General features: G+C 37.8%; 16 protein-coding genes and 4 non-coding genes across 26 annotated transcripts; 12 read left to right on the top strand and 8 right to left on the bottom strand.

Moving 5' to 3' along the window:
* The first annotated feature begins 10505 nt into the window (after positions 1-10505).
* Positions 10506-17315, top strand: colgalt2a (collagen beta(1-O)galactosyltransferase 2a). Its single transcript, XM_043219676.1, has 12 exons — positions 10506-10735; positions 11815-11928; positions 12075-12192; positions 12601-12735; positions 12987-13191; positions 13293-13412; positions 14251-14324; positions 14418-14524; positions 14647-14779; positions 15762-15889; positions 16007-16213; positions 16923-17315. Exons 1-12 carry the CDS (start codon positions 10506-10508, stop codon positions 17164-17166), a joined length of 1815 nt encoding a protein of 604 aa, XP_043075611.1. The 3' UTR covers positions 17167-17315.
* A 173-nt stretch (positions 17316-17488) lies between these two features.
* zgc:153115 (uncharacterized protein LOC768186 homolog) lies at positions 17489-25366 on the bottom strand. 2 transcript variants are annotated; one of them, XM_043219688.1, is made up of 3 exons: positions 25267-25366; positions 24553-25189; positions 17489-20829 (listed from the first exon to the last, which is right to left on the bottom strand). In XM_043219688.1, the coding sequence occupies exons 2-3, from the start codon at positions 25055-25057 to the stop codon at positions 20546-20548; spliced, it is 789 nt and encodes a 262-aa protein (XP_043075623.1). In that variant the 5' UTR covers positions 25058-25189; positions 25267-25366; the 3' UTR covers positions 17489-20545. The 2 variants fall into 2 exon arrangements, with proteins under 2 accessions (XP_043075623.1, XP_043075631.1); XM_043219696.1 differs by having other exon boundaries at positions 25288-25318.
* A 2701-nt stretch (positions 25367-28067) lies between these two features.
* Positions 28068-66815, top strand: LOC122360826. The gene is made up of 63 exons (XM_043261685.1): positions 28068-28166; positions 28267-28317; positions 28539-28687; positions 28886-28956; positions 29194-29359; positions 30143-30280; positions 30363-30540; positions 32115-32239; positions 32315-32418; positions 33175-33340; positions 33445-33630; positions 33840-33992; positions 34070-34214; positions 34718-34876; positions 34976-35094; positions 35193-35372; positions 35449-35604; positions 36199-36383; positions 36470-36652; positions 37255-37346; positions 37440-37609; positions 37696-37849; positions 37996-38075; positions 38189-38369; positions 39213-39368; positions 39453-39583; positions 39761-39919; positions 40042-40225; positions 41324-41535; positions 41653-41841; positions 41958-42100; positions 42233-42392; positions 43163-43246; positions 43398-43535; positions 43791-43907; positions 44017-44234; positions 44335-44513; positions 44701-44913; positions 44996-45147; positions 46296-46373; positions 46495-46574; positions 46690-46771; positions 46868-47005; positions 48161-48320; positions 48424-48527; positions 48617-48760; positions 48884-48997; positions 49942-50070; positions 50171-50329; positions 51287-51448; positions 51595-51757; positions 52317-52498; positions 52577-52669; positions 55246-55450; positions 55787-55974; positions 56344-56441; positions 59909-60093; positions 60376-60578; positions 60686-60848; positions 61428-61537; positions 62635-62754; positions 63043-63184; positions 65585-66815. Exons 1-63 carry the CDS (start codon positions 28097-28099, stop codon positions 65587-65589), a joined length of 9003 nt encoding a protein of 3000 aa, XP_043117620.1. The 5' UTR covers positions 28068-28096; the 3' UTR covers positions 65590-66815.
* Positions 66816-70213: 3398 nt separating this feature from the next.
* On the bottom strand, positions 70214-74003 carry asip2b (agouti signaling protein, nonagouti homolog (mouse) 2b). Its single transcript, XM_043253906.1, has 3 exons — positions 73593-74003; positions 72069-72145; positions 70214-71860 (listed from the first exon to the last, which is right to left on the bottom strand). The coding sequence occupies exons 1-3, from the start codon at positions 73738-73740 to the stop codon at positions 71675-71677; spliced, it is 411 nt and encodes a 136-aa protein (XP_043109841.1). The 5' UTR covers positions 73741-74003; the 3' UTR covers positions 70214-71674.
* A 21160-nt stretch (positions 74004-95163) lies between these two features.
* On the bottom strand, positions 95164-102125 carry LOC122360630 (sorting nexin-16-like). 3 transcript variants are annotated; one of them, XM_043261421.1, is made up of 10 exons: positions 101439-101873; positions 101177-101359; positions 99813-100964; positions 99487-99660; positions 98653-98739; positions 98406-98551; positions 97718-97787; positions 97425-97561; positions 96292-96396; positions 95164-96127 (listed from the first exon to the last, which is right to left on the bottom strand). In XM_043261421.1, exons 3-10 carry the CDS (start codon positions 99834-99836, stop codon positions 96031-96033), a joined length of 840 nt encoding a protein of 279 aa, XP_043117356.1. In that variant the 5' UTR covers positions 99837-100964; positions 101177-101359; positions 101439-101873; the 3' UTR covers positions 95164-96030. The 3 variants fall into 3 exon arrangements, with proteins under 3 accessions (XP_043117356.1, XP_043117373.1, XP_043117364.1); XM_043261438.1 differs by having other exon boundaries at positions 96292-96384; positions 99813-101359; positions 101439-102125; XM_043261429.1 differs by lacking the exons at positions 101177-101359; positions 101439-101873 and adding an exon at positions 102029-102125.
* A 174-nt stretch (positions 102126-102299) lies between these two features.
* ripk2 (receptor-interacting serine-threonine kinase 2) lies at positions 102300-115187 on the top strand. The gene is made up of 11 exons (XM_043261410.1): positions 102300-102905; positions 104180-104333; positions 104493-104648; positions 106517-106674; positions 107440-107489; positions 108492-108653; positions 110282-110367; positions 110527-110619; positions 110767-110863; positions 111214-111438; positions 111821-115187. The coding sequence occupies exons 1-11, from the start codon at positions 102715-102717 to the stop codon at positions 112201-112203; spliced, it is 1755 nt and encodes a 584-aa protein (XP_043117345.1). The 5' UTR covers positions 102300-102714; the 3' UTR covers positions 112204-115187.
* Positions 115188-117767: 2580 nt separating this feature from the next.
* On the top strand, positions 117768-127718 carry LOC122323714 (Y+L amino acid transporter 2). The gene is given in 10 exon segments (XM_043217775.1): positions 117768-117890; positions 117893-118307; positions 121918-122043; positions 122270-122414; positions 122924-123047; positions 123157-123260; positions 123422-123518; positions 125078-125227; positions 125315-125498; positions 126594-127718. Coding segments are annotated over 10 exon segments (1563 nt in total). The 3' UTR covers positions 126689-127718.
* A 2091-nt stretch (positions 127719-129809) lies between these two features.
* wu:fc46h12 (uncharacterized protein LOC568958 homolog) lies at positions 129810-134194 on the top strand. Its single transcript, XM_043254448.1, has 5 exons — positions 129810-130107; positions 132122-132230; positions 132883-132999; positions 133807-133885; positions 133968-134194. Exons 1-5 carry the CDS (start codon positions 130010-130012, stop codon positions 134057-134059), a joined length of 495 nt encoding a protein of 164 aa, XP_043110383.1. The 5' UTR covers positions 129810-130009; the 3' UTR covers positions 134060-134194.
* A 147-nt stretch (positions 134195-134341) lies between these two features.
* Positions 134342-145539, bottom strand: ccdc39 (coiled-coil domain containing 39). The gene is made up of 23 exons (XM_043254436.1): positions 145374-145539; positions 145159-145278; positions 144928-145074; positions 144369-144527; positions 144039-144131; positions 143816-143944; positions 143479-143670; positions 143113-143216; positions 142778-142910; positions 142048-142242; positions 141763-141927; positions 141274-141411; positions 140790-140998; positions 139568-139691; positions 139155-139314; positions 138526-138632; positions 138084-138224; positions 137674-137853; positions 136914-137005; positions 135953-136736; positions 135646-135723; positions 135227-135318; positions 134342-134795 (listed from the first exon to the last, which is right to left on the bottom strand). Exons 1-20 carry the CDS (start codon positions 145461-145463, stop codon positions 136571-136573), a joined length of 2844 nt encoding a protein of 947 aa, XP_043110371.1. The 5' UTR covers positions 145464-145539; the 3' UTR covers positions 134342-134795; positions 135227-135318; positions 135646-135723; positions 135953-136570.
* Positions 145540-146884: 1345 nt separating this feature from the next.
* On the bottom strand, positions 146885-152351 carry dcun1d1 (DCN1, defective in cullin neddylation 1, domain containing 1 (S. cerevisiae)). Of its 2 annotated transcripts, none has more exons than XM_043255821.1 (7): positions 152254-152351; positions 151437-151650; positions 151134-151302; positions 150888-151018; positions 150709-150791; positions 150058-150154; positions 146885-147695 (listed from the first exon to the last, which is right to left on the bottom strand). In XM_043255821.1, the coding sequence occupies exons 1-7, from the start codon at positions 152329-152331 to the stop codon at positions 147619-147621; spliced, it is 849 nt and encodes a 282-aa protein (XP_043111756.1). In that variant the 5' UTR covers positions 152332-152351; the 3' UTR covers positions 146885-147618. The 2 variants fall into 2 exon arrangements, with proteins under 2 accessions (XP_043111756.1, XP_043111762.1); XM_043255827.1 differs by lacking the exon at positions 152254-152351 and adding an exon at positions 151742-152229.
* A 1847-nt stretch (positions 152352-154198) lies between these two features.
* eif4a2 (eukaryotic translation initiation factor 4A) lies at positions 154199-160486 on the top strand. The gene is made up of 11 exons (XM_043255789.1): positions 154199-154345; positions 155134-155191; positions 156772-156904; positions 157070-157209; positions 157670-157838; positions 158041-158150; positions 158608-158751; positions 159041-159178; positions 159433-159522; positions 159597-159676; positions 159773-160486. Exons 1-11 carry the CDS (start codon positions 154317-154319, stop codon positions 159915-159917), a joined length of 1236 nt encoding a protein of 411 aa, XP_043111724.1. The 5' UTR covers positions 154199-154316; the 3' UTR covers positions 159918-160486.
* LOC122328981 lies at positions 157897-157966 on the top strand. The gene has a single exon (XR_006247870.1). It is a non-coding gene; the product is annotated as a small nucleolar RNA SNORD2 (small nucleolar RNA).
* Positions 158188-158366, top strand: LOC122328955. The gene has a single exon (XR_006247864.1). It is a non-coding gene; the product is annotated as a small nucleolar RNA SNORA81 (small nucleolar RNA).
* LOC122328960 lies at positions 158788-158973 on the top strand. The gene has a single exon (XR_006247866.1). It is a non-coding gene; the product is annotated as a small nucleolar RNA SNORA81 (small nucleolar RNA).
* LOC122328985 lies at positions 159279-159355 on the top strand. The gene has a single exon (XR_006247871.1). It is a non-coding gene; the product is annotated as a small nucleolar RNA SNORD2 (small nucleolar RNA).
* A 1106-nt stretch (positions 160487-161592) lies between the features above and the next one.
* On the bottom strand, positions 161593-168005 carry b3gnt5b (UDP-GlcNAc:betaGal beta-1,3-N-acetylglucosaminyltransferase 5b). Of its 3 annotated transcripts, none has more exons than XM_043255802.1 (3): positions 167769-168005; positions 163214-164474; positions 161593-161702 (listed from the first exon to the last, which is right to left on the bottom strand). In XM_043255802.1, exons 2-3 carry the CDS (start codon positions 164288-164290, stop codon positions 161619-161621), a joined length of 1161 nt encoding a protein of 386 aa, XP_043111737.1. In that variant the 5' UTR covers positions 164291-164474; positions 167769-168005; the 3' UTR covers positions 161593-161618. The 3 variants fall into 3 exon arrangements, with proteins under 3 accessions (XP_043111737.1, XP_043111748.1, XP_043111745.1); XM_043255813.1 differs by having other exon boundaries at positions 163171-164474; positions 167769-168003; XM_043255810.1 differs by lacking the exon at positions 161593-161702 and having other exon boundaries at positions 161736-164474; positions 167769-168003.
* Positions 168006-171146: 3141 nt separating this feature from the next.
* tbl1xr1b (tbl1x receptor 1b) lies at positions 171147-186823 on the bottom strand. Its single transcript, XM_043255777.1, has 16 exons — positions 186573-186823; positions 184699-184763; positions 182695-182795; positions 181006-181151; positions 180684-180894; positions 178664-178796; positions 177663-177804; positions 177460-177523; positions 177283-177380; positions 177147-177207; positions 176277-176398; positions 175534-175608; positions 175298-175425; positions 175011-175176; positions 173227-173328; positions 171147-171786 (listed from the first exon to the last, which is right to left on the bottom strand). The coding sequence occupies exons 3-16, from the start codon at positions 182750-182752 to the stop codon at positions 171760-171762; spliced, it is 1533 nt and encodes a 510-aa protein (XP_043111712.1). The 5' UTR covers positions 182753-182795; positions 184699-184763; positions 186573-186823; the 3' UTR covers positions 171147-171759.
* An 8472-nt stretch (positions 186824-195295) lies between these two features.
* kcnmb2 (potassium large conductance calcium-activated channel, subfamily M, beta member 2) lies at positions 195296-197921 on the top strand. Its single transcript, XM_043255836.1, has 4 exons — positions 195296-195342; positions 195447-195617; positions 196445-196640; positions 197637-197921. Exons 1-4 carry the CDS (start codon positions 195296-195298, stop codon positions 197919-197921), a joined length of 699 nt encoding a protein of 232 aa, XP_043111771.1.
* A 128-nt stretch (positions 197922-198049) lies between these two features.
* Positions 198050-202320, bottom strand: kcnmb3 (potassium calcium-activated channel subfamily M regulatory beta subunit 3). Its single transcript, XM_043221538.1, has 4 exons — positions 202258-202320; positions 200455-200667; positions 199897-200065; positions 198050-199106 (listed from the first exon to the last, which is right to left on the bottom strand). The coding sequence occupies exons 1-4, from the start codon at positions 202281-202283 to the stop codon at positions 198732-198734; spliced, it is 783 nt and encodes a 260-aa protein (XP_043077473.1). The 5' UTR covers positions 202284-202320; the 3' UTR covers positions 198050-198731.
* A 2744-nt stretch (positions 202321-205064) lies between these two features.
* On the top strand, positions 205065-211633 carry mfsd8l2 (major facilitator superfamily domain containing 8-like 2). Its single transcript, XM_043220642.1, has 11 exons — positions 205065-205369; positions 205597-205782; positions 205886-205948; positions 207085-207204; positions 207286-207365; positions 207751-208048; positions 208321-208394; positions 209400-209613; positions 210481-210603; positions 210805-210935; positions 211360-211633. The coding sequence occupies exons 1-11, from the start codon at positions 205294-205296 to the stop codon at positions 211438-211440; spliced, it is 1446 nt and encodes a 481-aa protein (XP_043076577.1). The 5' UTR covers positions 205065-205293; the 3' UTR covers positions 211441-211633.
* Positions 211634-231184: the final 19551 nt, after the last annotated feature.

The raw sequence follows: 231184 nt of genomic DNA, 5'->3' as shown, positions 1-231184 counted from the left end.
GAAATGCTGCAGTTGACATCAAAGGAATTAAAGTACGCATTTATTTTCCATTTTTGTCTAATCCGTCTGATTTCTGTGGGGATTAACGGACCAATCATGAATATTGAGTGAGCGCTCATAGGTTAGAAATGGAATCTACCACCAGTGGAAGCGCAGTGATAGGTGCTGATGACAGCTGAACGAAGAGGAGCATCATGGGAGTAATTCCTCATATCAACGGGTAGCATTTGTTGTTGGTTTCGGCCATTGAAGTATTACTGGGCAAGGAGAGGGAGGAATGATTCTGCATGTTGGGTCAGTGCAATTTATTCAGCTGAACCTGTGAAATGTGACTCGAATGGACCATCAGTGAAAGTAAGGTAAGATATTATACAGTATACATCATATCATTTATTATGTTAATATTATGTTACAATAATGTAATGACATTGATATTGACATCTGTGTGTTTGTGTCCATCACAGCTTATATGAAAACAAATATTTATTTTAAACGATATTTAGATCATATTTACTTGCATCCTTCTCTATTCAATCGGTGTCATGGTTTACCTAAGCCTATGCAGAAATTACGCAATATTTCATGCCTTACAGCTTAATTTTGAGTATAAATACAAAGTGTAGATCTGTTTATGTAAAACCCAGAAACCCATGTCAGTAAATTTCAGTAAAATCAGTTTTCTATTAGGGTCTGATGAGTCTCTGATGGTCAATTCACTATATATGCATCCACTGTGATATATTTTTCATAATTTTCATCAGTGTAACCTTGTTCATTTTGCATCTCTTGTGGATAATGTAACACTATGAAAGTTTCGGTAATCGGTAATATTGGTATTATGCAAACTCTCGCGTAAGAGGGATTCAAGAATATTTAATCTCCGCAAAACCTTCATCTTGTTTAAATTTGTGTATGCTATTTTTTTTTGTTTAAAGTGTGCAAAATGGATGAGGAGACAGAGGATCTCTCTGAGACACAACCACTAAGAAGTCTGTCAGAACAAAGTGCTGAGATACTAGATGATTCTCAAAGTGGACCATCCGCCGATATATTAAAATCCAAAGCATCTCTCCCCTCCTGCTCCCCTGCCCCTGGTTCAGCTGTTTCTGCCCTGCAATCTAAAGTCAAAGCGGTGTCCCAGAGAAAGTTAAAGGGGACGGAGAGAGATGATCAATTACCTGAGGGTTCTGCAGAAGAATCAGTGAAGAAAAGCCAAGATGACGAATCTGTGTCGGCTTGTCAAACAGAATATGCCAAGCAGCGCAACAAGCCAAACCCCGGTGATAAAGAAGAGCTGGAACCCAACACAGGAATGCAGGGAGAAAAAGAAACTTGCAACAAAATTCAAAGTGCGCCAGAAATGTCCCGCGGGCTTTGTGAAGGGTCTAGCCTGGAGAACATTGCAGTGGGTGTAGCTGGTGAGCCTCAAGGAGACATCGCAGTGAAGTCAACAACATCTTCTCCCAGGCACTGGGCTCCTCCCAAGGGCTTTTGGCGAGTGGCACGACCAGAGACATTAATACTTAATTCAGAGAGTTCATCCACACTGGCAGCTCCAAAGGATGTGATACCCACAGCTGAGGAGGGTCCAAAACGGAAGCCAAAACTAAAGACTGTGGGTGCTGTTGTTCACAAAGAGCTGCAAAGGTCTGACAGCTTGGAAAGTGCTTTTCATAGATGTCTCCAGAAGGAGATTGCAACAGCAGACCCAGTTGGTGGGCTGTGGAAGGCAGATAGTTGGGAGACTGTGTGCCCAATGGGTGGAGCTTTGTCAATTGAAGAGAAAGTCGAGATTAACAAGACATACCTGAACAAATATCAAACAGATGCTGTTGAGATTAATACTTCCATGCATCCAGAGGCACAGCATCAGCCACCAAAGGAGCCACACAGAGGTAAGGCCTTACATTAAAGAAATAGTTCACCCAAGAATAAATATTCTTACCTCATGACTTTGCGCTTACATGAAACACAAAAGAAGAAAGTCTCTCAGATTGTTTTATTTGTCTCTAAAGTTAAAATGAACGGGATCCAATCTTGTTTGAATCCAAGCGTTCTTCAAAATATCTCTTTGTGTTCCTTTAATTACCTTGTGCAGTTTTTCACTGTATTTATGATTTAACCAGCATTAATCACCCATGGGTCACTGAGCCAAAACTCACAGCAGGGAGGTTGGTATGATCTCTCAGAACAGATGTGGCTGCCTGTCACCATAATTACAGATGAGGGGGAAGGGGGGAGAAAGTGGAGCAGTGTTTTAATACCGCACGACGTAGGGAGGGATGGGCTGAAATCTGCCAGCTTGGTTTTCTGGAGTGTTGTGTAACAGCAGGAGTACAGGATATTAGTTCAGTGGGTTTGTATATTCCTCCACTTGCACGTAGCATCCTGTTGAATGGAATTATCAGATGCTGAGACAGTTTTTGTAGCAGATGGCCAAAATTATATAAATGTTTTTTCACATTATTAATGCGTATTCAAATGATAACACATTGGTTCAACCAAATGGGTTCATTATTCTACAACAGTATGTGTTTTTGTACAGATTTACCTCCCTACAAAGTAGGTGAATGGGACTCAGCAATCATCACAAAGGACCCTGTGTTTAACTATAGGTAAGACACATTGTCCTCAATCAAGCACATCATTGAATACGGTTGTTCATTTGCACTCAGCTGTGGTAGACCGCTGTCAGAATACAAATCCATGTGAAAGACACACATCTCTTCATTTAAAGATTAGGGCTTGCACATAACATGCCCATGAAAGAGATTACATAAGACAGATTTAAGCTTCTGACATTCTGTATGTTTATTTCTGATTTGTGGAAAGTATGGTGCAAGTTTGTCATATTGACAGTCTATTGTAAGCCTTTTGTATGACTGTTGAGACATGAAAACATTTGAGAAAATCATTCATAGCATTTTTAATAATCATTACATTTACTCAGGAGAGTGTAAAATGTTTTTTGTATTTTGGACAGACCATTGATCTCTACTGCTGAAGTAACTCTTAGTCCACGTCATGAACAAGCAAAGCGTCTGTTGGAAAGAGCTCGATTCAAAGCACGTTCTCAAAACCCAAAGAGTGAAACCCCCACCAGCCTTGGTCAAAGAGAGAGCCTGTAAGTCAACTCAATACTTTCAACTGCCTTCTTGTTATTGTCTCACATCACGTTTGTCTTATGAAAAAGTCATCTACTGTACACTCTTTTTACTGTGAACAAACCAAAGCAATCCCTAAAGTCATGACCCATATCCTAAGAAATATTTATTTAAGAAATTCATTCAGAGTTGTGTTCCCGTGTTATATAATCACATGTACTGCATTTAACACATCCGTATTTGGTAAGCATTATTATTAATCCTGTCACAAGCTGACGATCAAATAAATCAAAAGCCTTCATTCATATTAATCTATTTAACTTTATACAAATAATGCATTTGCCGTTTGTTCCCGTTCAGGTTTGAATGATAATTATGCAACATTATGTGATGCAATAAAGATAATCAAATGATACAGATAGTGATTGCTGATCTCCAGGTGTTCTGTAAAAGCTCTCGCATCTGCTTTATAGGGAGGTTTTACCAATCAGTGTGTCATCTACACTGCACAGTGCTGTTCTTGTCACGGCTCAAGAGGAGGTTACTTCACCTCTTCAGTCACCTGACATCCGGGGCAGGAACCATGAACGTGGGGTGCGCTCACGTCGGTATGGCCAATCACCCACACGAGTACGGTTCGAGGACGAGTCAGAAAAGGAGGCTGAGCGAAGATACCTTGAACGGGTGCGTGAACGAGGGCCAGTGGTGGCTGAGAAATCCCACTCCACCCAACAAATAAAAGCAGATCCGGTGTACAACATCTCAGAGGAAAGCAGAGGGACGGCAATAAACTGGGTAAACGTTGGTATCCCTGTTGCTATATTAACCAAGGAGGGAGAGTGTCTGGCTGCCATGGTGTCAAAGGAGGATATACTCAGGACATGTGAAGCCTGTGGAAGCATCTTAGGACCGGCACAGAACAAAGATTGCCATTCCCAGCCGACACACAGTATAGTAGATTCCCAGGACAAGGCTGCCCCCAGATGGGTCAACCCTGGCCAGTCATGCCGCCGAACCATCCACCCGACCTTCATGGAGAGTATAACTTTCACTGGAGGTGTCAGCCTGGCAGAAAGTGTAGGGCGGGGAGGTGTAGGAGGTGCAGGTGAGAACACATCGGCTTTTGGGAAACTTCGAAGAAGGAGCAGGAAAGGAGAAAGCAGAGTTGAAAGCACTAATGGTCCATATGCTCGAAGTCAGGATCTATGGGCTCAGAGAAGGAACTCCAAAACCAGGTCAAGCCTGGAGGATAAAACTACTCGCTCTAAATTGAAGATGCCTGAACAAGGTACTACTGAAATATCTACCAACCTTGAGAATAAGGATCTCTCTACCAATGTCAGGGACTCCCCTCCCCATCACCCCATCAAATCGGCTCTGAAATCAAGTTCCAAGAGTCGCCCTACAGGGCAACGGGTAGTAAAGCTAATGCCCTCAGTTCAGTACCGCCTAATTCACCTTGACCACAAGCTAGATGGTAGCTCTCACCTCGAAAACATACTGCCTGAAGAGCACCTCAGTGTCACTCTTAGTGCCTCCCCTCAGGTTCATCCAGTCACCTCAGGACTGACTTCTTTCAACAGACCATCCTCTCTCAGGTATTCCTCATCTATGCTCACCACAGACCTCCAGGCTCTAACAATATGGGACTCCACAGGTGACCTAGTCACAGGTAAGTTGAATGATAAATGTGGCATCCCTCTAGCTGACTCAAAATAACTTGGTCAGGTTGTCACATCTAACAACAGTTTTTTCTTATGATGTTCTGCTCTCGATGATCTAATGGTGCTTTTTCACTGTTTGATACGACTCGACTTGGCATGGCTCAGTTTGTGTTTCCACTTTAGAGTAGATGGGATTTACACATCACCCCATCAAGCTCTTCAGTCAGTGTGCTCAGTCAGTGATCAGCAGGGTTTACAAGTTACATTTTGGTAATGGTATGGCTAACTTGGAAACTCAGTCAAGGTGGTACTGAAAAAGGTACCAAGTACCAGGTACTGTACCCAGTTGAAAACCCCCTGGAAAGTGAGCCATACAAAACTGTACAGTGCCGTACCACGCAGTGGAAAAGCACCTTAAGGGAGACACTGCATCTACATTAACAATAGCTTTAAACAACCTGATTCAGAACTTGTTTACTGATTGCTACTCCAACATTTTTGCTCATTCCTTTGTTGTGCATTAGGTCATTTGGCAGGTGAGGGTGTCTGCAGAGATCCTAGAGGCACTTGCCCAGCACCTGTTCCCTCAGATTGCCGCCCAGCTTTGAGAGCTATGGGTGCATCCAAAGCAGAAGACCTGAGGGCAGAACTTCTGAGAGCAGAGCACCGAAAGGCTGAAATACATTGGGATGACAGTTTAGCCGTGTCTAGGTAAGCTATATCTTAAAACAGGGGTTCTCAATTCTGACCCTTGAGCTCTAACCTTGAACAAATTCACCTGCTTTTAACTTTGCATCAATTCTGAAGATCTTTGTTAGGTGTTTGATTAGGGTTGAGGCCAGAGTTGAGAACACCAGGCTTAAAGGGGCCATAAATGTGTCTGAAATGTGTGTTGGCAATGTGTGTACACAACCACCCTAAAATAATAACGGTCCAGCCAGTGTTTTTTTCTTGTCATATGATTTTCCCTTTTTCAAACTGAGCCAATCTCAGATGTCTGTCAATGTGACATCACACAGACTCAGAACCTTGCACTATTGCTTGACTGACATTAGCGTTTCAGCTCAGACTGGACTGGTGTCTTATCTCAGACACGACCAGAATGAGCTGTCATTAGTCTGCAATTGTTTCACTGGAGTAGATGTAGACAAGATGTCTCCTAAGCCAGTGGTTCCCAACCACATTCTTGGAGGCCCCCCAACACTGCACATTTTGTCACACACACCGGCTACTAATGAGCTGATGATCTGAATCAGGTGTGTTTGATGGGGGGGGTTCCATTACCAGAGTTAGGAAGCAGTGCCCTAATCGATTGAAGCTTCCTAATATTGGATGTATTAATAAATATAGCTATCTTTTCCCCTCCAGAAGCAGTGAATGTAAGGTTTATAAATATATCTCAAAGCGACACTATAACTATTGTTAAATCAAGTACTAAGTCAACAGAAAATTAAAAGGTGTGATTTTCTAGGTCGATATAGCTAGAATCTATTCATTCTAGTGTAAAAATCAAGGAACTTTGCTGCTGTACCATGGCTGCAGCAGGTATTCAAAACAATAAAATTCAACTGTTTAAGTCCAGGGAGGTTGTAAAGTTAGCCTATTTTCAAAAATAGTGGAATGTTCCTTTAAAATTTCCCGATAAATAGATGGGTTAAAAATAACTATACTGGTAATCCAGTATATGACACGACCACATCTGCAATGCAATCATACTAAATTGCTTCCATTATAATCAATGGAGTATCTGCTGTCTACACTACAAGGGTGCGACTGCAGTTATGTTGATTATTATGTCGCATCTGTAGTCACATCACTCCCCAAGGTAAAACACCAATAGTAGTAGTGTCGCTTTGAGATATATTTGTGCAAAGCCAACGACCCAAACTGGCATTTTTGTTTAGTTTGTCCAACTGAAACCAAATGTCTCAATAAATCGCAATAAAACTGTGGTATGATTTGTGTGAAAGTGAAAACAACTCAAACACAGGTCTGCACTTGTTCAGGAAATAAATTAACCTGCTCGTGTGATTTAGCCAATTACAATCCAGTTTGAAAGAGATTCACCAGCAGTTAGGTAGATTCTATAAATAAAGCCACTAACCTAGAACCTGGTTAGCCTAAAATAACCAACTGTATAACCCAATAACTCAGTAAAGAGGCTGAACTTGGTGTTTGTGTTAAACACACACACACACACACACACACACACACACACACACACACACACAAACATTTGTAGAATTTAAGTATTTGTTTTTAAGCTTCCATTATGGACTCCTTCTTTCTCTCATGTGTAGGAGAGCCGGTGAGCGAGAAGGGCGTCCTAAGCTATCCCTCCGTCGCTTTTTCTCAGCCATGGGTCTGAACAGTATGGGTAAGCTGGTGAAGGGAAGCCGGTCCAACAGCATGGAGCATCTGTGTTCCCCCACTGCCCGCTACAGTTCTGCCTCCCCAAGTCCTACACACAGAGGCCTAGTCCCTCTGAAGAGGACCCCCTCTCTCCAGTCACTCCACACAGTGAGTTCTCTTCTTTACAGAATTAAATAGTCCAGCAACAGTAGCACTGCATCTCTGGCTTTGTTCATGCAGTTCATCCTCTGACCACAATGCGTCTGTTTAAAGAGGCATAATTGACATTAGATGCATGTTTACTTGCTGTGAAAATGAGGTTATAGAAAATAAAATACTAAAGGCTAATTCACACTGGCAGACACTAACGAAAAGTAACAAAGACGTTACTGGGTCATACTTTACCTTACTGTATCACAATACATGTGCATTTTGGTTGGTTTTACAATATGTGAACTCACAGTGTACTTACCAAAGAAAGTAATGGTACATGAGTTAAGGTTAGGTTTAGGGGTTCAAGATCAGTACCTAGTTATTACCTAGTTAAAATAATAGCTGGAAGCCTATAGTATGTAAATGTGTAACAGGACCGTAAAATAGTCTACCTGCTTTTTATTGCCATTACTTTCATGACAATTGCCCATTCATTGTTATTCTGAAAAAAATTGTATTTTAAAGCTGTGATGTTGCTCTCTGCTTTCAGGAGTCTCCTTTGGCTCAGTTACGTAAAGCATCTTCTGTCCAGAGTCTACAGTCCCCAAAGAGGAAGTTTGAACGTTCCACTATTCTGGGAGAGTTACCGCTTCCACTGAGTTTGGCACCAAGGTCTGTGACACCATTTGTGATAAGTCTCTATACATTTTTAGCAATAAAGAAATGTTTTGCCTTGGCTATGTGATCTCTGTTGTAAAACCATATTGAATAGGTTGGTTTTCTGATCGAGCTGTTGATATCTGTTGTGTTTCAGGGAGCTTCAGAAGGAAGAACACATAGCGGAGTCACTAGAGGATTCTCGAGGAGCCGGTCTGGTGCAGGCCTTTCCTGATGGGACTTTATTGATAGAACTTACCAGACCTGCCAACAATAGACCCTTCGGCTTCGTCATCTCCAGGGGCAAAGGAAGACCTGACTCAGGTTAGACTTCTAAGTCCTCTGCATCTGCCTTCATGGCACGAAAGAAACACTGAGATGTTTTTAATAATTTCTAGGTGATTTAAATCGGCTTTGCTGGTTTCATAGGTATATATGTGGAGCGGGTCGGAGACAGTGCTACGGAGAAAATCTACACTGGACTCCTGGGTGTTGGAGACGAGATTCTAGAAGTCAATGGGGAAATAGTAGCTGGGCTGACCCTGGATCAGGTTACACGACTCATGACCCGTGATAGCAAAGCCACAATCCGGATTCTGCCGCATGCTTGGGTCAAGCACTGAGGCAAATTATGGGCAAAATATTTACGACGGAAAGTTTACAAAGCACTTTTAGACAGTACTGTTCTCCAGTCCCGGGTTAGAAAATCTAGAATGGCTTGAGCAATGCATTGTTTACAGAGAAATAAGAAATAAAACACCTTAAACTTGTGGGTTTTTAAAACACCCGCCACTGGTCTTTTTTTATAATTGTGATGATTCATGTCGTAGATGGATGGATGAGTGGATGGGTGGATAGAAACCAGTTTGTAATCACGTTAATACAAACAAAATGCACAATATTTACTTGCATTAAATTACATTCACTGTAAAAGCCTAATGTCAGTCTAGCATCGATGTGATATAACAATGACGTGCGGAAACCTAAATAATGGAAGCAATATATAATAATAAGCAACTGCCAGAATTTGTAGATTCTAGCTTTCAACAAATTATCTCAACATTTGTGCTTGTAATATTTTGTTAAATGCATAACACAAAAGAAGATATTTGGAAGAATGCTGATTACCAAACAGCATTATAATTCATTAATTGAACACACACATATAGACAGATGAAAGAATGTTTCACAACATTTTCAGTTTTGGCTGAACTATCCCTTTAAAAAGCTACACTGTAAAAAATTAAATTAGACCTCCCAATTCAAAATTTTGTATTGCATCTAAGATTTCCATTGGCCCACTGAATTTCTGCAATTGTTGGGACAGCTTTTGCCACAATTAAAAAAACAATTAATTCAATTGGGCCAAAGGAAAAATTTAGCTGGGAGGTCTAAAATTGTTTACAGTGTATTTCCAATAACTAGTTATGCTAAGTCCATAGACACTTATCTTTACAGTAATGGCAATCAGGTTTATTCGTCACACTGGAAGGTCAAGCTTTACGTTTTGGAATAAAGAATCTGACTCAGTGTAATCTGTTTACTGCTCATTTTAGGGAATGTAGTATGTCATATAAGTATTACACAGATAAAGAAAATCTGAATGTGGATTGTGTACGCATGTCGATATTAAGAATAATATATTAGTCTGATATTCGAGCAAAAGCATAATTTTGTGTCTTACATCACTTCCTCCATCTGCTGGTCAGTCTTTATAAATGCAGCTTTATGAATACACATTGTGCAATGATATTCTTTTGGGGTATATAGATATATTTATAGATATATCCTATTTGAGAACCTACTCTTTATTGAGAATGTTTTTATTTTATTATTATTATTATTATTATTAATAATATTTTTTCCCCTACATTTAGAGTATCAAACTATATTAGATGTTACACTATATAAAAAATGAAAATATAATATATGAAGAGTTTATTTGAAAAAACAGATTTTTCAGAAATCATGTTTTTTTTTTATTATGTTTGCATATTTTTTATTGCGCTTTATTGTTTTAGTTAGCTAATCATTTTTATAATGTTAGCTGTTTGTTTATTTATTTTGTTATTTTTAATTAATCGAAATAACCCGAGATCGAGATTGATTGGAATGCACAATGAAAAAACGTGATTTTTGAAAATGTACAAAAATAAAAATGTTTTAGCTCTTCGTATATAAAAGAACAAATGTAAAAAGTACTATAAAAAAACTCTCTCTCTATATAAACTTTATTTTATTTTAATCACTAATATGTTAATTCCAAACCTGATTTATGAAAGACTGAGTTTTTGCCTCATAAGAACAAAAGCTGATTGAATGAATGGATGTTTTAGTTTGTTTGGTTTTAAATCAATCTGTACAATGATTTTAGGCTGCAATAAATGTTTTATTTTAGCTGTGTGCCTTTATTTAGTGATTGATTCGCTTACATGAAATTATCCTTCTGTCCTTTCACTTAAATGAGTGAACTTTACATTGCATGTAATGTAGGCTAAGCAAACTCAAACCTCCCCGGTGAGTGAGTCTTCACCTCACCTCTCAGCCGTACGCTATAGTGCGGCATTCAGACACTATGACGGACCCGAGAGCATCAGGAAAGCTTCTGTTCGGACTCTTACTGTTAGAGACATGGATTGGCTTTATCCATACACTCATTGACCTGGAGCCTGTTCTGCACGAGACATCTCTGCTCAAGCCCAAAGTGGTCATTGCGGTTTTGGCCCGTAACAGCGAACACAGCCTTCCTTATTTTCTGGGATGCATTGAGAGACTGGATTATCCCAAGGACCGCATCTCTATCTGGTAACCCATTTTGGAGGAATATGTACTTTCGAATGTTCATCCGAAAATTATTTCCCGTTAAAAATAGTTTGCTTTTTAATAGGAAGCTATATCAGCTGACGGTAGGAACAGACATATCATGCTAATATTTATTGAAGACGTGCTTTAATATTAGTCCAGAGTTTGATATTGCTTGAAATTTTAATGTGAATGCATTTTTATATATTTGAAAGTGCACAATTACTGGTTTACGGTTTACTGGTTATGTGCTTTTGCTGAAAAGTATAAGTACCCAGTCTAAGATGTACATGTGTCAGTGGTTTTATATTTGACCGCACATTGAAGTGAGCTCTGGGCTTTGAATGACATCTTAGCCTGAAATATCCGGGAAAGCTTGAAAAGTAAATATGACAGTGAAGTGAAAGAATGCGTGAATGGGTAAAAGGAGAAATGGAGGAGAAAGTGCAGGGGGTTGCCACTTCACTAAATTGCAAATTGCAAATGCATTTTGCTAAAATGCATTTTTATATGTAATTATTTTTCGACAAATTAAATAAATAACGGTTTGCATTTATTTTCTATTAATTATTTTATTTATTTATTTATTGTATACAAATTAAATAAAAATATAAATTAGTAATTTAATAATTGATAGGGGACTTATTTATTTAATCACTTGCCATCTTTATTTCAAACTATTTAGTAATGAAACAAAATGTTTGCAAGCTGCTTAAAGTCTTATATGAACAGAAATTTTCTACACTCCCATTAAAAATTGATAGAAGTCTCTATTTTCTATTTTAATATATTTTAAAATGTGATTTATTTCTGTAACGAAAAAAGCTGAATCTTCACTGTTTAACTTTTTTCGGTATTCTTTAATCAGTAGAAAGCCCGAAAGATCTGTATTTATTTTATTTTTATCTTTTACAATTTAAATAATTACGCTGCCAATTATTATCAATTTTAATGCATCTTTTTGAATAAAGTATTATTGTATTAAACACTGACCCTAAACTTTTGTATGTGGAATAAATATTTTGCATTGCGAGATGTTCACGGTCCGAGTCTGATCCTAACATGTCCTTTTCATTTGCGAGGGCCGCTGCCGACCACAATATTGATAACACCACTGCAGTGCTGCACGAATGGCTGTCTGGAGCAGAGCGTTCGTATCATTCAGTACATCTGCAGACCGAGGAGAAGGAGGACAGGTCGCATGACATATACGTTACACTTCATCTTCATAACCGAACTCACTTATCTTCTCAGTCACTGTAGTGCAGAATTGACATATATTCACCAAAAGGGACATAATTTGCGTCTGTGTAAAGCGTTCTTGTTCTATATGTTTGTGTAGTGGTTACGTGGGTGAACTGGGTCCCAAGCACTGGCCGGAGACTCGGTTCAGTCACGTGATGAAACTGAGGCAGGCTGCGCTCACGTCGGCCCGGGCTCGGTGGGCAGACTACATCCTGGTGAGGACATCTCCACCTCAGCTTCCTGATCTATCATATCTGATGACAATATGAATATCAATGTCTGAAATGACACTAATTATATAAAAGACATACTTAAATTAAATAATATGATACAGTAGGCTTGATATAATAATTCAGTATTCATATATATCAAATACATTTTATTCTAGTAGGCACAGATTTTGGTGGTGGTTACACAATACTCTTATTAAAATCTGTTAAAGGGATCATGCAGTAGCTCTACTTATTTAAATATGATATGTAAATACATATGGAAAGGCAGCCAGTTGTAACAAGCAGTTTGAAAGAAATTGAAAATGCATTCTGCTGTATGAGCCGTAAAAACCCGATCTTGTTGTTTTGATATTTCTTTATATACGATTGTTTAAACTATTTGTCCTCTAGTTCGCAGACAGCGATAACCTGCTGACAAACACACAAGTGCTGAATCAACTGATTGCCGAGAATCGGACGCTGGTTGCTCCGATGCTAGAGTCAAGGACACTTTATTCAAACTTTTGGTGTGGAATGACCTCACAGGTACGGGTCACTTCTCGCTAAAATGATATTCTTATGCATACGACTGAAGGAGACCGGTGTGTTGAAGGCCGAGGTCCGTCGTGTGCCCACCAGTATGACGATTTTAAACAATGCTTGACAAATACAGTGCACAATTTAAAAAAGCTTTGGGGAAAGAGTACCATTATTGGAGTTTGTTTGTCGTTTCTCCTTTTGTCTGCCTTTTATTATTTTTCATGTTCCAAATCTTAAAAATCGCTTCTTTTCTGCAGGGGTATTACAAGCGAACGCCGCATTATGTTCCCATTCGTAACTGGAAGCGTACTGGTTGCCACCCGGTTCCCATGATTCACTCCACAATGCTGATAGACCTCCGACGCAGCGCTAGTGCAGCCCTAGCCTTTCACCCCGTGCACCATTACTATCTTTGGGCCTTGGATGATATTATGGCTTTTGCGTTTTCTGCAAGACAAGCCGGTAACAATTACATCTTACATCATCTCTGATTTATCTAAGAAGCCTGTTTAAGAGGATCCTATGGGTTAATATGACATGTTTCGTATTTCAACTCTTTACAGGTGTGCAGATGTTCATATGTAACCGAGAGCATTATGGGTACCTGCCGGTGCCACTGAATACAGAGCAGACTCTGGAGGAAGAAGTGGAGAGCTTCAGCCACACTGTCACAGAAGCACTTAGTGTGTATCACCAAATCTGCGTAATGTTTTAGTTGAGGGACTTTCTGGCGTTGTGTAGTAAACGTGTGTTGAGGTGACTTTAAATGCAGTATTAGTATCTGTAAATGAATAAACTGTGAAACAGAGGTGTGGGACATCTATTCACCACTTTACGTTCAACCCCCTTCCGTATAGTTTTCGCAGGAAAGAGAGAATTTTCACTCCTTCGTGACATCTCTCACACGTTCTCTCTGTTCTTTCTGAGCCGAACATCAGATTAGCTTGACGTTGTTTTGAAATCTGCACGTTAAAAGAGCTCAAAACGTCACCCCCGTACCAAATGTTCATTTATTTATTTAACTATACGTAATGAACAAATGTTGGGCTTTTCCCACTGTGCGTAGCACCTACAGCTCTGCATGTTCTTCTCAGCACGCAAAAAGCAAGCTCTTTTTCTCACAAAAGGTAGTTTCAGCCTGATCCTAAAAGGTTGTATTACGTTTAGCATGAGTTGTTTAATGGTGCTATCACAATTTATTACATTCCCTCTAAGAGGCTGTCATTGGCCGATAAAAACACTGATAAAAACAGCAATTAAAAAACCCACAAAACATTTTGTGATCAGACCTCATTTGACATTCAAATGGGAAGCTGGTACAAAAATAACTGACCAACCATGTGGGAAAAATGGGCTTTCAATTAAAATTCTTCCATAAACTATATTATTCATCATTTCTAACATCGACTGTCATTAAATCAATACTTAACACCAATCATTCATTCTTTTATGACCTTGTTTCTACTAGAAAATGTTTCCTTGTGCTTCAAAGAAAAATAATCTGAAGCTGGTCTTTTTCAGTTGACTTCAAATTGGAAACCTCACATTTTCTGCACATATCTTCCAAACCTAAAGACACCATGGCATTCAATCAGGTAAAGATATTCTGACAACTAAATGTAGACTTTTGCAAAAAGTTGCATCTTCAGTCTGTGTCAATGCGCTATTCTTATCTTCCCATTTTTAAGGTCTATTTGATTAATCTAAAGCGCCGGGAAGATCGTAGAGATCGTATGCTGCGCTCATTGGAGGTGCTGGGCATAGACGTCACCATCACCGAAGCGGTGGATGGCAAGTATGATATTATAACCCAGTTACACGGTTTAACAAGTCCAACATATTGTTCATCTCTCAAAGTACATTTCTCTGTTACACCACAAATAAACATGACTCCTTCCTGTTGCTGCTCTCTCCTAGAGCCCTGAATTCAACTCAGCTAAGAGCTTTAGGAATTGAGATGCTCCCTGGTTATAAAGATCCTTACTCTGATCGTGTGCTAACTAAGGGTGAAATAGGTTGCTTCCTTAGTCATTACAACGTCTGGAAAAAGGTACAGTGTTCTACAATCAACGCTTGATGGTATTAAATGCAAACTGTATTCGTAAAGGAACACTCCACTTTTTTGGAAAATAGAGTTAAACCTGGAGTTAAGAAGTTGAGTTTTACCATTTTGGGATCCGTTCAGTGGATAACAAGGTCTGGCGGTAGCACTTTTAGATGTAGCTTAGCATAGATCATTGAAAACCATTAGCATTTGATGTTTTTCCTACTTAAAACTTTACTCTTCTGTACTTACATTGTGTAGCAGGCGCAATAATTTTTCACAGTGCCTGAAAATATATATATATATATATATATATATATATATATATATATATATATATATATATATATAGTCCAGAGGATTTTTAGATGCTGTGTGATATCATTGTGTCTGCTGCACCCATGGTACGACAGTAAAGTATAGCTAAAGTATAGCTCCTGTCCATATCGGCCTAGAAAATTGCAACTTTTAATTTTCCATCAGTCTTAGCACACAAGGTAAATACAGAAGAGTCAAGTTTGGAAATAGCAAAAATATTAAAACTCTTTGGTCATTTTTGAGCGAGATGCTAAAGGTCTAATCAGATTCAATGATCTGTGCTAAGCTACAGCTAAAAGTACTATAACCAGACCCGAAGGTCAGCTAAATGGATTCGAAAACAGTAAAACTCAACTGTTTAACTCTAGGGGACTTGTAAAATGAGCCTGTTTTCTAAAATAGCGGAGCATTCCTTTAAAAAAGGTCCTCTATTGTAACTTTCCATTGCACAAAAGGTTCTTTAGATTATTAAAATGGCCTTCACACTAGAAAAAAAAAATCTTTTAAAAACGTTTAAGAAACGATATTTGGGAACCAAAAATGTTTTTTCTACACTGTATGATTGCTGCAAATCCTCCTTTTGGAACCTTATTTTAAGTAGTATAATAAGAATTTCAATGACGTGAACACAAGTCATTTTTTTCTTTGCTTTTTTTTGTGCCGCCCTGAGGTGGTGGAGCTCCAGCAACAGCAGGTGCTTGTACTGGAGGATGATGTCAGGTTTGAGCCTAGCTTCAAGAGCCGCCTCAACACTATCATGGAGGACGTGAAACAATCAGGCCTCCACTGGGACTTAATGTGAGTTTGGGTTATGATCACTTTATTATGGTCATCTTTAAAGTTCTCTCTCCTGTTTTTGAGTTTTTGGTCTTCGCATGTGTGCCTAATCTCTTTTCTGTCTATTCTCTCTTTAAGTTACGTGGGGCGTAAACGATTGCAAATTAAGCATCCAGAGAACTGGGTGGAGGGAGTGAAGAACCTGGTGATCCCAGATTACTCTTATTGGACACTCGGCTATGTCCTTTCACTGCGGGGGGCAAAGACGCTTCTGGAGGCCCAGCCGCTCAGCAAGATGCTGCCTGTGGATGAGTTTCTGCCAGTTATGTTTAACAAGCACCCCGAGTAAGTTTTGGCAGATGTTAGCATTTTTTAAAGGGGCAAAATCAAAGAGAAAAAAATCAGTTATGAATTAGTCACAGTTGCAAACTCACAAGACGCTTGCTCATTTTTGAAACACACATTTTTTTATGTATTCCGAGAGATTTCCATTCATGCATACCAACAAAACTTTAATGCTTCAAAGGGTTCAAAAGGAGATTGCAAAAATTCATCTGTAGAATATGTTTAAGTTTCATTCAAAAAGAGTTACTATCACATTTGTTCACATACAAACATTGATCAATGAACACACACCAAATCACATCAAATATTATATTGATTTACTGTATTCGATGTACTTTATGTGCCCTTCAAGCCTGCCTTTATTTGATCAAAAACACAGTAAGAACAGTAATAATGTGAAATATTTTTACAATTTAAAATTTAATTTCAGAAATTTTTTATGTATATACTTAGTGTACATATGTACGCTCATCAATGTTTACGAAGACCAAATTAAATTTCTTCATCACATAAAGCGATCCCGTCTTATCAGATAGCTTGGATCAAACACTTCATACATAATCATTGACATATTTTATCAAATCTACGAAGAAAATAGTAATGTTTTTTTTTTTGGAAAAAAGGAATTGTGGTCAAAGCAATAGTTAATAGTGAGAAACGAAAGTGTTACCGGAATTTTAGTTGAACTAATTCAAGTATTCTTTCATAGGGAGGATTACATGTCCCATTTTAAACAGAGGAACTTGAAGGCTTTCTCTGTGCAACCCCTGCTGCTCTTTCCCACGCACTACACTGGGGAAGCAGGGTATTTCAGCGACACCGAGACCTCCACCATCTGGGACAATGAGACCGTGGCCACTGACTGGGACCGCCATCACATCCGTGGAGACCGCAGTCGTGGCGATAAGAGCCCAACACCCACCTCTGAGAGCAGCCTGAAAGACGAACTCTGATTAAGCTCTTACAGAATTAATAAAGAACATGTCAGATGACAGCACAAGGGAAAAGACGTGGATGTGGAGTCAAATACATATTTCTGGATGTAGTGAACGAAAGTGATACAGCTAAGCATCTGCACCAATTATTAGTTATCTTTTTTTGTTTTTTTAATTGGTTTTCCCAATGTTAAACTAAAAGCATGAGCTGACAATTTTCCAAAAAAAAAAAATTAAGGATTCTGAATTTAAAAAAATTAATAACCTTTTTGTGTCCAGTATGCACTATTCCAATCGCATAGCATTCTCAAATAAAAGTAATAAACACCAAAACACAAAATAATTCTTAATCCATTTATTTATTTTAAAAAGCACTGGAAGGTTTTTTTTTTGTTTGTTTTCGTTGGAGGCAAACAATGAATCAAATTATTAGTCAAGTCTCATACCATAAAATAAGTACTGAAAAAAAAAATATTTTAAAGCACACCAAAACAAAAGCATGTAATAAATAAAAATAAAAATCGCAGAATAATGCAAAACGAAGCAAATGAAAAGAACGCTTAACATTAGGTCCCGCTCATGAAGGACAGAGGTTTTCAGCATTACGTTTTATCACCTGAGGAGATACATGGAAGCTTTTGTATTGACAAAACCCATCGGTTGACTGATATGAGACATGGCTGTAGACAGAGACCTCGGGAGATCTCTTTAGACATCCTTTAGTGTGATCGCTACAGATAATCCGCCAAATCAGTGCATAATCATTTTAGTGTGTCAAAAGTGATGGACAAGATCTAGATTGTACGCCAAGCAACAAAGCAGTTCTCAAAATAAAAAGTAATCACTCTACATATTCTCAATCTAGCATCATGATTAAAAGCAGCCGCGCTCACACACAAACACACGCATCTTAGTTCACTCGAGTTTGACCCGCAGAGATCGCAGCAAATGATGCAGCATTTTTCCCGAAGGGACTATAGAATATGCCTTTTCTCTGCTATACGATTGCTAAGTTATCCTAAACTACCTAGAAAGCTATGTTTTGCATACTATAAAGACATCTACAGTACGTAAACCAATACAAAACAAGAAACGAGACGTTCCAGTACATCAAACCAAATACAAAAGATAATAACTGAAATTGAAGACCACAAAACTCACGAACAAAAACTAAACAAAACAAGACTTGATCCAGTGGTTTGTGATGGCTGTCCAGAATACTATCTGCAAATGCGTTGAGTTCAATGGGAGGGATGTCGAATGCAAAGTTGAATCCGGACCGCTAAAAGAGGGCATTGTGAGAAAGAAAAAAAAAAAAAAAAAAAAAAATCAAGACGTGATCACAAAGGTCTCAGTCTGTGGAGAATCACGCATAAAGCCCACCGCGGCCTAACACAGTGTACCATTGATGCCGTCACTGGTCAACAGATCCACAGACGACCCGCTACAGAAAGACAACTAGTTAAAAAAATACCCGGCCAGACACACAAGAATTGTGAGGAACACGTCATATAATTAGCTATAGTCTTATATACTATTCAGGTTTGGTTTGTTATTGTGGTTGAGAACTTATAAGTTGTCGTCACGCTTCAGGTTACTGCCAGCAGTTACTTAAAGCGCTCCGAATATTGCATGATGAGAAAATGGTGCGACGGACCATTAAAAACGACTGTAGTTATGAGACCGGACGAACCGCGAGCAGAACTTTTGTATCCGTTACACTCCAAATGTAAAGCAAAAGACAAACGAAAGTGAAAAGTTCACAAAAATCAAGTCCATTTTCCTCATACTGGTTTAAGCACTCAGACGAAGGTGCACGTTTAGACGAATGTATCGATTTGTGACGAGGTCTCTATCCCCTTCCACAGTGTTCGCTTAGTAGAGCACTATGCAGTAGCATCTATACAGTGAAACCCATCACACTAGCAGACGACTAGCATCGTTGACAATACCAGTAAGAAAAAAAGTGCAATATTGCATGTGTATTTCTTTAGTCGAGAAGAACGACGCCTGACGGCATACCTGTAGAAAATATCCGACAGTAAACAATGGTGCAAAACAAGTCAAAAGATTTTAAGGCTTTCTGAGTTTCCTGATGTGTTTTTTTTTTTTTTTGTTCTCTGAGATAGTTTGTAAGAGGTCCGCAGGCGGGACAGTTTTGGAGAGAGATCGTTTTCCGGGCTCTCCCGCGTGAATACACACACACACACACACTCGCACACAAACGAGACGCGCAAACATACGCACACAAGCAGCGCTATTCTATTTAAGCGTGTAGGCTACTGTCACCCCTAATATAAGGTGTATTACTTTCTAGTAGTTCATATAATAACATCTTTACCATTGAAGCTGCAAGCATAGATATTTATCTACACGTATCCACATTTCTATTAAACACATTGCTACATGTACCAACATGTCGACATTGCATGGACAAACAAAAGAGTTCCCCCAAGTGGAAAATAATAATAATAATAATAATAATAATGCATGGTCTAATAACGTTAATTAATTATATATATATATAAAAAAACAAAATGTTATTTCAGTTGCCATGCCGATACTACCAATAGAAAACAAAAGTAAATTAAGATGACAATAACTTATTACAATTTCAGTAGGGAAAGCTATGTGGAAATGCGGCATTACAGGCAGTGTTTCTACCCAAAAGAAACGCACTGGCCATTTCGGTTCAATCGCTGTTTGGTTTCAAAGGGAGTCAAGAATCAAATTCGTGAATAACACACAAATACTTAAAGATAATCTGCAAATGAATCTGGTTATTGCGTCAAACAGCATGTGTGGACAAGCAAAAACCAGAGAGGGTTAGCCATTCTGGCTATACAAATAAAGACATGACAAAGAAGGTTTGTGGGGGGTTTTTTTTTCGTGACGATGGAACTACTGTAAAAAGGCTAAGAACAAGTAAACTTTCCCTTAAACTGTGACGCATCGTGTAGGAGTTTCTAAAACATGGCTGACAAGTGATACGCCGAGATGACGGATGGAAAATTATTGTGCTACTGCTGGTGGCCATTTTGTCTGCATGCACCCGAAAAAAGTGTTTTACCGTCTTTCAGACGAATCCGTTCCACCCAAAGCTAGCAATTTAACAGCGATGTTGAGTTCGGCGTCACTTGTCAGTCATGCGATCGTTTAATCGCGCGACTCAGGAATGTGCTTAAGCGTTTGTGTCTCCTTCGCCCGTTTTGGTCGTCACTGTTTTGGGGCGAAGGGGTTTGGAGGAAGACGTGGTGAAGTTCTTCATTTTTGGCCTGTGGAAGTGAGGAACTGAGCTTAAAAGGATCCCAGCATGCACGGCGATCGAGTCAAGCTGCGGCGTCTGACGGAGACGGTGGTCACAGTGCAGAAGGCAGGGGTCCCGGCGAAGGGGCGTCTACACGGCAGTGCTGGCGTACTCTGAGGAGGAGGTGGAGGCGGTGGTGGACTGGGTCGAGGCGGATCCCTGAGCCGAACCTTTGCGGTTGATCATGGAAGGGTGGAAGTTGGGGTGCCGGCGGGCGTGCTTGATGAGGTGGTCGCTGCGCATGAAGCGCTTGTCGCAGAGTGGGCACAGGAAGCGCTTCTCGCCGGTGTGGGTACGCAGGTGTCGGGCCAACTCGTCGGAACGAGCGAACTTCTTTTCGCAGTCGGGCCAGGCGCACGGAAAGGGCCTCTCACCTAGACAAAAAAACACTTATTAGTGGTGATGGGAGGAACTAACATTTTGAAGCTTTGAAACAACGGAACTAATTGTTTCGCGAAATGATTCGCCGTTTTCGAATCGCTCAAAGCACCACATCAAAATAAAATTTTTTTGTAAGCCTCACTGTTTTTACTGACGCTGAGGTTTACCCTTAAAATAAAAGCTATACTACTGTTTGCATCAAAATAAAAGCTTAAACGTGCTGTATGAAATCGGCTATTGGTTTAAATGCAGTTTAAAGTGTTAGTGTAATTTCCCTACTGTTGTGTAGAGCAAAAATAATATAACTACGGAATATTCCTTTTTCACTTATTTTACAGCGCAACTTTTACAATATGGCTATTACTGTCTTTGCTGTTATGATTATTATTATTATTATTAATAAATTAAAATGTATTTGACTTCCTAAAACACCAGTGTGAAAGTAATTTATACATTATAATCACACATGAAGTGGTTTTCTTAGTTAAGAACATGAGCTGGAGCTCTCAATTTTGTAAAACTCTCAAAGTGCATTAGACACAAATTAACTTTAAAATATATAAAACGTTCATTTCTTAAATTTCACATTTGTCTTTTTTTTTAATCACAATGTCATATCATAGACTTCATATCACCATATCGTGAGATTTTGATAATGACCCCTACATATGTAACAAATAACTAACGTACATAAAAAGAACTTAAATAGTTTCAGTGATCTGCCTCTAGTGGTGATACATTGTCATTTTTATACATTTCAAAATAGTTAACAAGTAACAAATAACTTTTGGTTCGAAAAAATTTATCTGCAAAGTATACAAAATATTTGAAGCATTTCGAAAGCACCATAACTATTCATAAGACAATACTAACGCTCTATGAAATACACTAAATAGTCAACATTGGCTTGGCACCTGGACTTTTACCATAATTCATAAACTGGATGGTTTAGTACATAATGTATAGTGTAGGTGCACAGCGTATAGTACGTCATTAGGGACACAGCTTGTGTGTACTAAGTCGAATTACAAAGTTTTCATTGCTTTTGTGCATTAGATATCTTTTGAAGCTCATTTTAGATATCTTTTACTCATTTTACCCAGGTACCTGGGTGTTCACATCACGCAGGACCTGTCTTGGTCCTGTCATCAACCCTGGTGAAGAAGGCCCGTTTTCTGAGAAGGGACTTCAGACTCTTCTCAGGTGCTCAGGAACTTTTACACCTGCACCATCGAGAGTGTCCTGGAAACATCACCTCCTGGTTTGGAAACAGCACCGCATGCAGGACAGGCGCGCCCTTCAGAAGGTGGTGCGGTCAGCTGAGCGCACCATCCGCACTGAGCTCCCTGTGCTGCAGCACATCTACAACAAGCGGTGCTGTACCAGGGCCAGGAAGATCGTGGAAGACCTCAGCCATCCCAACAATGGACTCTTTTCTCTGCTGCGTAGGAAAGCGCTTTCCCTGAAGGCAAACATAGAGAGAATGAGGAGGAGCTTCTTCCCGCAGGCCATTCTCTGAACCAGAGAACACCCAGCACCTAAATACCGGAATTCCCATGTTTAACTGAGATACTCACCATTACATTTGGACAATTGCACTCTGGACATTGCACAGCCACTTTACACTTACACTTTATATCTTATACTTTATCTTATACTTTATATTTATATTCTATTTTATTTTATTTTTTTATATTCTACTTTGCACACTTCTTTTTATATATATTTCTTAAATTTTATATTTATATATACATTTAAATTTGTTTCTATTTTGATGCTGGACGGTTTGTAAAGAACATTTCACTGCATGTCGTACCATGTATGTATGTGTATGTGACAAATAAAATTTGAATTTGAATTTGAATTTGAAATGTGGCCTCTATAGCGAACTTCATACCCATAAACAACCGTGTAAAAACAACATATGGGCCTAATTAATGCTGGTGCCTCAACTCGCCTTTATATTATTCAAACTTTTTTTTTTAGTGCCAAAGGGATGTGCATCGACTGGTGGGTAAATTTCAATTTAAAAAAAACATGGCGGGACATCTGTTTTGTTGTACAGTACAGCAACTCCTTTTCATTGAATTATTTCTAAGAGCGCTTTATTTTGAAAGTGAGTAAGTGAGAGACCACCTGCAACTTTGTCCAGACTGGGGAATCGTAACGTTTAATAATTTTTATTATGCAGTGTTTTAAGCAAATGTACATTTTATGAAATTTAATTAAGAAAAGGTATCGATTTCTGCTTGTATGTGCTATTAAGAAAAATTGGTATCCACAGGTCAAACAAAAAAGTATCATAATTTGGCCTTGAAACCTTTGTTTACATAAAACATAAATTGTACTTCCATGAGACATATCTCATATTAACAGGAGTTGTGGCTTGTAGTACTGTGGGTACCTTCTCTTTATATGGGAATGTCACTTAAGATGGCAGATAACCCTGGGAAGTGCACTTTGCAGGGTGCACCTCTAGTGTTTCATTAGCGTACTAGCCTTTAATATGCAAAATGTACTCGACACCAACTGGCGTTTAGCAGTTTAGTTGCCACCGTACTCCAGTTTCATTAGTACACCGTACTAAATATATCTTAGGTTTTGTTAGCGTACTTACAGTAACTTAGTGTACTAGTTTTACCTGCCTTATACGTTTCTGCAGTCGTGTCGGTTAAAAGCCATCACTTTTCTCCACATTAGACGAACAAAACCGATCGCTAACAGTTAATAACTCACGAAGAGAGGGCAGGTGTGCGGTTTAAATGGCTCTTTTAGCTTTAGTCAAATAACAGAAAGTGCCTTTAAACAGAAACCTGCGCGCGCACGAGCGTCCCGTGCTCGAGCTCCGTTCATATGCAAATACGAGGCTCGTCACTACACTACTATACTCGGTCCTCCCTCACGCGCTCCTTCCTTTGTTCATAAACTTTCTTTGTTAGGAGGCCACAGTTGGGAGTTTTCCACTCTTTTGTTGAACTAACGAGTAGTGATTTACATCATTATCCACAAGTTCGCTTTTAATATCTCTATCCGGAGCCGTTGGTGAGAGTTGACAGAAGCCCCTGACAACAGTCAACAAACAAACTGCGGATAATTAAAAGTTTCTCTAACCGAGAACTGTAATTAAAACACGGCATATGGTAATAATGTGCTTATCCAACAGTGACATGTAAAACCAATACAAGCAACATGAGCAGTTAATTAAACTATAATTTCATACTGTCCGTATTTATACAGAGAGAGAGCACTAACACGCATAAATGTGACCCTGGACCACAAAACCAGTCTTTTTGGCTAAATTGAGACTCTCAGTTTTATTTATACATTTCATTGATGTATGGTTTGTCGGGACAGGACAATATTTGGCCCAGCTATTTGAAAATCTGCATTCTAAACGTGCAAGAAAATAAAATCGCCTTTAAAGTTGTCCGAATGAAGTTCTTAGCCATGCATATTACCAAGCAAAACGTAAGTTTTGATGTATTTACGGCGGTCAATGTACGAAATATCTTCACGGAACATCATCTCTACGGAATATCCTAACGATTTTTTGGCATAAAAGAAAAATCGATCGTTTTGACCCACACGATGTATCGTTGGCTATTGCTACAAATACACCCGTGCGACTTATGATTGGTTTTCGTGCTCCAGGGTCACAAACAAATGATATCCGCAGCATTAGCGACCGTACCCTCCTCCCATGTGCTCCAGCTCACCTGTGTGGGTCCTGATGTGCGCTTTCAGGTGGGATGATTTGCCGTACACCCTGTCACACCCGTCGAAGGTACAGGGGTGACGCTTAGTGGGGGAGCGGGGTGCACCCCCTCCTCCCCAAATTTGCTGAGGGGTGTTGTTGTACTGTCCCGGGACAGGGGTGGCAGAGGGGGTCATGGTCGGCGTTGGGGTGGTGGAGTCAGACAACGTGGTGTAGCCGCTCTCTCCGCACGACGAGTTGCTGCTTTCGGAGTAGGCCGACATGGGACGAAACTTGCCGTGCAGGTCGGTGAGGATCTCCGCCACCGTCATCATGTTGGCCCCCTCTAAACGGAGCGTCTCCCGCACCTCTCTGTCCTCGCTCGACCCGTCTGGCTCGCCGGCAGGAAGGCCCTGAGGAGGGGCCTGAGCCGCACCAGACACCGGGGTGGGTCGATGGAGGACGGGACCGCTGGATATCGACACCAGACACTCGGCGGCCAGATAATCCGAATAGGCGAACGACATTTTATCGCGACTGCGTTTAACGACAAAGCAAAAGTTACGACGGAGAGCCTCGTTTCCTGAGTGCGTTCGGTTCTTCGCCAAAGACTTTCAACTCGTTGTTTTTTCTCATCAGCGGCGGCCTCTGCTATCTATCTATAGTAAATACAAACAAAACAAATGAAATAAACGATTAAAAAAAACCCAAAAAGAAGTAAAAAATAATACGCTACCGGCGTGTCTGCGTTTCTAACCCCAACGTGGTGTCCTACATTGCCCCTCGTTTCATTGTGTCTGCTGCTAGAACCGGCAAAGCCCACGCCACGCCCCCGGTAGCGAGTTAGCAATCCTACTACGAAGAAGGCCTGGTTCATGAATATTAATGACGCAACGCGTCGTTCCCCCTCTAGTCTCCACGGATTGGCCGAAAGGCATACGTGAGTAAAGTAGGCGTTGCTCAGCAAGCGAATAAACAAATCACGACGAGCTCATGAATATTAAATGTGATGAGTGACAGGACGCTTCAAGAAGGTTACCTAGCAACTAGAGCGTGACTATCCGGATATCCACAAGCTAACGTTTGCCGTAGTAGGGTTCGTAATAATTTCGCCAGCATGCAAAGAGAAACACGCACCAAGTGACGTGGTGAACTGACGCGAGATACGGGCGTGGACGAGAGAGAGAGAGAGAGAGAGAGAGAGAGAGAGAGAGAGAGAGAGAGAGAGAGACCGTTTAATAGTAACTAGATGACTAAATGTGGAAAAAAAAAATCTAATCAGAGTACAGTGTGCTTCGCATAATGTCTTTTGTGAATTGAAAGATGTGACTGGCATAATAATATAATATATTTATGTCAGTTGGCGACGCCGTTGTATAAATGAATTGGCGACGTCCTCTTTAGTTAGGCTACATGTTCATAAGAAGCTAATCTACAACAAAAAAACAGTTTATTTGGTGAACCTAGTAGTGCTTAGTTCATGAAATATAATTTTGTTATGTTTCTTGTTATTTCTTTCTTTTCTTTTCACTGTACATCAAAGATGGGACTTATTTAGACCAAAAATATAATCTCTTATTTATGAAATCCTGAATTTTCTGCAGTTTCCAAACAACATCCACTTACTTTATAGTCAGGCAATAGATTATTCTATGTTGGGAAGGTTACTTTGGAAATATAATAGGTTACTGATTGCAAGTTATCTTATTTAAAACTAGTAGTGTAACTATTTTAACTGCTTTATTAAAATAACTCAACCAATTACAATTCATTACTTTTGGATTACTTTGGCAGTGTTAACCTTACAGCAGTGCTTTCCGGACTTTCGAAATCTATTAGCTCTTAAATTAACATTATAATCATTTAATTTTAAAGCCCAGCCACCACTTTTGCACCTCGTTTTTTGGTATCACTCCGAAATTAAATACAGATTTCAATTCATAACAAGACACAGTTTAAAATGCCAATATGATATATATCTTTTCTAAATCAAATCTTTGCATAGCTATATGAAAGAAAACACTGACATTTAATAATGGCTTGCAGGCAATATAAAAATAAATAAAGCATATGCATGAGACCAAATATAAAATAAACATGTGTCCTCTTTTATGTTTTTAGCACTGTCAATGCAATTTAGGAAAGCAGTTATTCAGATAACCCCCTTTGTAATCATTAACATTTTAATACGTAACTGTAATTTAATTTAAAACATAGCAAGATCACACAATATACAGTCACTGAAGATAAAGTAGGGCAACCTAAAAGCTTCAACAGATGCTGTGAATCATGCATGATGGCCTCCTCCCTTTTTTGTCCAGCATATTACTTAAAGGTGCAGTGGAAAACATGGGTATTGCTGTGGAGATAATGGAATAGTGTATTAGTAGGTCAGTTATTATAAAGGCTAGTTACTTCATGTAGTGTGCTGTGTGTGTTATGTATGGTGCATAAGATACAATAAGACATCATGAATACCTCAAACGCAAACACACACACACACACACACACACAAACGTACATACATTTAGGGTTTACAATATTCGAAACGGTTACAAAACAAAATATTTTTTTGCTGCAGCTTGATGCTGAAGTTATTTTGTCCTAAGAAGTTCTACAGAACAAAAAAGATACTAATTAAGAAAATGACTTTTCTTCCTGACCTCCTTAACTGACTCTTATCTGCCAAGCAAGCCCAGCAGATGGTGCCACTAAAATATACTGACTGACTGAAATACTGACTATCATACTCAGGCATACAACTTTGTAAATCTCGACATATGAAATATTAGTCAGAAAAATCTATAAAAAGTTAATATTCAATATTTAGATGAACATTTATAATATATAACAACAAATAATAATAATAATAATAAAACAAAAATGATTAAATTTGAATAGCTTGTAATCTAAATAAATTAAATCTTTATAACAGTAATATATATATATATATATATATATATATATATATATATATATATATATATATATATATATATATATAATTTTATTTGCATAGAACATATATGGAACATATAACGTGAAAATGTAATGTAATGCAGTGCATTAGTGTTAAATCAATGTGAATACAGTGTTTCACTTGAAATTATACTAACAATATAAAAGTTATTCATAAAATTAAAGATGTCAAAGCAAAAATACACATTTATCATATGCCTGAAGTAGGACGTTTTTTTTTTTTTTTTTTTTTTTAATAAAGGCCTTTTACTTGCTAAAAAAGTATAAACTCACAATGGAAAGTTTTTGGAAGGTTTAAAAGTACAAACGTATTGCAATTAATGTAATAAAAGAAATAACATTAACAAAGCCCATGAGCGTGTTATGAGAAGGCAGAGGAACAGTTCAAGATGTCCATCGGTATGCTGTGAGATTTTGTTAGCTGGATGGTCCCCTGGTGGGCATCTGTCCTCTGATTGGTGTCTGAGTGTCCAGTGGGTTTTTACAAAGGCTTGACTCAACATCTATCCATTCACTTATGTGCTTATGTTTTCCTAGTAATGGTCTCTCCTACACGGTGCAGGGCATTGCTTTGAATCCAGTCACTTATGGCTATGTCTCCGGTCCACCTAGCGCTTCAAGATCTCAGTTTGATTATATTGCTCATCTTTTTCAGTGGTAAGCGTTCTCTTCTTTGATATCCTCATTTATTAAAAAATATAGAATTCTAAATATTTTTTTTCCGAAAATGACGGTTATTGATGTTTTTTTTTCAAAGCTGACTGTCACAAACTGCACCGAGATCAACTTTGCAGGTCTACTTGCCCCGGTAAGAGTGCATGTGTGTCACGTTTATGTTAATAAATATGTTTTTGCTATTTTTACATATATATTTATATAGATGTTCCACACAAACGTTTATCCAACTAACTATGCAAGTGTCTATGCAAGCATAAAAAAAAACATAAAAAGGCCCTAAATGGATATTTTGTCCAATTTAGCTCTCTTTTGAGTCAAGATGTAAAAAACGTATCTGATTTATCTTCACAGATGTGCAGAAAGGGCAGAGGCACACATATAGATACAGTACAACCATAGCAAGTGCCTGGAAAGGTCCTACATCAGGAGGCGGCCAGTTAGCTTTAGACTGTGTTGTTGACATTGATGTCCGACCAGGATGTCCAGAAATTATATTAAAGGTATGTTCAGTCATTCTAAATACGTGAGAATGTTATCATCCATATTGATACAGCTTTTCTTGCTCTGCAATGCAACACATTTACGATTTATTACGATTTATTTCATTTCAGATAATAGCTAGTATGCCTATACCTATAGGTTTTGTTTCATGTTTGCGATCATGTTTCAGGAATTCCATATTTGTTTTTTTTATGTAGCTAAGGAACATTCAAATAAAGCACAGCTCATCAAAAAGAGACAATTTGGTGCTACGCTTGAAGAACATAAGGTGATTTCAATTCCTTTTGTTGTCCTATACTCATACTTATATAACAAGACCTTTTCCGTCTTTGCATTCAGTTATTATAAATAAATTGCGCAGTCATGTCATTTGATCTGGTTGAGGCTGTCAGAATGTCAGAACATCTGAACACAATACTTCATTTGATGACTGTGCTCACAGGCTATTGCTGCTGTAGAGAGTTGTTAAGAGGTTGAAGGTCCATCTGGTGTTTTGATTTCTCAGAGAGTCATTGGAGAAGAACCCCCTGCGGTTCTGGCTCGAGGGGGGAAAGGTCACGAAGCTCTGCTCACAGGAGGCTGAGCAGGTGTGGACCCTCAACATCAAGAGGTCCATTCTGAGCATGTTTCAGACCTCTCGCTCCGGACGAGCCAGAGAGACAGTGAGAGAGGTGAGAGGAACTGCATGCATGTTGGTACATAATGTGATAATGTGATAATGTAGAGTAAACTTTTAATAAAAATGCAACACCATTCACGTTTAATTCAGGAAGGGGACATTAAATTGATTAAAAGTGACAGCACAAGACATTTATCATTTCTATTTCAAACATTTGATTTCACCAAATAATTATTTCAATAAGCGTATTAGAATACTTGTTGATTTTTATGACACTGAAGACTTTCAGTAAAATTGTAGTAAATCGTTGGAATAAATTAACATTTTAAACGTATTAAAATAGTTCATATTAAAACAATAATACTTGCGATATTACAATGAAATAATTAAGCCTTGGTAAGCATAAGATATATATTTTTAAAAAACATAAAACATCTTGCTTGTGGACATTATTGTAATTTTAAACAAAAGCAAATAACCAAAACATTTTTCTTAACTAAAATGTATCAAAATCACAATGTGTGTGTTTTTTGTAGAGTTGTTTCTAGCTTAGAATTAAAAATTTTAGAAATCGTAATTGTAAGATAAAATCTAAAATACGAAATATAGATGTCATAAATTGCATACATTCTGAGATGTCCATCCAGCTGTGAGATACTAAGTGTAATTATAAGTTACAGTTGCAAGATAGGAAGTTGCATTTGTGAAATATAAAATTACTATAAAGTTGCAATTGTAAGATATGATTTTAGAAGTGTATAAGAAATATGTGTGCATTTGTGACAAATCATTTGCAGAGTTTATGTATTCGGTGTGAAATATGATTTCTTTGCAGACTGATGTATATGGGACATGTGTGAGTTCTTATGAACAGAGAGCACCGTCGGTGGTCAAGAGCCGAAACCTCCAGCAGTGCTTCGGTGACAGAGTCCGTCAGTTTTGGAGGCGCTCTGTCCCTCTGAAGGAAGGCATGGTGAGCCCCACTTTTTCTAACGTTCACAAAACTGACCCTCTGTGAACTGCTTTCAGTTTGAGCTGCTCTTTATTTTGATTAGACAGTGAGCGCCGGTCTTGCGTGCATCCAGCTCTATGATGGAACAGTGCTGAAGAAGGTCAACTGTACAGAAACGGTGTCACTGGTTCCCCTGCCAGACCTGTTAGAAGCAACAGAAACTAAAACCGTTTCAAGCCTAACTCTCCTCAGAACCCTTGAAGTGATTCCAGTGGATCTGGGTAAGACTAAGATGGCTTGTGCGATCATATTAACTATTTAATATATGTATATGTTTATAAGCAAAAAAGTACTGTTGGCTACATTTTGATGTAGAGATTTAAGCTACATGTGGGTTGATGATGGCAACATATAATTGGTGAATGAACAACTTTAGCCAACTCTATTAATTAGTCACTTCTTGTGAACATGTCAGACTGGTTCTAAAAGATTTGATTTTGTTTGGTTTGCTTAACAATTATGATGATTAAGTTGATATGCAATGTTACTCTATAGTTATTTGGAGGCTGCATACAGACCCATGAGCCTATGCCAAATCTTTTTTTTTTTTGTTTTTGTTTGGCTTTAGATGTGTTGTTTTCTAAAAAATAATGGCCACTATATATTTGAAGTGTTTAATGCATTCACTTTTTGTGCAAGAATTCAAAATGTTATGCTTTGGTCAGTTTCAATGAAGGCAGTCTCTCTTTTCGTTTAGTTAGATTATATAACTCTACTCTTTTAACTTACCAGGTTACCAGAATTAAATGATAAAACTATCATATGAAAAGTGTGATAGCATGATAGTCACACCTATTAGTTGCTTATTACTAGAATATTAGCCATTTATTAGTGCTAATAAAGCACATATTAATACCTTATTCTAAATGACCTTACTCTACATCCCTAATGCCGCCCAATACCTAAACTTAACAACTACTTTAATAATTAACTATTAATAAGCAGCAAATTAAGAATTTATTGAGGGTAAAGTTGTAGTTAATAGTTAACAAGTGTTATTCTGTAGTGTGAAAGAGGTCATATGATGCTATTTGTTGTAATGCAGTGTGTTTATGTGGTTTAAGTTTAAAAAAACACGCATTATTTCCCACAAACTGTACTTTCTCCCCTAAGCCCCGCATTCTGAAACAGGTTGATTTTTACAAAGCTCATCGTTCTAAAAAAGCGAGCTGTGCTCTGATTGGCCAGCTATCCAGTGGTTGTGATTGGCCGAATGCCTCAATATCGCAAACACATTACAAACGAGGCATCTGTTGCATTCAGTGGAGACGTAATTACTGATTAACGTGACGTAGTACTGTTTTTGCGCCTCATAAACATAACACCATGTCTGCACTCGTGATTACCTCGACAAGCACAATCATTCACCGCTTGTGTTTGAATAAGTAGCAATTTATTTGAATAAGTAAATGTAACTTACTTAAAGGATAGAATTGCCCCATTGCCTCTGAGCACAGCCAGCGTAGGCTGCACTAACAAACAAAGTAGTTTTATTTCACAACGACACACAGCTCGACCAGCACTACAGCTAGAATAATAGCTCCACCTTCTTTCTTTGGGTAAACATTTTGGATGGTGTTATGAAAACACTCCCCCATTTTGTGATATCACAAAGTGGGGGGCGTGTTTAAACAAGCCATTTTAGGGCGTTGTGTACAGATCATACATTTTATAAAGAATATTGGTTTTGAAACTTTACAGATCTTCTTTTTGCTCCAAGGGCACTCCAAAGAGAAAGGAAAATTTTATCATGTTTTTTTTCATACGTAATGCGTAACGACCTCTGTTATTACAGGGCAGAACACCGGTTACTTGACCAGTATTGTGTTTGAGGCTGAAGGCAGACACGGTGGACCATCGGTTCAGGAGGTCTCCAACACAGTGAGGAGACTGTGTGCTCATCTCGCAGATCAACAGCAGGTCAGGCTTACTGCATTAAAGCTTTTCTTTCATTCAAGATCGTCGGTTTCTCTCACTTTTGTTCCTCACCCTTAGCAATCAGAGCTTCTCCTGAATTTGGTTCTTCAGTTGAGAACCTTGTCATCCCATCAGTTGAGAGACCTGTGGCAGGAAGCATCCTTCAAATGTCGAGACGACTGGTCGGTCTTTTAACAATTAATATGTACATTCAAAATAACATAATGCAGACATTCTTTTTTGTTGATGATATATACTTCATATACTTCAAAGAATACTGTAATAAAATCATGGCACATGCTCCAAAAATAGTAACAATAATATTGACCTGATCAGGTACAAAGATTTTTTTTTATAAAAAAGAATAAATTCAACAGAAATTCAGATGGCCTACATTTTAGTGAAACAACTGTCTTTTGTAAATGCAAATATAATTTAGATTTTTTTTCTTTTTAATATTAAAGGAGTAACAATTGTATTAGATTTTGTGTTCACTTGCAGCAATTTTGAAATCACCTGAAAAACGTTGCATTTTTTGTGAAGGAAATAATACGAGGAGGGAAGAAAACACATATTTGCCTTGAGGGAAGGGAAATGTTTAGTAAGGGAAAGCAAAGTTTCTTGCGGAGTGCTTTTATGAGAGAACTCAAAAACTCAAAAAAATTAATTTTTTAAAGAATGCAGTGGTTTTGCAAGAGAATTCAAAATGGAAAAAAAAGAATACTATACTCACACAAAAGAACTTTTACTTAAAAGTTTTATTTCAATAAAAGCAATTATTTTGCAAGAGAATTCAAAGTTTTTTTTTAATACTTTTGTGAGAGAATTCAAAAGCAATGAAATGTATATTCCCATTATACAGAAATTACAGTGATTGTTTTAAATGTATGTTATATATTTCTTTTCTGATGGTAACGTCGACTCTGGTGTTATGGCAGGCAGCCTCTAGTAGATGCACTGTCAGCCTGTGGAACTGAGGATTGCATCCTTGTCACTACAAACCTGATAATCAACAAAGAAGTTGACCAGGAACATGTTCTACCTCTCCTCAGTACTATCAGTTTTGCTTCACATCCTACCTCATCCATGATTAGCCACCTCAGTGTATGTTTTTGAGCTGTTCGGTTAATTCATTAAATGAATTGTAATACAAATGTAAAAGTATTTGAAACAGAATGCTGGTTATCTGCCGGTCTTATCTCCTCCAGGTTTTGCTGCAGATACCTCTTATCCGTCCAAAAGCTCTGTTGGTTGTGTCTTCACTGGTCCATGGCCTTTGTCAACGGGAACAGGGTCCATGTAATGATATTTCTGAAGTCCAGCAGTTCGTCCTTGTACTGAAGCAAAGTCTTGATGCAGGATGTGAAGTGGATGATCGTTTGCAGATCACAGAGGTACAGTCAGTGCTGAGAAGATTGCATATTGTAGTCACAAAGTTTTGGTTGTGATTGTGATGGTAAAGTTATGTTGAGACACTTACAATGGAAGTGAATGGGTTTCATTTTTACTCTAGACTTTGTGGTAATCAAAAGCATTCCACAAATGCATGGATTTCGTACTGAACCCAGAACACTGCTTTAAAGTGTTCTGTACCTCTGTGCAGCTGCTGCATGTGTTGAAAGCAGCGGAGAATGCTGGAGCGGCTGCATCAGATCTCATCCCCACTCTGAGCCGCTGTGTGCACAATCAGTCTGTGCCGCTGGAGCTTCGGCTGGCGGCTGTACGAGCATTCAGGAGAATCCCGTGCCATCATGACGTCAGTATCACCAAACAATACATTATATATTTAACGTTATGTATATGTATATTTAACGTTCTTTCTCATATTATCAGAGGACAGCTCTTGCTCAGGCATTTCAAAGCCTGCAGGAGAATGTGGAGCTCAGAATCGCGGCATATCAGCAGCTCATGACTTGTCCAAACCAGGAGGTTTTCACAATTGTGAAGACAACGCTGAGCAATGAGAAATCTAGTCAAGGTATTGAGTTATCGAATAGCCTTTATTATTACTAACTCAAATGTACTACGTTATTTCAACACCAATAAAGTTAAAATATTAATAAGAGCATTATGGTATTCTGTTTGGTGTGCATAGAATAAATCACACAATCACTCAAAAAAGTTTAGTACCAAGTCTTTAAAATTATGTTAATGGAATTGAAAAAAAATTCCTTAAAATATGGCCTTAAAAACTTCATATAAATTTAAAGAAACATTTTGTCTACCCAAAAAGTTAAAAAGTGCTTTTAAAAAGATCTTCATTCAATTTAAATAAAAACATAAACATTCGGTTATTAACAATAAATTAGCATTAAAATGATATCTAAATCAGTAGTAAGTTACAAATGGGGCACAAATGACACCATTTCTTGAGAACAAATCCAATATGTTCTAAATGGAAGCAGCTTTCGTTTTTCTAGCACTCTACAGCAAAAATAAAACGAGATACATTTTGTTACATTCTCTTTGATATCTGCTCAGTTGGGTCATTTGTTTGGAGTCACCTTTTCAATATCCAAAAGACGGAAGATCCTTTGAAAAAAGACCTGATGGAGTCACTGCCGGATGATATCTTAAGTAAAGACTTTGAAGCTGAAACATGGAAATACTCCTCACATATGGACTATACAATAGACACGGGTACTAGGCTACACATAATTTAACATTTCCATCTGTTTGTAATACTTTTTACACTGATTTTCTCCCTTTTGTAACTTCTGTGTTTTATATCTGCTCCAGGAGTGGCTGCTGCTAACATCGAGGGAGCTGTAGTTTTCTCCCCTGAATCTTTTCTTCCGCGTTATGTTATGGCAAATCTGACAGTTCACATCCTAGGCAGAGCATTCAATCTTCTGGAGGTGAAAATCAGATCTGTTTGTATTTTCCACAAAACGTAAAAATCAAAATTTCTCCCGTTTACTGTACTGTTCCTGGTCTAATTTACTTATTTTTTTAGATAAGCCTAAGAATGGAGAACCTTGAGCTTGTTCTGAAGAAAATCTTTGAGGAGCATCCTCTAGCTCCTGCTGATCACTCCGACTCTATGAGGCAGGGACAGAACGGTCGAAACAGGGACGAGAAACAAGGAGGCAGCGATGGCTGTCGGTCCGCAGGTTTCAGTTCCATCAAGACTAAGGTGAGAGTCTTGCAGATTATAATATTGTGTCTGTTATTTGGCTCCACATCAGGCATGACCAATATTTCTGTTTAAGCTCACAGAGCAGAGGAAAAGAGACAGTAGCCTCCGATGTTTTATGAACGTGAAGATGTTTGGCAATGACCTCGCCTTCATGACCTGTGATGACCTTCATGCGTATCAAAGAAAGCTGTCACTTAATACAGCTGGTGTTGTTGTCAAGTTGTTAAAGGTAAGCAATTCTTTCTTAAGGCGTTACTTAAAGTATTGTCAAGGTCAAATTTTCACTCTTAATTAACCATCAGCTACAACTTGCCACATTAAACTCATAATTTGCTGCTTATTAATAGTTAGTGAGGATAGCTGTTAAGTTTAGGCATGGGCTAGGGTTAAAGGATCTTAATAATTGTAATAAGGCATTAGTATGTGCTTTACAAAATGCTAATAAACAGCCAATATGTTAGTAACGTAAAGTTAGCAGTGAGAAATGGTCGTTAAAATTGTTTTTTCAGTATTATAGCTAAAAATATGAATAAACAATGTGAATAAATCACTTACTAACCTATCACTGATTTTATAAATACAACAAGTGATTACCCAAATACAACAAGTTTAAACAAGTGCTTTTATATAGCGATAAGCTTTGCATTTCTTCTTTTAAACCAATGATGCTTGATGTTGGATTTTTCCAAGAGATAACATGGTGTAATGTGGTGAAAAACTAATTGTAACCTTATCATATCAGCCAAAATGTAAATATGTCTGTAGGATATTTTCCACTTTTAAGTTGTATTACTATAAGTTTTAATATCTTTCCTTTTCTCAGGGTCAGGAGATTAAAATCAGTCAAAGGCCAATTGTTCTGGCAGAGGAACTGGTTTTACCTTCTCTCTCTGGATTACCCATGAGGCTAAGCATCAACATGTCCACTCTGTTCTCTCTCAGACTTAAAGGCATCGCTAACTACAAGAATTGGTCGCATTTCTCACTGGCTGGCTATGTCAAACCAAAGTATGTTTGATGACGTTTTGAAAAGATGTGTTCTGTCAGGTTGAAGTCATGATGGCAAGTCATCCCCTGTTTGTGCTTTGACACAGTGCACTGGTTGCCCTCTCTGTGAGAGCTGGAGTGGATGGAGCGTTTGGTCGTGTGGGGTTAGAGTGGGTCTCTCAACTCAAAACCTTCACCAGTTTGGATGGAGCTATATATCTACACCATGGACAGAGCCTGAAGGTGGTTCTCAATACTCCAGAAGATGTCATGGATGTATTGACCTTCAAGTATGAACATTAATTTACATATTGTTTCAAACTATATAAATTAAATTTCATATGTTATTTTAGATGAATAAAGGTACAAATGTCCTGGTACCATAATAAAACAAAAAAAAATCCAAAACTGCTTCTGTTTCTGAATATTTGATAAACATCTGTCATGTGGTATGACTACAGTTCTGAGCAAGTCAGAAACAAGACATTAAATCAGTTATATCAATTATATAACTGTCATCTAGTGCAACTCCCTGAAAAGTCAAATGTACTTTATGAATTTAATTACTAATAAATTGTAATTATTTTATGATTAGTATGTGTACATTTACATGTATTTAATTTGTAATGACTATATGTTTTTACTTATGTGGTGGTTGCACCACAGAACATTACATTATAAATACATTTTAAATAAATAACATTTTGGAAGGACTTTTTTGTACTATAAGAAACCAAAAGAGTACATTTATATTCTTTAGAAATATAACTTGTGTTTTAAACTGTATATTCTGAAGAAAATGTAATTATTTTCTTTAGCATAGACACTTTTATTTATGACTGACCCATAAACAGTTGCTTTATTTTGACCCTTGATCATCTACACAAAACAGCTCCAGAATGTTTCGTGTGAGCGGGGACAGTAAGGAGGAGCTCATAGCTACAAGAAATCTCAAGGAGAAGAGCACCTGCACTCCTAAAACATGTGAGTGAATGACATAAAATATATATTTCTTTGCTGTTTTTGTGGGAAGAATGGAAACGTTTGGTGTTGACTTATTTGTATGGTTATTTGCAGGGTCTAAGATGGTTGGATGGCAGTTATGTTCTGATTTCACCTATCCTTTGACACCGATGGGAAAAAGTTTTCCAGCTTTGGGCCCAGTTCTTTTTAGTTTCAGATTGCAAAAACTGGACAAAGGTCTCAATCAGTACCTCTTGGAGGCAGCCTATACTTTTGTACCCCAGGTAGGGAAGATTTCTGACGACATTCGAGTTAAGGTCAGAATAACTTTCTCATTAAATTGCTCTTTCTGTGCTTGGGTCTTCAACAGAGGATTTCCTGGATGCCGCTGGAAGCCACTCTGCTCCTCTTTCTTGGCACACCTCAATCCACGATCCCCAGAGACGTGTCCCTGGATTTCAATCTCAGTCCAAAAAGGCTGATTCTGAAAATAACACATCCTCTAAAAACCGTTCTCGTTCAAGGTTTCAAAACTACTTAAAAATGGATTTCTTATGGATATTTTGAAGCTGAATTCAATTCATGATACAATTGTACCGATGTAGCATTTACTTTATGACATGATTTTGGTGAATGTTTAGGATATTTTCCCACCTTTTGTTTATCACAGCGCAGATCGAAGAATTAAACAACCAACATTCAGGCAGAATCGAACTACTGATAGATAACATCCACCATTATTTTATCAAGGTAAGTGAGAAAACATTTGCTTTGTGATAAAATTTATGAAAAAGTCTCAAGAAGAGCTATTGTGCAAAGTAGATCTTGTTTTATTCATCAAATCATTCACCGTTTTGCCCAAGGGACTACTGGAGACAGTGAATCTTCCATCAGAGACGAGAGCACACTTTCATCTCGATGCCAAAGTAGTAGCAGATGGGCATCCATTCTCCCTCTCAGTCAACACCACTCATGCTCGCAGCAGGAGGTTCATAATACAGGCTTTGCTTAAAAATGTCTTCAATAAGGATGCATCACTTTCAGGCAAGATTTAGCTAATACTTTTTAACCATAAGTATTTTTTTCCCATTCACTTCCACATTTTCATTCATTAGAGATTTCAAAAGATTTGTCAGTGTAAAATGGCTTGCTCTGAGATGATTCGCATCATTACAAACTAAGATACTCTTCCTATAAGCATTGTAAAAGATTTTTTCAATCTTTTACAGCGTAAAATGACACATTTATCAATATAAAAATTTTTTTTTACACGGCTCACCTAACTATCAGTTTGGCACAGCAGATATTTTTACATCTAAATGCATTAAAAACTACCAAAACACTTAATATAGTACGTTTCTAAAATCAAATCATTTGCAGTTTGTCGCCCAGTTTGTCACAGAGCTAAAAAACAAGTAGCAGGTTTCAAGAAACGTGTCATAACAATAGTAAAAAACTGGAATTGATTACATAGCCCAGCATCTTAAAAAATCTATTTAATAATGTTTGGATTATTGCATAATAATAAAAACTTTCCATCACATATGTGTTGCTTTCAGAAAATAAGAATGAAAATTTGTAAAATTTGTATATGTATTAGCTTCAATGTATTAAATATGTTTATGGATAGAGGGACTGACAGATTGACTGATATATATATATATATATATATATATATATATATATATATATATATAAAAAGACAGATAGATAGATCTATTTTAAAATATTTAATATGTCTTTGTACTCAATTTCTTTATGGACAAAATGAATGTTTTATTATTGTATAGTTGTTACTTCTTGGAATATAATTGGAACAGTTGGAACATAATTTATTGTGATGTGATTATTTGTGGCCAGCTTTTTATGTTCTGCTTCATTTCACAGTGCAGTTGGAGAGAAGCTTGGAAGATGGCCAGAGACGTTATTCTATTGATGCCGGCTTTCTCTTGCCAAATGCTGTCAGCATCAGAGCTCTTGGGTTACTGAGGCAAAGAGACCCAGAGTGGAGCTCCGCTGTGAGGGTCAGGTATGGTGTACAAGGTAAGTGATTTCTACAAATAACATGACACTTTAAGACTGCTACGCAACAGACTTGTTATCCACTTACTGTATTTATTTTTTCAGAGGATTCACTGAACATTCAGGAGTGTCACATGACCCAGAACCTCCACAGCGAGTCTGACCCGGTCCAGACGTACCGTATAACAGCAGTGCATGAACTACACTGTTCCCATTTCAGCAAAATAAACCACAAGGTCAAATTGAATGTCTCACAAATACAAAAGTGCTATTTTGTTTCACGGGTTTAAAAAGCTTCCTGCAATTGATTCTAGTACTGATTCCAACTTGGTTTTTGCATTGCAATGCACATAATACGGTTGATGAAAACAGATATGGCGACCTTCTGACTAGAGGATTGTTTCCACCAACAGATTCACCTTAAACATGAACGGAGCCCAGTCAACGTGCAGTCATCACTTGATGTAAGCTTCGGAAAGCAGTGGAACCAGAGCAGCAACAAACACAGGATCCTCTTCAGTCAGTCGCTCAGAAACCAGTCTGGACCCGGCCTCACTAGTTATGCTGTGGAGGTTCAGCTTTACTAAAACATTCAGATTAAATCTAGACTATGTGCATCAAATGTGTTCTCCTGTATTGTCAGATGTTCTTGATTATGATTACGTATCATAATAATGTATACTGGCTTTTCCAGCTCAGCCTGCGACTTCTAGACAGAGGATTGAGTTACAGAACTCAGCTTCTGCACTCTTATTTCAAGAAGCAAAAATCTGAGAGCAGCACTCACCTGAAAATCAACTACAACAATCAAATGCCTCTGGTAGCTGGCGTCCATTGGAAGGACGTGTCAACAAAGACCTCCCTTCAAAAATGGGAAGGTGAGTATATATTCCCTTATATTTTTCCACAGAAATAAACTCTCATTTGTGAAGTTGTAGATTTCATAAAAAGATATGACATATTGGTACCATGTTTATTATTTTTGAATATTAGAGATTTTTTTCAGTTGTCATATTGGTCAATTGGTAGGATTTTGTGCATATTTGCTTTTTTTAAGGCAAAGTTCACCAAGTTATTCAAGTAAATCTAAATACTTGTAAATTTCCATATACCAAATTTCCAAAATATCCATATTTCTTATTGTACATTGTAATATTGCAATGCTTAAATTCACTCGAAGCATTTTTTATTGAATATAGCTTTTACCCCTGGTTTTAGAGACAAGGCTTAAGCCTAATCCTGGTATAAAATGTAAGTCTGGCCTGTTTTCTAAACAACCTGCACTAATTGATCTTACAATTTATCAGTGCCTTTGTTTTGCCTCATGATGGGCGCCAGCAATGTATTTTCTAATGCATGTTTATAAAAAATGGCTTAATTGTTAATTGACCTATGGCCTAATCCTGATTTAGGCTAAGCCCTGTTTATTAAACTGGACCCCAGTGTTTTAGTTTGGCTTTATTTAGAGCAGAGATTATAAACCAGGGGGCCAGGGGCCCACTAGGCAGCCTCAGCACACTTCCAAGGGGGTGCAGGATGACTTAAAAGTATTTTAATTTAATACATTATCTTTCATCTTTATTACATTGCACAAAATCAAGATCACAATTTACATAATATTTTCCCCTCTCAATACTGCAGAGGGGAACACTGAAGAACATGCAAACGTGTAATGATTTTTTGAAAATATAAAATCATGTCTGTTGATAACATATTGTTTGTCATAATTACCATGTAATTATGTTTTAACCTGTATGAGTTGAGGTTTGATTTAGACAAAACAGTAAAGAATTTTATGTCTGCCATTTATCAGTTATTAGTTATAATTTAACAATAATGATTGGCTTATCATTTTCTTGAATTTGATAGCAGTGCATCCCCATAGATTTTCTTGGAAAGGGCACATTTTGAAAGAATCATGTTTATATTACTATTCTAGTTCATGTAAAACTGTACTTCATTCATTATTTTCACAGGTTCATTCAACATGGATACCCCCTGGCTCTATATATACGTAGTTCAAAAACTAACTCAGCCCCAGCGTGGCATCACGCAGTTCAGCTCTGAGGTCACCACGCGGAAACTGGTGAACATCCGGAGTGTTACGCTTGAGGGTTTTTTCAAGGATAGAGGCAAAGAACGACAAGGCCAGCTACATCTTTTTACACCAACTGCCAGTTATTTTAAGGTGTGCGTACCTCCTATCACCTCTCACTTCAACTTTTTAAGTATTTCTTCTGTTTAGCTGTAGATTTGAGAAACTTTGCATAAATACATGATCTTAAGTGCAATGGTGTCATTGAAGGTTGGTGGATGGAACATGTTGGGCAAGCGTGGAGTTAAAGCTTCATACTCCATCAGCTCAGCCTGGACACCAGCATTACATGGGCAAATCTACATAATCAACGGCAAGCAAGTAAAGACCCTGGAAATAAGTGCAGGCTATGGCAAGCAGGACCTCAATATCTCCGCTGTTCTCAGTACTCTGGATAAGGTACTAGAAAATGCATTATCCGCTCTTGCATTTCCTAAATGTGCACTGGTCCAAATCTTTACATGTTTGCATGAACGTTAATCAGTTTTGGACATTGTTTTTTTCTTTTGGAGCAGAAGCTAAAGAAGAGGCTTTTGATGATGACAATGATCTTGTCGGATCTCAAAAACCCTTATGCAGAGCTACAGATGGAGGGTGCCATAGAGGAGATACGGAAGGAAAGGAAGTTTTATCAGAAAAGATGGAAGCTAAACTTCAGGTGTGTCTGGAAAATGAAAATGACTGTGTATAGTAATGATAATGGTGACATCAATATGAAAACAATTTATCCACAGCGCTGTATTACTCAGTATCCAGAAGTGTGTTTAGCTATGTTTGCTTCTTCCAACAGACAACCATTCAAGTTTCTCCCTCAGAGTCTCATCCTACAGGAGACATTTACAAGCGATCTACATCAGAAAGTGTATATTTTGGAGTCAAAGCTTCTTGTCCATGGAAACAAAAAAGCCATTCACGTCCTTACTCTGGGTTTTCAGCCACAGCAACCATATGTGAGTCTAACATCAACACACTGTGTAGTAATTGTGTTTATATGCTGTACTGTAGAGTCACCAAAGTCGTGGCTGCGCTTTATTTTACAGTATTTGTAAGTACATGTACATGTACTTAAAATTTACCTACAGTGCACTTGCCTAGGAAATTACTAAAATAACTACATCGTGTAGGGTTAGGTTTAGGGGTAGGTTCAGGGGTATTACCTATTTATTTTAATAACTTTACTATAATAAATACATAGTATGGAACAGGACTGTAAAATAAAGTCAAAAGATCCATTGTAAGCTTTCATTAATTGAACTTTAATGTAAGTTATAAGGCCATACACACAATGATTAAATGCTACTTTAGAAACAACATAACCAGTTGCTTTGGTCTGTTATTACTTATGTGATTAATCAATGACTCAACCAATACTTTACAATCACTTTGCTTTTCTAAACAGTTTGAATTAATTAGCTGAGTGAATGATTCAATAACTCATTCATAAAGATGGTCACTTGTTTAATTCCTGAATGATTCAGTGTTGTTTAAAAAAAGGTTGAGTAAATGATTCGGGGAATGACTCAAAAAGACAGTGGAACACAAACATGAAAATGAGCAAAATTAGCTTCTAGACTACATTCTATGGGGGGTTGTGTGTTGCCTAAACATGCTACTGATCCAGACACTTGTTTCATTTCAGAATAAATCAGTATTTTTGAACAAATCGGCTGAATGCATGATTAAATGAACCATCATAAAAATATATTGCGGTTTATTTTAGGTGTGCTCTTCAATAGTCCAATCTTTCAGCACTGAGAGAATTCCACAAGACTCAAAGATCTGCGTTACTGTCCAAAACCACCAGGTAAACTAGCAGAAATATTTTACGTATCTCATAGCAATGCCACGTGATTTAACTATTATGAGTGTCATTTTAAATCTTATAATGATTTTAAAGTGGGTCCACATTTTTGTCTTTGTTATCGTCAATGTTCTATCTTCATCTCTTTGTGAAGACTGCTCGTGAAATTCAGGGCAGATTATGGACTGGAAAAGATGAAATACTTGCAGCCTTAGGTCAAGTACAACTTCATGACCTAACTACATCTCAGCAAGGTGTTACAATAAAAGCCAACCTGTCCCAGCTGTTTGAGGTAAACAATAATGTAACAACAATGACTTTATTTTTTAAGTTATCTTTTGCAAGTTGAATGTACTCTGTTCTAGATTACCTGTGTAAAGTTTGCCTTGCCAATATACAGTACACTGCTGTGTACACTGAACATTATTGGATCTTCAGAAAAATGATCCTTCGTGAACATTAACACAACAATAAAATGCATCTTTCATGTATCTTTTGTTATTGAAATCTTCACAGCAAGTGGAATTAAATTGCGAATCTTTTTCAGCCGGATTTCCCTACCTCTGTCAGCCTTGATTTAGAGGTGCTCGGGAATCACAGGAAGAACAGCGAGTTTGAATATTATTCTGAAGGGAAAGTAACCATTGACGACAAGAATTACCATGTAAACACCTTCAAAAGTGGCATCTTGCAAGCAATTATTTGCATATTTTTAGTTCAGTTTTGTTAATGATGGTATCAGCTGATTTTTCTTATTTTTCGTGACATTCCAGGCTAATGCAGCAGTAAAAGTATCTCCTCTTGGAAACATTGGAAGTTCTATCAGCCTGAAAGCAAATGAAAAAAATGCAACACTTCGCTTTAATCTAGACAACGAGGTGGCAAAAGGCATCAGTGCTATGTTTGTCCATGCTGGCTTTCATCAGACCTTATTCCCAGGAGTCACTTCTGATGGTCATATTCATTTAGCTGCTAATTTGTCTTCAGAAAGGTAAACTGATATCAACAGTTATGTCTTATTGTGAAATGACATGTCCACTAATAATTTCTTAGCTTCTATTACCAATATTATCTTATTTTCCCCTCTCTAGTCTTTTCTTACAGTGTACAGTGAAAAAAAAAGAGGAGACATTTAGTGCTCACTTGAGTGGAACTCTTCCTCAGCTATCTCTTTCAGCAGATATTTTCAACTCAATACAAGATCTCACTGCTTTACCTAATTCAGCTAGTCTGGTTGGAGTACTAAACCAGTCAAAGGGTCAAACTGAAGGTAAATCCAAGATCAATGTTCTAATGCATTTACTTTTCAGTTAAATTTTAGAAAGTTTAGCGTCTTTCAGAGAGGTCGACTTATGATTAATTGAAACCAAACCAAAAATAATTGAATTATTACAAATACAATATCTGATTGAATGTGTTGATATGTATATGTTACGTGTTGTGGGTTTGTGTTGCAGGAGAGCTGACTTTAGTAGTGGATGATGCTGTATATGGACTGGAAGTGACTCGTCGGCATGAGAGGAACTCCGGAGAAGATCTTAGTGCTTTGCTATGTCTAGTTGCTATGGAAGAGTCACTGTGTGTAAACATCAGCAGTAATGTAACACATTGCGGGTGCAGAAGTCTTCACGCCCAACTGTCTCACTCTGTCCCTTGGCTTCGTTCTGCAGGTACGTTCTGCCCCATAAGCAGACTCTTGCTATTGCTTTGTAGTGGAGTGCAGTATGTTTCTGTCTCTGTCTGTCGGAGCAGGACTTCCGTTGAACAGCAGCGCAGGTGTGAATGTGAACTGGAATAAGAACGGTGTCTGTGCCCAACTGGAACTTCACGCAGGAGCCAGCGGACTGACAGCCACGCTGGAGCAGAGTTCCCCCCACACCACACAAACCACAGGACGCTCTCAGGTTAGAGAATCAGTCATTCAGTAACTGACAATTGCTGAAAGGCTCGCATAGCTCTCAGATCTCGATGACACCAGCTGACACAAAAAGAACAAATGAAGTATTTGTGTAGTTTCTTCTCCTCCTTTTTCCTTGTCTATGTTATTGAATTGGCTGAACTTCCGGGCTGTATGCAAACAAAGAAGTTGCTGTGTATCAATGAATTCACCAGATATAAATGACGAAAGACAAGATTTTCAGCGAATAATGAGTAATGATTCATATGAACTACTTTTTTATGGTTTTTATGGTAATGTTTGGTCCTTTTGGAAACGTCACAGTAATAGTCTTTCATTCGGCTTAACTTCATTCATTCTCACTAATGGTGCCTTACCATTAATGTAATAATTTATTAAACATCAAATTTACTCACCCTCATTCTTCTGTGGAACATGAAAGAAGCTATTTTGAAGAATGCTGAAGAAAACTAACATTTTGAGGCCAGATTTACCGAACAAGGCAAATTAGCGTTAAGAGAGCAATTCCATAAAAGCGCATATGGGAGGGAAGATTCTGCGGGTGATCTTTCTACACAATGTTTATTAAGCAAGTAGTTATGGTGACCATTGAGTTCCACCGCATTGGTTTTTTTTTTTACATTTTAAGTTTCACAGAAAAAAGAAAGTAATGAAAGTTTGGAACAACACAAGGGTGAGTAAATCATGAAAGAATATACATTTTTATGTTATCTATTCCATTAATATTTCTTACACTGCTTAAAATGTTTTTATTAAAATATTTTACATTATAAAAATTTTAGGAAAGGGGATCATCATAGCCAACATTTTCATAGCTCTTGAACTAAAAGATTTTGTTGTGGAATAAATGAATGCGCTGGTCTTGAAACCACCAAATAGGTTGAACATGGATGTGTGTTTGTTTTGAAAACACCTGTAATGCCTACCTTAATCATACTTAAACACAGAGTAATAATTATTTGTTGGAGAATAAGCAAGCATCAGTTTAGTATGCATTAGTATCCATATGGATGCCCCAGAAACCCCTTCTAGACTCTGGGTCATTTCCCATGTTGATGAAGGGAAATGCCTCTGATTCCACACTCCTCTCCTACGAGCAAAGCAAACTGAAGGCACGGAGGCTTGTTTTTACAGGTGAACTGCACAGAGGGGATCAACTCGGGACGCCTGCTGGGCGTCTGCTCTGGGCAAGACCAGGAAGACTCGCTGAAGGTACGTGGGTGAGAACATCCAAGAGCGTTTCCTTCTTTTGAAGAATGCATCATTGTGAACATTGGATTGTGTTTGTATCATATGGTGAGGGACGTCTGAACCCATCCTGATTTTTGTGTAGGTTGGAATCAGAGCCGGTTTTTATAACTCCCAGAGTTCAGCTTTCTCATTTGATCTTCAAGGTCACCACAATGCCTCCAGGTAGAATAAACTTGTTGGAGATATCACTAAATGACAGAAGTTCATGTTTTTTTTATACTGTAGTGTATAAAAGTGTATATAGTGACTATCGAACCAATTTTGATGTCTTTTGTAGCATTGGACTATTGGCAAACATTTCCCACAACGTATCTGCTTTACATCCATTCTTGCCGTTTGAGTTTCACTCAAAATCACAGGTATTATTTAATGTTTAATGTTATCATATGACTGCACCGCGATGGCTTGTATGTTACATAAAACAAATTAGCAGCTAAATATATGTTCCATTACAGCTGAGCCGTGCACAGTCTTCAGTTAGAGGTACTGCAGAACTTCTGGTTGGCGCGACTGGCTTGGCTTTCGAAGCAGAGATCTCCAGTACGAACTCTGGCTTTAAACAAGTGCTCGTGTTCAATCACTCAATACCTCAGGTAGTGAAATTATTTGATAGTTTTAATATTATCTGTTCTTTTATATGAAGGTACGGTCACCTTTACCAGTGGTCAGTGAACAGTCACAGTCAAAAATTTCAAAAAGATTTCCCCAAACGGATTTCACATCGGATTCAAGTTGTTTTCACTACACCATAGACAATGAACTATTGGCTTTTTTTGCCCATTAAAATATAGCCGAAATGGAACTAATTTGCAGTTCTGGGTAGTAGTAGCTAATAATTTGGATTCCATAATCAGATTCCAAAAATGAAATATTTATAATTAAATTTGATTACATTTTCGTAATCAGATTGCAGTTACTTTTACATGATTATAGTTTACAAATTACAAACACATTCAAATGCACATATTTGCATTATCTTTTATTTGCATTAAAAAAATCATTTTGTCAGCTGTGTCTCTTTCACTTAATATATATTTACATAAAATACATAATATCATGGTTCTCTGATGTTATTTAATGGTCATGTGACACACAAGTAAACAAATAAAATATTTAATATTTTTTTAGTAAGTCTGTATGTTAATCTTTAATATAAAAAAAATAGTTTCATTCATTTTTGACCTGTTTTAGCTTTTAAAAAATAAAAAATAACCCCCTGCAGTATCTTCACGAATCCCAGTTTGGGAAACCTTGGCATAATGCAACGTTTACTGCAATTCATGTTGTTAATAACAATGAATACAGTATATTATCTTTTTTTTTTTTGAGTTATTGAATTAAAAGCAATCAGAAATTAGTCTGATTATATTACCTAAAATAATGTAATGGTTTGCTTTACCAACTAAAATTTTTGTCATGTAATTTGGACTCAGTAATGGGAATATAATTTATAAGTGATCTACCCTGCACTGCTAATTTGATAGTAACTTATGTGTGCGCTCACATTTACCATTGCACTGTGAAATTTTTGCTAGTGAAATGAAGTCATCTTAATAGGAATCTGTGCAATATTGAATTTAATGTGAGGTGAGAAACGTACTGCTTGAGTAAGTGCATTACACTGCTGATAATGGACAATATGACTTATTTGCCCAAGTTTCACTAATGGGAATATACCGTAACAACGCATGAGTGTGAAACTTTTTGTTGTGTTACATTTAAAAAAATTATTATTTTTGTACCGCTAGCTGCACGTATTGCCCAAAAATCTGACAGTGAGGACGCGCTACGGTGGAAAGAGAGGGTCACACACTCTCACGCACCGAGCACAGTGGGAGACTCAAGATTTGACACAAACCGACTCCTCAGATGATGTTACACACTTACAGAGTTATCCAGAACTGACAGGTGGATATGACGTACTGCTATTGGCGAAGGAAGTTCACACATGCCATCTGTTTAATGGTCTTGATCGCTGTATTCTAAAATGCTGCCATGTCTCCTATTACAGGAAAGGTTCAGGGCTGGGGTCTGGATCTTAGGGTAGAGAATGACACTCAAAGAAAACTAGGCGATCTAAGTCTCGACTGGATACTGTTTGGACGCCATGATCAGGTGAAGCCAGGCAGATCTTTTAGGAGTTTCCGTTTCGGTCATTTGATACGACATCTACCAGATACAAGTCACTCGTGTGTTGTGTTCAGGTCGGAGTTCAAGGCTCTTGGACTTTGATGAGCAGACAAACGGATTCATTAGAACAGAAACAGCCCTTTGTTTCAACATTGACTCACTTTCACATACATGCCCTGTCCCATGGGCCCGACCGCAGACAAAAACGCAACAAGCAGGTGCACAGCTGCCTTTCCCAAACACTCTCTATAATCACCACACTTTCAAGGCCTCCCCAGCTCTTCTTTATTCAAGTATTTCCTCTCCATACGAATATAAACACGAATGTTGTGTTTCTATAGACCCATCTTTCACGGGAGCAAGGAAAGCCTGTAAATGTTTCTGTAACAGTGAGCGAGCACTGGCACGATGACTACAGCAGAGGGCAGGCCTGCATCTTTCTCTCACCAGGACAGGTACCCGGCAGCACTTACCTTTCAGTTTACAAACTGTTATTACCTGTGAAGTCAGGAGAATGACACGGCACTCTGGAGTACTTGACTGGTAAATAATAACTCTTAGCGATCAAATATTTTTGTATGCGGCCATTAAACTATCATTTCACGACTGTGTTAGTCACTTTTCAATCTCTCCATTCTGACGGATATCTGTTTCACAAACAGTATCATAAAAAGGTTTGGGGTCGGTGCAATATTTTTATATTTTTTAAAGCTCAAGTCCGGGTTACGCTTTATTTTGATAGTCCTCGTTAGACATTCTGTTAACTATAAGTAACTTAGTTACTAATTCTCATTAATTACATGTCTACTAACTCTCAGAGTACTGAGAGACTGTGGTTTAGTGTTAGTTGAAATACACTTGCAAAGTTTCTCATAGTCAGTATGTTGTATATTTAGGACCTATAAAAATGAAGTGTTAGAATATTAACATGTTGAAAAGTTACTTACTGTTAGTAGAATATGTAAAGTGGAATATCGAAATTAAGTGTTACCCAAGGTATTATATGATCAAAAATATAGTAAAACCATTAACATTTTGAAATACTATACTATAATATTTTTATTCAATACATTTTTTTATTTGAGTATAAAGCTGATATTTCAGCATTATTATTGCAGTCTTTAGTGCCACGTGATCCTTCAGAAATCATTGTGATTATTTTATTAATTGAAAATCATAAGACCATTTATTTTAAATGAAATCATTTGTAACTGTAATAAATGTCTTTGAAGTCCCTTGTGGTCAATTCAAATCCTCGCTAAAATCTTTTTTTATTATTTTAATATTAGTGAACCCAAACTCGATAGTTTAATTTTTAAACGTGAGCTACATTGAATTTTTGTGCATGTGTATTTCTTCTCCGAATGTAGCTGGTGATGTTTGTATTGCATTGCATCAGATACAGTCGTTGCTCCCCCTAGTGAAGATGGAAGGATGTGTTGCCGTGGCTCAGGAAGGGAAGACCTACTCCCAAAACACAGAGCTCAAATGGAAGGACAAGAGGATTACTCAAAGCATGAAATACCAGGTGTGGATTACTTAAGAAATTTAAAACATGTTTGTTGTACTGCCTTTATTTAGGATTTTGGCATCTGTGATGATCTTTCTTTTTGTTGTCTGTCGTTTAGGGAGGAGTAAAAGGAATGCACACCCTCCTTGTGGAGCTGGGTGCCCAAAACATTTCTCCGTCTCCCTGCCCGTCTCACTCTCTCCTGACCCAGATACACACCAACCTGAGGGACCATCTTGAACACCATATTCAGATCGGCCTCTGTCCTCCACAGCCTGTGAGATCACACACTCGCTGTCATTAAATCACATTAAAATGCGCATATAACAAATTAACGCTCACACATATCAACCGCAGAAGGATAGATCACCCAAATGTAAAAAAAGCGGTGTTCTTTTACTCTGCGTTCTCACGTCGGTACAAAATGTTTTAAATGATTTACAGTGACAGGAATGTCTTTAAATAATACATTTTTTCCCTGGTTGAAAAAAAGGTGTGCTTATTTGTACCGAATATGCACTTCGAATGTATTACAAATCTTTAAAATTCGTTTGTTTTTTTAAAAAACTGCAGATAATATTAACAACATTAACAAAATAAAATACCACATATAAGTGTAATTAAAGATTGCAATGTCAAGTAGTAATGTCAAGTTAAATTTTATTTGAGCACATTTTAAATCATTATGTTTTAATTATTAAGTAATAATTAAGTATTTATGATATTACAAATAAAGATGTACTTAAATCTTACTTAAGTGGGTCACGCTTAACGCTAATTTCAACTAATTGCATTTTATATGCAAATTATTTTAATATATTTAATTAGTTTAATATATTTAATTGTCAATATCATGCAATTATGTGCCCGAAATGTTGCATAATGCGGTAAGAATTTAAAGACCAATTCCTACTAGATCTCTCAATCCAACCTGTGCCTTAACCTAACAACTATTAATAACTAATTGCATCAGTTTATGGGGGGGGGACTTTCAATTAATAGTAAATATGTGTAACGGTATGCACTCAAGTACATATAGGTCTTTTTCTATTCAATTATGCTATTTACTTAATAAATGTACTATGTCAAAAGCGTGCAGGGGTTATTTTTGGTGGACTTTCTTTAAGACCTAAAGAAATGTAAAAATGTGCGGCCAGTAACTGAGTAACCAAAGACAAGAATTTGGGTATTTTTCACTTCAGTGGTAACATGAATAAATTTTTTTCCCTCAAAGGCCTTAATTTGGTCTGGATCTCACAGAGTGAACTCAGGCAAGGAGCTGTTGTACACTCACACCCGTGTGTCCGTGTCCGGACACCCTCAGCACAACACCTTCACGCTGTCGCTCAGAAACATCAGCAGCAGTCAGCGCTCCAACTACTCACTGATCGCAGAGGTGCCTAAATCAACCAAATCATTACATAAAAGAGCGTAACTTTTGATGGGAGGTTGTTATTATTTCTAGAGGGTAGAAAATATCGTTTCGTAAAGCCGATGGAATTTCTTCGTCGTGATAGAAAAACTAATGTGTGTGGTTCACAGTGGCAGGTAGGGAACTGGAGTGTGGAATTGGCCTGCAGTTCCCTTTCTTCTGGCAGGAATGTGGCAGTCCAGGTTCATGCAAAACTAGACCGCAGTGAGATGCTATGGCTGCAGGGGGCGCTGGGAAAACGCTGCCTTCGAGCCGCTGCGGGATACGACACAGGTGACGATGGCTAGGATCGTGCATTTTATGCTCACAAGTCTAGGGCATTGAAATGATCGACATGATTACACGTGTATTGTGCACGACACGCATGTTATCATCTCTATCAACTGTATTGTTTGATAGTTTATGCATTTTAATCAAGGAAAAAGCCTTTTAGTATAATTGTAAACACAGGTGTTATCCTTAATAAAGTAAATTTAAGCATAACGTTTATATTGTTAGTAAGAAAAAACACTTACTGGTTTGAAGCAACTTAGGTTTCCTTGACTGTCTAGAAATTTGTAAACACATAAATCATGTTAAAATGTGAGTATCAAATATCAAAACGAATTTTTTCATCTCTAAATCACCATTATGTTTTTCCCCTTGTTGGTGAGTGCCAAATTTTCACTATATCCTCTTATATGAGCCACAAAAGCCTGACATACGAAGTGTGAAACATTTTAGACTTATCATTCTAAATTGTCAGACTTTACAGGGTTAATAACTGCAACAAATGGCTATTTATCATAAATTTGTATAAATAACATTCGTTTTCCTTTTTACTTGCCATCAGAAACGTCTGATGATATCAGAGCGGCGTTATGTCTGGAGGGACATCACTGGTTTACTCTGGAGGCTCAGCGAGGAGGTCGGGGCACTGAAAATGAGACCCTTACCCATATTTCTGTAGGAGCAGCCAATCAGAGTCTGCTATTTCGAGCTAAGGGATGCAGGGAATGCCTGTGGGCAGCGGAGGTGAGGACAGCAAGGAATTATTAAGGTTTTCATTATATAAATCTGCCAGATAGCTTGTAAAACATCGTTTCTTCACAGGCACGCCTCCAGCAGCTGGGGTCTCGGATAAGGAGTAAACTATTGGACAGAGTTCAGAGACTACAGCATCTACTTTTAACATTCAGAAGACAGGTTTGTTTTATCTCACAGGCTGACCTACATATTTAGACTATGTTAAAGGGCTAGGTCAGCAGGGGAAAAGAATCACTTACCTTCATGTGGTATAAACAAGTATGCTTTTCTTTATTCTGTGGACCAAAGTATAGCATGGTTTTTACAATAATATCAAGAGGTAGAACTGTTTTCAACTTTTATAATAATACAAAATGTTTCTTGAGCAACAAATCAGTATATTTAGTGCTCTGGTAACATATTTGGTAACACTGAAGGAAATTAAAGGAATAAATTACATTTTACAATATATTAAAAACAGACAACCATCATTTTGAATTGTAATATTTTACAATATTAACTTTTTGCTGTATTTTTTATCAAAAAAAATGCAGCCTTGCTGAGAATAAAAGATGTATTTCAGAAACTTTAGGAAATCTTACTAATCCCAAACTTTTAAAAGGTAGTGTATATTTAATTAATCTCTAAACCAAGGTGTATCCTGGGTTGCTTTTAAAAAAGGACTAAAGGTGTTTACACATATGCCATACTATTAGGTTCAACTCATCTAAACAACAATATAAAATAAAGTAGTTACTACTACTATCGCTTCTGTTACTAACATAAACTCTCTGATATAAACTCATGCTTACTCTGAATACTGAAGCTGGATTTGTTCACGTTCATGTAGCTGCATGGTGAAATGCCACAGCCACCAAAAGAGGAAAGCCAGCTGCTGTATAAGTTGGCTCTGAGCTCCATTTTCTCAAAGCCTTATGCCCTGCCCTGAGCATCCATACTGAAGGCTCCAACAAGCATGAGCTAATATGAGGCACAAGCCACTATGCTGTGGACTACATACAAAAACATTCTCCACTTGGAGAGAAGATACATTCAGTAAACAAAATGCATGCCTTGCTCCTCTAAGACACTGAAAGCACACTGAGGCATAACCCAGGGTTACGGCATCTACTATTCATCAAGATAGCCTTTGCTTTGTAACTCGCAACGACCTCTCAGCTGCCCTGAATGCCGAAATGGGCAATCAAGGTGAAGGCATAAAAGTGTGCACTGGGCCAATCATTGTAATTGGGCAGTGCAAATTTTCTTCTGAAGTCAAGAGATCCACCTCTGGGCGTCCTAGAGACAAACCATCTTGGGACGTAGCCCTTTATCCTCCAAAAACTGAGTTGGAGGCATCTGTCGTGACCACATTCCTTTTAGAGGTTTGTCCCTATAGGATTCATGACTGAAACAGACGAGAGTTTTTCCAAGGGGCTACAGTTTTGATGAAGCAGTGGCTTACTCTGAGGTATAAACTTTGCAGTCGCCAAGCATGGGATGGTACATTGGCTTCAAGGCAATATTACAGGGGCCTTATATGGAACAGGCCCCGAGGAATCGCAGACAAAGCTCTGACATGAGGCCCGAGCATCCTCTGGAAAACTCCTCTGGAAGGGGATGTGAAGCCTTACGTTTGTATGATGCCGCTAGCTATTGAATTGACCTATCGGTAAGCCCCTTCCTTCGCATGCAGATGAGCCAATGGCAGTCAAGTCTCGGAATTTGGACATCTGTAGGTTTCAGTGCCATAGAGAAACATTGGAAAACCTGAAGCTTGCGTAATTTTTGCTTCAAAAAAAGAAAACATCCTAACATGACAATGGCACAAAACAAAGCATGATTGGTTGTTTTACCTGTCGGTCATATGGCCTCTTGAGCAAGTCTTGGGCATTCATAGTGGCCAAGGTTCTCAGACCTTCTGCCATCAGTCTGAAGGTCTGGTTAGACGGATTAGATGCGGATAACTGAGCTGGTGTGAGATCACACAAGCCCGATTGCTAAGTCCTACTGTCCTGCTGTTTCTTTCTTAAAGTTACCCTGTAAGCATTCAATGCAAAAGAAAGAGACCGTCCAAAAAGAACAAAGTATACTGTCTCCAAATATATAACTAAAAAAAGGAAGCTATATCAAGTAACATGTTCATTTATTTGATTGTTAATGATAATTGATTTTTTTCATTATTTGCGCTGATGTTATCTGTAGGGGTATAACGATTCACATATTGTGTATCGTACATTTCACGTGCATTTTCCAAATCAAAGTGGCCATCCTTATCCCCTTGTTAGTGGGGACTTGAGTGAGCAGAGCATGTGCATGTCAAAGCCAGCGATGAAATTTCCTCACTATATTCAGCTGAGATGTTCCCATGACAACGCAGCATGATGTGCATCAGCAGATGTCGCTGTTTTAATGTCTTTTTATTGTTTTTAGCATAACTTTTGCAAATAAGCATTCGCTTTATATTTTAAAATGCTTTTTTAAATATGCTAATATATTAAAACTAATATGTCTAAAATATAAAATGTAGTTTTTTTTTTATGCCGTCCGTTGTCACTGGAACATCGCAGCTAAAGAAAGCGAGGAAATTACATTTGCTCCTATTGCCAAGAGCATTAGCCAAGACTAAATAATGACATGGACATGCTCTGCTCACTCCAAAGTGCCCACTAAAAAAGGGATGATTTGGAAAATGACCATGAGCAGTACAATGCACGATACACAAATCGTTACACCCCTAGCTATCTGTCTTCTAGGCGGGGGACAGTATGTTCCTGTTGGAGCTGAGTGAGGGGCCGCTGGCTCTGACCCAGAGAGCCGAGACTCTGCTGCTGCAGAGAGCAGGAGCTCTGTGGAAAGCGTGGACCACTGGCCCACTCCGACATGTGCTCACACACAGCCTACCGCACACGCTCCATGTACTGCATCTCGTATCTCAACAGGTCCAACAAGAACTCAGGAGTGAGTTTGCTCCATCAAGTTTTGATTCATTCATTCGGGTTCCCACTGATTTTATTTACAATCACATGCACACGAATGTTTCCTTTGAGCTACACTGGATGAATGACAGGAAAGACATACCTATATTTTCTAAAACCCAGAGCACGCTTAAGTAATTTTCTCTGGTCACGTTATCAGTAATTGATCTTGACAGCATTCTAGTGGCATCACTGCGCAAGCATCTGTAAACCAGTCGCAATCTTATGCACCAGCACAACTGTGGTTTCGTGTCAGCACCTTCACTTGGAAACGCCTGTCAGTGTGCATTAGCGTTATTGTAGTTTTAATTTCTTCCAGAACCCCTGGCCACTCTAGCTGGAGCATACCACGATGTGACAGGGGTGCGTTTGGATACCGCGTGGCAGCAAGGAGTGCAGCTGTGGACCAGAAAGCTTACGGAGCTTTTGCCTGCAATACTTCACGATCCTCACCTGAGGGCGCCGTCACTGACCGCATTGCATGTTGCCATCTTCGCAATGGACATGGCAAGAAAGCCTTAATGCATGTTGTTTACATGACACCATTTTCAAATAAAAAACTGAAAACATTTTATGCATTCATTTATGGGCCTGAAAACACACTTATGCAAACATGCCATGTCTTTAAAATTTTTTTTATTATTTCTGTATAAACTACATAGTAGCATCCTGTGCAATATGTGTTTAGTCTATAGCCTTTCACAAGTCTCTTTACAAAGAGACATCACCAACTGCTTGTCTGGCATGTATTTTTAAGAGTGTTTATTGCATGTGAAGTTATTCGGCATTTGTAAATGCATCTTTTCTGTACATCATAGTTGTGTAAACTCTTAATAAGAGGGTTTAAAGATTAATGTGAGTATGTATGTTCTTTAGGTGAGCCAGCAGACCTTTCAGTGGATGGAGGCCAGATCAGCTGCCATGCTAGTGGGTATCAGAAGGCAGATTGCACTAATGTACAAGTTCTCCAAAAGGTATGTAGTAAATCTGCCAGAAACAAGGCCCATTACTGTTTGTTGTGTCCGAACACCACAGGGGTTACTCACTGAACTTGGCTGGTTTGCTTCACCCTCTGCTGGAGTCTGCCAACCCCTTTGCTCTGTATAAATTTAGTCTCTGAAAGTCCCGTTAAAAACAAAAATTTTGGCAGGCTCAACATTCTGGATAATATAAATACCTTTATTATACGTTAAAGAGTTTAAGACTCATTTTGGTGCATGTCCCTTTAAATGCTCACCCTGACAAAAGATTTGTTTGAACATAAATGCATCGATCAAGGAGTGCATTCCCTTCAAAAACAAATATAATACACTGGTGGATATTTTTCATTAGTGGATGTATCCACACATTTAAGTGAATTTTGCATCCGATGGCCGCTTTAACTAATTCTCATTAAAGTGTTAGCAGAGTATTAGTAAAATGTTAGGTAGAATATGTTCATGTGAACGTCCTAAAGTTATTTATAGTGAGAATGAATGTCTGTTGGGGAACCGACAGATTAAAGCTAATGCATCAGCAGCACCCCATGCATGCGTGGTATTCCTGTGAATGTGGATTGAAGGCTGACACTGAAAAGAAGAAATTGTTCAATAAAGTCATTGTTTTAGTTTTCTTTGCCCACAAAAAGTATTCTTGTAGCTTCATGAATTTAAGGATGAACCACTTCTGAAGAACAAACATGAATGAAGGTTTTACAGGTTTGGAACAACATAAGGGTTCGAAATTAATGTCAGGATTTTAGGCTTTGTGTGAACTATCCGTTTATGTAGTTTGGCATCATTTTTCATTGTTAATTGTTTGGGAGAAAAACAAAACCTGCTTATTGTAAAATGTCTGACTAATAACACAGGCAAAACAGGAGCAAAGAAAACCGAGAGGTTTTTAAAACAATATGTTGTGTAAGTCCTCAAACGCTTACGATATTTATGAATTAATGTCATGATATTTATTTTACAATATTTGTAACTTGAACAAAGTATACCAGTCTATAAGAAATACACCATCTACTGATCATAACGATCACTGCACTCTAAAATAACCGAATTTTGAATTATACATTTGTTAGAGACCACCTGGATGTTGCAAGCACTACTGGAGCAATGTTCTGTGGGCAAGTGTGACAAAGTTTATCTGTTTACTAAATATACACAGTGGGATATTTTGTTAAAAACAAAGCATACCAACACTAAAACCTCATCCCCAACTGTGAAGCATATGTCTGGAGAGGGATGTGGAGCTGATCTGATGCCTCCGGGTCTGGACTGCTACAGTCATTGAGGGACCAATGAATTTTAAGTTGTACAGCAGATTGTCAGGACGTGATCTAAAACTCATGGGGTATGACCACAATCCAAAACACAGAAGTAAATCAACAACAGAATTCTCAAATTGCGTAAATTAGAATGGCCAAATGGCCAAAGTTCTGAGCTCAATTTGATTTAAATGCTGCGGTGTGATCTGGAACAGAACGTTCAAGAAGCATCTCAACAACACACATCGGCCGAAACAACTGGGCCGCACAACACCCCTTTCACCACATAAGATGAAAGATTCTGTCATCATTTACACTGATTAGACTGATGTTGTTCCAAACCTGTATGGTTTTCTTTCTTCTGTAGAGCAATATTTTTGGAGAAATGTCTTAATTTAATTGAATTAAATAATTATTTATAGTATGTAAGTCAATGGTAATCATAAACCATTTTATCATAAACCGTAAATCCATTTTACACATACTAAATATACATTTGGTGCTTTTTTTTAAAACTGTACGGTTAGAAGTATTTGTACTTTTGTGTTTAGTTTTATTATAGATAATGATGCTCACAGCTGTTTAACTCTAACAAACTTTTAAGTTTGCTGGCACACTTATAAAGCATATTTCCAGTCAAGCGAGACTTCCACATTCTGGAATAAGGTGGATATGAGCAATATGACGTTAGCATAACAACATAGACAATAGACAACATAAATGTTTAAATTGAGAGATTTTTCACTTTTTGAGCTCATTTCAAATGTGATGCCTGTGACAGGTCTCAAAAAAATTGGCACAGGGACAACAAGGGATGAAAAAGCAATTTTGAAAAGATTCAGCTGGAAGAACATCTAGCAACTAATTCAGTTAACAGACATCAGATCTGTAACATGATTAACTATAAAAAGGGATGCCTTAGAAAGGCAGAGTCTCTTAGAGGTAAAGATGGGCAGGGGCTCTCCAATTTGTTAAAAATGCTTTTAAAACAAAGTTTCTCAGTGTCAAATTGCAAAGGCTTTGCACATCTCATCATCTACAGTGCATACCATCATCAGAAGATTCAGAGAAACTGGAGAAACCTGTGAGTAAGAGACAAGGACGAACACCTCTGTTTGGCCTTCAGATGACACAGCATCACTCATTGGCGCAATTCTGTTACTGAAATGAGTAAATGGGTCCAGTAATACCACAGACAGAAACCACTGTCTGTAAACATAATCTACCATGCCATCTGCAGATGCCAACTAAAGATCTGTCAAGCAAAAAGGAAGCTGTATGCGAACATGGTCCAGAAGCACTCATTTCAAAGTGGAAAAGTGTTCTATGATCAGATGAGTCCAAATTGACAATCTTGTTGGAAATCACGACACCGTGTCCTCCTGGCTAAAGAGGAAGGAGCCCTTCCAGCATGTTGTCAGAGTTCAGTTCAAAAGCCCGCCGACTCTGATGGTATGGGGGGTGCATAAGTCCATACGGTATGGATGAAGAGTGTGTTAAGTCCAGAGGAGATTGAAAAATTCTTGCCCTCTTACCCTTTCCTGTCTCATCCATCTGTGCGCTGGATTGCCACGGCTCTGCCACCCTGCCATCGCCGTCATGGTTGCAGGATCCCTCGACTACACAATGGCTCGTAGCTCCCTCCTCTCCACTGTGGTCCATCAGTCCACCAGCTCCGCCGGGCTCTCTCATCCGTCTGGCTCCGGATTGGTCTGTTGTCGACCATCCACCACCTCATCCCTCCATCCCTCTGCTCCTCCTTCCATCCAGCTCCACCTCAGTCCTCTGTTGCTCTGGCTCCACTGCAGCCTTTCAGATCCCTATCTCTGCATCGGTCACCTGCGCTATCTCCATTGTGAGAGTGATGTCACACCCCATGTCACACATGACTGTTTTGTGTTTGTTTGCTTTCCCCATGTGACCTATTTTCTTTATAAGTTCCTTCCTGTTCAGTGTTTTTCGTCCAGTCTACTATGTCGAAGTATACATATGGTTGCTACCCTTCTGTCTGGAATTGCCTTATTGTGGATTACTAAGGCAATTGTTATCTGTCATCTTTGTGCACTTCTTCCCACATCACACTGTGACAATATATGTGTGTGTTTGTACATGTTTTGTGTATTTTTTGATTTGAACTGACATTAGAAGAAATAATTGGAAACTTTTTTCCACAACTGCCTGTTACTCTAGTGAGGGTGAGGTGATCTTTAGGGTGCCACTTCCTGTGGATCCCTGGCTGAAGGTGAAGGAGGCAGGTGTGACTGAAGTTCTCCTGGAGGAGTTTGTCCTGAAGCCTCTTCTGGCCTTGAACTCTTTGAGCCCTACTGCAGAATTCTACCGGCTGAAGAGGAAGATAATGGACAGTCCTGTTAACTGTGAGTTATTAATTGTTTCAGAGTCTGCCTGTCTCATGGGCCTAAGACATGTTTTTTAAATTTTTCAAATTTCAGACCACTAACTGAGTTAATGAACACCTTCAGATGCATTCTCTTCACTATTCACTCTTCACATTCTATTTATCAATTATAAAAGCCAGTGGAAACCAATGTTGTAAAAGCAGTCTCTGGTTAGCAGAAGAAAGAAAGTCATAGAGGTTTGAAACCTGTGTAAATGATAACAGATTTTAGTTTTTTTTGTGATTTTTTTCCTCTGTCCAGATCAGGCATTTCTAGTGGCAGATGTCTATTTGGTGTCGTTCGATGGACATTTGTTCAAACTCCCAGCTACCTGCGACTTCGTCCTAGCAACTGATGTCTTCCAGCACACCTTTAGCATTGCTTTGAAGTCTGACAGGTTCAAGCGCCGCTCACTTGTGGTGCAAATGCAAAGCACAAAGATCGCAATTCACACAAATGGAGAGGTACATTTTATTTTGTTATTATGATGGCAAAAATTGTTTTCTTAGCTGATTTAGAAACTTTATATGATACAATTGAAATAGAGTAATACAAAATGTGTCGATTTTAGGTGGAGGTCAATTGCCATATTGCACATATACCATACACCAACCGTGAAGTGGCTATAAGAAAGGATGTGAACTTAATTGAGGTGTTCAATCACAAAGGACTTTGGGTATCTTGTGACCCTCATCTAGAAGTTTGCAGTGTGATCCTAGATGGATGGCTTCATGGTGAGCTTTGTTTATTATATTATTTATTTTCAGGATTAAAATTTTGCCTACCATGAGTTCTATATAGTAAATAAAAATAACACACACGTTGTGTTTCCATGTTTTTTAATGGACTTACCATATATGCAATGATTTTTCTATTGTACAAACTGTATTTTCTATCCCCTTACGTATGGGATATAAACACACACATTTTTAGTATGTGTACAGTATGTCAGGTTTTTCATGTTTATGAAAATCTTGCAACTATTTGATTACAATTTAAATAAAAGTTTAAATGCGTAGTCTTTTTGCTTCGAATAAATTTTTTTTGCTATTATGATCTTTGAGCTGGCTGGTTTGGTTCCAGGCCTAGAACTAGGACTTCCTAAAGTGGTTATGTAAAAAAAAAAAGTGAAAAATTCTTTTAAACCAAGGCCTTTTGATCTATTGTAATTGCTAATATGCCTCAACGTGTTGAATTAACAGATTTAACGGCACTTAAATCCACCGCTGCCTACAAAAAGTTCAGCTCTCTGTGGTGAATCATTCTAATATGTGTCATGGTTTAACGCGTTATTTTAATGAACTGTTTTTCAGGTGTGTCCGCTGGTCTTTTAGGAACCAATGATAATGAGGCAGCTAATGAGCTTCTTCTGCCAGATGGCTCCCACACACACAGTGTGCTTCAGTTCACTCACAGCTGGCAGGTAGTGATAGGAATCTGTGAGAAATGTACACCTGTTCAGCATATGATATCAAACCACACCACTGTTTCTAATGTTTTGCTTCATATTTCTATACCCTGTGCATGCTTTTTTTCTTGTCGTAATATATCATCAAACATAAGGTACAGTTTAAAGACTATAGTTAGAGCTATAGTGAGGTCATTCCAACAGCCCCAGTGAAACATCACTTAATATTTTACTTAGATTATCAATAAACCCGTCCAAGATCAAATTAAATCTCCTTTTCCCATTTTTAAAAGATTTATCTTATAGACATTAGATATCCAACATTTTGAGAAACATACAGAAATATTTTTAAAATACATTTTATATGTGCATTCAATTTCTTTCTGAATGTTAAACGTCTGCTAGCACGTTGTTCTTTCCCATCTAGTAAAGGGCTTCATTAGCTTAAACGTCCACCCTGTTGCACATTGCATTGGAAAAATGGCATGCAACAGGGTGGACAAATTTCCTAGAGCATATATGAAACATTTAAAAAAAAAAAAAAATGTTTTTAATAATTTAGCCCAGTTAATGAAAGGCTTTTGAGTGCCTTGGGGTATTTAATCTTCTCAGTTTGATATTTACCTCTAAATACCCGAATAGCATCATTGATTACGTGAAGAAACCAGCGCAGCATTATTCACCCCTGTTATTTTTCAAAAATGACTAGTTATACTAGCCTGAGGTTACCCGGTGTGTTTTTTCTGATATACATGATAGATTTCTCCTGCTTATAATACCAAAATAATTTTTACAGTTTCTTTTGCAAAAACCTGTTCAGTCCAAAATCCACCAAACTGTAAAAATGATCCAGTTAACCCTTGTCACCGGTACCTGATTTAAAAAAAAAAATTGTAATCTAACATTTATTGCATTGAACAAAATGTGAAACTTGAACGTTCACACTGCTCTTATGTATAGTGACCGGTGACAAGCTTAAAAATGGCAAAAACACCAGTGTCAAGGTGAATAAACATTTGTGTTTCGTGGAAGGAAGAATGTCGTGCGGGTGACTAAATAAAGACTGTGGGCTGTGTGGATCTAATATACTATTTTTACGCTCTTTACTGTAGGTGGACTCAGATTGTGTCAGCGGGAAACCCGAAATCTGTCAGAATGGCACCGCTGACTCCCTGTTGTGCACATTTCTGTTCTCCTCCACAAATTCTCCTTTGAGCCCCTGTTTCAGAGTGGTAACTACTGTACTCCGTTTCCTCTCACAACCGTGACATGTGCTAACTATTACAAGCCAGTGTATATAAAGATCCCTTTGATTAGATTGATCAAAAGACATCCACTCCTTGGGGGAAGTGAGGAAATGAAAAAGAGAATGAAAGAATGCAATAGTAAACAACACAATGAGCTTCAGATGAAGAATTCTCTCTCTTACACTGTTTTTGTTTTTATAACGCGTTTATGAGCATTCGTTTTTTGTTTTTTTTTTTTGTTTGAAGGATGAAAGCAATTTTTGTCTTTCTTAGGTGGATCCTGTGCAGTTCATAATGAAGTGTGAAGGACTTGGCCGTGTATGCGTTTCCAAACCATCCGTTTGCGCATTGACCTCGGCCTATATCCATCTATGCCATAGAAACTATGTTCCACTCGAGCTGCCAGTGCAATGTGGTCAGTATTCCTGTCTAAATCTATAAGCGTAGCTGAAACAGATAACCGCTAGAGCTGCACGGTTTGGTAAAAAGAATAAAGAATTAAAAAATTGCAATTAGTCTGACAAATATTGTGGTTTTGGATTTGATACCGCAACATGGCAAGCATTTAACATCACTTATTGCTTTTGCCTGGATATGTAGAACAGAATGTTAAAAAACACAGTAAAATCACAAAGAAATAGCAAGTATAACTTTTTTGTAGCATTCATATTCATTCTCACTTGCACGTGCTGCAGAAGTAGTAGAAATGTACATCATGTATGGTTCTAAATGGCTCAACAGTATAAATTATAAAATTTCAACAAAGTGCCCTTCAAGCTATATTTCGCGTACATGTATGAAATTTGGTATTTACATGTAACACACCAATACCTACAAAAAAGTCCTCTAGTACAAAGTCTGAAACCCAACAGAAAGTATGTTATTTTAGATTTTCTCTGCAAAATTGTGCCATTTTCATGCACTGTATTTAAAGCTGCAGTCTGTAATTTTTGCCTCTTTGTCACCGTACTCTGCGTAAATATGAGCATAGGCATCGAAATCAGGATTTGCATAGTATAGTGTAAATTTTAATTTCTGTACAGTCTAATCTCAAATTGTAACACCATTCAAATTTCATATTAAGTCATTCTTTTAACCCCAAAAAAACTAATTATGCTCCCTTCGAACTGGTTGTCTTTAAAATACAAATCTTGTGTAATCCCAGTCTATCCGTAATCAGAAGCACATTTAAAACTGGGAGATTTAATTTAATTCATAATCCTTTCTGGATTAATGTTTTTTGACATCTAATTATTCCAGCAACAATGCGCCACCTGCAGATAGTGATATACAGACATTTTTACAGTAATAATGCTGTGCCATGCTCAAATTTCCTGTGTAAACCTACCCATACCTCTCAAATTAGAAAACATTATTATGAGATAACCGTTGGGAATCAGGCTTAAAGTAAGGCACTGTCTGGTTATGTACTTGCTCGAATATTGATTTGGGGTCATTTTTAATCAAAAAAAACATCACAGACTGCCGCTTTAAACAAACCCCTCTTAGAGATTTAAACAGATCAATCTAAAGCCCAAGAAAGCCCAAAAATTAAAATGTGATGTTTATTTGTTTACCTCCAGGGTGTCTCAAGACGTAGGTGACTTTGTTTCTTTAGTAGAACACAAAGATCTTTTTAATCGAAGTGTTGCAGTCTCTCAGTCATATAATGCAAGTCATTGGTACACAATTTTTGAGAGTAAAAAAAAACATTCACAGACAAATCCAAAATAATTAAAGATATTAAGATTGAAGGAAGTGTACAACAAAATGTCAAAAAAATGTCATATTTTTCTTATATTTACCACTTTTAATGCATATTGCTTACCATTTGCTGTTTTCTTAAAACCACCGGCAGCTTTAATTATTAGTATTAATAAGGACCCAGTGTATATCAAGGGCCATATTTACTAAACAGGGCAAATTAAAGATAGAGTGCAATTCCTTAAAAGGAATTCCCTTTCCGATGGGAGGGAAAAATTCTTGAAAATGAAAGAATCTGCCGGATCTATGGAAGGGTTCCATTTTCAAATGGAATTGTAAACTGTTTTTCAATATGTGGATGCATAAATTGTGACATAATCCAAATGCAGTTGCAAATCTTGCATTACCATTTGCGTTTTCGCTTTACATTTCAAATGAAAAAGCAAAGTCCATTTGCAACCCCATTTTCCATATATTACAAGCCATGAGACATATTTAAATAGCAATAATAACTGGCACATTTGTGTTTTCTTTTTCTCTGCGTAGTGCATGTAACCTACCAAAACTTAATCAAAGCGAGGGGGCGGGACAATACTAGGGGGCGTGTTTGGCAGTTTACATGCACAGCACAGAGAAAGTGTTTTTTGGGGACATTAATTAATGGCACAAATACAGGTAACAAGGAGGAGGAGCTAATCAGTTACTAGGGAAACTATCAGGGGGCAAAGGAACAAGGGAACACAGAAACAATAGGGAACAAAAACCCTTCAAAATAAGAGTCCTCAAACCTCTAATGGAGTTCATGGGCACGCACACAATTTTAATACTCTTCTCCCACGTCTTAAAGGGAAACCCCATAAAACTGTGTCCATGACTTTTCAGCGCTAATTCTTCACTGTGCATCTTTAGAAAATCCTGACAATACTATATTAACACCAAACACGTTTTTTGCTGATCCAAATATCCAAATCTAAAGCAGTTCTAAAGCAGTCGTCCTTGTCAATCTGCATTATCTAGAGTTTCGTGACAGAACTTTGTATGCGATAGCAAAGTGAAATGATTTTTATGAAATGTATTTGCAACCTTCATCATGTTTTTGCTTTAATTTCAGTGTAAGAGTGGGGTCTGGTTTACTGCAGTGATGCTGTGACTCCAGTGAAGACATGAGACGTCAGCTGACCTGTTCGAAAATTAACATGTACAGAATCATTCCTGTTATTATCTTTATTACTAATACAATTATTATTATTATTCTTATCTCATATGATTAATAGACTAACAAGGTTTTTGTTTTTTTTAACCTTTTTTTGTAATATGCAGCATTTTGTGTAACCAAGAACATAGAATCTTTTATTAAATGGAAACAAATAAGTCTTACAAAATCAAAATGTATTTGTAAAGTTAGAAATCGGTACATAAGTATAATTTTTACATTTTTACTAGTTTCTTTTAGTCTTTTCTAACATATTATAAATCGATATCTGTAAGAACTACAGTAATAACCAGTGTTGGGAAGCTTCTTTTGGAAACGTAATAAGTTACCGAGTTTGAGATATAATAAGTAGTGTAACTAATTACATTTTTAAATACATTTTTAATTGTTAATCAATTTTCTAACTTGTAAACCAGGCAGAGTTAACCTTACAGTACTTTCAAAATCTTTCATGACTTGAATTAAGATTATAATGTTTTAATTTTAAAGGAGACGTTGGATGGGAAATTTGCACCTCAGCAGTCTGTGGACCACAAGCGCTCCACAATGATTTAAGCTTTGTTTTTATTGCTCACAACTGCTGATGTACTTTACAGTATTGGCCTATTTTCGCCCTCAGCCTCACAAAGTTCATAATTTCTCTGCGAACAGCTGTAGCAACAATTTCTTGTAAACAGTGTTCATCAGAAAAATACAAAAAAAAATTATTCCAGAATGCTTTATGATTGAGGCAAAGTTCAAGGCAGGTTTTGTTAAATAGTTAAAACTCAAGGATAGATCAGTGCCTATTGTTTGTGATCTAGCCGCACCTCCGAAAGTGGTGAGCAGAGCTAATTAGCATTTAAAGAGACATGCACAGAAATTAGCCGCTGTGTTCTTTTTACGTGGCCTGTGAGGAATTTTACGAAAGCCTAAAAATCATACCAACTTGTAGAAAACGGGCATCCAATATTCCTTTTGGAACACAGCCACCACAAAATTAGACTTACTTTGCGATCCGTCTGAGATTAAATACATATTTAAAGTCATAACAAGAAATATTTTAATATCTATGAGCTATATAGGCATCTAACAGTTCTGTGAAACAAAAGAAACAGTTAATTGTAAATATTCATGAACCCATATAGGAAATAAGAGTTATACATATATATATATATATATATATATATATATATATATATATATATATATATATATATATATATATATATATATATATATATTAGAGCAATCACTGCAATTTATTAAAGAAATAAGTTAAATCTGTATGAGGGAGAAATGGGACCCCCTTTGTTATTTTTAACATTTTCAAAAGTAACTAATTTAATTACACATCTTTTTTCTCGCTATCTGATTACAATTACTTTTATTTTGTAATTAAATTATGTAATTTAGTTAAATTGAGTTAATCCCCAACACTGGTAATAACAAGCAGCTCAAAGCACAAAGTATACATATGTAGTTCATTATTATTATTAAATACATTTTGTCTTGTACTTTGACCTTTGAAGTCCTTTTTGCCACATCAGCAGTTAAATAAAGATGAAACATTTTGGACACTACACAACTTCGGTGTAGGATGCAAACTTTTAATAATGAATATCCTCCTGTGTGAGCCTAAATGTGCATTAACTCTCCACGTTGTGCTTGATTCCCTGCCAATAACAGCGTCATAAATCATTCTGTATTAAAGCGACGGCATCCAAACACATAAGTAAGTTATATCTGCATACAGACAGCATGTGGGAGACGTTTGGCTTGTGTTCTCCCTTTACTTCTTAAGCGGGTGCGACAGGTTTTCCACACATGAAGGATTGCAGAAACGTTCCTTTTACTCTTGAGTGATGATTTTGTGAAAATCGTGTAAGATCAGAGCCTCGTCAGATCACTGTAAAAACTCAAATGCGCATTTTTGAAGAAGAACAACATCACAGATATTTACGGCCCTCGAGACGACAGATCTGTGGACGAGTTCTGTCATGTCGCGGATAACTCATGTCAAAGTTCACTCTTAAATATTGCACCATGGGATGGCCGGTTGTAAATATTCAAAATGAAAGTGCACTTCTTCAACAAGAGTTCATAAAAAGTTTATACGGCAAAGTGAATAAGCTTTTAGGGTACCTTCCTCCCGTTCTTCATTGATGTCACATTAGGCCTCTCTACAAGTCCTAAAAAAGCAAAATTGAAAAAAAAAAAAAAACATTACTCTTTAAAAAATGATTTTGTGGTGAAGTAAATACTGCATAAAAACAAATATTTAAGTAAGTAAATTTAAGTACATTTTTTATTCATAATTATGTACTCAATTTAAACTTGAACTTACAAGTGTATTTTATTCTGATTATTTTAGTAAATATCAAAGTTATGATCCTGTTTTCCCATCACGCTCTGAATCATGTTATCTTAAAAGAATATGTGTGCATATGTGTGTGTGTGTGTGTGTGTGTGTGTAAAAACGTGCAAAAAAAAGTTAAACTTATTTTTTCAGTGCAAAAAATTCGTGTTATATATATTCTTTTTTTTTTTTTTTTTACAGTGATAAGCATTACTTAAGTAAAACAGTCAATAAAATCTACTGGAAATTCCCAAGTAAACTTAACTTAAGGATTTCTATTTAATGCTATTAATAATTATGTTCAATTATACGTTACAGTGTTTTTGTAAATCAACCATGTGTTTTCTGAGTGAAAATTGCTTTCTTCAAGTATACTCCAAATGCTTATCAGTGTAGTTTAAGGACTAATTCTCGCTATTAACCAGTTGTTTCTTGCTGCATATTGATTTATTAATACTTTTAAAGCACATATTAATTCCGCATGTCTATATTTTAGATTTGCTATTATACTAACCCCAAACCTACCCTAACAGGCTACTCTGAGAGCTAGTAGACATACAGTTGCAAAAAATTACTTGATACAGCAACAAAATGTATCCAAACTGCGTCCTTTTTGCACATTACACGTACTTGCTATTATAATAATAAATAATTCATAATTACAGCCCCAAGCCAAATCCTCATCCTTACCCTAACCATAAAGTAAGCACATGTAGCTAATTAACATTACTCAGCACTTAAATGTATACTTAAAATACAAACCTCAAAATGATACTGAAACGCAATCGGTTTGTTCATAATCTTTTGCTCAAGCTATACTTGAGAAATAGTTAAAAGCTTATTTCGCCTCTAAAAACGAATACCTAAACAAGTTTGTGTTACTTAACACGTAACACATTTAACTATAAGGCGTTTAAAAACAAAGCAAGCGCCGATGACCAAAGTGCTGAACAAAACATAAAATGAAAGCGCAGGGTAAACCACACATTCATGAAACTTACAGCATGTTGAAAGTCAAAGGGGGGCGGGAAGGGATGATCTAAAAGCAGTTAAAGACTGGGCCGATCTGATATAAATCCCTAGGGCCAGCAATAGGCTCTATCCCCTCTATGTTTTAACCGCGATCTTGGGACAGAGAGGAGTCTCTGTTCACCAGACCTCAGAATTCGTGTGGGATACATTGCTTAAAGTATCAGTATACTTAAAATACAAAAACAACATACACACGTTATACAAGTTTCCTTTTGAGAAGCTTTGTCGCGCTCAAAAATGACCCTTTAATAAACTAAAACTGACCAATTTCGTCCCAATTAGTAGTAAACTTGACTGAATAAAACAAGCTTGAAGCACACGTCTTTTTCTGTGAGTTCTTTCTGTTCCCGCAACAACAACAAAAATGCTCGTGTCCTTTAACATCTGTATTTAACTGACTTTAGTTATGTACTTTACAACAGCTATATCTGATATTGCAGAATTCCGTTCATTTGTTTCTCATCTCCAATGATACAACACACAGACTCTTACATAATGTAGAAGTTCATGTTCACACCAGGATGCATTCCCTCATCTCCGAACACACCACAGCTTGTAATGAATCATCTCTGCTTAAATAGTATGCGAGGGAGATGTGCTTTATAGTCCTGGCACCGAACCAAATTGCAGATAGTTCTTAGAGATTGAAGGAATATTTCAGCCAGAAATGAAAATGAGCTCTCGGTTTTCTCAGGCCATCCAAGATGCGAGTTTGTTTCCTCATCGGAACAGAATTGCATTTACTGAATGGGTGCCGTCAGTAGGAGAATCCGAACATTAGTAACGCGACATCACGATAGTATTTTATTAACTTTAAACCGTCGCTTCTGGCAAAAATATAACCCATAATAATGCTTCTTCCAGTGCAAAACGTCTCTTCTGGAGAAAGCAATGTTATGGATAAAGAACTTAAATTTTATCTGGAAGCAGACATTTAAAGTTTAGGTAAAGGTTTATTTATGGATGCATTTATTTCAAATACATGGCATGTTGATAGCTTACAATGTTTGTGGAGTATCGTGTGTTTTTGGACACCCATTGAAACTATGCCTTGCTAAATTTCTCCAGATCTGAAACATAGTCATCTACATAATATGGGTCATATTTGGGCAAACCGTTTCTTTCAATAAGCATTACAGAAAGTAACATTCCCATGATGCAGATCTAAACATTTTTATTACAAAGAAGCACATTGAACATGTTTTTCTTTTCTTTTTTTCCCCCAATAATATTCAGTCAATATGACCTGACAGTGGATAGAAATATATTGCGTAACGATGACAACTTTTCTCAAAGAAGCTTTTCATCCACAATAGCGTCTACATGACGTCCACGTATGCTTTTCTCGTGTGTGTAGAAACCAGTGGAATCATCACAGTAGAAATGAGCGTCTTAAAACGTATTATTCAAAGATCACAGTATGAAGACGACATTAGATTCACATTTTGACTTATTTAAAGCTTTTTCAGGCACTGTTACGCTGATTCTGTACGAGTTAAGCGGTATATGCCCCTTGCTTACCAAGGGTTGGAAAATATTGAGAATAATAACAAAAATGTAACTCTAATAAGATCTCCGGTGGGCGGATGAGTGGTAATAGTGTCAAACGTGTGCGAATAACTCGAGTCGTACGGATGTTAAGCATTCAATGCATGGTTAAATGTCACGATCCGTGGTGCGCTATATAGCGGTATGAGAGCGTGAAGGAGCACAGGTATAAATCATGATGGTGCGCAGCTGCATGTGCGTCTTACGTAACGGTGCTTCTCATATGGATCTGTTCTGAACAAATATTTGATAACGCGAGAGACAAAAATAAAGCCGGTAACACTTTACAATAAGGTCCAATTAGTTACAGTTGAACTAATAACGAGCAGTTTGTTGCAGCATTTATTAATCATGTAATGTTTCATTAACGTTAAATGATTCTGATTAGTGAGCATTAACCGAGACGAATAAATATTATTTGCACTGTAAGCTCGTGCTAACAAAATGAAACCTTATTGTAAAGAATACCCAAAATGCTTTCCGTTTGTTTTATTAAAAACTCCATTGTTTATTACCACAAATACGAATCTCCGCTTGTCCCGGAGAGCAAATGGAGACGAGTGTTTATATGTGTGTTTATATGATTTTAGTCACTCGCTAACCTCTACGGCCCTTTCCAGTTTCGCAACTCGTAAATTCGTGAAGCTTAAAATGACTATAAAAATGACTTAAACAGCTTCACAGCTCTTATAACAAAGCTTTTAACAGAAAGAGATATGCAGGAGCTTTTATAAAATCGCAAGCTTCAAAGCTTTTAAATCTTCCAAAAATTGGCTTTTAAAGAAAAACCTCTAAAGATCATTCGCGGTAATTGACATCGCGCCGGTTGTACGGAATATTCCTTGAACATCTAAGGAGACCCTAGCAGTATCTTGGCACAGCCTTGGTAGGAGCGAGTCAGTTTAGTCATCACCGCTTTGTATGGTGAATTGTTGAAATATTGGGACAAGACACCATCAAACAAGAATTCTAAACGAACCACTAAGCAACTTTTTTGTATGCTTAACAACATTTGATGTCCGATGTGCGCAGCTAAAGTGAAAGCAGCTGAGAAGCGCCGTCTGGGGTGGTTAGGTCTTCTTGGGGCAGAGGTGTCCGAGTCTCCAGCAGTGACAGATGGTGTTGAAGAGCCTGCAGTGGCAGGAAGCACATGGGTCACAGCAGGGAGTGAGCGGGGAGCAGCTCTCCATCAGACCGGCACAGCGCCGCGCTGGAGTCTGGGCTGGAGATACCGCCTCAGGCCTGGGCTTAGGTCTCTGGAGGACACATATTTTCATGAGAAGCGAATAAACAGAGCAAAGAACAACTAATACAGTTCTATTTTCTCAGGGTTTTTAATGTAAAAAGGATTAACTCGATTTCCGAGAAGGAATATTATATTCTCGCTCTTGAAAAAAGACATGTGTGCATTCGTCCGCTTGAACGGCGTTCGTTTAAGGAGACGGTGTGATGTGCGAAACGTACCACCACATGATGTCTCTGCTGAGACAGATAGCGAGTCCTGGCAAAGAGTCTCTTCGGCTTCTCCTGATTCCACGCTCCTGTTGGGACGCACAGATGCTCTGAATTAGGACCGTGTTAGAACTCATTCATGCATTTGGGCTATTTTTCGGGGAGAGCGCGCATTTCAGCTTTCCACACTTTTGAGCGTAAGAAACCCGGGTGGCACTTGAAAGAGACAGCGGTAGATTTCCCCGTCAGCCTGTTCACATGAGACGCCTGACGGGAAATAATGAGCCTTTCACTGGAGCTGCTGAGCGCCGGCTAGTGAATGGTGAGACTGTGCGTGGAAAAATGCTCAAAAATCGGTTTTCTTCTAAGCCTCATTAGTGACGTTGAGAGTAGGAGCGAATCCCCGGAGAATAAAATAAGGCTTTGTGTTTTGGGAAGCGTGTTTATACTGGCCTGGTTGCAGCGTGTGTGAAAAGCAACACGTCGTCAGGTGGCATAGTGAGTGATATAACGGCATGTGATCGGTAGTAAATGAGAAAATGTCACCGGAAGGCATGATAAAACGTCTTAATACGTCTGTGAATTCAGGCCAAACAGGTGTTTTATCAAGGGGAACACACACACACACACACACACACAAAGATTTAAACACTACAAATCACAGTAGCCTACCAAAAATGCAATATAAAGGTTTCAAAATAAATTGCATAAAAGGTAAGCAGATCTGGATCAAAATAATATATAATATAATTTTAGGCTAAATTAATCAATATATTACCGATCAATATTATATTAACTATCATACTAAATGAATATTCAAGCTGCTGGTTAAATTATTATAGTTCTATCAATTTAAAAAAACACGTAGTTATTTGATAAATAATATAAAATGGATACATGGTTTATTATATAACAGTAATTATCATTATAATACACTGAATATTCAATTATATTAACTGATGGTTAACTTAATATGTGAATTTGAAATACAATGACTTTTTTTATAATATAACAATATGTGCATACAGACAACTTTATGCATTACACAGTATACAGCACATATATTTAAGATATAATTGCTTTTTTATAATATTATGTAATAATAATAATTGTAACATTAACTGTAATTTTAGCAAACTGCCGTTATATAATTTAATATAAAATTATTTTTAGGCTTGATAATATAGTAATTTAGGCTTAAATTACTATATTTTAATTAACTGAATATACCTATTATATTATAAATTACTATGATAATGTAATGTAATTATAATTTGATGTGCTATCATTGTATATTCTAATAATGTACGTTATACGCAGTCACTATATATTGTTCGTTTTAGGCTATTTGTTATATATATATATATATATATATATATATATATATATATATATATATATATATATATATATATATATATATATATATAATACGCATACAAATATTTACATTTTGTTATAAACTCTAACTATCGTTCTATTAAATTCCTCTTAACTGATTAAACGTTCTATTTCGACTCAAGTATAACGTGTTACCTGCTGTTGTGGCAGAGCCGTGGTGCGCCACGTCGTTTTCGTGCTTTTTGCGCGCATCTATCCTGTTCGCCTCGCACGTGATGGACTGAACAACTGTGAAGAACAAGCAGACGAACAGCACAAATCCTTTCACCAGCGCCGCCGTCATTTTGCGATCGAGCGGAGAGTTTAGGCGTGTCGGGTTCGCGTCGGACTGTCCTCCCAGAGATCACTCAACAAGTGAGGTCCGCGCTGAAGCCCATTCTCCGCGTTTATAAAGCCCGAACTCACCCACGCCCACTCCGAGACGGCGCTCCTCATTCAACGCTCGGCCAAAGTCCATCACTGCGCCACGAACGCGGTGTGTTGCCAATCGACGGCGCGATCCCCTGCGGTGCATTAAAACACGAATACGCAAGAAAGGTGATAAATTGTTTTTTGGGGGCTCCACATCACACGGGGATCGCTTTAAAGCGCTACATAGCGCGTGTATCTTTAAAAAGATGTTGCACGGCACCTTAACCGCCCCCAAAAACACAGGTTCTTTATAGGTGATATACAGCACTTAACTACCCGAGCTCATGTATGTGCGTATAAATAGCACGCCAAATAAAAACGAAAACTATAGATACGCAAAAATGACTTTTTTTCGTGTTTATGCTACGCGATGAGATTAGGGTTGTGGGGTAGATGCCTATCATATGCACATTTTTGCATATCAATACCATTTACGTTTTTATTCTACATACTATTGATTCGCATTTTCACGAGGCTGGGCTGCACCTAACGAGTATTTACGAGCCAAAGAAGCACCTAGCAACGCTACACAGCACCTCAACCACCACCAAGAACCGCCGAAGAACCTAATTTTTTTGGGTGCTTGTGTACAGAAAAGAGTATTTAAGCTTGCACTGATAATCTGCACCTCCCGTAACCACGAAGAAGCCACCGAGTGCGAGTCACGAAGTTTATCATAAGATGTTTTGACGTTAAAGTTGTTCGCTCTCCAGCTCCATCGGTCTCAGCGGAGACCGTTCTGTGAAGTTTTAAAAGTCGTTTTACAGATGCTCGATTGGAGCAGTCTCTGGGTATTAGGGGGCCAGCACGCTAAACATCTGAAATCCTAAAATCGTTGTGTGTTGGGGTCACTGTCCCGAATGCTCCAAGAGCTCGTACGGATCGCAGCATGTTGTCCTCCAGCATTTCTCTGCAGCTTTTTTCCCCTCTTCATGAGCTTTCCAGTCCCAGCTGTCGAAGCGTCCTCAAAGCTTGTTGCACCAATATTACGAAGCGCCTCAACAGGTGGATTCACAATTTCCACACTTTTATTTATAACCCTCTAAATTCATTCATAAAAGTGTCTTATTGTATTTGAATCTCATCCTGGCTCAGAATGTTTTATTAGATCATAGTCAGATTGACAAAGAGACCTATGAGAAGACGAGTAGTTACATAAAGAGTAGTTGAGGATGGATAAATATTCTTAACATTTATGCATTTTCTTAACATTAACATTGCTACGTTGTTCTTTCATACCAGCTCATGTGTGCCTGTGGCTACTGTATATACGGTTTTGGTTGTATATACAGCTGGATCGCATTGTTTAGTCAGTACCAGTTCCAGCTGAACTCAGACAATCCCATTTATAACTTAAAAGTATATAACAGCACCTGATAAATCAAATTTAATGCTTAATAAATCTTTGTTCCCTCACTTTTAATACAACATGTTTAGAATTATGGACACCGACAGTGAGTTATATAAAAGTAATATGCTTTACAGGTTTGCTGGGTTCAACTAAAAACTTTTATAAATAATTTTCACTGACACACGTTGTTTCTGAGAAATGTTTATTTTTGCAAGTGATAGGAACTATTCGTTTTGACCCAATTTGCAGCATCACAATAATTCAGTTCAGTCCATCGATTATCGGATAATGAATTAAAAAGATGCATGGTGGTAATAAATTCATCATTAAGGCATTAACTTCAAACTGTTGCTTTTGGCTAAGTCCCCCCATTCATAAAATAGCTTTCACATCTTATTCAGGAGAGAAGTATGCACCATTTGTTGGTGGATTTTGATATGAGAGGACAATACGAGACGGACCTTTCAAATGTAATCATATTTTTTATGCATTTTTAACTGTGAGTATTATGAATAGTACAATCCGAATGTATTGCAACATTTCTGTTCTGACCAGGAAACAAACTCACCTATATATTGGATGGCCTGAAGGTGAGTACATTTTTCATTTTTCTAACGTTTTTATTTAAAAGAGATACTCCACCTTGGTAACATTAAAGGGTTACTGTACCCCAAAATGCATAATCATGGGTGGGACGGGACTTTCAGCATTTTGAAAATGTAAAACAATGAAGCGTTATTATGAAGAAGAAATATTGAACGTTTTTCTAGGTATTTCTAGGCCTCTAATCAAATTAAATGTGGAGCCTTCTCAGTGCCGGATAACATGATCATCAGGTTTTGCACAAACTTGTGGAATTCACGTCAGCTCAGATGAAATGTTAAAAATGTTAAAGCAATGGGTGAATGATGCCACGCGATGCATTTCCCCAGTCAAATTAACACACGTTCTGGTTGTAATTTATTTAATTTCCCTGCTCCATCCATCAGTCCTGTATCAACATTTACTCTACCGCGTCTAGATACTCATCTCATCCCAGAGGTTTCAGGAGTCCCTTGTGCGATACAGTCTTGAGTAACCGCTGATATCTTGCAGTTTTCATGCCTGATAAAATGCAAGTGAATGCAAAGTGCCTGCCCGGACTCTGTTTCAGTAAACCACCAGTGTCGCGCATGACTGCCAAACTGTCAATCAACCGTCTTCGTTCCATAGGTCACATATTTTACCAGAGCTGTGCAGTTGTTATTGTATTTCCTATTTAGAAAAGGAATTTGGTTTTTGAAGTAATACTCGTCTGCCCCTGTTCCTCAGCGTTCAAGACTATACTTTCAAATGCACATGTGCTGACAAGCCTCTAATGGCTCCCTTATGTTACAGAAATGCGTTTGGTGCAAGAGCTTTAACTTAAAAACATCTCTTATTTCGCAGATGTACTATGCGCAAGTGTTAATGATGCCGTACATCAGTGTTTTATTTTACCAGTTTTAGTCTGGTTATTACCAGACTAATAAAAAAGTCTTAACATTTTTGCAAACTTTGAAAACATGCTTTTATGTCTTAGTCAAGTAGTAGCATATCAACGTCTGACAGGAGTGAAAACAAAGCTGTACAGTGCATTCAGTGGATTACAGATTGTTAAGCTAACAAAACTTTTCCCTCACAGTCTCAGTTTCTAACCTGATTAGGATTTATACATTCAGTTCGCCCCAGCTTCCAGCTGAAACTTTGATTTCTTTCACATAAATTGTGGGCAGAGTGTCAATTATTAAAGACTCATTTTTGCACAGTTTAAAACACTTTTAGCATAGTGTGCGATTTAAGTTAAGCTAATAAGTTTTCGTGTTTAAATCACAAAATCCGCTCCATCTACAGCTTTGGGAAAAATTAAGAGACTGCTTGAGCATCTCTACATTAACGGCAGACTTTCCAGTGTCTGTTGAGACACAGGTGATCATCTAAACCAAATCTTATCTAAAAAAGAGAAGTATGTGGTCATCGTTATTCTCTTGCAAAAGGACCAGCTGCATGAAAAAAACTGGAATCAAATAATAACTATTGACCGTAGCAAGAGTTGGATGGAAAGCTGTTGAGTGAGGAAAAGAAGGGTTCAAATCTGGTTTTACTGGCAGACTCATTTCCACAAACTGGTTTGTTTTGCTCGGCTCATCAACATCATCAATCAATGATATTGGTACACGTTTCTTTTCTATCATGTTGTATCAACGAAACATTCAGATGAAGTCATTTTCGTCAACATTGAAATTAAAAGCTTTTTGTGTGATTGTATATTGCTGAATATTGCCTTTCATTCACTTAATGGTGTTACTGACCAAGTCTACACCTTGGATAAGACTTCCAAACGTTTCTCACCTATAGCACGCAATACAGAAACAGATATGCTCTACATGTCTAGAGCATAAAGAAAGAATAAACCACCTTAAAAAACCTGAGACACAATTGATATCTCTTGACCGAAAAGTTTTAATGAAATGCTATTTAATAACAGTGGTAATAATCAACATTTGGTGCCTGAAGCAGGGCTGAAATCATGCAAAGCGAGAAAAAAAATTCTTCATCAACAAGAAGCAAAGAAAAGCCAGGGTGAGGTTTGCCGTGAGGATCAAACTTTTTCTGGTGAGTTTAATTTCCAGCTTTGCTCAACACCTAATGGTCATCTAGTGGTTAGATGGAAACCTGGAGAGGCCTACAAACTGCAGTGTTTTGCATCCACTGTGAAATTTGGTGGAGGAATGGTGGTGATCTACGGGTGCTTCAGCAAGCCTTGAATCATGAAGCATGTACAAGGTTGTCCAGGAAGAAAACTTGACTTGCTTCCTTCTGCTCTGACAATGTTCTCCAAGTCTGACGACCGATCCTTCCAGCCACACAGCCAGGACAATCAAAGTGTGGACCACCAGATTAAGACACATGTCATAACCAGCCCAATCTTGACCTGAACCACATTAAATACCTCTGGAATGAGATCACGAGGAAGATGAATGGTCGCCACGTAACAAAGCTAAGCTGCTTGACATTTTGAGCCAGGAGTGGCAAAATGTCAACGCATTAGTGTTGTGTTGTTTAAGAAAATAATATGAATGTGCATTATTTGAAGACTTTACTTAGAAAAAGTCAGAAAACCGATTGCCTTAAAATTCCCAAGAAAAAGAAGAGTATTGATGTTTAGTTGGCATAACTTAACACAATTTGTAAAGTCAATTTGTTAATCAAATATTTTAATAATATTTTATAATGCCAGTGAAAGGGGTTGAGATTTTGAAGCCCTAAAAAATGCATCCATCTATAATAAAAAATTGCTCCACACAGCTCCAGGGGTATATAAAGGCAACTTAAACATTATATGTCGTACCCCTGAACTCAGTTGTGTTTTATTCAGTTTCTGTCATCTGCCTTAGTTCCTGTTTGCCCATATTCGGTTTTGTTCCTGTTCTCATTAGTCTACCTGTCTGTCCCTGGTTATCTGCTCTACTTCAGTTCTAGCCTGGTATTGAATGTTGTACCTGTGTTAACCCTGTTTTTCTGTCTTTGCCTTATTTGAAATTGTTACGATATCTCACAGATAATCATAAAAACAATTATAATACATTTTAATAATTACACATTTGTAATATTCACGAAGATACTGAAGATTTTAACTTTCATACAACTAGAATTGAAACATTAAGTCCAAGACAGCTGTCGTAATCTACACAAGGAAACATTTCTTTTTTCACAGAATTAATGTTAAGCGTTTGAGGAACGCAGTTTGCATCGCAAGGTTTTCGGCAGAAAAGCGATGCCATATGTCCTTTATAACAATTCCAAACATGCCCAAACATACGTGAAGGTAATCGATTCTTGAGCGCTCTCAGTTCACGTGAAATCTCCATGGACATCGCATGAGGCACATTATGAACAATCGATAAAGTCAATAAAGTCAAACATTGACATCATAACCATTCATACGACAGCCTTAATTTCATAACTATGACAGACAACCACCATAGAGAATATATTAATCTTACAAGCCAGCTCATATAAATTAGAAATCATGCAGATCAGAATCTAATAAACAAATGGAATTAGGGCTGCTTTGGATGGACATCAATAGAAAATAACACAAGCCCTATTGTAATTTCTAGGCTGGAGATGGCCAAGTGCATCTTGTTTCAATAAAGAACAAAAACTACGTGGGCTTCCAAGTCCATCTTAACCAAACTCATTTAAGGCTCTACAGAGGAAATGCTGTTGGAGAAAATGATCCTTAGGATCATAGTTTGTTTTATAAAGATTTCATGACTAATTATAGTTGAGCCCAGCCAGCCCCCCTTTCATTTTACTCCACATAGGTCTCGTTCGAAAAAGAAATATAAAATAATAACAGTAACAGTAATTACAACAACCTGGAAAAACTATTTTTACAGCATCTCGACAAAAAAAGAATTTCCTCGTGAATTTGTGTCATATTTTTCCAGCAAAATGTCCTTAAAACAAGATTTGTTTGAAACTGCTGTCAGGTGCTGATAATTAGATCTACAGCATGTGTGCGGTTTTGATGTTTCTTTTATTTAATATTCGGAAAAATTGTGTAAATTGACCAGCATGTATATCTGTAACGATACAGAGGCGGAAGCCGAGTAGATTCCATATGCGGAGTTTTAATGGAGACAGCATACAAATCCAAACGTAATCCAAACTCAACGTCAAATAATCAGGCAAAGGTTCAAACACAATAATCAGTCCAATCCAGTCGTCAAGGCAAGGGGTAATCCAAAAAGCGATAGTCAGGAAAAAACAGGCAATAGGTCAAAAACACGATAGAAACAGACAGATAAAGAAACGCTTGGTATGCAGTGATGAGCTGGCAATATTTGTTGTTTGGGCCTGGTTAAAATGGCATAAAGGGAAGTGGGCGTGGAGAAAGCAGAGGAAGAGCTGACAGTCAGAACTCTGGGGAAGGCTCCTCTGCTGGTGTGGCGTTACAGCACCCCCTCTGGAGCACCTCCTGGTGCTCTCACGTGGTCGTCCCGTGGTCGTGGTGCAGGACGGTCAGGTCTGGCTCTATGAAATTCCTCGATTAAGGAGGGGTCCAGAATGTCGAAGCAGGTATCCATGATCTCTCCTCAGGTCCGTAGCCCTCCCAGTCCACCAAATATTGGAGCTGACCCCCTCGTCTTCTGGAGTCCAGGAGCACATTGACAATGTCGCCGGTGATCCATCTACATCCAGCGGTGGTGGTGGTTCCTCCGGCTCAGCATTGGGGTCAGCATCCGAGTGGACAGGTTTGAGGAGCGACACGTGAAAGGAAGGAGAGATCTGGTAGTTGGCAGGGAGCTCTAACTGGTATGTGACCTCATTGATTTGTCGAATGATCTTGAAAGGACCAACATACCTTGGGCTGAGCTTCCTGCTCGGCAGATGTAACTTGAGGTCCCTCGTGGAGAGCCAGACCCTTTGTCCTGGTAGATAGGGAGGATGTGGGCGACGTCGTCGATTTGCTTGCAACTCTTGAGTGCCAATTGCACGTTGCAGGCGGACATGAGCATTGTCCCACACCCTCTCACTGCGCTGAATCCAGTCATTAACGGCGGGTACAGAAGATGGTTCTCCGGACCACGGGAACAAGGGGGGTTGGTAGCCAAGCACACACTGAAACGGGGTTAGTCCTGTGGATGAGTGAGTCAATGAATTTTGAGCATATTCAGTCCAGGGAAGGAATTCTGTCCAACGGTGTTGCTCTCGACTGCAGTATGTTCTCAGATATCTCCCAATCTCTTGATTTAGTCTCTCTACCTGCCCGTTAGACTGTGGGTGAAAACCAGATGTTAAACTGACATTTATGTCCAGTAATTTACAAAAGGCTCTCCAAACCTGAGACGTGAATTGGGTTCCTCGGTCTGAGACGATGTCCTCGGGTATTCCATAGTTTCTAAACACATGATGAAACATGGCTTGGGCTGTTTCCATGGCTGTGGGTAGACCCTTGAGTGGAACTAGACGGCATGCTTTGGAGAATCGGTCAATAATCACCAGGATGGTGGTGAATCCATCAGATGGTGGGAGGTTGGTAACAAAATCTACGGACAGGTGAGACCATGGTCTTTGTGGAATGGGAGAGGTTTCAGTAGGCCAGCTGGAAGGTCTCTGGGGTCTTGGCTTGAGCACACACTGGACAAGCTTTTACATAATTTGTGATGTCTCGCGTCATAAAGGGCCACCAGAATGAGTTCTGTGTTAGCTTGATGGATCGAGATATTCCTGGATGGCCTGAGCTCAAAGATGTGTGAACCCACTGCATCACTCTCCTTCTTAGTGTTTGTGGAACATATTGTTTGTTGGGAGGACAATTAGTTGGCGACGGTTCGTGTTGGGTAGCTTGTTGGATTTCATCCATTATATCCCAGTTGATGGGTGCGATGATTATGGCTGGGTTCAGGATGGGTTCTGAGGTATGTGTCTGATGAGGGGATCATGTCTCCGTGACAATGCGTCTGCTTTGCTGTTCTTGCTTCCTGGACGGTAAGTGACAGTGAACTGAAATCTTGAAAAGAAAAGTGACCATCGTGCTTGACGTGGGTTGAGTCTCTTAGCAGCTTTGACATATTCAAGGTTTTTATGGTCAGTGATTACTTGAAAGGGATGTAGTGCCCCTTCTAGCCAATGCCTCCACTCTTCAATGGCTGCTTTCATAGAGAAGTTCCTTATTGCCGACATCGTAGTTTCTTTCTGCTGTGAAAGCTTTCTAGAAAAGAAAGCACAGGGATACAATTTTGCAGGTTGACCATGGCGCTGTGAGAGCACGCACCAATGCCACAATCAGAGCGTCCACTTCCAGGATGAATGGAAGGTCGGGATTTGGATGTCTCAGGATTGGGGCTGTAGTAAAAGTGGTTTTCAGGTTATTGAAGGCGGTGTCTGCTTGTTCGGTCCAATGTAACCTTGAGGGTTTACCTTTGAGTAGGGAGGTCAGAGGGGCGGCTATCAAACTGTAATTTCTGATGAACCGGCGGTAGAAATTAGCAAATCCTAGGAACCGTTGTAGTTCTTTGACTGTGGAGGGCCTGGGCCATTCAGTGACAGCAGTGATTTTTGCATTGTCCATTTCACGCCGTGATGACTTATATTGTATCCTAGAAAGGATGTCTGGAATACATGAAACTCACATTTCTCTGCCTTGATGTACAAGTTATGTTCTAGAAGACGGGAAGGACAATCCTCACATGATCCACATGTTCATCCTCAGATCTGGAGTAGATCAGAATATCATCAATGTAAGCGATTACAAACTTGTGAAGAATATCCCTGAAGATCTCGTTGATGAAGGACTGAAATACTGCTGGAGCGTTGGCAAGTCCATACGGCATCACCTGGTACTCATAGTGCCCCTGAGTGGTGAGAAATGCAGTTTTCCATTCATCTCCTTCCTTGATTCTGATGAGGTTGTAGGCACTTCTGAGATCGAGTTTGGTGTAAATCTTGGCTTCATGAGTTGTTCCAATGCAGCTGGGACCAGTGGTAATGGATAACGGAATTTAACAGTGACATGGTTGAGACCTCGGTAGTCGATACATGGTCGTAATCCTCCATCTTTTTCTCAACAAAAAAAACCCAGCTGCAGCGGGAGAAGTGGATGGACGAATAAATCCAGAGTTCAAGGCCTCGTTGATATACTCTTCCATAGCTTGGGACTCCTGACGAGACAGGGAATAAATCTTACTTTTGGGTGGCATAGCGTTGGGCAGGAGATCAATGGCACAATCCCAGGGCCGATGTGGTGGCAATTGGTGGCCTTAGTTTTACTAAAAACTTCCCGCAGGTCATTATAGCATTGTGGAATCGTGGGAGTCTGTGAGCTGAGGGGACTTTCCACACTAGTAGCGAGACATGGCAATGATGGGCAGTTGTGAAGACAGTGATTTCGGCAGAACTGAGACCAGTGTGTGAGTTCCCCATTGAACCAAGAAAAACTTGGGTCATGGTGGAAAGCCATGGGTATCCGAGGATGATTTCATACTTGGGTGAGTCAATTACATACAGAGAAATGAGTTCTTGATGAAACAATCCAGTTTGTAGACGGATGGGCGATGTCTGTCTGGTGATACCCCCTTTTATGGGTTTATTTTCCACAGTGGTAATTCCAATGGCTGGCAAACATGGTATGGTGGAGATATGGTGTTGATGAATGAGATCCTGGTTAATGAGATTAAGTGCTGCTCCAGAGTCAATTAGTGCTGTTAGCAGAATAGGACCATTGTCAGTAGTTATCTGGACTGGTACAGTAACAGCCTTGAATATTTGTAAGGAGAAACCATTACAACTCACCCGGGTTGAATCAGCTGCCTTCTTCCGGGCCTTGTGTGGACACTGGTGATTGCGATGGCCTTGTTCTCCACAGTAGAAACAGAGATTCAGTTCTCGGCGCGATTTCTCTCAGTCTCAGATAGGCTGGTAGCTCCAATTTGCATAGGTTCAGAGCCAGACTGTTCAGGTGTGCGGCTGGACACAGGTGCAAAATGGGGTAATGAAAGGCGTGTGGTTCTCCGTCTTGGTGCACTCCGTTGCAAGTTATCCAACTTAATGGCGGTATTGACATACTCCGTGAAAGACAAATCCTCTCCTCTGCAGGCCATCTCAGTTTGCAATTCCGGATTGAGACTTTGTTTAAAAACGGCTTTGAGTGAGACATCATTCCACCCACTTTGTGCTGCTAAGGTCACGAAACTCAATGGCATAGTCTGCTGCTGTGCGATTTCCCTGAGTTAAATGCAGAATCGGCGTTGATACATCCTGGCCCCTGCAGGATATTCAAACACTTCACGAATTTGGTTCATAAAATATTCAGCAGAAGTACGCAGATTCACGTCTGTCTCCCCAAACGGCGCAGCCCAATCAATTGCTCTGCCGGACAATAGTGACATGATCAGTGAACACTTATCTGCTTCGAATGATTAGTCATACTTTCCAGGTAGGTGCGAGTTTGGCGAATAAACCCTTTGCATTGCTCAGCAGAACCATCAAATTTTTCTGGCAGTGCCAGTCTTACCGTAGAAAGTTGCGTGGGTGGAAGCGAACGGATATAATGAAGCAGATGAGTGTTTGCTGCTTGCACTTGAGCCAGCTGTTCCTGATAATTCTTCATAAGTTCACTCTGGTAAGTGAACGCGGCCTGTAGTTGTGAAACCTCCGCTGGATTCGTGAAGGCGAAGTATTCTGTAACGATACAGAGGTGGAAGCCGGAGTAGATTCCATATGCGGAGTTTTAATGGAGACAGCATACAAATCAAACGTAATCCAAACTCAACGTCAAATAATCAGGCAAAGGTTCAAACACAATAATCAGTCCAATCCGATGCGTCAAGGCAAGGGGTAATCCAAAAAGCGATAGTCAGGAAAAAACAGGCAATAGGTCAAAAACACGATAGAAACAGACAGATAAAGCGCTTGGTATGTAGTGATGAGCTGGCAATACTTACCAGGGCTGTTGTTTGGGCCTGGTTAAAATGGCCGCCAAAAGGGAAGTGGGCGTGGAGAAAGCAGAGGAAGAGCTGACAGTCAGAACTCTGGGGAAGGCTCCCTCTGCTGGTGTGGCGTTACAATATCATTTCTTGCAGAATCCCAAAGTTCGGTCATTCATTGGTTTCATATAGTTTTTTCCCCCTAGCTGCTCCATACTGATTTAAAATATTCCACTGGACCAACAACACCAACATGTTTTTCTATTGGATCAACAACCCATTTTTAATAGTGCCTTTTATGAAACTATGGTTATTATTGTTATTTCTTTGTCTATGTCTGTAGTCAGTCTGATTCGCTCCTGCAACCTGGTCGACTAAACTGTCCTCCATATCTTGGGTTCAGATAAACTGGGAAGGAGCCTTTCTGGGAACCGAAGCCATGCTTGCTGAGATATTGAGGTCTACAACTCCTTCCCTGCCCTGCATACTGCTCTCTCATTGGCTGCAGATCATCGCTGATGTATGTTTCAGTCAGAACTCATTTGACACAACGTGATTTTGAATCGACGACAGGTCCAGATATTTAGCATGCCAAATATTTCACAGGCGTCTGCAATTTTCTCCGATTTGATCTCTGATAATTCATACTTGCATGATTGTCACTCTTGCGAATAAACCCGATTTGCCTCTGATTTCAGTCATTTGTCAGCGATTTCGCAAAAACCCGTTGGCGAGTGAAAACCAAATTGCTAAAATCACGGGGACTTGGCATCAGGTAGCTGTTTAAACACTAGCAACTTTTCTTTATGGCCTTTTCAGTTCTTGAACCTTGTCAAGGGTGTGATAAGCAGGAGAGCACACAACGAGTATAAATGAAAATAAAGAGTTTTAATCTACTCAGATGACGAAATAAACAATATAACTACAGGCAGGCAGATAGGACAATAATCACACGCAAATAAAGACGAGCTCAGACCAACAGAACTGAAATCACAGGACTTAAATACACCGGGTAAAACACTAAATTAACTACACACAGCTGAAGACAATAAGGACAATTAACTAAAGTGGGTCAAACGGAACACATGGCACACGACAAAAACAATAAACAAAGTCCAGAGAACGTGACAAACCTAAATTTATAATTATAATTATGAAGCATGTAAAAAATAATACTTATAAATTTAGATCCACACAAGTCATTTTCTTTCTTTTCCCTAGTCAGGGAGTAATAGTATAACGGTATAATTCAATTTCAAGGCAACTAGAAAAAATTTTATGTTCCCGAAAAATGTATTTAGAGACATAACTTACATTTCGTAATTCCTCAAATGATGTGTTTATAAGCAGGTCAGATATCAGATATGTATCTGATTAAAAAAGCACTTAGAAAGCGATTCAGAATGGATATGAGAAAATCAACAGCCTTAGTATAATGAGGAGAATGAAGTCATTAGAATGCAGGGGCCTCGTTTATAAAGCGTGCATACAAACAGATATGATCTTAGAGTTTGCGTATGCCTAAATCCACACCAGCACTCATATTTATAAAAGCTGTCTTTGTACGTGTAGATTTCAGTTTCGGTACAGTCTAATCTAATTGCCATGCCATTTGAATTACATATAAAGACGTTCTTTTAACCCAAAAAGCTAATTATTCTTCTTTAGAACTGGTTATCTTTAAAATGCACATTTAATCAGATGCACATTTAAAACTAGAATTTAATCTAAGTTCAGTCGCATAAACAAGTAACCCTTTCTGGATTACAATAAATTGAAATATTCCAGCTGCTGTGAGAAATTTTTATCCCCCTCCCAAAATAAAAATTAAAAACAATGGACTGCAGCTTTAATAAGGTAATAAAATAAAAAATAAAAACAACGGACTGCAGCTTTAATAAGGTCATAAATGAGAAGTCAGGCGAATGGTTTTTGCCTGGCAAAACCACAGTAATAGGTTCAATAGGCAAACGGGCAAAAGGATAATCCAAAGGCAGGCAAGATGGTCAAAAACTTAACTAGGACCTTTTCTTTAATTTTAAGAGCAAACGCCCATAATTCTTAGAATTTTGTTACTAGGAGCAATTCTTAGCACACAAGCTATGGCCCTGGTCTGTGTCTGAAATTGCCCGTTTCATTCACCAGCATTTTTATTTCCTTATTTAACAACAACACAAACTATTTTGAAATATGGTAATAAACGTATTTCAAGATACGCCTTGTGTCTTATATTATAATTACTGGCTCGTCAATGCAAAGTGAACGTTTATTAGTTTTAGAGATATTTATCCTAATTGAAATAGTCAGCTGTGGTGCAACATCTTATAGCTGCTCATTAATTTGTGTTTTTGTAGCTCGAGGCCAGGAACAATTGATTCACTGACATTCATCAAGCAGGCCTTTCAAATGATCCTGAAATCCTGAAGAAGTTCTTTTTCACCGCATACGCATCCTAATAAAACACGTTCTCCTCCCTTAGGCATCGGCAGATATTAAATCATTACACAATCGTACTACAGCAAGAAGTGTTACATTGCATGCCTGGTCACACTATCAGCATACGCAAACACACACTTGGTGACAGCTAGCGATTAAGGTTAAACAGACGACCGGAGCCGATGGTCTTGTTTTGTTTTGTTTTGTAATTAATAGAGCTCCACACTGAGACTGTAAAGCATCGCCTAGAATGTGTTTTACATTTGGCATGAGATGATATTCGAGTGAATTCATGGGAACATATTTCTTCTTCACACTTGAGCTTATGCCTCCAATTAAAGCAGACTCGCGACGTTTTTCAGGCGGATTTGTTTGGACGTTGTCTCCAAACATTCAATCTGACTTGACAGGTGTGTAATGTGGATGAAGACATCATCCAATTCTTCATGCTGCTCGATCCACCATTTATTTTGGTTCAGTCCAGCTAGATTCATACCGATGGCTTAAGTCATGTATGGACGGACTACAGTAGGTGTCTTCCTTATGATTAAGGAGCTCTGGAAAGTAATTGCCTTGGGGTTAGAATGTAGATTTGCTATTTTTCTTGATCATATTGAACCTCAGGAAAGAGCTAATAGACCAGAACAGGTTGGACTGAAAATGTTTGTGGCTAGTTTTTGGCTTTAGAGGTGCATTTTTACACATTGTTATTGTTCTCCTTATTTCGTTACTAAGCAACTGGCCTATTCACGTTGACAGGTGCTTAGGCCTAACGCTAAATAACACACAAACTAGATGGTCATAAGTGCAATGAAAGCTGAAGAATGAAAACAGAAGACCTAGAAATATATACATATATGAAAGAATATATATTGATATGGACATGCAATATTTCTTCCTTGTCTGAATGCATGTGTTTGTTCATTATACATTTGGTGTTGCATTAGCGCAATATAATATGAAACAGACCTGCCACAAAAGCAATTGCCTTTATGGCACTGAATTACTTTGTTTATTTGTAGAGCTGAAATGTGTCATTTATTCAATGTTGAAACACTTTCCACAGAAAGGACTAACAGTAATCCAGTAATCCAATAGCCCTGAATCACAAAGTGGGAAAATTTCATTAGTATTTCTTATAGTTTTTTTTGGTTAAGTCTTCTAATTTCAGTAAATTCCTTAATATTTTTTCCTTTTTATTTAGCTCCTTTTATTTTTTTTGTTTATTTCATTCTATATTTTATGCTGTGAGATGTTTCGTGTTTTACATGAATAAGCAGACCATAAATGCATGTGGTCGTAAATTGCATGTGACATTGTATCAAAGTAAAATGCAAGACACCGAGCCGATCAAACACATCAAAGACACTGACACTAATCATCTCTGAAAAATAATTAGAAACATAATTCGTAGTATCGATTCATGAGATGATTCATGATCAGCACTGAGTGGATTCAGTGTTTGCAAAGAGCATTAAGAGTACAAGAAGACTACTTGCAGATGTTTTCTTGTGTACGCTCTTGATAATCTCTCAAAGTGCCGTCTGCCAATTTGTGAAGAGCCGTTCAAGGAAGCCTCAGAAAGGGGTGTGTATAGTTCAAGGACTGCGTTATCACTCTGCGTTAAAAAAATTGATGGAAATAGTGGAAAAAATGTATATTAATCTGCTAAAAAATTGTATTTGCTTGACTTGTTTTGCTGTTTCCCTGCATGGTTTCCTGAAATCGTCGGTATATAATGATATCGATGATAGCTGAGCGTGATTTCACCAAGTACAAGATGTTACATTCTTGTTGACCCTGGAACATTCCCATCAACCAATGAGATCATTTTTCAGAAAACATCTCTTTTAGGCTCGTGAACGGGGTTAGGTGCTTCTTCACCCCTGTTAATCAGCTATCATTTCCAGCTGATTTTAGGAATAAATCTTGGGTAGTGTTAGGTGTAAGAGCAGGGATTGTGATAAGTTCGTATTTTTGGACAGTAATGTTGATCCAGGATCAACGAAAAATGTTGATCCAGGATTTTGTCTTACTTGGCAAAATCACTGCGACCATCAAGGATAATGTGCTGAAGTAATTGCAGTTATGACAAACAATGCAATTCATTATACACCAGGGCTTTTGACTTGACATGTGAAAAGAAAAAAAAGAGATGTTACATAACCGGTTTTGGTGAATTACCAGACCGAATACTCTACGGCTCTGAATGATTTGCCCAAAGTCAGAGATTTCAATCAGAACTAAAAAATCTCTTATGTTCTTCCAGCACATGATTTGAGCTTTCTTGTTTGTTTATTCATTGATGTCACTGTTTTTATTATCATTGTTGTTATTATTATCTATGGAATCCTATGGGAGTTTAAACTCCTGAGAATCTCCTGAGCTGTAAAAAAGTAATCACCTAGCAGACTCCAGTGCTGTGGTTCTTCTTTACTGTGTGGAAACCTATTTCTTTATAGTCTTCATTACAGTTATCCTTTGTGCGAATAGGCCATAGGACTGCAAAGCAAGAGATGAGCCGTATCTTGTATTTAAGCACCACTTTGCATTAGTGATTCTCATCCACACCTGTCCAGATGCATGAAGGCTCTATGAAAGGATGCATGAAACTGCAGGAGTCTTCAATGTGCAGTAGGTACAGGCACATAGTTCAGGGAGCGTGAGAGAGGGTACACTGTGTTCCTTTTACATTGTATGAGGGTGGGATTTCTTTTTAAATTAGAGAGACACTGAAGAACACTATTAAAAATAAAATATTCTTCAAAGCGATGATGTAGAAGAACCGTTTAGTTCCACAACGAACCATTTAGTCAAAGGTTCTTTAAAGAACCATCTCCTCCTTACCTTTTATAATCTGAAGAACTTTGTAAAACAATTTTTAAAACAAAAAAAGGTTTCATTTACAGAAGACAAAAAGGTGCTGTGTTCTTCTTGAGTCCAGCTGTTCACTGGAAAGGTTACCCTAAGTGCACTATCTCTTCCCAAATAGCAAGCATTTATTTCTTTATTTACTACTTCTTACTTATTTTAAGTACTTTTTGGAGACTGCCTCCTACCAGGGCTAAATGTATAGCATATGGTTTCAACATACATGTCTAGAATATCACAGTATGGTGTGTGTGTGTGTGTGTGTGTGTGTTATACATTTTTCCCATGGAACACTCGGTCAGCCCATGCAGCGAAAAATCATTTTTTTTTGTCTTTTGTCAGTTTTTGTCTTTTCTCCTATAGCTTTGAGTCCTGAACATATGCAAACTATTACCACATTTGCTTGATGCTAATCAATGGCTTGTTCTGTGCCATTTCTCTGTGTTTAATTCTTCAAAAGCGCCATCCCCAATTATGGTTTAACACGCCGTGAAGAGATAAGAACTAAGGGTTTTTCTGTGACGCACAGATTTCTTGCAGATTTGTAGTATATTATCGTATTACATCACAGTGTCTCGAACACATGCACCATTCACGAGCAAATGATATGGTTTTTTATTATACTGAGATGAACTGTGGATAAACTAGAAAAGCAAGACATCTTTGACTTTACTGCCAAATAGAACAGCGAGTTCGATTTAGTACTGTTTTGTACTGATTCATTTGCCTTCGTTTGTTCCGTGACTAACCGAGATCGAAGGATCCTGTGAGCATGATTACTTCTGAAAGCTGCCCTCTTAATTTTAAAGCAGCATCGACGGGAAAACTTAAACAAGCCCAGGTTCTGGCTGTTGCTAATTTTGGAGACATACTACAGAGGTGACCCCACCTCTGAGATAGAAATCGCCACAGAATCGCCTTCGCTCAAGACTTGGCCCATGAGTACTTATTTAGCACTGTTATGTTTGTCAGGTCCCCGACTTTCTGTGGAAACATCATAAACGAAACATCATGTGGCCGTTGTGTCGTATTCCACTACTGCTGAAGATGTGATCGATGGAGAGCAAGGAGAGTGTAAAGTAAGGGAGTCTAATAGTGTCCAGGAGATAAAATCCGCTTTATCCTCGGGGATGAGCGCAATTGCTGACTGGCCCATATTCACATGTATGACTTTAGCAGGCTCAGATATTTGTCATCCGCTGATTGCATATGACAGCGTGTTTGTTTTCCACTCAGTTACAGTGGCCAGAAATCACTAAACCCTTCAAGATGTGTTAACGTTAAATGACTGAACTGAAACAAAGGCATTTGGAGCAAATCATCCTTCCCTTCGGAAGACTCTGCGATGGAAGACGTGATCGTTTTTTTGCGGAGTTTACTTTATCCTCGAACATTTTCAGAGACAGAAACGTCGACTATTGTGCTTAATGCACCATTTTAAGTAAATTCTTACTTTTGTAAAGAAATTTCAATGATGTTTAAATCATGCAGGGCTCATTACAAATGGCTAATCATTTACCACGCATACGTTCACACACATTTAACGTCTATTTGATACTGTTCAGTGCTGTGACACAATCGGTATTGTTAAAAGCGCTATATAAAATAAAAGTGATTGATTGACACATCAGTGAAGCAACCTCGCTGACCTTTTACAGAGATGATATCATGTTTTAGATCATTTACTTTGTTTGCAATTTAAATTCATAAACTTTATAGACTTTTTTATGCCTACTCCTTGTGCTGCCAAAACAGCACTGATGCTTTAAAGTATGGACTCTACAAGACCTGTGTCCTGTGGTTTCTGGCACCAGGACATGAGCGTCAGATACTTGCAACAAGTCCTCAAATTTGAAAGGCGGGGCCTCCTTGGATGGGATTTGTTGGTCCAGCAGCATCCTAGAGATCCTCAGCTGGATTGACATCTGAATTTGGAGGCCAAGGCAACTCCTTGAACTCTTGTTGTGTTCCTCAAATCTTAAAAAAAAACCTTTTCATGCTGAAAGAGCTTCACAAAGTGAAGTGGTGAAAGAGGTGAGCGATGATCTTCGGGTAGGTGGTGTGAGTCAAACTGAAACCCCCGTCAATGCCAGAAGGTTTTCCAGCAAGCGTGAAATAGCTGTCTAAAAATCATACCTCTGTGGCAGCAGCCAGTAAACAGCAGTGTGTCTGGTCTTTCTGTGGTCTGTGTTAGCCAATAAAAAAATTTGCACCACTGTCAGTCAGTCCCTGGAGTTTCGTTTTGGATACATTGTTGGGCAAAGGCAGCGCTTGGCAGACCTGTGTGAAAACTGTTGCTTTGTCCAAAATCAATCTTGTTTATTGCATTAATTTATTGCATTTACATGTAGCCTTTTTGCCCAATGAGTTTCTTTATAGACTGATAACAGCTAGAGAAGATGAAAAAAAGGATTAAAATAAATAGAAACCAGGCACCGAAATGCAAGATTTGCATTTGCCATTTTGTAGAATTTTGGAGTGAAATGTTTGTGTTTTGTTTGAATGCAGTGTGTGGGTTTCTCTTTTTAACATTTCTAGGTCGGTAGATGCACAGAGCACCAGCACTTAAACATAGAAAAAGTCTGATTTTCAACTAAACGAAATTTGGGACACAGGTTTCAATAAAGCACGACACAGTTTGACACATGACACAGGTTTCTGTTTTTAAAAAATGTCCAAACTCTGGTGATCCACAAATTTAATTTCCTTCTAGTGGTCTTTGTCTTTAAATAATAAAACAATTCGTTGTTAGGTACAATGTGTTTATTTTGTTCATGTTGAATTGCAAAATACTTTTGCTGATGAGGTGGGAATACACCCAGGTTTGGTTGTATATTTAGGTTTAAGGGATGTCAACACTGTATTTATAGATGTAATTACAGAAATTAATTACGAATGTAATTAAACAATGTAATTTTCAAATATAAAGTGGAATTTTAAAACGTGCACACACAATAAGTGCATTGTATCAGATGATTAATTTAAATGTAAGTACGTATTAATTAATTATCTGTAGTTAATTTTTATTTTATGATAATGAGCGCAAAAATTAACCATATCAACCATATTAATATCTGAGAAAGCTGCAGCTCTCTGACACATGGTGTAATATGCTCACTCACTCGTATGTATGTACTTATTTTGTGATGTTAATTGTGTGATATAAAAAAAGATAACAGAAATAAAGGTACAAAAGGGCGGTACCTTTTTAAAACTTTTTAAACTTTTATAGCTGTTAGGTTAAAATATATACACTTTAAGTACTAATATATACCCTAAAATGGACCCTTTAGGTACAAACATGTCCTTTTTGAAAAGATACCACCCCAGTGATAGCTTTTGTACCTTTTTTTTCTGTAAAAGAGTACTATGCAAACTTATGGGACATAATACTTCATCAGTCTTTAATATAACACTCTGCGTAAGTCACATGCATGCTGCCAATTTTTGAATGGCCCTTTCAATCATCCTGTCAGAGTTAATAGCCTCCATATTTATAGAGAGAGAAATGAAGAAACACATTCAATCTGCCACTAGCAGGACTTTCATTTATAGACCTGTAATGTGTTTAATGATGCATTTAAAAATGAATGATCAAAAGTACTTCTATATAAGTTCATAATGTTGTTGCAGATGAAATAGTGTGTAACAAGGATAACGTTAAATAGTTTTGGGGTTTTCTCAGCAGGTTAAATATTGATTATTAATCATGTAATCATGTAACCTTATTTACCTGCACTGTCATAAAGTCAATGGATTTTGGGTGAAATGTCTGATGTAAGGTCTGAGTTTAACTCAAGCTAAAGGTATTTTCATTTTTTATTCTACTACATAAATTACCAACCTGGTCTCATAAACATATGCATCTCTGTGCACTTTTTGTGCAACACTGTTTCTTCGTGCCTTGCTGCACGTTTCGCCGCAGTTTGAAGAGAAATGTCCACTGAGTGGCGATAAAACACAGGTTCAATATACACTATATTGCCAAAAGTATTCACTCACCAATCCAAATAATCGGAATCAGGTGTTCCAATCACTTCCATGGGATTATGGTGTGGGGTTGTTTTTCAGGAGCTGGGCTTGGCCCCTTAGGAACTTTGAATGCTTCAGCATACCAAGACATTTTGGACAATTCCATGCTCCCAACTTTGTGGGAACAGTTTGGAGCTGGCCCCTTCCTCTTCCAACATGACTGCGCACCAGTGCACAAAGCAAGGTCCATAAAGACTTGGATGACAGAGTCTGGTGTGGATGAACTTGACTGGCCTGCAGAGTCCTGACCTCAGCCTGATAGAACACCTTTGGGATGAATTAGAGCGGAGATTGAGAGCCAGGCCTTCTCATCCAACATCAACGTGCGACCTCACGAATGTGCTTCTAAAAGAATGGTCAAAAACTCCCATAAACACACTCCTAAACCTTTTGGACAGCCTTCCCTGAAGAGTTGAAGCTGTTATAGCTGCAAAGGGTGGACGTTTTATTATATTGCTTCAGGTACGTAATGCAGTGGTTCAGAATTCAAATATCCGTGCACTGTTGCTAAAAGTTAATACTCTATCGTGTTGGAAATATGCCCTACACTAAATCCAACCCTAAACCTACCCGATAGCATTGACAAATGCAAAACTGATATTAAAAGGCATTTGTTGATGCAAGCATGCCATTTCAACTTTCTTTTACACAGATTTGAACTGTTTTTTTTTTTTTTTTTATAGTTAGACAGGATTCAAACCGGAGCTCCTCGACTCTCAAGTACATCTCTTTTCAATTCTCCCAGCATATTAATATTGCTTTGAAGTCATAACATGATATTCTAAAAATAATTGTGCGAAAATTATGCTTTATTAATTGAAAGTCTGTAATTTTGCGTGAAAAGGAATAAAAACTGTCTCTAGTGTTCATTTCTTTTAGAAATTGCAGTGTACTTATTGGTATGTATTTCGTACCTCGCTAAAAACTGCACCAAGGTACCTTTATAGCAAAATACATCAGTAACATCATGATACATTTTTTTTTAATAAAACGGTCACAAGTGACAACATGGGACTGCAGAACGTGCCTATATGTTTAGATTTTTACTTTTTTTTTAAGTTGTGTTAATTTGTGGAGATTGACATGAAGAAAAAAAAAACTTTTTCACAGATTTTATAGCCTGAAATAATCCAAAAGCCAGTGAGAAATCCTATTGGGTTCCAAGGGTAATGCTAAACAAAAATATATCGTCACTGCAGAATCTATTTCATATTGAGATTTAGATGCTGCATGATACCAACCATGCAGCATCTAAACTCAGAGCTTACATCAGACATTTCACCAAAAATTGACTTTATTGACTTTATGACAGTTCTACAGTCTTCTTAACTGACCAGCTTCACCAGAAAGGTCCTGCCGGTCAACACTGACATGTTGTGTAGACAGATTCCAGCTGCGCAGAACCAGCTGCACTACATTAAACACGTGACAGAAAATATCTCTACCACATATGATACATGCATGAATAAAACATCCAGATAAGTACTACATAGAAGTATTTTTTTATTCTTTTTCCAAGAAGTTTGGTTTCTTTTTCCAAGAAGCTTTACGGTTCCTGGCTTGATGACCCATTTGTGATCATGTCCGGGGATGAATCAGAAGAATCCAAGCGTAGCAATTTATTCCGCAACCCAAATCTCAAAGCCGATTCCCAAATGTGAGTAATCCAAAACAGAAGTCAAAAATCTGGGTAATGAACAGACAATTGTGTACAAAACTGTACAAAGCGATGTTTCTTTTTGGCTGCTATAGTCCAAAGTGTGGGTTTTGACGCGGCTGTCCTATAAACTCCCTACAAAACAAACCTTATAGAATCACGCATTTACTCACCAACGTCATTAAAACGTTTTTCTTTTCAGTTACCTCATTAAAAAGCGTTTGTGCTCCGAGAATCATTATCTGGCATCAATCGGATTTGAAATATCCAGATTAAACAAAAAAAAAGCTTTTCTGTTCTTATTACTAAGAACAAACAGAAGATTTGAAGAAAGCGCTCTCGTATATCCTTTCTGTTAATTTATTTGATTGGGTTCTTGGAAGCGTGCTTTTCTGGACTGTCGGTTGCTGATCCGCACCAGCATGCTCCATGACTCCTTATGAACCCCAGTTCAGGACTGAAAAGAATACGAGCAAATATAATAAGACATAATGCTCCCAAGACACGTCTTGACTCTCAGGAAAATTATGGAATGTTTATAGAAATAATAACACAGTAGAATTAATTCCAAAGTGAGCAAATGGAAAAAGAATCAATTATATGGTAGACAAATATGACTACCTTTTATTTGGTCTCCTGTGGGCGTCTCGCTCCGCTTTATATTCCTGTGCTGTTAAAGCTTCTTGGGGCTCTCTGTCCAGTTCCTCTTGGGTTCTGTAAATACCACTACATGGAGTTAAACGGGGAAAAGTTAAACATATGTGGTATGTTAGCCCCGTGGTACAGTCTTGATCAACTTCATGGAGCGTTTATGACATGAGGGTGGAATTCAACTTAACCCTACTGCATCATATTTGATACGGCTTAATATCACACGATCAAACCTTCTCTGAAAATCCGCTTTACACAATCTTCTTCATGCCTTCTATCACCTACATGCTTAAAAAGATGCTGGCCTTGAAGCAAAATATATGTTTTGAAATATTTACCTTTTCTTATTGCAAAATAATTACAAAAAATATACACTATTTTTAGATTGCTTTAAATTATTATTATTAATCAAGCTTTTAATTCTTCCTTTCTGTCTCTGCCTTGTTACTTTTGCTTTTCTTAAAGAAAAAATATCTGAAAATATCAAGAACTGATGATTTACATTACAAGCTATCATCTATTTCATGTTCATTTCTGGCCATATAAATACAGTATCAGCATCTGCACCAAATTGCATGCTTTTGCTCAGTTTAGGACTGAATAATTCAATTAATAGAACAATGAAATAATAAGATGAGAGTTCTATATTCTCCAATATCATAATCTATGAGCTATAGTGATGTATCTCATAGGATAACAAAAAAAAAACACACACACATATGAAATTTTTTCTAAAGGTTCAATAAGCTGCTTCTTAAAAAAATCTTTTTAAATGTTCCATTTTCTGACTACTATTTTATATGTCAGGTTACGGGGTTTAAATCAATTTTTTGCTCAATGTTGCATTTAAAATCTGCAAATCTATTACAAACATAAACTAATCACATTAGAAATTCGAATGGCCGTGACACTTCAGTACCGCTAAAAGCAATTAGTGTTGTTTTTAGAGGCTGCTTTATGTGCAGCACTTAATCCAATTAGACTTCATTTCCTTGAGCACCAGAATCATTTTGGAGTCATTAATTTCATCCAGAAAACCAGAAATCCACCTGCTTGTCCCTGTTTCCTAAGCAACCCGCAAATAGGTCACGTTGCTACATTACTTCTTTGTTCTCTCAGGCTGGCTAATTTGGAGCTCTTTGTGCAGCAAGGCATTTCTCAGGGACTCAGTCTCTCTCCCAACGTCCATTAAGTCTCTTCGAAGGCAACAGTTGGTTGCTCCCAGTGTCTCGCAGTAGGCCTTCAGTAGGAACAGCAGGAGAAATGGATTAGTCCATTGTGTTTTTAGTTTTTCATGATTTATTTGTGTTTGTGGTCAGGGATGTGACTGTAAGCTGGCGTGTCCAGATAACTGGATGCATTATTTTTGGCTGAATGCAAAAGAGTTAAAGCTTACCCATCTTTCTCTAATATCGTCAGAAGCAGAGGGTGGGTCTTCCAGACGCAGGAATTCTCGGACCGCCTCACTTCGGCAGATAGAAAGCAATATTACTATGCTTTTCTCAAATGCTCCATTAAATTTTTGACATCGTGATAGAAAAAACTTGATTTTTAACAACATTGCTATCACGTATTATGTCAATCAACCCTGTAACTGCAGCAAAATGATCAAACAAATGCATTTTTAAGCTAATATGAAAAAGGTTCTTTAACCACCAACCAACATTTTGATACTAATCTAACCAGCCTTACTGACCGACATCTTTTTTTGCAAGCTAAATCTGCAAAACTCATATAAGATATAGGCCTGCCTGGCTGGCTAGATAAATAACTAAATGAATACACACATAAATCTGTCTGGATCTAAATCAGCAAAAAAATTTGAAGAAAGTTAGTTTCGAATATGTTTATCGCATCCAAATAAAAAAAAAAGTTATATTTATAATTATCTATATGTATGTACTGGGTATATTTATTATGCATATATAAATACATACACATCCATCCATTTTATGTACATGAATATGTGTGTATTTATATACAGTACACACACATATATATGACTTATTTTGGATGTGATGAATTGTGATTAAATGTTTGGTTTGGAACGACGTGAGGGTGGGTGACTTGCTAAAGAATACTACCTTTTTCGCACATCTTTATGGGCAACCAGGTTTTGTAGAAAGTTTTGTAGGCCCAGCTGTCTCTCGTCTAGAAATTCAGCGCTGAAGTTGTTGAACCAACGTTTGGGCGGTAGGACAAAGTCAAACGAAGGAAACACCTCCTTGAGCTGAAAACACAGATAAAGAGTCACCCACATCTAAAAGAAGGAAACTGTGAGCATGTCTCCATTACTGCGCTGTCAGCTGACGTGAGTCACCTGTGCCTGACCTTGTCGTGTAGCTGAGAGAAGTCTGTGTATCGTCTAAAAATGTGCCAGCTCTCTTCTGGTGCACGCTTCACTAAGATCTTGTAGACCTGAGAAGCGCAGAAGGAGAATATTATGTCCTCCTCATCACTAAAGACTGCCTTCGAAGCACGTCTCCGTGTGTTCCTTAAAGACACCGTTCACCTAAAAAGGAAATGTTTTTCCGAACTCACAAGACTTTTTTTTTTCATCTTTTTCATCTTCAAAACAATAAAACTGACATTCGTCAATTCAAAATGTTCATAAAAATGATGTGATCATTTTAAATGTTGAACAGATTTAATTTTGTTTTTTTATTCACATAGCTAATGTCTAATGCACACTGATTCATATGGATCATATTTACAATGTTTATTTTATGGAGTTTCAATGGACTTTCAACAGAGAGGCAGAAATCTCTCAGGTTTCATAAACATCTTAATTCACGTTCCAAAAATTTTAACAGCGTGAGTTATTTTCTGGGTGAACGAGATAAAAAGCGTTTTATTTAGGTTTGCTTTGAATCAAAGGCACAAAATGAATCTTCTATAAAACTTCTACAATGCTTTTGTTCCATTTTAAAGCTTACAGTTTCCCCGCTTCCCCCTTCTTCGGGCTAAATGTATAAAACGAACGCATTATTTATCATTTCTGCCTTTGTGTTCCACATGGTGGAAACACAAATGCAAAAATGCGGATTTGGAACAACACGACGGAAAGAAAAATTCCAATTTTCCCCAACAGACAACGTATATAAACATATGAGCAAAGCATGCAAACAGCAGAGTGCAAAGAACTAGAAATAAGCAAATCCTTACAGTAAACTTTGTCTTTTCCTCTATGACCTTATATCCAAGCAACGTGACCTTGAGTGTCCTTTCTTCACCGCTGCCTCTGCAGAATCCGTTGCTGTAATACTCCATCACATCCCCTCTCCTCACAACATCTGGACTGTGGTTCTGGTAAAACATGTCGTATCCTCTGCAGTGGATCTGGGGGAAAAGACAAGACTCATGAACCCAATGTTAGCAGAAGTTGACTGAATGTCATCTTCTGCATTCCTCGCTATTAAGAGAAGTGAATCAGGTCACAAATGAGACACGACCAAACCACACCTTCTTCTTCGTTTTTGGTGTATACTCACATTTAAAGTAATCACTTGGTGCATGTTTACATTTGCACTAATATTTAAAACGACATCTGTAATTAATATCCGTGCGTAGTAGGATATTGTTGATCTACAAGGATATCTAAAACAAGCGTTGCATAACCGTGATTGTCGGTCTGAGAAAAACAGTGACAAAGCCTCCCCACATTCTGTGATGCACTAACTTTAAGTAATAAAGAATTAAAACTGGTCCATTCTTCCTCCCTGCTGTGTAAAGACTGGTTTCACAACACCATAAAGTTCCCTAATGACTGCCTTTGTTTTTGCGTTTTGTTGAAGGAAAGCGGAAAAGTTAGGTGTGGAAAAATAATTAACACATGGCCGCTGGGAACCATCAGTGAGGACGAAATCTCGATGCGATGCAGTTTCGCGGGTAGCCACTAGAGGCCATCAGGACTTATGGCGGGTGTTACACTCACAAGACATGACAATTATTTTAAAAAATGCATTTCAGTCAGTCTAAATAAATGAGAAAACTCCATTGTGTTGCTTAATGTATTCTGCAGCTCATCAATGATTTTTCATGATGTTACGTTAGCCATTAAAAATCAGCATTTAACTGCAAAATATCAGTAGAACTTTATCTCAGTTTTATCTAGAATGCATTACATACACGTTTTTGCTAAATGTACTGCAGATGTAATGTAGTGTTGGTTGTGTGTGTGTGTGTGTGTGTGTGTGTGTGTGTGTGTGTACCTGGTATTTATTACGTTAGTATTCTTTGTCGAGGATGGGAATACTACTAAATTTTGACATTATTTGGACATTTTTGGTCCCCGAGCTCATAGAGATTATACAGGATGAAGTTTTATGACCTAAACATGCAGAAAGTTAGGTAGGTTTAAGTGTGCAGTGATATAAAATATATAAAATACCATCATGCCTATGGAATGTCCAGTTAAAACATGGATTTCATTCTCCAGTTTCTTAGTTTAATCAAAGTTTAATGATAAATATGAAGCATAAAATACAGCGTCTCAGGAGAACCCCAGCATGTACAACACTCGGTAGATCTCTCAAAACAGAACTTCCCCATATGTTTGTCCAGAAGTGAAGTACGTTCAGCTCCGTTTAATGCCGTGAATGCCAACCGGAGGGGTCAAATATTTCCATTGTGTTCCGTTAAACCTGTAAAAATATGACAAAAAATTACAATAACTTTTTTTAATGTAGTGTAGATGATTGGGGTTTTGTTGCGCTGCCTGAAAGTCTGTTTACATTCCAATAGCAATCAATAGGTTCTAAATTTGTATGCATTTATATCATCTATGCCAGGCGTAGGATCATAAAATCCATTCAATCATATTCTTCAGTCAGAGGGCTATGATAGACCATCCTACCTGCCTAACTGCAGTGTTTCCAAGTAGCACAGTGGCATTGTATCAGTGCTGAATGAATGACTAAATGACTCGATCATGAAGACCGTCACTTGTCTCCATCTACTGGCGAAACAGAGTCACTAAATAATGACCCTGTACACACCAAAGACTGTAGAATACTTAACGAGACTTTGGCACGAACATCTGGAAAGCAGTGACATGATGTTTTATAGGTGGGTGTTTCAAATCTCAACTTTACATTAAAAAATACCAAATGACTTACTCCTATGCACCACATTTCTGGTAATACACTTGGTTGTTGTTGCACTATCTTCCCCATTAACACACTGAGCAATAATGCAACACTTTCTCTCCCACTGTGCCAAGAGCAAAACACTTCAGGTTACCAGGGCAACCAGCTCCATCCTCTTCCTGACAGCTTCTTGTTATCATGACTGAAACCTGAAGCACAGGCAGTGATGAACCTGAGGAGACAATTTATTTCTATTGCGTGTGAGCATACGTTTCTTTCAAGTTTCTCTATTTTTTATAACAGGCTGGATGCGGTGCCGTTTTATTGGGAGGAAAAAATCTCTCGGGAATTCCCTTTGTTACATCATAATGGATTAACCCAGGCAGCCTCCATGGGTCAAAAACATGCATATACACGTCGGTCCTACGTCTTTGACCATTTAAAAAAAAAAAAAAAAAAAAAAATATTAAAATTCCACAGCAAGCGCCGAGATAATATTTTCAGCGATTTGAAAAGTTGCGCATTGTGTGTAAAAGTTAAAATACGCTTAATAGCAACAAAATAATAATAGTAATAAAAAGCTGTTCGCGTTTCAGAATGTTTAGGTCTGCTGAACGTACCCCCCAAAAAATCATCAAATCCCTTCCACACCCGGAAGCTGAAGTCAGTGTCGTGTGATCGCCGTTGTTTTTTCCTCTAAGTTACCTGTATTCCGAGAAATCCCGGCCCCTGCGACGGGATTGGCTGTGTAGGTCTACAAAATGTCTGTGATTGGCTAGTTGAGATGTCATTCTTCTATCCGCATGTCAAGGGCGGGACTAGACGGGTGGTTACACACACACAAAAAAACGTAACGTTGCGTTTAGTCCGACCCACTCATTCACACACCTGCGAGATATTCACCGAGCGCTCACCCACCGCCGCCACCTCCGCGCTTCCCAATCGCTACGTCTCAAAGTGTTTTGACTGTATTAGATTTTGGCGCTGAATTGCAGTTTGCTTTTATGGCTTGATATAAAACGCGTTGTTCTGATTGGGGGCGTGTCTCCAAGCGCGATCCGTAGGACACATTTCTTTTCCATCTGTTATCCGGGGACACTTTTAACAAGGATATTCGGACTACATGAATCGGTCAAAGAGACGCACCTGTCTCTGGGTAATGTAGTACGTAGATTAAACGGCGTTCGCAACATGTAGATACGTGCGCGATATTTTCTCTCTCTGTGAGGGTTTATAGCAGCGCTCTTTCAGTTCCCTTTTCTACTGAAGCTGTACGGGCCCGTCTCATCTCACGATATCCTCAAACATGGAGCACACCGGCTGCGTCAACATCTGCAGTCTCACCAGCACCTTACCGGTGATCCCGTATCGGAAACTAACGGACCTGCACTACATCAGCAAGGGAGGCTTCGGGACCGTGTTCAGGGCGCAGCACAGCGACTGGCGCACCACCGTGGCGATCAAGTGCTTAAAACTGGATTCACCGGTTGGTGAGAGGTGGGTTCAGGCAGCGCACTTACGATCTCTACCTCGCTTCCTTATTAGCTCAAATGCGCTGTTCGTATAATGTTAACTGCTGGGCTGTTTGCGCGCCGCGTTACGGTCCGGTGCGAGCGTAAATGCGCGCCGTTGCACGGTTTTAGGAAAGGATACTGCGAATAAGGTCACTGATCTGAACTATTATGCAGCACTTACGTACATGCATCAAGTATGCGGTCAGACAGCATGCTTTAAAGGCACTGCAGTTGGTGAACTGTGCGTTCGAGACGTTTGCATGTATTTTTAGTTCTGTGAAAGTGGGGATATCATGGACCACGAGCTGACTGACTTTTCAGATCACGAAAAACCATGAAATGTTATTTCAGACCTGGAAAAGATATTGATGGAAGCGCTGTTCTGACAAGTTTAAGCATTAAAGTCATGAAAATATTCAATTGATGCACCCTTACATTTTTTTTTTTTATTTTAAAAGTTTTATGTATTTTGTTATGAGGAACCCTAAAGGAGAAATTCAAGATAAAGTACTGTTCATTGTTTTAGAGATGCGCAATATCTGTTTCATGACATCTGTTTATGTTTTTATAGATTGCTTTATCAGAATCTTGCTATATTAGATAATTGTGAGGCATATGAGCATCTATGTTGTCACCTTTGCTCAGTGATCGTTTGTCATTATTACTCATTAGACTTCTTCATCTTCGAAATAAAGAAGATTAAGAAATCGCAAACGTTATTCTAAACCAATCAGACGCAAGTTTTGGGAGACTTTCAGTGGAGAGACGGAAATCTCTCTCTGGTTTCTTTGAGACTTTGTGTTTCGAAAGATGAACAAAATCATTGAACTATAGCTTTAAAACAGTAATGTTTCACTAAAATCATCAAATGTAATATTAAGTAAATTACATATATCATTTTAGACTGTATGCAACAGTTTACTGTGTTGAATTCTTGCAATATTGTGAAGAAAATATAATTTATAATCAATATGAAAACTAATTATTGTCCTATAAGTATTAAGCAGAATTTTAATATTTAATATAATGTTAGTATACTCTTTCCGTATTACAATGAATGGCATGTATAAAGAAAAGTGATGCACCGTGTAAGTGTCTTCATTTATGAACTCTTCCAAGACGCTAGGTTTTCATTGAAAAAAGTCCATGGAAGAATGAACTGGTCAAAATCTGTGCAGTTAGAAACCTGCACTGTATCTCATGCTGTTGTCTGAGAGAAACCCCCTGTCCTTGTCCAATTATTCATCTTTTTCGCAGGGAAAGGAATTGCTTATTGAAGGAAGCTGAGGTGCTTCACAAAGCTCGATTTAACCACATCATCCAGATCTTTGGGGTGTGTAATGAGCCTGAGTTTTTCTGCATTGTGACCGAGTACATGACCAACGGATCACTGGATGAGCTCCTGCATGAGGTATGAATTCCTTTTACATGGCACATCTGACATACTTCCTGTTTAGGTTGGTAGTGTTAGTGTAATAAATCAGTTTGGGTTTGAGTAATATACAGATTCACTTTCTGCTTTGTGGCATACAGTTACTTGAATGTTCACTTCTGTATTTTTGCATTACAGAAAGATATGTACCCATTGGTGGCCTGGCCATTGAGGCTGCGCGTTCTTTATGAGATCGCTTTGGGAGTAAACTTCCTCCACAACATGACTCCACCCCTTCTACACCACGATCTTAAAACTCAGAACATCCTGATGGATGGGGAGTACCATGTTAAGGTTTGCCATAAGATGTCTCCTTTCGCCGTTTTATTACACTTTCACATATGCGCTTGGTTGCATTTGAAGATATTTTTTTTTTTTTGGAACTTGCAAATGAAAGAAGTGATTGAGGTATCTTTTGGAAATAGGCTTATTCTCCAACTCCCCTAGAGTTAATAGGTTGATTTTTACCGATTTGGAAGCCGATCTCCGTGTCTGGCGATAGCACTTTTAGCATAGCTTAGCACAGATCATTGAATCCAATTAGACCAGTAGCATCGCGTTCAAAAAAGAGTTTCAATATTTTTCCTATTTAAAATGTGACTCTTCTGTAGTTATGTCGCATACTAAAAATGGTGGAAAATAAAAATTTGAGATTTTCTCGGCCAGTGAATAGGAGCTATACTTCCATTCCATGACGAATGTTTCTTTAATGTTATCGATGTCTTTTGAGTCTGCTCTTCTAATTTATCCATTCTTTCCAGAAAGTTTGAATGTCTTGCTTCTATAAAAGGCCTTTCTTGTTAACCTTTAAACTTTATAAGTGAACACTCATACTTTTGAAATCAGCTCTGCCTTAACATGTGATAATATCATTTTTATGGATTTGAAAAATACCATAATTATTCACTATTTCTTCTCTGAGAAGTCTGTAAACCTTTATACTAATTTAAAGGGATAGTTAGTTCTGCCATAATTTACTCACTAATGTAAATTCAAACCTGTAGGAATTAATTCTGTGAAGCACGAAAGGAGATATTTTCAATAATGTACTGGTCACTCTTTTACTTGCAATTACAACGGACCCTGGAGCCCTAAAGGTTAAAAAATGACACCATAAAAGTATCATGGAAGTGCTCCACTTGATTTGTGTGCTGTTCTTCAATTTTTATTTAAAGCCATAGAAACAAACAAGCTGCCCTTTTTAACTTTGAATCTTGGCAGACATTATTAAAAAAACATATTGCTATTAAAATTCAATCAATCACTTTTATTTATAAAGCACTTTTAACAATACAGATTGTATCAAAGCTCTGAACAGTTTCAAATAGAATACAATGACAGGGATGTTATAAAGACGAGATCGAACAATTTGTTATTAAATGTAGAGATATCAAATCAACGATAATTGCTAGAAATGAAGTGCCCAAACTAAGCAAGCCAGAGGCGACAGTGGCAAGGAACCGAAACCCCATCCATACAGAATAGAGAAAAAAAAAAGTTGGGGCCAGTTCTCCTCTGGCCGGACGCCCCAGCACTTCATTTTAAAGCAGAGATGTCGGATTGTGCAGTGTGTGTGTTTGTGTGTGTTTGTGTGTCCTTTAACGGATTTGAATAATAGAAGTGTGTTAGTGTGTTATGTGTAGGCTAGATTACAATGATGTCTTTTTAATCTAGATTTAAACTGACAGAGTGTGTCTGCCTCCAGAAGAGTGTTAGGGAGATTGTTCCAGAGTTTAGGTGCTAGATAGGAAAAGGATCTGCCGACCGCAGTCGATTTTGACATTCTAGGTATTATCAAACAGCCAGAGTTTTGAGAACATAGCGGACGTGCAGGACTATAATGTGATAAGAGATCACTCAAGTATTGAGGAGCTAAACCATTCAGGGCTTTATAAGTACTTAATAAGATTTTGACATCTATCCAATGTTTGATAGGGAGCCCACAGCTCACCTATCAATCAGCATGTCAATATTTATCAGCATAGATTTTGATAAGCATGTAATATATTTGGTGATTTTATTAACTGATTTTTTTTTTTTTATAAACTCCATGCCAGTAATAGGTATGCTAATAAGGTTCCTAAACTAAAGCATTACCATATATACTTGACATGGGATTTTCTGATCTAATGTGCATCCTGTATGTCTTTGTTTGTTAATAGATAGCTGATTTTGGCTTATCTAAATGGCGCCAGCTCTCGATCACTAAAGGGTCTGGCTCTAAACCTGCCGAAATGGGAGGCACAGTCATCTACATGCCACCCGAAGAGTACGAACCGTCCAAGAACCGCAGAGCTGATGTCAAATACGACATGTACAGGTCAGTTTCTGTAGATTTTATAAAGCTTCCAGTTTTGACCCGCTGGGTGAACCTCTGAGTCTTTTACGGTCTTTTAAAGTACTGCTCTCTCTCTCGGTTCCTGTATTTTTTTTGAAGGGGCATTCCTTTAAGACGTTTAGATATCTTTGTTTCACCATGGCCTGAATCTAATGGTGACTCAGCAAAATTCCTGTCGGACATGAAGAGGGACATGTTTCCCCTTAACTTATTTAAAGAGGGAATTTAAAAGTGGTTTTCAAGCCTGGAAATGTCATGAAATGTTTTTTTTTTCTTATTTGTAAAATATTTTATCATCTAAAAATCTATAAAACCCTTACCCAAGTAAATGGGGAAAAAAGTCATGGAAATTCATTGATTAACAGATGTGCATTCATTGGGAGGGAGGAATATTTATAAAAAGTATTTATAATACTTTATCAGTTTTTCAGAACAAAGATGGAGGCTGGGAACCAACAAACTAAATCAATTTGTGGGTTTATTCATAGCTCACCAAAACTACCCATGAAAGAGGCCTTTATTTTGTTCTTCACTGCTCTGGTCAAAAAAAGGAAGTGATTTAGAAACTAAATGTCAGCCTGCCAGCATATCTGAGGTTTTGTGATCTTAGTCAGAGGGCATGTTGAAATCATCGCTCAGATAGGACTGTGCGCGTTTTATCTCCAAAGGGGGATTGCCAGCAGTGAAACCATTCTCTCATCTCTTCTGTGCTTCCTTCCTTTTTTTTTTTTTTTTTTTTTTTTTTAGTTACGCCATCATCATGTGGGAAGTACTTTCGAGACGGATACCATATGAAGGTAGGGTCCATTGGGTGACAGTCACATAGATTCAGGGTTTAAATTGGTGCTGGGCTGTCAAGGGCTGAATCCCAGCACTCCAGGGCTCGATATTAAAGGAATGGCGCACTCAAAAATTTAAATTGTCATCATTTACTCATCCTCGAGCGGTTCCAAACCTGAACGAATTACGCTTTGGCGAAGGCTTCAGCCCAGAACTACAAACATGAATAAAATGTTACAAAAACTACAAACATGGCGGACATGCTCGACCGGTGGTTAAGTAGAGAGAGAGACAGAAAGGTTCAGGTTACTAATAATCAATTTAACCTAGTTAAAAACATATATATATATGATGAGATATATATGATTTTATTTCAGCGAGTTTCCCGTGGCTAAGGGGTTGCACTTTAGTTTGGGGGCCAGTTCTCACCGTTAACTATTAACATACATTCTGCCACAATAAACTCTTAATTTGCTGCTTTTTAATAATTAGTAAGGTACTAAATTTAGGTAAAACAATGGATCTGGAATATGCTCATGCTTCACAATTACTAATAAACAGCCAATGTGCTGATAAGCAGCTAATTAATATTGAGAAATGGTTCTTGAAACTAAAGTGTTACTGGCGAAGTTTTTAAAATGTATTAAAAATTTTTTCAATTTTAAAAGTTTTTAAAATTTATTTCATATCGTTTTAGTAATACTAAAATTACTAAAACGATATGAAAAAGTGTTGTTGTTTTTTTTTAAAGTGATATAATTAGCAATTTTTAAAGAAACGCTAGAAAATTGCTAAAACTAAAAAATGAAAACTAAAATATAAGCTCAGCAACCTGCTGTGCAGCCCTACTCAACACTAAACACATTTTGCTGCGTCATGTTTTTGATACAAAACAAAAAAAAGATGACACCGATTTCCTCTCACGGACACTTCCTCCTCCATATTATAAATTGCTGCTTTTTTTCTAGGCAACGTTTCTCAATTCTCTGACCCTGTCGTCTTGTTCTCTCTGTGAGCAGAGGCCACCAATCCCATGCAGATCATGTTCAGCGTTCTCCGCGGATCTCGACCCGACACGGGCCTGGACAGCCTGCCAGTGGACATCCCCAGCCGAGAGACCCTCATTAACCTCATGACCTGCGGCTGGACCACCAACCCAGATGAACGGCCCTCCTTTCTCAGTCAGTGTCAGCCCGTGCCCCACCTTTTGACCTTTCCCCTGCTTTTTTGCAATCTCTGAACTTGTTTGCTTCATGCTGTCGCAATCCATTATGGTGACCTGTTCTTGTGGCTTAATAATTTTAAATGTCTAACCACAATTCAGTCATTGGTCTTTACTGGCAATTTTGTCATCTCATGATAAAATTTGGTGTTACAGACGATTAGAAATGTTGAGTCATTACAAGCAAAGTCCTCATTCCCCAGAGCAGGGAAATAAGGAAATGACCTTGAATGGACAGTGGGGGTCATCTTCATCCAGAGTAGTCTATTGAATAGATAAGGTTTAATAAATCAGTTAATAAAACAAACAGTGTTAAAGCCTAATATCTAGATTTAAGCATTGATGATTTTTTTTTAAATCATGCCCATTAACAATAGACAATTTTATTTCCTAATAAGCAGCAGGCTGTGTTGAGTAAGATCTTTAAGCAGCGTGTGTTCAGTTTTTTTTAAGTGCCTCTATTATGGATTTTTTAGAAAATTATATCTTTCATGCAGTGTTTAACGCAGCTCTAAGTGAATGAAAACGTCCTGCAAAGTGTTAAATCTGAAAGTGCACCGTGTGCAGTTCTTGTCTCTCAAAAGGTCAAGTAAAATATGAATCGTTTAAACGAGTCGTTTTTAAAACGAATTCAAGTCGTTTCGTGTTGAAACATTAGCATATTTCCCATCCAGACCTGAGAGAACTTTGATTTTTGCATTGGTCTGAATGAAAATGCTAGTTCGGTATTTGCCATTAAATGCTTTTGGAGCTCACAAACACTGCTTTAAATGAAATCAACCAATGATTCGGATCACGCAAAGGAAGGGTTTGGAAGAATGAAAGGTATAAGGTAAAAATAAAAATATTATCAATAAATAAGTGTTTTTTGCCCGCATATTAACTTGTTGTTGGAGACTCCCAAATATGAACCTTTCGTGACTTATAATAGGGGCACTTTAATATGAGAGTAGTCCCTAGGACCCTCGACAAAAACCCAATAGAATTTGGCTTTGGGATTATTGTGGAAAATAAACTGTGGGATACACATAAGTATATGATTCTAACACATCAAGTTCATGATGATAATCTTTACAAATGATGAAGCTTGCCAGGCTTGTGACAATTTGTTTACCTGAAAATTAGAAAAATTTGCAAGTGATTAGAAACACAAAGTATAGTAGATGTGTTTACCCAGTCAGTGTGATGATATGTAATGTCCCAGAAAACCTCTATACTTTCGTTTAGCTACTTGTTAGCTACCAGTTTCTTTCAAGTAAATACTTGAAAATACTAACTCGTTTCCGGGTTTTGTCCTGAAAAAATGCATCATCCCTGCATCACTGGATTGGTGTGTAAGATATAACAGGGTTTCCCTAACTGAGATTCAGAGCCATTGAATAGCTAATGTTACATAAAAAGTAAAACATACCAAAGAGGTCAAATATAAAATTAAATGATTCATCATAGATATAAACGGTGTTCTTCCACAAGACGCATGCATTTCTGTTTATTAACTGGTAGATCGCCAAACGTTATGGACCGCAGCTTTCATTAATATGTAACAGTTTGTAGTTAATAGCTGCTTTGTCTGTCATGTTTGAGCAGATTGTCTTATTGAACTGGAGCCCATGATGAGAAGATTTGATGAAATTGATTTCTTAGAAGCAGTGTTGGAAGTCAAACGAAGTAAGGTGAGTCTTTAAGGGTTAGACTTAGTTTGCATGGAGATGTTATATGTGAAGAACTTTAATTTTAAATGCGTATTCCTTCTACAATTGTATCCATAGTGGATACAGATCGATTGAATTTATTAGATTTTTTTTATATTTGCCATCCATTTCTTCTCTCAGTATATGAGGACATCAAGCTGCTGCTCATCGACTCAAACAAACGAAAAAAGAATCGAGGAAAAAATCGTGAAGGAGCAAAATGTCCCTTGGACAGTAAGTCACCTATCTATCTATCTATCTATATATATATATATATATATATATATATATATGTCTTGTGTTTTCCTGAGTTTTTGATGATTTATTTACTCTGAGATCGTCTGGTGAGTGTCGTAATGTTTTTTTCATGTTACATGACAGGACAACAGTTCTACATCTGGATCAGGATCTGGATCATCTTTCCAGGAAGCAGAAATATCTAATCCGGGATTCCTTACCATATCAAATCCCTCTCAAGGCAAGGGCTCATTTCTTCTAAAAGTGATGAATCACCTAAAATTAATCTAGCATTGCACATCCTCATATTTATATATTGCCGACTGATGTTTTCCTGAATGTACTATAAAGGTCAGAATAAAACCGTCTTTTCTTCACCATTCGTCATTCCCTTAAACACCACAATGCAGCAACAAACTCCAGTTTTATAACAAACTAGGTCATTGTTAAAGTTAGTTTAGATTGACAGTAAGGGTTGAGCTCAATGTGTAAAGCCTTAATGAGTAAACAAGACAAAACAGTGTTGGGGTAGAGTCATCACATCCATTCATCTTATTTCCATCTGACTTGTTATTGGTGCTTCCTCATCAGGTGTGTCAGGTGCTCAGGCTGGTCCGCAGGCATCATTAATATCCCTTCCGCTCGATCCTCCAAAGCCTCTTGTGGACCACTGCTCTCGGAACAACCTCAGTCCCGAATACCAGACGGCGCAGGCCATATCCGACCTCAATATACCCTGCAAACCGCATGCTCCTCAGAGCGAAAGCGACCTGGCTCTTGCCATACAACCCCTCACGCTGCAGACACACCCACAAGGTAACCACATCTGTTACCAAACATCTAAGATGAGTTGCTATCAGCTTTTCTCATGTATAAACAATGGGAATTTTAAAGTAGTAGGTCGTTTTAGGATGACAGAGAAGTTTTTAATACTTGGAGTCAGGGAAGAAACCCTTTTTCTCATCTCAGTCCATTCCTGTAAGACATTAATTCATCTTCGGAGCATAAATATAAACGATATTTAAAATACGAGCTTTCTGACCCTCCATAGACAGCAAGGATTTTACTACGATCAGTGCACAGAAACATAGTAAGGACATCTGTAAAATAGTCCATGTGCCATCAATAAATTATATAATTCAGCCAAGCTGGAATGGGGTTAAGTACAACTAAACAAAACTCTTGACTGTCCTTGCAGATTTTGTCATGGCATCAGAAACTCAAGGTGCGGCGGCTCGCTGGATTGCTGCCCGAAGGGAGGAAATCGTGCGGCAGATGACTGAGGCGTGTCTCAATCAGAGTTTAGACGCTCTGTTGTCTCGTGAGCTGCTGATGTGCGAGGACTATGAACTGGTCATGAACCAGCCCACGCGTACCGCCAAAGTAAGGAAGCTTCTGGACACTTGCGAGCGGCACAACGAAGACTTCTGCCGCGTGGTGGTGAAGAAGCTCCAGGGCAACAGACAGATGGGCCTGTATCCCTACCCCGACCTCAGCACCACCAGCCCTCCGCCGCCACCTTACACCGCCCCCAGCGCTCCCTTCCTTTCCAACTCCTTCAACAACACACAAAACTTCTGACCAGCTCCCAATCACTGCTCTTGAACTGAACCTCAGCGAGTACGTCTTGCAGTTAAGAATGGTTCCTATTCACACGCTCTTATATTTGTTTGTGCTGCCTGGCCGATACTTTGTGTGCCTGGACAAGTGCTTTTTCCCCCTTGGTTAAGGTGTTGGTGCCTATGACACACTTTTTACGGTATCGACTGGGGCCGACTGTGATGAAATAATCACTTGGCTTGACGTAATGCATAAATCCTTGATGAAAGGGACGCAAATTTAAGCATTGCGGTGGTTTGACTTTGTCACGTTTAAACCTTTATTCCAGCCATCAAAAGAATCTGTTTGCTGCTACTCGGAATAGCAGTGAAGCACCTAAGCAATCAATCCTGCACTTTTTTTCATGCCAGCAAACTTAGTAAAATAGAAGACTTGACGTAACCTTATGATAAAAAAAACACACCCACCTGTAATGCCAAGTAACGTCCATATTACTGCACAGTTACATGTCTGGACTTGACGAAAATTCACATGAATCAGTGGTTTCGTTCTTCCTCGTTTTAGTTTAGTGGCACTCAGAGCGAGGGCTGCTGGTTGTTATGCTTTGTGTTGAATGTTGTGTCAGGGTTGGTGGACAGATGCAGACCTTAGTCGGGGTAGAAGCAGTTAAGGCTTTGATGATTTGAAAGTTACATTGCATTCAGTGGGTTTAGTCAACAAATACATCTTGAGAATTAGACAGGATGTTGAACATCACTTTCTGTATCACTGTGTATCATGGCTTTTTTTATTTGCATTACTTTAAATAAGAAGTTCAAAATAAAAGTCCATTGGTGGTTTGGCCATGCAGGGATTGTCTGTCAGCATCTCCCTCATGCCTTTCCAAACCTGTATTACTCTCTTTTGGAGAACATTTTTATCGGTGGGATTCAGTGTTTGCACTTTCGTTGTACAAATTGTCTTAGGAAGAAAGAAACCTATTATTAAGACTTAAGAGTGATTAAACGATGACTTGCAGTTTCACTTAAAAATGAAAATGATTTCGGTTTTCGTCCTTTAAACTACGCCGAGTGCCAAAAGAAAAACTATTTTTTTCATTGAACTAATCGGATGTCATTCTTTTCTTGCTGACTACTGTAGCATCCTGTTCATAAGCAATATCCGACAACACATACGATGAAGCCAAATCAATACAGGCTAAATAGGGCAGCACACTGGAGTCTGTAATGATAGAGTTCACACAAACTGGCTGGGGCCAATTTTACTTACGAGGCTTTCCTTCTCTCTTGTTTTTGTTGTTATTTAATCAGAATTGCCAAATTTTCAGTTTTACAGTTGTGAATGTATATCTCGCTGTTGTAACGTCATAACACGCGTTTGCGAGTTAATAAGTCAGAAGATAAGTGTGAGAGATAAACACGCAATTCTGAGAGCAGTCTTTTTTTCCTTTTTTTTTCTCAAAATTACGATTTTGAGTTTGTCTCAAAATCCTGAGGTAAAAAGGTGTTCACACTCGAGCTTAGATAAGCGTCTTGGATAAGTTCTTAAGTATTGTGCCATCTACAGCATGTAGCCTAGTTTGCACCGGTTATCATTGACTCCAGATGTAGCAGCAGACAGAGGACCGTTTACAATACTTTTAATACCTAAAATAGCGTGAAGCAACCGTGTTGACTATACTGATGTTTACATCACATTTGGGTAGACTTCAAGAAATGCTACTGGCGAGACGCTTTTATCAAGAAACAAATAGCATCGAGTTTATACAACCGTCTCGGTTTAGACCAGCAGTTTTTGCCATGTTGTTCGAAGTTTTGATTTCCAATGTTAATTATGCTTCCTATGTTTTACGTTATTTAGAAACTAAACCAAAGGGAATGCCTAGAGCTAGCACTGTAAATATCATCTCGAACTGATCTTTAAGCAGAACGCAAACTGAAATTCATGACGCTGAATTAAATTTGTGCCGATGCTTTGATCTCTTTTGCTTGCCCGACGAGCCAGTCACGTGCTTGATTATATGAAGCGTTCGATAAGTGTTTTGTTTTCTCTTATTTGGTGTTTTCAGGCGTTGAACTCCTGGGTTTTGCATGCGTCTGCGCTGTAGACTTCCCGTCTGTGCAAGCAGACATTGTTTTAGAGGCCTTATCGTTACAGAGGTGATGTATTTTCCGTAGACCGATTACGTTAGTACTCTGGAATGCACTGAAATTGGTTGTTTTGTGTTTCCTTTTCTAAATCGGTCATGCTGTAGTTTTGGACTTTATTTCGGTGCGCGTCGGAAACCAGTATTGCTGTTGGTGTTTGATGTTACTGACTTGTTTTTAACGCAAGAAGCAGATTTGCAGTTAATATTTTCTTTATTTGAGCAGAAAGGAACAGCCTTTTTATGAAAGTTTTGGGGTTTTTTTTATGTTGACTGTCTAAGGTTTGGGACCATTTACTATATAAAGAAGAGTATTTGTGGTCTGTTATTGTTTTGTATTTATTTATAGAGTTTCTTGGTAATAATTTACATGCATTTTAAGTGGTTTGTAATGTTTTTGTTTGGTTTTTTTGATATATAATTTTGCTTTTAAGTGCGGTGCCAATCCAGTGATGCTATGAGGCTAAATGCATCTATTGATTATTCAGAGGCTTAATATATTTTAGCACTCATCTCAGCAATATATCAGACTAATACTGAACTGCCTAATGGGCTTGTTGGGTCTGGATGCAGAAAATGTTGCATTTTTGTTCATATCAAATTTAAAATCACTCATTTTGTTGTAAATTATTAGTACTGCTATCAATGTTAGATTTTTTTTTTTATTATTATTATTATTTTTTTAAAGCTCTTAGACTTAAGATCTTAAATGGCTTGTCCTCTAATATAAATGATAATAATGTATAGCATATGTAGCAGTGTACAAGTAGCATACATCTGTGCTCTGGTACTATGTGAGGAATTTCCACAAAAATGATCAATTTTGAAGTGTTAATTAAAATGTGTAGAATTTCCTGAATGTGTGGGGTTTCTTGTTTTTGTGTTACCTGAAAGTACATTCTGAACTCTTCTATTCCAGAACTGTTTACACAGTATCTGATACTAATCTGGATTAAGCATAATTTCTCTCAACAATAGGGGGCTTTTGAAATCTCTTATTACCTAAAAAAGCCATTTTTTCACTGATATGCATTAGAATTATTGATCTCTGTGATATCTGGGGCCATATTCCCAAACAAATTAGGAGGGGGAAAACATGCTTAAAATGTACTGCATACGAAATTTTACTGTGGTAATTTTAGAATTTTTGGATTTTGTTTTTGAAACTATATCCTAAACACAGAAGTATGAGATCATTTTGTATTAAAGAATATTTTATGCTCACTACAGCTATACAACTTATTCAATTATAAATACAGTAAAACATGTTTTAAAACATTACTGAATATATTTGAATATAGGCTGTTTTTAATCGAATATACATCGAATTCTTATTTTAAATGTAATTTTATTTCTGTGATGCAAATCTGAATTTAACATCATTACATCATCAGTGTCACATGATCATTTTGTCATTTTAAATGTTTAAACAAAAAAACTTGTGAAAAAGGTATTTTTCAAAGGTTAAAGTATTTATTTTATCAAAAGAAAAGCATTAGTAACTCTCCTGTAAATGTGTTACATTAAAAATGTAAGATTTTTTTCATTGCAGATAACCGTATTAATTTCTTTCTTACAAAATAAATATTCATGTATTTATTTTTCAATCCTCCTCGTCCGTTTCCAGGGCAACGCTGATGGTTGATCAGGACGCTTGTCACTATATATATATATATATATATATATATATATATATATATATATATATATATATATATATATATATATATATATATATATATATATATATATATATATATTTTTTTTTTTTTGTTAGTTTTTTATTAAAAAGATGTTAATACAGTCTCTCTTGGAAATGGGAAAAAGTGCAAAAATTGGTGCATAGTTACTTTTCATGTCATAAATTGAACAGAGATAAAAATAAAAACATTGTGGCACTGTGCAAAAGTTTGGGCACCCTAAGAGTTCCAGAGTCTCGGATTCTTTTTTTACAAGGTTTTAGACCTTAATCGATTCATTAGATCTGATGCATGGCAACAGCCGTCATTAGTAAATGCCAATTTCAGAGCTTTACAAATACCATGACTCTGAAAGTAGTGAAACTTGAAGGTAAGAGGTACGTATACATACCCATGGCAGTAAAAGTCGTGTCTGATTTCACCTCTTAACTTCGACTTTCACTATTCCCCTTGTAAACAGGTTTCAAGCAAAAACTCTTTTAAGAACTTCCACTGATTAAACAAAAGACGTTTGTGAATACAGGCCGTGGTGGATAAATGTCTACCATTATGAGAGCTTTCATGAATTTCATCATCTGCCAGTCAAAAGAAATTACCCTTGAGGGGTTTGATCATTCAATAAGTGCCTTGGTAAGCTGCACAAGTTGAGGTGTCGTTTATGTGTGCTGAACAAACTCTGCAGGACGAGTTGCACGAGTTTAATACCTGAGGTGAGAGGGTTCGCAGCAGTAGTACTGATTGTCTTAGCAAACACCATAATAATGGGCAAACATCCCGTCTTTAAACTGAATACTAGAGCTGGAACAGATCGGATAACAAAGGCATGCTTTAGTTCAAGAGGGTTTTGCTGAGCTACTTTTGCTATCAATAGGAGAGGACAGGCATTCTCTCTCTCTCTCTCTCTCTCTCGCTCTCTCTCAGTACAGACCTCTTAAAATAGACAGGGCAACTCAAGAAACCATTTTGCCTCCAGTGGAAAAACACATCAGGGTCTGCGGTCTGGGATTGCGACAGCACTCATCCTGTCGACCCATTAAACCCTGACGGTCTAGCTTTCTTCATTCTGACCAGGATCACCATCACTCTGGAAACTTGCACAACTCATCTCTACTCTAGTCATCTCCACAATTTTCTTTTTTTTTTTCTCCACAGCATTCCTTCTGAATTGATTAAAGGTAAAGTACAGTTGGTTTTTGGCATGACATTTAAATATTTTAAATAAGACCCCAAACTAGTGGCCCTACAGTGGCCAGGGGTTAGTGAGGGCATTACCGGTTGGTCAACAGTTAGAAACAAGCAGTTTCTGTTATTAGTACCATTATTTATTCAAAACTTCAAGCTGTGTTTGACTGAACTGTTTCCCAAACTCATTAGTAAAAGTGTTTAAGGCAACATTAAATTTGGGGGTATTGTTGACAAGTATTTTATTAATATTAGTTTATTTTATTTATCGGTTAATTCATTTTGCTAATATAATTTAATGGTAATACTTTAGTCTACTCTACTACTATTATTAAATGTTAAAATGAACAAAGTTGCTATAGAAATACTTTTAGAGAAATGGAATCTTATCAAAAATTGTCCCCAATATTTTTGTATATTATATATGCTAATGACAAATTTGTTACGCTCTAAAAAATGGTAGACCGATCTGTTTGGTTGTTCTGAAAGCGGTTTCTACAGTTTTATCTGTGATTACAGCTGTAATAGTCTAATTGTTGACGTCTCGTTCTTTCAGCATGAAAAAACTGATGTCTTTAAGCCAAAAGCTCTGTCCGGGATCACGGGCAGACCTAGACCTGGACCTGAAGAAGCCGGCTGGAGCCTGCGATGTTCCAGACCGGCTGGAGCCTGCGATGTTCCAGAAAAGATGATCATGAGGAGGGAGATTTCTCTCACTAACGGCATCTGCTTAATTGTGGGCAACATGATTGGCTCAGGTATTTTTGTGTCGCCCAAGGGTGTGTTGATGTACAGTGCCTCCTACGGCCTTTCGCTGGTCATCTGGGCTCTCGGGGGGATGTTTTCCGTTTTCGGCGCACTGTGTTACGCAGAACTTGGAACCACTATCGCAAAGTCTGGTGCTAGTTACGTGTACATCCTGGAGGCCTTCGGGGGTTTCCTTGCTTTCATTCGCCTGTGGACGTCCATCCTGCTGGTCGAGCCGGCCAGCCAAGCGGTCATCTCGCTGACGTTTGCCAACTACCTGGTGGAAGCGCTCTACCCGACCTGTCAGCCTCCGTACGATGCTGTGAGACTGATAGCAGCGGCTTGTCTCTGTGAGTCCTCGGTGTGAGAGAGATTGTAAAGCCTTTCTCTTCAAGTGATTCCAAACAGCAATACTGTCTCATTAATCTTTCATCGGCCACCTCTGAAACGACTTTCTTTTTTCGGTTGTCAGTGTGTTGTGTGAGATCCTATCCCCCTTCCAAGGCAACTTTTTATGTGTCCAATTCGGTACCTGATAAGAAAAAGACAAAAATGTATGTTTTCCTGATTAAAGGGGTCATATCATGCTATTTCAAAAGTACTGTAGATTATTGTAGCTCCTCTACGCCCCACATCTCTTTGCGTCGTTTTCTACAAAGACCCTCCTTCTGGTGAGCACGGTCGGCTCTAATAGGCCAGCTGCATTGTGATTGGCTAAACACCACAAGCATGTTGCGGAAACGTAAAGCGACGTTCCATAATTGCGAGTTCAGCTTTGAAAATAAATGTAAGGCCAAATAAAGCGCTTTTGCTTTGGCACAGAAAGCCACGTTGTCTCCTGACACGGCTGCATTAACTGAATCAACGGCGCCTTTCTTTGTCTACAAATTTGACCAAAAGCGACTTACATTGCATTCAAGTTACAACTTTTATCAGCTTTCCTTGGGAATTGAGCCCATGATCTTGGCTTTGCAAGCCCCTACTAAATGAGGTGCAGGAAAGCATCTTGACCAAAGAAATGTTTAAATGAGGCATTTTAGGGGGGTGCCGACGACACTTAACTTTTACAAAGAATCTCTTTGAGTCTTTGCAACTTTAGTCTTTGCAGCTCTAGGGATTTTAACTATGCACTTTACAGCTTGTAACGCTCTAAAGAGAAAGGAAAACTTAAAATGGCATTCTATGACCCCTTTAGGAAAAATACTTTATGAAGTTTGTGTATTTTTTCTTGATCATGAAAAATTCATTTGTCAGTTTAATTGGATATAATACCAAAGCATTTAACTTTGTGTTTTCAATAAGCTTAGCTAATCAGCTTATCAGAGCATTTACTCTTACTAAGTTTTTAAGTGAAGGGATTCTTTGACCAAAAATCATAATTTTTGTCATCATTTACTCACTCTTATACAATTTCTTCCTTTATTCTGTCAAATGCACAAGAAGACATTTTGAGAAATGTTTACAATATTGCTAGGGTCCGATATTGTTTGGTTACAAGCGTTCTTTAAAATCTCTTCTTTTGTGTTTTACAGGAGACAAATTTCCTTTCAGGAACAAACAAAAGTGTATCCTATTCAGGTTCAGAGTAAATGAAAATGATGACAGCTATATTTACTGTAGGTGAACTAAGATTTAGTTAAAATAATTAATCAGAAAGTGTTATGTTTTTGTTCAGGCATTGAGGAACGGGGATTGGATCATAAACAAAAAGCACCTGAAATATATAATATATAATCAGTAAAAACATTTAGAATTATTTATTAGTAATTGCATTACATTATAAATGCAGGTGTTATTTATTATATTTATTATATTATTGTGTGTGTGTGTGTGTGTGTGTGTGTGTGTGTGTGTGTGTGTGTGTGTGTGTGTGTGTGTGTGTGTGTGTGTGTGTGTGTGTGTGTGTGTGCGAGAGAAATATTTTTCCACTTCTGCTGTCTTGTGTTGTCACAAAACCTTTTTCTAACTTCACAAAATTTCACATATAGACGCATACAGTATATCCCTTTGTCTAAAATACTGTTCACAACCACTGTACTTCCCTAATGCAATGTGAAAAAAAAACGAAATTCGAGTGCGAAGTGAGTGCGTATACTGACCTGTAGCGGTCTTTCAGCTGAAAAGGGAAGTTGTTTCAGTAGAGAGCCGAGCTATTACACATATTAACATTTATTTTCGTAATGGGCCCTTCATTACTCAAAAATGTTTTTCGAGTGTAGCATGCACAGATATTACTCTTGCTGTAGCGTAGAACTATTCACTTCCTTACAGCTTCTCGCTCCACAAGAAATCACCACATGACCCCTGACGAAATGCGCTTTCCATTTCACGTCGCAGTTACGTGCTTGATTAAGCGAGCGATATAAGCATGATATAAAGCATGCATAACCGAGTGCATATTTCAGCAGATTCTAGTTCAGGCAGTTTCTATTATCTTAAAGGAATAGTTCACCCAGAAATGAAAATTGCAGCATGTTTTACTCACCCCGAAGCCATTCTAGGTGTATTAGGTATGTTATATTATAAATATTTTTGTTGCAAAAACCCATCGATCTGCTTCAGAGGACATGAGATAGCCCCCTGAAATCATATAAGTTCATTTTAATAGTACTTCAAAATAATGGTCACTATCCACCAGCATTACCAAGCTTGGAAGAACCTAGGATTGCTTCGGGGCTACTCATGCATTATTATATTTACAAGGTACTGCAAGTTACTCCTAAGAATATTATGGTATCATTATAACCGGACCAAAAAGAAATGAACTTTTTTTTGTCTGTGACCCGAGTGTGTACAGTACATTCATTTGTAATGGTTTTTGTTTACAAATCTAGGGCTATATACATTTCTTTTTGGTTCATGTATTCTAAAGCAAACAAAGTTTGAGGGAAGTGAAAGCAAAACAACTTTTCTCAGATTTTCGCCTGTTTTTGCCTGCTCTGGCATGAGACAGAGGAGGTGTTTTTGTTTCTCTTTCCTTCTCAGCAGCTGTTGCCTTCACACAGTTTCCAGTCAGAGCTAAATGTGTTCTCAGAAGGCAGGGACATGATCCACCAGCGCATGAGGACAGATTGTAACAACACGTAGTATTCGCATGCTAACTGCAATGGGACCTGGCACTTTCCAAGAACAGGGGACAAAAAAAAAACTCAATTGTTTGCCTCTTATTGGCGAATATAAATGCTTATTGCTTGACCTTCAGAAAATATTGATTCTCAACCTCACATAAAACAACCCTGATTTATTTTACATAATATTATATCTGGCAATTTTTGCTGAACTGTTAACAAAATAGCTTTATTTATTAGTACATTTATTTAATTTGTACTAAAAACTTTTCTGCCAAGAAATGACCTTTTATTTAATAATTTTACTTTTTTTTTTCTTTTACCTTGAATCAATGTAATTAAAATCAGTCCGATTTTTACGGCCATTGTTTGTAGTTACATTAGTTAACATGAACTAAGAATGAACTATACTTCTATGTAATTTATTAATATTAGTCAATGTTAATTTCAAATGTGTTTGTTAACATTAGTTAATGCACTGTGAACTACCATTAACACTGGTTAATGTATTAACTAACATAAAAATTGTTTGTTTATGTTAGTTAATGCATTAACCAGTGTTAACAAACGACACCATATCGTAAAGTGTTACCGTATTTTGATTCGTTACGAATGACTTACTTTCATGTAATGCTAATTTTATGTTGTATAATAGCTTATATAACATACTGAATATTTCTCATTTAAAACAATTTAGACGCTATATAGAGTACTTTATTCATGGAAAGTGCCTGCTGTGGTTTCTGAGAAAATAAGAGCAAAACAAAAAACCAACCTCTTATGCAATACCTTGTGAGTCATCTTTTGACTGAAACATTAATATTAAAAGGTCAGATTTTCGCATAGCTGATTTCATAATGCATTTACTGTGCTACTCCTTCTCTTTCCTCAGGTGTTCTGATCTTCATAAACTGTGCTTATGTGAAGTGGGGCACTTTGGTTCAAGATATTTTCACATACACCAAGATCATGTCTCTGCTCCTCGTCATCACAGTGGGCATCGCTAAGATAATTAACGGTAAAAATAGTTTCTTTAGGATACTGGTGGGGTAGATTTGTTACAGTAAGAGGAGTTGAGATCATATGAACAAGCAAGGAGCTCTTAATCATTTTCAGGTTGTGCCTACACTTTTGTTTGAAAAGTTTGAAAAGATCTAATTATCTAGAGCTCTCTGGGTGTTTTCCGTGCTGCTCAGTTTTATAATTGTCTCCATGTTTCTCACACTTCCTTGTGTGCACCGCAGGAGAAACAAAGAACTTCAATAGTCCATTCGAGGGTTCCTCCACAGAGGCGGGCAGCATTGCCCTGGCTCTTTATTCAGCTCTGTTCTCTTACTCCGGCTGGGACACGCTCAACTTTGTTACTGAGGAGATCAAGAACCCTGAGAGGTGTCAGCATATCAATTTTTCCCCATTTAACTGGATACTGTCACTTTAAAAATTTTTTCTCATTCAGTAACTGTGCGTCCAAAAATCACATACTCCTGTTAAATTAAGGCAAAAACAAAAGAGTGCATGTGTGTACCTGTACGTTTTCTTCATAACTAAATACACAAGTTGTACAAAATTGAAAACCGTATCAATTCCAAATGGATCTGCAATTTGAATGAATTAGTTGAGCGAATGATTAAATGGCCCATATGTAAAGTCAGTATATATACACGTATATATGTCAGACTATGTTTTTTCGCAGCCAAAGGTTCTTTATTTGTAATAGACCATTTTTGCATTTGCTACCACCACAAGTACATTTCAGAACTGGCATGTTTCTCTTTCCACATTTACATTTGCAGTTATTCATTTTATTATAAATGTTATCCAGAGTTACACGAATTGATTGCAGCATCGTGCTTTCTTATTCACCCTAAGCATTCAATCTTTTCTTTGATTGGTCGTAGAAACCTTCCCATCGCTATAGCCGTCTCCATGCCAGTAGTGACGATCGTCTACCTACTGACCAACGTGGCATACTACGCCGTCCTGGACATGCCTTCTTTCATGGATAGTGATGCGGTGGCTGTAGTAAGGAACTTTCTGATCACAAAATTTCTAATCTTTAGTCTTTAATGCGTTTATTGTGTAAATGAAGCCATCATTTGATTAAAATGTCAGTTTGTGTCCCCATCTGTAGACATTTGGAAATCAGGTGCTGGGCCCCATTAGCTGGATCGTCCCAATCTCTGTGGCCATGTCTTGCTACGGAGGACTCAATGCCTCCATCATTTCCGCCTCCAGGTAAACCTTTCTGGTTTCAGATAAAACAACAAGGAAGTGTTGATACATGTATAGTAATATATATATATATATATATATATATATATATATATATATATATATATATATATATATATATATATATATATATATATATATATGTATGTTTTTTTTCATGTTAGGTTATTTTTTGTGGGGGCGAGAGAAGGCCACCTTCCGAACTGTTTAGGTCTGATCCACGCTGAGCGTTACACTCCTGTTCCTGCACTCCTCTTCAACGTAAGTCTCCGTACTATTTCTGCAATTATCGGCACGTACAATATTTGGAGCAGGTTATACGTCATATATACAATATAATCAGCAAGAAATGGTGTTCACATCTCATTTCGTATTTGTAATATGATGTGTTTCTGCGGGGGAGAGGTACGGCAGGTCACTATTTTGTTATTATAGATAAAAAAAAAATTATAATTTATTTTGACATGTTGCTTTCAAGCCTTTTTATTGCTTTGAAAATTAAACAATCTATATTTCTAATAACACTTTTTTTGATGGTCCCTCTTGAACGTTCTGCTGACGATAAGTACTGGTTAGTTCAACTAAAAATGAAAATGAATTATTATATGTCAATTATTCACCCTCATGTCGTTCCAAACCCGTTCCAAAGACCATTTGTTCATCTTCAGAACACAAATAATGAAATCTGAGATCTGTCTGTCTGTCTCCATAGACAGCAACTGAAATGTTAGTACATTCATTGGTGAAACAGTCTCTGTGACATCAGTTTTGCAATTTTTTGCACAAAAATAACATAATTTCTCCCCTAAGTTACGTCTTCCTCCATTTTAGAGTGTCACAACTCATATGCATACTTTCCCCCATGAATAAACAACGTCTATTATGTTCATGTGCATGCCCTCAAGACGTAAACAGCACTGATTACATCAAACACATTCTTAAGTAGTCTCCAAAATGGCAGAAGACGTAACTCGAGGGAAAAGAATGGTTGAGTAAAGTTATGCAATTTTTGTTTTATTTGCACCAAAAAAGCATTCTTGTAGAATTGCAAAACTAAAGTCAAGCCACTGATGTCACATGGACGGTTTACCAAGGTATTTACTAACATTTCAGTTGTGTCGCTGTCTATGGAGGGTCAGACAAGCTCTCTGATTTCTTCAACAATATCTTAATTTGTGTTCCGAAGATAAAAGAAGGACTAATAGGTTTGGAACGACATGAGGGTGAGTGATTAATGACAGAGTTTTCATATTAGGGTGAACTAACACTAATAGTAGATGTCTACTTATCTAACCCTAACCCCCTAACCTACCAGTCTACTTAAACATAGTGAGAGTTAGTAGACATTTAGTCTTCGTCTCAGACACCATGCCCATGGACTGTTGGTTAAACTATCTTGATGCATATGGGACACTTATCTGGAAACACTTCAGGACTTTCGCAGCTGTTGTCGGATTGGTTAAACTATTTGTGATTTCTGGGAGACATGTGTGCCATGTTTTTTAAAGCTCAACCTGGAAACAATAATGATGCCATGACACCAAACTACCTCGTGAAAGATGAAAGCCAACATAACCCTAAGCAAAATCTGTGTTTGAAGTGTTAGATTATCCAGATATAGCAGATTCCTATCGGAATGAAAGGATTTCTTCCACAAACCTTCACAGAGCAAACGTAAATGTGACTTTACATTTATACTGACTGGCACCTAGTGGTGTGGATGAGGCATTGCTCAAAAAAATAATTTGTAATGAGCATGCACCTTAAGAATGGGCATTCATGAGGGCATTAACGAGCACTGGATTTGTGGGTGTTTGCAGGGTGTGATGGGTCTCATCTTCCTGTGTGTGGAGGACGTGTTTCAACTCATAAACTACTTCAGCTTCAGTTACTGGCTGTATGTGGGTCTGTCAGTGGCCGGACTCATTTACCTGCGAATCACTCAGCCTGACAGACACAGGCCGGTCAAGGTAACCGGATCCGTGCAGCGGTCCAGCATTCGCACCTGATTATTTACAATGCGTGTTTATTGACTTTCCTGTCTTTTTCTCCAATAGCTCACATTGTTGTTTCCCTTCATCTACTGCCTGTGCAGTGTGTTCCTCGTGATCGTTCCTCTGTACAGCGACACCGTTAACTCTCTCATAGGAATTTTCATCTCACTGTCTGGAGTGCCAGTTTATTACCTGTGTGTCTACCTGCCCAAAGAGAAACGACCAAAATGGTTTGGTAAACTGAATGGTGAGGATAATCAGATTTTGCTTTCACTGATATGAAAGGCTAACCAAAAAAAAAAAATTCCTATAAATGCATTTAAATGCATAACCATCACCCACATTGACGCATCTGAAAAATTGACTTTAAAGTGCACCAATTATGCCATTTTTAAGGCTCCTAATATTGTTTTAAGAGTCTCCTTTAATAAGTTTACATGCGTGCAAAGTGAAAAAATGCTTTTGTTTTCTTAAAATATGCATTTAATACCTCATTTCCAGCTATTTTCATTCAAAGCAATTCTAAGATTGCTCTCTAAGGTCCTTTCCGTGAGCCTACTCTGCTCTGATTGGTCAGCTGGCCACTCTGTAGTGATAGGCCCGTTGCTGTAGTTCTATGCTATTTTGAATACTCTATGGAAATCAATCAATCATTTCAATCATTTTTATTTATATAGCGCTTTTAACAACACAGGTTGCATCAAAGCACTGGAAATATAAGCATCTTTTTTTTTTATCATACTTATATAATAAATACTAACATGTCAGGTAATTTAAATGATTTTAATTGAACTGAATTTTAACTGGAATGAAGAAGCAGTGAGAGAAAAACGTCGGCTCTGTCGACAATAAACTATTTTCCTTTTTGTTCATATAGTCATGCGGTGAAAGCTTTATTAACCGTAGCAGCCGCTGCTCCACCACAACAAACATGTGACTATTATTCACGCAAGTTCACAGTTCTGCTTCGTTTACTTTATGTGAACCTATTAACCTAGCGGGTGGATGGGCCTCGAATTCAGACTCGGAAATCTTTTATGAGATAGTACTAAGTAATAGAACCAGATGCAATCACAAAATGTTCTAGTCTGGATGAAGGAAGGCAGTGTGACAGACATATCATGTTTACAGCAGCTCTAGTAATACTTACTTTATCCTCAAACGCACTACCTGCCGATACACTGCTCATTATTAATATCTTCTCGATTAAATATAATAAAGTGAATACTTAATATAAGAAATATTTTTCAGGGGTATGCTGCAAGGTACTTTTTTTTTTCTTCAGTGTATCTCATCGCTCTTGTTTTCTCCAACCTGTTTCTCTCTCTTTCCTCCATGCCAGATTCTGTCACCAAATACACTCAGATCATGTGCTGCTGCTGCTTAACTGACTTGGATGAGGACCCAGAGAAGTTGGCAGAACCGAAGACCCAATAACTCTTTCAAGAGGACGTGCCTGGAGCATGGATTCCATCCCTGAGAAAAAAAAAAGACACTGTTTGTCAAAAACACATACCTCATGGATTTATAAACTTCTAGTACATGCAATTGCGAAGATATCCAAGATATCCAAAATAGCTCAGTCTAACTGAAAAGCTAGGTACTGTGTGCTGTTTATCATACTGGTGTGTTTCATCCCTTTTCGCCATGTTTTTATTTCATTTATTCTGTCAAGGGCTGAATGACGGTTTCCTTGTTGATCATCGACATGAAGAGGATTCTGCTTAAAGATACTAATACTAGATAACACGTTGAACTCATGTTTAGTGTTATGCTTGGAAAGAAAAACAGGTCCAAGAAGCTGAATGCACAGAGATTTTGGGACTATGGTAAAGACTCATGGGACGTTCTTTTTTTGTACTGCTTGTCAGATGCAGTAAAAACTGAAGAATTTTCAATACTGAAAATTGAAAAGCAACTGCGTCATTTTGATATTAGTGCACTTTCTTTGTGTATGATAACTACACTTAGTGTATTTGATGTCCTTTGTTCATTTGGCGAAAGAAAATAGGAAGTATGACTTAGGCATCACTGAATATGTCTGGAGTTCTTAGAAAGTTATGAGCTTTGATTTGCTTTTCTGCCTTTACAGATGTTATTTGAACACATTAAATATATTAATAGATAACGCTGGGTCGATCTGGAATACGTTGAGGTTGATGGGTCATGACTTGGGGAATTTTCCAGATGGCTGAAGCTAAAAATAGAGAAAACTATGGGCGTCTGGGAGCTCCAGTGTCAGATGTCCTGGTGTTGATTGTGAGAGATGCGTTTAGCCTGTGACGCACAACACGAGACAATCCAACAAGAATCACTGCATCTCATTTCCATCCGTCTCACACCTCTGTCAATGTATGTCCAACTTTTATGTATTTACTTGCTCTTCTTGTTTTGTTGTTTTTGTGGTTGTTGGTTTTTGGTTTCATACAAGGAATGAAATAAAATGAAATAATAGGATGTGTCATAACAGAGCTGAACTTCTGACTTTACTGTGTGTCATGGAAAAGAAGTAAAGCGTAGCTTCGTGCAGTCCTGTGACTCAGTGTCATGTCAACATATTTACATCATTTTATAAAAATCAAATCCTCACCTCAAGATCATTTCAAACGGTCCTAAACAGACTTTTTAAGCAAACGTGGTCAAGCAATACCAGTGAATGCAGATTCTGAAACAATAAATCATTTATGGTGTACATCAATAACACTATTACTAACAGTGTTTATTTTTCAAGAGTAGTATAGATAGAGTAGATGAACATAAATAAATGATTTTAATGCATTCTTAATGTCAGGTAGACTGTCTGCCCTTTTGAGAAACCTGCTACTTTTATATGGTGCTGATAATTCCTGAAGAAAATGATCTATCAGCGTTCAGATTCTTCTCAAAGGCAGTTTCTGAAAGGTTCGTCTGGATTGTTACGGCTCTGTTAGCCTCTGCTGGTAGAAACCGTAACTACACATAGGTCACGAAAGCGTATGTTAGATAAGCTTTGTAGGAATTATTCAATATTCACAGTGTTGACCCTTGTTCTTCATAACCTCTGCAGTTCACTCTGGCATGCTTGATATTAGCTTTTTGCTTAAACATTGTCGGCTTCTGCTTCTCCACTTATCCACAGATCCTGGGAGTTGCTCCATCATGCTGGAAAATGCACAGATCTTCACCAAACTGCTGCAATAATGGCCGCACCCGTTTCTTTTGAGGTGACCATTGCTAAAAAGAACGCAATGTTTGGAAGCCCTTCTTCCCTTTTTTTATAGCAACCAGTCTCTTTTAAATGGGTTTGGATATGCATTTTTTTTTCTGGGCTTACAATAAAAGGATTGTGATCATAGGATAATAGATGGAAGCTTCTAATCGAGGCATCTAATAATTAGACTAATCTGTGATCTCATCATTAACGTCCCAAGAGAAAAAAAGTGTACTTTCAAAATACTCTATTTTTTGCAAACTGATTTTGTAGTTAGTACTAAAAATGATTCTTTAGTAAACTTAAGATCATCTAAGTGCACGATGTACACTCCATTTAGGTTAGTTAGCAATTGTTGTACATTTGAACCATCTTTCATACTCAAGTGTACTACAAGTGATGAGTAAATACGTTTTCAAATACAGAGATAGTATGTTAATAGTATATTTATGGTGTCCACAAAAAGAGCAGTTGAGTTACCTACACTTAGATGACCTTAGGATTATCTTAAGAAGTGCTAAAGAATCATTTTTAGTATATTAGGTACAAAATTAGTGTTCAAAAATAGAGCACTTTTCAAATTTCACTCTTTTTTTTTTTACTCTTTTTTTCTGTTTTTAATAAAATTTTTAGTTAAAATTACATAGTAATTTTATAATCTACTCCTGTAGATGTCCGTAGTAGTCTACACTTTACTGTATGTGCAAACTGTAATAATCTTCAAATGTTTGGGCTCTGTAAGATTTCAAAAAAATTTTGTTGCATGTCTTTTATGGTCATGTTTGTCTCACCAAAATACAGCAATATTGTGAAATATTACTACAAAAAACATTAAAAATGATTAAAAAATATTTTGTAATTATTTAATAAAATTTCAAATAACGGTTTTCTTCAAATATATTGTATTCCGCAACTCATTACTCCAATATTCCAATAAAAAACCATTTATTATATATGTTAGTCTAACCAATGTAATTCTTGTGGAATAAAAGCATTCATTTCTTACTGACCCCAAATATATGAACAGTATGTACATCGCTCATATTATGTTTACGAATTTAATAGATGTTTGTCCAGTTGTTGCTGTCTACACCAAACATGTGGAACTTTTTTAAAATGACTAGTCATTTATATATAAGCGTAGTCACTACAGGCCTTTCTATACAGTTTATAGTTCTATTTATAAGTACAAAAGGGCCGTTTGTGACTGTGTTTGTGTGCGCAGCATAAATAAATAGCATAATCTTTAGAAGTTATACATATTAGCCTACTTCATGGCCTTTATACGTTCAAAAAGAAAATAAATCTAAAAGACCAGCATATCAGCTGACATACAGTGAATGAATGCATTTAATGCAGGCGTCTCTAAGAACAGAAGGACACACATTTAGCGCTCAGACACGAGTCCTTTGCTAATCAATGCTGCGGCTCCTCGTCCCATCGGACCCCGCATGACAGCACCGATGACCCGAGTTTAGACACGCACACACAGCACAGCTCGGCATAAAACTCGAGCACATCTCTCAGGACTCAGGACAGGACTCACAGAGCGCCGAAGGACCTTCACCATGCAAACGAGAATCTTGCTGCTGACTCTGACCCTGACGCTGGGGATGAACATGATGGCAACAGGACAACCGCTTCACGCTGAGTGCAGAGTCATCTGGTAAGATGCTGTTTCTGTGTGCATACACACTGTAAAAAACCAAAAAAATCTGTAAAATGTACGGTTATAAACCAGCGGCTGTTGCCAGGATTCGACTGTAAATACGGTAACAACGTTTTAGGTTTTACATTAAATTTACAGTAAAATGCTGTAGTTTCATTAACTGATATAATGTCAATATACCAACCTATTAAAGTACTGAAATGTGTTTAGTACTTTTGAAATACACTGCAGGTGCTTATGGGAAAGTCACATGACGAACCAAAGCCCATCACAAGCAGTTTTTAAATATGTACATATACAGAAGGTGCTCAGTATCGTTCACACAAACACTAATCACCATCACGGTGAGACTCTTTAAACTCAAATATGCAATAAACATTCATTTAACGACATTACATGTAACATACAACTCCAATAAACGCAACTAAGCAATAACATAGTTATTTAAAAGAAAAAACTACATTTGAAATGTCAGTTTTACGATTTTCCGTGGAAATTTTACAGGAATTTACCGTTAACCATTTTTTACTGTAGCATTTTCACATTTTTTTTATTAAAATCACAGTAATTGACATTGTACTGTCAGTGAGACTGCATTCATATTATAGTGTTATAAAATGTTGGTGGGTCATTTCCTAAAATGTAACTCTATTAGATGGGCGCATAATGTTGTCATCATTATACACTTAATTAATGCAACATCAGTATATCTTAAAATAAATATTTCAACCTAAACATTTTGCATGTGTCATCATTTACCTGCCCTCAAGTTTTTACACACTTGTGTGAGTTTCTTTCATATGTTAAGAGCAAAAGAAGAAGGTTGATAACCAAGCAGGTGACGGTAGCCAGCGACTAACAAAAACCTTGACTTTAGAATAATATCACAACCAAATAGCTGTCATTAGCTATTGTATTTTATTGGAAGTAAATTATTTAAACTCAAACAGAAGCTATATAAGCTATATAGAAATATAAAAAAATCACGAAACAAAAATTACTAAATGATTAACATAAATAATTATTTTTCTAAAAACTAAAAATAGAAAAATAGAAAATATTTTATTAAATATAATAGTATAATATATAAATAATATTAATAAATAATATATATAAATGATAGTTTCCATGTTATATCTTCTGTCAAAACATACTTTTTGAATTCTGTTTTAAGTGTTTAATAAACGCATTCTTATTTCTTTAGGTTCTTATGTAACTCAAATTTTTATGGCCATTAATAATTGTAAATAATTTGTAATAAATTGTAATATATTTGTCACTCTCTCATGTCACATGTTAGTAACCCTAATAATTTTTTTAAATTAGCGCAGAAGAAAGCGCAAAGGCTGTTTTTATATTAAAGAGTAAATGAAAGGCTGATACAATACTGTTGTAATTGTTCTGTATTTTAAGTGATTTAAAGTGTTTCATAATCTGAGTAGTCTATGTTTTTATGTTGGAAAACCACAAAAAGTATTTTAGGGGAAAAAAACAACCTGGTCGAAAAAAAAAACTTCACACTTCAAAATTAATGAATGTTATGTATCAAAAAATATCCAATTAAATTGCACTGATTATAAAAAAAGTGGCACAAGTGTCTAAAATATGTACATATGTGCATACGAACGGTAGGCTGTTGTTTAAAATGAAGTCAAGCAAAAGTAATGTTAGCTGTGATGCTAAAATGCTAAACTTTGACAGTGCTGATGGTATTTGGGATTTAAAACGAAGCATTTCAATGCATGCTACGAACCAAGACAAATCACAAACTTGTGACTAGCGCCACAAGGCTTTGATCTTTATCTCTATCATCCGCCGTGCGAGATATTCACAGCGACTGACCCTCCACGTAACAATGATTTGACATGCATGATGCAAGCCTGAAGATCCCAGTTCTCTGAATTCCTTCCCTTTAGTCACGCCCCACATCTACAATCAAACGTACAAATCCGCGCCGCCTCTAGTTTTCAGAACATGCCACCGCACTGAAACGTCTCTTATTGTTTGTCAGGCTCTTTGGCATCCCATGCCAGGACGTTTATGTGCGTTTGGTGGACCAGATCAAGGCCTGGAAAGGCATGTCTGGCTGTATAACTGTTGGACAGAGATGCCTGTACGAGGTAAGATCACCTATTCTACTGTTTGCTATAAAGTATGGCTCGTGCTTTAAAATAAATAGCTGACCCAATAATAACTGTAAATTTACTGAAAATATACTCATCTTCAGCCCATCTGGGATGTAAATGAGTTAGCTTTCTCCATCAGGACAGATTTGGAGAAATATAGCATTGCATCACATGATCGATCCTCTGCAGTGAATGGGTGCCGTCAGAACGACAGTCATTAAAACATTACAATAAAACAAAAGTGACCCGCATGACTCTAATCCATCACGTAACATCTTCCGAAGTCAAAAGACGTTCATCAATATGACCTTTTTAACTTCCAGGTAAAACCCTAGCCATTCATCCATAATAAAAAGGCATCTCGTCCAGCTCATGCACAAATATAGAGTTCTTAAAAATATATATCAGGGGATTTTGATGTGAGAGGAACACAGGGGATAAATCTTTACACAGAAAGATTATTTCAGCCCGATGCAATGGTTTATGGTTTAAGTTAAGTGTGTATTTACTGTAAGTGATTAATGACAAGGTTTTCGTGGTGTGGAGTAACCCTTTAACGTAATAATCCAGTAAAGTTTTTTCATGCACAAGGAATGTCCAAAATAAAGAAATATCCAAAAATCTAGTAAACTGATGTCTTTTTCAGCTGGTGTCTGCTACACCTACCCACATCGCAGCAAAACACACCAGCAGGCAGTGGACCAGCAAGGAGGATCTCAACTTTCACCTGGTGTCAGCCGAGGAATCTGTTTGTAGAGTGATGGTAAAATGCTCTGCTGCCGATATTTCCTTTCATAATATCAAAAACACATGAGGGATATGCAAGATGAGGCAGTCATTACTTATGTTGCCTCCTACAAAGAAAAAAAATATTAGACCTTTATTTCAGTGTTTCTGTTTTCACTTTATTTTTTTTTTTTCAAAATGAGTGAAAAACAGAAGGCCAGACATGTATGGCTATTTTCTCATCACAGGTCTGGACAAAATAGAACAAAGCATTTGTTAAATATGTATTGCCAGACTACTGACTGTACTACGGATCGGTTTTGGTACATTTTGACCCATATATACAGTTTTTTGGGGGAAAAAAACATTATTTTCTACATGAAAAAATATGTGATTTATTCCTGTGATGTCAAAGCTGAATTCTGAGCAGCCGTTACTCTTGTTACTTTTAAGTGTGCTTTAGAAATTATTCTAATATCCATATTGCTAAAACACATCTCTTACATTTTCTATTCAGAACTCACACTCTATTCACTTACTGTTTTTTTATATATATATATATATATATATATATATATATATATATATATATATATATATATATATAATGAAGCTAGCTTCTCTAATCCTATTTGTTTTCGTTTGTTGACTTCTGGTTTGCTTTCGTTGTCCTCGTTTGTAAGTCACTTTGGATATAAAGCGTCTGCTAAATAACTAAACGCATCCTCAAGAAGCTTTTCTTATTATATCAAGTTTCGAACCAGACACTCTCTCTCTCTATTTTGAGCGGCTGACTATTCCTTCTCAATGACTTTTATACTCTGTTGTTGTGCCACTGCCACAGGGATTTTCTATCTCTAAAGCATGGGCCAGGGTGGAAGACAACGGCATCACGTACTGCACTCTCTACAACCTCATCGAGGGTGAGACCTTTCACTCAGTGCTGTATTCTGTGATGAAACGCAGCCTTTTCTTTTTCCGTCACTCACACTTGCGCGTTCGCAGGCAGCGGGCTGGTGGAAGCCGCGGGTTATAAGCAGTACACGAACGAGTGGATTTGTCTGGACTACTCGACGGCCAACTGCACCATCTACTGATGAGATCTGCCGGTCTTCGATGTGATTTTCAGCAGTCATACACAGTTATATAGTTTGATAGCGTTATTGTTTGAATCCCAAGTGAATAACAACAACCGTGCTGAACTGCACCATTATTAAAGCATTGTGCTCGTTTCAATTGTTTCCACCTCAACTTTGTAATTTTATATATGGTGTAATATGACTGTAATACATAGATTTTCTTCAGAAAATGTAGTGTCATTGATAGTATCTGAGACATTCATTGTCTGTTATGAACAAAAGAGTCTGAGGAGCACTATATTGACAAGACTTTTGCCTGATTGAGGACACATAACTGTCTTTATTGGAGAAAAAACACATGTTTCTTATATATTTGTAAACATTTATGTTTTCTGATTGGGTATAGTCCAATTGTTACACATGGAATAGGCTATATAAATAAAACTAAAGCAAAGTTATCATGGCAAAAAAGACTTAATAGTATTTAATTAACAGCAATTAAGCTTAAAGTTGTGCCTTGACACTGCTGCTGATTCAGAGTACTTTATGAACAAAGAAAATAAATCGTATGTATGCGCTCTGTTTAAACTACACAAAGAAGTATAACATAGTCGTGACGGTTTAGCTGACCTTACTAAAATATGAATACTAGATTACAATATTAATATTCCTAAAAAGAGCTGGAGCCTTTCTGGATTCTTCTCACAGTAATAGACGTTGTTGCTTTGTGTTGAGAAGGAATGAAATTTTCAATCTGAAATGACAAAAAATTGAAATGTAATTTTATATTTACATATTTATATAGCACTGATATATATATGTATATATATATGAAATAAAGTTATACAAATACCAAATACCTCTTTATTAAATTATGCATTTTATGTATCATGGTAAGCCACATTTAACATTGTTTTGTGAACTTAAAGTTAAAGTTAAAATCAGGTCATTTCGATAGGAATCTGCTTGATCAGGAATTTCACAATAAATGAAATATTTTCTTCTTCCCATTTTACATTAAGTTTGTCACAAGACTGGCAGAAAGCTGCTTGGTTTCAACTTCTGTGCAAGTGATGCATACATTGCTACAATAGTGACAGTAGACAATCTTTTTGTTTCTGAAACGTGACAGTGTACATTTTTCACACGTAATAGGATTAGAAATGTGGAAAACAAAATGTATACCTGGCGTACAAGCCGCTCCATCTCAGGTGAGTTCATAGACAGATCAACCAGAGATTTGACATTTATTCTCAAGCCAGTAATAACTGAAGAGCCTATGAGAAAAGAATGTGTCATAATAAAACCAAAACTAATCTGATAATAACCTCCACACCCAAAAAAAAAAAAAAAAAAAAAAAAAAAAAAAAATATATATATATATATATATATATATATATATATATATATATATATATATATATATATGTCGTTTTTTTGCATTTCTTAAACAGAATTGTATTCAAAATAGTTATTTTTGGTTGAATTTTTTTAAACTAAAATCATTCTAGCATATTCATGTCTGACTAAATAGCAGTAGGCTGACTAATAATATTTTGTGGTTTTATACCCACTATATTAAACAAGAAAATATGATATTGTACCGAGCTGCTGTGTCGATGGTGAAGAAGTCATTGTCCAGATGTCTGGAGTTGATGTTGTTTCTGATATTGTGGGAGCAACTGTAAATAACAACAATCAAACAAAAACCAGGTTTGGAAGTAGATATGCAAATGATATAAAGTCAATATTTCAACATTTTGTCATTTAATTATTTGTATCATACAACAGACTTAGAATGACTTTAGCATAGCAATAACACCGCTAAATGTTCAGCCTCAGCCTGAATAATGATTTAAGATTAACTGTTCAGTATTTTTGCCAGAAGTATGAGTTTGATCAGTCACTCACCGGTAGAGGTCGATTGTCCAAAAGAAAAAAACAGAAATCCAACAAACAGGACGCAAGCTTTCTCCATGTTGGTTATCCTTTAGGAGGAACGTATCTGAATAAACATCGAGTGGCTCTTCAGGTTTCTAGGCTGTCTGAGGGCGTTGATTGAACCGTCTCATGGGTTTTCATGAATAATGAGGCTGAACACACCCAAGAACTGACGGCACAAACACAATGGGCAGCAGACGGAAGTTATTCAGATTTTTTTTTCCCTTCACCTGATACCTCTGATTGATCACGGGCCAAAGCACACATGAATGTAGGGTTTTATTGTTTCTTTCTTGTTGCTGCATGTAACACAATCAAAGTTAAAAAGTAGTAGTAAAATAAAACAAGCCCTGTGTCTGTACTTCCAACCGCAAGAGTTTTCACGAAAAATGTCTAACATGAAAAAAGTCTAAAAGTCATACTTCTCCTAGAAACGAATTCCTAGGAAAATGAAAACATAAAAGCTGTTTTAAAGAAACACTGAATTGAATGACTGAATTGCGTTACAGCTGGAATATCAACGAAGGTGGTACTGGTATAATTAGACTTAATAACTTCACAGTTCTTCATAGAAACCGCCGTCTGGTTCTAAGGGCTTTTGCACTTGCTGCTCCTGCTGCTGCTGCCAGAGCTGGGCGGCCGAGACCCTTGAGGAGACGTGACAGAGAGACCCAAACCCAGATCCAGCGTCTTCACCGCAGGGGACGTGACAGACTGGTTTCTGGGACTGCTGCTGGTTGAAGGGTTTGAGGCTCTGATGCGTACGCAAGACAACACATAACACATTCATCAGGACTATCCGCATGTCTTGCCTATTTGTCTGATTTAATCTGTCATATTTGAAAGGACAATTATGCTGTAATCGGAGCAGATGCATATGCGGGCTATAAATCATAATAGACTGTGGATAAAAGCATGATTATGTGAATACCGATGGAGTGAAGCAGAACTGCGGGCTGAGTTGGTCTTTGAGCTCAGACGGCTGGATGGAGTGGAAGCGGGAGAGGGAAGGGACAGACCAGCCTTAAAAGAGGAAAATAACCACATTAGCCATTAGAGTTAATTAGTAAGCTCATTTCTATGGATGAAGCTAGTAATTACTAAAGCAGTCCCACAGGAATTCCCCAAAGCTGCACCACTGTAAAAATGTTAAACTGTTTGCATTAGTTTGCCTTACCAAGAGGGCGTTCATTTAATCTTAAGTAAAATTGTAGTATTATAAAATTTTAATACGATAATAAAAAAAATGTGAATATATTTTCAAATTTAATTTATTCTTGTGACGGTAAAACTGTATTTTCGGCATCCTTACTCCAGTCTTCAATGTCACATGATCTTTCCAAAATCACTCTTATATGCTGTTATATGAAACATTTTTAATATTATCAATATTGAAAACAGGTGTGATAATTAATATTTTGCAGAGACAAAAAATATTATTAATATTTTTATATATATTTTAAATTGGATTTACTTGAAACAGACATCTTCTGAATATTTTCCTGTTCTTTTTGATCAGTTTTAAATCATTTGAAAACTGCAGTTTACTTAGCATTGCCTGAACGTTCTACCTCTGTAACACTTTGACAAGGCAGCACTTACATTTTCTGATTACTAATTGCATTTTGCTTTTATATCACCACGTTGCTTATAAATGATGAAGGGTAATGCGCTGCTGTGTCATGCTTTACCTGCATAAAACGTATCTGCAGCGCAGATGATAGGTCTGGGTTCTCCTCCATGGTTTCCAGGAGCATCTTATTTACGCTTTTATTTAATTCTCTGAGTTCTCGTAGCTCTATGTCACGTTCCTCAAAGGTCTTCTCACCGGTGTTTTTAGCGGAACGGATTTCCCTGGTATACTTGGCACACTGTGAGATAAGAATCGATACCAATATTGGTATAATCAGTCATTGCTGTCCATGCTCTGTGTGTACATATAAAAATTATAGGAGAGAGAGCCATATCTGTATTGTCACACTTTTTTGTAAGTAGGCATGCTGTCACAATGGAACCTTTGTTTACTTCTTTTGAAAACAATATCTGATGTTAAATCTAAAAATACAAAGCACGAAAGTCGGACATGCGGGGGCGGTCGGACCTGTTTGATGGCTCTGTTGAGTTTCTCCTCCTGAGAGAGAATGTCTTTGTTGAGAGAGAGCACATGGGCTTGAGACCTCTCAACGCTCTCATTCTGAACTGCTTCCTCATGAAGAAGACCCTCCAACGTGTGGGACATGCTCTGAAAAATGTGGAAAAAACTTAACGTACAAATCAAAATGAATTGGTTTCGATTCGTATCCAACTACGTCCAAGTGTTATTTGTTATTACTGAACCTGACCAAGATAATTAACTTTTACATTTTCGCTTTTCACAGGGCAGGTTTGAAGAAACCTGTTTGACCTGTCGTGAGAGATGTTTGCAAACATTGTTTTTAAATCTTATGTCACCCAGTAACATAAATATAAAAGTGAAAGAACACACTTTGCATTACGGTTTGTGGAATGTCGGGTGGAATGTTTACGTCGGTAGAAATATTTACTTCAATGTCCTCCTGCAGTTCTCGGATTTGTCGTTTCTTGTATTTGTATTTCTCCTCAGCTGCTCGCCTCTGCTCCTCCAGCTTCAGTTTCTCCTGATGCGCAGGGCCTACACGATGAGTTCACAATATTCACAGTCAAATTCTATGTGATCGTCTACATTGCAAAATTCAGTTATTGTTGGATAAAAACCTGCACATATCTATACTGCAATCAAGTGACATTTGCTTAGAGGTATGGCTTAAGCTACATATATTTGGAAACTAAACAGACACTAAACTGAACATGACTGTGAAACTAAAAAGAACATAATCTGTGTGTGACACATGTAAATTAATGCTAGTGTTGCGCAAGCGTAGCTACATCTGTTTCCTCATACTACACAGATAGGTTTGCCAGACCACTTTAACATTAGAATCACACAAGAAAGTGGTGATACAGAATGTTGAAGAAGATGACAGTGAGTTATGGTGTTTGAGAGTACTTAATACAAACAGAGAAGGCAGAAAAATCACGTGTTATTTAACCAATAAAAAGTTTTACATGTTGCACATCCTTTTTTATTGAGAAAGCGTCTCTTTTTAACACTTTTTTGTATATATATGACATTATATCAAGTGAATGTACGTACTGGACTCTGTGACTTTGGTCAGAGCTTTACGATAGGTTGTATTGCAGTTGTTGACGACCTGCAGAGTGTTCTCCAACGCGTGGATCTCTTTCTCAGTCTTGCGGATCTTGGCGTCCAAATCATCCCCTTGCCGCTGGAGTTCTTCTTTCTCTTGAGCTGCCTTCAGGAAAAATCAATTTGACATTTTAATTTACTTTAAAATGTAACTTTTCCATTCACAGTGTCACATGATCTTTCAGAAATAGTGATTTACACTTCACTTGCAATCACATTTTAATGATTACAGATCTAAACCTTTATTATATACGAATCGGACGCCTAAAGCAATATTAATTTATTTACTCTCATTCTACCTTGAGCATGATGTAGCTCCTTTCATCTAATTAGCAGAACAAAATAAAGAAGTACTATACCCTTATAATGAAGTAGGCCTGGGATTTCTCCTCTTCTCCCTCTGGTGCAGCCAAAGAAACAGTCAGGATCTCGTACCTCTTCCTCATTTTGTCAATTTTGAACAGTCTCTCGTTCACAGCAGCACTGAGGGCAATATAATAAAATATATGACATGTAATCAGCCATTAATATAGGTTTGAAAAAGAAAAAAATATATATTTATTTCTCATTTATTTGCAATTTTTTTTCATTTAAACTCAATTGTTTTTCATATTTTTTTACATCAAGGTGTATGCCATTTGTGCCTAGTTATTATCTCACTTGTTTTGTTAATAAATGTTAGCCTATTTTATAATAAGCATGAGCTTCAAATTATTTTAAAGTCTTGTTTAATAGCATTTTATATATATATATATATATATATATATATATATATATATATATATATATATATATATATATATATATATATATTAATAATTATAATTATGTAGAGGTGCTATATATATATATATATATATATATATATATATATATATATATATATATATATATATATGTAGCACCTACAAATTACAATTCATATATAATAATTATGTTGATATTATGATTTTTTTAGCTCATTTAACCAATTGCAAACCACATTAATCTTAATACTATTATTGTCACTTATAAATAATAATTTTATTATTCATAAGTGATATGTAATTGTCCATGAAGGCAAAAATAATTTTTTCAGGTGTACATAATATCAGATAAAATGAGTTAAAAAATAGGTTCAATTGCCCACACTGTAAAAGAAATTAGCCATTATTTTATTTAATACCTAAAAAAATTATGCACACCTGAATTTAAATTGTTTTGCTTTCATGGACAATTTTATATCACTTATGACTGATTAATGATTATGATTAAATATAAATTGCTTAATAATACATAATAAAATTACATAATACTATTAAGTAGTTATTAAACTTGATGGGCTGTGGAATTGGTAACGTGTCCTTGGAAAATAATATGATCAGAATATCGGTGGGTCTAATAATTATGCACGCACTATACACAATTACAATACGAACAGTTAAAAATTCAATAAAATAAATTCAGTCATAAATCACGGTATACACTTATTTAAATTGACCTGTATATTGCTTTTAGCATGTATCTATATTTTAAGTCCACACTAGACATTTAAATCAAAACTACTGTGGCTGTTGTGCTCCTTAGTCAGTAGTTTTTTACCTGAGCCCTTGTCTCTCTTGTTCAGTGAGCTTGATCTGTTTAGTAAGCATCTCTCTGTGTACACGGATCTCCTCCTCTCTCTCTTTCATGGCCGTCTGAAGCTGCAGACGTCTCTTCTCCAGGCTCAGCACTCCATCTGCTCGGTCGTACAACAGATCTCTCAGACGCTGCACCTCCATCTTCAGGAGACCTCTCTCCACCATGCTGTCCTGAAGAAAGGAGACAAACATACGTGTGAAACTTACGTGTTTTGTTGATATCTCCTATTTTTCACTACTGTCATTTTTAAAATGCTTTTGCTAATTTAAGTTATCTGCAATACAGTAAAAATATATTTTACATTTTATTAGTTATTCTGATAGCAAGTGCTGATGGTAAGGAAGATCAATTCCATTATAAAATGTACAAATGACTTAAAAAGACAAGAGGGTTGACTTGTGCTGAAGAATTTTGTGATTCTTTCAGGTCCAATCAAGCTATTCACCTGTTTTTTGAGCCTGAGTTTCTTCTGATCTTTCTCAGAGTTGTCAATGAAGAGTTCCAGCTCATGGATCTTGGAGGTCAGTTCTCTTTTTTCTGTTCCGACCTTCTCTGTGTCTTTTCTAACGCAGCGGATATCATCCTGAGAATATGTAATACACACACCAAAACAGGTCATGTTTCACAATCAAAAAAAAAAAAGAAGAAAAATTATGTATACACTACTGTTCAAAAGTTTTAGATTTTTAATGCTTTTTAAAAAATCTCGGTAACGTGTGATGTTTCAGAAATCTGAAACATTCTATTATTTGCTGCTCAAACATGAATCATTATTATTATTTTCAATGTTAAAATAGTTTTAGGATTCTTAGAAGAACTGAATGTTCACAAGAATTTATCTGAAATACAAAGTTTTTGTAACGTTAGTCACCTGAAACTCTAGAATGGTAGAGTGTGTGTATATTCACTTATATAGCGCAGTGCACTGTCGCACCTGGAGTTTCTTCAGCTGTGTTGTGAGGGTGGTGGCTGTTCTCTTCTTCTCCTCTAGAGCTTCTTCCAGATCAGAGGCCTTCTTCTCCAGAGCTTCCTTCTCTTCTGTGTTCACCTTCCCCTGCAAGTGTGAAGTCTTCCTCTCCAGCATCTGGATCTGAAAGTCCTAGACCAAACAAAAGAACAGCACTCATCTGTCATCTGTCAACTTCAACAAAGCAACCATGCAGTATGTGTTAGGGGGGCTGATAATAACTATTTGTTGACAAAAACATGGTTCTCTTGCCTGGTTGGAGATGATCATCTGCTGTTTGAGCAGGTTCTGGTCCAGTTTGCTGAGTCTGCTATCTAGGTTGGAGATAGCGACTCGGGTGGCACAGATCTCAGCCGTGATGTTCTTCTCCTTATCACGCATTCCCTGCAACTCCTGACTCTTTCTGAACATGAGCTCTCTTTGCCGGAGGAGCTGAGCATCTATCTCCTACACAAGCAAACAGTAACAAACAACTTTGACCAAAAGTACAATAACTGCAAATATGAAGATGCTGCCTTCTCATACAGCCTAAATGTTTGCTAAATCATATTGATCAGTCCAGGATTATGCATTGATGTACAATACAATATGAACTGAAACTGAACTGTTACAACTTTAACAATTCGCTAAAGAATGTGAATGATTTTATTTAATGACAAAAAAAATGGTTCATGGGTTATGGGCTGGAATGGAACTACTAACTGTAAATAAATAAAAACTAAAATAAATTCAATATAACACTAGTTAAATGACAAAATAGAAAACAAAAACAAAAAAACTACAATTAAAATGAAAGCTGAAAATGTAAAAATATAACCAAATAAATAATAATAATATACTGTATAATTCTTAGAGAGAGAAAGAGAGAAAGCAGCTTCCTTTTATTTATGAGCCATATGGCTATTCAATGCAAAACAAAATGATGCCCAGATTAGCAGTGAATTGCTGAAGAGTTGAAAGAAGTCAAAGGAGTGAAACTCACTTTGATGTTCTGTTCCTGTTCTTTACGCAGTTGCTCCATCTGTTCTGCTTGTTCTTCACCATCCAGCACTGCCTCCATCACCAACCGCAGCTTCTCTTTCAGAGCAGAGTTATGCAGCTTTGCCTCTTCAACTCTGCAAAAAACTGCATATATTACTACAAAGAATCTACGTCGTTTATATAATGTCAGACCTGAGTTGAGGCACCACACTCAGTGTGTTTTGTTGCTGCAGAACTTGTTTTGTTCAGCTTTGTTCTATTCTCCTAATTTACTTGTAAGAAAGAAAGTTGAAGTTGAAGATTGCCGGACTGCAAACTATAAGGAGAAAGCATTACTTTGCTATTTTGTCCTGGATGTCCTTTTTCATGCTGGTTAACTGAGATCTGGTGGTCTCCACATCTGTGGCTGTTCGGTCTAAAGTTCCCTTCAGAACTTCCACCTGAGATCAAAACGCCACATTCAGTTAGTTTAACACTTTTTGAATAGCATACCGATGTATTAATATGTACTATAAAATATAGATGTACTATAACATGGTATACTAATAGTACCATTTGATAAAACCATGGTACCATGGTACTAACAAAAAATAGAAATATTGTCCTGGTACCAAAACAGCCTTGACAACATGATGGTACCCAGCCCTCTTCACGTGAGGACAGCAGAGCGTGGAAACGAGCTGTGGAGTTGGGAAGACCAACCTCATCCTGCAGACGTCTTTGGTTCCTCTCCTCTTCCTGAAGCTGCTGCCTGAGTCGAAGCGCCTGACGTTCAGCCGTGCTTATATTCCTCTCCAGCTCCTTATTGTTCTCTATCTCACGCTCCATGAAGTCCTTCCTCTCCTTGAGCACATCATTCTTCTCTCTAATCACTTCATTCACCTCTGCCTGCAACTAGACGTTCAAGTGATTGACAAAAAAACATTTTCTGAATTAAACTGTGGATATAACTGTAGACTGAAATTTGTAAGTTTAACATTAAAAAATGCACTGGATTAAATGGCGTCTTTGTATTTAAATAGTGCCATCTTCAGGTTACCATGGCACACTGCTGTATCTCCTGGTCTCTTTTTCTCATTTGTTCAATGGTGTTCTCCCACTGGCTGATCATCTCTTGTCTCTCAATGTGAGCCTGACGAAAGCTCTCGGCTGTCTTGTCAAGAGCGATCTGCATCCCAAAATACAAGAGCATATGTTAGTCTATAAGAATGATGGCGTGATCAACAATAAAAATGTCCTTTCACGAAAAAAACATCTATCACCTGTGCTGTAACACTCTCAGTCACTTCGCTGTCCAAGGTTTTTCTCTTCTGGTTGGCTTCAAGAGTCAGTTTCTCAATGTTCAGCGTCAGCTCCTGTTTCGAAAGGCAGACATCGGACCAGTTGCATAAACATAGCTATTATGTTAAGACTGTGTCTTAAGAACTAGTCTGACTAGCAGTTAACCCGAAAGGTAATTACTTTAATGATTCAAATTGGACCAATCTACAGTTTTGTAATTGACTTCCGAAAACTTCTGACCAGTCTTTAAAAAAATCTAAGCAGATGACTAAAGTTGACAGCTGATCCTGCCTCTGTTACCAGGAACTCACTCGAATCTTGCTTTCGTCCTGCTTGGCGTACTTGATGATGGCCATGGTGTCTTCATCCTTGTGAGCTGACTCCTGCAGCCAGGCCTCCAGGGTCTGCTGATCCCAGTTCAGCCGATTCTTCAGTTCGTCAAGTTTCTGGGTGGCTTTAAAGACGCTGTTCTGTGAAGACGATTGACAGAATTACACTAGATTTGTAATTGCTATGTAAAAACACACAATGCCAGAAAGAGTAGAAAAGCAATGCTATCGCATTCAACTATGCCATCACTCAAAATAAATGTTTTATTAATGCAGTTCAAAACTGTAACATTTTAACATGATCATTCCGATATGCTTATTTGCCGCTCATGACACGTTCGTTAATAATATCAGCGTTGAAAACAGTTGTGCTGTCAAACAGTGGTGTAGTTAAACAATGTTTTAAAAAAACTAATTAATGATTGATCGTTAAGAAAAGAAAATCTGACCACAGATTTAACTGTAGTGTGTATAAAAGTCTGTGCATACATATGTAGTTTGTGTAGACACCAGTGATGGTGGTGTATGTGCTAGCTTCAACCTCTTGTGCGTTCTTCTTCTCATTCAGCGTTTTCAGTTGATTCTCCAGCTGACTGATCTCCTGCTTCAAGCGGCCTGTCTCTCTCTCCGCCAGGGCTCTGAAATGCACCTCTGATTCGGTCTCCTTCTCTCTGGCTTTGCACAATGCCTGAACACACGCGAACACCGCGTCTTAAAAACAGAAAAAGAACCGGAAGCACCAAATTCCTCCACAGTAATCTCACAACGTTACCTGAGTGTGAGAAACCTCTTGTCTTAGATTTTTGAGGTGTTCGGTTAGAGCGCTTATGACATCCTTGTTTTTATTTATTTTGTTTTCGAGATTTAATTGCTCTTTTTGCTTCTTCTGAAGCTGTGGAGGGAAGACAAAAAATGATTGAGATTTACAAACACCCCTCTTAAACATCGTAATGTAGTCATTTAATAACAGATAAACTTCTCACTCACCTCCTCCTCTAACGCTTTATTTTCTCTGTCAGCTACAGGGATGGCAAACCCCGCGTCCCATCCAACCTCTGCTAACAGGGAGTTAGACATTTTGCTGTTTCAGAGACGTTTATGGATAAAACATAAAAGGTTCCGCGATGTTATGCCGACCAGTCATTTAGGAACGCCTGAGTTTACCGTTGTGTTTTTAAGACTCGTTTCCTAGCAACGACGCTAACTATCAATATGCCGTATTCGAGCGATAGGTGACGCCAAACGCTCCTTTATCATATTACGAATTTTTTTTTTTTTAGAGAAAACGTCTTTATAATGATTATAATGAATTATAATTAAAGCATGTTTGAAAAGTTTAAATTATCATTAACTTGTGAGTTTTGCATTTGTTTTATTTTATCATCAAATTTATTTTGGAAAGATTTAGTGATCTTATTCATATTTAAGTAATTTTAATTTATTCAAGTACAATTAAAACGGACAACTTTTACCTTTACTTGATTACATTTCTGAAGAAAAAGTTGTACTTTTTACTCCTTAAAATAATTTTTCTTCTTTAAAAGTACATTACATTTTTATTTTATCTTATGCACATTAAAAATGGCAAACGTAAGCTTAAATGTGCTTGATGTGAGAACCAATGATCAATGTTTTGTATTGTTTTCTCTTTTAACCAAACCTCTTTCAGGAAAAAGTTCTACTTTTTTAATACTTGAGTACAAATTTAAAGTAGATCTTTTTTTTCTTTTACTCAAGTATGTTTTTTGCCAGATACTTGTACTTTTAATTGAGTAAATGTTTTTTTGTTGTTGTTTTTTTTTTCTGAGTAGCTTTACTTTCACTTGAGTAAAATGCTACAGTGCCTTTTACACCTCTTATTGATCTTATTAATAAAAAACTGGGATATACAACGAAGATTGGCCGGTTTGTTCAGTGTGCTTTTTTATTTTTCGAAGGAATTGTTTAAAAGATAAATACATTAATCAGTTATTTATTTTACTAGCATGGTATCACATGCAAACCAAACCTTTCACATTTTAAAAATGCAAATTAAATATAAATCTAAAACAAACACTGAAAACATGCAATGCTTTATGTATTACTTTTTGTTATTGTGGCATAAAAAAAAATACTTTAACTGTGTGAACAAAAGTATGAATAACTTTCTTATAATTTTGTGATTTAGGAGTCCTTTATAATGAAATTATACAAAAAAAAAAACAGAAATTAGTTTTGGAAATAATTTACGCATCCGCCTTTCATCCTAAATCTGTATCATGAAAAAATTTTTTTATATATTATAGAATTTTATAATAGAAGTCTAAAAAGCTAGTCAATGGTATTTATGTTCTGAAATAACATAAAATACATCTGAGTAAATGATTTTCCTTTTTGGGTGAACTAAAAAGTATTACAATGACTTTGTAAGAAAGTTGCACTGTGTGGTTAAACGCTATAATCTACCACACACACACACACACACACACACACACAAAAATATTTTCAAGGCCACCCAGTTTTATTCATCAACTATAACCTGATTTTATTGTATGGATTATGTGACTTATCAAAGTGCTGAATGAACTGCAAACACAGTATATCAATACATCAAATGGAGTCATTAATCAATGAAAACTGAGGTAATGTTCAAATTAATATTATTTCTAGGATTGTAAAATATAATATTCTCAGTTATTATGATCTATCGATTTAATCAAAACCAAACAAGCAAAGTGAAATCACTGTCTGGACATCAACAGAAAAAAGTACATTAAGTCACAATAAAACACAAAAAGAAAAGTAAATGTGACTGGCTCTTGAGACACCAGCTACTCTGTTTTATAAAAAAAGAGAGATCAATCAAACAATTTTCATAAAAACCCATTGGAAAGAAACAAACATTCGAAGCAAGAATGCACATGGAGTACTAAAATTAAGATATTGACATTTCCTAACTGTATCTGTGACAGTTTGTTCGACAAACTGCTTCATCTGGATGAGACCGCTGAAGTCCCAGAGATTGAACAAGATCCTGTATGAAGTCAAAACAAAAACAGGCCCAAAAAGATAAAAGCCCAAACCACCATTAGACGACTGAAGAGAAAAGATGCCTTTTAATGTCTCTGGTTCGTATAAATGTCTCAGTCCTGAGGGCTTTGAAAAGGCAATGCAGATCTCCGTTCAGTCCTCTGTGCTCAGCAGAAGCTGTTTGTTTTCAGTGAGGTCCAGACAGCCCTCAGAAGGAATGTACTTATACAGCTGTGCTCTTGGTGCCAATGTACGGTCGCGCAAACTCCACAAAATCGTCAATAAGTACTGGCCATGCTCCTAAACGGAGAATAGAAAAAAGTCAGAGGTGTGAATGCAAACTTCATTTTAAAATCTACTCACAAAATTAAAACAATTTTAAGTAACAAATAATCACATCCAAAATATAAACTTTTTTGTACAAAATATGTTTACTGTGTACATAAAGATAAATAATACATGCATGCATGTGTGTGTGTTATATAAATAATATATAAACTGTAATTTACAGAAATATAAATATATAGGTGTAAATATTTTCTAAATATATACTGTGTGTGTGTCATATCTCTCACACACACATTGTATGCACAAATTATATTCACAAAAATGTATTTTGGGTGTGATTAATTATTTCCCAGCTTTATATCTGTGTGTGTTTACTTTTCACTAAAGACTGAAAACATTTGGGTTTGACATCAAAAGATGGAAATCAGACAAGAGATTTTATGTCCAGGTGTTTACATCTGGATCTAGCACCCTTTGTTTGAACCCACCCATTTTTTATTCAAGTCTTGGAACATGTTACTGACAGGATACACCTGGGTAATAAAATAAATCACAATGATCATTCCATCAATGATTACCACCAAATGTCTACGCTCATGTTTCAGATTTGGGTTTTTGTGCATTTAAAGTTAAGGGCTTAAACCAACATGAAAACCAGAGAAAAAGAGACCTAGAGAAGAAGGAAAATCAACCAGAGCCATTGCACACGTATTGGCTATAACCATTTCAAACATATAGAATGTCCTGAAGAAGAAGTACTAACATCAAACAGATAGACCAAAATAAAAAAAACTGCAGTTGACGACGGAAACATTGCAAAAGCGGTCAGGAAAGAGCCTAAAACAATTGTGAGTGAGATCAGCAACAACCTCCAAAGGGTAGGAGTGAAGGTATCGAAGTATTCATGATCACAAGAACGGAGGCTACACCAGAAGATGCAAACCACTCATTAGCAAGAAGAACAAAGGCCAGGCTGGAATTTGCCAAAAAAGTACAGAAATGAGCCACAAAACATCTGGGACAAAGTTATACCAAAGTGACGGAAAGTTTGATAAAGAATTAATCTGCGCATAATTACACATATATTATAAGCTCATCTGTGAAACACAGTGGAGGCATCATGGCTTGAGCTTGCATGGCTTCTTCTGGGACGAGCTCATTAATCTTTATTGATGACGTAACATGACGGCAGCAGCTAAATGAACTCAGAAGTCTACAGAAACATTTTGTCTGCCAGTTTAAAGAAAGAAGCAACCAAACTTCATCTCCAGACTTAAACCCTATAGAGCATACCTTTTACCTGCTAAAGAGGAGACTGAAGGGGGTAGTCCCCAAAAAACAAACTGCAAGAGGCTGTGCTGAAAGCCTGGAAAAAGATCCCAAAAGAAGGTGTTTGGTGATGCCAGTGGATCACAGGCTTGATGCAGTTATTCAAAGCAAAGGATTTGCCACTAAATATTAAGTCTTACTCACTTTATCTGCTCCAGTACTTTTGCTCACGTGAAAGACGGATGGGTTTAAACAAAAGGTGATATCTAAGTTGTGCATCAAATCCAGAGGTAATAAAAGCTGACACGGATGAACATCAGACAAGCAATGTACATTTTTTGATGTTAAACCCCAAATGTTTTCAGTGTACAGCAAAAATAAAGGAAAGGAATTGGCCTCATCGTTTCAATACTATTGGAGGGGAAATTCATTTCAAGAGCAGAGATCTATGAAAGTCTGTGGAAGTACTGTAAATCATAGCACGAGCAAATGAGATCTCTGGGGACCTCAAAAAAATGGGAAATACAAGACTATCGTTATTCTTCCCAGGAGTGGTCCACCAACAAAGATCACTCTAAAAGCAAGATGCGTAACCGTCTTTGAGGAGCCCTGGGTAACTTGTAAGGAATTAAAAGCCTTTCTCATGTTGGTTAATGTTTCAAGGAGAAAGCCACTGCTCTCCTAAAAAGAACATTGCTGCCCGCCTGAAGTTTGCTAAATCATGCGCACATGCCAGAGGGTTATGAAGAAAAGAATTTGTTGACACCATTTTTTTGAGACCAAAATAAAACATTCTGTTTTAAGTAGCGTTAGGTTTAGAGAAAAGAACACACTGCATTCCAGCATAAGAACCCATATCTGAAACACTGTGGTAATAGTATCATGGTTTGGACCCGTCTTGGCCAGGGTGGCTTTTCCGTTATTGATGGAACAATGAATTCTGCAAGTTCTAAAGGAAAACATCAGGAGTCTCAAAAGAAAGTGGGCCACGGAACAAGACGGCAATCGCAAGCACACAAGTGTTGTAACCAAGGAATGGTTAATGAAGGAGAAAGTTGGAACGGCAAACAAAGACGAATTAAAAATGAAAGTAGTTCAAACTGACCTTCCTCATCATAGTTTGACATATCATCTGTGATCATCGTGCTGAAATCTAACAAAAGGTTCCATGTGTCTTTGGGAATGGATCGCTTATGATGCTCCTGCAATGCATAAGCAAAAGAAATCAAAAGATTTTTATCCTGTTTTGCAGCGATTAAACATTACTTTTACCAATTACGATCAGAATATGCTACACAACTTTTTGATACATCAGTGATAATTGTTGAAAATCAGAGACAGGCTGTAGGTTTAAGGCAAACAAAGACAGACTCTCACTATGAATCCATCCAAAGACGTTCATTTTTTTGAGGCTGTTTAGGATTTAGGACATTGCTTTAAACCGTCATACATCTTCTTGCAAAAAAGTGCATGTTTCTGTACAAAGTTTGAGGTGTTCAGAACCCTCGGCTGTTTAGTATATGAAGCAGTTATTGTCTTTAACCATATGTATGTTTTATAAATGTGTCCAAAAATTGTGTAGCTTATTCCAGACTTTAGACAACACAATTTATTAATACCCTAATATACATCGGCTCGAACAAAGCTGTGATTTTAGATCTTTTTTTTTAGTTTGGTGATGGCAGTTGAGCATAGACTAAAAAGGTAAAAGTTAAATCTATACATAACTTAAAGCCATAAACAGAACAATACTCACCAATAAAAATTTGTTCCATAGATCTAGAAATTTAAAACGCCCAGCCAATATTAAATTCCAGTATGCAATTGCCATTTCTAGGTCTAGAGAAAAACAAAACAAAACAATAAAACTGAAAAAACACTAGTTAACTATAAATAAAAATGAAAGGAACAAATGAAGATGAACCCAACACATGCCTAGGCCCTTTTGTCCTGGATTCTTAGCAAAGTTGAATGTGAACTGATAGAAGTCTTTAAATTTCCCTTGGTCCTTCAACTCTTGCTCCATCCTTGGTAGCTGTGCTTTGAGTTTCTCTATACTGTCACACCTTGACAAAACAAAGGCAAAGATTAGCATTTCAGCACGTAAGACATTGGATGAGGGAAAAAGACAACTCGGAGAGCTCAAATGTGACAAAAAATAATAATGATAAAAAAAATTACCCTTGCTCAGCCATTCCCTCCATGAATTCTTGTTTGGAGAACTCGCATTGCGTTGCGGCCCGAAACTTCCAAGCTATTAGCAGAACACTTACACTGGCTGGATCAAGACCCAAATCATCACAGAACTGCTGGATTCCATCTATACCGATCTTGTTATCATCTTGAGGGTCTGTAAAACCAATACACCGCAAGACATCTACTCGTTTCTTACAGAAAATTACACAAAGCATGGTTTAGTGTGTTTGTCGTTTCATAACACAAAAAATGCTATTTTCAAGTAATGATATGCCGATCGATCCTTACCTCTGTACCGATTGTAAAGCTGTTCTAACTTCTTCCGGTCTAGTGTTCCCTTTAGATTCTGTATGTAGACGTCGGGATTTTGGAAAAAGTTGTCTGTGGCAACATCTAGTTTCCAATCATTCTGAGACAAACAATTCAATGCTGTTTTCTCATTTGACTGGGTAAAGATCATGAACTGGCGAACTTTATCCTTCTGAGAGGATTTCAGCTTGTTCTGTAAAAGGCAAAAAGCATAAACTCACATTCACTTAGATATATTGCATACGAACAGTTACTAGTACAGCTACATATTGCTGCATATATACCTAGTCTGTAAAAATCAGTATCTCAACGGCATATTGACACCAATTGGTTTATCTTTCCCTGTAATTTTATATTCAATGACAAGTATAAGAAATCATTTACTAGCAAGCATGAACGTAACTAATATAACACGAAGACTTCATACATAACGTACGCCTATCTGCTGAACTGCTTTTCAGCAGCCTTTCACACTGTTTGCATAAGGTTCTGTAAACGACAAACAAACAAACAATCCTTTACAGTGGCCAATTAATCCGGCTTCTCATTTGCAAAATATACTTGACAGCCTTGCTGTCCAACAGCTCTGACCTCGCTAGCTTCAAAGCTACCTGCTCTCTATAGCTGTCTAACAATTAATTCATCAATAAACCCACTCTCCTTTTACACAGATTTACAGGAACGTCGTCGCTAAAACCACATAACATGTAAGCGGGATTCGTCGTAACGCTTTATGGGTATTTCGTGACTGTAACGCACATTAGTAAAAGAATTGTTGTGTTTTTTTCACATTTACCATGTTTGTGATTTCCAGACTCCCTCTTCCGCTATCCCTCTCTGCCCTGCACCTACTTCCGCTCATGCGCAGTGACATTTGTACCGCAGTCAACTATTCGCCAGACACTGTTGATGTTCATAAACTGAATACTATTTTATATTATTACTTCATGTATCTGTTCGTAAGGTTTAACGTCTATAATCTCTCTCAGTTCAAAACAATGTTGCCAAAGCAATACACAGGATGCTGTTAAATAAATAATGAAATGAATAAACACACATGCATTTGCATCTTGAATAAAGAGCAACTGAAAATGGGAAAAAGGGATCAACCTCTGTCCCTCATTTGATGGCAGTAGGACTGGTGTTTATCCTTTTCTTTAAACAAGATTTTCTTTAAGTTGCTTGGTTGCCGGAATTCAGGTGACAGAGGTATCTGTATGAAATAGGCATCTCTAATGTTTTTATATTTGCTGCAGCGTGTGAGGATGGCTCTGTCATCCTCGGGTTTTTCAAGCTTTCCCTGATTATAGTCTTTAATACCGCTCAGATTTGGTGCCAATTTATAATCTGATTTTGTTCTGTGGAAGTATGGCAACTGAGTAACTTTTTGCAGCCAATCATGAATGCATTCTTTTAGTGTGTTTTTTTCCCCCCCTCCTTCTTCTGTTTCTTTCATTTTTAAATGCCTAAAGCAAATTATTCAATCGAGTTGATGTTCTTTCCGCTAAATAGTGCATGGGGTCACTCTCTAGGTGTCCCTTCCCCCAAATCTGTCCAGTTCTGCCCTGTAGCCAAGACTTGGGGCATGAACTCAAGGTGGAAAATTACTCATAATTCATAGCTCAGTTTAAATTTGGAGCCATAGAGTAGAATGGGTTTCATAATGCTATCAAAGATTTTCAGTCACAGTTTAACGGGTGAGTTCAATTTATAGGCCTACTGTAAAAACTGCGTGCCTTATCCATCAGATGCTTTATTGCAGTATTGAACTGTCCAGATGCTGATATTGTCAGACACAAATAATTATAACAGGTGGCATAATTAAAAACTGTTCCCCCTATCGTAAACTCATATTTTTTTTGTGAGCAATATGAGGCTTTTTCTGAAAGATCGTGATTTTAGAAGTCTCCTTGTTTATTGTTGTACAGGAGAAATTTTACTTACTATATATAAATAATGAGAGAGAATTCTCTTGTCCTAGTCAATAGGTCTCAAACTCAAATCCTGGAGGGCTTTGCACAGTTTAGCTCCAACCCTAATTAAACACACCTGATCCAGCTAATCAAGGTCTTTAGGATCACTAAGAACATCCAAGTTGGGTGTGATTTAGAGTTGGAGCTAAACTGTGCAGAGCTGTGACCCTCCAGGAATTGAGTTTGAGACCAATGGACTAGGACAAGAGAATTCTCTCTCATTATTTATATATGGAAATTAGTTTGAAACTGAGATTTCCAATGGTATATAATATGAATTAATACAATGATAAAAATCAAAGTCAGTATGAATTGATTAATGCTTTTTTTACTCTGCAATATTTAAATAACTATATTATGCATTAACATTTTAATTATTGGCCATGTAACAGTCATTAACTTTCTCTGCAGCGTTTCATACAGTTGAAGTGACTGGTGACTGAAACTGTGCAAGTCACTTAAAAGCCACTTTTGTGTTACATGGTGAAAGAAAACCATCCATTTTTAGAAAAACGCGAGGCTGAATAAATTAAAACTTATATTTTCAGGCGAACTGTCACTTTAAGTCAGTCCCATTTTAAGGCCAGAACTGTGGAGACCCCGTAGCGACTCCACTACTCCCTATCAATGGTGCAATATCCTTGCGCTTCTCCATATAGTCCCTCGCAAACTTCGACATAACAAAGACAAACACTGCTAAAATTAGTGCGTACTTAGCTCGCATTAAATAGCTTCTCGCAATCGATAAAACGCCAATCGCGCGTAGCTGCTTTAGCGCTCATACAGTTTTACTCTAAATGCACAAAAAGAAGTTCCGGTTAGATAAAATCGCCAGAGATTCACATGTTCTTCCTTTCCGAGTGAATGCCGAAGTCGCGAACGGACCATGTCTAGCGGTTCTGCTGATTACAACAGGTAAAATGTTTATGTCACGTAACCTTCATTCACTTTATGTCAAATGTTGTCCTTTAACGTGCATCTTGTTGAACTAGAGAAGCATTAGGCTAATTATAACGCTGGTGCATGGATTTTGACATGGCGCTTGTGATATTAAGCAGGCCGCGTAGCTAACTAGAGTCTCTTAGCGTCGCATGCTTACATGTGTGTTCTCACGTACTAGGCGCTCGTGTTCCTCTATGATTTAAAACGTCAATTTCAACTATTTTGTTTGTAAGTGCAGTGATTTAAGTATCGAAACGATTACTATTAAATAGGCTTCACGCCCACCCTGAAATCTAACTCGTGGCCTCCATGCTTGAGGCCGTGCATTCACACCGCGTTCTCTCCCTCTGTCTTTTTTTTTATGTTGTACTTGTTTCATAAAGCCGTAGTTGTTCATGTTTAACAGTAGAATTTATTTATTTTATGAGAAGAGAAGATTTTTATCATGTGAAATAACTATGGGTAGTAGAAACAGCTTTTAGCACATCAAACGCGACGAAGTGTTTCTACTGTAAATAAGTCTGACCAAATTTGGGCGTAGGCTTTAAGGTAGACCATGACTAAGTCATTTTCACGGAATACAAGCCTTTATTCTCTAAAGTGTGTATTTACAGCTTTGTTAACGGTCGTCCACGTGGCGGCTTTGGAATGTGTACTCGCTTGCACGCGCGTTTTCTGACCGTTCGTGTTCTGTAATGCTTTGTTGTTAAAATTGCTTGTACTGAAAGTGTTCCCTTTTTTCTCTCTTCCCTTTTTTTAAGCTCAAGAGATCGAGACCATGGGGGGCCTGAAGGGATGGAGCCTGATGGTGTCATCGAGGTTTGTGTCTTAAAGTCCTGAGGGGTCCTGATTTAGTGGTTCTAATGAATATCTTTGTTTTGGTCTATCTTTACTGTGTCACATTTTGTGGGCAAAAACAATAGTCAGTGAAGCATGCATCACAGCTCACTTTTAAACCTACTTGGTCTGGGAGCACGATAAATTTGAATGCAGGCACAATCTCTGTGAATGCTGTAAAGCACTCTGGATTTTGACTAGCAAGCATTTGTCATTTATTTTTTTGCATCGTGCCGTCTGAATTGTGGTAGTTAAGTTGTTTCCTAGTTGGAAATTAGACATGAGTGCTATTACTTTTGTGCTTGGAAAAATTTGCCTTTTCCAAATTGGGAGGACTATAGGGGCAAAGACTTATCTAGAAACAAGTAACTTCTGATTAACGATATCGCACAATTTAACATCAACTTTTCGATACAATTGAAACTTCGTAATTATCGGTGCCAATATCGCAAACTAATTATAGCCTCGTCTTTAGGGAGCTCAACTTTTGTTTCCTTAAACCAAGTAAACAGTCGGTGATTAGATCAATGCTCCGTTGACCTTTTTCGCCCCACAACATCAGTCACTTCTCTTGTTTTATAGCAGTTTATGCATGTATAAATAACCATTGGATATGCTGCGTTTCAGTAAACTCTCCAGATAACCTGGCAACAGCATGGGTTGTCAGTAATACGGTTCAGTTAATTGTTTCATATTGAGAATCTGTTGGATATTCATTAAAATATCTTCAGAGAGTTTCAGCTTTAACGAGTTTTTACCTCAGGAAATGAGCAAAAATGAACCAACCAGTTGCATAAAATCAGCCTTTGTTAGCCTATGTCTTAAGACTCCTTCCTCCTTGTCTAGCAGCTAGTGGGTAAGACTGGTTCTTACTTTTCAGATTCAAATTAGACCAATTTACATTGAAATAATAACCAGCCTTTTCTAAAGTCATTGAAATGACTAATTTGTCTACTTTTAGTACTTTATGAAACTGGTGTCTTATGACTTGTTCGTTCCGGGTATAAGCACTTAAAAGCAGTGTGTGCCCAATTATGAATTCAGAAGTAGGACGTTTGAGAACATGTGAAGGCAGCAAATGCCCTGTTTGTTACCATTTAAAACTCGACCAATTATGACACCCCACTATAGGATGAATGACCTTACTGAAAATCCCAACTGTAATTACATTGCTTGGGTATCATTCAGGGTTCGCTATTTACACAAATTTCCTCCAGACAGGTTGGCCGTTTGCGTTATAAATGCATGTTTCATTCATATGGGATGCCAGAGGGTGCCCTCACATGGTCATATCCAGAGAAGTAGCTAACGGGGCTATAGCTGTAGCCGAGTAAACAGACTATTTAAAGTTTTGAATAAAACGGTTTGAATAACTGATGAACGATCAGTGTTTAGGATCTCTAATGTGACCGAAATGGACAATAGAGTACCCAGCTCTCATGCTTCTGATGTGTACTCGCAGTTTGACGTGTTTTTTGAAGGCAACGTCCCATCAACTTACAGTAAGGATATTGTCTGTACTTGTTGAGCCGAGTTTAAGTGAACTTGTATTATTTTTACAGAGCAACTGGAACGAGATTACGGACAACTTTGATGACATGAACCTGAAGGAAACTCTCCTTCGAGGAATTTACGCTTATGGTTTTGAGAAACCCTCGGCAATCCAGCAGAGAGCTATAATCCCTTGCATAAAAGGTACCAAAAATTGTTACATTTTAATATTTGCTTGACATGCTTTTTCAATAAACAAGGTTTGTATGCAATTTGCTAATGTGCTCCGTTAAATTCTAGCGTGAATCACTGCCTTTTAAACCGATGGCGTGTTATACAGGAGTCTGAATTGCTCTTATTTGTCCATAGGGTATGATGTTATCGCTCAGGCGCAGTCAGGCACTGGTAAAACTGCCACGTTTGCCATTTCCATCCTGCAGCAGTTGGAGATTGAGCAGAAAGAGACTCAGGCTCTGGTCCTGGCACCAACCCGAGAGCTCGCTCAGCAGGTATGCTGTACCTGAGGTCACCATAAACTTAGTGTCTCAGACCAAGGCGGCATATTCTGGCAGTAGCCCGATTCAAGGTACTCTTTTGCTGTTCTTCCTGCTCCAGTCATTAAATGTGGATGTCATTTTAATTTGTTTAATTTTTTTTTTTGGCAGGAAGTAGTTAGCTAGTGCTTCAGCCAGAATAATTTAGAGTACAGAAGTGTTTACTGTAAGTGGTTGGACATTAGATTTTAGTTGACTGTTGGTTAGACTGCCAGCTGTATTCCATGTGGTGATTGTAGCAAAATGGTGCTTTGTTTTAATATACTGTTTTTGGGATTGTCTTATAGCGATGACCTTTTTAACTGGTCATACCGGTCCAATATTTGGCTTGGTGCACAGTGGCTATTAAATGTCAATACTTGAGGAAATACATTTTATTTTATGTTTTTCTCTCCCCTTACTGTCTGCTCCCTAGATTCAGAAGGTTATCCTGGCCTTGGGTGATTACATGGGCGCTTCTTGCCATGCCTGCATTGGAGGCACCAACGTGCGGAACGAAATGCAAAAGCTCCAGGCGGAGGCTCCACACATCGTTGTTGGCACGCCAGGCCGAGTCTTTGACATGCTGAACAGGAGATACCTGTGTAAGCAATGAATGCAAATAAATTAGACTATAAAACAGGCATGCCCAGTTGGGATGCAGTATGACGTGATGGTATCATCTTTCGGGACTGACCTGTAATGGAGAAGTTTACAACTTAACTGATCATACATTTGAACACAGTATTGTAACTGTTTAGTAAAGGTTTGAATTAAGCCTTTTTTTTTTTATTATTATTATTACAGCTCCCAAATGGATCAAGATGTTTGTCCTTGATGAGGCTGATGAAATGCTGAGTCGTGGATTCAAGGATCAAATCTATGAGATTTTCCAGAAGTTAAGCACAAACATCCAAGTAAGTCAGCGTGTGGTACCGGACTTTCAATGGAGGGGTCTTCTGCTCAAAAGAACTCTGCTAAAATTGCAGATTCTAGGTTCTCCTGGTTTATGCAATAATGCTAGCAGAGTATCATGTGGAAGAAGAGCAGTAGCCCTGCACCGGAAATGAAACGGAGTCGGACCTCTTTCTTAATGTCCAGTGGCTTATGTTTCAAGGTCTAGAGCAACATTTATATTTTCAAGTGGAGAAATCTTGGATGCCATTAAGTTTTCAAAACAAACCCCCCAATATGTTCTTGCTTTTATTAATGGAGAACCTTGTATGAAATCATGCTGAAGGACACAAGCATCACTCGTTGCCCAGACTTTGAGTTCTTGTAGCTCCTCTTTACTGTTATTAAATGTTGAATCCTTAACTAGTGTTTTCAGAATTTGAATTTTGTTCGTGGTCTGACTGAGTCTTTTGTCGCCAGGTTGTGCTGCTTTCGGCCACCATGCCTGCCGATGTGCTGGAGGTGACCACCAAGTTCATGCGAGAACCTGTTCGCATCCTGGTGAAAAAGGAGGAGCTGACTCTGGAGGGTATTAAACAGTTTTACATCAATGTAGAACGAGAGGTGAGGACCTGGTTGCCTCTTTATAATGCCTCATGTCCCTTCTTTTAAAAGCGCCGTGCTAAAATCACCAGCTCCAGACCTTCTGGTCTTGCTCTGGTGTTAATGCTAGTACTGGTTAACTTTAAAGAAGGAAGAGCAAAAGCACACATTCGGAAATGAGTCTAGGACGGACCTCTTTCTTAATGTCCGGTGTCCAAAGTCTCGAGATTTTGTGCCATACATATCTTAGATGTTGCGGTAGGATGACACCTTGTGGTGGTTCTGTGCTAATGTATAACTTGTGCTGTAGGAATGGAAGTTGGACACGCTGTGTGACCTCTACGAGACTCTTACAATCACCCAGGCCGTTATCTTCTTGAACACAAGAAGAAAGGTTGACTGGCTGACTGAGAAGATGCATGCCAGAGATTTCACTGTGTCTGCTCTGGTAATTTAATGTACTTATGTTAATGGATGAAACGATGCTTTAGTAGTTAATGTTAGGCCAGGTATCTACGAGACTGATTGCACAGTTTATGCTGGATAAAGTATGAAATGATGGTATACCATCTTTCGGGACTGACCTCTCATGGAGAGATTTGTTTCTAAACATAACTGATCGTACTTGTCCAGTTTCTAAAACAGTGTGGTGTTTACAATGACTTTCATTGGTTAAAGCAGTCTTTCTTTTGTTTTTGTTAGCATGGAGACATGGATCAGAAGGAACGAGACATAATTATGAGAGAGTTCAGGTCTGGCTCTAGCAGAGTGCTCATAACCACAGATTTACTGGTGAGTAGAGCTTCGGTTTTCTGAAAAAGGGGGGGTTATCATGCATTACTTACCCAGATATCCCTGTTCCTTAGGCTCGTGGGATTGATGTGCAACAAGTTTCACTTGTCATCAACTATGACTTGCCAACAAATCGGGAGAACTATATCCATAGGTGAATGAAATGTTCAAATGTTAACTGTATTTTTATTTTTTTTAATGCTGTCTGTGCTTAAGTTGTAACCTTGTCTTCGCTATTGTCATTTCTCAGGATTGGCCGTGGAGGTCGATTTGGCAGAAAAGGTGTAGCCATCAACTTCGTTACTGAAGAAGACAAAAGGATTCTTCGAGACATCGAGACGTTTTACAATACAACAGTTGAGGAGATGCCCATGAATGTCGCCGACCTGATTTAAACTTTGGAGCTTTTAATGCAGGGATAGCCGTTGAATGATCACTTCCATTTGCGCTTATTTTATTGGAAGAAAAAAAAACCTACTCTCCTCAATGCTGGCAGCGGATCCGACTTACGAATTCGATACGTGACGTTGACTCTCTGTGTGGACGGTTGTAGACTCCAACCATATCAGTATTTACTGGTGGTGGCGTTTACAAAACATGGGTTCTTTACATGTATTCTTTTTCAGGTATTTTTTCCCTAGTATGTTCAAAATGTACGTGTTAGATGTTCTTCATCGTTTAGTAATTTACTTGTGGACTAAAAGATACAAGTGCTGCATTAAGTCTGCCAATTATGTTATGCTAACATATGTGTGCAGTTTAACTTGGGTTCACTTTACCTATTTAGTAATATATAAAGGCACTTTTTAGTTTTGTGGAATGTATACTTTAAATGTATATTGTTTTATCAAGTACTTCTTTTTGTGAAGTCCTCTTCAAAGGTGGGTCTTGACACCTTAACTCAATGTTCCATGTAGTGTTTGGCCCATTTGAAAATAAAGAGGATGATTATTCTGTCCATGAATTGTTGTCCAGTGTCATGAGTGGAGAGACTTATGTATACAAGTTTGTTTTTGGGACTCGATAGAAGTTGAACTCCCAGTCTTGTCTGAAGAATGTGGACACATTTGCCTTTCACTGACCCTTCTCAAGATGTTGGGTGGAACAAATTAATGTTTCTGGGAAGACTTGCCACAAGAGATTTGTTCCTATTTTGGGGTGATGGGACTGTTACGGTCACCATGCTCTGTAGTCTTGAGGTTGGAGCTTTCGATCATTTCCAGTCAAGTTTTCCCACAGTCACTTTCTCAGCTTTAAGATTTCTTCACTGGAGTTAAGGAGCCTTGCCAAACTACATAGAGCAGATGATTTAATTTTGTTGCACCAAACTGGGTGCTAACAAGTGAAGTGATAAAGATGATATCTGGAACACTGAATGTGAAAACCTAATCAAACTTGTGCCAGTCACAATTTATTTTCAGCCAGTGGATAAACCCATTGGGTTTTTGTAGGATTTGTGAGAAAACCAGGGGCTGTTAAGTGGGGAAAAAAAAGTTTTCAGTTTCAAAATGGGAGGTTTGTCAAGCTCAAGAAAGGGTAAGTCAAGCCTGTTTCTGAAAGAGGTGTTTTACTGAGTTACCGCAGTAATTTACTCTGTGACCTGGTCGGGAGCAGGTTTTCTTTGCTTAATGCTTAGTTTCTTTAGATCTCCTTCCTCATTTTACAGCTTATGTTTAAATATCTAAATATTAAGATGCATTTTTTTATAGATGGAAAAATGGGTTAATTTTGTCTTTTTTTTATTTTCCTGGGGGATTTTTTTGGGTGTAAAATTTTTTGGCCATGAGAAAAATAATCTCCGTGTCAAAAGTGATTGGAAAACACACATTATTTTTCTTTCCCTCACTGGCACAAGACTAATTAGGTTACCTTGTGTTATTTTTTTTAGAGATTTTTTTTTTGTTGCCATTTTCACATGCATTCTTATTTGAGTGGTACCATTTTAAATGGCAGATTTATTTAAAACTTCGAAGATGCAGAGATTTTAAGGACTGTTTACAAAACCGTACATCAGCATTATAGCATTCGGTTTAAATAAAGCTAAACTGATGAATAACGTTCACTTGATACCATCTTGCTGCAACCTTTATTTTGTATTATAAGATTCCAGTACTTGACCATCTCCATCTCTCATTGGTGAGGCAGATTCTTCCTCTCTTGGGTGCCTTTGCCTTCTTAATCTGTCGATTGAGTAAAATAAGAAATGTAACGGGTTGAATTAGAGAATATTTAATTATGTGAAAAAAGCGTTAGACTAGGGACAAAACAACAGTGCATTGAAACAGATAGGGATATTTTATGTCAAACGTTTGTAAAGTAATTTTTCCTACACCTATGAACTTTTAATGCTTACGCGTTTCAAACAACGAAAAGCTTTATTAAGAATTAAAGTTACGCACTGACTGAGCTGTTGCTGTGGTGAATCCCGGCGCTCCGTGGATCATGGCTTTTCATAGTCGTGGTGCACGTGCTAAACTCTGAGCTGAATGAACTACACAATTCAGCGGTTATGAAACCGAAAAGTTTTTAATATTAAGTCAACTCGAGATCAAGTTTAAACTCAGAGATGGTTGAACTTCCTTATTGCAACAGGCCCCAGGGCTACATTTTACAAGAGCACTCTTGGCTAAGGTCGCAAGTTCCCTTGAACTGTAAATCTTACAACCATTGTTGGTTCTGGAAATGCACCTCAGGGCGATCAACCTCCAGTTTGACTTACAAAAATATCACCACAGCACTTTATTAGAAGAGGGTGTCTGCGTACTGTTGGCCAGGTCATGTATATGTGGGTGAACAATTTACCGCGCAATAATCAGATTGGCCTTTCTTCAGAAAGCCTTTTTTACCTTTAGCAAAGTTTGTACCTTCAAACGTCTCCTCTTGGGCACATTTGAAATGCAAATCTTCCCATTTTCGTGTGTGGCTACAGAGGACACATCCTAAGCCTTAAAGTGTCCAGTAAAGCAAAACTAGTCCACTAGAAGAGCAAAAACCTCCTTCCAATCAAACACCAAATCATGTTTGCAATCAAACTCCATTAATAATGTTTTTTTTGTTGTTTTTCTTAAATATATACATTGATGTTTACATTGATTACCATTAACTGTGCTTATTGTGTTTAGGAATCTATTCAGAAATAATTTTATACCAGTTCAGTAAGGTGTACGTATGTCAAAAACAGGCTAAGCATAGTCAAATGAATAAAAAAAACTATTATTCTAGATAGGAAATTATTTAATCTGCTTCTATAAAAGGAACAATTTTCGCTATTCAGAAAATTGTTAAAAGAGACTGGTGTTGACCTTCAGAGTGTAAGGCGTGGTATGATAGAAGAAAGTTTTACATTACTCATCCTTGTCTCAATTTCCATTTCCAATCAGATATGGATTGGACTGGCCATGCAGTTATGCGAGAGCTTTTCACTGCGGCACTGCGCCTGAAGCACTGGGATAGGCTCCGGTATCCCCGTGAATGTAAACACAGTAAGTGGTTTGAAAAATGGATGCATTTAATTTTTTATTTCTCTGAACACACCACTAAATTCCTTACAGAACCCTTATCTAACCTACTTGTGAAAAATGTTACTCTAGTAATCCGAGAGTTCTTTTCAATTTTAATAACTGTCATATTCAAAAAAAGCTGCCTTACATGGGTAAGAGTTTGAGAGGAAAGGTACACACAGGAGCCTCACTTTCGTGACAGTGCAGTAGAGCCTCCATATCAGTCCTGAAGGTATCTGACCAACTTCGGCTTCTGTTACACGCTTCCACATCTCCCGAATGTCTCCGACGTGTCCATGAGAAGTCATCATCTGGTTGTAAATACAAGGGTGGTTAGGAGCTTTTCCCTCTCCTGAAAAGAACGCATGGTCCTTGGGAGCGATATCTAGCACTTTGGCGCAGATCCCGAGGAAGACGTCATCAATGTGAAAGGAAGTGTTTATGGTGAGCGCAGCTTGATAGATTTTGGTAGCGGCATCTCTGGAGAGAACATACCCAGATCCAGGGGTGTAATCCGGGTAAGACAACCACGGGTATAAGTCTTGGGACACGTAGTATTTGCTCTCTTTGTCTCGAACGGGAGGTGAACCGCGGTGCACCCTTCCTATCCAAAGGTTTTTGAGATTACTACGGCCGATCCCTTGCAAGAAGTGAATTAAGTTGGGAATATGAATGAAGACGTCGTCATCTGCAGACATGAGGAACTGGGCACGGTGGCAGTAGGTTTCTTTCCAGCCAAGCTGCAAAAGTAGCTTCAGAGTAAGATTGTGGAAGGTGTCCATGAAGTCCTGCTGGATGAGGTCGTGATATCTTTGGTCCTCAACCAGCAGTTTCATATTAAGTAGTCTTCTTTGCTCTGGTTCAGGATGGAGGCCAAGAGCGAACAATACCTTTACAGTAACACCCAGCATTCTTTCAACGTACGCCTCGTTTCCCCAAGTAGCACGAATGGCTTTTCTTCTCTCAAAGTTCTCTGAGGAGCTTTTCACAAAGAGCAGGAGCAGAATGTCCTTTTCACCACACTTCCCCTCGTTTTTTATTAGGTATTTGCGATTGTTGTACTTGAAAGCATCTTCGGGGTTGACTCTAAAGCTTGCGTTAATGAATGTGAAGTTATTGAGAAGGTAGCGGTAGGAGAACGACATTACGTGGGTTACAATGTTATTGTCAATCTGTTCCCAGTACGCCATGAGCATTAAGCTACTAAAGCATATTATTATTAGCCGTAGTTGGTATTTTTTGAATCTAGGCATTTTGAAAAATATCATGGCTCCTCTGAACTTTTGCTCCTGTTGCTCTTGGTGAGATTCCTGGTTTCATTTAGAGTGTTGGCCAAATCTTTGCTCCAATATGAGAAACAGGAAGCAGTCTGGTACTGTGGTAGTTCAGCTGCCATTCATGTTGAAGACTTGGTCAAGACACCACTGAGGTGCTTTCGCTGTTATTGTTAGTCTGAAATACAAACGTACATAACTTCAATGGACTTTGTTCAAGAATTATCAGCGAGATAACATGAGAAAATAATTTACATTAGTCATTTAAAGGGAACAGACATTCTGTCTCATTTACTCACCCTTATGCTGACATAACTGTTACCTTTTGGTGAACTGAATTATCTTAACCTACGTTCTCCATTTATAACCCTCACAGACATGCCTTCGCCAAAAAAAATCCAAATTTCATAAACAGAGTGTCTATTTACAATAAGTGCAAATAGATGAGTAAAAAACGGATGAATGTATCCAAGTTGGTCAGAGGCTATTTACACTAACTCTACTAACCAGTTTGTGTGCTTGTCTAGTCAACAGAAGACGGTAAACAGTCATGGTGCGGATGGTTAAACCCGCGTACCCATTTTGATGCAGTCGGCTTCAAATTCAAAAGCAAATTCGATTCAAATCAGCAAACTTGTTTTCTCCCTTTTCAACTTTCAAGAAATATATTTTCAATAAAAATGTCAAAATTACAAATTTACTTTCATTACTGCATACTGTTTTATAATGTACTACAGTACTAAGGTGCAGATAATTGTCACTATTTGCAGTTAGTAGTATCCACCTTTAGTGAATTCTATGAGTATAGCTTGAGTATAGTCTCATCTGCATCCAGATATTTTTTAGCTGTACAAAACTGTTTTGCTGCATGATGTTAAAAATGGCTGTGTCTTGTTGTATTTTAAGCACGTAGTGCAGTTTATAGTGCAAACAGCTTTACAATTTATTCTGCTTGTTATTTACCTATAGAGTCTAATGAACTGGAAGCCTCACCCATAGGCTTACTTCCGCATTGAGGAAAACGGTGGATAAAAAGAAATCCCATTTTAACATGGTGTAAATAGAATCTATAGCTATTTATTTGCACTTAGTTTAAATAGCACATCACAAAAAAAAAATGCTGCTATTTTCACATAGTGTAAATAGCATGCGTCGCCATTGGCGGTTTCTGCAAATCGCATCTGTCGCTAAAGAAAATATGCTATTTTCCCTTAGTGTAAATAACATTACACCTAGCCGCTGCCTTTAATCGACATTTATTCCTTTACGTTCAAATGCAACACAGACGTGCGACACAAAATACGTGCAACATCCGACACCACTGAAGTACTTTCAGTGGTGTTGGATGCGTTTTATTCAAAGTGAATGGTTAAGCAAGCTTGGCTGGTTATTTCTAATGTGTCTCATTTTGAAACATCCTGTTTTGCATGAATGTAGTCTGACCAACTGTGAAACTAAATATTAAGATAGTAAATCTACTACACCGAAAGGTCATTCTCATGATTCACAATTCAAAACTAATTTTCCAATCTATATATCTATATATGTATATATATTTTGTGGGAAGGACCTTTCAGCTTATTTAATCTATCTGTTGGACACGCAACTTCTTTCCTAAAAGAAAATGCAGCATATCCTCACATCTAAAGGACTGCAATGCAAATGTTATGCAATGCAAATGCAAATTTGAAAAGAAAACAGGCCCGAGGGTCTCGGTTTTCTTTGTTAAAACACTGAAAGGCATCAGGATACTTGACTTGACCGGACGGCAGAGAAACGTCAGAGAGATGAGCTTCCACCAATCACCCGGCAAAGCCTATATAACAGTTGTGTAAATATATATATTTTTAATCACAATAACTTTAATAGTTAATAGCGCTTTTTAGTATTTTCGCACAAGATAATTTAAAACTGCAGACCGCCAAACGTGTTCTAAGTTTTCCTAAAATATTAGGTACGTCTGAAACTCATGAATAAGGAGGAAAAATAGAAAAGCGCTCCTTGAGTAATGCTTTAAATTTCATAGAATGGTTATTAACGCACTTGTAAGTAACTCTGGGACACTCGGTCAGTTTCCATTTTGATTTCAAACACTTTTTAACTTGTGCACCACCATCCACAGCAACAGAATGTTAACACGATACCCTGTCCACTCCATTTAATATAAAAAGCTGGCAAATACACACCCTTTACGCCTTATTCAAGTGCTTGGAACATAAATGCTCAGATTTCAAAACTAAGCCAAATTGGCCACAAAAAGTATCTGGACACTTGCATACTTAAAATGCATTTTATTTGCATATATAAACACGCCAAACCAAGTAGCAACTGCAAACAAATGATGCTGGACGTTTTATCAAAACTAACTTTGCTTGCCTGAGCCTCCGAATTATTATTTTTAAATTGCATTTAACTAAGCGGTGTTACACGATTATCAGTGGATATCTGAAACCAGTTCTTTCCAAGTCCCTTCTATTCTATAACCTCTGTTTCTAGTCAAGTCCATGCAGAGAATTAATTAAGTCCATACAGAATTCATTTTTATTTTAATGAAATAAACGTTTGTGTGTATAAGGGTGAAGTCAGCTTAAATGGGCCACCTTTTGGTAAATGACTCATAATAGCATCAAATAAGCTATGCACGGGATCCAATGATATTCTTTTTTTAAAATGTGTATAAAAGTAGAGTTGGAGTACCACCAAGTACCTTCTTGAGCAACGGCATCGGCCAGCCGAGAGAACAAAACTCTCTGTAATTTCAGCATAAATCATTTTATACATAACAGTAAACTAACACTATTGTCTTTAGTGTGCCACTATAAATGTATTTCATTGAAATAGAAAGTTGAATGAACATTTAATTAAATGCAATCAGAAATGAACTGACTCATTGGTCTCTTTTGTGTGCTTTTTTTAAGTTTTAATAGTTTGTATGGATACATATCTAGGCATGCAAACCCATTTTCAGCTTTAAGTGTAAAAGTGTGTGCAGCCCAGCCATTTCCACCTAAAATCACATTTTCTTCACAAAATGCAAAGTTTCTTTCATAAACTAAACATTTTTATTTGAAAGAGCATGTCAAAACGTGCTGAAAAACCTTTACTTTGCGGCTAGGCTCGCTTATAATCGCCCTTAGTGATGAATGTACTATACCGTGCTCAGTTTCCTCACAAATAAAAATTATCTCTACATGTCAACAAGTGCCGAAGCGACGGTGTCAGATCAGCCATTGTGATTTTCTGTGGAAATTTAAGCAGCTACAACCTTATTTAGCCCATTTTACCTGATAGCTCATTTTAGCTGACTTCGCCCTATAACGTTATTTAACTTTTACGTTTACTTAGCACTCGCAAAATACAGAGTCCTGAATGAGGCTGGACGCTAACAATGTGCCTGAAAGTTAACGCGCCGGCAAAAAAATAAAATAAATAAAAAACGAAAAGGTAATTCTGCAGCACAAAAAGGTCTTACCGTGTAGGTCCACATCTTGTTTTAATTACAGCTCCTAGATAAAGTGGGTCCCCGCGGTCTAAACATTAACTTTCTTCACGAAACCGGTTCGAGACATCCGCGACCAGCATTTCTTTGCTCTGTGGCGAAGCCTGTCCTGTAGAAGTTGAAAAGTGACCCAACCACGAAGTCTGAGGGCATTTGAGTAATGAAGGACACTCCCGTATTTGTTTAAATTCACGTTAAAGGAGACGCTCGTGGAAATGCGTACTTGGCGACCAGACTTCTGAAACAAAAGCGTCATTTAACGTGTCATTTAAACGTAATTTGTTGAACCGAACAGCATAAATGAAACATATATGTAAACTTTTTAATCACATACAGCACTCACAACTTCTTTTTTTAATGTTTGCGCTTTTGGAAATTGATTTTGGCTTTCCCCTAATTAAACTTATTTGCGTTTCAGACTCATTTTGTCATTCAAGTCTTGATTTTCTTAATGTAATTTTTAAGCAAATCGGTCAAGCGTCCGTTTTTTTTTTTTTTTTTTTTTTTTTACTTTAAAGCGTTTAATTTTGACTTTATCATTTTACTTTATTGCTGATGTTCATGAAAGGAATAGTAATAAAAATAAAAAAAAAATAATAAAATAAAAAATTCTGCCATTTGCTCAGCCCCGAGCGGTTCCAAACCTGTATGAATTTATTTGTTCTGATATTTTGAAAAATAATGGACATGATGGTGACCCAAAACAGCCTAGTTACAAACTTTACACACGCACATATATATCAAGTAATTGTTTGCTTGCTTTTTTTTTTTGTTTGGATGCTGCCTTTCCTGTGTTGTTTTGAGAGGTCAAGGACAGTCCACAAAGATAATTATATCAGTTTAATTATATACATTTTTTATTATATCGGGCATAAAGGGGACCTATTATGCCCCTTTTCGCAAGATGCAAAATAAATATCTATTTTTTCCTGGAGTGTGTATGTGAAGTTTTAATTCAAAACAACTTGTAAATAAATATTTTATTTACCATTAAAAACTGGGGAAGCTTCGAAAGCCACGCGAATAAACACTCCCCTATCAGCGCTTGAAGAGTTATCTTCATAAAAAACACATCTTCAAAAGAACGGGAAGGGCAGCATCTCATACTCAGGGCTGTGTTTATGCTAACAGGGCAGAGAGCTTTACAAATGGGCCCCTTCTGTGACATGAACATCTGAATCAGCTCGTTTGGAGATACTGAATGAGATTATATATATATATATATATATATATATATATATATATATATATATATATATATATATATATATATATATATATATATATATATATTTTAACCATCACAGGCTGGTTGTTTTCATACACTGTAGCCAAACAGTTTTCAAGCATCTTATAAAAGTTTTTTAGAATAATAGGTGCCCTTTAATTTATTTTCTAATATATGAAAAATGCATAACGTGCAGGCATATTTTGCTTTTTGTTTTTTATGACAAAATAATATATTTCTACATTACTAATCAAATAAGCGATGTGACACTGATCATGTGAGATTCATACAAACGTTCAGATGTTCTTTTTTTTCCCCCCGACTGGATCATTCTCTAGCTGGAAAACAACCATCAGGTTTTATACAAACGTCATGGTGCTGCTATTAAAAAATAACAAATACTACATTCTAGCATTCATACATTATACAGCGGAATCTATTTGCAATACTACTGATGACAAAGGAGGCACTTTTTCTGCATTCATTAGGAATTCATAAGCACAGACAGGAAACACTATTATCAAAATATATTTTATTCTGGACTTTTCATTTGATCTGACTCAAATCACAACAGTCAAATCAACATCGCAGTGAGTGATTTCTGCTAGAGTGAGCAAAACAGAAGGAACTTAAAAAAAAAAAAAAAAAAGAAAAAAAACCCAACTAGATTAAAGGTTACCTAAAGTGAGAAAAAAAAAAAAAAAAAACACTGAAGTATTTACATGGTCCAAGATGTTTGTTTTGATATGCCCATGTACGTGCCTTCGCTTAGAGCTAAAAACAACGTTAGAATTACAAAAGATTTTGAAAGTACAAAATTTCAAAAGGGCCATGGACACAGCAAGCAGAGTGCTAGGCTTCGAGGACCAAGAGAAGCAAACGCTCGCACGCACACTGTAAAAGTATATCTCTTTAAAATTAAAACATTATAAAATACCATTCCACTGTCATAGACAATATAATAAATAGCATCTTTTCGTACAATCTACTTGTTGATTACATTAGAGCAAGCTTCAAAATACTCCTCCTTAAAAAAAAAACAAAACATTTTGATACTTTTAGGAGGGGACGCAGATTCTACTTGATCCGTGGGAAGAAAAAGGCATTTGTTAGCATTTTGGACTACACTTAGAAAAAGAACAAATGAAAAAACAAAACAAAAAAAAAGATAGAGAAACACTGTTACAAAGGTTTAAACCAGCCGCCTCGCCCTCTAATAATCATCAGAAGATCTGGTTCATTCAAGTAAATGTTTAATATCACTCAAGTAATTTCCGTCCAAAAAAGATAAAAAAATCTTTTAAGTGCTCATTGGATTTCACGGGAGAATGTGCTGTAAAGTGCTGAGAGGCGACATGAGTGTGCTGGATAAAAGCTGCTTCTCTGGACTATGACCGTCTAATGGTATTTTATAAAGAGACGTGACAGCATCTAGCCAACTCTAAAAATCGATGTGCCGTCACCCTGAAGAAACCAGGCTGCCAGAAATCCCACCCCCCCAAAAAAATCAACGGAGTTTACGTTAAAATCCTTTCTTTACAACAGTAGCATGTAATAGTAAAAATACCTGTGGTCACATTTTTCCCCACGTCAGTTTCTGTTCACACCCATACAGTCACAAACGAAAATAGTGAGCGAAATGGGCCTCCGCTTCCCCGCTTCCTGACTGGAATTGAAAAAAAATCGCACCGACCCATGTTTCTGTCACTCACGTGAAGCCGTATAGCCGTTACACACACACACACACACCAATTCACTGCAGCACTGAAAGAGCAATGACCAGATTTGATCATCACAGCTCAGATCTCTATAGAAAAGCAGAAAATGACAGCACTACGCGACGCTAAAGAAAACGTCAAACTAATCTCCGTAATAAACATTTTTATGCGAGCCGTCATGTTAAACACCAACGCAGGAGAACTATCACGAACTCTCCAAAAAAAGGAATGAATAACCTGATAGCTTTGTTTTCTGTAACAGCGAGAGTGAATGAATTTTTAGGGTGGGCCTATCTGATATTTTAAACGTACAGGCTTCACCTACGAGTCCCCCCCATTCGTGCACCGCAAGTTCGGTTTCGCCACAAAGTTGCATAGGTTGTATAAAATAACACAGGGCATTCCTTTTAGAAAATATAGTCGAGTAATTTAATAGGATTTATGTACTCTTCTAACTCTGTATTAAAAAAAAACTAAACAAACCCCCCAAAAAAGAAGATCAAACTAATTCTCGAAGTTTGGCAAAAAAAAAAAAAAAAAACAAAAAATCCTTGAGCATTTTTGGAGAACAGTTCCAAAAGTCGCAGAGCCGCTAAACATACAGTGCCAATACTCAGAATTGTCGATATCACACGGGCCACGAGTCGGCCACATTCAACAGCTCTGCTCTTCATCTCATGCAGTTACACCTAAACCGTCACTCGAGCGCTGACGTGTACAATATGCGCACGACAGCGGCGTGGACCTCGGCCCCTGTGTTTGGAATGATAAGCACACGAACTAATGAGGGGTGTGTGTGGGTGTGTGTGTGTGTGCACGATGTGGTTCTCTTGTGTCCAGTGTGTCTGTGTGTAACAGTTCTCTGGCACGCTGCTCTTGTGTGTGTCGTAAGCGTCACGGGTCCGTGTTGGTCTGGAGCCTCACTCGTGATTACAGCAGTGGATGATGGACCAGGGACAGTCAGTAAATTTGGCTATGCACACATTCATAGTCGGTCCATGGCTTCCCAGCGGCAGCGTCATTTCCTCAGGTCTAATACACAAACCTGAGAGAGGGAAGAACAGTTGTTATGACTTAGGGGAACTCATCGGCCTAATTTGCCATTATTATGAAACCTAGCATCCAATTTTACATCTCAAAATCCTTGTTTTGTTTGTGGCACAGAGTAAAAAAAAAATAATAATAATAATTTCTCGCACAGTTATGACTTTTATTGTTGCAAGTCTTCGCAGTTCTGAAAAACGGCAAGAAAAAACCCCTGAATTTAGGGAAAAATAACAGTATTTTCCCTGAAAGCAAGAAAGAAAGAAAGGATACTTAGCATTTATGATCTCCAGTGTTTCTAGTCAAAATATATCATGAGCTGATGATATGAATGTGTTTTACCTATTAAAAAAATTTCACATTAAAATAAATTGTCATCACTTACTCTCCTAGAGTACGTTCTAAACCTGTATGATTTTCTCTGTCCTGCCAAACACGAAGGAAGATATTTTGAAAAATATTTTGGCTGTTTTGGGTTACCATTGACTTCCATGGTATTTTTTTTTCCTATTATGGAAGTCGATGGTGACCCAAAAGAGCCTGGTTACAAACGTTCTTCAAAATATCTTCCTTTGTGTTCAGGAGGACAGAGAAATTCATACAGGTTTGGAACTGCTCTAAAGGGGAGCAAATGATGACGCTTTTCATTTTTGGGTGAACTACTCCTTTAAATATGAATTCTGCGCATTTCTGTGTTGATGAATGGTGCAAACGTAGGGTTTTATTGCTCGTACTGAAGCGTGTATGACGCTCGCAGAGATATTAGAGTTTTACATTTAAAATCATATATACTGCGTGATGTAAAAGTATTCACAAAAAACAGTCAAAATAAGTTAAACCGGTTTTAACATTTAAGGCCAATGAAGCACACAGGAAAAAAACAAAAACCCTCATGTTCTTAACTTTTAAGGGGACTCAAACCTCTTTGTATTTGTGCTATACTGTCTCAATCTAAACTACTTTTTGTTTTACACTTGAAATTAAAATACTTCTATTCAAATTTCTACACCTAGATATTATGAATTTGGACTGCATTTAAACCACTAGCTGTCAGCAATTTGCACTTTTAAGCTTTTATTTTGACGGAAACGTCAAGAAACTCTCAGCTCAGGGAAAACGTGCATCTTATTAAATATCTACTGAAATCCTGTAACCGTCAGCAAGAAAACACTGCATCATAAGCGGATCGCCACAAAAATGTGTGCACTTTGCTTATATATAAAAAAAGAAGATGGCTGGCACATGTTGGGTGGTTTTGGTCATTAGGTCATTTTGGGTGGAGCGGCATTTACTGTGAACAAATAATGAACCGCTTACATGTATGAAAGCTCTGAATCACAGTTTTGGTTATTTAATTAATATGCGCAGCCCTACTTTCGAACCGATTCGGTTCATGCTGCATCTACATCACAGCCAAAGGGCATGTCACACAGAAACTCACCGATCCATCTGATGCACTTGCGCCCACTTTGTCTCCAGTGGAGTTCCAGCATACTTCAAAAATCCCCCCCGTCCCTCTGTAGCTGTTGACTAAAGCACCACTCTGTAGGGAGGAAAGTAAAAAGTGCAGGTTAAAAACATCAATCATAGCGACAAATCAGTGTCAGCCAGACCAGTCAATGACCAGCAGATGAAAACCATATAGATGATTAACGCAAGTATATAATGTAACCCTAAGTGTACTTTACCAAAACACTTGATAATTTAAATTAGGTGTAAGATCAGTTTATGTCATAAAATCTAAACTGATGTTGTCAATTGGAAGTTGGAACATTGTAAAACAACGAAAATTAAAAAAAGAAAAATGCGCAATTTTACTGTAAGATTTTTTTTAGCAAAACTAAAATAGATGGACAAAGGGTGTAAAGCATTAGTCTTAAACTCAACTCCTGGAGGGCCACAGCTCTGCACAGGAATTGAGTTTAAGACCAAATGGCGTAAACCTCTGAAGTTGCCCCTCACCCAACGCAAAATGCCGCAAAAATATTCTCAACACGTTTAAACTCTAAAAACACTTTTTCAATCTGTAATTTTTTTTTTTTTCATGAAAGGTTTTAATTATTAGCTTATATCAAATCAATCATTTTTATTTATATAGCGCTTTTAACAACACAGGTTGCATCAAAGCACTGAACAGTTTAAAGCAGAAGAATACAATGACAGGGATGTATAATGACGAGAGTGAACAATTTCTTATTAATCTTATACATAGCCTTTTAACAATTCGGGGTCAGTAAGAGTTTTAGAGTTTATTATTAAGAGTTTATTATGTATCATTACACGTGTATTCTATTTTTATTTAACACTAATTTATCATTCAAATTTTATCAGTTCACGGTTAATGTTCAATTAAGCGGCAGCGGATGTCGGTCAGGAAAATTAACCAAAATGCGCACTTCCAAGTCCGATAGCAGATGAAAATTGGAGATGCTCATAAACATCACAACAACTACAAAAAACGCTGAAAGACTTGTTGTTCCATTAAAACTGTCACTAGAATCCAACAATTTGGTAAGAATCTGAATAAATGAACCCAAAATAAGATGCTACATAAAATATCAGCACAGACTAAGCACTAACGCTAGAATGTAATGTCTAATATTTTAAAAAGGAAGCAGTGCAAATTAAACTTCCTGGACGAATGAAGCACAAACAAACAAGACTATCTGGAGTGAATTTGGAGAATGTGGGGAGGCCGAGTGACCTGAGAATGACCTTTAAGTACATATTTTATATCTAACAAACCAAAGCAGCACACGATTGAGACGTTGGTGGAGGGGCCAACTTCAAGAAGGTATGGAGCAAATGCATTTGCACTGCTATATTATCGTTTTATATTATTAATATTGGACAGTATTTAGTATTTAATTCGTTTTTAAATCTAAACTAGATATTTAATAATTCACAATTAAAATTCTTCTAATTCTCATACATGTAAACTCTAAAAACACGTTTATTCTGTACATTTCATTTATTCATGAAAGGAATTAATTATCAGCTTCTACAAAGCCTTTCAATGGTTTGGGGGTCAGTGAGAAGTTTCTTGATTTTTTTTTTTTAAATACTTTTATTCGGGAAGGATGCATTAAACTTATAGAAAGTGACAAGAGACATTTAAAAGCATTCTCTTAATAGTTGGCCCGAAGCAACCGCGTCCAGCACGCCTTTAAAGATCCTCATGTGAATATGTAAATGAGCATTAGTGTGTTAAAGAGCCTACAGTACCTGTGTGTTCCAGATATGGACACACTTGTCGAAGGAGCCGCTGGCCAGGTGCCGGCCGTCCGGGCTGAATGCCACGCTGTAGACGGGCTCCTGGTGTTTGGTCAGCGTGTGGATGCAGGCTCCACGCTCCGCGTCCCACAGGCGCACCGTTGAATCGAACGAAGCACTTAAGGCAGAAAAAAAAAAAAATTAAGTTCTAATGTGAAAATAGATATGTTTTAAATGTAGGTTTTTATTTAAAAAGGACAGGATTTCAAAATGAAGAGTGATGGTGGCTGGTTGTGTACCTGGCCAGCATGAGGTTGGCGTTGGGGTTGTTGGTTCCAGGGCCAGTTGGGCTCCATTTGATGGTGTAGATCTCCTTACTGTGGGCTTGCAGGTCATGAACACAAGTGTCCTGTTTCATGCTCCAAAGCTAACGTTCAAAGCAAAGCACAATATCACTATAACGCTCGCTGCCAGTTAGCGATACAAACGCATTAGTAAAACGCTACATCAAGAAGGACGGCTGGTTGGATCTCACCTTAAGGGTCATGTCATCAGAGCAGGAGGCCAAAAGATTTCCTGTTGGATCCCATTTGATTGCATTGACTTCATTCTAAGGATTTAAAGCAAAGCGCAAATCATTAGTGATGTAATCAGTTAGGATGCTTAAAATGCTGCATCTATCATATCTGGTGCATATTTGCTTGTCCATGCTCCTCATGTCACAAAATGCAACCCCAAACAAACAAACGAAAAAATCTATTTAAATGTGTCATCTGCATACAGGAGAAAGTTGCTTTGGACGAAAGCACTTGCCAAATGCAGAAATTTGGATTTGTTTACTCAATATATTTTATACACGAGATAAGCTAAAAACAAAACTAAAAACGATACAACAGGTATTAGAGGGACATGTATTTCAATCATCACTGTAAATATAAATCAACAACAATAAAGGTTATATTAATATTTAATCATCAAATTAAAACAATTGAAAGCTTTAAAGGTGATTTTATTAAGATATATTTACAGAGATAGATAAATATATAATTTTTTTTATATATATGCAGCCTGTTCTGTAACAATGTGTTACAGTAATAATGCATGTATGCACACATCCACACACTTTCATTTGATTAAAAGAAATATAATATAAATATATATATATATATATATATATATATATAATTTGCCAATGCAAAAAAAAATTAAATAAATAACTGATGAAGATTTAAAAAGAGAATATATGCAATAGTGGTATGTCTAATGTAAGTGGCTTACTGTGTGGCCCTGGAATGTTTTGACTGGTCTGTCCTGGCCCAGTTTGCACACGTGAATGCACATGTCCGTGCTGCAGGACGCAAACGTGTTGTTGCTCTGCCAGTCCACGTCCAGAGCCGGAGCTGCAGGCAGAAAATGCAAATTACATTATTCATGACCGTTCTTCTGAAACTAACTAAAATACAACCTGCACATCTGAGTGACAAGGAAAAAGTTTTCTAAACTGAAACCCGAAAACAAACTTCTATATATAATAAAGAGCCATTCTCTTGGGGGTTAAAAAAAAAAAAAAAAAAAAAAAAAAGAATCTCACAGCTAATTGTAGGGATGCACCGAATGTTCGGCAACCAAAATCGTGTTAACCCGAAAACACAGAATAAATTATGCTGAACAATGGACATAATTTGATCAAAAATAAATGCGCGCTAATGCAGGAAAAATGTTATCAGTGTAAAAGCATTTTTATTTCATCTTAAGTACATTTTTATTTTGCGACTGACTTTTTCCTTTGAAAAGCTAGACAAAACAGTAAAAAGCACATTTTGGCTATTTAATTTACACAATGGACGACGAAAAGGCTCAATATAGTGGGAAAATGTGAATTCCGCCTTTAGTTCAGCGTTTCATTTTGTTCTCCTGCATCCCTAGCTAATTGCTATAACAACACACTCCCTCTTAAGATTCTGAGTTCACATCTCAACCAATATAGCTGAGAACACCTGCCATAAATGTTGATATGTTCGTTTGTTTGTGCATTAATTGGTGTATTCAACAGAGCATGTCCCTCTAGTTCTCAACCGGATTAGCGAGAATGTCAAGGTCAGTTTAGGATTAACGAATGTCCCGCTTTTAGTGATTTTTGTTACTCACCTGAATGGAATGGAAACTGCTGTTTGGCCTCTCCTGTGTGTGCGTCCCAAATAATGGTGGTCTAAAAGGTGCGGATTCCCATTAGCATCTCAACTGCACATTTTGAGAGTAATCACAAAAGATTATACTACTCTACCTTATCAACACCAGCGCTGAGGATAAAATTTCCTTTCTTGTTCCACTTTAAAGCAAATATGGGACCTTTGTGCTGCCCCAGTGTACTGGCAAGATTACCTGCCGGTTACGAGACACTCGTTAGATAAACAGGATTTTGTAATTGATGACGTAGGGATTCACAAGGTAACACGCTCACCATCTTTAGTCCATATCCTGGCAAAGCCATCATAGGATCCTGTGGCGAGAAGTGTACCTTCACTCTGTCCAACACAAAAGGTAATATGAATTTGAGGAATTCTTTCTTTGTATAAAGCGTAAGAAAAAAAAAAAAAAAAAAAAAAAAAAAGAGATGCAAAAGCAGGGTTACTGCAGTTCAAAAGTGCTGTGCCTAGCACTCACATTCCAGTCTAGTGAGGTGACGTCTTTGTTGCTGGGTACATCCTGCCCCCCCTCCCGAATGCAGTGCCGCAGCACCAGCTGAGTGGATCCTCCTGCGCTACTCTCGCTCAGGTTCCAGATCCGTGCGGTTGAGTCTCCAGAGCTGATGCAAGGAAAACAAAAGAGATGAATCCCCATTCGGATAGTACTGGACATTAAAGGGGTCGTATGACGGGATTTCTATTTTTCCATTTCTATAGATTAAAGAGAAGGCTTATCCAGACCGGTCTAAAACGCCTCATGAAAGCACGCCCCCCACGTGTCTACGTCAAGATGTGGTAATATCTGCATAATGCGGCCCAAAAGGACGCGCAAAAGAAGTGGTTTCAGTAACCGCAGTAGCGTTGATGCATCCATAATCGGTGAACAGCTGTGTGTTTCTGTGCAAAAGCACATTATTTGGCTTTCCTGAACGTAGATGCTGTTAGGAATCATTAGGATTCCTTACAACAGAACAGCACAGATGTTTGTATTTGTGCAATGCATTTTACAACAGCTTTGTCATCCTAAAAAAATACAAAGAGATGTGCAAATGCTACTTAAAAAAATCAGGTGGCGAATCAGAGCAGACTTGTCGGAATGAGGGTTTTTGTAGAAAACGACATGTTTGACAGGGAAGAAGAGCTAGAATAATGTAGTGTTTCAGGTCAACATGTTCTGTTACACCAGGTACACCAAATAATGATCTTTAAAATAGCATCATATGACCCCTTTAAATATAACATACATTAATTACTCTGCAACATATCTATATAGGTGGAGCTGGGAATGGAGAAGGGTTTCTGAAGCACACTTCAACTCCTACAGCAAGCTCTAGCCAAGTATCTGAATGTTGTGCAGCAAGCTCATTGGCTGCTGGTGTGAAAGAAATCAGTGAGCTGCTCCATGTGAATAATGGTTTCATAATGGATGTTGTATTAAAATTCAGCCTGAGAGAGAAAAAAAAGTGGCTTAATACCAACCCAGACGCCAACAGATCACTGACAGGGTTCCATGCACAGATGAAGACCTCAGACTCGTGGCCCCGCAGGACCATGGCTTTACTGGCCGGGATCTCCACAGCCCTGTCCACCTCCATCATGTCTGAGTGGTGGTCTGTCAAAAGGAGAGGCAGAGTTTTAAGAGCGAGGATAAAAACAACAACAGTAGAATCTAAAATGCAACAATTCTCTCTTCTATGCTTCAGACATAGTTTTTTCCTGCATAAGTCAGACGACACTTGTGTACACTAGGGACAGTCATACCCAACACACAAAAACGTCAAGTAAATAAACTTATTTTCATGGTTCAAACCCAACAAAAGAAAATCATGACCTTTATTGCACAGTATACATTGAAACCTCCCATGCTTAAGCAAAGTTACTCACAGTGTTTTTCTTTCCAAATTCTCTACAAGCATCTTTTATGCTGCTTGGAATGCAGTTATAATTTGATACACAAAGCTTATTTACTGACAGACATCTGCTCTGAATTGCTCAAAAGTCTCACGTGACTTCATGTAAGCAGTTATGTGATTGTGATTTTAATGTAAACACAGTCAGTTACGTCTTATGTCAGTCAGGACAGGATAAAACATTGATATGTTAAAATAGATCTGTGCATTAGTGTGAATACAGCTTATTAGCATCGCAGCCATCCATGGTAATAATAATAGTCAGACAGGAATAATGCAAAGACTTTGTGCTTGTCTGAAACAATTTAGATGCTTAAAATACTCGGAGACAGACACTGAAAACACATTTCGTTCATTGCTTATAATGCGTTTCTTTGTTCTCCTTTAGATATACATGCGTTGATGTTTTGAATATTTTGTTTTAGTTAATTCCGAACATGTTCTGATTGAATATTAATTTGTAATAATTATTATTATTATTGCACAAGCAATTATTATTAAAAGTCATTTCAATTCTAAAAGTAATTTAATATGCTATTTCACGCTTATGACATTTATGAATAATACTTATAATTTAAAAAAAAAAAAAAAAAAAGACACAATGTAAAAAATAAGATCTAAACTAAATTAATCTTGAGTTAGGTTCCTAAGAATGGAAAAAGAAAAGCAAAACAGAATAAAAAAAATAAAATAAACTCTGTTTACCAAATACAAGATAATTCAAAATGTAAATAAGTACTACAGCATCTCTCTTTAAAAAACACTGATTATTGTTGTAAATATCTATTCAGGACAAACTGATGTTATTTCAGCAAATACCAGAGACAAGTCACATTCTGTATTTGTCCAATAAATTTGACTGATGCCACAAATCTGCAAAGAACATAATCTAGGGGTTTACAAATGTACTGTGTGAAAACTCCTGAGGATTAATTCCTAACCCAGATTAAAGACTGAAAACAATAATACAGGATTCACTTAAACCCAGGGTTGAGAAAGAGCAGAGGTTAAGGTTTAGGCTAATTATTATTAGTTAATATTGTGAAAAGCCTTCACGAGTGACAAAAAGGGTGCACTGAAATTAAAATTCTTGCCAGAAGGCCGAACACGGCTTTTCATGTTTTCCCCATATATTTGCCCTTTTTTTTTTTTTTTTTTTTTTTAAACACACAATTGCATAAATTAAACAGCCACGCTTTACGGTCAAACTTTTCAAAGAAAATATACACTGCAAAACAAATTTTACTTAAAATTAATACATTCGAAAAATCTTTTTTTGGCCATTTTTGAGCCCTCCTTCTTGAATCAGGCATGATTGAATCAGGCTTTTTTTTTTTTTTTTTTTTTAAACTGTATACAAATAAATGCTGCCTTGCTGAGCAGAAGAGAATTCTTTCAAAAATATATTACAGATCCCAATTTTTTTTTTTTTGAGACGCATGAAAATGTTACTCGACAGCTGATCGTTTTAGCACAGATTTGGACTGTGAGCCCTGGCTAACAAGCAGACGCACCAACATCTACATCTTTATTTGTCCTTACTGAGAATTCCAACAGTGTTGACAAAGTAATGTAGTGCGTGAGCTTACTAGACAGCGTGTGAGATCCGTTCTCCTCTCCGTTAGCCGTGTTCTCTCCGTTCTTGGCAGCGGTGGCTGTTGTGGCGCTGGAGGCGGTGGCAGCCTGCTGCTGAGCCAGCTTATCCTTATACACCTGCTGCCTCGTTTGCACCACGTCTGGCATCACTGCATCAATCAACGACAGCGACTCGATCGGTCGTCCATCAAACAGAGTACCATCCTGTGACATTAAACAACAGGTACAAGGAGGTTCGAGCACATTTTTTATCAAATTGAGCGTATTCTGCATAAACAATGGGCAAAAATGTTTGGTAGCGGTACCAGCGCTGACCTCATTGATGCTGACTTCGGCCTCCACGTACTGCAGGCCTTTCTGGATGATAGAGATGAGGGCAGCAGGGGGCACCAGAGCTCCGTTGATGTTGGACTGGCTGATGTGGCTCTCTATGCCAAAGGTGAAGGCTGAGTGGGAGAAGCCTACAGGGGAAATGGAGACAGCTCCTGTTACCATTTAGGAACAAGTATTTGTGAATAGTGAGGTCAAAAGTATTGGCACTCTAGCTCAAAGTCGATAAAGAAACTGTAAAAACGTTGCATAATCTATTACAGTCCTTCTGACTCAATTCTGGCAACTGATTTCAAACCAGGGATATTCTCTGGGACTAAAATTTAAAAGCATAAAAAAAAATTACTTGAATCTAAATAACTTAAACTAAATGATTATAACAACTGCACAGACATTCATAAAACTTGACGTGTATTTGTGTTTTAAATCAACCCTGCACATTTTAAGGAAATCGATTGCTTAACTACATTTAATGATAGATGACTTAAATGTCTATTGTAAGCCACCGACTAATAAACGTAAGATTTCATCTGCCTATTGGTGAAACGGATCACAAAATTCATGGTTTGGATCACGGATTTGGATTCACGGATCGGATCATTTTCCAGATAAGCAAAAAAAGCCAAAGTTACAGTTTATTTAAGTACTTTTACACCCCGGCAGAAACTACTAGCTCTACTGAAGTCGGCAATACAACAAGAACAACTGCACAAATTAAAAGCATAGAGGAAGAGCCTACAACGTCAAATTATACTGGCTATATAAAAACAGAAACAGTTGTATTCAGGTCCAAAAAAGAAATGTGTAAAAAAAAAAAAAAAAAAAAAAAAAAACAACTCAATAATGCTACAGATTAATCTTTGTTAAAGCAGAGCAGACAGATGTAGGCAGACTGCTGTCTCTTTAAATGAACGGACCCAAAACTGATACGCAGAAAACCGTGCGTGACTTATTTGACTTCATCTAAATGGTCTGTAATTGCTTGAATGTGTAAACTGGCAAGACAAAACTCATGCAAATGATAACTTTTAGTCTGCGATGGTTGAACTTAACACTTAATACGCAAATCACATGCATACCGAACCATGGGGACTGGCCTGTGTCGACCACGCTTTGTCTACAATCTGTCGTACCCCTACATTTGCCAGTGTTTGGGTTAAAGTTTAAGACTAAGTTTAGAACATAATTTTCACTTGCCTACACCTGAACAATAAATGGCTGAAAGTCTCTCCGTCATTACACCGCACTATTCCCATTTATATCAATGGATGTGCAGCCTTTGTTTGCCTGGCAGTCTGTAAACTCTTGTAAGGCGTTAAAGGAGTTTAAAGGGTTAAGTTTTTGAATTAGTTCACTTACTGGTATTAGTTCTGACTACTTTAAAAGAACAGCATATTAAAACATTTCCACATTCCATGAACGAAAAGTGTGTGATGTTTGACCAAAACACACTGTCAAGATGTGGATAATTGGAGTTTAAATGCTGTTGCTATTGTCCCGAGTAGTTTTTAGTACGTAATGAGGGTTCTAGGGTGTTCTGGGTGGCTTGTTAGTTGGTTGAGCCTCTAATTAGTTTTGAGGAAATAAACCTTCCGAGAGGGCAAAAACCTGTCACTACATGCGATATGCTGTTAGCTGAAATTAAGAAGCTAGTTTGCGGATCCTGATACACACCTGACTCCTGCAGGTATCTGTAGACCAGGAAATTGACCTCATCACTGCTTATGCTCATTTTGGATCCTGGGTGAACCAAGAGGTCAAGGCGAGAGTGGAGCCTGGAAAAACAAAAGGCGTATGTGTTACAGCATAGAGCATCGACATTACTGGACACACTTTATATAGTACTCACTGACTGGCAAGTTTAGGGTCAGCAAGATTTTTGTAGAGAAATGTATATTTTTATATAAAAGGACCTGAACGGCCTGTGTACCTGGCGGCCAACGGATTTCCTTTTAAAGTTAGAAAAATAAAATTTTGAAACATTTTTTCTTATTTGTTTTTGCATTTTTTCCAAAAACTACAAAAAAAAAAAAAAAAAAAAAGGAATTCAGCTTCATTTTTAGCTTTTTGTTGAGGGGTAGAAAAATGAACGAACCACTTGAATATTCTATTTCAACACATCGGTGGGAATTCAACACCTCTTTCTGCTGATATGGATTCTAATTAAAAAATAAAATGCATAACTGTTGTCTGTAAATTTACAGATACTTAAGGAACACTCATTTTAAATAAGCAATTGCAGCCTGCTTATATAATAATAATAATACAAAAATAAATTAAGCAAAACATTTATTTTATTTCAAATGTATTCACACGGTTTCACAGGCAAGGTTTAAGATAGTCCCAGACTAAGTCCCAGCTGTCTTAACTGAAAATATCTTGCTCTGACATATCTTAAAATTTGCCAGAGTCAAGAATCGGATTGGATCATGAAGATTCCCACCCCTGATACATAGATTGTAGTATTTGGACGGTGTTCTAAACTACATGTCAGTTTTGATTCTTACCACCTGACGTCTGTGATTTTCAGGCATTTTAACATCTCCTTGTTTATTACAGAGATGGGAGGGTCTGTTTGGCGCTCTGTATGCGTGCATTGCATATAGTCATTCGGATTAATTACAAATTAATATAAATCACAAACACCGTTGTGAAACTAAATGGCTAGTGGCAAAACCATGTTAAGGTGAGGTTACTTTAGTTTAACGTATTGTATTTTTTATTTGTAGTAAACCATCGCATTCACAGAATAGAGTTTGCTGAATAAAGTAGGTAATTTGCTCTGGAGTCACCACAAAGGATGTGAGAGAACAACACATACAGGGCAGATTTGGACAGGATCACCACAAAAATCACCAAATTTGTGTGTGAAACAAAACTCTAACGACCCCCTGCAAAACTAGTCCCGTCCGAATAGGGCTCTAGATAGACAGATGTTAATCTCACTGGCTTGCGCAATTTATCTTTGCTACTTTTTTTATTTTTCATCCAGCCACTTTGGCAGGGGTGTAGTAAACCTGCTCAGTACGCACAAACAACGCGAACTGAGCCTGACCTCGACCGAACTTTCTCATGGAAGCCAGTTTGAGCCCTGGGGAAATTTTCCAGCCATTTGCTCACCACTGGAAAAAAAAAACTGTTAGGAAGCTACACAGTAGGGACGGATATTGCGATGGAAAGAACTGCATGTGTTAAACAAGAGGAAATACTCCAGATGCACTCATACGGCCTCTTGTTCGGTCTTTAAGCCTCTTTCACAGTCTAATAAGCCTTCGCGTAAAACAGCAACCAGTCATATACGACGCAGCTCCCCGTTGTTTACGACGTGTCAACAGCACCGAAAGCGCAACGGTTTCCATATTGACAATCAAATAAAACGGACTTACGCGACACAGCATTCTTAAGCAGTGGAAGATCAGTTTGGCTAAATGTATTTGCATTCAAATCTTTTATCAAACATAGTAATCACAGACCAAAAAAAAAAAAAAAAAAAAATCTGCATTTGTTATTTTTAATACCAAATTCATCTCAACAGCAGTTTCTCAGCTGGCACAAGTCCAACACAAATGTGTGTTTCTGTCGTCAAATCTAAGACCTTATCAAACTATGACTTTACAAGGTGATATCGGAGACTTTTACATGATTTTTAAGACTCCTTGTTAATATAGTGTGACTTACCATGATACCAAGCGTGGATTAGATGCTCATACTCTTGCTATCCATGGGAGCAAAGTCAAATCAGCCTGTTAATAAGAGACAAGGTATTAGATCTTATTAGGTCTTTTCTCTCGCTTTCATCAAGGATACAGGTAAAAATGTTTGTTACTTCATTAACAGCAAGTACATTTATTCGGCTAGCAAATTTCATTTAACGTCATTAATCTTTAATCATTTATCATCTTAACATCATTAATCGTAATCATTTAGCTTTAAACAAATGGTAAATTACCCACACACACCAAAATTTTGAAATAAATGAATATAAAACCGTAGACGACTACAACATTTCTGGCCTAAAACTAATTTAGGCTAACTCTTCTATTCCCACATTTCGAACACAAACATAAAATCCACATAAAATGTAGTAATCCTAAAATTACATAAAGATTACATAAGTGTTACAATCACAGACACAGGTGTGGTTAAGTATCTGTTACTGGCAGGTTGTGACCTATTTTACGGCTCCGATCACACAGCAATCAAACCACTGAACTGCCCGCCAATGCTGAGATAGAGAGAGATCGACCTCTAAACCTACTGGAATAATACTTGCACTGCACTAGTGGTTGAAAGACACGGGCTTTAAATGGCTGACCGACGCCTGACACAAAACAAATAAGATGTGCATAAAGTTTACATCCGAAGTATTTCGAAAGGAAGGGATCACCTAGATGATACAACAACTTCCACTCTGGTTAATTTAGTTTGTTTTAAATCGCAAAACGCATTTAATTTATTAACGGCAGAGAACGAATCCACGCTAATTGCTGAAAATCAGAGCCAGATTTTGGCCAGTCAAATTTCACAGACCAGTCAGAGTATATCAAACACCTTTGATATTTGGAACTGATTTCAGTACACAAGCATTTGTTGCGAGTTTGTTTGTTTAGCACAGTCTGAAAGTCTGGTATGTCATTTATTGCAGGGGTTTTCACTCTTTTGGATGGACCCCAGTATATCGTCCTCCTCCTGTGATGGACCCCCACACAGAAATCTAAATCTAGACCCTATTTATACTATGAAAGAACTATAATATTTAGCTCCTATTAGGCAACATTGCATTACTTTCCTACTTCTAAAAACTCAACCAATAAACTCACTATTAGGCTAATTAACTTATTTTAATATAATTGTATGCATGTGCTTCAAATAGCTAAATGTCTTTGTCTTTCAGACAAAAACAAAGAAATTTTATACATCACAATTCCAATTATACAGCTGCTATAATCATATACACCATCACTGTTAAACTGTACGTTAACTTGTTGTGACAAAAGCTCGCCAACAGGTCAATTATATTTAGTTTTCAGTAAAAGACGCCCGTAGAGTTATAGAAAGTCATTAGTTTAAATTATTAACCAGACAATTTAGTACGTTTAGTTAATAAAATATAATTAAGTGCATTATAAAAAACGAATACTTTCGTTAAAGACCCTGCCGGAAGCGCCATTGCATGTCATTCGATTATTAGCTTACGGCTAATGCGCATCGTGGATGAACGTCACCGGAAACAACAGACTCCCCAAACAAATGCAAAAAAAACGAGCGATTCTAGTTGCAGCACGTGGCTGCTTCCATAGCAACGCTGCTAACTAGTCGGTTGAATAAAAGCTAGTTGTTGTCAACGTCCATCTCGCGTGCACGGCGCGAGGAACCAGGCCGCCCATCCCCCACCGCGCGGCCGCACGAGCTGCACTTTCACTCTGCAAAAGCAACACTTCTAACGATTTACAAACACACTTCGGCCATCTAAAAACGCAAACGGTAAACGGAACGGTCGCGCACGGCTGGGTTACGGGATGCGTTTGGGGCGAAGGAGAGGCTCGTCTTACTCGTGCCGATGCTTCCAGTCTCGTCAACCGCTAGCTTCTGGAGCTAAAGTACTGAACAAATGTGCCACAGCGCCGACTCAGATCCCACAGAAGGGTATCCCTCGACCTTTCCACTCCACTCTGATACTTCTGTCCTCGAATATGATCTATTGTCCTGCTTGTATGTGGGAAATATAAAGGAATAAAATAAACATTTAGCAGCTTATGGACAGCCAAGCGCTTCAGAGGAAGCCGACGGCCTCAGACTAGCAGTAGGGTGGAGACTTTCCAGGCGAAAATGAGATGTAAGGCCAACGGGGCTTCCTGCCAGTCCCAAAACTAAATAAAGTAATAAAATAAAGTAAAAATACGACCAAGTGAATTATAAGAAGCTTCTTAAATACTATTAATCAAATTTCCAATGCGGCACATTGCGTATTAAAGCGAAATGTTGATTAACGGTATTAAATTGTAATACAAGGCACCTGATTTGTACCGTATTGCATTTCAAAGTCATCTATTTTCAAAAATTCATAACAAAACAGTGTCGAAGTCAATCAAGTTTGACTGATGACGGTTGAACGCCCAACCCCCACCTCTGAAACAAATTATTTTTGCCTGGCTGGTCACTACCTGCAATTCCGCCACACCCACAATCTCCTCTGCTCAGTCATTCAATAACAGACTGACATCATTGGTCTGCGTATTACACTGCTATTTTCAATATACCATAAGTTTTCTAAAAGCATCGCAGCGGTCCCGTGACTTACAATCGGTCCCTCGAGCATCATAACTGTTTTCCCGCTCCATAGATGGAGAAAAATATTTACACACACACACACACAAATAAAGTCTGGCCTAATTTAAGTTAGGAGCTCCTGTGCAAAGCTTCGCCCACCCCCTTCATTTGGGAGATGATGACACGACTATGAAACATCTTTGCTGGTTGGAAAGATGTTATAGGGTAGGACTGAGCTCTGAACCCATCAGATAAACCACCAGCTCACATGCTGTTCTTTTGAATAACTGTGCTTGACACATCACAATCCATACTGTATATCATTTTGTTTTAGTTGTTATAATTTGTTCTCAGACAGTTGGCTTTGCTGAGGTCAGTGTTTATGAGCATTAAAAAAGACACTAAATTTATCTTTGGTATATATGTATCACATATGTATCAGTGTATCATAATGTGACACGTTTATATCCGTGGCACTGAAGAAAACCATCTTAAATTCTGAATGTCACAGTGCCAAATAATGATTGGCTTATTGGATTTTATACCGATAATAATTTGCGCTGTGCAGTGTGATTGATTTCTGAATGAACGTGCAATCTGTTCTCCCTCTCTCTGGAATATGACAGACTTAAAAGTGAAGGTCAATCCAATCACTCATTAATTTGTTTTAAAGGAATAGTACAGAACATGTACTCGCCCTCAGGCAGTCCAAGATATAGTTGAGTTTGTTTAATCATCAAAGGATATTTGGAGAAATTAACCATTGCATTACTACCTCACCAATGGGTCCTCTAAAGCGAATGGGTGCCGTCAGAATGAGAGTCTAAACACAATAACAAAAGCTGTTTGGGCTCTCTTTCTGACAGCACCCATTCACTACAGACCATCCACTGGTGAGCTCGTTAATGTCATTTTAACATATTCTCATTTTTGTGTGAGCTATTCCTTTTTACCCATTTATCTCAGTCAATGTCGCTTCACGTGCAAATAGTTTTGTCCCTGCTTATTGTCTCTTACATGAATATATGCCCTTGGCAATTGTGTCAACTGTTTGTAGAGTTTTCCACGCTTCAGTACCAGCTTTATACAAAGATTGGATACAAACAGACCAATAAAAGTGTTTCCTGTATCCTTGGCAACAGCACTGGCGCTGGCTGTAAATGAGGCAATCAAATTAATGCTGGAACATAAAGCGGGGGAAAGAGAGAGTAAAAACTGGAACACTCGGAGCCAGGCACGATTATCCATTTTACACCAAATTTAGCATGGAGTGAAACATCACACATTTGGATGAGATTCTCAGCCACTGGTCTCCTATCAAAACACATATTGTCAGTTTAATTAGAATTGGAAGCAATGCATTTCGGTTGTCTTGCACAGTTGCGCCTAATTACCAAGACCTTTGCGATTCGGTTGCGGGACTGTTCTGGCCAACAAAGAAAGAGCAGCAGGAATGCTTTTGGCAAGCAGGGGATAACACGGCCTTTAAAGTGACTAATGTGATTTCAAACTAAATTATAATAGATAAATTCATATAAGAAACACAATCATTCGATTTGTTAAAATCCAAGCACGTCCGTGTCAGACCCCATTATGCCATTATGCTGCATCGCATAAACCCCAGATTTAATGCACCACCAAGCTGTGAAACTGCCCGATCCATCTAAATGTGACTTCGGTTTTGATCACGGAAAGGTCATCGGTCTTAGCAGCGAAGTCTGAGTCTGGCATCACAATAACTGCTAGATGGATGGTTTCCAGAGCTGTGTGTTCCCAAGATTACAGTGTTGTGAAATTTGGCGTACGCACCATTAACCTGAAATATTATGCCTGAGTAATGAATGGTGCAAGGAGATGGCACACTTAAATAGCAGTACATTCATAACTCGCAGCACTCCAGAAATACACTGTAGGTACAGATCGCATACCCAGCACGTCTCTATATATAAAAACAAAAACCTAATTGCTGCAACTGGGAGGCCTTTAGTGCAACAACATCACATTATGCTTGGATTTTCTTTCCTCCTGCAGCTCAGATTGGACTCAAAACAACATTTCAGCACATTGTAACTAGTTGTGTCAGTTCTTTGATTAACGTCTTGACCTAAGGATTAAGTTTAGATTTAAAATAGTAATGTAGTTAAAACTCCACCCAAACAGAACCAGCACATGCACGCTTAAAGTGTTGAAATCACAGGCATGAACTCCAACAGAGACACCCAGTGGTAAAAACTGGCATTAAGCCTAATTACCCCCTCAGTACTACTCTGTATTTTGTTTCTCTCTCCATGACTCACAATGCAATGCTGGTGGAAAATATATTTGCATATATATATACATAACATAACGCATATGAATCTAATTCAAGTAAAATAATACTTTTATTCAGTGGGGACCAACAATGTTGTTTTCTTCTGCTTATAAATGTGTCACGTTTTCCACAAAAATATTAAAGTGATATTTCGTTCCAAAATGGAAATTATGTCATCAGCCACTCAGTTTGTTCCAAACCTGTATATGCTTTTCTTCTTTGTCTTTTTTAATTTGTTGAACACAAAAGAAGATATTTAGAAAAATGTCTTTATCCAGACAGTTGACAGTAGCTATTTCAGTATGTTTTCCATATGGATGTCAATGTGAAAATAATGGGCTAATTTTTATTTTCGGATGAAACGTTCACCGAGTTGTGCTGAAACACGGGTTCAATACGTGAACCCTGGCACCTTCTTATTACGTTGATATAGGTACGTACTGCGGCTGTTCAGAATGGAAATATCTGTGGACTGTTGCTAAAAGTTAATGCTCTATTGTGCTGTAAATACGCCCTACACCAAATCCAACCCTAAACCTACCCGATAGTGCTAATAAACGCAAAACTGATATAAATACACATTCGCTAATGCAGCTGTGCCATTTCAACTTCCTTTTACACCGATTTGAACTGTTTTGCCAAACTGTAGTTACATGGCATTCGAACCAGAGCTCCTCGCCTCTCTCAAGTAGCCTACGTTTCTGTACACCTCGATCTACCGAACAACCCTACCGTCTATGAAATCTCATAGATAATGAAGATAGATATGTGTGATGCTAACGTCCAAAAGCATCAGTTTCCAAATATCCCATAATATTAATATTGTACGAAAATGACACTTTATTATTCGAAACTCTGTTAGGGGATAAAAGGCGTCAGAATTTTACCGCCTGGAAACTGCAGTGATATGTAAGTGTTGGTACGTGTTTCGTGTCTCCGAGGTCGTTTATGCCATGAGAGGTAGTCTAAATATATCGCTGGAGATAGCCGTGCACCTGCATTGGTTGATGCTGTGAAGTAATCTGCCCTTTTTGACGAATTTCGTACCCCTACATTCTCCCACAACAGACCTTCGGGAGCTCGGGAAACAAACTGAACTGTTGCGGGGCCACAGGACATTTCCAAAACCAATTGACATGTCTGTGTTTTGAAATGTGAGGTATGTTGTGATGATGAGAAGGGACTTTTTAAAGACCTTTCAACTCATCTGAACACTTGTCCACCATGCTATAATAATCCAACTCTAGGCAGAAAATACTACCTGGAACATTCTTGGAAAAGGACAGGAGCATTTCTCAGAGGGCTGAATGGGCACATGAACACACGATTGCCAGCAACAGGTGTAAATGTCCAGCATTAAGCATCTGCCCGACACACTGTAAAACACCCAAGGGCGCGACTGGTCTAATTGTTAAATAAAAGATTTGGGATTTCGAAGTTTGATGTAATCTAGAAAATAATGTGGATGTAGTGCTTTTCCCACCGAGAGGAGCTAGTCAGCCTCGGCAGAGTATACAGAGATGAAGTTAAAGTCGAAGATAGCATCATTCCGAGACATGGGCTCTTTGCAGAAAAAAAAAGGAAAATGAAAAGATTTGACTCTATTCCATTTGCGACGGAGTGTGAAAAGTGTTAAATGGATTTCAGAATTTAAAAGAGACCATCAAAAAGTCCAATTATCATCTCTATGTGCATTCACATGGACAGCCTGCACTGAGATAAAAGAGTGTGCCTTCTTGCGCAGCAGTTCTGGCTTCTTCTCATCAGTTTGCCCTTGGGACAAAATTATATATCTGTCATCTTTCAGATACGTAGAGAATTCTAGTCAGCAAAGAAACCCTGCTGTCTCACGGAGGTTAAAATAAAGCCATATTTGACATGTGTGATCCTTCGCTTGCTGTCATTGCCACCCGATATTTCTTAGCTTCATCTTTATCCTCAACATTTTTTAAAAAGGTGTATATAAGAGTAGTCACAAACAAGAGTGGTTGCCTTCATCAGTGGTTGGTTACTCAATGCATTGTTATGGATTCTGGAAAGTTGCACTGTTGCACTTTTATGATCCGCCGCATGCTTGATCAAATAATAGGAAAATAATATTATTCGTGCCTGTTGCCCGATTGGTGTATGAGCTAAGGCTGTGATCACCAACACAACTTTTAAAAATAATTTCTCTATTCTGTTGGATTTACTGTATATACATACTGTATAGGATATGTATTTTGAACTGAACAGTAAAACCCTGGCAGCACACAACACTTAATACCATACATTCCTCATATTATTTTAGCAAACAAAGTGCAAAAACTTTTATTGCATACTTTTTTTAAGAGCCAAGGTTCATAATTAAGTTTTTCAGCCATAATAAGTCATTTTTTTCAGAATAAGTCTAGAACATCTGCGTTTTAAAGAAAGTCGACCATCTTTCTTTTTTAATAAAAAGAGAATAAGCTGAACTACATTACTTTTAGAATCCTAACAGATTTTAAATCACTATCAGAGGAAAAACTGGGCATCATTTACTGAACGGCTGAAGATCAAATACTAACAGATTGGTTTCCTGCACTACCTCGTTCAGAAACGCGCATCTCCCAGCAAAGTTAAACAAAATGTACTTCTAAAATCGGTTCAAAATGTTTGTCATCAATCTCGTTTTAGATCCTCCAACTGGAAGGAATCATAGTCTGAAGATAAAACATATCTGAGTTTGTATCCATCATACACTAAAAGATCAGTGTGTAAAGTGGTGCAAAAATAGTGTATTTTAGGGTTAATAATGAAATTACTGGAATGCATTATTGATTTTATTAACCTTTCAAATGCACAGGGCTTTATTGTAAATGCATTTGTATCAGTTTTTCTTTCACATTAATTTATGGGAGGAAAGCTAACTGAGAATTTCAGGCGAAGAGTGATTCGTAATCGTGCCGTACCAGACTGAGCTCAGGTGGAAACATACCCGGAATCGTTTGGACAATATAGCTCCTCTATGTTATTATCATTGCAGTTGAGGTGCGGGCTACAATATGTTTTGTGTTATTCCAAACATCTATGAATTTCACTCTTCTGCTGAACACAAAAGAAGGGGAAAAGAGATATGTTGCCATTGACTTCCACAGTACTTTTTTGGTTTTTCAAACGTGAACGCCAGTGGCTAAAAGCTGCTCTTTGGTTACCAACTATCTTCAAGATATCTTCTTTTGTGCTCATCAGAAGAAAGGGATTCATACACATTTAGAACAATGTGAGAATGACATCTCTTTAAATGTTATAATCGGTTTCTCTTTATAAGTTCAACTGTTACATTGTTTCAAGCAAATCATGCTGAACAAGTTAATAGCAAACAAAATCGCCTTGCCCTTGTTTTTGAGCCTTTGCTATGCTACAATATAAAGCTTTCAGGTTATCTATAACAGAATCTGATATCATTTTGAATACATTTGCTCATTCATGAACTAAATTGCCTTGAAAGGGACTTTGACCATGTCCAAATGGAAATGCAATTGGAACCGTTCTCAAAGCATGCTCGAAATCGTTCGGTTTTACAGTGTATAACATGCTTTATGTATCTGCCCTTAGGTTTAGGGGATCAAATCACTAATCCTAAGTATGAGTAATCGTAGTAGTGATGCTTGCTTTAGTAAACACCATAAATCATGCAAGCAAGCTCAATGACGGGGCTTTGACGAAAAGTGGCACATGGTTATTTCTGTTCAGTTCTTCACCTCCATGCTTCAAAGGGGCAAGGTCAGGGTGTCGGGCCGGCTAGGAAGGACTCATTCCACACATCATTTGGCAGGAAATTGCTGCCCTACACAGTTTCACACACTGGCACACGGCCCACAAAGCCACAAATCTGCCAGCAGCATTATCGGGTATTTTAAAAACCCTTACAGGTCTCAAGAGGAGCAAGAGAAGGCTGACGTTTATTGACTCAACATGCTTTCTTGAAATTTCATTGCTCTACTTTGGCTCAAATCTATCAATACAGGTACGTATAGAGACCTTGGCCTTGCAACGGATATAAACGGAAAGCTTTGGATTAAGCTTATTGATTAGCAAGACAGAGCATGCATGTTGGGTTTAAATGCTACTTCGCCTTCTGGTGAGCACTAGGGAGGATAGCAGAACAGAAGGTGCAGGGAAAATGTTCAGAAATACATTGTCACTAGTGCGCTTTCTTTGATTTAAGTTGTCCTGGACTGTCTTACAAAGAAAAAAATAATAGGAAGCCAGGCTGTTGTCTTGTGACATGAATGAAAAGCACATTTTATTTGTGAATTCCAAAGAATGCAGGACTTTGTGGGCATTGATTTTTAAACCCATTTATCAAATGGATGCAACGTTTTTAGACTGTTTCAATCAGCCAAAAACCTTTATCGATTAGATGTGATAGAAAAGGCCTATTCATTCTCGGCAGGAACTTGTAAAAATATTAGTACGTCCCTCATTGCTGAGTGCTTTCAATCATCTCATTACTTAAAAATCATATGACATTGGACAAAAGGAAAGAGCTTTAGCAATTTTTTTGTCCAAGTAGACCGCTTCTCCTTGTTTCAGGGATAAGAATTTGGGCTGTTTTCCAAACCAGGGTCAGTGAATCAATAACGCATTTACTCCAGAATGCTTTATGTTTGGCATGGTTCTGCATTTAGCAAAAGCATGTTCCACTTAAGAAACAGTTGACATTGCCGATACAGCATGTATACGTGAGTGTGTACTTGTAATGGTAATGTAATTCTCTTCATGCCCCGATGCTCTGAGTAATGACAAGGCAATCTTGGAAGTGGGGCTCTATCAACCGTCAACTCCATTGCTGCCCCCTAATGACCTGCTCTTCATAGCTGCAAATAAGAGCGCTCAAGCTTTGTTTGAATATGCATAGACTTGATCTGAATATGCATGGGCCACCCCTAAAAAATGTTTTGGGAGCACTTTCAAGCATGCTAATCATGTTTGAGGACTGTATGTTGTGATTGTGCTGATAGTTTGAGTCGAGTTCTTTGAAAATCAGCGAAATTGGACAAAATTCAGTCAGACCACACCTCACAGGATATGTATGTACATATGCATGTAGATTCAAATATAAATCTGCATCCTGTTTCAAATAATTTCCAATTTACAGAATTAATAAGGCTAGAAATGACGTACTGGATACGCTGGATCGATTTCGGTTTATCTAAAGTCTGTGTCAAGAAATATTTATTTAAAAAGGATTTTGTTTCCAAACTAAATTTAGATTTTAATGGAAGCAGACATGCTCAAACAAACCACTTGATATTGCAAAGGCATTGCTCAGTCTGGCCCTCAAGCTTTCTTAAGGCCATCTCCGCTCAGATTTATTCAGAAACTGCACTTACGGAGTTATGGACCATCTTTCCTTGCTGATTTATGCATCAGTGAAGTGCACTGTCAGTGAATAGTTAATATATTCTTTACATAGTAAAACCAGTCTATTGTAAAATCAATACTACTGGCTTCTGTACAAACAATGTGTTAAAGTATGAGAGTTGTATAATGGACCTATGGTATGAATGGAAAATATTCAATATGTACATTTTTAGCACTGTAATATTCAAAGGCTTTTTTGACAAGTGCGGTGTTCGGTGTGACAGAATATAGAACTGTGTGTGTTTATTCAATAATTTCTATGTTTTTAGGCCTCCCAGATCGCACTGACAGGCATCGGACAAGATGTTCTTTGTGAAGGGGGTCAAAGCAACACGAGTCACACAACAAAGGTGTACAGTTGTTTGGCACCTGCTTGACTCTGTAGCCAATTAGCACCCAGGGCTGGAGTTTTATAAATGGTAAACTATTTCACAGTTTGGTCTTCTTTTCCTAGGGTGATTTATAAGACGTTGTGGGGAAATGAGCTAAAGGACAAAAAAAGGACAGAAACGGCGCAGAAGGCCGGGGAGGACAGAGCCATTCTGCTGGGGTTGGGAATGGTGTTCAGCTCGGTCATGATGTACTTTGTGATCTGTATCACCATGGTGCGTGCTTATGCAGACAGGTAGTGTTATATCACGACTGCCTGAATATTATTTCTACAGTAATTAAGACAATAACTCACTGTATCTACAGTCGCGATCAAAAATATTCAACCCCCTGCATGGCATTGTGTTACACTAATCAACATTACATGAAAACAATTAACCCATGGCATCAATAAAGTTTATTAATACAATTTTATTGATCCTGAATATGTCAAGTCAATGCAACCCTCAAAATTTCAATAGATGTTGCCAGCTTCTCCAATAAAGCTTCCTGATCACTGAAAATCTGTTTGACCACCAGTACACCATCTAAAAAAAGTTTTAGTTTGGTCACATGACTCTGAGAACATTCTTTCAGAAGTCTTCCTTTTATGTTTTACTTGGTTGCGTTTAGTTAGATGTCTCAAAATGACGACCACGCTTGTGTTTGGTTTCAATGGTCAGAGTTCTTGATTTTACCGTATATGCTACTCAACTCCAGTTTATGTCTAACAACTCAAGCTAATTTACTAGTTCACTAAATTCTATTTGTATTTTAACACAATTTTATACCTACCATACAAATACGACTTGGTGTTGAATAATTATGACAGCCGGTTTAGTATTTGCTGTACCGCACACACAATGTTCATCCCATTACAGAAACCTTATTTTTGAGTGCAATTTTCTTTTAAAAGTTTTCTTTCTGGTGTAAAATGCAGTGTATTGACAGACGAAACCACCTGCACTGTGCTAAACTCCACTCTGTATGACATACCAATGTTCAGCCCATTATGTAAACCTTATTTGCGAGTCTGACTTTAAATACTGTCCTCTGAAAAGTTTTCTTTCTTTTCTATTCCAGTGTATTGACAGATGAAACAACCTGCACTGTGCTAAACTCCACTCTAACAAAGGATATCAATTGTTCATACAACTGTGGCTCAGACTGCTGGCGAGGCTCGAAGTACCCCTGTCTCCAGGTCTTCGTCAGCCTGAACGCCACCGGCCGCATCGGGCTGCTCTCTCACAGTGAGGAGATGCTGGACGTCAGTTCTGAGGTCAATCAGTCAGTCAACTGAGCAAGAACATGGAGACTGATTCATTCGCTGGTTTCTTCTAAACATCAACGAGATTAAACCGAGACCACATTTTTAACAGTTAGAGTAAATAAGCTAAAAAATCGAACTTTTAGAGATTTATGCAGTCCAATTCCTAAAAAGAAAACAAATAGACTTTTGGAAATGCTCGCTCTCAGTCATTTTGCATTTTAAGATTTGCAATTTGAGCGTTTGACATTACAAAAAGGCAAAAGTTAGCAATAAGGATTAAATCAAAACAGAAACCTGAAAACTCCTGAGCTTTGAGCAACCTCTTAAATACATTTTTCATGATTATTATGATCAAGAGAAAGTAAAAAAAAAAGCTATTATTAAAAGGTGTTACACATGTTATAACGGAACTCCAATTTAAAATGAACATTTCACAATATATTATGTTTTTTTATATGTTTATCAAAGAGGTCAACCGGCTACCTTTATTTATTACTGTACAAAAATACTGTAAAATGTTAATACTGTAAGATATTGTTACATCTTGAAACAACTATTTTCTATTTTATTATGCTGCAAAATTTAACAAAAATCTAAAGCACCCAATACAGGTCACATGATCCTTCAGAAATTCTTCTAATATGCTGATTGGCTGCTCAAGAAACTATTATTACTATCATTATTGAAAACAGCTGTTTTGCTGAATAGTTTTATTAAAATCACGGTACCCTTTCCCTTTTTTCAGAGGATTTTATTCATAAGACTTTAATTGTAACACTATAAATCTCTTGATCACTTTAGAATTTGCCGAATGATTGAATTAAATGTACAAAAAAACCTATTCAGGAAAAAAACTCTCTTTCTGTGTGTATGTTTAGATGCTCTTTAAATACAAAAATAATTAATTTGTAGATTTACAGTTAATTCTAACAATTAATTAACCATTTTTAAAACTGTATGCATTATTTATTCAGTATTATTGTTTTTGCCTTTGTTTTTCCACAGTGTTTTTATGTGCCAAAATGCCAGAAGGACCACTTCGCCCTGCGCGTTATGATCCAGAATATTTCGGAGCATCTGAAGACGCACCAGCAGATCACATGTTACCACGACTCCAGCGAGCATCGGGGCAGCATCCTCCTGAAGCGTCTGCACGCCGCCGGTGCTGTCTTCCACTCTCTCTTCTGGCCCTCCTGCATGTTCTCCGGAGGAACCCTCATCATACTCATGGTCAAGCTCACTCAGTACCTTTCCATACTGTGTGAACAAATTGGCAAAGCCCCAAAGTGAAAGGAGCACGGTGACTGACAGACTTAGTGAAGTGAACGAAGAAGCTTTCATTCTTCTTCAAATGGTTTCTGGCCTCCTGCTGTTTCAGGATTGACTGGTAATTGATATGTTAGTCTTCCATGACTAAACTGTATCGTAATCTCTGAACTGCTGCTCTGTTCCAGACGGAGTTTGTGCTGTTTGTAGAAGGGCTTTATTAATAATTCAATATAGCGAATAATTATGCAATATAATCCAAACGTTAAAACTTCTAACCTTTCGACACTTTTCTAATCCGCTATACGCCTTGGGAATGTTATCATAAATATTTTTCGATGAATAATAAGAGTTCATTTAACATCAGGATTTTAAATGGGATAGATTAGTGAATGATTTTTTGTCACTCATATTTTGAATTACGCATAGTGTTTTTAAAGTTTAAAAGAAATGTGAGTAATCGTAATGTTTTGTCGGCATATTATCTTTATTTATTTATTTTTTGTACATATTTTTTCCCCCTCACCGTTATTAAAATAAAAAAATAGTTTACTTAAAAAGCTTTTTTCTTCACAAAATGTTACTGGCTGGATGGGACTGCTGGTTTTATCAGCTGGCTCTCATTCTGATGGCACCCATTCACTAATGCTAAAATCAGTTGAGATCATTCTCTCTTGCATCTATATAACCTCTTGAAATGGTTCATTTGATTTTAACGAACACTCAAAATGTATAAAAAACTACGGCAATATAGTGTAAGGCACTTCATTAACTTCATAAGACATTGATTATATATCACGACTAACCTGCCCACTGCAGTAGGGGCGCATTATACTATCTGACTGTTTCTGTCGGCTCCGGGGGGCCTCCAGACCTCCATCTGAAGAACCTGCAGATCCCACCCTCCGTCAGTTTACTCTGCTTGCCCAGTAACTCCTCTCTAGTGATCTCAGTGCAGAGGAAAGCAAGATGCTGGTTGAGCTTCACCAGCCCCACCAGCAGGATTCCACCGAACAACATGAGGCTGGGCCACAGCAGGTAGTACAAAGCCATCTGAACGGTGTATTTCCTCCTAGAGATGGCGTCATTTGGGTGTGCTGCACTGAGATAGCACGCCATATTATCCCCTTTCACAAACACATCCGTGATGTTATTGGCCTCTTCCTCTTGTTCTGTCTTATTTCGTTGGCATTTCGGAGTGTAGAAACACTGAGGGAAAGGTTATGGATAATGACTGTTAAAAAGTAGCTTTATATTCATATTATGTTAAACTTCGAACAGTATATAATCTTTGAACATTGGACAATCTTTTTCATTATTGGACAATTTTTCATCATTTAAAGCATCACCGCTCCTTATTAAAAAAGGAAAAATAAAATTATAAAAATAAAAAATAATTAATTAAATAAATAAAATTTGTATTAGGGTATATTTAACTTTTTTTTTTTAAACTACTGCTAAAGATCATGTGCTTTTTGTGATAATCCAGTACCAATATTTTAGAAAAAAATTCATTTGAAAGGTAGGGGTACTTTTTTTAAAATTTATGATACATAGAGGCCCTTTAGACAATTTAGATCATGCTAAAAATGTAAGTTATTCAAAATGTATTTTAGAATATTGATAATCTACCATCATCATAATCATCGTCATCATCATCATCATATAATTATTTAGTGTGACCTTGCATAAAATAAGATTTTAAAATACGCAAATAAAAAAGAGAGGATAAAATAAATAATTCATCTAATTGACATTGAAATTGTATTTTTAATATTTGTGTAAGGAGAAGGATAAAATGTATTCAGAAATAAAAGGCACAAATGTCGAATCTAATTTGAAGTTGCATTTATGCAAATGTATGTATACTAAATGCCAACTGGCTGGCAGAATCGTAAGTGAGCTTGTCCAATCGTATTCCATAAAAACCAGAAGAATAAAAATAAACTTGCATTCGGAATGAATGGTGATCTCAGTTAAATCATACTTATGACAGTACCTTTGGCCTGTTTTTGACGGTGTCTTCATCGTGGTAAAGTCGATGCGTTTTTTCAGGGGTGCTGTTCACCAAAACACGCAGACATTTAAAGCTATCGATTCCACGGCAATCCATCACTTCATCCACCAGATCAATCTGCACCAGCGTGCAGTTATTACGTTTCCAGTCACTGTTGCAAACACAAACGCCGCATGAACTGTGTGAAGGTTTACAATGTAAAAATGCAATAAGGTATGGCTATGCTATTTTTAGAGCGCAGCGGCGTCAGCTAGGAACATTCTTAATATTAAATGGAAGATGTTTTTAGGGGAAAACAAGGAGAAATCAAGGGAAACATCACTTCATAAATAATTCAAAATTAGAGTCTGCCATGTCACAGGATGCTGTATGAAACATTTTGCATAATTTGAGATATGGTGGAAATAATGATAAATTCTGAATCTTCAAAAAAACATTACTTGCTCAGTAGTTGTTGGCGCACAAATGATGCGATGTTTATTTATTGTTTTATATTCTTTTAAAGCATCTAGCGAGCCTACCTGAAGATCTGGAACTAACCTGTACAGACTTGGTTTCACCATCACGATTCCTACCAGAAAGTACATGAGGATGGAGAAGGTCATCATGGTGAAGCCCAAGAGAATGGCTCTGTCTTCTCCTACGCTGGACTCTGGGATTTGAGCTCTGGCTTTCTCATTGCACTTCATCTCCCTCGCTTTCCTCCACCTGCCTCCATTATCCTGCATATGGGCTTGCTGGTAGAAGACATCCCTATAAACGAACAAACATAACTTTATATTACTGAACTTCATCTATATGCTGTTATTTCCCATTATATACAATAGGGGAATATCAGAAGGATCGTTAGAAATTCGAGGCAACCTAAGGCTAAAGACGAAAACGTACACGTAAAACCAAGAAAACCATAAAAGCAGTTCACATTTTCAAAAGCAATATAGTTGTTTATATGGTATATATTATGTTTATTGGCTGTATGCATGACTTATGAGTTGAAGCGTGGGGTTACATAAAGGATACTTATTATGGAAATAATATAATTCAGTGTACACTGAATATAAAGTTTTTGGAAATTTACTTGCATGTTATTTAAAATTACATTAAAAATATGCTATAAATTTACAAAAAATTGACTTTAATGCCATTTCTATTGAAACTTGTATGCCATGCATATTTATTAAATTTAATATATACAGTATATATATATATATATATATATATATATATATATTTTTTTATTTTTTTAATTATTTATTTATTTTTTTAATTAATTAATTAATTTATTTAATTCATTTATTTATTTTTAATTATTATTTTTTAAGTAACATCAGATATGACACAGTTAAAATTATAATCTAGTACTTTACATGTGCTTTATGTTAACACTTGGAGATAAGTGTACTACTTTCAAGAATGGCAAAAAGTTTATGATTTATGACATTTTAAAGTGCAAAAGTGTTAAAATAAAGTGTGTTCTGTTTAAATACATTGGCCTTTTATGTATGATTATATTATCTGTATCTAGTTTTTTTTAAGATTTGAAGTACATTACATTTAATACAATTAAACACACTTCTTTTTCACAGTCTGGAACATCATGATGCCGGTTTCATTTTTGAGTGAGCCATACCTTCATGATCATATCAAGTTATCAACACACTAAAACATTAGTGTAAAAGAAACCGATGACAGACCGTCAGTTAGTCTGCTATCTTTCCGCTTTATAATGACTCTTAATACAGCTCATACTGGTGTCACAACTGGACAAGCAGCGTTGCTAAAAGAGAACAGCGAGGCGGTGGACGTGATCTTCATACGTACCGCGTGTGTCGCCGCCGCGCGCCCTGCAGGGTGATGTTAACAGGAACACTGAAAGACCCCCGCGGGGACTGATTCAGCAGCATTTCTATCTTACTAAGTAACCCTTAACTGGGTTAAAGCACTAAATTAACGCTGACCCCACTTTGACAAGGTCAACGCACTATACATCCAGACACAGAAGCAGCGTGCCGCATAGCCGTCAGACCTGTAGCACGCAACTGAATGCACTTAAGGGATTGTTTTCTTCTCATCCAGATGAGATCAGCGGAATATGTCTCCTTTGCCTGAACAGGGATGCCACAGAGGGTTTCTATAGGAACCCCTGCAGCCAGACCATAATTACATCCTATGGGACTCTCAGCACTCACATGTAAACTTCAAAACAGTGAAGTAAACGAAACCTCCACACCAAATAATGCATATAAAAAGAACAACAATAGCGTTTAAAAAAGTCCAATTCCAACCTTTCTCTTTAGTTTCCCGCAACACAGATTCGAAAATGACGTAAGTTCCGAATCTTACCTCAAGACATGCGTTCTTCTCTGCATTATAGCTGACTAAACGATTCACTGTGAGCGACAAAACTGAGGACTTTTAGCTTCATGAGCACAACAGCGTTTTAATAATGAATGAGTTTTTAATCCAAAATAACGTTAATTATTAATGAATGATTTACTGTATATGAAAGGGTAAACAATTTATTGGAATAACCTTGTGCACATGCGTGATCAGCAGCTTTATTGCTGCTTAAATAAAATAGCCTAAGAAGGCCATATATTTATTTATTTATTTTGCATCAAAGAGTAATTTAGGTGGCTGCTTCGATGCTAAGATTCGTTCGATTTCGCTGTTCTGTTTCGTCTTTACGAAAAAAACCGAGAAATAGCTGTGCCATTTGCTTACAGTTCGTTTTTATATTAGTCTAGCAAATATCATGGTTCCCAGGCCATTTTGTTCAGTTTGTACAAAAGTAAATAACATCTGTAAAAAAAACCAAACATATTAAGAATAGGCTGTTTTGGCATTATAGGGTAATAACTAGGGTATTACAAATGCAAAGCAATTGCTGTCTATTAATAGCTGTGAAACATATGGGCCACAAAAAAGTAATATTGGTTTAAATATTGTCATTGAATTTTAAATACATGAAATAAATTCTTAAAATAAGCTTTTTTGATACTTATTATGAAATGATTTTACATAATATTTAATAATGCACTTTAAAATAATATAATTTAGGCAAAACTGAATATATTTCAGGGTGGTTGTATTTTGCTTGTTAATTAAAATATATTCTTTAACGTATCATAGCATGTATTAGATGCAGTTAGCTGAAATTTACAGTGCTTTTTTATTTAACTTATATCTTTGTATGTAATTTCATAATTAATAATTTCCTAATTAATATTGCAGTGCACTGTCAAATCTACTGAATTTATTGCAATTAAATAAAAATATGCTTATGCTTTAATTTCTAATGAACCATGTGCAGTATGTCATGTATTTAAATTAGTCTCAAAACACTAATTTAATCACATCCAAAATAAACGTTTTTATATATATTATATATATATATATATATATATATATATATATATATATATATATATATATATATATATATACATAAATAAAAATACACACACATGCATGTATACATTTAAGAAAAATATGTTATGTTTCAAAAATATTTATTTATAACATAAATTATATGAATATATGCAAATACATGTGAATATTTTCTAAATAAATACTGTGAATGCGTATGTACTTGTACATAATAAATGTACGCAGTAGATGCACTAATTTAAATATATTTGTAGTTAAACATTTTAGAAAGATACCTTTAGCACACTGAAATAAATAAATGAGCAAATAAATGTATGTCACACCCCATTGGACTTTTGTTGTGTTTTCATTTCTCATGTTTTCTGTGACCCAGTTTTCCCCCATGTCTATGAGTACACCTGTGTCTTCATTAGTTGATCATCTTCACCTGTCAGGCCGTCTTCAGCGCCCCAGTCTCTCCTGTGCTCCCTTACTACATCCTCATGTATGTGCATCCCATCTGTCTGACCTGTTTGCCCTATTGTGGATTATTAAAGATATTTTGCATCATTTTTTGTCCATTTCAATCACTGTAACTGTGACAATGTAATAACAGGCATTGATATATTACTAAACACATACACTTATGGCTAAAAATATCGGCAGCCTTGGTATATATGATCGGATATAATGAATCTTCATTGTTAGTTTGTTTGATCTTTATGAAATAAATACTTTTTTTGGTACTCCTTGAAAATAAGTATATTTCCATTCACAATTTTGAGCACTCCAGGGTCATTATGAACACGGAATTATCCATTTCGATATTTTTTGGTCATGACTGTATTCAACGCGAACGCAAACAGCAACAAAAAAAATGCATGCTGTATTTAAGTAGCTTTTTCATTCCATGAATGTTACATTATCTGTAAGTATAGCAAAAAATAAGTTAGCACAGGTGAAAGGTGAAAGCACAATTTAAATATGCATTAAATATTATTATTATGTTTCTAATGTCCTCTACAAAGATGTACAGGAGGCACAATGGTACACTGATAGTATAAAGATGGATACTTTGATGTATCATGCTACTGAATTATTGGATAATTACACAAGAATCCAATGTATGTCAAAAATGCACTCATAGTATTTTCACTAAAATTCCCAAATATCGTAGTTTTTTTATTAGTATTATCATAGAAACAGAACCCGATTCTGCTGAGTTCGATGTGTTCCTAGGTCAGCATCTTTTCTGATTTGCCAATCGTATAAGAAGAACCAGTTAACAGTTTTAGTGAAGTGTAGGCTCACAATAAGTGTATGGTGCTTGTACATACATTACTCATTTTTTTACTCAGGTTTTAGGCATTAGTCATTCATAAGGTTGGGTTGAGGTGTAGAGATATGGTCAAGACTACATTTTTGGATAAAAACGTTGTTCCAGCTTCAACAAAATTGTCAGTAAAATTAGCTGAATTTCTCTAAAAACGATCCATAGAGGTGAATATACAGCTTCAAGGGAGTAGAATTACAGTCCACTTCACCTGAACACAATAAATAATGGATACAAGCCCACAGGTAATACTAGATCTCTGGTGCTGTTCTCTGTACAGACGCTCCTGGAAGTATCCGAGCTCCGTTTATCTTTAATCCTGCATCAATGAGGAGTACATTATACGCCGTTTATCTTCGACTCAGGAGGGCGACCTGAATGATTATTTTTTAAGGAAAAGAGATTCACTGAACAACGGAGTGTTTTTGTAAAATCATCAAAACTGAATTTTCCCTAGTCTTTCCTAAACTTGCCAGCACCGCGCGGTTTATAGTTGATTCTTTTTCTGAATCAAATCAATTTGCCATGACCCGTAAAGAAGAGATATAGCCTACGGTAAGACGAGGTTACATACCAGAGCAGAGTAATGGAGAACACCATCCCTCTCATTACAATAATTGGACCATGAGGAAAAGGAATGATCAAGTGCTGAGAAAATAACCTACAGAAACACTACGATGGATTACAGACAAAAACGAAAACTGTCTTTTCTGACTATTGGATTGATATTTCTTTTGAGTGGCGTGGAATATGGTAAGTGTATTTGACAAGTTTTCTTTTCTTTTCTTTTCTTTTTTCTTTTCTTTTCTTGTCTTTTCTTTTTCCTCCCTAATACAAACAATCCATGCAGCAAGATTGCTTGTTCGAATCGATAGTGCTTAATATCCTCAAGAAGGCCTTAAACTGTATTAATGTGCAAATGGTGAATGTATTGATTGTGTTTTGCACATCTACTGTTTAAATTGTCTTCTCTCTCCCAGCTGTCATTCTGCCCACTATATGGAGATATCTGCAATTGTTAGAGGCACCACCTTATTTTCTTGGCTTGGGTTTATCAGCGTTCAGCTTCAGTGGGCTGGTGTCTGGTCCAATGTTCGGTCACTGGTCAGACAAGACCAGAACTACAAAGAACATCATCCTCTTCTCCAACGTGTTCGAAATTGTGGGTCAGTACTTTAGAACCGAGATGCATAATGTGATGTGGGTTTTGAAAAAGATCAAATATCCCTTGCTGTTCTGTTTGCTCACTGCGACGCACTTATCTTATAGGAAACGTCATGTATTTCATGGGATATTCAAAATGGCTTCTTCTGTCCAGCCGTCTTGTTGCAGGTGAGGGTATTTTGAAGTAGCACTCTCCTGTTAGTCTCAATGAATTTTGTTTGTTTGTGAACTTCTCTGCTCCTGTGGTGCAAACCATCAACATTAATGTGATTTGAGACATCAAACAGATACTAACAGAGAAATCTGTTGTTTGATTGATGATTCTCATTAGATTGTAATTACTGCAGTGCTGAATCATTCTGACCAGACACAAGAACTTGTTTAGATGTTTGGAACTAGTATGTATAATAAAATATATAAAGCTATAAAGCATATATACACACGCACACAATTGCAATCAAAAGTATTCAACCCCCAATGGTTTGGTATCTGATTAAAAGTGATAATGTCAATATATAATGTAATATTTTGTAGTTATAAGATAAAGTTTAATTTTTTATATATTCAACCCATCATAATTACTGTTTAAAATAATTTATTTGTATGGTAGGGAACAAAACTGTGTTGAGACACAATGCCGACTTTGGAAACTTAATTAGCTTGAGTGGTTGCACGTCTATAAATGTTGCCCATGTATGTGCTGGAGTTGAGTAACACACAGAGCAAGTCAAAAGAGCTCTCAGATAGAGAAGAAACCGTAGCAAAAGTCATGAACTGACTTAATGCAAATATGGCATCCTTCCACAGTATCAACATTAAAATACACAGCAGACTACGTGGCTAGGTACTTGATTTTATATGGAAATGGGTTAGATTGAAACACTTGAATTCAGTGAATTCCAGTGTTTCAGTGGGGACTTGAGCGAGCAGAGCACGTGATTTTCATTATTTAGTTGTTTGGAGTGCATTTGTCAAAGGGAGTGATGTAATTTCCTCATTATCTTCAGCTGAGATGTTCCCGTGACAACAAACGTAGCACGATGTGTGTCAGCAGATGTCGCTGTTTTAATTGTTACTCTGTTCACTCCAAAAGTCCCCACTAATCAAGCAATCATGAATCGTATGATACACCATATGCAAATTGTTACAACCCTAGTTTTTTAAGATATATAATTGAAGTAGCAGACGGGTGGAGCTGGGGGAGGTGGAAGGTTCTTACGAGTCTCTATAAAGAAAGTGACGACTATCTATACTTCCATGAATGCAGAGTACACCACATATAAACTACTTAATTCTTTCACTAGGTATTGGAGCAGGAGCTGGCTCCTCAATTTTTGGGTTCCTCACACGTACTACTCTCCCTGATGAGCGAGCAAGAGTCTTTGCAGCTGTCATGGCATGCCGTCAGGCTGGACTTCTGATCGGTGAGTTAGTGCTCCACATAACAAGTGGCAAATGTGCTTTCTTCTATTTAATATTTAGACAATGCGCATTTTTAATTTCAGGTCCTGCTTTCAATATCTTTCTAAGGTTGTGTGATTTCAAACTGGGTCCATTTGTAGTAAATAAGTACACCTCACCTGGGGTAAGTCTGTTTTGGCTAATTTCTTATTTATTCTAATTCTGATTTACTTGATGATTTATAATTTTTAGCTAAAAAAGCTACAGACTGTAGATTCCCATTCAACATTAATAAAATCAAAAATATGATTTAATGGACCTTGGCAAACAAATGCTAACAATAAAAAGTTGTATTTTAACTAAGAATGGTACCAAAGATGAATAACAATATTGTGTATAAATTATTGTTAGTTAATGCATTAACTAATGTTAACTAATGAGATTTTACTAATCTAAAACATGACAGGCATGTTCTTAGACATGTTCTTAGATTAACCAGCATTTATTTATTTATTAAAGTCCTTTTACGTAAGTTGGCTTGTTTATGTACATTTTTCTTTTTGATCCAGCTCTTCATGTGCGGGATGTGGGTGCTTATGCAGTTTGCAGTAATGGTCCTGTACTGGGACATCCCACCACTGGACTCCTTCCCTGAGCAGCGCATGCCCCTCAGAGAGGTCAGAGGTGAAGAAGACGAGCCTCTCATGAATCTGGATGATGAAAACAGGGAAGCAGCAGAGGACTCGTATGGCTCGGTCGATCCAGAACAAGCTGAGACCCGGTTCTCACCTGAACTCCCACCTTCTCCTCCGGATTCCCCCTCTCTAGACACCTCTGACCCCTTTGAAAACTTCAGTGCCAGTCAAGGTGAAGCCCAGTGTTTACAGTCAAATGACAAAAGTTTGGCAGAGAATTTTGAGTTGGTGTGGCATCGATTCCTCCTTTGTTGTATCCGAGGTGCTAATCTGAGAGAGTAGTGGCCTGAAAAAGCTTTATCGATCAGCTCATTCTGTCTTTGCTCTACGACTGCAGTGTGTGTGTGTGTGTCTGTGTGTGCATGGCAGATATCTCCATTATATTCAATCCTGTCTTGGCAGCTTTGAAATGCCTGAGATCTATAGCGTTCTCTCCCCGTTTAGAGTTTCTGAGGGAGGAGGTGGTGGTTCTCCTCACCGCTCAGTTCATCACTCTCTTCAATCAGACAGCACTTGAGGTAAAATTCATCAGGAGCGTCATGCATGTATATTTTTTCATTTGGCTGTTCACTTGTCAAATAAACACAGGAGATAAACACGTACGTATACTATAATATGTTATAAGTGTGCTAGCGACATGTTCAAAATATTATCATACCTTAAAATGTGCTATCAGTGTGTTAATATGTTTGCAATATTTAGATATGTATAGATTCCTTATGCGATCGCTCCATATACGTTGACGTATCCGCCATTTTGAGACGGTCAGCTTAATATCATCCTCCATGATTTTTCAATAAGTCATTAGACTATTAGTAGACTGTCTGCTTAATATCTTCTAACACTTTATTTTGATGGGTCCTTAACATACAACATACTGATTATGAGAAACTTTGTAAAAATATGTATTCTACTAACCCTAAACCTACTCCAAGAGTAGTAGACATGTAGCTGCAAACGAATGAGAATTAGTCGACGATGTAGTTATGAAGTACAAAATAAAGTGTAACCAAAAATTTATGATGGATTACTTCATTCAAAATATACTCTGAATGAGCAAGATGCTCCGGAAAGCTTCTCCAGACCCCCCACACTGTCCTAAATTCATCTAAGCTCCTAAATAGCGTCTGGCCAATTATGATTGATTAAGGCTCACAGTAGTTGGAACATAAATTTAATTTAGTGTAATCTAATCTAAACTTTGATTTAATATAATCAGGTATTTGAAATTGACACACATTTTCCTTCCTGGTTGCCTGACCTAGATACATGACAAACTGGTTATAGAGTTTATAAATGTTCCTTTTCATTATCTTTTATTCTTTCACGCTAAATCAAATTTCCATATGAAAAATCACATGCTAGAGACATCCTTACTTTGCATTTGCTTTACACAGCTAGAAGAAAATGTGAGCGATTCTTGTTCATGTTAGGTTTGCTATTAGTTGTTTTGAGTTAAGCTTGTTGCTATGTGGTTGCTAGGGTGTCCTGAATGGATGATGTGTGTGTCCTCTCGTCTCCAGACCATGGTGACCCCTCTGACGCAGAAGTACTTTGGCTTCGGTGAGCTGGGGAACAGTGTGATGTACGGCCTGTGTGGGGTGGAGGTAATTGCAGGTTTCTTCCTGGTGCGCTGGCTGAGCCGAGTGCTGGAGGACCGGGTGGTGCTGGCGGTGGGGCTGCTCATCTGCAGCGGGGCTTGTGTCTGGTGCCTCATCTTTCTGGCCAATCCACAGGGTGTGTGTATGTGTGTGTGTGTGTGTGGCAGACATCCAGAGAAACTGGCATACACCTGGGCATGGACAGACACAATATGCCTGCTCAGTTTGGTGCCAACTCAATGATATGCATTATTAGTTTTGAACTGCTTAAAAATCTATCTATCTATCTATCTATCTATCTATCTATCTATCTATCTATCTATCTATCTATCTATCTATCTATCTATCTATCTATCTATCTATCTATGAATATGTCCATCTGTCCACATGTCTATAAATCACTAAACATGTATTTTTCCATCCATCTATGCATTCCTTATTATATTCATGCATCCATCTATATATGCATTCATCAGTTCATCCGTCTATCTGTCCCTCAATATTTTATTTCTGTCTATCCATGCCTCTATAACCATCCATCCATCATCCATCCATCCATCATCCATTTGAATATGTGTATATCTATCTATCTATCTATCTATGAATATGTCCATCTGTCCACATGTCTATAAATCACTAAATATGTATTTTTCCATCCATCCGTTCATCCATCCCTCCATCCATCTATGCATTCCTTATTATATTCATCCATCCATCTATATATGCATTCATCAGTCCATTCGTCTATCTGTCCCTCAATATTGTATATCTATCCATGCATCCATCCATCTATCATCCATTTAAATATGTGTAAATCTATCTATCTATCTATCTATCTATCTATCTATCTATCTATCTATCTATCTATCTATCTATCTATCTATCTATCTATCTATCTATCTATCTATCTATCTATCTATCTGTCAGTCAGCTCGTCCATTTATCTGTCTGTCTAGAATGACATTCTCACTATGATTCTGGATTGGATATGTCTTTTGATCAGGTGGTTTTGCGTTCGAGTTGACTGAGTTCATCATCGGAGTGTTCCTGCAGTTACTGGGACTTCCTTTCGTTGCCGTGTCTCAGGTGTCCCTCTTTTCTAAGGTTACAGCTGAGAAAACACAAGGTGAGAAACAAAAGCGAAGTCCCCCGAGAACACAATAAGAGACAGAAGGAAGAGATAGACGAGAATCTGAGAAAACATGTAACAGTTTTGTTTGCATAGATGTCACATATTGTCGCTGTTTAAATATTCAAAACTATGTGCTGAATTTAATGACCGGGTGCTGTGTTTTGTGTGTGTGTGTGTGTGTGCGTGTGTGTACAGGTTTTAGTCAGGGAGTTCGGCGTTCAGTCGGGGGTCTTGCCACCATTCTGGGTCCCCTGTGGGCCGGGGGTCTAATAGGAAATCTATATGTGATGCTGGGTATGATGATGCTCCTGCTGACCCTCATCATGGTGCGTGAACAGACTCTTTATAACAGACTCTGTAATATTGTCGGAGCTCATATTTGGAAATAAGTACAAATATAAGATTTTAAACAATTTATCAGACAGTATAGTATAGTACCATCTTTAGATACAGTATAATAAGATAATGTTTCATGAAGATATTTTGTTGGTTCTTTACAGTAAATCTATTAAAAACTTAATTTTTGATTAGTAATATGCATTGCTAAGAACTTCATGTGGACAACTTTAAAGACGATTTTCTCAAATTGTACAAATCACACTTATCATTTGGAAAAATTAATGCTTAAGACTTAAATTATGTAGCTCAGGGTCACATATGAAGATGAATATTTAAAAAAAACAAACATATTAAAAATCTGTACGTTATTTGTAAAACATGGAGATCACTGATGGAGATTTTCCTGCTCAGATCATGATGGTGTTGTCCTATGAGAAGCTGGTGGAGCCGCCCAAGGTGGAGCACGCACAAGACTCCGAGAACGGAGGATAGACGCCACCCTTCACTACACAGGGTACAGGTGAGACTCTTAATGTTTTTGCATGCCTCTTAAAAGCAGGACACGGATCTATATTTTTAACTTTCACCTGCATTTACCTTCGTTTAGGATAGTTTGTGATGCCATCAGCCGACCAGCATCATCCTCATGATGATGTAATTTCCCTTCATTTATGGCTTGTATTATTGGCTCACAAAAACTGGCCTCCGTACTGTATAATATTGCAGATTTTAAATAGCACAGGGTTATTGCGCAAGTTGACAATCTACTAATGAGATTGTATTCTTCAGATATTATAGAGCTCCTTGACTGAGCTAATATTGCTGTGTCATGCTAGTAATAGTGTTCAAACTTTCAGAGCAATGAAAGTCTCCATCAATGTGTTACAGTTGTCTCTGAATAATAAGCTTGAATAACATGATGAAAAAGCGCACTTGCAAACATGTATATACTTTAAATCTTAAAAGCATTTATGCATTATACTAACTGTACTTACAAATCCTTACGTTTTAAATGGAATATATTTTGAATGTTCTTAAGTGCAACTTTATAATAAATTACAAATATTTAAATACACAATTTAGGCTAGAAATGACATTATCAGTATATTCGACAGTACATTTATACTATTTTTCAAAGACAATAGAAATAATGATAAAATGACATAAAAAGATCAATATCGCACTTATTATAAATTTCAAATATAATACATTTTAATTTAATTGTAAATCGCATTGCAGTTAAGTGTCCAGTTTCACTCTTTTAAAGTGATTTTTGTGTTTAAGTGCTCTTCAACAATAAGCACTTCATCTTTAAAGAAAAAAAAATATTTATATATATTCCACTCGTAACTTTTATTTTGCCTGCGCTAACTGAGTTAAACTGACAGAGACTCCAGCCATGCAGCTTTAAACCACAACACTAGAAACAGCTCAAAATGGAAAACAGGACAAAATATGGTTGGTAAAAGCAAAGAAGTGGGCCACTGAATAACAAACAGCGACAGACAACATTATAACACAAGATTACACTCTCTGCAGTATGACAAAAGCTGTCATTGGTAAATGAATCTATCTGTGTGATTTTCATATTTCAGCACAGAGCAAGAGCCCCTCTCTCTGCGGTCTGTCTGCCAAAGTTTAGCGCTCGTGTGGGGCTGTACAGAGCAGATGCTGAAACAGTGGGAGATAAGAGGCCCTGCCAGGGCTAGCAGACCGCGAACAGCGAGAAGGGCGCGCGCACACACACGCACACGCACACACACACACACACACACACACACACACACACACACACACACACACACACACACACACACACACACACACTCACAAATATTTCATTTGATATAACACATACTAATTCTGAAATATTTTAGTTGAATGCCTTAGTTTTTATATTCCGTATTTTTATTATTTATAATTTGCTCATCATTTCTGATCTCATTTGCATAGTTTATTTATTGAGTGACTCTTTTAATGCGAACGTCTTACGTGGTTTGAGGGTTTCCTGATATGATGGAGTGTGTATATTCGTATTGTTTAAACACATGATGGCGCTATTGTCCCTTTAAGAGATTGACATCGAATAGAACTGGAGGACTCTATGCGCGCGCGCGTGTGTGTGTGTGTGTGTGTGTGTGCGCGCGCGCGAGAGAGAAATGACAAAGGGAAAGAAACCGAGTTTCTCAAGAACAAATGATTCATGCAATTATTCTGCACAGATCATTGGTCACTTTCTTGGATATTTACTCAACTTAAGAGGGAAATTGAATATTTATGTGTCTTCTGGAGCGTAAGATGTGCCGTTTGTAGATTGTTTTGAAATATTACTACTGTAAACTCATTAAAATCCGTGTTCACCAAATACAGAAGCTTTAAACGAATGAATCAACTCCAACATTATTGTCTCGTCTTGTCATTCACTGGCTCTTGTTTCCATCCTATACGTAAATGTTATAAATATACATTATCTCTGATATTTTATTCATGTGTTGTAAATATTTCACTTCCATTTTTGATTGTGGAGCATTTCACAGAGTTGTAATTAAATTTTAATTCAGCAAGATAAATCTAGCTCTTTTTTGTCTTGCTTAATAGGCATTATTTAATGTAAAGCCATAACTAGTTTGTGTTATTGCATATTAAAGTGCCATTAATCTAGTAAACAAGTTAAAATTATTACAGTGATCCAGCATTGTACTAACAAATTTTTTTTTGAATGATATCTCTTTAGTTGTTAAGGTATAGGTATAATTTAAAGGTATAGCGCACGCAAAATGAAAATTCTGTCTTCGTTCATTCACCCTCAAACCTGTACGCATTTCCGTCTTTTGCAGAACATAAGAAAGATATTCTAAAATAAACGCCGATTCCGCCGTGTCTACGTTACGGCAATTAGGAAACCGTTTGGCTTCCAACGTCCTTCGAAACGCAATCTTTCATGTTCCACAGAACGAGGAAAATCCTACAGGTTTTGAACGACACGAGGGTGAGTGAATGCTGACAGCGTTTTCATTCTTGAGTGAGCTATCTCTTTAATTTTTCATTTTGCTGTAGAGGGAAACGCTGCAATAACATGTGCTATACGGTCTCCCGTTTCTGCTAACCCGGGAAGGCGGGAAAACAGTCGATTTCACTCGATGTACTGCAGAGCATCAGAGAATTAGCATTTAACCGTTCACCCCTCAATCCACATGATCTCATAATCCTGCAACAGCTCTGCGCGAAAGAAGATTATAATACCAATCCCATATACGTGTTCACATCTGTAGAAGTGATGGGCAGGATGAGCGTGAGGAGGCGGCACAGTAATCACTGTAATTGAGAGCAATTGTGACAGTCATAATCATGACACTGTCATAAATCTGTCAGACATCAGATGTCCGTCCGGTTCTGAGTGATGGCCACTCAGCTCCGTCGGCGATATTAAACAGACAATTTATTTCTTGATAGCTTTACTGTTTATAAATGGTTACCTTCACAATACCGGTCTAGAAAACGTGAAGTTTTTATGTTTTTAAGGAGAAGTAAAATGACATAACGTTTTTAAGTAAATTAATGCCGTTTTTTTTATCCTGCGGGATGTTCGGCATCGGAATAATGGGTTGCCAGTGGGATGGCATTTGCGTTCAAGAGGCTTACGTGCCATCTCCGCACAGCTCCTCTCTCTTCATTCGAAAATGTCATTTGGAACCAGCAGGTTGCGGCCACGGCAACATCACAGAATAACATTTCTCAAATCCTATTTGACAAATATGTGTCAGACGTCATAAGCGGCTCGGGATTAAACATGTCGGCCAAACGCGTTTTAGCGTAAAGCAGAGGGTAACCCAAAAGAGTTTTCAGACCAGCGCTACGGCTGAACTGTGGGCCTGGAGAGAAAAGTTGGATTCGCGGCCAAAACATTAAAGTGAAAAGACAGGAGAGAAGCAGCATCTGGCATACATTGCGCATCTCCGTAGCAGGCTATATTGAGCGAGGAGTATGAGTATTTGTGGAGGAGGAAAATCGGGTTTAAGGTAAATTATGGTAAGTAATTGGTTTATGATTGGTTTACGAACCACATTTGGAGCAATTATCAGAAATGAAATCACATTTATGCAGCGGGTGGTGGAGCAATTAGCTCTGCGCCGCGTACGGGACACGAATGTAATGGCAAACATTCACAACCCCCTTCAAAGCGAGACCATCCTCGTCTCGAAACAACACAAATTAATTGTTTGCTCACTACGAGAAGCAGCCTTCGTTCCAAAAAGTGCAAGGAGACGCTGGCGTGAAAAAATAGAAAGCCGGTCAGCTGCTAAGACCGTAAAATCAAGATGTTTTTTAATTAACAAAACGAGGAAGCGATAATTAAATGTGAAACAAATGCTGTAGTAGTTTTAGCTTATGGTTTAGGCAAATTCCAAAACAGACATAACTGTTTTCAGGCAGCTTATTATTGCATTGTCTTTGCTTAAACCTGCAGGAAAATGCTCAAACACACCAGTGTTGGTTTCCATGGTAAGATTTTTTGAACTCAGATAAACTTTCCTTGAAACTCTTGCAAAATTGTTATAGTTCTCACCTCTAAATGAAAGCACACACACACACACACACACACACACACACACACACACACACACACACATATATATATATATATATATATATATATATATATATATATATATATATATATATATATATATGTGTGTATGTATTTATATGCAGTTTTCTGTATATTATGCAATTCTCACACCCCGTTTGACTGAATAAAGTTTAAAAGATTGTGTGATTTTGTTATTTTTCATTTAAATACTGAATAAACATACAGAAACTGGTATCACGTCATATTTACCATAAATTAACAGGCCCCTAATTTCAAAAGTACTACTACAGGTTTTGAAATACGGTTAGAGTGTACTGATGAAAGTACTGAGAGGCATGTATGGTAAACTAAAATATACTTTAATGTAATTTAATATTATATATATATATATATATATATATATATATATATATATATATATATATATATATATATACACACACACACACACACACACACACACACACAAGGACTAAAATTATAAACTTTATTCATATGAACAAAAGGCCTATTTCTCTCAACTATTGTTCACAAATCTGTCTAAATCTGTGTTAGAAAGCACTTACCCTTTGCGGAGATGATCTATCCACCTCACAGGTGTAGCATGTCAGGATGCCGATTATCGCACAGGTGACCCTTGGGCTGGCCACAATAAAAGGCCACTTCAAAAAGTGTGGTTTTATCACACAGCACAATGCCACAGATGCCGCAAGTTTTGAGGGAGCGTGCAGTTGGCACGCTGACTGCAGGGACGTTGACCGTGAACTGAATGTTCATTTCCCTACCATAAGCCGTCTCCAAAGGTGTTTTTTGGCAGTACATCCGACCGGCCTCACATCCGCAGACCACGTGTAACCACAGTCCAGCATCTTCACCTCCAAGATCGTCTGAGACCAGCCACCCGGACAGCTGCTGCAAAAATCGGTTTGCATAACCGGAGAAACTGTCAGAAACAGTTTCAGAGAAGCTCAGCTGCATGCTCGTCGCCCTCATCGCGGTCTAGACCTGACTGCAGATCGTCATCGAAACCAACTTGAGTGGACAAATGCTCATATTCGATGGCATCTGGCACTTTGGAGAGGTGTTCTCTTCACAGATGAATCCCGGTTTTTACTGTACAGGGCAGATGGCAGACAGCATGAGTGAGTGGTTTGCTGATGTCAATGTTGTGTATCGAATTATGGTATGGGCAGGCATATGTTATGGCAAACAAACACAGGTGCATTTTATTGGTGGCATTTTGAATGCACAGAAATGACGAGACCCCGAGGACAATTGTTGTGCCATTCATACACGACCATCAGGATAATCCATGGCCCCATGTTGCAAGGACCTGTATACAATTCCTGGAAGCTGAAAACATCTCCGCTCTTGCATGGCCAGAGTACATGTCACCCATTGAGCATGTTTGGGATGCTCTGGATCGGCGTGTATGACAGCATGTTATAGTTCGTGCCAATATCCAGCAACTTCGCACAGCCTTTGAAGAGGAGTTGGCCAACATCCAACAGGCCACAATCAACAACCCGATCAAGTCTTTGCGAAGGAGATGTTATGCACTGCGTGAGGAAAATGGTGGTCACACCAGATACTGACTGGTTTTCAGGCTGCCCCCGAACCCCCCTACAATACATAAAACTGCACATTTTAGAGTGACCTTTTATCGTGGCCAGCCTAAGGTGCACCTGTGCAATAATCACGCTGTCTAATCAGCATCTTGATGTGCCTCACCTGTGAGGCGAATTGAATATCTCGGAAAAGGAGAAATGCTCACCGACACATATTTAGACAGATTTGAGAGAAAAAAATACTTTTGTTTTTAAACATACACATTCAATGCAATTAGGTGCACTTTTTCATACCATTAAGGCTCAATACTAACATGTCTTTCACTTAAAAACCAACAGTTGGCTTTGCCTTTGTAGGCCTTGGTTTTCCTTGGTTTTCACGTCCAGCTCTGTGGTGTTCTCTCGGCCCTCCAACGGATGAGTCAGCTGGAGCGAAAACCAAGATTTTTGTGTCTAAATTGTCATCAGCATTGTTTTTCTTACTGATTAGCTGTGATTGGTTTCTGTGGGAACTTGGATGGACGTTCCTGTGCTGTGCTTTTCACAGTCGCCCTCTTGATTGCATTAGAAGTGCACATGGAAGTTATTACAAATTGATAAGGACTCCATGGGAGGTCAACAAGAGATCGATGACTAATTGCATTACGCTCGTCGTCTTGAAGGGCACGGAAGACGCACATACACGCAAACACCCACGGCTTGAAAAACAAGGGCTGTCCTTCACGAGATCCTAAACCGCATTACCTGTGCTCACATGTGAGAAAAATACCTTTCATTAGCTCACCGATAACAGCAGGGCACAAGCTATGCAGCGTCAGTTCAAAAACGGTACAGAAAAAATCAACCTTGAAGTGATGCAGCCGCCTCCATTTGTCTTCATTCTGTTTGGCAGGTAATCTATTAGTTTTAATAATCCCCGCTGCCATATTGCGAGCCAAGCAGCCATGTTGCCGGGGTTTGTGCCCAGGACTTCATCCACCCTAGATAAGTCATTATGACAATATGAGCCAGTCAACCAGTAAGATGGTTCCCTTCGTCGAACGTTATCATGAAAATAAATCCAGTGGGATGATATTAAAAAGACTTAGATTGACCAACAGATCCGCCTTGTAACAAAACATTGCCAAACTTTTTTTTTTTTTTTTAAAAAGTCATCAGATGAGGATTTATTTCTTTTTTTGGAAATTGAATATGCCTTGTTCTACCACAATATTAATTTTGACTTGTTCAAATCAAGGTTACGGTCAGGCACTTACAATGGAAGTGAATGTGTGTGGAATTTAAAGGAAGAAATGCGAGGCTTAGAATTTTTATACAAACATTGATTCTTCTGTACTATTGGTGATGTAAAATTGCTTAATAGATCATTTTTATGGTAATTTTGGGGTTTTAGAGTTTATGGAATTGTGTTGTCATGGCAACAGAGATTTGAATTGAATGTAAGATTGAATATAATTCCACACATATGATTGTGATTTTATGATTTTTCACTCTAAAATCAAGTCAACAAATGCGTTCTATACATCTCGTGTCAATACTATTGCATCAATATTAGTGCCTCACTCTACATTTAATTAATATTTAAAATATTTGTTTTAACATAAACCTAATGTAATCCATATTTGTGAATTTTAGATATCTGCACTCAAAAAGGCATAGTTTGCATCTGTTTGATTTCATTAATATTATTAAAGTTGTAGCATATTTTTACATTTTTTTCACATTGCTTTAGGTTAAATCTGTTCATTCAAAACATTAAGTTTATATACTTAAAAATAGCAATGCAATAAGCAATATTCTAGCTGTGCAATAAGCATTCACTTTAAATGTGTAGACTGAAGGAAACTGAATATATTATTGGATGTTTTCAGTATGTATACCCGGTTATTGTGTTTTTAAAACGCATTCAGTTTATTATTACAAAAGTTTTTCTTCAAAAATATATTTAAACTGTGTAATATATCAGTATGATGCATTTTATGTATGTACTGATAAATGAATTATTATTATCATTGCTACTACTACTAAGAGGAGAGACAAGCAAGAGAAAGTCTTTGTGGTTATCAACATTATGCCAGAACTCGTCCTGAACCCAGAATAATAATTTAAAGCAATCCATTTGGTTCCTGTGCATTTGCAAGAGTCCAGCGTTGCATAATTCCTCCTCTGCCTTCATCTTAAGTAATACTTCACATGACAAATCCACTTGTTACTTTTAGTTAATGGCTGCGCTGACACCTTCACTAATCACCTCGGCCCCATACAGATAGCAGCACCGCATAAAATATCTCACCACTGTGTATCAATGTATTATTTAAAAGTCATTTATATTTAATGCCGCAGGTCACCGTGAGGTGTGCAAGCAATAGCTGCACTCTGGCAAATTCACACCTACCACCAGGAGACTCGGTCAAAGCAATCCTGTCGCCTCTAAAAGGACATATATACGGGCCGTGTACGTGCTAACCGCAGACGTGAAATCAAATGGATTATGCAGGAGGTTGAACGTTCAGCCCCGTGGTCCTGTGGAGGGGGATTAAAATGCAGTTGATATGTATATCAGCCACCAGGGATTAATGGATTAGTCCTGTCCGGCCCGTAACAACACAAATCAACAAGTCTGCCCAAACAAGGTTTGCGGGATTTGGTCCGGTGCGAATTTAGGTTGCTGTTTTAGATTTAAACTCGTAACGGTTGCTTCATTTTGAAGACGTTTTCCTCTTCGCTTCAATATATGGAAGTGGAAAACGCCCACTGATGGTTGGTTGACGGGGTCTAGTTTCCCAACCCAGACTCTGGAGTGTGTAATCCTGTCTAACATGCATGCAAATCCTATCTTTTGCCTTACACAATAGCCAGTCTGTGTGCTACTCTGCAATAACAAAGATAGCAGTTAGCGACCAGTTACGTCTCAGCCCAGAGGGGGTAAACTTCAAAAAATGTACATAATCTGCTTTTGTCAGCTGTCCAGAAGCTGTTTGAAACAATGATTACTTTTGTCCACTTGCGAAGTATACAATTGCACCCGAATAAAACGTTCAAATGCATGTACAGGGTCTCGATGATGTTTTTCGGTCAACGATTGAACGCAACAGTCAGGTTTAGAAAGTAAAGACGACAATCATTTTAAAGAATATAGAAAGAATCTGCAAGAACAATAAACTTTTTGCTTTGAGCTCCGAAGTTGTTCATCTATGGTATGCTTTTGTAGAAGTCGTCTCACATTATCATAGCTTTTTTTTTTTTTTTCATTGTTTAACTGCAGAATTCTTGCGATAAACGAAATTACACAGGAAATTCCACCAAAAAGAAATATGTGGCAAACAAACTGTGCCAAAAAAAAGAGTTTACCCATGAAATACCATCCGTGATGTGACTGAGTTGGTCTCACTGTGCTCTCAAAATGTGTTTGTGTATGCGTATTTTCATAAAAGCTTAAAATATATTTTTTCTAGGGATGTAATGGTACGCAAACATGGCAGTTTGGTGTGTACCTCGGTTTCGATATGGTTTTGGCGTTGCATTTCTTAATGCATGTACGTTTCTGACTCTTCTAAAGCCAAAAAATAACATGTTTGTATATATTTAGCAAACATAAATACTGCTAAATTGTCGTAAAATACAGCATACTGCTTTCAAGGAAAAATAATATTATAGTTTCATGCATTTGTTTTTGCAGTACCAATTCTAGCTGTCAATCTTACATGCTGCACCTTTAAATAAATTCACCGTGTTTAAATTACCTTCGAAATGATAACGTTTCTTGATATAAATTCTAAATTCAGTGTTTTAACTGAAGCGTTTATGCAGCGATCTGTCACGCCACACATCAAAAACACACCATTTATTGTTAGAATTTCCTGAAAAAAGGGCATCATCTGAAAGTTGTGGCTTAGTAGCGTATCAAAAGTACAAATATATGTTTCCACTCATGTAGCAGTTAAAAAAAAATGCTGTATTTGTTGGGTTCACATAGAAAGATTGAAAAATTCTCAGCAAAAATATGTGTACCGTTACGCCACTATTCAAGAGATATAATCGATAACTTTCCCTTAATAGTTCAATAATTCACCATTGTTCTGCAAACCGGTCAGGCTCTAGTGAACTCTACTGTGGTTATGCAGCTTTATTTCGATAGAGAACAGGTTCGGGTTTTAGGCAGGGTGGATCTGCATGTCTAAGCTTCTGAATGTCTGGTTTTGTGTTGGACTTATTATACGCACACCTCGCTGATCCTCTTTCCGCACGAGCGTGTGCGTGCGTTTGTGAGCGCAGGCCATTTTCTCAGGAATCTCTCCCATTCGGTGCTCAGTGGGAGACACAATGGCTCAGCTGGGGGGCTTCAGTCCAATTTGCCATTGTGTATCACCATTTCTCCCTTAACACAAACATGGCGGCCCTCCAGCTGTCCTCTTGGCACTAAGACTGAACCTGAAGTGCAGGCAGCTTTGTCGTCCCAGCCACACTGCGCATCAACAATATAGTCATCTATTTGTTTTGGATCCACAAAGATTTTAAGCTTCTCCTTCGTTTTCTTTCTTCGCTCCAGCGGGTCTTTTAAATATGCAAGTGTGGAAATTACATTTCTTTAGGGTTGGCGTCTCGGAGACGCTCGCACACCTTGAAAATCGAATTTGATGAGAATTTTCATATCCGTTTTTTTTTTTTTGCCAGCCTTTTATTTTGTTCAAAGCGGGCCTGTATTTTTGCGGTAGACGCCGTTCCGGGTATTGTTGAGAAAACTCATTTATGCGTTGCCGGGGTTTTGCACGCATTCCCTCGGAGTTGGGAAAATCCGCGTCCGATAGATGCGTCCAAACCTCATCATTAAAGGAGCATTACACATTGATATTAATATCTGGAAAATTTCTCAACTTATTCCAATATGAACTCGTAATAATCCAAATCTCGTGCATCCAGCGAGGGTTCGTTTGGCGCAAGAACTGTAGAATGTTTTTTTGCTGGGCTACAGATCATCTGATATCATTTACAGTAGGTTAAGGATATTTCCCACTGAATTCAACCCAACTGGAATACAGTGTAGGAGAAGCAGGCCAATGCAAGGTCACTGTTGTCCGGGGCTTTGTCTCTAATTGAATCTGCTGTCCCTGTAATGGTAACTTCATTTCCAAAGCCTTGTGTGATTTTTCTCTGTGAAAGGGCAGCTTGTGTGTGCCCTGCCACCACGCATAATACCATGACAGAGACAGCGGACGAAATATAAGCAATGAATTCAGACTTCCTGAATTGGATTAAAGTACCCATGGTGCTGAATACTGGTCCTCAGCTGATCCGGGATATAATGCGAGACACGCTGTTTACGTTGGAAACCGGCAAATGCCAATGTTTTCCGCCCTTGAATCCAGAGCACGTAGGTGAACTTGTAGTTAATGAGCCTCTCCATAAACAGGTCTTTTATGACAGCAGATTGAGCTCCAAACGGTTCAGGGTAGCGCAAATGTATCTGAGTAATGCCGATTCGCTTAACCAAACTTAAGTCGCTATTATGCACGCAATAAATAAATAAATTAAGCCAGCACACCAACAACAGTGTGGTGTAAAAACTATAACAGCAAATAACATTAAATTAAATGTAGAAGTTTGTAGAAAGTAGAACGATTGAAATAGTATTTTCTTGTAAAACATACTCATATTCAGAACTTGTAAAAAATATTTTTTGTGAAAGGAAAGTGAATATAGCAAATGTATTTCATGCACATAATTTGACAATTTCCATTTTAAAAATTAATAAATGTACCAAAAGTGTCTACATATAGCTTTTTGAATTCAGTTAAAAAAAAGTGAACCGAATTCATATTTGGGGAAAAAAAAAAGATTTCACAATAATTTCACAATAACTGAAACTGCAAGTAATATTGAATTAAATGTGCAATTTTAAAAAAAGCATTTTCTTGTTAAATATGCCGGGATAATTATTTTATATTTACAGTCTATATTTGCTGTAATGACATCCAGCAAGTTCCATCACAATTTGAGAAAATTACACTTCGTGGAAGTAGATCTGACCGTCACTGTTGCAAATTTACATGGAACTAGTACTCGATGTTAAATATTTATCTTTTAAAAAAACCTGAATAATAATAATCTGAAACCCTATTCCTCTCAAAGCAAAAATGTGAGGACCACAAGCGTTCTCCACGTTCTCCTTCTGATGTTTCAAGTCAAGTCCTTAAAACCGTGTATCTTCTGCGTTATGTTTTTAAGCAGTTTTGGATACTGCTGACATGTGGAGTCGGCGCTTGAGTGACAGTTGTGCTCCTCAGCAGTCCTCCGGCAGATTCGTCTGGCCCATACAAATGTTAACTTTACAATGAGATGCACCCATTCATTCGTGCCCTCCCCCCCATCCGAGTCCACTCTTTTCTCCAGCTACCCCCCGTTCCCCTTGTCGAAGCTCTTCCTTTGTTGACACCCACCACGTATCAATGGTGCCTTTGTGCGCAGGAGAGTTTTCACTTTAGCAAATCTGATTAAAGGGACCTCAGTCTTGTCTACATGCCAGAGCTTTGATGACAGTGTCACTGCAGGAGCAAAGGAAAATTCCAGCTAACCTCCGTGTCACCATTAATCATATAATCAATCCAATTTAGGCCCGCCGCAGTGTCACTTTCACAGTCTGTTTTTGTTAACTGTAAGTAAGAGGGCCTGTCTTCAAGGACACGTTTTTTTATGAATTCAGGGGGTTACAACTCCACAGTTGGTCCACAGTAGGCTGCTCTAAATGGTTCGTAATGTAATGCTGTTAAACGATAGTTCTGACGTTTGAAGGGCGTCAAAGTCCCCCCCGAGGCCCTACTGACTTCACGCTGTCCCCTGTGATTTGTTTAAAAGAATATTCTGGGTTAAACGCAGCTCAACCTCTAGCAACAGTATCTGTGGTACGCTGTCAATTACCATTGAAAATAACTTCACTCGTTCTTTATAAAACAAACAGAAAATCTTGTTTAAAGTAATGCACTTACAATGGCCAGGGGGTTTTAAAGCAGAAAGGCGAAGCCAGTATTTTTATTTAAAGCACTCGCATGAATATTTCAGTAAAATTGCCTAGTATTTGATCTATAACTCGACTAAATTGTTTTTTTTTAGTTGGAATTACTTTTCCTGGTGGATGAGCACCTGGTTATGGATTACCAAAAAATGCACCGATTCATGTATTCATTTTAAGATTTGCTGAAGATTACATTTAATAACATTTGTGAAAAAATATCTTAAAGTGCTAGATGACAACCGATATGTTACTAAAATATTGTTCTCTAATTTTTTAGATTGCGCTATCACTCCACAATATTCCAGCGTAAGTGTTCTCAAACCAAGAAATGACTTCTTATATTTTTTTCGAGCATTATTTTCATATTTTGTCAATGTAATTTATTCTCTACCTGAAATATTCCTTTACGTGAGTTCCAGGGTTGACACAAACATCTATATCTTCCAGTGCCATAACTCCATGAATTTTTCCTCTGGTGGTGTCTGAGGCTTACCACAATACCGCTACAATAGATGCCACTAAATCCAGCATTTCAAACATCACATGTCTTCCCCACCTTATACACCCACTGTTTTTTTTCCCCCTCACACTTCTCTGTTTTGACATTTCTCTTGGCTGTGGTCAGAATAGCACACCAGCATAGTTCTATTTCTGAGATATGCAGTACGCACACCGTATGCAAATGTTCTGGTATGAATAACCAAGTGGCCTATTACATTTGGCTAAAAGCACATTGCACTAGGCTCTGTCTCCCACAATGCAATGCATTCGATGATGTAACGACGCAATTATGCAAGCAAAAATTCACGGCCATTTAATAGCAACTCTAACGAATGGGAATTTTACCGTCGCGCTCTGCGAGGTCATGCGACAACGATGCAATATATTTATTAATCCATAACGCACACCGTCTTATTTCAATAGTGCGCGGTACAGTGTACATTCGGCGTGGTAAAAGGCAGGCTAATATTTCATTCTCATCGTATCTCCCTCTCCTTCGCTCTCCCTCCTTTGTTCTCGGGCGACACACGCGGTTCATGTAATTGGGTGTTATAGCCAGACGCAGCTTGTGGACAATAGGAATTCATTTGCAGTCAGTTTATTTGTTGCATTCACGCACCTGGTCCTCCAAAGCAAGTTCATATCTGAATACGTGTACTCAACCTTGTGTGATCAGCCGCCCGAACAGACGCACTTCGCCTGCCAAAAACTAATCTCGGGGCACATCTGTCCCATCGCTTTGAAGACGGCAGTGGCAGTTTCGGGGAGGTAGAAAGCACAGCTGCTGTTTGGGTGGTCGTCCCTGATGGGACAGAAGTACTCTTCCTCCTCATGCCTTAAAAGCAAGCAAACAAACAGACAGGTACTCTGAATCGACTTGTCCAATTAAGACAAATAAGGCCAAGTGCTGAAGCGATCGTTGCCACGTTGTTCTTTAAATGCGACAATTCAAATAATTGGTTTTGATTAGTTTGAGAATAAGATTAGGTAATATGTACGCTGACATCTCTGGAGATTTGAGTGCCCTCGTTCCCTGTCATTTTTTTAAAGGTTAACTGCGACTATAATTGTTTTAAATCTACATACCGCCGTCCGCTTCCGTGTCAGCGCGGTAGACACGTTAATTGACTTTAATGTACTTCGATGCATGTCAGGGCCGTCATCACTGCATCAACTCAAACATTTTAATTCGTGACTTCAGGTGCGTTGATATTTTCAGCCCCGCGTGAACGCATCCCTGAGAGGTCGAACGGCACGCAAATCCATCTCCGAGAGCTCAGACGTCTTGCACGGCGCATATATCATTCACCGCTCACATACGAAAGTTCATTCGTCTCGCGAAAGCTGTGACTCAGCAGTTGCTGGGGCCGTTCCATGAATCCCATTTTAAATGGGGTGATTAAAATGCAGTATTCCGCGCAACAGCCTCAAATGGAAGACAAGTTGAAAAGAACAGAGGGTCAATACTCTCCAAAACTGATCTGTCATCCTCTCCCGCTCCTGAAGTCCACCTCCTTCTTCCTGTTGCTATAGCAACCATTCGGCAAGGACAGGGGCATTGTAAAACACGGCCCTCGGAGAACAATCAATCATCGCATTCCTCTCGCATGCTTCTTAATTGCTTTTTGGATCATCCTCAAAAACATTTAACCCTGGGTTAGGGTCGGCTCTACTAATTTGTGCCACTGATTCATTTTAACACCGTCTTTGCTGTATACCAGAGCCCTCTAAAATATCCAACGTTCTTGATTATATTTTAGTTGAATTTCACTGCAATTTTATAATGACCCGATCTACATTGCGTACATGAATCTAGAGTGGACAAGTGCATAATGCTGCTATTAAAGGTGGGCCTCATTATCAGATGCACATGGAGTTCTGTGCTTCAAAACCTAGTGAGCTGCCTATAGAGGCAGCATTTTAAAACCACTTTTTCCTGAAGGTGGAAGTCTCGACTTACAGGAAAACTCTTTTACATTTTCAGTCTGTGGTGTTCCTAGTCGATGCATATTTCCTAGCCAGTAACGTAAAACCTATGCAAATAGCTAAAAAAAACCTTATGTTTCATACCTCCGACACTTTACATTTTCACAATGATCGTCTTTTAGCAGTGCCTTGCCTGTCAAAGTTTATTGAGTGGGCAGATGACATATATCGGCCCGGGGTTAACTACATAGATAAGAGGTAGGCGTTTATTTCCTACATATAGCTCTGAACAGCTGTGAAGTTTGGAGGGCTTTTTGTCCGCAAAATGATAAGAGCACTTTTCTTTCTTTGGGGAGTATTTTAACAAGAGCTGCAAGCAATCATCACTTTTTTTTTATTAGTCTTTGGCATAGAATACAATGCATGGACATTATTTTTGGAATTGCTGGTGACCAAAACAAGTCATTTCCATTCAGTTCATTCCTTCAATTTCTTGATGTTGTTGTGGTAGCAACAACACAGCTGTGAAAATGTTGAAAAATGTTAAATTATTAATATATATATGTGTTGACTGTCTTGTAGAAGAAGGAATATATCTTTAGAAACAGTATATGTTTGAAAACGTAAGGAAGAACGTCTCATAGATAGATAGATAGATAGATAGATAGATAGATAGATAGATAGATAGATTCTGAATATGGTTCCCACCAATATTTGCATAATATGTATGCATAAAAAAGCAAAGTGAAAAAAATAAAGAATAAACACATGTATATATTTTTGTGCTTATTATAGGCAATCACAACATTAGCAACATGCTATCGTCAAATTCTTTTTAAATCACTAATGAAATTTTACACGTTGAACGATATTTCGCATAGCTTTCTTTATACAGTTTTCTAAATCAGTCACATATGAGGTTCCATGACGTTTAGGATGCAGCCTGTAAGGGCAGCCCAAAGGTTTTGGAACAGAGCCTATATGCAGCATTCATATATCACAGCGTACTGTATTATAGACCATTCTTGCAACTGCCAGAAAACAAACTAAGGCAGGAGCGGATGCTATTAATATCTCTGCTGAAGGCGAGGATAGGAGCACAAATGGAAGGTGGGGGAGGGACAAGGGTCATTGGCATGACTTCATCGAAAGGGAGTATCTGGTCCATCTCTGTCTGGATGACTCAGGTGGCAAATGTCAGTTTCAGCTCAGATGGAAAGAATAAGGAGCAAGAGAAATGAGGAGGAAAAATGCAGCGGGCGGAGGAGGAAAACTCGAAGGGATGCGGTGCAGATTTTCTTAGGCTTTTCCACAATGTCCTGAGGGCCACTTCACTTTCTCAAAGTCGATACGAATTGAGCAGGGTGGTCTCCTCAGCAGGTCCCTGAGACCTGGTGTGCCTATTAGGCCTCTGAAAAGAACCCTCTGTGCTTTCCACAGGCCTATATCCTTACTGTATGTTGACGTCAAGGATAATGTATGAGCTTCCAGCTGGTTCTTTATTCCTGCTTCTCTCTGCCTCTCTCCTCTGATTTACAATCTGGCTTTGCTGGCAGGAACGCCATTGGGGGGTCCCGAACCTCCGCAATCCCATCGGCAAACAGAGGGACTCTAATCTGTGCTTTGTGCTTTCCAAAATGCGACTGAGCTGTAGTGTGGTAAGAAAGTCTTTATCTGGCCCCTGGAAGCCCCTCTGCTAGCACTTAAAAGTCCATACTGAGGGATGTCGCCCTTCTAAGGTGAAAGTCACTCAGTCATTCAGGCGGGCAGTGAAAGGCTGCAGCGCTTCACTAGGTGTTTAAGTCAAAGTGCCCTATAAATATAAATGACAGGCATTAAATGTGGCTTTAAAGGCTGGTCTCAGGTCAGCTACCCCTGTGCCCCCGAAGACTCAAACATTGCAGGTTTAGGTGAGCTTGACGTTCATACTAATAGTCTGAGGAGTGTTTGACGAAAGGTTGAGACCTCACGTGAGGAATGCACAGGCTGAGCTTCATAAAAGAGTGTTATCTGTGTTTTCTGAAGTCACAAATCACGTGGAATCAAAATGTGTGCTATTTATATTCTTCACACACATTCCTGGGCTTATTGTTATGATTCTGCGGTGCATGCTAATATGCATGCTAATAAGCAACTAATAGGTGCATCCGTAAAATAACAGCTATGGTAATATTGACAATAAAGCTATTTACGAATAACTAGGTCTTTACTAGAATCTTGAAAAGTTATTTAATGCTAAATTGAGCTTCCTCAAGGTGTCATCCACCGCAATCGACTATAAAGTCACATTCAGGTTTCCACTTTTTACAATCTAATAAATTCTTGATGGATTTAAGTTAGTCCTACCCTACATTTCCCCCCATTAAATATTCTCTATCACTGAAATACATCACATTATGGAAGTAAATGGGCTGAAAAAGCCATTTCATATTGTCCTAAACCTCATAAATGTTTTTTGTAGATGCTTGGTGGCTAGCTATAAACATGCCAGGTTAAACGAGTTCGCACATTTCATTGCCATCACTAGGGCCCTGTTTACAGGGGTATTAAGATGTGCTTTCACTAATCTAATCACAATGCTAAATGCAGGTGTAAACGGAGTGGTCTCTAACTCTTTGAGCTTATCTACTGTTAACCTCTTCAACACATTTAAATGGAAGACTTGCGCTAAGACTGCCACAATCGAGCAGTTTTAAAAAAGTGCACCAAAACATAAAATTTAAACCGCACTCTTTTGTTTGCGAAAGCGGTGTTCTCATTTGTATCCTTTACTTTCGGTTGATTTCCCGCTCATTTGTAAGCAGCGTGATGACATCATTCATTCAGTCATATTTGTATGCCGCACACAGCGCTCTCACAAAAGCTATAGAGTGAGATGAGCTAAAAGGGAACAAAAGCCGTCAAAGATGATGCATTTGAAAATGCAGGTTTTAGATCAGGTCTAAATGGTAATCAATCTCAGTCAACCACTTGTGATCGAAACACTTGAAACGCATCTTAATGCCAGGTGCAAACACTTACGTGGGTTGGGATGTCATATTTATCAACCGCAGAAATAGATACAATTACTTCACTTTTGGTTTTTACAAGCAACACTAAATAACAATCCGTACACGTATATGTAGCTTCCTTTACATGGGTGGCAGGTAACAACCATGTAATTCTTGTGCCTGGTTATTAAATAAACAAGTACAAAGCAACAGTGCATTCATATCTACACCTCCGCCTGTTTCTGCACGTCATGTAGACGCTGGATAAACACTTGTGAAGAAGCATGAATGTCAGTAGATGCTGTGATGGTGTCACAGTGTTGCTCCCGTGTGTATGTGGGAGGAAATCAATGGGGCAGAACGGTCTCTAAGAAAGATCATCTAATCCCACGAAGAGAGGTGCGATGCTACAGAAAATTACGCAGCGCTACTGAAGCACTGCACAGAATTGTAATTAGCAGTACATGCTAGGGTAAAATCATTACTGTTATTATTGCTTAAAGTATGTAGGCATGTTCATTGTGTAACTCATTACACGCTATTTGTGTTAAAGGCATGAATTATACCTCAATTCATATGGTTTGTTCTCAACATGACAATGACTCAGAACGCCTTATAAACTGCATAGCAACATTCTGGCAGGCACCCAATATGCTTTAGCATCACGGCAGCTTGTTTTTTGCACTGCAAGCACCAATCACATTTTCTTCAGAAAATCGAGAAAATCCAGTTGTCATTAGTGTAAAACCCGTGGAAATTGAAAGAGGTCAGCACATCCTCCCACATCTGTAGCGATAACCGTACCGCGAGCTGTTTTCCGTCCCGTATACATGCCGAATCTGCCATGTCCATCTAATTGGAATTTCGAGCCTGAGCCGACAGTCAACAAGCACGTCTTGACAGCTTCCACTTACAGACGCACCGAGAGAACGTTAGTTATACGTTCGACGCAACTTCTGCAGCATGCCGTGATGTGTCTCTGACAACCCCCTGAGTCTTCAGCGAGCAGTTACACTCCACCATTCACTCTTATTTGCTGTCTTTCTCTCCTAGAGCACAGATGCTAACACACTCTCGGGCCGTCTGTCTGCGTCTTCCTTGTCCTCGCACAAACTCACACGCACTGTTCCAAAACTATGGAGGCAGCATTCTAAGGCATGATGGGCATGCTCCCGATGTGAAGGCTGTTCCAAACCCTAATTCCAATCTTAATTATGCTGCCTCATTAGATATCTAATTCTGGCCAAATTCTAAAGCAGCATCACATATTCTCCAAAGAGATGGCAATCCCAGAATGCTCTTCAAGAAGCACAGTGAAAAATAAATCCAACGGGATGGTATCAGAAATAAATGCAGATTATAAATAACCTTGCTTGAACGAATACTGAAAAGCATTTAATACTGTTTTAGAGAAGTGATAAAAAAGGAGGTCACATGTGAGGTTACGAGTGTTTAGCTTAGCAACATTAGATCATTAAAATCTGAGAAACTTGAGACTTATTTGTGCAATGCTATTTGTTGCTGCCTATGTAGAATGTAGCTGGTCGTGTTGGGAGACCATTCGACCAACTAGCTGAATACCAGCCATTACCAGCTTAGCTAGGATGGGAGACCAACTGAAACCAGCTACTAGCCCACCATTTTAGGTTAC

The sequence above is a fragment of the Puntigrus tetrazona genome, chromosome 2, assembly GCF_018831695.1.
Source record: "Puntigrus tetrazona isolate hp1 chromosome 2, ASM1883169v1, whole genome shotgun sequence".
Classification (NCBI taxonomy): domain Eukaryota; kingdom Metazoa; phylum Chordata; class Actinopteri; order Cypriniformes; family Cyprinidae; genus Puntigrus; species Puntigrus tetrazona.
This window is presented reverse-complemented; position numbering and strand designations above follow the sequence as displayed.

Excerpts from the sequence above, each read along its gene's own strand:
- kcnmb3 (XM_043221538.1), bottom strand. The coding sequence starts at position 202,283 with ATGCAGAGAAGAACGCATGTCTTGAG. Across the intron at positions 200,668-202,257 it reads AGAAGAACGCATGTCTTGAG|GGATGTCTTCTACCAGCAAG; the intron begins GTAAGATTCGGA and ends GTTCGTTTATAG. Across the intron at positions 199,107-199,896 it reads CCGTCAAAAACAGGCCAAAG|TGTTTCTACACTCCGAAATG; the intron begins GTACTGTCATAA and ends CCTTTCCCTCAG.
- colgalt2a (XM_043219676.1), top strand. The coding sequence starts at position 10,506 with ATGACGGACCCGAGAGCATCAGGAAAGCTTCTGTTCGGACTCTTACTG. Across the intron at positions 10,736-11,814 it reads AAGGACCGCATCTCTATCTG|GGCCGCTGCCGACCACAATA; the intron begins GTAACCCATTTT and ends TTCATTTGCGAG. Across the intron at positions 16,214-16,922 it reads ATGTTTAACAAGCACCCCGA|GGAGGATTACATGTCCCATT; the intron begins GTAAGTTTTGGC and ends ATTCTTTCATAG.
- LOC122360630 (XM_043261429.1), bottom strand. The coding sequence starts at position 99,836 with ATGCACCAAGTGATTACTTTAAAT. Across the intron at positions 99,661-99,812 it reads ACCAAGTGATTACTTTAAAT|ATCCACTGCAGAGGATACGA; the intron begins GTGAGTATACAC and ends CTTTTCCCCCAG. Across the intron at positions 96,128-96,291 it reads CACAGGAGACCAAATAAAAG|TCCTGAACTGGGGTTCATAA; the intron begins GTAGTCATATTT and ends TATTCTTTTCAG.
- dcun1d1 (XM_043255821.1), bottom strand. The coding sequence starts at position 152,331 with ATGTCACTGCGCATGAGCGGAAGTAGGTGCAGGGCAGAGAGGGATAGC. Across the intron at positions 151,303-151,436 it reads GCTTTACAATCGGTACAGAG|ACCCTCAAGATGATAACAAG; the intron begins GTAAGGATCGAT and ends TTGGTTTTACAG. Across the intron at positions 147,696-150,057 it reads GTCAAACTATGATGAGGAAG|GAGCATGGCCAGTACTTATT; the intron begins GTCAGTTTGAAC and ends TTCTCCGTTTAG.
- wu:fc46h12 (XM_043254448.1), top strand. The coding sequence starts at position 130,010 with ATGCAAACGAGAATCTTGCTGCTGACTCTGACCCTGACGCTGGGGATG. Across the intron at positions 130,108-132,121 it reads GCTGAGTGCAGAGTCATCTG|GCTCTTTGGCATCCCATGCC; the intron begins GTAAGATGCTGT and ends ATTGTTTGTCAG. Across the intron at positions 132,231-132,882 it reads GACAGAGATGCCTGTACGAG|CTGGTGTCTGCTACACCTAC; the intron begins GTAAGATCACCT and ends TGTCTTTTTCAG.
- kcnmb2 (XM_043255836.1), top strand. The coding sequence starts at position 195,296 with ATGTTCTTTGTGAAGGGGGTCAAAGCAACACGAGTCACACAACAAAG. Across the intron at positions 195,343-195,446 it reads ACACGAGTCACACAACAAAG|GGTGATTTATAAGACGTTGT; the intron begins GTGTACAGTTGT and ends TTCTTTTCCTAG. Across the intron at positions 196,641-197,636 it reads TGCTGGACGTCAGTTCTGAG|TGTTTTTATGTGCCAAAATG; the intron begins GTCAATCAGTCA and ends GTTTTTCCACAG.
- LOC122360826 (XM_043261685.1), top strand. The coding sequence starts at position 28,097 with ATGGCTATGTCTCCGGTCCACCTAGCGCTTCAAGATCTCAGTTTGATT. Across the intron at positions 44,235-44,334 it reads GCTAATTTGTCTTCAGAAAG|TCTTTTCTTACAGTGTACAG; the intron begins GTAAACTGATAT and ends TCCCCTCTCTAG. Across the intron at positions 55,451-55,786 it reads GGTCCAACAAGAACTCAGGA|AACCCCTGGCCACTCTAGCT; the intron begins GTGAGTTTGCTC and ends AATTTCTTCCAG.
- asip2b (XM_043253906.1), bottom strand. The coding sequence starts at position 73,740 with ATGACGGCGGCGCTGGTGAAAGGATTTGTGCTGTTCGTCTGCTTGTTC. Across the intron at positions 72,146-73,592 it reads CGGCTCTGCCACAACAGCAG|GAGCGTGGAATCAGGAGAAG; the intron begins GTAACACGTTAT and ends GCGTCCCAACAG. Across the intron at positions 71,861-72,068 it reads AGCAGAGACATCATGTGGTG|AGACCTAAGCCCAGGCCTGA; the intron begins GTACGTTTCGCA and ends TGTGTCCTCCAG.
- mfsd8l2 (XM_043220642.1), top strand. The coding sequence starts at position 205,294 with ATGGATTACAGACAAAAACGAAAACTGTCTTTTCTGACTATTGGATTG. Across the intron at positions 205,783-205,885 it reads CAACGTGTTCGAAATTGTGG|GAAACGTCATGTATTTCATG; the intron begins GTCAGTACTTTA and ends CTTATCTTATAG. Across the intron at positions 205,949-207,084 it reads GTCCAGCCGTCTTGTTGCAG|GTATTGGAGCAGGAGCTGGC; the intron begins GTGAGGGTATTT and ends TTCTTTCACTAG.
- eif4a2 (XM_043255789.1), top strand. The coding sequence starts at position 154,317 with ATGTCTAGCGGTTCTGCTGATTACAACAG. Across the intron at positions 158,752-159,040 it reads ACATCAATGTAGAACGAGAG|GAATGGAAGTTGGACACGCT; the intron begins GTGAGGACCTGG and ends CTTGTGCTGTAG. Across the intron at positions 159,677-159,772 it reads CGGGAGAACTATATCCATAG|GATTGGCCGTGGAGGTCGAT; the intron begins GTGAATGAAATG and ends GTCATTTCTCAG.
- tbl1xr1b (XM_043255777.1), bottom strand. The coding sequence starts at position 182,752 with ATGAGCATAAGCAGTGATGAGGTCAATTTCCTGGTCTACAGATACCTG. Across the intron at positions 180,895-181,005 it reads CCGAAGTCAGCATCAATGAG|GATGGTACTCTGTTTGATGG; the intron begins GTCAGCGCTGGT and ends TTAATGTCACAG. Across the intron at positions 175,609-176,276 it reads AAACATTCCAGGGCCACACA|AATGAAGTCAATGCAATCAA; the intron begins GTAAGCCACTTA and ends TTAAATCCTTAG.
- zgc:153115 (XM_043219688.1), bottom strand. The coding sequence starts at position 25,057 with ATGTCGTTCGCCTATTCGGATTATCTGGCCGCCGAGTGTCTGGTGTCG. Across the intron at positions 20,830-24,552 it reads GCACATCAGGACCCACACAG|GTGAGAGGCCCTTTCCGTGC; the intron begins GTGAGCTGGAGC and ends TTTTTTGTCTAG.
- b3gnt5b (XM_043255802.1), bottom strand. The coding sequence starts at position 164,290 with ATGATATTTTTCAAAATGCCTAGATTCAAAAAATACCAACTACGGCTA. Across the intron at positions 161,703-163,213 it reads TCTACTGCACTGTCACGAAA|ATTAAGAAGGCAAAGGCACC; the intron begins GTGAGGCTCCTG and ends CTCAATCGACAG.
- ripk2 (XM_043261410.1), top strand. The coding sequence starts at position 102,715 with ATGGAGCACACCGGCTGCGTCAACATCTGCAGTCTCACCAGCACCTTA. Across the intron at positions 106,675-107,439 it reads GTCAAATACGACATGTACAG|TTACGCCATCATCATGTGGG; the intron begins GTCAGTTTCTGT and ends TTTTTTTTTTAG. Across the intron at positions 108,654-110,281 it reads TGAACGGCCCTCCTTTCTCA|ATTGTCTTATTGAACTGGAG; the intron begins GTCAGTGTCAGC and ends ATGTTTGAGCAG.
- ccdc39 (XM_043254436.1), bottom strand. The coding sequence starts at position 145,463 with ATGTCTAACTCCCTGTTAGCAGAGGTTGGATGGGACGCGGGGTTTGCC. Across the intron at positions 139,692-140,789 it reads CAAGAGAGACAAGGGCTCAG|TGCTGCTGTGAACGAGAGAC; the intron begins GTAAAAAACTAC and ends TATTGCCCTCAG. Across the intron at positions 136,737-136,913 it reads AGTTCTGCTTCACTCCATCG|AGCCTCAAACCCTTCAACCA; the intron begins GTATTCACATAA and ends CGTACGCATCAG.